General features: G+C 43.1%; 2 protein-coding genes and 1 pseudogene across 7 annotated transcripts in view; 2 read left to right on the forward strand and 1 right to left on the reverse strand.

The window, feature by feature from the left end:
- Window positions 1-24,158: 24,158 nt before the first annotated feature.
- PLCL2 (phospholipase C like 2) lies at window positions 24,159-190,998 on the forward strand. Its single transcript, XM_059664046.1, has 6 exons — window positions 24,159-24,627; window positions 125,397-127,883; window positions 130,665-130,868; window positions 156,286-156,361; window positions 178,953-179,062; window positions 190,157-190,998. Exons 1-6 carry the CDS (start codon window positions 24,307-24,309, stop codon window positions 190,334-190,336), a joined length of 3,378 nt encoding a protein of 1,125 aa, XP_059520029.1. The 5' UTR covers window positions 24,159-24,306; the 3' UTR covers window positions 190,337-190,998.
- Window positions 84,433-86,032, forward strand: LOC132215595 (heterogeneous nuclear ribonucleoprotein H2-like; annotated as a pseudogene).
- A 30,616-nt stretch (window positions 190,999-221,614) lies between the features above and the next one.
- The window catches only part of TBC1D5 (TBC1 domain family member 5), a 457,482-nt gene continuing 390,738 nt past the window's right edge, over window positions 221,615-288,358 (reverse strand). For 5 of the 6 annotated variants that reach the window (XM_059664048.1, XM_059664051.1, XM_059664049.1 and 2 more), the window contains 7 exons: window positions 282,721-282,980; window positions 278,246-278,311; window positions 266,247-266,410; window positions 243,502-243,601; window positions 228,580-228,659; window positions 227,648-227,797; window positions 221,615-224,643 (listed from right to left, as the gene is read on the reverse strand). In XM_059664048.1, the coding sequence (XP_059520031.1) occupies window positions 224,341-224,643; window positions 227,648-227,797; window positions 228,580-228,659; window positions 243,502-243,601; window positions 266,247-266,410; window positions 278,246-278,311; window positions 282,721-282,980 (1,123 nt within the window). In that variant the 3' untranslated portion in view covers window positions 221,615-224,340. The remainder of the gene's footprint in view (window positions 224,644-227,647; window positions 227,798-228,579; window positions 228,660-243,501; window positions 243,602-266,246; window positions 266,411-278,245; window positions 278,312-282,720; window positions 282,981-288,358) is intronic. The other variant, XM_059664053.1, reaches the window with a different exon arrangement.

Here is a 288,358-nt window from a genome sequence, read left to right on the forward strand (position 1 = left end):
TCCTCATTCTTTTAAATTCTTTTTTCTTTTTGCTGCACTGATTGGGTGGGGGTTTTTTTTTGTGTGTGTGTTTTTTACCTTGTCTTCCAAATTACTGATTCCATCCTCTGTTTCATCCAACCTACTGTTTATTCCTTCCAGTGTATTGTTAATGTCATATGTTGTATTCTTCGTTTCTGACTGGTCCTTTTTTATATTGTGGTACACTTACACAATAGAATATTACACATCTGTAAAAAGAAGGAAATATTACCTTTTACAACAGCATGGATAGACCTGGATATTATTATTATAAGTGAAATAAGCCAGTCAGAGAAAGGCAGGTACCATATGATTTCTCTTACATATGGAATCTAATGAACAAAATGCACTAGCAAAATGGAGATAGACTCATGGATACAGAGAACAGACTGACAGCTGTCAGAGGGGAGAGGGTTGGGGACTGAGTGAGATAGGTGAAGGGACTACGCAAAGAAAAAAGAAAGACTCATGGACACAGATAACAGTATGGTGATTACCAGAGGGAAGGAGGAATGGGGGAGTAGAAGAGGGTAAAGGGGGGATAAATGATGATGGAAGGAGACTTTACTTGGGGTGATAAACACATAATACAATATACAGATGATGTAGTATAAAATTGTATACCTGAAACCTATATAATGTTACTAACCAGTGTTACCCTAATACATGCAAATAAAAAAGAGGAAAAAAAAAGAAAAACACAAAACAGGAATCAACAAAATCATGAAAGGTCAAGATTAAGGACCAAGATGAGTAAAACAAGATTAAGTTTCCATTGTACTTCAGAGGAGGCAGCAATCACAGAGACCAGAGTTGTTTACAGATGTTTCTTAGAAATAGATATCCTTGGCTAGACTGAGAGAAACAGTTTTCTCTTTTTCACTATCATTGGGAAGATATGTTCTAAAAGCATCCTATATAATAAAACCCTAATATGCAAATCGACCGAACTGCTGAACGACCGGTCACTATGATACGCACTAACCACCAGGGGGCAGATGCTCAAGGCAGGAGCTATCCCGCAGTGGTCAGTGTGCTCCCACAGAGGGAGCACCACTCAGCCAGAAGCCAGGCTCACGGCTGGTAAGTGCAGCGGCAGTGGCGGGAGCCTCTCCTGCTTCTGCACCAGTGCTAAGAATATCCGGCTGCTGGCTTAGGGCCTAAGCTGGCAGCTGGACATCCCCCAAAGGGTCCTGGACTACGGGAGGGTGCAGGGCCAGGCTGAGGGACCCCTCTCCAGTGCACGAATGTCGTGCACCGGGCCTCTAGTTGAAATATATAAATCCATTTTCCCTTTTTATTTCCAAAAGTAGACTATATGTAAACATTTACTTATCAACTTTTTCCTTTACATAACTATAACATCATACTCTTTTTTTTTTTATTGCTTAAAGTATTACAAAGGGTATTACATATGTATCCATTTTATCCCCCCGCCCTAGACAGTCCCCTAGCCTCCCCTATCACCCAGTGTCTTATGTCCATTGGTTATGCTTATATGCATGCATACAAGTCCTTTAGTTGATCTCTTACCCCACTACCCCCTGCCCCCCAACCCTCCCCGGCCTTCCCGCTGCAGTTTGACAATCTGTTTGAGGCAGCTCTGCCTCTGTATCTATTATTGTTCAAAAGTTTATAATGGTCTCTATTGTCCATGAATGAGTGAGATCATAACATCATACTCTTAAATAAAAAGTATTACAATATATTATATGAAATTCACTTTAATGACATTAAGTATTTTCATGGTGGAAAGTAATAGATTACTATAAAAGAAATTTCTGTGAGTAGCTGTATAGAAAATTTTTAAATCATAGGAGGTGTCATAGCATCTCTATTTCTAATGTATATAGAGATGTTGTGTGTGCAAATATATCATCCAGAATGCACAAAATCAAAAGCGTGAAACTAAACACAGTACATAACTCAACAAAACAAGAGTGTAGTTGTGCCAAAACAACTTTGCTCTTCATATTTCCCATTGCAGAAACATTCAAAGGAGGATTATTTCTGAAAATGTTCATGAGTCAGAAGTGGGGAATGAGTAATACTGTGCTGTGGACTTTTATGAATGTTTTACTGCTGAAGGAACATCATCTAGTTTTTTCAGTAAGGCGATGAGTTGCTACCTCACCCTCAGATTCCAAATAGAAAAAAACTTGAATATAATTTGAACAACTTGTGTCTTCTAAATTTAGCACTGAGTTTTCTTAAAATGTTTTAATTTGGTGAATAATACTTTAATCTCATTTCAACTGGGTAGAAATTTCTATTGGAGGCTGAGGGTTACAATAACCTTAGAATAGGTCAACAATATTCTTTAGCAAATAGTAAACAAGGTTAGATTGACTTGTTTATAGTCAGAATATGCATGAAAATATATTAGATGGTTTGTTGACATTTCAACTTTATATGTGTATTTCAAAACTTTATTGTGATGAGAATATTAGTAAAAAATATTCATGAGGTCCATGATGGTGGTGAATTTTATGTCCTAATTTATACATTCTAATGGGATTTGGAAATCTCTACATTTAATTTCTTTCTGTATTCATCCTCATTCCCACTTTCCCCCTACTGTGTAAAACACTTTAGGCTCTCATTATGAATTAGTCAAGGAATTTTTTAAAAGGCCCAAGATTGTGTTGAGGTTGCATGTTTTAAAACAGTAGAGCCATACTGTCTTATTTCCTCAGTCATTTTTTATGAGCATCATCTGTGTTTCTAGCACTGGAGTTAGAAAGTGAGCAAAATCATCTATCCTTTTGCCCCTATTAACTCCTAGATCTTACAAATGAACCTTGACTTCCCATCTGACACTCTGAGACTTTAGTACAGTGATCCTGGTATACACTTAACAATGAAAAGAATAATCAAAATCTTTTCTGAGGGACCCCACTATTAAGCTGCTAAAAGACAACGAGATTTTACATGTTAGAGTAAGAGACACACTCTAAATTGCATAATAGGGCAAGATTTAATCTATAATGTAACGATATCATTTTGTTAAAGGAAGAGACTAAATGACACAAAGATCTATGTAAAGTAACGTTAAGGACAGAGTGTTTTCCTACAAATGCATAGCTTATTAATGCTAAAATGGGACAGGGGCTGCATTTTAGCTTTAGGAAAGAATCAGTAAAACATTAATAAATTATGGTTTTCTCTTCTTTCCATTAGTTTAAGTTATGACTCATGTCACCAGTGTGGTCTTAACATGGGATCAAGAATAAAGATAAGATTTTGAAGGATACTTTTTGAAAATCCAAGAAAATTCTCCCTGATTTATATTTCTAATCACCTTAGAACCTCTTCTTTATAACAAATATAGACCTTTAATGATAGACCCACTGTTCTATCATGAAGAAAGAATGCATGGATTGACTAGGTTTTCAGTAATGCCAAGATGAGATCATTGGATTTTCTACAACAGCAACACAGAGATGTAGCTTGTTGTCCTGGTGTCTGGAAGGAGACTGGTAGAGGAAAGTTATGAATTGTTAGCCCAACTCTGGTTATCAATTTTGTCAGTAATTTATTGGAAGACATAACATGATCTCTTTTCTGGTATAAAAATGTACAAATGGTACAAAACTGAGATAGGGCTAGCTAGCATAATAGGGCTAGCTAGCTAGAATTAAGATTAGACTTTATTATGACATGAAAGAAATCTACAGATAGAACTTTATAGGAAGAAATGTAAATCTTTGTCTTCAGGTTCAAAAACCTAATTGCACACTCAAAGGGAGAAGCTGTCCTAGGATGGTTAAGATAAATATAAGCAATTTAATGGGGGATCATTATGCTGATGAAGGTTTTAAAAAGTAATTTTTCTATCCACTCTCTTATTCATTCATTAATTTACTAATGTACTTGACTTTAATATGCCAAGAATAGACCAGAATTCCTGGCTCTCAAAGGCTTACATTCTAATTGAGAAGGTAGGTTCACAACTGATAATTACTGAACAACGTGATAAAGGTTAGAGAGCGGGTTGAGCAGTTTTGCACAAGTATAGAGATGGAAACAACTTCTTTGGGATTACCTTCACAAAGGGGCTGACTTTTGAACTAGATTTTGAGGATTAAATAGGAGTTGGCTAGAAAGACAGAAGTGAACAAACACAGCAAGGAGGGAGAAAATCATGTACAAAGAGGAGAGGGTGTTTTAATCATAGGGTGCACATTGGAGGTAGTGGGAGTTGAGGCCCAAACCATCTTGAAGGGCCTTCTGTGCTATGTTAGAGATTGGGATCTTAGCTTCAAACAAACTGTAGTGTGTGTTTGGGCGGGGGTGGGGGTGGGGTGGGGAAGGGAGTGACTAGTAGATTTGTGTTTTAAAAAATATGATTTTGGCCTGTAATATAATGGATCCTTGGGAGGTCAATTTAGGGCCTGTTGGAATCAACAATATAAGGATAAGTCCTCAAATAAGGCAAGTCATCTTAGGGAAATGGACACAGAGGGAAAAACTAAGAAAATACCTAAAAGATACAATTTAATGAAATACCATCATAGGAACTGGGTACTTTTAACCTGGAGTAGAGAAGAGTAATTAAGTGGGTGTCTCCTGATACCTGAAGGAATATCGATATTTGATATTGCTCAGGATAACAAATCTAGAATCAATGGGTAGAGGTCATTAATAACAACTGAAGTTATCCAACAATGAAGCAGGCTTCCTCTCTGGATAAGGAATTTTCTAGGGGGTATCTACGGGGAGCTGAATCATGAGATGCTATAGAAAGGATGAGGCAGGTTACAGCATGTGACCTCTAATATCTCATCTAGATCTAAAATTCCAGGATTCTTTGATCCCAATACAGAGTCAAGCCAACTAAATGAACTTTAAGAGAACTGGACTAGTAAACCTTTTAAAGGAACTCTTGAAATTCTGCTCCAAAATGGAGAAAGGAAAAAAGCAAACTGGTTTTGATGTCAAACAAAAGCAGGCTGGCTCTTACTGCCTTCTAAGTCAAAGATTTCCAATCTACCCTCATTATGGAATGAAGATTTCTTATTTTGGACAACAGAAAATCCTCAAGGAAAAGAACTACACGTCTTGTTCTTAGTCATATCTCCACAGACCCTGAGCCTAGTGCCTGGCACATAGCTGATGCTCAACAAATACTTGTTAAAGGAATGTAGTAGCTGCTGTCATGTATCACCCAGATCTACCTTCAGGGCTGAAGGACCCATTTCCCTAGCTGTTGGGAGCGCTATCTGCAGATGGCCCTCATCCCTCTTCAGAATTGACCATGGCTGGAAAGAGATTCCTCACCCAAGGTCATGCCCTCTTTCCAGGGCAGCCCTGATGACTGGCTAGTGGAAGGGTACTAAGCCTAGTCTCCTAGCTTGACCAACACAGGTCAACTCTGAACAGCCATCCCAGTTTCAGAACTTCCCATGGGGGTGGCTGAAGTCTCTGTTGTGATTACAGCACAACCCAACTCTCCCTCTGCCCAATTTTACTTTCTTTTCCTTCGTTTTTATAGCTGTTGTTTCTGAAAGTACTCCTGATAATCCTTCTATACATTAAATCATTACTGAGAGTCAGTTTCTCTAGGGAATGACCATATGAATGGGAATTCATTTTCTTTTTGATAGGATTTTGTAGACATTGAATGAGGGGTCCTCAGCTATCAGTAGCTTTGATAAATGCTTCTGCACTCAATTTCTGTAGTGGGTATTTCCATTTCACTTGAACTTGATGTGAATGAAATCCTTTCCATGAAGTGATGCTGTCAATCCTCCCGCCCTCCTAGTTTTCTTATGTTTTTCAAAACACTGAATGCTGTTTGATGTAAGATCCAAGGCTGAATTTTTGGTGTGTTCATTTGGGTCTTGATTTACTGCTCGCTGGCCGTGGTTTGTTTCCATTTGATTTTGGATGATCATTAATCTTCCTGGGAAAGCCTTCAGGGCTGATGGTGCCCTGGCCTGTTCACTGATATAAGCAGAATTAATCAGAAGTTCTTGTATCATCCCTTCTTCTGACAACCTTTATCCTGTTAAAGCCCCAAAAGGTGCCATATTTAGAGGGAGAAAAAGAATATCAGAGGGCAGAGACATAATTGTTTGAGCTTTATCAAACAATTGTAGCGCCATAAATAGACTACATCTGGTTTGTTGGCAAGATGACTGAGGGTGATGAGCAAACACAATCCCAGATATAAGCAAATCCATTACTTACCATGAATGAATGTCTTAGGACATTGAGACTAACTTCTCTCCTGGAACCTCAGGTGAGAAAGGAAACACATAATTTGGCAGCATTTTAAGTTACATGGGCCCTGGCTGGGTGGTTCATTTGGTTGGAGCATCATCCCATACACAAAGAGAAAAGGTTGCAGGGTCGATTCTTGCTTGGTCAGGGCACAGACCTGGGTTGCAGGTTTGATCCTTGGTCGGGCATGTACTGGAGGTGGCCGGTCAATGTTTTTCTCTCACGTGGATGTTTCTCTCTCTCTCTCTCTCTCTCTCTCTCTCTCTCTCTCTCTAAATATCAATTTTACAAAAGCATCTTCGGTGAGGATTTTCAAAAATTAGATGGAAGAGAGATGTGAGTATAATGAATATCCCCAAGTCAAACATGTGGTGCAATTGCACTGCGTAACCACAGTTTGGTAACTATTGTGGTCATGTTGCAATATGCATAGCATTTCCTTTCTTTCCTGTATAAGAAAAGAGGCCTTACATCCATTGAAATATGATTAATGTAAAACTGCTTTGAATATGATTACACTATACTATTATGGCAGTATTAATATTGCATTCCTTACAATTCAGGTATTTTCTTTGTCATTGCATAAAATTGCTTTTTAATGTTGGTGCTTTGTTTGGCCATTGCTCACTTCACGCAATATTATAATCCCATTTTTGTATGCATTGACAGTATTTATAAACTTGTTAGAGAATGTTTTATTTTGTTGTTTTCGCACTATTTTCTTAGCCTGGCACCTAGTTAGTGCCATTTGAATATGCTGATATTATAAATAATGCTAAGATGATAATACTTACTGCTTAGGTTTGAATGTTTATACCTCCCCCAAACTGACATGTGGAAATTCTAATGTTTAGAGTAATGTGTTAGGAAGCAGGGCCTTTGGGAAGTAATTAAGTCATGAGTGTGTGGAGCCCTCATGATTGGGATTAATCTAAAATAATAAAAGCGTAATATGCAAATAGACTGAACAGCCATCTGGACGTCCTTCCGGACGAAGCCAGGGCTGCAGGATCGAGGCAGCCGCCACGGCTGCAAAGGACTACTCTTGCACTAATTTCATGCATCGGGCCTCTAGTATTCTTATAAAAGAAACCCCAGAGATCTCCCTATCCCTTTCTACCATGTGAAGTGCTAGTTATGAACCAGGAAGAGAGTTCTCACCAGAAAGTGTCCATCCTGGAACTTTGATCTTGGACTTCCCAGCCTCCAGAACTGCATAAAGTAAATTTCTATTGTTTATAAGCTACCCAATCTGCGGTCTTTTGTTATAGCATCTTGAATGGACTAAGAAACTTGCATCCATTTTTTTTTCATTAGAGATATTCATATATATTAAAAAGATATACTTAATATTTATAGATAAACATTTAATCAAATATTATTATCTGTTATTTTGTCCAATGTGATAGCCACTAACCACATGAATTATGGATAATCTGAACCGATATGTGCTCTAGGTGTAAAATATACACTGTATCTCGAAGAGTACTATGAACAAAAAATGTAAAGTATATCATTAATACTTTCCATATTAATTACATGTTGAACAATGTTTTTGACATACTAGATTTAACATTATTAAAATTAATTTCACCTCTTAGTACTTTTAAAAATATGGCTATTAGAAAACTTTAAATTACATATACAGCTTATATTTCTTTTGAACAGTCCTGGCCTAATGCCAATGCCTTGAATTTATGTCTAGATTTTCAATATAATTAATTTTTCTAATTGTTCACACCTAATTCCTGTGTTTTTGATAATTATTTAAATTGTTAAAAATATACTTGAAATATATCATGAGTGTAATATATTTCTAAATAGTATTTGGTACTCCCTAGTATCAAGTGTATCCAGAAAACATGCACCATCAATTTATAAAGATCTATATATTATACTAGAGTCCCGGTGCACGAATTCATGCACTGATGGGTCCCTTGGCCTGGCCTACATCCTCTCGCAATCCAGGACCCCTTGGGGGATGTTGGACTGCTGGCTTTGGCCTGATACCCACAGGCCAGGCCGAGGGACCCCCCACCAGTGCATGAATCCGTGCATCAGTTCCCTCTGAGATTCATCAGTCTGTTCCATGTTTCCATGCATGTGTGTTGAGCATCTTACCCCTGGTGGTCAGTGCGCATCATAGCTACTGGTCGAATGGTCAAACAGTCGAATGGTTGCTTAGGCTTTTATATATATAGATTATGGCAACTTTTATTTATAGGGCAGTAAATCTTTTTATTGATTATTAAAAATATTGCCATTTTTTTCCAGTTTTAGGCTTCCAAACTGCCTGATTTCTGCTTTCTGTATCATATATTCCTTTATTTTTCCATCCGGGTTTTACAATTTTTTTAAACCAATTTAAGCTGAGCTGACATCATTAATCTTTTTAAAAATTTTTGTATAGAAACTCTGTATATTCTAGTGGTGCATCATCTGTAAAAGGGAATGCCATTGAATTTTGTGACACTTAATTCCTTTGATCTTTTCTTAATTATCTTTAACTAGAGGCCTGGTGCACAAAGTTCGTGCACTTGGTGGGGGGTCCCTCAGCCTGGCCTCACCCTCTCACAATCCAGGAGCCCTCGGGGGATGTTCAACTAACAGCTTAGGCCTGCTTCCTGCAGTCGGACATCATTAGCACTGCTGCAGAGGCAGGAGAGGCTCCCGCCACCGCTGCTGTGCTCGCCAGCTGTGAGCCCGGCTTCTGGCACACTGACCACCAGGAGGCAGCTCCTGCATTGAGCATCTGCCCCCTGGTGGTCAGTGTGCATCATAGTGACAGTTCGTTCCACCTTTCGGCCGATTTGTATATTAGCCTTTTATTATATAGGATACGTTGGCTTGTTTATTTCTATTTTCTGGATATAGCTGTATTAACTTGCAAAACCAGAATTTTAAAATTCATTCTTCCCTGCATATATCTGTTTTTTCTCCTTGAATACATTGTACTAGCATTTGTATTTAGCTTTTACTATTAAAGTATCTGTGCTTTATTATAAGTCAGTGATTCAGTGGTAGCTTATTTTTTATGATTAATTTTATTAAACATTTTGCAATAATATATCAACTTTACATTCTTGGAGTAAATATTGCTTTTTTCATATTGGACAAATTTTTCATCTATTACTTTTTTTTTGGCTAAGATTTTGCTTAAGGTTTTGTATCTTTCTTTCATTAATGTGATTTTTCTAGCCCAACAATAAAGGTTTAACAAATTTACTTAAGAAGTATTATCCCCTTAGGAAATATTTTATACTTTAAAAAATATATTCTGGAAGCAATTCAAGTAGCATGAGGGATTATTTATTCTTTAAAAGCTTGGAAAATTCTCCAGTTAAGTCATCAGGGCCATAATATCTAATTTTTCCTATTTATATACCATGAATTAATAATGTTTTCTATTTCTTGTTGCATATGTTTTTATTACATATTTGTGAGAGATAATATAAGTATGATTATTAAATAAATTTGCCATAAACTTACAGTTAAGAGCAATGCTCTTTAAAATTTAACAAAATCTGTGCTCTTCAGTCTTTCCCTGATTATATTAATTTGCAATTTCTCCTGTTTGTTGGACCAATGGTTTATTAATTTTGTCTATTTTGTTAAAATGTAAATAACTGTTCTGTTAGTTTATTTCTATTATAATTCCTTTATTTTAAATATTTTATTGTATTTCCTACTCTGTTTGGTCCATTACATTATTCAATTTTGAAGTTCTTTAGATAATAGAATTAATTCATGGTGTTTTTATTCTCATTTTATTATTAATATATACTTAGAGAGATAAATTTTCTTTTCAGTACACTTCTTTCAACATCTCATTATTATGTGTTGTGCTTATATGCTTGCTTTTTTTAAAAAAAGGTTTTACTATAGCTTTCCTCTATGCAAGTTACTATGGTATTTTGAATTTGAATTTTCATGTGACTTGCTTTTGTGGAATTCTGTTTTCCCTATTATTATTGTATCATGCTGTGATGTGAGAATATGGTTTCACAGATTTCATTCTATTATTTTTTGCATTAAATAAGTACATTTTTCTGTCCCAGTATATGATTAATTTGTATAACTAGAATGAATCTTTATAATCCCTCGATGATCCAATACTTTCCATATGTCTGTTAACTCTATTTTTTTCCTTATATATTACAGCTATATTGTTTCTCTTCTATTTGTCCACACAGATTCTGCCGTATGTCTTTAGTCCTGAGATCTTCTATTATAATTTTATTTCTATGAATTTCTTTTTGCACTTGGCCAACTTCTCTCTATGCCTTCATCAAAGACTGGCTTCCATTGGTATTTCAACCCATGTGGCCACACAAGGTCCTGCTCTCAGAGGGGCCCTGTGCTTGGTTTAATGCTCTGCTGTCACTGTCTTGAAATTCTTAATAATTTCTGAGCAAAAAAGGCTCTGCATTTTCATTTTGCAATGGGCTGCCTCAAATTGCATAGCTGGTCCTGCTTGTTCCTTATATTCTGCAATTTTGTTGAACTCATCTTTCTTTTTTTTTAATCACAAGCTGATTGAGGATGATTTGTTGGATTTTCTAGATAAGCCATGCCATCATCTAAATGAGATGCTCTTTCGTCCAGGCAGCTTTGGGGAAGTCCTCTAGTTAGCTCTTACCCTCCCCGAGGGTGAAACCACTGTAAAACTGCTCTCCTTGTGTCGCCTTCTCTTAGCGTCAAGTGTTCTTTTATTACTTCCAGAGGAGCTTGTGGTCAGGTGTCCAGCAGATGGGACTCAGCTCTGGCCTCACCTGGGCTTTTGCCAGGAGCAGCAGCAGCAGCAAGAGAAAAGTAAGTTCAGCCTCTAACCTCCCTTCCACACAAGCCCAGAATCCTCATCTTCCGCAAACTCCTAACACAAAGAAGACTAGTCTTGCCCCCTTGCATTTGGGATTTCGGGCCCGTGACTGTTTCTCGCCACACTCTGTGCCTTAGCATACAACATCCTGAAGGCACAAAGCTCACCAGCCTTCCAACACAGCCCTCCTTTTTCAGCAGTGAAGGAGGAAGCTTAACTGTCTAGATGCATGCAGGGAAAATAGCTGCCACAAGGCCGGACAGGGTTAAAAGCCATCAGAGCGTTCCTGAAGATTTGAATTTGAGATCGGCTTGACTCTCACCTGTGGTTTGACCATAAGCAGGATGCTTCACCTTCCTGAGCCTTCTGCAGTCCTCCTGTTTGTGAAGTGGATAAAACAACAGTAGCTACTTGTGAGAGTTTCTGGAGGGCTAAGTGAGGTGGTGCCTGGTACATAATAACTGCTCACTGATTCTCCACTGAGCTGCATGGTTGGCCCTTTAGGCTACACCAAGATGGTGGTTCTAGTTGGACATGCTAAGGTGTTCTTTGTCTCTTTGTACAGTGACCTCAGGAAGATTGGGGGCATGGGAATTCTCCAGGTGTGTGGGACCCTACTAAAGGAAAAGCCAATCGGGATGATAGAACTGGGTCTCAATCTGTTGAAATGATACAGAAATAGAGTGTGTCCCCATAGCTACTCATTCCTCTTGGGCTGGACTGTGCTTGTTCCTCTCCCTCAAGAATTGCATACTCGTGAAGTTGATAGACTTTTTAAAGCCATATTGGTCCTGAACAAGTTACCAACTTTGGAAGTGTCTCTGTAGCCTCATCTGTATTGTGGGAATAAATGTGTCCAACCGGCCCCTCTCCCTGGTCTCACCATGGCATTTCCCCTTCCCTCTCACTCACTGAGGGAGGCTGTTGGCTCAGAAGGAGAAAAGCATGCTCTGCATTGCTTATCGACCCTGATTCGCTCTTCCTCCCTCCTCTCTTTCCTTAAATTTACATCCTACTTATTTGTTTATTTTTTAGTGTAGCTGTTGCCCCAGGCTGCAATCCACTCTCACCTCCAGGTTCCAGAGTCCTGATGAAATAAATCCATAAAGCTTGACTCTGAAAGCAGGGCCCCCGTTTACTCATCACTGCAGGGCCTGCATTCAGGCCTGAATAGGGATGTGAGGCCACGTCTCAGATGCTTGTCCCAGGATGCCCCCATGCCCTGCCCTGTGGCCGGGTATGATAGGGACTTGCCCAGAGAAGCTACCTGATGAGTACTTGGTTCCTGCTCCCACTCCACTCATGCCAGAAACAAGCAGGGCTCTTTGAATCAGCCGCAGAAGGAATGCTCCAATTATACTAATGCTTTCTTTCACTTTGCTACTTAGGAATAGTCCTGTTCCCAACCTGTAAGCCCCATTAATCATCCACCTTTGTGGATTGGTGAATAGTTTTCCCCATTGCAGTCTCTGGCTGCTGGGCTAGCCTTTCTCTTTTGATGAATCACAATTTTGAGAGACACGGTTTCTGTCCTCTCATTGTTTTATGTTTCTTTCTCTTCAGAATTATTAGCTCATGAGATGTACTAGAAAGACTAAAAAGTTTGATGATGTGCTGTGTGAGTTAGTAGGCAGTCAGACAACCCCCAAGTCAACATAATGTACAGGAATCAGTTGTCAACAGCATTACAAAGGGAATGTAGCCTGTATGCTCCAACAAATATGCATTTTCTGTGATTGAACTTTTTGTTTTACTCAAAATGAATAGATGGGGGACCACTGATTGGGACTCTGGAATTTGAGAGCTTGGAAACTTTTACTGTGAAATATTTATTAAACCCTAAAATCACCTTTACGGTGACCAATGAGAAGGGCAGTACATTAAACAGGATGAGGCTGAGACTTCCTGTGGGTCTAATTGACCTTTTGGGGCAATTATTTGTGAGCTCAAGTTGCTACCTTTTCAATCAACATTTATACCATTTTTTAATGTTTGCAGATGTTGGTCTGCATCCATCCGGGGAGGCAGGTCCGTGTTTTTATCCCTGTGTGACTAAGGAGGAAAATGAAATCCCCAAAGTTTAAAGGATTTGTCTTCTGTCAGGCAGTGACCAAATGGCAAGGGTGCTGACCTATACTCCCAGCCAGAGCATCTCAGGTCTGGGGCAGAGTCACATGGCCACACCGCTTCCAAACATCCCACGTTAGACAGAAGATTTTGAATTTCCCTCCAAATAAGACTGAGAACAGTAGACTTTGGAAAAAAGTGTGTACACACCACGGCAGAGAAAGGGCTTAAAATAAAGACTACCAAGAACTGGAAAACAAAACCCTAACATCTTATTTGACTTTCTTAAAAAAATGTTTTTAAAAATTTGTGCCTAAACCACTGGAATCAGCAGGTCAAAGAAGTGATTCATTATGAACTTTGCCTTCAGGCTGGAACGGCTGAGACCATCCTGGTAGATAATTGCCTGTCCTGTTCTTAAGGTTCCTGTGAAAAGGAAATTCCAAGGCCCCTTGGATAATGCATACCAGTGCCTGAAAGGCGGCACCAGGAAGATTTCCTCTCTATGGAGCCTAAAATCCCCTGGTCGCAGCTTATCTACTTCCTCTTGTTCTTCTGCTAGTCCCACTTCAGCTCAAGATCCTCTATTTATATGATCACATGATTTTAAAAGATCATTTAAGGCTCGCTCCACATCATGTCTTAACTAAAGTGTAACAACACAAGAAATGTTAATGACAAGAAGCACTTGGATGTGTCTTGGCTTGGGCTCCCTGGTTTCCCCAGAATGACCTTCTGACCCTGTTCAGCAAGCCACCTTCATCCCTTCCTTCAAAGCCCCCATCGTAGGTGTTACGCTATACCAGAGGCAGACACAGAGCCAGATTATAAAACCACAACACATGGTTCCCAGTCTCTCTTCACTTGCCCCCAGCTGTGTGTGTGTGTGTGTGTGTGTGTGTGTGTGTGTGTGTGTGTGTGTTGGTGGGGAGGGGTGGCTAGTGTCCTGAGCCTTGTCCTCCACCTTCTTTCTGGGTAATGAGATTAACCTGTCTTCTGTCTCATGCGGCCCCCATATGTCTCTGCCAAAAGGGACAAGGTGACATTTGGCTAATGTTTTGCTAATGTGCATAATTGAGAGCTATCTAGGGAAGCTTCCTTTTTCTAGGTAATTTGTACATCTTAACAGCAGCCTTCTGGAGATGTCGTCCTCTTGTGTTGTGTATTACTACTTGTGGGAATTTCTAACTAATTAAGAAAGGAGTGGGCGGTGGGCCAAGCTGGAGGGGTAATGTTTTTGGTCTGGTCAGGTTTCACTACATCCTACCTCTAAAAGCTAAGTCAGGATTTTTACTCACCCGTGGCAGGGCTGGAATTGCTCCTTAATTTGTTATTTTTAATTACAATATTGGAATGGCAATGCATGCACAATGTAAAATAAACCTCTCTTCAACCTCAGACTCCCAGTCACTGCCCCCATGGCATCAAATATAGTCCTTCCCACAAAGTACACATATACTTAACAGATGCTAGCTATATGAATGAATTTATTTGTATCAGATAATAAGGAAAAATAGGGAGAAAATTGGAAGGCATGGAATAAAACATATTCAGCATTCCAAAGAAAGAGGCCTTATGAAATAAGAAAGCATTTTATAAGCGTATGAGGGACAATGATTTTCAAAAAGGCTTATTAATTAAAATTAAAAACCTTATTAAGGATTTATTAAATGTCAGGTCCTGGTCTGGTGAAGTTTGAAGGTGAATCCTGTGTAGTGTCAAACTCTGATAAGTTCAATTATTATGGAGAAAGGGCTTATAAATTTTACTAAGTGCCTTAAGAGCCTAGGAGCAACTCATTATGTCTTCTGGAGTCAGAAACATCTTATCAAAGGAGGATAAGCCTTTTCCAGGAAACAGGTGTGACTGGTATGTAGGAAGCATATCTGGGTAGGAGATGATGCTGGAAGGGAAGCTGGGCCCAGGTTATGATGGACTGTGTGTGTCTTTAAGGAGAATGAATGTTGTCCTGAAGTGGGACTGTTAGAGACTTAGGTTGAGAAGTGATCCCCCACCCCTTTTGCCGGGACAATTCTAATGGTCCTGGGTCAATCTAATGAGATATAGATTGAAGCAGGGAGGGACTAGAGTTAGGCAGGATAATCCAACAACCCAATAATCCATGCCAAGTGATGAAACAGTAATCCAGGCCATTCTGGTGGGAATGGGTTTTAAAGAAGTTCCTAGGTTGATTTACAAGATTAACCATGCCGTAATCATTGACTGGAACAGGATGGGGTGCAGGGAATGAAGGCTGATGCCAAATTCTTCAGTAAGGCTATTTTGTGGGTACAGTACTGTTAAAATAATTACGGAGTATAGGAGAATAGACATATGGAGCACATATTTGGTGAATTAAACCTAAGGCTTGTTAGTTTGAGATTTCTGTGGCACAATCAGGCCAAGAATCTCCGCAGGGAATGAGTTTCAATGATGCAAGTAGAATTAGTAATATCCAATATTTTAAAAAGGTCAAGGAAGATGAAAACGTAGCCATTGGGTTTGTTAATGAGGATGCCAACCATGACCTCTGGGAGGGTAGTTTCAGTAGAAGAGGAAGGAAACCAGTTACAATAAGCTGGTAACTGAAAAATCTTTTAGTAAAGCATGTCTAGAATATATCTCTGTGTGGAAGGAAAGCAGCCAATAGAGAGAGAAATGAAGAAATGTGGCTAGCAAGGAGAACTGCCCCAGTTCTGCCAGGTTTGTAAAGGAAAGGGACAGTCCCTGTGGCAACACCTCAGGGATGTACTTGCCCCCCAAAATCTCACTGGCTATGGCAGTGGAGAAAGGGGCTCCTCTTTCTTTCACAGATCACTTATCTCCTTACCCACAATGGTATACCTGAGAGGTGCTAGAATACCTAACCCCTCCTTCATTCTCCTAACAGCTTGGGTGAAGAGCAACTTTAAAATGGCCACCTGAGCCCAGCCAGTATGACTCAGTTGGTTGAATGTCATCTCATGCACCAAGAGGTTACCATCAGTTCGATTGCCAGTCCGGGCACATGCCCAGGGTGCAGGTTTAATCCCCAGTGTGGGGCATGCAGGAAGCAGACAATCAATAGTTCTCTCTCATCAATGTTTCTGTCTCTCTCTCCCTCTCTCTTCCTCTCTCTCTCTAAATCAATAAAAACAACAACAAAAGAACATATACTGTCCACATACATGTCCCTATCCTTAGAGTGCACAGGCCTAGCCTTATGGGGTTTCTAATGAAGGCAGCTCCTTCCAGTCCTGGCTCCTGGAGGCCCTGCTCTCCTCCTCACTGCTCTGGAGCTGCCCTGAGGACCTGAGAGGCCAGGCCCAAAAGAAGGTGGTCAGGGAGGAGGAAAGCATTTTTCTCTCTCTGATCTAAGGGTGCCTTTCAAACTCTTTATTCTTGTCCTTGTAGGATTGACATTGAGACTGACCACTACTTCAGGGAAGACTCCACTCTTCCTTCTACCCAAATAGGATAACAGAACCCTGTGGTTCCCAAAGAAAGAATAATAACATCAGGACAGAAGAGTTCAATAATCATATAAGACATTCATAGAGGGTTTCAGATGTTGGATTCGCTTAGGATTCACAGGGGTGGTGGGTGAGGTAAGGATCAATAAGATGCAGGAAAAGTTGAAGCAGTTTATTTCTTTAAAAATATATTTTTATTAATTTCAGAGAGGAATGGATAGGGAGAGACAGAAACATCAGTGATGAGAGAGAATCATCCATCAGCCACCCCCTGCACGGCCCTCACTGAGGATCAAGCCCCTAACATGGACATGTGTCCTGACTGGGAATCGAACCATGACTTCCTGGTTCATAGACCGACACTCAACCACCAAGCCACACTGGCCAGGCAAACAGTTTGTTTCTTGATATACTTTATTGTCTGTGTGAAGTAGAGTCCTAGGACTACTGATGAGAAGAAGGGCAGTGAGTAAGTTGGGATTTGGATTTGGAGGGGAATAGTTTGGAGAATGGAAATTAGAGACAATTAGCAAAGGGTTAAATAAGAGCACCAAAGGCCCCTCTGGACACAGAAATCATTCACTTGTCTAGTCAGCCTGGTTATATGAGTTTTTTCTCTAGCAGAGGAATTATACAAAGCTGTAGATGGGCAAGGTAGGCACAATTTAAGGACAGTGATGTAAGGGGTCTAGGATGCTGGTGAGAATGTGGTTGGAAGTCTTGGCCATGAGGCTCAGGCTGAGTATGGGGAAGAAATATAAACATGAGAACTGATAGACTGAGCATGGGATGGGGTGGTCTTACTAAGGAGATAGGCTTGGGGATGGGACTGATGAAAGGGCAAAGTTTTTGGCTAGACAATAGCTTTCCTGAGCTTCAGATGTCAGGGAAGTGATAGTGGGTAGATGAAAGGAAGTTGTTTGAGAGCCATGCATCACACATTGGGATGTGTAAAATGATATGGTCATCAGACTTGGACTGCTTAAATTCATTAATGTAAATCTGCCCTTGAAAATCAGATGAGACCCAAATAAATGAAAAATTTGGAAGGTATCTGTTCTGCTTTGCTTATAATGCAATTAGGAGGTAGGATAAGAAAAACCTAGGCCTCCCTGTAGACCTATGGAGATCTCACTTCCTGGGTGTCCTTCTATTAACAGAATGAACTAAGACATTAGCGAATTTTATATTCCAGATTTCTTTTTACTTCTCTGGAAAAATATTATGATCCTGGCAGCAATAAGATTCCTCACCAGGTTATCTGAATCCCTACCACTCCAGAACACTGCCCCACACTTTGCTGAGTGTCAGTTGCCATTTATCATTATGTTCACACTGTCTTTTCTTTTCTTTTTTTAATTAAATCTTTATTGTTCAGATTATTACATTTGTTCCTCTTTTTTTCCCCCCCCATAACTCCCCTCCTCCCAGCTCCCACCCCACCCTCTGCCAGTCTCTTTTCGCATCTCCCACACCCCTTTCCCCCCTAAGAATAGTCAGTCCATTCCCTTTCTATGTCCCTGATTCTATTATGATCACCAGATTATTTATTCACTTGATTCTTAGATTCACTTGTTGATAGATGCATATTTGTTGTTCATAATTTTTATCTTTACCTTTTTCTTCTTCCTCTTCTTAAAGGATACCTTTCAGCATTTCATATAATGCTGGTTTGGTGGTGATGAACTCCTTTAGCTTTTTCTTATCTGTGAAGCTCTTTATCTGACCTTCCGTTCTGAATGATAGCTTTGCTGGATAAAGTAATCTTGGTTGTAGGTTCTTGGTATTCATCACTTTGAATATTTCTTGCCATTCCCTTCTGGCCTGCAAAGTTTCTGTTGAGAAATCAGCTGACAGTCGTATGGGTATTCCCTTGTAGGTAACTGGGTTTCTTTCTCTTGCTGCTTTTAAGATTCTCTCTTTGTCTTTTGCTCTTGGCATTTTAATTATGATGTGTCTTGGTGTGGTCCTCTTTGGATTCCTTTTGTTTGGGGTTCTCTGTGCTTCCTGGACCTGTAGGTCTATTTCTTTCACCAGGTGGGGGAAGTTTCCTGTCATTATTTCTTCAAATAGGTTTTCAATATCTTGCTCTCTCTCATCTTCTGGCACCCCTATAATTCTGATGTTGGTGCGCTTGAAGCTGTCCCAGAGGCTCCTTACACTATTTTCGGATTCTTTTTTCATTTTGCTTTTCCGGTTGGGTGTTTTTTGCTTCTTCACATTTCGAATCTTTGACTTGATTCTTGCGCTCCTCTGGTCTGCTGTTGGGTGTCTGTATAATATTCTTTATTTCAGTCAGTGTATGCTTAATTTCTAGTTGGTTCTTTATCACAACATCGAGGGTCTCATTAGATTTCTTGAGGATCTCACTACATTTATCGGCGGTCTCACCAGTCTTTTCGAGGGCCTTACTAAGTTTATCGGCAGCTTCTAGACAGTTCTTAAGAGACCTTAAAAGTGTGGTTCTGAACTCAATATCCTCCATTGACAGTTTTGTCCTGTTTCTTTGTCTCCGCATTTTTTACGCTTTCTTGGTACACCCCCTAGTGGTCTTTGTGCGCAGTCTTGTTGCCTTTAAGCCTTGATTGATGTCAGCAGTACCGGGGGTGATTTGACCTCCAGGCTAACTGGCTATGAGAGTCCACTGTCTGCAGTGGGAAGGCTTCTGTGCTGGATCTCTAGGGCAGTGCTAATCTAGTGTTTGCCTGAGGCTATCCGGCAAATGGTTCTGTGCAGGGCTTGGGCGGGGCGGGTCCCCGGGGATCTACAGGGCAGGCGGAGCAAGCAGTTATGGCTGCTCTCAGTTTCTTCCCCAGGGGCTCTGCCTCTCAGAGTCCCAGCAATGGCTGCAAACCTCGGAGAGAAAGCTGCCTTCGAGTTCCGACCGAAGCCAGACAGTCCTGCTTCTCCCGTTTGAGTCTTGGTCCCCAGAGACTCGCCCGGATCAGGAGCTCAGAGTCTGAAACTCCCTCCCGATTGAAAACAACAACCGCGCCCTCCGCCGCCAGCCCGCTCTGCGCGCGCACTCCGCACCTGAGTATTTCACTTCAGCACTGCGCCTCCTCTGAGTCTGGGTATGATATTCTCTTTCCTCCTAGTTGTAGAATTTCCACTCAGCCAGCCTTCCTGTGGTTCTGGATGCTGTCTGTTCTGTCCTTTAGTTATATCTCTGAAGTGGTTGTTCGAGGGCAGCAATCTTAGCGTTAACCTATACCGCCATCTTGGTTTCTCTACACTGTCTTTTCTTAGAGTAAAGAGGAAAAGGAAATATTTCTTATAGGCAAGGCTCTTTCAAAATTGGAAAACCAAAGATGACTCAGGAAGAGTATCCCTCTGTATTTGATATGCAAATATATCACTTGAAAAACTGTAAATCATACTGCTCTTATGAAACAAATCCTCCCAGCTTCACTCACTGCATTCTTTGCCTGGATCCTATAGGCACTTGAGTGTGCAGTGACTCCTATAATAAAACAATAGTAGAAATGCAATCAAATAGTTGAGAGTTTACAAAAGTAGCATGATAAGCAACAGTACTTTATAGAGCAAATCATCCTGTTACTTTTGCTGATAGAATAATCCCATCAAGTCCCCAGTAATTAATAGATTCCCTCAAAGTGCTACCTAACTCAATAGCCACTAGCAACAATTGAATGAATTCAGGTAGTGGTTCCTCAGTGCTGGAAAGTGTCAGTATAACTCAGAGTGCCTTACTTGTTGGCAGCCATATACATGTGAAGAAGGTGGATTCAAGGAAAATGCGTGAAGAATCTTTAGAGTCAGAATATGCAAATGGAAGCTTTTGGCAGGTCTGACTTGTTTCACTGGTGCCTAGGAAGAAAGGTAATCACTACATATTTCTTGCTGAGACTCATGAGGAAAATAAACATAATCCAAGCCTTAGGAGCAGAATAGATTAAAATCAACACCTTGGATAAACGCAGGAAGCAAATGGGTAGCCACTGTGGTCCAATACATTGATATGATCTACTATTTCCTTAAAGCATTTGGATCTTCTACTTTCTGCTCTAGTAAGCTCTCACATTAAGCATATGGGGAACAGTCAAATATGAAGGTTCAGAGGTTCAATCTTTAGAGAAATACAGGAAATAAAATGAGATTGAGATTTGGAAAAGAAAACTGTTGTAATACATTCAGGGGGAAAATAATCTGAAGGCCAAGTGTTCAGTGAGTCAGAAAAAATTTAGTCATAATGTTAGAGCCTGCGAACTGGAAACTAGATTATGAATTCATAATCTGCGAGGGTATAAACGACGACAAGAAGTCAGTTGACATCGTCAGTGTTATCCTGGGAGGTGAAGGAAGTTTATTATGGACCAAGGAGCCTGAATAGTTCTTGTTCTAGGCATCAAATTAAAGACACAGACAAATAGAAAACAGTTTGGTGAAGGGTGACAACAATGAGTAAAAGTTGAGACGGACTGAAATATGAAGAAAATTTAAAAGAGATAAGGCTATGTATTGCTGGCATGATGAGATAATGAGATTTTTAACAGTATCTATTGACCTTAAACATTATGAACAAATTATTAATTGGAATCTATCCATTACAATATAGATATAATAAATTGGCATAAACACCCTGGAGTTATCTAGAATGAGCATTTTATTAATGCCTTGCCTATTTCTGATTGCCCTACTCTGAAAAATTAGTCTGAAAGAACCATTAGATAGTATTTGCTGAGGAATGACAATGATATTTTAGGTCTTTTTTTCACTGTAATTTCTATGATTTTTACAATGCCATGAAAACACTTCAGCAAGAATTTTGGCAAAATATTTACTTACAATTTTTTCAATGACACTGCTCATGAAATAGGAGAAATGGAAAGCAATCACTTAGTTACTGCCGAGAAATAAGGAAGGCGGAAGAACAGTCACTTACTATGCTGCTTGTGATGAGAACTGTCTCAGTTCAGCTATTAAAAAGCCTCCTGAAAATCGCACATGTCAGAGGAACATGCTGCTTCCCATCACCACATAGGAGAAATGGGACCCACAGTCTGGCTGTTGGTGTGAGGAAGAAGTACAGCTATAACATCAGCAGGCGTGTGACCAGCGGCTTGTGGGAGACAAGCACTTATGGGGATGAAAAGGAACCTGGCACAGGCCTTGGGCTTCTGGCATCATTAGTTACAGGTCTGCCAAGATACTTTGGGAAACGTTTTAATTTAAATGCCAAGTATATTTCAACGAACTCTCCCTGGTTTGACCTGTTGGGAGTCCAGAGTGAGATGGATAGGTGCTCATTTGGGGGAACATTAGGCGAATTAGATGGTGGTTTTATAAAAAGCATCCTGGAGGTTTACATCTCTCTCTATTCCCGCTCACCAGGGGAAACGCATGGTACAAGTTGCAAGATATGGGACTCTCACAGCATTTTACCAGTGATTGGCAAACGCAGGAAAGGCAGCGATGCCTCTAGGCCTTGATTCTAAGCACCGCAGTTAAAGAATTTTCGGAATAAAGGCCCAGCATCCTTCCTTTCCTCCCCCACAGCATACTCGGAGGATATTATGACAATAAACTCAATAGGTAGATTAAGAATCTGGTTTGAATTATTTGAACATATTTTTCTGCAAAAACTATCACAAGACATTTTAAAAAAAATACTAAAACTAAGGGAACAGGGATGGGACTGAATCTAATATTGTCCGTCGAAGTAAAAGTATTTCTGTGAGCATGGAGACCCTGGTTGGCAAGAGATGGATAAAAGCCCCTTTGATGGGTTACAAAAACGTGAATCCAGAATATCTGAATTAAAACGCCCCCAAGAATAACATCAAGGTATTTGAAGTTGCGGCAGAGGTAGGGGCCCGGTACGTATACATGTATGTAAAGCCCGTTTCCTCAGAGGCTACTTGGCAGCTTGCTACAACATCATGCTAACGAAAGCAAGGTCTTTAAGTTCAGCCCCCAGGGGACTATCGGTTTCTCCTTCAGCCCTGCTGGAAGCGCATTCCTAGACAAGGACTCTCACTCCTTAGAGAAGAGCTGGGATGCTAAAAGGAGGGCTGGAGCCTGGGAGGCTGGGATGAAGAGGTGGGTGGGGCCAGGCTGGGTGGGGCCCCGGGTACCAAGCTGTGAGCTTGGCCCTGTCTGGCAGGAGGGATGAAGATTCCCAGGGAGGTGTTTGTGCCAGGAGCGACATGATCAAGGTTGATTTTTAGGCAGGTTACTCTACCTGAAGCATTGGGGCCGGGGGTAACCGGGAGGACCAGAGAGAGGAGGGACCGGCTGTTGTGATCCAAAGGTGATATCCTGGCCCCCAAAGAAGAGCCTGACCTAGGGCGGGGCCCTCAGAAGGTTGGACTGGTTGATATCTCTGGCATTGGGATCCGGAAGGACCCTAGGAGGGAGGGAGGGACTTTGGTGATACATCCATGTAGGGCGACTCAGAGGGCAGAGCAAGCTCATCTTTCCCTCCCCACCCCCCACCCTCCCGGCTCTGGCACCCTTGAAACCAGCTGAATCAATTTACAGTTCAGGAGCCTAAGGGAACAGAATTGGTTTCTGCACGTGACTTGGATCTGACCCACTGGGGAAGCCCAGCGGGGAACGTCGGGGTGGCTTCTCCCCAGCTGGGTGGGAGGGGAACGAGTCCGGCGCGTGGGGCTGGGGGCTGGAGCGGGGCGCAGCGGCCCCGGAGACCCGAGACCTAGCTCCCGACCTCGGGGCCTGCGCGTCGCTGCCCCTCGGGGCGCCTGGGTGATCGGCAGTTGCTGCGCTCTAGTGGGGCTTGGGGTATCCGGGACCCGTCGCTGCCTCCCGTCGGTCGCTGTCCGCTGGGCTGCGAGGTCCCCGCGGCCCGATGACCTAGCCCCACCGCGACGGCGGCGACCTCCAGCGGGAGCCCGGGGAGGCTCGCGGTGGGTCCGGGCGACCGGGAGGGTCCCCGCGGCCTGTAGGGGGCAGTGCCGCGCCCCGGACGAGGAGGGGTGGGTCTGGGCTACCCGGGCCACACCGCGGCTGTCACTGCCAGCCCGCCCTGCCCGCCGCGCGCTTCCCGTCGGCGTTTCAGGCCCCACGGGACCCGGGGGGACGCGGAGGGGCCGGCGCGCGACGGCCGTTGGGGAGTTGGGATCCGGGAGACCCGCGTCGCCTCTCGCTCCCGCGGGGCGGCGAGACCTCAGGCGGCGCGTCCGCGTGGCCAGGGCGCCTCGGGTCGCCTGCGGCTTCCCCTGGCATCGAGCCCGAGGTGGGCGCTCCGACCCGGGGCGGGTGCCTGGCTGCCGCGTGGTGGGCGCTCCGGCCCCGGGCTGGGTGCTCTGAGCCCCGGGGGAGGCGTCCCGAGCCCCAGAACTGGGCGACCCGTTACCTTGGGATGGGTGCCCGGAGCCCGGGGTGGCCGCCCGGCCCGCGCGGGTTATTTTTGGCGCCCGCGGCGGCGCGTGTGCCGGGGCGTGTTTTTCTTCCCCAGGTGCCGGGAGCCCGGCTCCGCCGCGAGCTGACTCGCGTCTCTCTTTTCTCTCCCTGCAGGAATCCTGCGACCATTCCGCCGCCACGACTTCCATCGCGCGCGAGGCGAGCTCCAAACAAACATCACATCTAAATTAAAAAAAAAAAAAAGCGGAAGAAGCGGCCGAGGCGGCGGCGGGAGGAGGCGAGGAGGCGGCGAGGAGGAGGGGCCGCGCACGGCGGCCCGAGGCGGCGGCGGGGACGCGGGGACGCGGCTTTGTGCTGGCGGGTCGCGGGGCGCCCATGGCGGAGTGCGGCCGGGGGGGCGCCGCCGGCGGGGCCCTGCCCACCTCCCCGGGTCCGGCCCTCGGCACCAAGGGCGCCCTGAAAGCCGGAGCCGGGGAAGGCGGCGGCGGGGGAGGTCGCCTCGGCCATGGACTGGCGCGCTGTGACAGCGGCGGGGTTTCCAACGGAGACTGCAGCCTCGGCGTGTCCGGGGACGAAGCTCGGGCCAGCCCCGCCAGGGGACCGCACGGCGGGGCGCTCGCCCCGACCCCCGCCGCCTGCCCCCTTCCCCGGGAAAACAAACCGGGCGGCCTGCCCCGCCGAAGCAGCATCATCAAGGTAGGTGGGAGAAGGGCGCTCGGCGCCCACCGCAGCCGTCCTTGGGGTCCGTTTCTCCAAGAGGGAAGTGGTGCCGGGAGGAGGGGGTTGTTGGAGGAGCCCGTGGCTAACGGGAGCCGCTGGTGCACGGGTGCTTGGGATGGTGGAGCGGGGATTGGATGCAAATGCATTTGGGAAAACTGGCGAGGTGTTCCTTAATGTGCAGGGGGAGCTGTGTTCAGACATTCCCGGTTGAACTTGGGACTGTCACCTCTCCCAGGGTTGGCCTGGGATTATGGCCTGTACCTGGCAGGGCAGGACATGTTCCTCTGGGGATAGCCTTGGCTGGTAACAGACTCCCTGTATGGTTTCTATTGATGTTCAAGACAGTTAGTGATGATGTGAAGACATTTTCTTAAAAAATCCTAGGCGGTTGAACAGATTATTTAATAGGTTTCTTCTGACCTATGTATAGTGGCCTTTTGCAAACGGTTGTAGTTGGAGGCTGCAAAGTCTCTGATCACTCAGTCACACGGAGACATTGGTTCTGAACATCTATGCAGATTTCCGCTTTCTCAGGCTCAGAAGCTCTGAGAGATAACAGTTCTGCACAATTTAGTCTTTTTCTTGCTGCAGTAGGCTGGCCTTCAGTTCTGTGCAAGTTCTTTTGGGCAGTTTGCTTGGTTTTGATATCTTTTGCATTGTGATATTTAGCAGAAAAAGTCAGCAGTGGTCTTGTGTATTTTAAGCTCCAGACGTAATATTAGGAAGTCCTGAGTTTGTGGTGGCTTCATTCTTGTATTACATTTTGGTCTGCAGTGTAAAAATATTTCTCGTGACATGAAGTGAAAAAAAAAATTGATGAGCTAAGAAGAGCAGAACCTTAGGCAAGACTAGCTCGTTTTGCTCAAGTTTGGAGTAAATAAGAAAATGTTGCTTTCTGAAAAGCAAGGCGTTACCAGGACAGTGAGCAGCCGCAAAGCACATTGACAGGGCTGCACCCACCCTTCCTATGGCTGATGACTGGTGGGGAGGAGGACAGAATGGGCCACAGTGGAAAGAGTTGGCACTGGTGGTATTTGGAATTTAATTGGACCTACAGCAATCTTCTAAGTACAATGCAAGATGGTGTTATCAGCTCATACAGTAACCTAGTGAAATATACCGCCTTGCTACTCTGTGTAACAGGCAGTTGTGAAACTGCTTTTCGCTTTGTCATCTGTTTGCACAGTTTATGTCTGGGCAAGGGCACAATTGAAGGGCTTAAAGCTCAGGTGTATTCACTATCTGCAGCAGGCGTTTCGAGTTGAACTCAGGACAGTAAAATATATTTTTGTGCATACCTAGCTTTTAGTGACTCATATTTCCCTTTACTCTGTACTTTATGTTTCCATGTAAGTTGCTTTCAACTGTGCATGATAACCAATCCTATTGACAGAGTTATGTGTCAGATCTGTTTTTTATTGGTGACCAGAGATTCGTGGTGATTTTGCACGGTGGCATTCATGAAATTTGAGGGGGGGAAATTCCAGAGAGATACCAGCCTAGTTAATTTTAACTCCTTACCCCCAATTTCCTGGAGGGACATGTTTTTATATTTTAAAATAATTCAAACGTTATTGGTGTTTACAGTAGTGTAACTTAATTAAAATAGTAGGTGTTTTAATTTTACATTTTGGGGGGATTGGGAAGGGCGGTTTGCCAAATATTTCTGATATGTGGAATTGAGAACTCATCAGTAGATGTCATTTCTTCATTGGAGAGTCTTAGAAGAATGTGGGAAAATGATTAATTATTCAGAAATCACTGGGTTTTGAAATGTTAAACTTTGAAAGATTTCTTTGTCATTTTTCTTCTTGCTAATGAAGGCAGTTTGGCTTCTTATTCACAATTGTATTCCTAGATACACATTGACAGGAATATAGTAAGGCCTCACTAGATTGCTTCCTGAGTAAACAGAGGAATGATAAGGAAGTACAAGTTTTCTCTTTAAGGTCTCTTAATTTCTAAAGTGGGTTATTTTGGATTTACTCGTCGCATATAATATTCATTGACTTGCATCTCCTATGATGACTCGCTTGACTCCTTTTTCTTGCATCTATTTTCACCTTGCATTTTTCTTAAACACCCCTTACAACTATGGACGTAGTGTTTGAAGTTGATCAAGCCTGGATTTAGGAAAGAATTATGCTGTAATTAAGTAGGTAACTAGTTGGTATGTTTCCCCTTGAATTGGTATCTTGAAGAATCAAGATTTTTAGTGTGGTATTTTCTAAAAAACATAATAGCATCAAGACAACATACTAACAGAAATAAAGAGATCTTTTACTTTAACATCAACTTTTATAAAAAGCAATGACTAATGCACACACAGTTTTGTCACATGAATGGCAGACATATTTCACTTTTGTTAAAAAATAATAAAAAGCTTAGTGAACGTCCATGTAAAAAGGCAATAGTGACATCCTTCCTGGGTTTTCTTATGTTGCTTTTGAATAGAAGGGATGCATGCAGTCAGGTGATAGAGTAGTAGAGGCGGAAGTAGATTAGTAAGTAAGGTGATAATTGGGGGGCGTTAGAAGATGTCAGGAGTAAATGCTAGCTAAGGAACAGAGACCAGAATTTACGGGGTTGCATTAGCTGAAACGTCCAGCTTGTGAGCTATGCGTGTTTCTTAGCGTCCATCTTCATTACACCCTTGACAGCCCTCTCAGGTGGAGATCCTCAAATCAAAGGGAGAACTCAGCCTAAATGTGATATGCAGTGGGCAAGGGGTCTATTGCTGAGGTGCAGGACATACGCAGAAATACACTGTGGGCTGACCAGAACTGTAATCTTCGTTTAAAACCAATTCTTTTGAACTCCATCTGGTTTGTGAATGTGGTGTTGAGTAAGAAATTGTTGTCAAACTACATTTCTGCCAAAGTAGATGCACAGATCTTATCCAAAAAGAGCTCCTTGTTTTTGGTAACAGTGTTGATGAAAATTCAGAGTAAGCAGCCGTGTAGAACCTTTTGTAGAACCGTGAGAAGATCAATAAATCATGGAACTTGTCACTGTACTTTTCTACTTTTCCTTAGCTTATTGAAAATAGTGTTACACCTTTTAAATTATTTGCAAAGGCCCATGACTAGATTTTTAGGGAAGGAGCCATTATTATGTTTGTCATCTTAAGTAATCTTAGTGAATGAAAACATCACTTTCATTTTCTCTTTCAATATTTCATCTCATCACACCACTCAATACAATGCACACTCTATTTTGAAACAGTTAATTTGGTTAATTGTTCAGATAACATCCATTTTTTACAAATAGCTGAATCCGTTAAGTTGGGAGCTTGTTCTAAAAATATGAAGTAGCATTTTAGGCCTCAGATTTCTTTTTAATTTTCCAAATAAATGAAGTTAAAGTGTCTATATATTTGAATTGTTTATTTTAAACAAAACTAGTTGAATATCTTAGTTGGTACTTTTTAAAGTGTGGTATGATTTACATAAAGTAAAAATTCACCTCTGTTGGTGTTCAGTTCTTTGAGATTTGACAAACACACAGTCATGTAATTGCCACCACAATCAAGATATAGAACAGTCCATGGCCTGAAAAAATTCCCCCAGTCCCTTTGTAGTCTTCTCCCCCTCCCCCTGACCATGGCAACCTTTGATCTTAGGTATATTTTAATAGATAGGAAATATAGCTATTGCACTATTTTGGTATTTAAAAGTAAAAACAGCCACTGCCACTTATTACACACTTACTACATGCAAAACACATGAAAAGTACTTAATGTAATTTTCTGACTTGGCCCCGTAGCAATCACGTAGGCTGAAGAAAAACAGAGGTCAGAGAGGTTAAACACTTGGCCAAGGTGTTGGAGCTGGTTGATATACCCCAATTGGGTACAGCTGTACTCTGCTGCTCCCCCAATTTACACTGGCTGTTTTAAATTTTCTATATAATTAAGGTAGCCTTGGTAATTTGGAACACTGGATTTGATTTTCCTCTTTAAATGTAGGGGACATTGGAGGGGGAAAAGGACTCTCTATTTCTGCTGGCAGAAGAGGTTGACAGATAGTATAACCAGGCAGCTGTTTAATCACCTGTTGTCACTGCTTGACCAGACTCATCAGATTCACTGGGACCAGTGGTTTGACCTTGCCCAAGGTGGCAGCTCTTGTCTTTCTTAATATCATTATGGTCATTATCATAGTATCATGCTATGTAGGAGAAACACCTTCATTACCTTTATGCCAACATATATCCCTCTTTCTTGATGCTGAGCACCCAAGGTGGGCAGTAAGTGAGCTTTTTGAATTTATTATACATATTTATACAAAATAAGAAAAATGCGCGTATGGATATTATATTGGCCCATGGTTTAAATAAACTAGGCTCCTTGCAGGCAAAAGCTGGGCTGTATTTATCAGTTCTGCACAGATAACAAACACTCAGTAACTATACTTTTAATTGGATCTCAAATATACTATCTGCATTTGACTTCAGAAATTTTTTTTTAATAATTGGGAAAAGACGACTGCATGCCCAGAAAACTTGTGGGCCTATCATAAATATTAAACAAACAGTAACAGGACCACAAAGTGAATTTGTCTGGATTGATAGGAGCCTGGATCGTCGAGGTCAGAAAATTCTAATGACCAATCAGCAACTCTCAACTTCACTTTGTACTAATGCACTTGGGGCCACACAGGATAACTGTTGAAAGGCCAGGGTCTGGTTGCATCTCTCAGCCACACAGAGAGCTTCGGTCACAATTCAGAGTTCAGTTTTCAAAAGTACTCGGAGGATATGAATGTTCATACCCGAAAAAATACTTGTTCCCTTTTGCTTTTTCCCTTTCTAGTCTCCCAGCCTTTCCTCTAAACAGTTACATTTGACTTGTGTTGTTTTTCATCAAATCCAAATAGACAACCAACAGGAAATTATTATTTTTTTTATTGCTGATCTCGGCCACTCAGCTATTTTCTTAGAATGCTCTCTCCCAGGATCTGTTTGGTTCCTTTTATAGTTCTGTGCGCTCTGCAAGGGGTCTAAACTAGACTGTTCTTTTATTCTTTTCCTTTCTTGTTTTAATGCTTAAGTTAACCATGCATCAGTATTGAACAAAGTAGGGCAATGTAACTTACAACCTAAATGCAGATGTAACTGAAGTGTGAACGTTCATATTTTCTCTTCAGACTTTGTTTTATTCATGTATGTCCAAGAACAGATACTCTGTTCCTTATTAATTTTTGGTTGTCATTACTTACTCACGTACCAGACCCCTGGATTAATTTAGCTACCTTTTTATTTTATATTATTAGGGTTCTGTAGTTCAGGGGATATTCAATTATTTTTACCCGTGGGCCACAGGATCTGAAACTGTGTTCCTGCTGATAATAATGATGAATTGAGAGGGTTGTGCTTGGCATAAGAGTATTAGTAGTGACTCAAATTCAAGTCAGAGCCCCCAGGGAAGTCTCAGCAGTACCTGTTTTCCTTGTGTCAGAATAATTCTATAGCTTCAGGGTGCGCAAAGTGTATAACTGATGAAACTGAACACCAGTGACAATTGTGCGAATGGTCCAGCTCGCAGGCTAGACACTTGGCACCCGCCTATTCCAAGTGGCAGAGGAGGGCAGGTGGCTAGGTGCCCTGCTGGTCATCAGTGCTTGGTCACATGGCAGGAATAATTAGGCAAAATGTATCCTAACTAATAAACTCAGCTGGGCTGTACTCTGGGGTCTTAGCCGCACTCAGCCCACATGTTACCTGTCTGCATTAGTCAGGAGGCAGAAGACTGGTGGGGAAAAACAGAGGATGTGGAGTTAGGAGCTTGGATCAGAGTCTGGCTCCCTCTTCCTTTCTGCGTGGCCTTGGGCAAGATATTTAAGTCTGTGCCCCATCTCTGAAACAGAGAGTAAAATCCTGCCTCAGCGCATTTTGTGAGGATGAAATGAGATGATACGAGTGAAATATTCAGAGCAGTGTGTGGCCCATGATAAACTCAATAAGCAGTACCTATTGCGTTTTGTATTTTTTCTCCAGTTTCTCTTATTTAGAGTTCACCTGAGATGAGCAAACTCACTTGGCTCCGTTCGAGTTGGAGATCATGAACATTGCCATGCCCGCTTTGGAAGCTTTGTCTTTTGAAATATGCAGAAGGTACCCAGAGAAATTTCCCAGACATATTCTAAAGATGCTTTCAAGAATTATTTGTTTCGGTGTCTTTCTAAATCTGAAGCCTCCAACAACCGTACACATATCTAAATAGCCTCAGCGAAATGGTCAAAGGCTGTTGACCGTCAGTCTCGTTAAGCCCAGCAAGTGCCCATGTGTCTTGATTTGCCCAGGCAATCCAGATTTATACCTTTCCTCCTGACAAGATTATTAATAGCGCCTTCTTTCACTCTCAAAGGCATCCTGGTTTGGATGATAAATTATATGGCCACCCTACTTATCTGCTTTTTACAAACTCTGTTACAGCCGGTGTGGGAACTCCAGGAGACTGCTATCTATGCCTAAATTTAGCCTTTATTTCTTCCTTTTCTCAGCTTCCAATGCTTTCCTCCTCTCTCAGTCACCTTCAAGGTCTTCCTCAGTTAACCACCTCTCAGGAGGAATTGTTTCTTTCTCTGCCTTCCAGCCACCACACTCTGCTTGTGTCTCTGTACAGCCCCATTTCCTTCTGCCACATAGGTAACTTATCTGATCCTTATTCACCTTGAGTTTATGGAAACACCCAGTTTAATGTCTTGCAGAAAGCATGTATGTAAGTAGGTACTTGTTGAATAAATGTGCAATGGATGAATAAGAGGGCATGAATGATACAATTTATTTTAGGAGTTCGATGATGTTATTTAGACTTAACTCCCCCTGGTTTTGATTGGAATTTAAAACTCAATGGACTGTGAACTTCAAAGAAGAAATTTATTTCATGTACATAATTTTGGAAACAATCAAAGGGAAGGAAATACCTTCATTTAAAGTTGGATCCAGTAATTTGGTTGGTTCCAGAATTGTTTTGCAAGATGTTAATATAAATGATCTGTTCCCTTTGGTGCCCCTGAAATAAGAGTAGACCTTTGAAAATTTCTTTTGATTTATGTTCTATCAAAGTTTAAAAAGCATGGCAAGAGGCCTTTACTGTTTGTTAACACATTTCGTACCGCTCAGGAGTTTTCTCGTGTTTCATGCGCCATCTGTTAAGGACCGCTCACGAGTGTTCTCGTTTTTCACGCCCTTGGAAAAAGGAGCGAATCTAGATACTTATGTAAATTTTGTTTGGTCCCTCTTCATAGAGGAAAATGTTTTACGCAGTACCATACGTTAAAAAAGTACTAGGAACTTTAATTGTTCAATTGTTTTTGTAAATAAAAATGTTATAATTATTGAAAAACAACACCTAAAGTGCATTATGATGATTTAAATAACATGCAGTTTGCCCAAAAACGTGCGGTCCCTGGCGTATGTCTTAGAGATTTCTATGGGGTACGCAATGTGTTAAAGCATTTAATCTATTTTCTAGTATTCGGTTTCTTTAAGTGATTGCAGTTTTTGCTTGTTTTGTTTTCTTTTTAAGGAACTGAATTACTTAAACTTTCATTGTCATTAATATTGGATTGTCAAAAGATATTCATTGGGAGTGCTTTAGAATCTTGTCTATAATAATAAAAGGGTAATATGCTAATTAGACTGGACATCTTCCAGACGTCCTTTCGGACGTCCTTCCTGATGAAACCAGGGCTGGAGGGAAGCTAGTCTGGGCCCCAAGTGCCGGAGGGAAGCCGGTGCCGGCAGCTGGGGGAAGAAAGGCATACTCTTGCACGAATTTTTGTGCATCGGGCCTCTAGTCCTATCTAATAAAAGAGAAAAAATGGTAATTGGCGTACGACGATACCCTTTTCATTGGCTAATCAGGGCTATATGCAAATTAACTGCCAACTAAGATTGGCAGTTAACTGCCAACAAGATGGCGGTTAATTTGCATATGTAGGCACAATGCAGGGAGGCGAAAGGGAAAGCAGGAAGAAGCCCCCTGCCACTGATAGTGATCGGAAACCCAGGGGGGAGCTAAGAGCTGGGGGGCAGTGCAAAGGCAGTCAAGGGGCCGATCCGGTGATTGGTGATCGGAGGGTGATGAGGGTCAACTCCTCTGGCCGAGGCATCAGGCCTGGGTGGGGGGGCGGAGCCAGGGATTGGGGGATATGATGGTCCCCTTGCCCAGGCTTGAAGCCTGGGTCAGAGGCGTCAGGCTTGGGCGGGGGGTGGAGCAAGCGATCAGAGGGAGATGGGGGTCCCCTGCCAGGCATGATTCCTGGGCCAGAGGCCTCAGGCCTGGGCGGGGGCCAGAGCCAGTGATCAGGGGGAGATGGGGGTCCCCTGTCCAAGCCTGACACCTCTGGCGGAGGCATCAGGCCTGGGCAAGGGGCCGATCAGGCGATCAGAGGGTGATGGGGGTCTACGCCTCTGGCCGAGGCATCAGGCCTGGGCAAGGGGCAGAACCAGTGATGGGGGGAAATGAGGGTCCCCTGCCCAGGCCTGACGCCTGGGCCAAAGGCATCAGGCCTGGGCTGGGGGCAGAACCAGTGATGGTGGGAAATGAGGGTCCCCTGCCCAGGCCTGACGCCTCTGTCAGAGGCGTCAGGCCTGGGCAAGGGGCCGATCCTGCGATTGGAGGGTGATGGGGGTCAACGCCTGAGGGCTCCCAGTATGTGAGAGGGGGCAGGCTGGGCTGAGGGACACTCCCCCCCCCCCCCACACACACCCAGTGCACGAATTTCGTGCACCGGGCCCCTAGTTAATAATAAAAAAGAAAATAAATAAGGAATATAGGTGGAGTTGCAGAAGTAGGATCTTTAATCCCTAAGCACATTTTGCAATGTAATGGTAGAAATTCTACCTCTTATTACAATTTAAGGATTGGGTGTGGAAGAGTTACTAAGAAATGCTTTGTTTGCATCATCTCATGCAAGTCTCACCACAGTCTTGCAGGAGCCATCATCATTCCCTTTTTACAGACAAGGAAACCCACTCTTCAAGGTTTGGGTATTTCCAAGCAAGGTCACAGAGCTTGTAGGAGGCAGAGCCAGCATTCAGACCACGTTTAACTTGAAAGCCCACACTTTGAACTGCTCCATTACCTCTTTCTACTTCATCTTGTGAAATGTATCTCTGACTTTTTCCTTTTTCTCCTACTTGCTCAAGCCATTCTGGTTCCTTGATCTTAGCAGTTTCTACCAGTCCTAAAATAGATGACTGAATTTTAATTAGGAAAAGTTAGCCTTTTGCGGCTGAATCTTGGGATGAAGCCAACATGTTCCTAATCAACAAAAACCCATTTTGTCCTTTACCTCTCCACTCTTATTTGATTGATTTGAAAACTTTTTAGGAGGGGTGGGGTCATTTTCCATTTTTGTTTCTTTTTTAGCAAAAACTTGATTTACAGTTATATACATTTTAGGTTCCTAGAAGCTAAAACAGATAATAGTAACTATTTGTTTTTAGGTGAGCTTTTACATGTAACATCCATCATTATTGTTTTGGAATTATAAAGTAATTATCCTATATAATAATCCTATCTAATAAAAGGCTAATATGCAAATTGACCAAATGGCCGAATGACCGGTCGCTATGATGCAGGAGCTGCCCCTTGGTAGTCAGTGTGCTCCCACAGGAGGAGCGCTGCTCAGCCAGAAGCCAGGCTCACTGCTGGCAAGCACAGCGGTGGTGGCAGGAGCCTCTCCTGCCTCTGCAGCCTCTCCTGCCTGCGCAGCAGCGCTAAGCCATCAGTCATATATCCCCCAAGGGCTCCCGGACTGCGAGCGGGCGCAGGCCGGGCTGAGGGACCCCCCCCTGAATGCACAAATTTCTTGCACCGGGCCTCTAGTAACATTATAAAATATGTTAATACTTACAACAGGTTACTATGAAATTCGTATTCAAGTATCTTCTTGGATTATAGTAAGAAACTGATTTGGAAATAGCAGATATTAACAACACCCCAGAAACTAAGCAGCTGGATTTAACAGTGATTAATAATGTAAATTCTGGGATTTTTAGAAGTGAAAGGGATCATGTAAAATTCTTTTGTAATTAGATATACACAAGGCCATACTGATTAGTACATTTAGCTCCTAGCTATGGTTGAGTTCATTTATTTGCATATTAGCGTAACAGAATTGAAAAAAATAGTTATGTAATACTGCAGTATATGAGTATTAATAGAATAAGATGTGGTCTTCTAAACAGCTATATTTGAGATCTTGTTTTTTGCTATAGATAGCTGTATGTGTACATGTGCTATACTTGTGCATTCATATACTCTGAAGACTCTGTTTATAAATAGTAAAGATTAAAACCAAATCAAATAATGTAGTGGAAGGTTGACACAGGTCCTGTCTCGTAAGACTGATGGGTAGCAGGTGTCTCCTCTCTAAATTGAAAATGCCCAGGAAGGGCTAGGCTGCTTTTTATGAGCATTGCTGATGAAGCCTCTGTTGCTCTCAACCAATTAGTGTGGCCACAGAGGGATAAGTGACCTCGTTTGCAGCTACCATTAGAATCACAGCTGTATGATTCTTTCCATATGGTTTCCTGATACCTTTTATTTTCCATCTTCCTTCTAAGCTCTGATGTCCTGTGGACATAGTAGATGCAATTTTTCATATAGTTAATATGGCTTAATGTTTATTCTTGAAGGAAATACAGCAAATAGCTTGGGTTTCTTTCCATTAATCCTTGCTAATAGATAATATTAGATACTAGTAGAATTTTTCAGGTGTTTTCATATTAGAATTAATAGAATTCCTGATCTAATACCAGTTTTTAGGATGTGTTTATTTTTGGAACTTTTGATGATTTGTTGAAAGAGATCTGTATGCTACTACAAAGCTATCTCTGGTTTGTGTATATTCCCAGAGATGTTTTTCTATATGTAAAAAATAATATTAGAATTGCTCTGTCATAGAATTTGTGTATATTGAGCTTTAGTAAGTATTATCATGTGATTTTTCTAACTGGTTAAAACAGTTTACACAGCCACCTGGTTATATGAGTTCTAGTTGCTCTAATACTTACTAATACTTCGTGTTGTTTTTAATTGTAACCATTTGTGATGGTTATGTACTGATACCTTACTGTGGCTTTTAGGTTGCATTGCTCTGAAGATTAATGATATTGAGCACTTTTCATATGTTTTCTTGATCACTTGGATATTCTTCTTTGTAAAATGCCTGTTCAAATCTTTTGCACATTATTAAAAAATATATATTTTTATTGATTTCAGAGAGGAAGGGAAAGGGAGAGAGAGCTAGAAACATCAATGATAAGAGAGAATCATTGATTGGCCGCCTCTTGCAAGGCCCCCGCTACAGATCAATCCGGCAACCCAGGCATGTGCCCTGACCAGGAATCGAACCGTGACCTCCTGGTTTATAGGTCGACGCTCAACCACTGAGCCAAACTGGCCGGGCTCTTTTGCCCATTTTAAATAGTTGGGTTTTTATTTATTTTAAATTGATTTGTAGGACTTATTTAAATTTTCTGGTATGTTAAATGACATCTTTTAATGACCAAAAATTCTTAATTTTAGTGAAGTCTAATTATCAGCAATTCTTTTATGGTCTCTCATATTGTATGATTTACATGAAGTTCAAAAACAGGCCAACTAATGAAACTTTGACAGACACGTGAAACACCTTTTTGCTGCATTGGAGCACCTGTGCCGTGGTGAGACCTGACTGAGTACTGAGCCGAGTGATGGAGTGGGTAGAGAGAGGCACTGCTGGCTGGAGTAGCATGGACAGTGTTTTTCCTGGACTATACTGAAAACTCATAGGAGCTAGACCCAGGTGGGAAGTGGACACAGTAATGAAGGATGTCTTGGTCATTGAAGTCATCTTACACTGTTGTGATTCTGCTGGGAGTTTTTATGATTTGTTTTGGTGTAATTTTTGAGAGATTTAATCCTTGCAAGTGCTCTCGAAGGGTTTAATATTAAAAAGTGTGCTGCTCATACAAAACTTTGAGAACACTCATTTGTGGAGCACCTGTTCTCTGCATGACAGCTTTCTAGATAGTGCTTTTTGGTCTCAAAAGCAGTTAAAAACAGAAACCAGTTATCCAGGTCTGTAGACAAAAGCAAGAGTTATTTGATTACTGCTGACTAGCAGTCTCCCTCGGGTCCCAGGGGGTCAGTATAGCGCTGTTAGCCCTACTCAGCACTCACCTTGTGGGGAAAACCGCAAGTCTTCAAATAGGGCATTTCAGGACACACTGGAATTGCCTGGATTCGAACACTTACTAATGTGCACATCCACTCCAGGCTAATTAAATCAGAATTCCCAAGGGTTTCTTAACCCTCAGAGTTTAAAGTGTAGCCAGGATCAATAACAGCTATGAAGCCTTTCTCACATGGTGGATCTTTGACTGCCCCTTCAGCTCTGTTAAATAACATGGAACAAGCAGTTTCAGAATCCTGCACGTGACAGTTGGTGATCCTGTGGCTGATGGGGTGGTGCAGGGGGTTGGGTTTAAACCTTTAGGTGCCTCAGTGGGACTTTTCCTTCAAGGTGTAGCTGAGTTACCTTTTTCTAAGGGGATAGAAAATACTGATGGAGAGGGAAAATGTCACAGTCAAATTTGGAGAAACAGATTTTATATGTGAAAATGATGGTCTGCCCTGTGTATTAATCATTGTATCATAAGAATGTGTTTTTGATCCAGGTAAAGGAATATGTCGTGCCAGTTATCAAAAAGGCCCTGGGTTTGTAATCCTGAGCCTTAATCTACCTGTGCAGTCACTATCTCCTGGTCCATCTCTACGCTCTTTGCCATCCCTGTTAGAGAAAAGACATCTGTCTGCCCCTCACATTATACATCCTGGAGGGAGAACGTTCCCAGGAGGAGTATATTATAGAAAGAACTAATTTTACTGAGGCATGAGCACACTTTCTAGAAAGAGGTGATTGTACATTTCAAACTTGGCTGAATTGAGTCCCCACATTTCTTTTAACCACCTCATCTGTGCTCAGGTGGCAGCATGTAGCAGAAATGCTATTTACTCATAGAAGATTATAAATCGACACTTGCCAGACACACATCTCTTTGTACAAGTAATTTATGCTGGGAGGAAGAGGACCAACGCATGATGTATCAGTGCACCACTCTTTGGTGGGCTGACAGTCTGGGTTGGTATGCCATGACCTTTGGGTGAGTGAATGTCTACTTTCTGAATGCTGTACAGCATTTTCCTCTTGCCACACAGACCTTTGCGGTCAGGAGGAATGACCATTGAATTCCCAAAGCATCTATAAAAGTATTTTATTGGCTGCAAAGCAATGCCATGAAAATATCAGTGTTGCTTATTTCTAGTCTTAGATATTTGGTGTGTACTCTTTTCTCCTCAACTTGGTTGCTCTGTTATCAGATCATCAATGTTCACATTTATTCTTTCAGGTCAATTTTTTTTCCCTCTTCCAAATTAACATGGGGGGGGGGCGGGGGTTCTTCCAGCAGAGAAGCTTGTCCATTTATTCTAGGTTGGTGCCAAGGAAGGGACATGATCTGCTGGGCAGGCTGCATCTGGAGACTCTGGTCTCTAGAGACTGAAGGAGTACCCACATTTTATCAGCAGGAAGTGTCCTTAATCTTATTGGGACCCATATGTTAATACATAATCTTAATAGGTAGTTTAATTAATTGATTTATCATTGTGAGGCATGGTGGAAATGAATTTTAATATTCTTTAGGGGAGAAATTCTGCATCATTTTGTGAAAATTTAGTACTTAGTGATAGGGACCAAGCAAAGAATCAGAGAGGTTTCCTTTTCCATGGCATAATTAGCCAGATCTTCTTCCCCATCTTTGTTAGGGAAGAAAGTATTGTTGAAAAATATTTTTAAATAGGTAAATAGCCCTTGTCCTAGATAATAGCTGCCACTGATGAATGCTCCTCTGAGGGGTCTAGCAGCAAGAAAGTTAAACAAAGTGGTAGAAATAGGACACACAGTGTTCCATGGGCACCTTGCTTAGAAGTAGACAGGCAGTGTCCTCTCTGTGGCAGTGTCCTGATCTCAGCGCATTTATACAGCTAGTCTCCTCATTACTGGTTTCAAGGTGACAAGGAGGAAGGCGGCTTAGGAGATGTCACCACAGTAACAGGGCATGAAAAAGCACCTGTTCCCAGATAGAATTTGGCAACTCTCAGGCCTGCCATTCCTAGGAACACCAGGGGCCATTTGACCCATAAATTATGCCGCAAAAGAGCTCATTCAACACTTCCCACATCAAGCTACAGGTAGAAAATGACATAATACAGCTGACATGGAAGAGAGTGCTTGTGCCTAGAGTCCTCACCTATGGCGAGGGTAGGGATGGAAGGTGTGAGGTTGCGGGGATCAGTATCCTGGCCAGTTTGTAATCCACTGGGGCACACTGATTAGGAGGCTGTGCTTTAAAGGTGGTGGAGAGGAGAGCAGAGGTGTAAGGAAAGGTACAGTTGCTTTGGAGTACTCTGCATCTCTTGCTGTTGAGGTGATGCCTTCCATAACACAATTCCAGTGGCAAATTCACTTTAGCGGAAGCTTGGCCCCAAGACATGCCATGGAGCTGTTGCCACTGTGCAAACAACAGCACACAAAAGTCAGCCTGGCATATGGATGTGAGAACCGAACAGAATAGAACATCTCAAGAGTGAGGGGTACAGTCGAGCACTACATTCACGGAGGGCCGATTTCCTATGTAGAGAGGACTGTTAATCTAGCCTTAGGCTTTTCTGCTGTATCTGAACAGAGCAGACTAGTGGGGCCATGTTTAAAACCAATAACAAAAAAGTCCCGAGTAGGCAGGGAGGCCGACTTCCCGGAGTTTCTCTGCAGTGGTTCAAACCCGAGATGTGGACTCCAGTTCCAGTGGTCAGGGAGCTGGCCTGTGGAGACCGGAAGCTGCAAGTCAAGAGTTTTGGGTTCTGATTTAGGGTTTGTGCCTCTGCTTGATGGAAATGTTAAATTTTGAGAGGTCACTGCTTTCTCCTCTTTTTGATGTAAGAAGTACATGAATGCTTGTCTGCCATATTTCTTATATCTCTTGGGCATGGGGGTGAGTACTTTTTGCATAACCAATATGGTAAGTGAAACTTACATAGATCTTGGGCTGATCTGTTTGTCTAAATGATTCAGTTTCTGCTATTTTACTGTTGATTTGATTCTTTACATGAGAAAGATCTGTGCTGTTCCTGCAAGGTTGCTCATAAATCTGTTAAATTACTCCCTGTCTTCTCCAAAGAACCCTAACAAAAAAACGGTCTTATTTTAAAGGTCACATTTAATACTTTCCCCTTCTTTTAGCATTCATAATTGAAAATGTTGTTTTCAGTACGCCCTGCTCCACCTTATTTGAATATCATGCTTTGGTTTCATATTTTTATTCGGTACCCTCCGGCTTTGATATGCTGAACCCAAGCCCTGCACATTCTCCCACAGCCCACAGTTTTTATTGTTTCTCAGCATTGTGAGCTGGTCGGTTGGCATGATTGTTTTAGTTACCACTAGGATAGAGCCACCGAGGTCTTACTCTCAGCACCTTGAAAGGTTCTGTTAGGTGGACTTTGGTATTAAAGCAGATAACCTTCATTTTCTCCTGGACCAAGGTAGAAATTCAGAAAAGAATTCAGGAAGTCTCTTAAGGAAATAATAATTTACATATCATTATTTGTGTAGTCTTAATATTTTTTCAGTGACTTGAAAAAGGTAACATTTAATGAAATCACTTTTTTCCCCCCATAGGATATTTAGTGGGAGACAGATCTGAACTTTATATCTAGCTTGTATTTTGACTTGTAAGAATATTGATTAAACTCTTTATAGCTTACTGTATTCTCTGTCAATTGAAATAAAGCTATATGTTGATCTACTCATTTTATTAGGATAATGATCCTCATGTTTCGAAAGCAGTTTAAAACTCCTAAACCAAGGTGTAATGAAAACATAAGATGGTGGTAACAATACTCATAACCAAAAAAAGTTTCTTTGTATGCTAATCATGCATCATATTTACATAGTTCTTTAATCTCTACCAGGGACCTTTAACAACTAAGTTTACTCTCATAGCTATTTTGTTCTGTAGGCAACATCGGTGGCCCCATTTTATAGGTGAAAAGGTTGAGGGCCACGTGTACAAAATTACATACGGTCACACAAAACATTAGCAAGGTGGAACTCTGGAACCAGACCTCCTGTCACTCTCCCTGCTCCTCAGGTATCTTCACACATTTTATACGTGTAAATTGGGACGGTGGCACTTCATTCTTCACCCACTTAATTAACGAGACACAAAAATAGAAACCCAGCATCATCAAAGGGTAATCTTAGGGCAGTACTCGTTTGAGGTGGTGAAGTGTTTAGCTAGTTGAGAAACCCAAGAATTGTTTTTCTGCTGTGAAAGGACTGATGTTTAATGCCTTGAACATTCGCCTCTGGCCTACTATTACTTAGGAAAATTAACTGCTTTGCTGCTTACCCTGATAAGGCAGACCATCTGCATGTCCTTGAAGTTTAAAAAAATTGTATTTTTGCACTAAATTTATTTAGCAAGTCAGACATATTTGTCATTCCAAGAAAGCAACAGTATTGCTGCCTGCCATTCTGGGGCCACCTGTTGCTTGCAAGGTGCTGCTCCGGATGACTAAGGACCCTTCAGAATGTGGGGGCTGTGTCGAGCCAGCTGTGCTGGGGCAGTCCTTTCACCATGGCCATGTGGCTCAGGGTGAAGCTGGGGCTGCTGAGCACAGGGTCACAGACTCCTCCTCTGAGCCAGGGAGCTTTCCAAGTCTGCATCCCTGACTCTGGAAATCTGTGGACGTGCATCCTGTCACTTCCTCTCACCATTCTTAGCATATGGTTTTATCTCTTGCTTCTGTTTTTTTTTTTAAATATATTCTTATTGATTTCAGAGAGGAAGGGAGAGGGAGAGAGAGATAGAAAAATCAATGATGAGAGAGAATCATTGATTGGCTGCCTCCTGCATACCCCACACTGGGAATTAAGCCCATAACCCGGGCATGTGCCCTGACCAGGAATGGAACCTAGACCTCCTGGTTCATAGGTAGATGCTCAACCACTGAGCCATGCCAGCCGGGCTATCTTCTGCTTCTTAGAGAAACCTCAGCCTTTGCCTTGAGACATGTCAACCAGTCCACTGTCCCTGTGCTTCAGATCCCATCCTCGCCCTCCTGTATCTTTAACTGCTACTTCTGTGCATATGTCTCTCCCATCATCATATAAGCATGCTCAGGTTCCTAAAAAACAAGAAAGATAGCAGTAACCTTTCGTCCTTCCTCTTCAGCTCTCTCTTCAGCTGTATCTTGAGAGCGGCAGTGATCTGCTCCTTTCCTTTCCTTATATTTTCTCTTCCACCTTCTCCCACCACAAAGGTCATCAGGGCTCACCGTGCCAGAGAGTTAGTAAGCCTTCTTCCCTTATTCCAGGCCTGATCTTGGGCAGCTTTTCCAGAGCCATAGCTGCAGTTAACTAGGCATTCACTGATGAGTCTTAAATGGATGTCTCCAGCTCAGATTTGCCCTCTGAGTCCAAGAGACAGCTGTCTACTCAGCATTCCTCTAGCATGTCACTGCACATTCCACTGCAGTGTGTTCAAATCCAACCTTCCCCTTCTTATCCGGCTCCCACCCTCCATCTGGTCCTTTTCTGGAGCTATTTAGCTTGGCACATGGCACCATCCATTCTGCTTTCTTTCCGGTCAAAGAATCAGTTGGACTGAAAGAGAGAGTATTTCTTTTAAAGGAGTTGGGAAGCTTAGGAAATTATTGCAAGCTCTTCTTTCATTAGAAAAATGTTTGCACTTATTTTTTTTTTTAAAAGAGGTCAGTTCTGATATACGTTGCTATTAAAATTAGGTAAGTACATGATTTCTATAGCAAGAGCATGGGCTGACTTGAATTAAAATGATTTAACTCTTTAAGTATAGTGGTTTAGAGGGAATTGTACAAGTAAGGAGGTATTCATATGTCTCTCTCCTCAACTTCCACTAATGTTTCAGAGTCTCTTATTAATTGCCATGCATTGGTTCACTTAAAATTGCAAAGCAAAATTTAATTGGTACCTGGCTGAAAAACATTTGCTTCTTATAGGGAAAATGTTAGGGAAAGCCACGTTTGTGAGCCAGAGAGGGATAATTTTTAAACATTTTGAAAAAGGGTAATGTCTACATGAAGAATTTGTTTTCTTCTAAGCTTTCAGTTTGAAGTCTAATCAGCTTTTAGACTAGGACAGTAGTTCTTACTCTGGGATCTGTGGTTTATAATATTTTCCTCATTGATTTCTTTCCTGTTGTTTTGGAATATTTCTGTGAAAAAATTATTTTTTATGCCAAGTATATTCCTTAGCCGTCTTGCTAAAGGTGAGTATCAGGTGCGATGGAGTGATAGCATGCATGGTATGGAAGTCACTTTTGGAGCGACCTTCATGTTACGGAATTTAGTTCCCCTTTGACAGGCGCTAAAGCAGGCCCGTTGTGTCTCATGGTCACGGATAGCCAGCTCTTCCTATATTGGAAAATGCTAAAGGCAGCAAAGTACATTGGAGCTCCAGCCCTTTCATTTTACTTTTGTCACTGAATGTGGTGAGACACAAAACCCCTATATGCTTGTACAGCAAGGTCCTTGCCAATGAAAGTGTAGACTCAGTAGCGTTCTGGTCTGCCCAGTAGCGAGTTCTCAAGCTGTGTGCAAGGCCAGAGCTGTGACGTGTGAGGCTGTGTATCATACATCCAGGTGGGAGATGCCAGAGACCCGGGGACGCTTTATTTCTGGCACGCGGTCAGGTTGGTTCTGTGGCTGAGTGTGGAAGGAAAGAGTTGAAGGCGTTTATTTAACATGGCACTGCACACTCAAGCTTGCTGACATTTCTTCTAATATTTTAAAGCACGTTTTGGCAGGATAAGTCCTTTCAGCCTGCACCTGGGTGAGCTGTTGAAATTCATCACAACCGCCCGATGGTTTTCATCTGTTGTGTGTGCATTTTCAGAGACTTCATCTTTTGTGATCTCTTTTTGCAAAGTGGAGTGGCCACTGCTGTCTTTGAAACACAGAACTGTGAGGGGAAGAAAACCCCGATCCCTTCTTCTGGATGGGGGCAGCTAATCTGGCTTCACTGCCGAGGTGCTAGAAGTCCCATGTGTCCTGAGAACATGTCCCTTTCTGTGTCCCTGTTCAGTTTTGTCAAGGCTGCCAGCCAGTAATCCTCAAAGACATTGGACAATTTGGTAAGAACCATGGCCATGACTTTCACTCCTTAACCATTGAAAGAGATTTGCCAAAAAAATAAATAAATAAAAGAGCAGACTATGGATTTCATATGGTTAACATTGAGGACAGATGTGAGAAGAGTGTGTGAGAAGTGTTGGTGTGTGTTAAGAAAGGGAAAACCCCGTTTGAACCAAGAGGAGTTTCCTAAAGGGATGGCTTATTTGGTGATGATCTGGCCCTTTGAGGGAGGTCCATCTTCCAGTTCAAGGCTTCGCCATCACCCTGATGGATGCTGCTGAAAAACCAGGAGTGCTTTTGCCCAGATGCCCCCCTGGAAGCACTGCCTGGAAGCAGATAACCAAGTACATCTGCTGGGCAGAGGCAGTGACACAGCCGTGGCAGCCTCTTTGCAGGCAGAAGCTTGTAGACGCCAGGGAAAACTACTGAAGGTTATCTTCGTCCTGACAACTCCACATTGAATGCAGACTGAATCCTCTCCGTGACACACACAGCACCAGTGGTGCTATCCTTGCTACAGAAGGCTCTGGAGGTGGGGGGTGGGGGGGAGGGTGGGCACAGGGAGTGACGGACAGTGAATGGGACTGGAAGAGGTTTAGGGGACTGGTACACTTCTTCACACAGCCTGTCTTAGCCGCTGGCAGAGGGCTGTGATTCTACTTGGCACCACTCGCCTTTTATCAAAACAAAAACTGGAAGTCGAAGTTGATCGACTGTCATACACCAGGACCCAATTTTAACTTCTGTATCAAAGTAAAGTAACTGCCTTCTAATTGAAATTTTCTTTTAGTATATGGTATCCTTCTGTTTTACCTGCACTGTTTAGATTTATTTCAATTTTTTTTCAGAAGCAGCCAGTTAATTTTTGCGTTTGAAATGAATTTGGGAAGTATCATTTACAATATTTAAAAATCTATATGAAGGAAGTGAATTTCCAGTGATGGCATTAATAGTGTGCACAATTTTGTGGGTATGTGCATATGCTTCTGAGAAGTTTTCTTCAGATTTCCAATGACATCGGAAATTGAAAAAACAACCAATCATTTATTCAGAGCAAGACTGTGCTGTGGCAGTAGCTCTAGCTTATTATTTAAGCCTCCTCAGAATGTCGACAACATACACCGATCGTATTAGTGCTGTGCCCCCATCTCTGGGGGAGACTGGAGGGAGGAAGCTGAGAGGGGAGGGAACCTTGCAAATGGAGGAGTAGTTGCTGACAGGTGCCTGTCACTCTCCACGTCCCGCCAGGGCACCACTAACCATCATCTGCTTTGAGGAACACAATCCAGATCCACCTACAGAGGCTTCCGGGATAGGCAGGACTTATAGTCGCAGACCTGCATTTTGACTTTTATGGGCCTTTTCTCCTTGCGGCTTTCTTCCTCTATTTAAATAAAACATTAAATTTTACAACAGTATTAGTGTAAGGACAAATCTAATATTACAGATTAAAATATTTTATTCAACCTAAAGGTTCCTTTTTTCCTTCTGATTTGAAAAGAAATTTTCTGGGCCCCTAAAAATATTGTGGGCCTAGCATCGTGTGCCTAGTGTCCAATGGATAAGTTGGCCTTGATGTATGCAGACTATCCCTGATTTTCTTTCTTAAATGTATGAGTAAGAAGTGGAATATACAAATTAATACGTTATTTTTACTTCCAATCTGTTATTCTTAGTAAAGTTGAGAGAAGTCATTGAGCATACTGTGAATTTAAATTTTGGAGAGAATTTTTCATCAGTTAATATGTAACTGTACCTTCAGTTTATATTTGTTGTATTGTTAATTTTTGCCAATAAATTCATTTTCAAAATTTTAATAAAGTTTGAGTTTTTAAAATTAAAATTTTACTATGTTAACATCAGTAATTGGTATTCTACAGAGTTTGAGAGGATTTACTATTTTGAGTATATGCAAATGGGGAATATTTTTAAGCATTCTTTCTAGCTTATTTTGTGACTATACAATGCTTTCTATATAATTTGTTTTCTAAACTAAATCAGTTTCACATAGGAACTTCTATGTTTTCTCCCGAATCTTAGTTTTCTCTACATTCTTTGAATAAAAATCTACTTTAAAAGATAACAGGCAATAATTTTGTGACTTGGAAATTTCAGAGTGGCCAGGAAAAGCGTGTTAAAAATAGAAACTGTGTTTATTTACTCTGCTCCTCCCAGTCTAAAACACAGCCGTGTGGTTGCAGGCCAGGGGAAAGCTGATGGTGACTTGGAGGGTGTTTTTTCCCCCTGTTGCCGAGTTGAAGGAAGAGATCATCCTTTTAACTTCTGAGTCCTGCTTCCTTTCTTTGGCAACTCAAATGAATTATTTGCACATGCTGTTATCTGAAAATGAGTTTGACCAATTAGTTTAGTGTCTGGTTCATTCTCCTTTCTATTTATATATTTTATCCAAGCTCTATGCCATGAAAGGAAATTTTGAAATTTTGGTTTTACTAATGATTATACTTTCAAAATTTGTCAGTTTATAATTTTAAGTTTTCCTGTTGTTGATGTTTATGTTTGTGTGTGTGTGTGTGTGTGTGTGTGTGTGTGTTTCATGATAGTCTGAAAAGGTGGCTACTTACTTGGTTAAAAAGGCCTAGATTATGAATTTAGTTCTTGCATAGGCTTTTCACCTAGGAAAGGCTTACCTTCGTAAGACTGAATATTAACTAGAGAAGCCTGTCATTGGTGTCATGGATCACCAGCATCCTGGAGAAGTGCACAGTTTGTTTTTTAAGAGCATGTACAGCTTAATGGAGCACTGTGACTTCTCTGACTACCAGACAGGCAGCCTAGTGGTTCCAGTCTGATGCTTGAAGCATGTACCACATTTGGAACGTTTAGCCCAAATGCTGTTGCATTAGGTCATTGATGGCGCCAGTTCCACAGAGCCCTGCTTTGGAAGGAGTTGCTTATTGCTTAGGCTTTGGAGTGAGCTGGCTTGGGTGAGAATCCAGTCTGGGTCATCTACTAGCCTTAGTTTCCTCCTCTCTAAAATAGGTATAATAATAGGATTGACTTCATTGGGTTACTGTGAGGTCGTACATATAAAGCACGGCTGTCAATAAGTGTTAGTGACTGCTTTTGTACTGGCATAGAACGCCAGGAGTCCGAACTTAACATTTGCGGTGTCATGCCCTTCAATTTCTTTACCTATTTTCATAATAACTGCATGAAAGAAACGAATATCAATTCACTTAATCTATTTCAATTCCATTTATTTCAAAACACATTTAATGGGTTATCACTACATTTTTTTTATTTTAACCATGTCTATTCTAGTTTTTATTCCAAATAATGTTTAAGCAAATATAAGTGAACACTTAATTTTTTGGGCTGATTTGGCACTATCAGGTTGTGATTCCTGTTGTATATTTTAATTTCCTCTCTCCCTTTTGTAGGTTCTCTCTGTTACAGAGAACGATATAGTGAACCCGTATGTACCCATTGTCCACCTTCAACAGTTAACAGCTCAGCTCATGGTCAATCTTTTTCTTTTTTAAAAAAATCCTCCCCTAAGGATATGTTTCTATTTCTGTTGATTTTTCTTTTTTAGATAGAGGAATGGGGTATGGAGGGGAGGGAGAGAGAGATAGATAGATAGAGAGATAGATAGATAGATATTCATCAGTTGCCTCTCATGATGGGGATTGAACCTGAAACCTTTCGATGTATGCACGACACTCCAACCAACTCAGCCACCCCACTAGGGCCAGTCTTGTTTCCTCTTTACTCCTACCCACTTATTCTCATCTTGCATTGTTTTAAAACAAACCCTTGATACCATATTATTCATAAGTGTATTTATACAAGCCGCAATATCTTTATTATACCTTAGAATTAACAATAATTCCTTAATATCAAATATCCAGTCAGTGTTCAGATATCCAGTTGTCTTTAAAAGTATAAAGTTTGTTTCATTCAGGGTCCAGATCAGATCCCACATATTGTAATTGGTTGATGTGTCTCTTATGTCTCTTTTTATCATCCCTCTTGTCAGTCAATCATTGCCTGTGGGCAGGAGACATGACATTTCAGGATTAGCTGAGAGCTATTAGCAGCTAACACTCAGAGCAAGGCACCAGTGGGGCAGGGCACCAGCGGCATCTACTACTTGGTGGAGGAGAACTTCGAGGCAGAGGGAGGAAAGAGTGGTGAATGGTATAGCACAGCATGTTTGGTAGAATGATAAACGTTGGCTTTCCTGGAGGCAGGCAGCCTCAGGGAAGAGATACTGGGGATTAAAATGTATCCCAGGTTATGGCTTCTTATACATTTTTTTATGCTGAGCATAAAAATAGCTTGTTTTTTCAGATGATGATGAAATTAATAAAAATATGATGGTAGCAAAACCTGGAAATACCGGGTGTCTCAAACATGTATATACACTTTAACAGCTGATAGCTCAATTTTGAAAATGAAATGTATTTTAATAAACACTGCCTTTATAATTATTCAAAGTGTATACATTTTTTTGGACACCCTATAGATAGTGTATCAACTTAACATTCATTTTCTAATCATTTCTAAATTGGAAAATTATCGTAATGTGTGATAAGCATTGTGGAATCTGTATTATCTAGATATTTGGAAGAAAATTTGTTTTAGCCTTCTTTGTATTTTTCCTTTTATTATAAAAGTAGTATTAGTATATGATAACATCCAAAAGGGCAGACCATGGTTATTGCTGAGTTCCAGGAGTATCTACAAGGGCTTGGGTTATCACTTGCTGAATTTGGGTAAAAGTAGTAATATTTTGCCAATTGAAGAGATCACTGTTTCTATGTTTCTGTATAATATCTTTAAACAGTTGTTATCCATGTTGATGTTCTTGGGCTTTGTTCTTGATGTGATGACTTAAAATGTATACTCTTAACATTTCTTGATGGCAAGGTCCTGGGTTTCATTTCTAACTCTGACATTTATTGTTGAGCAAGTTACATAACTTCTCTAGTCATAGCTTCTTCATCTTTGAAAAGGCAATAGTAACAATAATAATAATAGTTTTTCCATCAAGAATGGGTGTGTTACAGCATTTAACACAGGATTAGGCACACCAAAGCATGCAATGCTTTATTATTTCATTATTTTTATTCTTGCTGTTACTGTTTTCCTATCAAATATCTTTTGGGATCATTGAGTTAAGGTGCACTAAGCAGGCAATGACTAGTGAAGAGGATTAGGAACAAGAATATTAACTTTTATGCCTCCTGGGGTTGAAATTGGTACACTACAACTTAGATATGCTTTTTTAATATTTTGTAACTTCCTTTATATTCTATAACTGATTTAATATTGGTCTGGAGTCCCCATTTCTGTCAGCAAAAGGCAGTATGTCCAAAATAACTTTGCCTATTTTGGTTTAAAACAGCCTATAGTAGGTTAAATGCTATCTCTTTTGATAATTAGGAAATTTAAAGTTTAGAATGGTTTCTTTCCTCTTTAAGAGCTCTTCCCTTCCTGTTCCTAAGAAACAATAGAATTGGTCTGACCGATACCTTTATTGTTATTTGGTCATGGCCCACTCTGATCTCTACCCATTTGCCAGCATAGCACCCACATCTTCTGCCTTCCCTGGTTACCAAGATGACCTAGCCTGGGTCTCTCCATTCAGGTGGAAGATCTCAACTCCTCTTGAGTCCTCAGTTTACTCACACAGCAGTTCTTCCTCCTCCTGGAGTGTCAGTTTTCACTCTCTACTGGATCACTCCCTTTAGCATATCAAACATCCTGATATTTCTTCCAGATTCTCTGGATGCCACCTCCCTGCTGGCTGCTGCCCAATTTCTTTCTCTCTTTATGCAGCAAAACAACTTGGAGAATTGTATATGCTCAGTGTCTCCAATTCCTTACTCTTACTTTTACTTAAATCCACTCCATTTAGGTTCTTATCTTTATTATTCACTAGAGATGCTTTTGTCAAGGTTACCAAGTTCTTAGATTATTAGTTCTCAAATCCTTTTTTTACTTTACCTATCAGTAGCATATGGCATGGCTGGTTATTCCCTGTCTTGATATGCTTACTTCACTTGGTTTCTGTAACTCCCTACTCTTCCCGTTTTCCTCCTATCTCACTAATCAGTCTTTTAGTCCCCTTTGCTGATTTCTCCTCTTCTCTTTAATCTCACAATGTTGTAGCGATCTCAGTCCTTTTCTATCTGTTCTTTTCTATCTAACTATATTGCTTTGATGATCTCATCCTGTCCCATGGTTTTGTCAGCCACTCCCAAATTTATATTTCCAACCCAATATTTCTTCTGTACTACAGGCTCACATATCCAACTTCCTACTATATCTCTCCACTTACCATGTCTCAAACACAACGCTCCTTCTTTTTCATTGCCTTCCCTGTCTCAGTTGCATGGCACTTTCTAGTTGCTCAGGCCTCAGGGTCTCTTGACTCCTCTTTCTCTCATACACCACATCTAATCTCTCAACAAATCTGTGCCTTCAGAATATATGTAGAATCTCAGGATGTGATGGAGGTATTATCCTCATTATAGAGTTAGTAATAGCTCTGATCTGAACCCAGGTCCATCAGACTCCAAAGTCTTAACTATTTTTAATTTTATATTTGTGTACTTTTTTAAAAAGTCATAGTTAATGGGAGAGAAGTAGACCATTCAGAATTTGCCGGGGTCCAACCCCAGCGGGTCCAGGGGTTCCCAAAGGCGTAGACGGAGTCGGCGAAGAAGGAATGACACGGAGACAGCGTTCAGTTGATCAGCAGCCTAGCCAGGATCTCCAGCCAAGTTCTGGTCTGGATCTCCAGAGAGGTTCTGGTTCGGATCTCCAGAGAGGTTCTGTCCAGGTTCTCCAGTCAGGTTCAGTCACCAGGTTCTAGTCAGGCTCTCCTGCCAATCTCCGCAATCAGGTTCAGTCCAGGATCCCCAGCCATGCTCTCTCCAGGCTCCGCCTCCAGGCTCCGAGGCTAGTCCCTGTCCAGGATCCTCCGGCATGCTCTCTCCAGCGAAGTTCTTCAGTCTCTAGAGAACGTTCTGTGTAGGTTCTGTGCCTAGGCTCTGTCTCTCTTGGTCCTGTTTTCCAAGCCCTGTGTCTTGCTGTCTTGTTACATCTGTATTTATACCAGTTGATTCAATCCTATCAATCTCTATTACAAAGGTTAGGGCGTTTCTTATCTCCATTTCAGGGAGTAAAGATTATGTAGCTTAAGCATGATTGTTTGTAGTTAAAGTGATTAATTACCCGCCTGGCACTTAGTTGAGGGGTTTTATTCCCTCCCTAACTTCAGGGGAAAATCCCTACCTGGGGATTCAACCTTTCTCAGAGACCTTTGTTAAAACACAGTGCCAAGAAGGTGAGAAAACATATTAAGAACCGTATGCTATAAATGCCAGGTCCCTTGAAACAGCAAGCATGGACCGGCTCCCGGCAAGAATTATTATATGGATGCCTTGCCTCATAGACAACCTGCCCAGTGGTTTAGTGCAACTGTTAAATTATTTTTGTTTTAAATATGTTATTTAAGTGCTAGTCCCAAGCACTTTATTTTGTTTGCCACCCACCCCCATTACACTTTATGAGTTGTATCAGCTGCTCTACCATTTTTCTTATTTATTTTTATTTTATTACTTTTTAATCTTTATTGTTGAGAGTATTACAGATGTCCCCCTTTCTTTCCCCCAGTATCCCTCTCCACCCAGTTCCTGCCCACCCCAGACCTTCACAACCCTGTTGTCTGTGTCCATGGGCAATGCATATAAGTTCTTTGGTTAATCTCTTCATGTTTCCCACACTCCTCTTCCCTCTCCCCTCTGAGATTCCACAGTCTGTTCCATGTTTCCATGCCTCTGGTTCTATTTTATTCATCAGCTTATTTAGTTCATTAGATTTCACGTATAAGTGAGATCATGTGATATTTGTCTTTCTTTTGACAGGCTTATTTCGCTTAGCATAATATTCTCCAGGTCCCTCCATGTTGTCTCAAAGGGTAAGAGATCATTTTTCTTTGAAGGGAACTGAGACCGATTTGGTTGTACAAGGTGATGAGCAACATTGCTCAAAACCCAAAAATAGGTTTGTGGGTTCCTGACTGTGAGACCAGGTGCTCTCCACGGAGCTATTCTGCTTTCTTTGCTTAAAAAAAAATCAAATACGAAATACAGAATAACTAAGGACTGTGAGATGAATATTAGGTCCATAAAAAGGTACTTCCTAACAAAAGCAAATCAACCATCCCAGCAAACAAAACCCTTCTTGACACACTGCTGTTAGAAGATGCCTCCTACCAGCTGACTGTGTTCTCATTGGCCCCCAAATCTGTCCCATAGTTTCTGATGATGGTACCAGGCTCTTGGATCATCACAGGAATTAATCTCTGTTCCTCCTGTTCTCCCTTCCCCCAAATCCTTTTTCAGAAAGTTTGCAGATTAATACTCCTATAAGCACTACTGTGTAAAATTCTTCACTCAGCAATTCTATGATGCCCTTTGATTTTAGGCTGGTACCGTGGGCTTCCTCTTGGTTTTCAGGACACTCTCCATCTGTCCTTGGTGTTTCTCCAGGATCCTTTTCTGCTTCTTGCCAAGTCCTTATTCTAGTTTTCTATTCTGTGCCCTATTCCAGAAATGTTGTTCCTTTCCTTTTGGTTAGCAACCCCAGCCCTTCTTTTGGGCCACTTCTTATTCATTAGTTGAAATTTTGATTGTAGGGTGTGTTATATATATGTTCTTCAGCTTCTAAAATTTTTCTGTAGGCTTGCTAATGTTTTCACTTAGAGAGTAGGATCCCTGCCTAGTATGGGATGTGGTGTAAATTTTTTCTTAGCCATATCGTCAAATTATTGCTGGAATTATGTTATAATTAGAAAAAATAATTAATAATTTAATGGTTTCCTGCTTTCTGATACATTTATTTGAAATAATATCTTAAAGTTGGCTGTAAAGAAAACAAACATATAAATTTAGTCAAAGATTTTGTGAAATGTAAAGTGACTTTGCTTTGAGAAAGGGAAATTAAATCCAATCACTTAATAGAATATAAATACATAAATATACTGTATATATGTATGTAATTTACCTTTCATGAAGTCATTTTTATAATAGCATGTTCATAAAAAACAATACAGGGCTCATAATCATTTTGAATAGAATGCTTGAGGTGCTGACTTAGATTCATGGTGTGGAAGTAGAAAAGATCTGCCTGTACATTTTGTGCCCATTGTAAAAACATAAAAGATTTTTCCTCCAGATTATTGAAATATAGAGGCTATGGCATAAATATCGCACCCACTATGGTGTTTTTCTTTTTCAAAAATATTTTTTTTCGATACCCTCTGTTGTATGACTGGCCAGATTCCTCTGACACCAGGAATCTTCTGCAACCTTGGTATTTATTGTCATAACTAGGGGCCCAGTGCACGAATTTGTGCACCTTGAAAGGCACTGTGGGCTGTGAGGCTGCAGTAGGCACAGGGGCAGGTCTTGGCCCATCTTCTGCGCCCCTCCCCAGCCCCTCCCGCTGCAGCCCTTAGTCTCTTATCTGCCGTCAGCCCTACTCCTGCCACCACGTGCTGACTGTGCCAGCCCTGCTTGCACCCACTGACGGTGTGGAACAATTGGGGCTGGCACCAGCAGTGGGTGTGAGGGGGGCCAGTGCTGTCAGTGGGTGCAAGCGGCAGCTGCTGCCCCAATTGCCTCTCAGGAGTAGGGGGAGGCAGAGAAGCCCTCAGGGGCTATCAGGGCTGGCAGCCACTGCTCGCACTCGCTGATGGTGCCAAGCGATTGGGACCAGTGCTGGGCACTGGCAGCGGGTGCAAGCGGTGGCTCCGGCACTGGTAGTGAGTGTGAGCAGGGCTGGCGTCGGCAACAGGTGCGAGTGCCAGGCGGGACCACGGCTTATGGGAGCAAAGAATTTTCAGTAACCACAATAGGCTCACCCCGATGACAGTGACCAGTGCCCCGCCTTTGTCTGGTGCCCCTGCTCACCTGCTTCACCATCCCACCATGGCCAACACCCACCATGTTCTGCACATGCCCAATGGTGGTCAGCGCACGTCATGGCGACCGGTTGTTTGGTTCTTTGGTTGTTCCGGTTGTCCCACCTTTTGGTCTATTTGCATATTGGCCTTTTATTATATAGGATGTTTTAATTTGGTAACTACAATGGTATTTCATCAACATTTATATTTTTCTTATTGTTTAATGTGGAACTTTTGGTGTATGCCATTACTTAAGAGAAATTGTTTTAGTTGTGAGTTGTAAAAAAACTACCTGGAGAGACAATGTAACTCTAACATAGATCTTCATGTAGTCCATCAGGTTTTCATGAGGATAATAAAGTACATTTTGTATATGAAGAAATGTATATAACAGCAAGGGGAGGAATTAGGGAGAAGCATACTCATTTAATTTAATTTCGTCAAACTAATGTTATCTGGCTGAAAGATGAGTTTTCAAAAGATATATTTCTTAAGTTCACCCATTATTAAAATTGTTGAATTTAATTGTGAGCTTATTAAAATGTTAGTGTATTTTCATGATAAATTAAATTTGAATTTTCAAGTTTCTTTTTTTCCCTTGATGGTCTAGTTTCTCTATTAAAATATGTGGTATCTTTAATTTTTTAATAGAATTTGGTAAATCTTAGTTTTCTTGAAATTATACTATAGTAGAAATGAATGATAAAAAATTCTTACAGCTTGTTAGAGAGTCTAATCATTACAGGATTTAGAGATTATGTATGACTTAAAGATTTAAAGATTACTTTATAAAATGTCTCTTAAAATTGTAAAATAATATTTTCAATTTAGGGGAACAAAGATTTTACCTGCATATAAAACTGTATTAGTGAGTACTAGAATAAATCAATTAAAGCATATCCTATATAATAAAAGCCTAATAAGCAAATTGTCCCCTCGAGTAGAAGTTCGACTGGGAGTTTGACCAGGGGGCGGGGCCAGCTGGCCAACCACAGGGAAGGGAAGCCCCAGCCGGTGGTGGCAGCAGGCAGCCAGGAGAAGGGAGGTCCTGGCCAGCAGCTGGCAGCCTCTAGGGACCCTACCCGTGCACGAATTTTGTGTACTGGGCCTCTAGTCTTTTATAATATGAAGAGAAAATGAATATAAACCAAACAGTGCATAACATCAGTGCACATTTTTCTCTTTATAAGGTCAGTGCTTTTGATTCAAAGCCTAGAAGTTGCTTAAGACTTCATTGAAATCCTCAGGTTTATTCTCACCTTGCTTTTTTTCTGTTTTTAACTAGTGGCCTGGTGCATGGATTTGTGCACATTGAAAGGAAATTAAATGGATGGTTGCCAGCAGGGCGGGACTGGGCAAGATGGGCCGGACACGTCCTGGAGCCAATCTTCTACTGTCCTTCCCTGGCCGGCCACACCTGGGGCAGTGCCCCGGTTCGAAGGGCATCTGCAGAATGAGTGGGGTCCCTCCGGCAAGTGGGGTCCCTCAGCCTGGCCTGCAGGGATCAGGCCGAAACTGGCTTTCCGACATTCCCCCCCTAGAACCCTGCTGCCAAGTCACCGCAGCTCGGCAGTTCCTGCGTTGAGTGTCTGCCCCCTGTTGGTCAGTGTGCATCATACCAACTAGACAAGTCGGACGGTCACTTAGCCTGTTATATATATAGATGTGAGAGTTCTGCATTTTAGCATAAATATTAATATTTATCTTAATATTTAGCCAAATCCTGACATAGAGAAACTCAGCATGCATTTGCTATTAGAATTGCTGAAAATTTTCAGTACTTATTTCAGGTTAGAGTTGTCCGTGTTCCATAATTCATGAGTTTTCATGGCATGAAAAATTACTTCCCTGTGGTTTAGATATATGTATTGTCTGGTTGTACAGGTAGGTATGTTTCTTTGCTGCTGTAATATTTTTGCCTTTAATTTTATCACTTTTTCATTTTTTTATTCAGGTAGTATTTCACCTGTCTTTAGAAAATTACTTCTCATTGGTTTATTTTGTGCTGTTTCATTTTTTCCTTTCAGATTCATCATTTGAATGATGGGAACTGATTATTTTTAGAAAAGTTCTTTTGACATTATTTGGGCCACGCCAGGTTTGATGTAGGGGAAAGGACAATGCCTGTCGTGTGCCTACCAATCTACCACTCTCAGTTCTGAGAAAGGGAGAGAGAAGAGGAAAGGTTAGAGAGAAAAAAGAGGGACGCTCCATTTACATTTAGAAGCATGGAATGGAATAAATATCATGGAGAAAATCCAGGCCCAACTTGCTTCAGACCTCAGTCTTGCACATCTAAAATAGTCTGCTAAGGTTGCCAATATTTTTAATTAATTAAATTAAAGCATGCTTATAATCTTGAAAAGCATTTTGCATTTTTATCTGTGAAAGGTCTTTGTGTCTTATTTCTGTGAAGATTATAATCTCTGTGTAGCCTACTTTAATACTACAGCACCAGCATGAACAGAAGGAGCACTGACTCAGTAACCCTATCATACCAGAGAGCAGACAGATTTGAGGAAGGATGGACTATGGAATAAAAGATTATTCATCTTTTAAGACAATGAGTAACCAAATATTTTGCTTTTTCAGCTAGTTGTTTCTGAATTGTTCTGACCAAGAAAATGTAATATTCCTTGTTGGGTTCCTGGTTTTGCTAAACCTGATGGGTTTCTATAGCAAACTAATTTCTTCATCAACTGAGGGTATCTTTCCTGAAACATTGAGGAAGGTAAATAAGAAAATTGTCCATAGAGTGTAGAAATGGTCAAGAGGGAGGGAAGTAGTCTCTTCCAGAAGTATTTCTGATGAAAAATATGTCTGCAACTTGGTATTTAAATTTGTTATTGCCAAAACTTCAGGAATAATTTACCACCAAGAGTATCCAATATGTTATTTCTAAAAGAAAATTAATAGCATCCCTATAAAAGAGTCCATGGTATTGTGGTACCAAATGAATGTACTTCATATAACTCTATCATCTTTTTACTTAGAGGAAAAATCCAAATACTTGGTGATGAATGTTTGGAATTATTTTTACACCAATCACTTAAAGAGATTTAAAAAATAAATATATTGCCAACAGAATTTTGAAGGATAAAAGGTAAAGATAGATGAAATACTTGATTTTTTTCCTCTTCGGTGTTCCAGTCTGCATGATAAATTATATCTTAGGCTCTCTTCTCTCTTTTGTGGTCATACATTAGCCATGTGTCATCTTGTACCTCAAAGAATAAAGGAACAACTTGTGTTCTTTATCTCCCTCCTCTCCCCTTGCCTGTGCTCTTTGTCTTATGAGCCCCTTGGAGACTCACAGTTTCCTTAGTAGGTTGCCTGGCAGTGACTGGAGAATGAGATAGCTATGCTATAAAAGGCTCTTCCTTCCCTGGCCCAGCCTTTTCCTGGTACTTAGCCCTTCTCTGTCCTTCACAATCCGGATGTGCATAGAATACAGCCCCATTTTGTTAAGGACATGCATCCTCTGCTTGCCAGGGGATTGCTCTTCCTTTTAGTTAGGGTCAGGTCTGAAGTGCCTTCTGGTCTGTCTGGCTAGTTAGCCAATAAATATCAGAATTAATCCTATAACTAGTCTCAGCAGTAATGTAAAGTTTTAGGTTTTTTTGTTTTTTTGGCCAAAACACACCTTTTGGTTATCTACAACTGTATAACAGACGACCTTAAACTTACTGGCATGGACCAATAAACCATTTTATTATGATCATGGGTTCTTTGGGTCAGCAGTTTGGACAGGACACCTCAGGGTGGCTAGTCTTTGCTCCTTGGTCTGGGCCTCAACTGGGAAGATTGGAATGGCTGGGTGACTCAGACATGGGCTGGGGCGGAGCATCCACTTCCAAGATGGCTCCTCACTCACATGTTGGGCATTTCCGTGGGGATATGGGAAGGCTGGGTTCGGCTGAGTGCCTGTGTGTGGCCAGAGCGCCTCTGTGCGGCCTTGCAACATGATGGTCTCACGTAGGTGAATGTCCCCCAGAGCAGGCCTCCCAAGAGAACCAGGTGGGAGCTGGCCTCAGATGTCACACTGAGCCACTTTGCCACATTCTTTTAGTTACAAGTGAATCATAGGGCAGCCCAGATTCAAGGCCAGGGGAGTGAGACACCACTTTTTGATGGGGGAAGGGGGGAGGGGGAAGGGGGGAGGGGGAGGAGCTAGGTCACACTGAAGAAGAGCATGCAGCCTGAGGGACATTGTGGTGGTCATCTGGGAACTTATGCAAAGGGGAGACTGCATCTTGGTGTTTTGATTCCATAATGCTAATTTCTGTTTCCTTATGTGAATCGTTCAATGTTTCATAATTTGAAAATTTAGTATTATATACCAAAAAATGTGGATGATTGCCTGAATATTCTCCTTTCTTGTATTACTCTCTGAGTTTTTATATAACCTTTGTATTACTGCAGATTCAAAGGAGGACGGTTCAGCACAGTCTTCATTTGTACCCTTAATCTGAGAAGCTAAAATAAGACTATAAGATTGTGCCAGATTAATTGTAAGAGTGAGCAAATTGTTACCATGAACTTTATAATTAACAAGGCATTTAAACCAGGAAGATGAAAGGAGAGAAATGGTAAAACAATGGAAATTTTTGTGCAGGAAATAGTCTTTTTAGTTAATGTATGGAAATTAAACACCAAGGGCAGTGCTGATGATTCTAAATAGTATGCCACAGAGATGCAAATTGGGATTTTAGCGAAAGCTTCCTAATACCTTAATAGTGAAGGCAACAGGACAGAATTATGTTCTACAGAGTGTAGAAGTAGCATGATTTTCTGTGAAGGAAAAAGACTAAGGGAATATAAAAACCTGGGAAAGTTACCTTACCTCATTGAATCTCAGTTTTCTTTTCTGTAAAGTAAGGGGTTAAAATCTATTCTAACTATATAATGCTTTGACTTTATTGTTCTCACATTTACTTAGCCCTGGAAAAAGACAGTTATATATGGCAGCTCAAAGTTAATATTAAATATAGATGTACAAGGGTCATTCAGTTAAGTTTCAGAAAGTTATTAAATTCTAGTCACTTTATACTTAGCAACGTAAACTTGTTTGAACTAATCCCCCAAATTAAACAGACATATTATAAGAAAACTCTGGATTGAGTAAATTATTTAAAAAGATATGGACACTCTTTTTATTTTATTTTCTTTTTGGACACCCTTCTTAAATTTAGAGCATTTACAAATCACAAAAAACCCCACTGAATTTGCTTGTTTGGAGCTGTTAGCAATTTAATAGGAAACAGTACAATTGAAGTTTTAGTTTTGTTCCTTTGAACCAAAAACCTGAACTCACGTATTTGGAGCCAGAATTTAAATGACTACATAACAATTTAATAGGAAATACTGAAGTTGAGGTTCTGGGGCTTGTTGTGCCTAAGTTTTCAAATTTATTGAAATAATTTTCATCATATTCTCTCACTTTTTGACAATCCACTGACTGTAATTATGTCCTTCTTTTCATTATTGGAAATGTTTATTTGTTCTTTCTTTTTCTTTTCTTCTTTTTTTTAATCACGCTTGCCCGTGGTTTAACAGTTGGTGTTTTTTTTTTTTTTTAAAAAGCCAACTTGTGGCTTTGTGGATTTTCTCTATTGCTCTACTGTATTCCTTTTCTGTTTCAGTAATTTCTGCTTTTATCTTTATTATTTTCTTCATCCTTATTATTTCTTTTCTTTGGGTTTACTCTCTTTGCTGTTTTTGTGACTACTTAAGTTGTATGCTTAGCTCTGTAATGTTTAGCCTTCCTTCAGGGTATAATTCTGTGGCATGTATAGTTGGCTTACAGAAAATATATAGTTTTTATGACTGACCTTTTTTGGAGTCTGGGTGTCTGAGCACCGGTTTCCTGGAAGTGCTTCCCTCAGAGTGGGGAAGGGTCACCTCAGGGAGCATCTGTGAATAAATGTTCTCTGCTGGGAATACTCTTCACAAAGGTTCTGTGAATACAGACTTCATTTTCTGGAAGCTGTGGTGTAGGAATGAGCAAAGCATTTGAAAATTCATTCAGGCAGATTATAAAATAACTAATACCCATAAATGTGCCACATATATCGCATCTGCCTAAAACTTAATCACCAAAATATGCTCTTACCAACCCAATTTGTTTTCCCCTCACTGCCTCTAAGGCTGAAAAATCAGCGAGGCAAAGAGCCTGTGTGTTTTTAAATAATTTGCCCATAATGTTTTGTTTATGGTACTGTTTGAAGTTTAGTTACTTTAGTATCTGTAAAGAGTCTTCCATTTGTAGCATGGAAATGTTGACAACATCTCCTTGAGCCACTTAATATGGATTCCGGATTCCAGAAGGTTTGTTGTTTAGAAGGCCACTGAAGGTATTACTTCTTGGCTTTATAATATCATTACTTTTTTTTTCAACTGCATTTATTAGATATAATATTAATCTTTGTGTGATTTTTTATAGATGATATAAGACATAGCATTGTATTAATTCTCAGGGTTTTCCAAATAAATTTAAATTAATTTTACTATTTAATTTGATTATATAGTAAGTCTCTGTTTATTGGGAATCCGAACAACTGGAATGAACAACTGCAAATTAAAAAGCAGGTATGTGAATTAGAGAGAGAGAGGGAAAGCAAGCAAGTGCTTTGAGCCCTATATGTGGCTCTTGCATGCTGGCTTGGCTATTGGTTTGGATATAGAGGGCCATCCTCCTCCTAAGTAGGACCTGCTCATCGACTGCAGGGTAGAAGAGTTTGTGTGGCATTTTTATTTATTTTGAAAATATATTGACTTTTTATTTAACTGGAGGCCACCCAGTTCCTCAAATACTATGGATAAGTAGTTTACTGTTTGATCACCACTACTAAATGAGAATACAGTATAACATTTTGAATATTAATTTCTCAGCACCAAATCACCATCCTATATAATAAAGAGCTAATATGTTAATTAGACTGAACAGCAGAACGACCATCCGGGCGACCTTCCAGACTAAGCCTCGGCTGTAAGGGCTGAGCCCCTTGTACGAATTGTATGCATTAGGCCTCTAGTCTATCTATATAAAAAGCTAATGTCCTTTCCTCCGTCCAGGCAATGACATCAAGTAGCAACATCTGGCTTCCTCTCCCTAGAGATAACTAGACTCCTTGCAGTTTCTTCAGCCCAGGAACACAACTTGGTTTATACCTACGTGGAAACACTTTACACTGTAACCAAATGTCTGTGAAGTGTTTTCCCATGCCTCATCTCATTTGATCCTCACAGAAGTCCTGGAGTGGGTAGATAGGAGACTCAGTGGAATCCTATTTTCTTTTCATTAGCCGGAAAACAGAGATTTAGAAAGCTTAGAAACTTGACCCGACTGAAAAGAAGTAAGAAATGGTGGACCTTGAAAATGACTTCAGGTTTTCTCACTGTGCAGAATATAGTCAAACACTGCTGCAGTTAAATATTTTACCTTTTTTCCTCCCCGCATGATCTACAACAATAATGTACTTCTTGTTGATATTTGCTGCTATGTCAATCATATAAGAAAGCTTTAAATACAGTGACCAAGGAAGGGGTCAAAGGGCTGACATATTGGAAATGTGATTTACCTGCTTAATGGAGACTATGAATTGGTGACTCATATCCATTCTTGGCAAGCTGACAAAATACCTAGTAAATGGTAAGATCATTAAACACATGAGCTGCGAACAATCTTTTGAGGAAACGGCATCCGGATTTCTCTAAGAGGAGATCCTATTTCACCAGCTTTCATAATTCTTCAAAAGCTGCGTGAGGATGTGGATGAGAAAAACAGGAGCTGCACTGCTGCCAGTATTTCAGAAAAACGTGAAACAGAAGTATGGCAGACTTTGAAAGAACAAGGTTCTAAATTCCCAGAATGTCACTATTCATTTTTGTGTACAAGTGCAGAAATGTTTTCTAAGGACAGGTGCAAATCATTTTACCATGATCTTTACCATTGTCCCTTTCTATTAATCTGCAATCATCTAGGGAGCATTTGATTATGCAGGGGCCATATAGAACTATTGTCTATTGAAGTAAGGACACAGGAATGACTAAGAGAGCTGTGGAAGAATCTCATCCAGGACACTGGTAGCTGTGGGAAAAACATAGTTGAAGATGCTTTGATTTTAGTAGATTGCTTGAGTTATACATATTTTTAGTAGGACAAAAAAAGAGAGAGAGTTGCATGCAACTATTTAAAAAGAATGTGATACAACAAAAGCTATTTTTAATCTGTGGCTTAGTGGAAGGAAATTGATGCATTTTAAGAGTTATGAACTTTTAAAATTCATTTCTGTGAAGAATCATTACTGAGAAGAATTTGGCTCTGCACTTTTTGTTATGTTAATGCTTATTCAGGCAGAATTTTAGTATTCAGAATTCAGCCCTGCATTTAAAGTGTGTAATAGAAACGTGAAGGCCAGTTTTAAGAGGGTTAAGCATATAACCCCCTTAAAACTTTAAAAGAATTCTGAAAATTTAAAATAATCTAAAAATGATAACGTAAGAGATTTGAAATCTCTTTGTACTTTTCTAACTGGATGGAAATGACCTGATAATGCATTGTGTTTCTTAACTCTCTTAAAAGATGACTGCCTCTGTGAAAAGAAATCATTCCTAAGATCTCATAATTCCACCAAATATGCCTATAGAGGAGGCTGCATTTGGGGAGTAATCTTTATGTGCATGTATTGTTAATAGTATATATCTTTAAGAGAGGGCTAGAAACTATGGTGTTAAGTGCTATTGAAATAAATCCTGCAGGTATATTTCTATCAGTAAAAAAATTATATAAATTTATAGCCCAGGCCGTGGTTAGAGTGTCTGCCCTGGCATGGAAGGGTCATGGGTTCGATCTCAGTCAGGGGAGTGTACCTGGTTGCAGTTTGTTCCCTGGCCCTGGTTGGGGCCCTTGTGGGAGGCAACCAATCCATGTCTCTCTCTCTCTCCCAATCCCTCCTCCACTCTCTAAAAATCAGTGGGAATAATAATCTCGGGTGAGGATTAACCAAAAAAAAAATCATTTTTACTTATTTGTTGATACTCTATTTGATGAGACACTATTCTTATGGTTTCCTTTAGTTCTTCGGGCATATTTAATAGTTGATTGAAAGTCTTTGCCTAGTGAGTCCAATGTGAGGGTTTCCTAAGGGACAGTTCTATTGCTTTTTTTCCTGTATATGGGCCATACTTTCTAGTTTCTTTACAAGCTGTGTTTTTTGTTGTTGTTGAAAATTAGACATTTTAGTATTATAATGTGACAACTCTGGGAATCAGATTCTCTCCACTCCCCAGGGTTTGTCTGCTTGTTGTAGTTGCTGTTGTTTGTTTAGAGACTTTCCTGTACTATTTTTGTAAAGTCTGTATGTATTCCTTGTAATGTACAATTCTGCCTTTGCCTTCACTTCGTTCTTGCCCAGAAGTTGAAGGTCAGCCAGAGATGAGAGTTTAGAGCGATCTCAGGGCTTTCCTGAACATGTATTTAGCCCCATGCTTGCACGTGATTGTCTAGATCCCCAGGAATATGTCTGATCCTTTCAAAGTCCTTATTTGCTAAAACATCTCATACCCCAGCCTTCCTCCCAAGCTTTTTGGTTAGCTCATTGTTTACCTCAACTTTTACCCATTGACCTAGACAGCAGGGATGGATATATTTGCTTTTAAGTGTTTTTGACAAAAGTTCCCTGGATAGCCACCTCAATTCAACAGTCAGTTCCACCTTAGGAGAGAGAACACCAAGCCCTTTGAGCTAAGCCACTGAGCAGATCAAAACAATCACAGTTCTTTCCCAATAAACTCTGTTCTGCTCCCTCTGGTAATGGTATCTGTACTGGGAATGAAGGCTGTTGTCTTCAAGCCCCCCCAGGAGCTAAGCATGGGGGATGGGACCAAGGTAAGTTTTACCTCATACAAAGCTGGCAATTCCTAGTGAGATTCAGCTATTTTTATTGATTAAGTGTTCTCCAGGTTGCTGCCATCTTTTCGTTGTTAACACAGTTCCAAAAAAGTTGATTGTTACAGTTTTGCCGCTTCGTTCAAAGCTTTTTTGCAGGAACAGAATTTTGGAGTTTCCTGCCCTGCCATTTTCACTAATGTCACTCTATCATCTGACCCTGGTTTATAGACTGCTATTAACTATTCATCTAACTCTCAACCTGTCTTAATAAATCTTTTTTTACTGTAATATGCGAATAAATGTACTCTGTATTGCTTATGCATTTGATATTGCAACATTTGCTTTTCTTAATACTCTACTTTTCAGAACTCTCGAGTCTATAAGCACATCCAGAGCAATTTTATTGATTTTACCAAGTTAATGTAATAAAAGTTTAAGTCTAATATTTTATTTTAATAAAGTAATATTCCCTTTCATGACAATAAATCAGACAAAGCTTAGAGAATCCTAAGAGTTGCCACAAGATTCATTGTTCCCAGAATTTATCTAACTTTCAAATAAACAGTGTTCATTGCACACATTTATATGTGTCATTATTTGATTGATGACTGTCTTGCCCACTGAGTTGAGAACGCTCCAATGTAGAGACAATCTCTGTTCTTCCATTGTACCCTTAGCACCAGGCATGGTATCTGGCACACAGTAAGTAGGCGCTCAAGAAACATTTGTAGAGTGAATGAACACAGGGGCTGTTAGATTAAGACTGTGGAGTGAATGTCTGTGAGACTTGAATTATCTAGTAAAATATTAGTTACAGGAAAGCTTCCTTGGTTTTACTCTTAGTTTCTGAGGCTTATTTAGAAAGGACTCATCCTTGCAAATGCTTCCAGTTGGACCAGTCAGGACAAAATTTTTCCTTATATTTATACAAATATAAGATACTCTTAAGTCATATAGCATCTTTTACAAAAGAGTGAAATTCAAAGTCTAGGATTTTAGAATTCCAGGTGTTGAAACTGTCAGCTGTGTGAGCAAGTTAACTTTTCTACAACCTACAGTCAACTTCTTGTCTGTGCCAGTTAAGGGATATTGGCACAGGAAATGGAAGATAATAGATTCCCCCCCCCCCCCCAGCTCTGTAAGGAACAGCAGTGGGGTGGAGGGGAGCTTACCAGCATTGTTCAGTATAAGTCAGTGCCTGGGAGTAACTGTGATATGCGGTATTAGAAGATACCTCTCTAGGCCATAATTTCAGTCTCCTTTCAGCTTTACTTCATGTATATGGACTTTAAATCTACACAATACAGGTTTTGTTTTTCATTTTTTAGTGTGAATGAGTGAAGTCATTATGGTTAATCAACATGTCCACTTAAAATTCCAAAATCCTGTTGTATACACAGTTATCTTAGCCACAACCCAATAAAAAATGTCTCTTACTGATAACATCAAATATTCTAGAATCAGATAGATATGAGGATGGCTCTGCTATTAGGTTCCTAGCATTGCCACTTGGGGAATAATTCCCTTTCTTAAACCTCAGTTTTCTCCTCTGTATGATGGGTCTAGTACTAGGATCTACTTCTGGGTGTTCCTGTAACTATTAGAATGAAGTCCGTATGAAAAACACTCGCTTGGCATTTCCCAAGCACTCTCAGTGTTAATTATGCTTAACCTTACTATTACCATTATACCATTATTTAATGGCAAAGATTTTCTTTGGAAGAGTAATTTAAAGAATGTTTTAAAATATTCCCTGAAACTGCTTCGAGATGAAAATTGTTTTACTGTAGTAATCAGATCAGATTTTCATTCTAGCAAACAAAATAATTTATAATCAAAGACTTCTTAAGGTGAGGGAATAATGGGCGGAGGGGGATTTAAAATCAATTTGAAATTGCTCCTTGGTAGTTATTATCATTTTATCCTTGATGTACATAAAATTAAAGCAGTTTGGTTTTCTTTTCCTTCTTTCCCGAAGCAAATGAAATTTGGATACAGAAAAAATTTTTAAAGCTAAAATGAAATGTTAAAGCCACCCCTTTTAGCTCTAATGTTATTCTTTGAGAAAGAACAAATTAAACCCTGCCACATTTCCATTTAATTTTGCTTTGTTATAGTAAGTAACCAACAAAGTGATTTTTTCCAGTTATTGCCTCATAATGTAATGCTACAAATATAGTACAAGTAAAATACTGACAAAATGCAAGAATTAAAAATAAACGCGTGAAATAAACAAATGAAGCAAAACTGAAAATGGCCAAGAATGGTTAATGAACATTCTGATCAATCCCTCTTTGTTAGTTTAAAAGGAATGCATCTTTGCTCAGTCTCTCTTCTAAATAGGATGTCTCATTATCTACATCCGGAACATCTTGGTAAGTTCTTGTCACGAGGCAGCATCAGCAGTTTTGGAGCTGGAAGGAACCTTGGTAATAAAGGCCAGGCTAGCTCAGCACTTCTCAACCAGGTGCTATTGACGTTTTGGGCTGGTAGTTCTTTGTTGTGGGGACCATCCTGTACATGGCAGGATGTTGAACAGCATCCCTCATCGCTACCCAACAGATGCCAGCACCTCCCCCTTGCCCCTCTACTCCTTTGTGACAACTAAAAATGTCTCCAAACTTTGCCAAATGTCCTCTGGGGGCAACATTGCCCCCCATTGAGAATCGCTGCTCTAGTGTTTGCCAAAGTGTGCACCCCATGCAGCAGCACTCACTGTGGAGTGTCTGGGATACTCCAGAAAAAGAAGGTTCTGTGATTACATGAGTTTGGGAGACCCGCGGTTAGGCAGCAACCACAGGAGATCGTCAGAGCTATATCTAATGGGAATTGCCAAGAGGAGAGACTGCCGCATGTCTCCACTTAATTGACTATTGACCCTTTATTGAAGGGCAGCTTGCAGCGGGTAACACACTTCCATTCCCCTGCTCCAACTCTGTCATTTTCCAGGTGAGGAAACAGGTCAAGGGGAGTTACTTGACCAGCCAAAGGTTACGCATGAATTCATAATTGCTGAGTGAGTACCTATCACGTGTAACGCCGGTGTTAGGCACTGCAGAGACAACAATACATAGAATAGGCAGACAGACCGAGTGACTACAATGGAGGGTGGTTAGTGTGAGCAGAGTGCATGGAATGGAGGCATCTGTGGGGGTGACTATAGACCAGTTGGAGAAACCAGTCAGTAGATTGGCTGGAGAGACAGATTTTGATGCCCATGCATAATAATTGAGGCCGGGGACTAGATGAGAACACCCCTGGAGCCAAGGATGGAACCCTTGGACACCAGTGTTCAAGGGTTTAGGAACAAAGAACAGCCCCAGATGGAGACCAAGAAGGAGGTAGGAGGAAGTGTGGACAGGTGAAGGGCTGCAGCCTGCGCTGCAGAGAGGAAGCAGCAAGTGTAGTGGCTGAGGGCTTGGGCTCCAGAGCTGAGCTTGTGTTTTGTGTCCTAACTGCCTTGCTCACAGTTTGTATGCCATTGTGAATGTTACTTTACTTCTCAAAGGTTCAGTTTATAAAAGGGGTATAGTTGTAAAGCCTAGTTCATCAACTTGTAGTGAAAACATAGTTCAGAATATCATACTTGCCACATAAGAAGTGCTCAGTAAACATTGGGCAGTATCACAATTATTATTATCAAACTAGAGGCCCAGTGCATGAAATTTGTGCAGGGTTGGGGGTCCCTAGATCTGGCCAGTGATCAGGGCTGATTGGGGCCTTCCAGTTGCCAGCCAGGATCTCCCTTAGCAGTGTGCCTGCCGCCGGCCAGGGCCTTCCTTCATTCCATGCTGCTCCCCTGGTGGTCAGCATGCATCATAGTGAGCAGTCGAACTCCCGGTCTCTTGGTTGAACTCCCGAGGGGACACTGGGCTTATTAGCCTTTTATATATATAGATAAGATGAGGACTCAGGCACACCCAGTGCCTTTAGTATCAAGGAGGTTGTGGATGACCTTGACAAAAGTCCATTTCACTGGAGTGACTGTTTGAGGACTGAGGGGGTGAAAAAGTAGTGTGAGTTTAGAAATTTTCTCAACATTAGTTGTGAATGGTTTGGGGGAGAGTTGTTTGCTGGAGAGAGTCGGATTTTGAGGACCAGTTTAAATGAAAAAGATGGGAGAGGCTTGAGCACATTTAAAGGCTGAGGGTAAGAGGCCAGGCCAGGTGGATGGTGAAGCTAAACAGGGGGTGGAGGGTTGCTAGGAGCCTTAGGAAGGCAGAGGGGTGGGAGCCAGGGACCGGGAGAAAAACTGCCCTTCCCCAGGACTTGCCTCAGAGCGTTAGATACTGCTGGGATTGAGATTCATAGATTCCTGAACGTCAGGGTCCAGTGTAAACTCCGGTGTTTTCTTCATAAGGATAACATGTTTTCAAATCCTGAGAAGGCTTCTAAGAAGACAGGAAAGAGAGCATCTTGGTAAAGGTGTCAAACCCCCTGGGAGTTGCCTTAGAATGCAGACTCACTTTGCAGTCATTCTTAACTTTTAAAAAGAAGCCTCTCAAACCTCACTCTTTTGAACCGAAGCCCCTGGCTCTTGTCCTCCTGACTTCTCTGCGCACAGATACATCTGCCAACATCTCCTCCTCTGGCAGCCATTGGTGTGTTGCTTTCCTGACCAGGGAGGGCAAGCCCTCTGCCTTCCCTGTGTCCTGACTAGGCAGGAGCAGCTCTCACTCTCCCCAAGCCCGGGAGGACTGGGAAAGCCTGGTCCCCCGGAGGCGTAGAGGGAGGAGGATGCTCGCTACTTCCTGACATGGGAACTACTGGAGTGTGAGGAGCAAGTGGACCACAACCGTGTACTTCGACTGCTGTGTGGGGCCTAAAGGTCACCCCAGGGCCCTGGGCTTTGTTTCCCCACTTCTCCCTGGACGCCAGGTAAGGCCTGCATGTTACCTCCATGAGGCGCTGATAGATGCTCAGGATGGTGGAGGCCTCTCTTTACCGATGGAGAAATTTCACAGGAGGTGGCTTGCCACAGGAAAACAAGAGCCACAGGACTCTTAATGTAGAGTTATGTTCTTCCTGCCAGAATTTGCCAGCTTTGTCTGCTCTCTCAGAACCTAGAACCCTGTTCTTCTGTGGTAAATGCACCTCATTTATTCCCCCCTGCCCTGCTTTTTATAGTCTAAAAATACTGAATGTGGGTTAAGAGTATGCTTTTGATTATTTCTCCACTTAACTTGAGGACATAACCTCATGGGTTCCTATTTTTATTTCCCTCATTTTGAAGACAGGCACGATTTCACGAGTAGATGGAAGAACACCCAAATTTGAGGGAGCGCTCCAAGTGCATAAATACTTGTGGCAGCGAGAAAACAATGGCCCTCCCTTGACTACTGCAGGGAAGAGCCAGGATTGGGAACAGCTGTGTTTAAAAGTCTCCTAATTGTTATTTATTCTATCTGTAGATCTGTAGCTCAACAAATGTATGAATAGGACCTTTGCTGATCATATCTCTTTGTTTTGATCAGAACTGCTCTAAATAAGAGCTGTGGTGTACTGTTTTCTTAAACTCCTACGGCTTTTACCACAATTTAGTCCTTTTTTTTCTTTTGAAAAAAAGCCTTCTTCAGCCTCTGTTCATTTCTAAGAAATTGAACCTAGAGTAATAAACAAGTGATGCTTTTTTTTTAAAAAAAAGATTTTTTTTATTGATTTTTAGAGAGAGAGGAAGGGAAAGGGAGAGAGAGAGAGAGAAACATCAATGTGAGAGCAGAACATTGATTGCCTCCTGCAGCATGCCCTTTACCAGGGAACAAGCACACAATCCGGGCATGTGCCCTAATGGGCAATCGAACCAGAGGCCTTGCGGTGGTGCACAGGAGGAGGCCTAACCAACTGAGCCACACCGGCCTGGGCAACAAGTGATGCTTTTATAAAATCCCTGAGGATCTACTTCTCAGGTTTGTGAACCCCATCATCTCTCCTAAACTTGAGTCACTTATTTTCTTATGCCTCATGGACCTCTCTTATAGGCACATGAAGTTCAGCGTGTCCCAAATATTATTCATAATTTTCTCCCTAAGTCTGCTTCTCTTCCAATAGTTCCTATGTCATTAATGGCATTTTTTATGACCCAAGCAAGACACCTTGGAGCCATCTTTATCTCCGTTTTGGCTTACCTCCAGTGTGCATTTGATTACCCCCTTTTCTGAGATGTGTACTCTAGTCAGGTCAGCCTGTAGTTTTCTTCTATCAGTGCTGGTGGTAACATAGGGCTGTATCTTTACACTGATGCTTCTCCTCAAAATTCTCATACTCCTGGCCAGTCCGCGCTCCTCTGCCCAGAAGGCACATCCTCAGCAGAGACATTCCTCCCTGAGCACCCTCCCCAGGAAGATAATTCCCGGTTTTCTCCAGATTACCACTTGTTTTACTCTAATCCTCATGAAATTATGTGGTAATTTTTCATTTGCAGGTCTGACTCTTCTGCTAGATGATGACATCTTTGAGGGTTAGTGTTACGTCAGCACAAACACTAAAGGCTAAATTTAATAAATTTGAATTTAGAAAAAGGTATGGAGTAGAAGAGGAACCTTTAAATGATGCTTATTATTTCTTGTTTGATCCCATTTGAGTCTGTTTTCCTTTTCCCTCCTCACTTAGGAGGAGAAAAACACAAAAAAGTTCTATTTCTGTAAAAAATAGCTTGAATACAAACTTTATCAGCAAATGGAATAAGCTGGTTGCATTATCAGTGCTCTTCCAGAATGCAGCATAATCAACATCTGTTGACATTAAAAAATAGAAAAGAAAACCACCCCAGGCAAATCCCCATGGCTTATTTATTTTTTAATTCCTCACCTGAAGATATGTTTTTTATTGATTTTAGAGAGAGAGGACGGGAGAGAGAGAAACATTAAGTGTGAGAGACAAACATCATAAACATTGATGGGTTGCCTCCTATATGTATCCCAATGTGCCCTGACCGGGACTCGAACTGGCAACCTTTTGATGCATGGGACGACGCTCCAGCCAACTGAACCACCGAGCCAAGCTTCACTGTTTTTTAGGTTAAGTTTTCTTTGCAAAATGAGAAGAAAAACCTTCCTGACAAGTTATGATGAGATACTACATATGGAAGCATCTTGTAGAGTGTAAGACATTATGTTCTGACATAGAATAAGTTCCCACTTAATTTTTAGTTGCATATGGATTCTTGTATATTTATTAGGCCTGGATTTGATAATCATCCTAGTATTTTGTTTATTTAGTACCAGCTCTGAGTGTATGTGATGTCTCAAGGACTGTTTTCAAAATCTATCTTTAATTCAGGCAGCAACATAATTTTTGGTAATAACAATGTATGAGCATTATTTCAAACGATAGTTTCATAAGACAACTGGGTTGAATTTTTTCTTCTTGTTTAAGAATTTTTGGAATATTCATGTTTCTCTCCCATGTTTTGGATCTAATTGAGTTAATGGTGTGTTTTTTAATAACTTGATAGTTACTTTTTGCAGTTTTGTTTGGGAGTTTATTTTTGTTTGGTATGAAGACAAGAAGATGTTCCATGGTTAGCGTTATTTTGTTTGGAATTTCTGTTGAATTTTTTCTCCATTACAGTTATCCTTTGGGAAAGGGCCCTCTCTCTCTGGCATATGCTGGTCCAGATGGGGAGAGTATGAGACCTGGGTGGCACTAGGAATATGAGATCGAAAGCATATTACTCTCTTGTACATATCTTTAGGCGTAGGAAAAATAATAAATCTAAGGCATGAATTACAATGTAGGAGTTGCAGACAGAGTCCATAACCTGATACTAGTGAAGCGGAAATCAGCCCACCCTGTTTGTCCTGCCATGTTGGCTGGATCAAGTCAAAGGGAAAGGTTTTTCTCCCTCTCTCATTTTCCTTCCTTTCTTATTTTATTTGTGTTTTGTTTTGTTTGTTTTGTTTTGTTTTTGTCAACCCATTTATTTCTTATATGGGCCACAAAGCAGAATTTGTAGTTAGTGCTGTTTGGCTGTATACATTTATAGTTTTGCTTTTCCTTTAGGGCTGATTTCAACACTACTTTCTGGGAAGAAACCATCCTAGTTTCACTGCCTCCAAGAAAATGGAGTGTAGCCAGGTATTGTTACACAGTGGGGGTATTTCACAGTGGCTGCTGCTCAGCCCATTTGAGAGTGAAGGACTGAGAAAGGAGAAGAGCAGATCCAAGAGAAGGCAGCAATCCTCCACTTTAAATGACCCGGCGGGGAAGATGGCGCTACGGCTGTCTCCTGACAGCCTTGTTCAAGAGCACTTGATAGTGGAACGTTTTGTGTGTGTGTGTGTGTGGGGGGGGGTGTTAAAATTAGCCTTTGTGCTTCCCATATAAAGGGGTTCATCAAACATTCATATCTATTTAATTAAATAAAAATCCAAAGTAAGGGATCATTGGAATATATAGCATATTGATAAGGATGAACAGTAAAAGATCAGACAGGGAAAACGCTCCCTGTCCTGGCTCCGCAACTCAGTTTCCCTCCCCACGCGTGTTCTCCCGGAAATACCTGATGAACACACCAGCATGTGTCTGCCCTTTTTAGACACATAGCAGCATATTTTCATATTGTGCATCACTTTGCTTTTTCACCTTACACTATTTCCTAATGTTTTCCAAATCAGTATATGAAGAGTTTCTCGTGCTTAGGCCTCCACAGCACTCCATTGGATTGAATTATGATTTATTTAATTGGTTTCCTCTTGAGGGACATTTAGGTTGCTTTTTATCTTTGATTATTACCAAAGGTGTGGGGAAGAAGTAACTATTTTGAAAGCTCTCCTCTTAGTTTGTGAAAGCTGTCCCAATAGATGTGCTCTGTTGATATGATTAGTATTTGTTGTAGAAAAAGGAACTATGAAAGATCTCTGTTTCCAAAACAACAAAAATCACATCTGATAAGGCTCAAAGGAGAATCAGTAAGTACTCAAGAACCACACAGATGATCTATAGAATATGCAGCTTCAGTACATCTGTCCAGTGTCTTGCTGCCTCAGGCACCTCCACCAGGTGTATGCATTATGGAATAGTTGAGCACGTGTAAAAGGAATGATGTTGGGTGTTGTGGACCTGGAAGAACTTGGTGTGTCAATAAGGGAAGGGGCTTTGGGGTATGCAAAGACTTTCTTTGTTGAAAAGGCCAAGCAGTGATAAAGGTGATATGAGATGCCTGCAAACTAAGTGACTCCCACTTAAACCCATAATCCCAGTACAGTGTGGTCAGTGCTATGACTGGGTAAGTGTAGTTCACTGTGGGTAGTATGTGCTTGGGCACTCCATCTAACTCACCAGGGGGGAGGCAGGAGAGCTTTACCCAGAGGAAGTGCCTGCAAAACTGAGCCCTAGAGAATATGTTGGAAGAATATAGGTTAGCTGAGCGGTGGACTAGTATGGGCCCCATGTTCTAGGAGAGGAGGCAGCAGCATGCACAGAGACCAGCATGGCCCATTGGAGGAATTTCGAAGTGTGGCTGTGCAGGGGTAGGGAGAAGGCGCTGGCAAGGTAACCAGGAGACAGGATGGCCACAGCTCTCTATAAGTGATAAGGACTTGGATTTAGGCCACCAGAGGCCTTTTACCAGGAGTATAAATTACCTGGTTTATGTTTTAAAAATCTCATTCTGACTGCCAGGTGGAGAATGACCAGGAAAGGGATAGGATTCTCTTTAGGAAGTTGTTGCAATAATCCCAGTGAGGAGTGCTGATGGCCTGGACGAGGTGGTGCTGGTGCAGGTAGAACGAAGCAGGCATTGGAGAGGCCTTTGCTCCGTGGAATCAATGGGGGTTAGCAGTTGCTGAATGGCTACAGAGGCAGAGACACTCAGCCCTCTGGTTGTTGTTCACTTAAAAAAATGTTATCAACTATGCATTTAATAACTGCATTTCTAGGAACTTTCTGTATTGTTTCTTGCGGATGAAGCCTGGAGTAGAATTGTTGAGTGAAAGGAAACAAGATTTTAAAATCTTTTAATAAAGTAGTCAGATTGCCTCCCTAAGGCTTTAGTGATGGATGCATTAGGTCCACTAGCAGTTAGGATGCTGCCGTCTCCCCATAGCTTCACCTTCACCTTCACTGGGTACTATCATTGCTGCGAATCTGTACCAGCCTAATAGTCAGAAAATACGTATCTTTGTTTTAATTTGTTTACTAATTATATTTCTACTAATTGCATATTCATGTTTTTGCTTATTTTTCTCTTCAACCATTTGTCTGTCTTATTTCTGAGAGCCTACAAATATTTTAGTTATTTACCCCTTTGCCTTTTTTGTTGTTGTTGAAACTAGTATTTCCCTAGTTTGTTGTAACATCCTTCTACTCTGTTACTGTGTTTACTTTTGTTTATGTTGTTTGGTTGATCAGAAAGTTTTTCTTTTAATGTAATAAAATGTTTTTGTTCATAATTTCTGCCTTTGGTGTTAAAAAAGTCCTTTAATCCTAAGTTATATAAATAGTGGAATTTGTATAAATATTCACTTTTACTGTCATTTTCTATCTTTATATATTTAATTAATCAAGATTTTTCTGGTGTAAAATGTGTTGTAGGCATCTACCTTTTTAGTTCCCAAAGTTAAATAAAAAATTCTGAAACCAAAAATCAGGACACGTAGTCTAACAAAGAATTTTTATGCAATTTGTGTTGGGAGGCAGTCTCAGAGATTAGATGTAGAAATACTGGAATTTCTGAGGCACTCAATGTGGTCAAAAGGGTGGAATGTTTGAAATCAGGAGTCTATGGGAAAGTTCAGGTCATAAAATATTGCCCATGGTTTATGTGCTTTCATTTCACTTGAAGTTCAAAGTTACCTTTCCTCTTTGAAACATTAACACCAAAATGAATTTTGAGATAGATGGTGGCTCTAATTCTTTGCAAGTTCCTAGGTTCCTTTCTATACAGCAGGGGTCCTCAAACTACGGCCCAAGGCCACATGCAAATACAAATGTTGTATTTGTTCCCATTTTGTTTTTTTACTTCAAAATAAGATATGTGCAGTGTGCATAGGAATTTGTTCATAGTGTTTTTTTTAAACTATAGTCCGGCCCTCCAACGGTCTGAGGGACAGTGAACTGGCCCCCTGTTTAAAAAGTTTGAGGACCCCTGCTATACAGCATGTCCCAGAGAACCCATTGTCTTGACTATGGGAGAGGAAATCGGAAGACCACCCAAGATTGTTAAGTCTTGACCCACAGTACTAAATAAAGCAAAGCCTCAAAATGACTCAAGGAATCTTAGGAAATAAAATACCACAGTCCCTGACATTTATCATTTTGGCAGCAAGATGAACATTTCCTAAACTTTTAGAAATAATTTAGGTGCCTAATGGAAGTCGAACTTTTTAAACTTTTAATTCTGAAGCGCCATTGGTTTTGACTGGAAGAAAGCAACTGACCCGTTCGTTCTGCCTCTTCAGGAGATCTTCATAGACAAGCTTGGTAAAGGGACTGTTTGTGAGTGCCTGGCTCAGGGCTGTGTATTGTGCATTGACCTGTAGCATGGGCTCTCCAGGGAAGCCTGCTGCCCAGTAGATGCTATTTGCAAGAGTCTGAGGTGGGGTTCGTGGCTTTCAGGCCACCCAGAGTGCCATGTGTATCTGTTTGATAAATTCTGTGGTTTGTCTCTTCTCTGTGTTTTTGCCAATTTGTTTTTTAAAAAGAAAAAAAGCATGCAAGCAAACAAGGGTGATACGTTAAATGTTTATCATTTTACATGAGTTTGTGGGCAATCTGAGTGTAATTGCATTCCTGAAAGAACAAAAGGTTGTTTTCCTGAGATTTTTTTTAAGTGATTGGATTTTTTGCTGTTGTTTTTTAAGGCTAACGCTAAGAATATTAACTGTGAAAATAAATATGACTTCATACATACATTTTTTTTTAACCAGGCTAAGCAATATCTTTTGAAAAAGCAAGGCTATAATTGACTATCCTTTGTGTATCAGAGATCTGGAAAAGAGTAAGTGTTGGAGGTCATCCTTTTTTTTTTTTTTCTCTTTTCTTTTTATGGGAAGTTGTTCTTCCATTTTTTTTTATTTTTTTATTTTTTATGGCACAGATTTTCTGACATTATCCTGGTGTAGGTATTACCCTTAAATCTTATCTTTATGGTTCCGGGTTTCCAGCCTTAGCACTATTGACATTTCGGGTGGGATAATTCTTTGCTGTGAAGGGGCTGGCCTTTGTATTATAGGGTGTTTAGCCGCATCCCAGGTCCCTATTCACTAGATGACAGTAGCACCTCTCCCCACCCCGCCAGCCATGACAATTTAAATGTGTCCCCGACACTGCAAAGTGTCGCCCTTGGGAGCACATAACCCCTGGTTGAGAGCCACTGGAATCATCCGTGCAGAGAAGATAGAATTGGTTAGATCAGGATTATTTTTATATTTAAACATATTTTTATTGATTTCAGAGAGGAAGGGAGAGGGAGAGGGAGGCATCAATGATGAGAGAGAATCATCGATCAGCTGCCTCCTGCAAGCCCCCTACTGGGGATTGAGCCGGCAACCCCGGCATGTCCCCTGACCAGGAATGGAACCATGACCTCCTGGTTCATAAGTCAATGCTCAACCATTGAGCCACACCAGCCGGGCTGGACCAGGATTTATATTTGATTCATCTGTCGTCTACTTTCAAGTCAGGTAGTTGTCTCCAGGGCACTAACAGGCTGTTGGAAGGAACCCTGTAAGTAAACTGCAGTGGAAATACAATCAAATTTCATAGCACTGAAAGTCACTAACTAAATTTGTTATATTGAAAATGAAATCAGTGAACTGAGATTGAGGACGGGCTTGAGAACATGGGAGGTTATCTGCTAGGGAGACTGATCTGATGTAGGTCTCAGTTGATTCCAGGCGAAGGGCAGGAATCCTATGGTACTTCTATGGCGAATCAGTTATGGTTGTTAAATTTAGTTATTTGCTGTGCTAATGACATAAATCAAAGAACAGAATGCTTCTTTACAAAAACATCCACCTGGCCTTCTAGGCTGGCCGGCTCTGCAGGATTTGCAGGCTGTGGCCTTCTATGGGTGGTTGACCTATTCAGATGAAACACCCACCTGCTGTGGAAAATCTGGAAAATCAACCAAAGCCTGTAACAAAACCCTCACTTGACTGCGTGTTTTAATGACTACAAGTGACACACTTGGATAGACATTAGTGGTGTGTGTTTTCCTCACATATGGTTCAGTTTCCCTCTCACCGTTGCTGATTTGTAAAGGTGCCTCTTCCTTTTTATGAACACTACAGCACAGATGAGACGAAAGAGCCATGTCACAGACTCGGTCTCTAGGAGAGAATGTTAAACTTGCATTAATTTTGGATAACAGGTTGCAGTTTTCTATTGGATTTTTAAATGAAAAATTGGTCTGAAAGGTGGCAACTGATGTGTAATTTGATATTGCCACATTAAGATGGACTTACTTGTCTGACATCATTTTTAGGACTGCTTTCAAGCATAACTGCCTATATAATGCGATTGTATCGATTCATTTTAAATATATTTCTATTAATTACTTAAGTGGAGTGAATTATAAATCTCCTGCCACCAGCATTGCTTTGCTTTATGTTAGACAAGCAGTTAATCATGTTTGGATCTGTGTGGTTTTTTTTTAAGTTTTGACGATTTTACAAAGCTTTTGGATCATTAGATTAAGATTAATTGGTTCTGTACTGTATAAAAATGCCTTTTAATGCATTTTTAAAGGACTATAAAGTAATAATTAGAACTTAGAATTATAGTCAACTTTCAGTGATGACTTCAGTGATCATGGCCAGTCGAGGGCTTCAGAGGTATTCTAGGAAAAAGAAGGCGTTTGGAAGGGAACACAAGAAGCCCAGCCTCCTGCATTCTCCCTCTGCCTCAACGCGCCGTCTACAGAAGGCGGCGACTGGCCAGTGGAATCGGAAGCCACAGCGTCAGAGAAAGCCATCTACTCATGGGAGACTGCGTGTTAACATCTTTTTCCTAGCAGATTTGGCTTGGCCCTTGTCTGGATATATTTCTGTTTGACACCAGGAAATCGTAGCCCATTTTTTGTTGCATACATAGTGCAAAGGTAACCCTTAGAAGCAGGTTAATGAGATTGGTGGCAGGAGATGTCTTCAGGGCGTCTTTTCCCTGCACCTCTTCTCCCTTTGTTAATGCCTCACCCAGACCTGAGCTCTTGATGGCAAGTATTTACGTTCACTTTACTGCTCTCATATTTGTGCCTGAAACAATGACAGCCAACACTGTCACTGAAAATTAGAGCAAAAGAATTTGGCAATATGAGGAAAATTTTATACAAGTGTTTGAGGGAGGATATTAGTCCTGTCTCTAGCTCTTATAGTTTGTTTGAAGCATCTGGCCTTGTCTCTGTCTAAACAGAAAATTATGAATTTTGTATGAATCCATGTTTGATTTTCCTCAAAATGAACTAAGGCCCATTCGTGCTTGTGCAAATGTCGAAGATACAGTTCTCACTGTAGATTGCACATGTTTTCTTTTAGGGCAGTAGTCTAAGAGCTGTTGACATTTGGATAGATTCAAACTAGTACTAGTATTAGTCTTTCAGAATTTCTAGGTCTGTTGACTTAGAAACAAATATAAATCTTTGGCCTGTGGATTTTCAATTTTAAATCTTATGAAAAGTCTGTTGGTTGAGTTTATTGGGGCATGAGACTAGTGAGGCTAAAGTCATGAGTTTGAGCTCTGTATCTAGTACTTAGCTTTGCCAAATTCCATGATTATACAGAGTTGGGCAAAAGTTGAGTTTACAAATTAATAATACAAATCAATAATTATAAATAATAACACAAGAATAAGCTCTGTGTTTTGTGTACACACAATCTAAACCTTTTCCCCACCTGTATCTCATTGTCTCTAACTAGGTGGACTTCAGGGGCCAGGTCCAAATAGAGCATCTTTTTATTCTACAGGTATTTGTGTCTGTTGTCCTGGGCATATAGCAGTAAACAAGAGAGATCACGGACACATAAATAAATGAGAAAACTATCAGATAAGTACATGCACATCATTGAAATTGGATGAAGCAATCAGAAGGTAGTTATTCTAGAATAAAACCAGTTAAGATGGATTAGGCCTCCGTGGGAGAAAAATGATGATAGAGTTGTAGAGCCTCTGGATACAGAAGTCCATGGTCTGTTTACAATGCACAGGATATTGGGGACAGCTTTTGCTGGGGTGATACTTTTGTTATTTCCACTCCATCTGTTTCCCTGCAAAGTAACATATTTTAGAAAACCTCAGAAAAATGTTTGTTTCCAGACACTATGGAAGGAGAAGAAACTGAGCGACTTTTTCCATTTGCAGGACCAGGGCGGAGCAGAAGGAATACCCAAACTTGTGGGTGGTGGGTGGTACCTGAGGCCTTCAGGTCCGAACAGAAAGATTCATACTATAAAAACACAACATTCCTAATTGAGACAGTGGCATTCAAAACACTGAGTGAGTGGGATTTGAGGGAAACCGTGGAGGATGAGAAAAGGGTTCATTACATGACAGGAAGACAGGGACGGCTGGATTACCTCCCTGTGCACAGCACCTGGGCAGCACCCTCCTCCGCCCTCCCCACCCAGGGGGTGAGATGTCCCCCTGCTGGCCCCGCACCCTCCATCCGCATCATCTCTCTGGCCCTTGCCTCATCTTCAAGAGCTTTCTCTAGACTGACTTTTCCTGCGGCCTCTGAACATGCCCACCTCTCTCACATCCTACACCACACCTTAGGGCCCTGTCGTCTGTTTGGTTTCCCTCCCTGTCAGTTTCATTGCAAGAGAAATCAACTCTCCCTTCCACTATCTCTCTCTCTCCCAATGTCCCCCACAACTGCATAATCTTATGTTTGCTTTTGCAACAATTAAGTTCCATGTTGTAAAATTTTGGCCTTTTAAAAAAGGCCTTAGCATGAGGTACAGGTCTACTGTAAACTAATCGAGTGACATCAGACAAGTTACTTGACCTTTCTGAGCCTTACAGCATAAAATGGGATGATCCTAGCTTCTTTTATGATAAAGACCGATGTGGTAAAATAAATTGTATATTTAATAAAGTATGCAATGCATGGTGCCAGCCGTGGTGGATAGCTGCTGCTCCCACTTCTGGACAATAGCTGGGGCAGTTACTGCGATGGCTTTTGCTTTTGTAGGCCCGTGGTCCTCTTTGTGCTCCGACCCCTTGGTTTCCACGTTTTACACTGGAGGTTTGTTTCTGACCTGGCCGGCAGCGTTCAGCCTCCTTGGCCTATTCCCACTACCGAGAGGAAGGGCCTGCCAAGGTTCAGCCCTTGGCCTCCTGTTCTTTCCGCCACTTTGCTGTACTTTATCACAGTTGTGATTTCCTGCCCTGTGCTCTAATGCCTGCTGACATCATCACTGGGATGCCCTGGGCCCCCTTCACTCACAGCACGTTAAACCCATCAGTCCTGGCCGGGTGGCTCAGTTGGTTGGAGTGTGGTCCTATACACCACAGGGTTGCGGGTCCCATCCCCAGTCAGGGCACGTATTGGAGACAACCGATTGATGCTTCTCTCTCACATCAGTGGTTCTCTCTCTCTCTTTCTCTCTCTCTCAAATCAATAAACATATCCTTGGGTGAGGATTAAAAACAAACTCATCACCTCTCAATTCTACCTTTGCCTCTTAAGTATTTTTTTCTTCTGTTTTTGCCTTTCATACATGTAGTTGCCACCTGGGCAGAACGATTTCTGAAAAAGGCAAATCAGAGTATTTGCCTCTATGACAACCAAGGCCTCCTTTCTTCCACCTGCCCTCTACTCAGCACCCCCTCATTGTCGCTCCCCACGTCACTGTGTACGCTCTGCTCATACCCAATGTCAGTAGGTCCCCTGAACAGGCTGCACATTTTTTTGCCTCCAAGCCTCATGATGTTTGCCCTGCCTGGAATACTTACTTCACTAAGTGAGTCTCCTGTCCTTGGACCCATGGAATCATATGTGGAACTTTAAGTGGGAATCGGCCAAGGAGAGGACCTTGTTCTCTTTTGTCTGAGTGCACATGAGCAGATGCTGTGATTTTTTTAGGAGGAGAAGCAGCTCTCTCATTTTTTTACAGAAGCTCAGCTCCTATCACATCAGCTTGTGAAATGGCCTTCCTGCAGCCAGCGCGGGAGAGGAAGGAAGGGGCCGTCAGGTGAATGGCTCCATGTCATCTTTCCTTACATTTTCCTGTGGACAGACCAGAAAACACTCCCTGGAGGAAGAGGGCATCCTTCCCTCCCGGGGCCCACGGAGGTTGTCCTCAGAACCTCAGTGCAGAGCGGGAGCTGCAGGGTGCCTGCTCCTGGATCCCATGCTGCCCTCCTTGTCTTCTCTCATTGCCTTTCTCGTCCTGGCAGGGAGCTGGTCGCGGTTTTGTCTCACGTGCCACTTTTCCATTCTTCTGGCTTGTTCTGTTTTTTTCAGGCACCTTTTCTTCCAAGTTCAGTGTTTATTCTCAGTCCTTTTCTGCTTCCTCTCATTTTCATCACCTGTCTTCTCTCTATGCTTATCTTCCTCATTTTTTCCCATCTCTCACTTTCATCTCCTCACAAGCAAAGAACAAAAGCAACTGTAAACAAAACCTGTAAAAGAACAGTGTGATCAGATGACCTCCACTTCACTTGGGCACTTAGTAAGTGGAAAGGAATTTTGTTTTAGTGCCATTGGCCACATATTAAAAATGACAGTGGTCCTGAAGGGCCAGGCCTTACGTATCTCTATCTTCGCAGGGCAGCATGGTGCCAGGCAGAGAATGGAGAGCTCAGTAATAGTTTGCTGTCCAGCCAGGTTGAATAAGTATTAAGTATGATGCTACAACTACGTTTTGGTTGATCTGCCCCTAAGCATTTCCCTGTTCTCTCTTTCATGCCCCTATCTGCCTCCTTTTTTCAAATATTATTATTGGTGCTTTGTTTTATAATCCTGACATAAATGACTTTGACAGAAATGACAGCCTTGGCAGATTTGATATTACTAAAAATACCAGCTGAATAATAAAATACCAGCTGAATAATATGCTTGCACTTGTTGAGGTCAGACACTTCCTTTGTACAAAGGTGATTCTCTGAGTCTTAATGAGTTATTAACTGTGAGTGCCGTTGTCCTCTGTGCCAGGTCTAAAACACTTCCATTGGCAGATTGCCTCCCCAGGGTTGCTTTGGGTGCAAGAAGAGCAGCTAAGAGAAGTCGCTCCCAGAAGGCTTGATGCGAGCCTATCCTGAGAGTCGCCAAGCTTCAGAGGAATGCGGGCAGCAAAGTATAGAGGAAATCATTTAAAAAATCTTTCTAGGTTGGCAGTAGCATTATTATTTTTCTGATTTTACAAACAGTGTACATGTACATTTACTGTAGAAAAATCTGAAATAGTAGGAAGGTTTAAAAAAGAAAATGAAAATTATCCACTTTCTTACTCTCCTTTTTAGTGTACTTTCATCTAGACTTTTGCACATACATAGAATATATATAATATTTTAATAGATTATTCTAAAATGTTATTTTATTACCTGCTTTAAAAAACTTAATATAATATCAGATATCTATCCATGTAATCAGTATAGCTCTACATACTTGTTTTAGTGGTTGCATGGTATCCTATTGTACGTTATTCCATAATTTTCCAACCAATTACATTTAGGTTTTATTTTTTTATTTTTTTAGTATTATAAAATAAAGAACATTCTAATTATGGTCTGCTCTAGGTAGCTTGTATTAGACAAATAAGTTAATCACCTTTTGAATTCATGGCTACTGTAAAAGGATAGTGTTGGACTGGATGATCTCTTGAGTGTCATACTTAAGATTCGTTTTTATTATCTTTATGGTTTTATGCCTTCAACTCATGGCTTTCTGTGGCAGAGGACTTATAGGCAGTGGTTAAGGGCATGACTGCTATAATCAGAGCGCTTGGATCTAAATTCCTTTATTCCATTTAATAGCTGGCTATGTAACTTTGGGCATGTTGTTAACCTTCTTAAGTTTCTGCTTCCTAATTTGTAAATGGAGATGATGATCCTGACATTCTAGTGTTGTAAGGATTAAATGAAGTAATGCATGTAAGTGCTCAGCCTGGTGCCTTACATGTAATAAGCACTCAATACATGTTAAATGGCCTTTTTACTATAATGATTTCTACTTCTAATGCCTTTCTCCATGTATCAGAAGCCTACCCATTATTCAGTGGTGAGCTCAGATGGCTATCTTTCCACTGGATCAGGCCAAAAACCTGAGTCATTCTTGACACTTGTTATGGGATGAATTGTGTCTCCCCCAAATTCAGATATTGGAGTAATCCACCCAGGATTAGTTTATCCAGTAGTACTCCCTGTATACTAGGTGCTCAATAAACAGTTAATGGATATGTGTAGATACCAACATGAGGAGTACTTATATAGTCATCCTGTTCCCCTTTCTCTTCCTGTACAAAGCAAACTTACAGACCTTGAGCTCGTGGTTCCACTTTATGAATGATCCTTTCTATCCATTACTATTTACCCATGACTTCCCTTCCTCTGCTCCACCTTTCCCTCCTTTCTCTGTCTCTCAGAGCTCTTCCGTAGGTGTCTCAAAAGAGTTTCATTTCTTTTCTTTCTTACGTCCTCACATTGGATCCCTTTGTTAGCCATCAGACAACTCTCACCGAGTAACAAAAGCAAGAGCTGCGCCGGTCCATAAATGTTAGTTGCCAGAGGAACAGTGTATATTTATAGGAGCAGCAAGCTTCTTGTCTCGGTCCAGATACTTTCAGACTCAGATTACCTTAGTGGAAATAGAAAGATTTGAATTAAAGATTGAAAGTTGGCAGGATTGGGACAGAAGAGGAGGGGAAAGGTGGTTGAAGTAGCGGGAAATGAAAAGCAAAAGGAGGCAGAGAGCCCACGTCTTGTTCCCCAGCTTTCCCAGCTCCTCCATGGGCCTAGAGGGCCCATCAGGATTTCAGCAGAAGAGGATGTCTCTGCTCCATTCCCCTTCAGTTAACACTGCTTTTCTTCATGTACTAGATTGTGTGGGAGGATCAAAATAAAAGTTTATAAAATTATTTTTATGGAATTTAAATTCTTTTCTGTTTGGTTTAATTACTAGCATTTCAACAGTAATTTCCCCATTTTTAAAATGTTCCTGTGTACATTATTTCAGCTGCATTATGGATTAACTAGGAGCCTCTGGGTTGGTCTGAGAGCTAAGCACTGTTTATATTGTAGGTATGTGGGAGAATGAATTGGGAGTTGCAGACAACTGATTTACATAGAAACTTTGGGAATACAACTTAGTGGTGGACTGATTTCTTATTACTGATTTAAATTTTATTTTTGGTCTTTAGTCTTGGTTTCACAATTTGTTTGTCTAGTCCAGTGATGGCAAACCTTTTGAGCTCGGGGTGTCAGCATTTTGAAAAACCCTAACTTAACTCTGGTGCCGTGTTACATATAGAAATTTTTTGATATTTGCAACCATAGTAAAACAAAGACTTATATTTTTGATATTTATTTTATATATTTAAATGCCATTTAACATAGAAAAATCAACCAAAAAAATGAGTTCGCGTGTCACCTCTGACACACATGTCATAGGTTCGCCATCACTGGAGTCCATAAGTGGAATCCATTGTGGCTTTTCTTTTTAATTCTATAGTTAGCATAGATCAGAAAGTTAAAAAGAAGTTGTAAGTCCTGTCATCAATAATTTTATTTTAACTAACTATATAATAATATTTAAAATGATTGACAGAACCTGGTTTGCTATAACCGTTTGAGGGCAGGAGGAACATCGTCCAGCATCGTTAGAGCTCCACTGAAATTGCGTTGATCCGAGCTTGCCACCAAGAGCCTAACAGTCACCATGATGCTGAGCACGGAAGGCAGATAGGGTTTCGTGGTGAAGGTCAGGGGCCTACCCTGGTCCTGCTCTGCTGATGAAGTGATGCACTTCTCTGATTGCAAAATCCAAAATGGCACATCAAGTATTCGTTTCATCTACACCAGAGAAGGCAGACCAAGTGGTGAAGCATTTGTCGAACTTGAATCTGAAGATGAAGTGAAATTGGCTTTGAAGAAGGACAGAGAAACCATGGGACACAGATATGTTGAAGTATTCAAGTCCAACAGTATTGAAATGGACTGGGTGTTGAAGCATACAGGTCCGAATAGTCCTGATACTGCCAATGATGGCTTCATCCGCCTTAGAGGACTCCCATTTGGCCGTAGCAAGGAGGAGATTGTTCAGTTTTCTTCAGGGTTGGAAATTGTGCCAAATGGGATGACACTGCCTGTGGACTTTCAAGGGCGGAGCACAGGGGAGGCCTTTGTGCAATTTGCTTCACAGGAGATAGCTGAACAGGCCTTAAAGAAGCACAAGGAAAGAATAGGCCACAGGTACATTGAAATCTTTAAGAGTAGCCGAGCTGAAGTCCGAACCCTTTATGACCCTCCTCGAAAGCTCATGGCTATGCAGCGACCCGGTCCCTATGATAGGCCAGGGACTGGCAGAGGTTATAATAGCATTGGCAGAGGGGCTGGGTTTGAAAGGATGAGGCGAGGTGCCTATGGTGGAGGGTATGGAGGCTATGATGATTATGGTGGCTGTAATGATGGGTATGGCTTTGGGTCTGATAGATTTGGAAGAGACCTCAATTACTGTTTTTCAGGAATGTCTGATCATAGATACAGAGATGGTGGGTCCAGTTTCCAGAGCACCACAGGGCACTGTGTACACGAGGGGATTACCTTACAGAGCCACTGAGAATGATATTTACAATTTTTTCTCACCTCTTAAACCCATGAGAGTACACATTGAAATTGGACCCGATGGCAGAGTTACTGGTGAGGCAGATGTTGAATTTGCTACTCATGAAGATGCTGTGGCAGCTATGGCAAAAGACAAGGCTAATATGCAACACAGATATGTGGAGCTCTTCTTGAATTCTACTGCAGGAACAAGTGGGGGCACTTATGATCACAGCTATGTAGAACTCTTTTTGAATTCTACAGCAGGGGCAAGTAGCGGTGCTTATGGTAGCCAAATGATGGGAGGGATGGGCTTATCCAACCAGTCTAGTTATGGGGGTCCTGCTAGCCAGCAGCGGAGTGGTGGTTACGGAGGTGGTTATGGTGGTCAGAGCAGTATGAGTGGATATGACCAAGTTCTGCAGGAAAACTCAAGTGACTGTCAGTCAAACCTTGCATAGGTAGAAAAGGAGAATTAAACAGCTACTACAGAAATGAAAGCTGTGCAGTTATGGGATCGAATAGAATGGGAGGGCTGTCTAGCATATCCGATATGGTAAATGGGAAATAGATTCTGATTACTCTAGGTCAACTTTTCTTTCTCTTTCTCTCTTTTTTTTAAGAAAACAAAGGTTATGTTTAATACTTTTGCATTACGGGCTTGTGATTTATGCTTACTGTAAAATGAGAGTCAGAATTGTTTTCAAGCTCAATAATTTTGAACACTGAAATATTCAGTATTGACCATAACTGTTAAAAAAAAATTTCCATCTTTCCTCAAGTTAGTTTATGTTGTAGGAGTGTACCTAAGCAGTAATCATATTTAGGTTAAAGCAATTCTCTTATGTTAAATGTTGCTCTTATACCACAAGACATTGAAAACTTTGGATGTGTGTTGAGAAACATGCTTTTCTGTAAAACTCAAATATAGGAGCTCTGTCTATAATTCAAAGTGAAAACATTTGGCATGTTTGTTAATTCAAGCTTTTTGGTTTACTATCCTATAAGGCATGTGAGTGTACACTTATTTTTATTAAGATCTGGGACAATTTTGAGATGTAATACCAATTGATACTTTAGGAGTTGGGTCATGTCATTTGTATAAAATTCCGAAGCTTTGATTTAAATCTTTCCTTGTATTGTGATTTCCATCAGACATATTGTACTAAGTGAAACTTGTTAAATAAATCTTCCTTTAAAAAAAAATAAAAAAATAAAATGATTATTAGTTCTTTATTCTCTGCCTTTAAATCACATAATAGTGAAGTAGAGGTTTTTTTATACTCATTTTCCCATATTAGAGGAGTAAGTGAATATAAAATTAAATATTTATCCTTATGGATCATCATTATTTTGTATAGGAGCTTAAACAAAATTGCTAAAAGAGCAGTAAATAAATATTTTCTTACACTCTCACTTTTGTGATATTGGACCACTTGAGACGTGAGTTCCATAGGAGAAGGATTGGTGCCTTTGTCCCTAGAACCCCACTCCGTAAATGGTGCTGAGCAATAACAGTTTATACCGAGACAGCCAGAAAGCAACGCCACCTGCAAAGCTTTCCGATGGCTACATGTTACCTGTCTGGTACCTTGACCTTCGAAGGGCAATTCACTACATCCATGGGGAAGAAGTATTTTTAAAAACAAGGTATTCTCTGCTTTTCAATGGTTTTATCTCCAGTTTGTTAAATTATTTCAAATAATTATAAAAATTAATTTCAAGTCAGAGTGCAAAGGATTTTTGCCATCAAAATGTTTCAGTTACCCCAGTGACTGGCAAGATGGAAAAACCCTGCGCCGTCCCCCCCCCCCCCTCCGCCACACACACACACACATTCCAGAAACCCTTTCATTTCTTTCTCTTAAGAAAGTTCTAATCAATAAATTAATTGCTGGTCAAGGGTATTTCTCCAATGACAAAAAACTAATTTCTTAAAATTTGGCATCTAAGAGAAGGTTAATTTAGTAGTTAATTATGGTTATTATGATATCAATAATTGTTTCCTATTCATTATTTTTATAAAATGGCTCATTTGATTATTAATGATTACTTGTTAGGATGAATAAATAAATAAATGCATGCATTTTAATTGTCCTACTTTCTAAGTCATCCAGCACACATTTATGTAGAACTGTTCAGCTTTTAAAAAAAAAAAGCATTTTGACTTATATACTAATGTTCATATCACCATCATTCATAATACCCTGAAATTGTAAACATCCAAATATGCATTAACTGATGAATGGGTAAATAAGATGTGGTACATCCATACCATGTAATAGTGATTGGCAATAAAGAGAAAGTACCTATACATGCTACAACATGGAACAACTTTGAAAGCATTATATGCTAAGTGAAAGAAACCAGTCCCAAAAGGCCACATATTTATGTGTCCACTTATATGAAATGTCAAGACGGGCAAATTTGTGGTAACAGAAAGTAGATTTGTGATTGCCTAGGTTTGAGGCGGGGTTTTGGAGAGCAGGGGGATTGATTGCTAATGGGTGCAAGATTTTTCTTTATAGGGTGGTGGAAATGTTCTAAAATCAATTATGGTGATGGTTGCCCAACACTGTGATTATCCTAAAAGTCAGTGAATTGTCAACTTTACATAGATGAATTGTAAGGTATGTGAATTATATCTTCACTAAAAAAAATCTTCTTGCTTTAATTTGCATAGCATGTATAGTTAGATAGATAAATATAATGCATGGTGAGTAAATGAGTTTACTATCCACTGAGGAAGATTCTCAACATCTCCTTGAAACTCTGTTCAGGTGAGAATGAATAAAGAACAAATTTCCGATTTCATGAATTTGAAAATATTCTGGGGAGCAGATCTCAGACTTTGCATGTACTGAAAATTATTTTTAAAGTTTGAATGACTATTTGAAATACTCTGCTTTGTTTCGTGAAGGTACTTAAAATATTTTTCCTCTTGGTTTTAGAGGTGATCTTGCTATGCAGTTTCTCCAGGCCACTTGTAATATGGTAGTTTGCCATAAACTATAAAAGGAAGACAGTTCAGGCAATGCAATTGTTACGTGGATTTGGGAAGTTAAGTCATTTTACTAATTAACTTTGGTGTTTGAAGGGGAAATGAGAAATCAGTATGCTGCAAGAGTGCTCAAGAAAATATTTGGTCTTTCTTCCTCTTTGAGGTGGAAGAAATATTCTTGGCATAGGGGATTTGAAATTGTTTAGTGTTGTCCAGGAGGACTGTATTAGGGTAACACCCATCTTCAAAGTTGGCAGTGTTTATCCTGAAACATTTACTTTTAATTATTAAATAATTTGTGAATATTTAAAAAATATTTTTAGAAAATATTCACACATCACAGATTCAGCTAAAATTGCCTCTGACTCCCACCCTATCAATCTCATTTCTCTCCACAGGAAACTGCTGTTGTTGATTTGGTAGATCTTGTTCTTGGGTTTCGAGGTCTTTTTCTCTGTGTTTCATATGTACATATATGTTCCTATAGAAATATATAGTAAGGATGTATGGTTTCTTTAAAAAAATCCAACAACATAATAGTAGCAATTTATTCCTTTAAAAAACATGTCTTGGAGAGCTTTTTATGTCTGTAGGCATAGGGTTCTACAGCCTTTGTTATATTCATGTACAACAAAAAACATATAGATACTATAATTTATTTAACCATTCCCTTGATGATCATTTAAGTTTTTTCCTAATTTTTGCTATTATGAATTTTATTGCAATTTAGCAGTAAAATGCCAGCATATGACTTTCTATGAACATGCACGTGGGAAGCCCTTCTGTAGGGGAGTAAACAGGAGAAAGAATTGCCAGGTGGAAGGTATGCCGATTTTCCATTTCAATACTGCCAAGTTTTCCCCTCAAAGGTACCCTCCCAACACTTGACATCATCAAACTTTATTTGTGGTTAAAAAATATCTTCTTGTTTCAATTTGCATTTTCATGAGTATTCATGAGGTTGAACAGATTTTCATGTTTAATGGCTCTTTAACATCCTCTTATGCAAATTATTCTTGTGAAGCCTTTATCTAATATTTAAATATTGGATACATTATCTTTTTCTTATTGATTGGTAGACATTTTTTATATATTTTAGGTATTAATGGTCTGTCTCATATGTGTTGTAAATCGTTTCTTCTTCTGTGGCTTGTCTTAAAACTGTTTTATGGTATCTTTTGTCAGGCAGAAGTTTTAAATTTAGATATCGTCAAATTGATCCTTATTTTTGTGCTCATAAGCCCCTCCATCTCCCTGCTCACTTTAATTCTCTACTGTTGCCATTTTGAAAGTCTTACATTATCATTTTGCACTGGGCCCCACAAATTATGTAGTCAGTCCTGCTTTTATGTTATTTTAGGTTTAGTTCTTTAATTACTCTGGACTTTTTCTGTGTGTGAGCAACTGTGAAGAAGAGATTTTTTATTTTATTTTATGCTTTATTCCAATGGACAGCCAATTATTTCAATACCATTTGTTGAGTAGTTAATGAAATGCCACTTTTATTATATTTTGAATTCTGTTTTATTCATTGGACTATCTCTGGAGTCTGTGTTCTGTTCTATGAATATGATTATCTATTTCTGCACCAGTATCATCTTGCTTTAATTAGTGTATCTTCACAATGTTTTTTTATTGATATCTGGTAGGGCAAGACCTTTGTTCTTTCTTTTTAAGATTGCCTCAACTATCTTCTATGTTTATGCATTTGCTTTAATTTTTTGTACCAGCATGTCCAATTCCTTGCAGATTCCATTTGGTATTTGTTAGGGGTTACATCAAATTTATAAATTAATTTGGAGAAAAATGAAATCGTTATAATATTAAGTCCTCTCATCCAGTGATAAGATATAGCTCTTCTTTGATTATGTCTTTCAGTAAAGTTTTATGTGTTTTTTCATAACAGTCTTGCATGTCAGGAATTTTCAAATTGTTATTTTGAATGGGAGTTATTTCTAAGTTTCTCTAATTAATCGTTACAAATGTATATAAAAGCCAATAATTTCTATTTTTCATCTTTTTATTTGACCTTGCTGACATCCTGATAGATCTAACAGTTTGCTAGTTGGCTGTTTTAGCTTGACAGTTTAAAAAATCTGCAAATAATGACAATTTTTTTTTCTTTTTTACAAATACGTATATCTTTTTTCTTGAAATACCACTTTGACTGGTATACAAGCATACAATGAGATGCTTCTAGAATTTCATCATTACATAAAATAGATTCCCATTTTTAGGTTAAGGAAAATTTCTACTTCTAGTTTATTAAGAGTCTTACCGTTAATGTGTTTTTTATTTTATTAATTATTTTCTATGTAATAATTAACACAATCATATGATTTTTCTCTTTTAATCTGTTAACATAGTAATTGCCTTTATAGAATTTTCTCTTAAAACTTCCTGGGAAATTAGCTATTTTGTTTATATTTTCTAATTTATTCATATTGATCATATATTATATAATACATATTATATATATTGATTTTATATTATCTGAATTTTAAAAAAATAATAGTTCTGTTCTTTCCTTTTCCAAATTTATTTTACCAAGTATTTATATTTTATTGGTCCTTGAAAATTACCAAATCAAGAGAATTCTTGATTTCTCACTCATCTATCTCTTCTTATGTCTTTACTAACTGCTCTTTTGTATATGTTTATTGTTTCTCTTTCTCTATCTGCTTGAATTTAAAATTTAAGCCACTCATTTTTTATTGCTCATATTTTCTACACTGGCATCTAAGACTGTATACATTTTCCTAAGTGCCACTTTTCAGCAGCCCACAGTTCTTATGATTCATTTTCAAACAGTTGGGGATTTCCATTTTGATTTGTGGTTTGTTTGTTTTTAATCCTAATTAGGTTTTTGGAAATTTGTTTAAAAATTTCTGCATGTGTAAAATTCTTTTGGTTATGCAAATTTGTCAGATTATTTGCCCTGTATATTCCTGTTTGGGGAATGTTTTTGAATGCTCCTTGTGATCCAATTCAAGATCACTTTTTGTGCGTATATTAAAGACTAACCCTTGTTGAATTTGTATTATGATACTCTCATCCCTAGTTTTCTGTCTTCGGTTTGATGATTTCTGCTGAAAAAAGTATGGTAAAAGTCTCTTCATGATTACTGCTTTGTTAATCAAATATGCTGGTATTCAAGGTCAGGAACAATTTTGCAAAAAATAAGAAAGGACACATTTTTAGTTTTGTAAATATAAAGTTCAGTGCAACCATGGTGCCTGTCAAATCCTAAAGAAGTGAAAAGTCACCTACCTAGATGGGGCTGTGTTTAACAGATGATAGATACGTAAGGACTTCATATTGCAAAGATCTCATTTATTATCCATCTATATTATAAAAGGCCTGTGGCCATAACGCCATAACGACCAACGACCAGACTCACCAGGAGGTGCATTGATGGGTCCCACGGTGGCTGTGGTGGGCAGGACTTCTGGGTCCCACGGCGCTGGTGGGCGCGACTCTGGGGTCCTGCAATGGTGGCAGGAGGGACTCCAGGGTCCTGTGGCGGCGGCAGGAGGGAGTACTGGGTCCCGTGGTGGTAGCAGGAGGGAGTCCGGGGTCCCATGGCAGCGGAGGGAGGGAGTCCGGGATCCCGTGGTGCAGGGGGGCGGTCTTGCGCAATTTCGCGGGCTGGGCCTCTAGTACATATATAAAAGCCTAAGCAACCAGACGACTGAATGACCGAATGACCAGTCGACCGGTTGCTATCATGCACTGACCACCAAGGCGCAGATGCTCAGTACGTCCCGGCTCCTCCCCCACCCCTCTCAGGATGGGCGCCAGACACAGGGCTCACGGCTCTCCCTATCAGGACTGACTGGGTGGGAGCCCATGGGGGCCAGAATGAGTGGGAGCGGCTGGCAGGAGCAGGAGGCAGCATGGGACTGCCGGTTTCGGCCTGATCCCTGCAGGCCACCCCGAAGAACCCCAACCTTGCATGAATTCATGCACCGGGCCTCTAGTCTACACGAATAAAAGAGATGCAAATTGACCATACCTTTGTGACGCCCACCAGCCAATCAGGCGTGAGTATGCAAATTAACCCAACAAAGCTGGTGGGTTAATTTGCATATGCAGGCACTGAGCGGCCAGGGGCAGGGCAGGATGCTGGCATGTAACCTTGATGATGATGCAGGCATTCTGCACCGCCCCAGCTGCTCCAGGCCTCTGGGCAGCATGGGAAGGCAGAAAGGTGGCTCCAGGCCAGAGTGAAGGTGGTGCCGTCAGCCAGGGGAAGGAAGGCCCATTCTTGCATGAATCTTCGTGCATCGGGCCTCTAGTTATAAAATAAAGAACATGTTCTAACCACTCTCAGGACTTTCTCCAACTTAACTAAATTCTCAGAGGGACAGTCAAAGATGCTTTTTTTCCTAATTTCTAATAAGAGAAAACCAGAAGTAAATGTCCAGTTATAGTAATCAAATGAAGAGACATTATGTGGACTTTAAAAATCATTTTTCAAAAGAATATTTAAGATTATGAGGGGAGTTATTTCTAATGTCTTTAATAAAGCAGGATGTAAAATAGCATATAGTATGATTACATTTGAGAAAAACAATATATGTACATTAAATGTATACATAAATAAAAGGTGATTTTTAACAATTATCTCTTGAATGATGGTATGCATAGTTATATTTTATTCTTTATATTGGCTATGTTTTCAGAATTTTTACAGTGATTATTTAATAATAAAATATGTGTCTTTGGAGATATCTTTCATCAAATATTTTTTGGTCTAGTATGTATGCAATCTAAAACCAGGTGAGAATTAATTAGAACAGTGGTTTTCAACCTTCTGGCCCTTTAAATACAGTTCCTCATGTTGTGACCCAACCATAAAATTATTTTCGTTGCTAATTCATAACTGTAATGTTGCTACTGTTAGGAATCGTAATGTAAATATCTGACATGCAGGATGGTCTTAGGCAACCCCTGTGAAAGGGTCGTTTGACCGCCAAAGGGGTCGCGACCCACAGGTTGAGAACCGCTGAATTAGAATATCTAGCTTTAAAGGCAGAAGTGCTTTCAGTGATTATGGCAGATTTAATCTAAAATATACTCAATGAAGTTTAAATTAAATAATATTTAATAAACAAAGAATAAAAAAGACATATTTTTAGTTGGAGAGTGTGAAGGAGGAAATAGATGTTCTTATCTGCTGGTGGTAGTAGTGTTATACAACTATGATGGGCAGGTTAGCAACATGTGTCTAAATTTTGAATACTTGTATTGTTTGACCCAAAGAGTTTCCTGCAGTGAGGCAAGCCTACGGCAATTATTAAAATAAAGAAGGATTTAACTGAGTACTGTTTATAATAGTGAAACATTTGGAAGAAAAAAATTCTAATATCCATCAGTATGGAACTGGTCAAATAAATTGTGTTATATCTAAACAAGGAACTATTATATAAGCCATTTATCTAAATGACATTGAAAAATGCCCAAGGTACATTTTAAGTTAATGAGACAAGTTGCAAAATACTATGTGTAAGTGATCTCATTTTTTTTTAAAGGGGGTGTGTGTGTGTACACATTCATACACACGCACACACATATATGTACATCCATTAAAATTATTTTTGGAGAAATATGTATGATAGTTAACAGTACCTACCTGAGAGCCACATGCAGAACCTGGGCAGCTTCACTTCATATATTGCTATAATTTAGATTTTTTTTAATAAACATTAATGATTTTAAACAAATTTTGATAAAAATAAATTTCAAAAAGTAAAAAATGATATTGCTGTAATCAGATACTACTTATGTATTTCCTTTCTGTGTGTGGCAGTAACCTAGAGATGTAATTAGCATGTGAAACAGAATCACTGCCCTGGAGGCTTGTCCTGTGAAGTTCTTTTTCACAGGTAAACAAGATTCATATAATTATTTTTAATGGGGAGTAACATGATAATTAATTTGCTAGAAATCAAATAACTTCAATTTAGTAATTTAAAGAAAACATTTTGAGGTAGAGTTGATGTAAAATAATCACATTAGTTTCAAGTGTACAATGTAATGATTGTATACATTGCAAAATGATCACTACAATAGTCCAGTTAATATTTGTCACCATACATAACAATTTAGGAATTTTTTACTTTAGTGAACTAGTGCCAATTTCATGGACACTTATCCTACACTATTCAGGTAATTCCCAAAGTGGATATTTAACTTGTCTGAGAAAGAAATTAGGTGGGTAAAATTAGTAACCTTAGTGCAAACTTAAAACAATACCATAGGAGTTCCTATGAAATGTAATAAAACATATTTTTACATCATTGTATCTTTCATACTAGACATAAATATAAGTCTGTGGAGGCGACAAATAATTCTTCAGAGGATTTTAAATTTATGGGTCACAAGTATCATAGAAAATTAGAAGAATCCTAACAAATATTTAAATTTTGAGTTGGTTTCCCATTTTCATTTACCACAATGTATCTGATGAACTTTAAAATACCTGTTAATTCATACAGGATTAAGCAATAATTTTCACTCAGTGGCATTTTTATTTCTTGAGCAATACTGTCATCCCTTTAAATGTGTGGCTTTCCAAGCCAACCTTAGAAATAATGAGCAATAAGCCACTAATTGTAGGTAATTATGAAGCTACATTTTAAAACAATGTAAAAATGTCACATTAATACAGCTTACATACTCAACTATTTGAATGTTTTAATGCTTTATTTCTGGTATGTGAAAATGTCCTTTGTGTATAGTAAATGTGGGTGCAGTCTTCAAAGTAAAACTGTAATAAAGCAAATTAAAAATGCAAGCAGTAGTTGCAAAAATAATTCTGTTTGCAGTTTATTCCCTGAAACTTACTTGATAGGGTAAGCCATTGTTATCTTTAGGATCAATCGAAATGAGTGATATGTTGAATGCTGAGTTAAATTCCTGATACAAAGATTATAAAGAAGAAGAAAAAAGCTACTGGCCTAAAATAATGATGTCAAATTCTTTTATATAAAAAGTAAAGTCACTGGGTAGTTTTGCAAGACTTCCACTTTTAATCACTTAGCAGCTCATGCATTAGGTTTTATCTTACTCTATACTGCACCTCTAAGCTCTGCCTAAGCTGGTAATTTGTTTTCAGTAAGTATTTGTTTAATAAACTGTTCAGAGTGCACAGCTGTGTCAGGAGCAATGCTGAAAGCTAGCTTTGGGAACTGCAGGATGCAACTTCTGTTTCCTTTAGCTTTGTTCCCAGTTCCCCCCACCCCCAGCTGCCATCAGTAGATACTGTGACTACTGTAGACCTTCCTCCTAACTCCCTCCCCCCTTTATTGGGATTAGATATCTTTGTACTCTGTTTTTCACTATGACAGCCTATCTTTATATTTGTCTCATCAGCCCCAGATCATCTTTGGTTTTATGTATCTCTTCCCACTTCCCATTCAAATGCAGAGAAAGGGGACTCTCCAGGCTGCTCCTGGGTTGACCCCTGCACCTGTACCTGATGGCATCACTCCTGTCCACCTCAGCTCTTACCTCCTCGCTTATCCTCCCTCTCCCCAGGACCTTCCTTCCATCCCTCTGAACTCAACCACACATCTCACCTCTCCATCATAAGATCATGTGCCTTTTGACTCCTGTTCTCTTTTGCTCCTTTTTACTACGAAACATTGAATGAGCAGTTCATGCCCGCCATCTCCCAAATTCTCTAAACTGATTTTTATTTCCACCAATCTACTCAACAACTTCTTCCTTAAGTGCTACCTTTGATGTTTATATTGCAAAATCCAAAGGTCACCTGTTCATTATTTCTTGCTTTGGCCTTTCATGAGAATTTTTTTTTCCTCCTATTTTTTCTCACATTATCCATCAGAATTCTACCTGTGTAGCGGGTTCTTCCCAGACTACTTTGCTGCTTACTTTCCTTCTGTTGTATAACAGCATTCATTACAGCCCTGCCTCAGGTCCACACTCTGTCCATGTTTTCTCCCCGGGAGAGCTGTCATAAGCAGCAGATAGCACCTCTTGCCAATGGCTTCTTCAGCATAGTCCTATACTTGAACACTTACCAGGCTCTCCATACTGTATCCCGCCTGTGTTCAGAACTTTGTCAGGTAGATGTCCCATTACAGTGTCCTTTTCAGCTTGAGAACCTGTGATTCTTTGGGTGCAAAGAAAGTCATCTTCTCCATAAAGCTAGTTAATTTATAAAAATTCTTTGTTGAAACAAAGCATGATCATTATTCTGACTTCTTCAGTGGCACCACCTTGACTAGTAATTTAGCTGAAAAATCTAGAAGTCCCTCTTAACTCACTGCATCCTGTTACCCTCTGTGGAGCTGTGCGCTGATGATGTCAGTTCACACAGCACAGTGCCACCACCTTGGTCCATCTCACCTAGCCTGGCTTCTGACCGAGAATGCCTCCCAGGCCTGATGATGCTTTCTAAACAGCACTGTCATCAAGCCACTAATCATCTAGTTGGAAGACCTCTAAGGGTAAAATCCATGTGTGTTTAGCTTGGTAGCCCCCCAGTATCTAGTATTTTAGTACTAAGCCTCATACATAATAGACATTATTCATTTAAAAAATACTGCAGTCTTCCAAGTTCAAGGCACTGTGTTAGGTGTGGGAATAGCCATTGATTGTGTATTTATTGAGTGAATTATTTCACATCACTTTACATCGTGGTTTGTATTTCCTTTCTCTCCTGATTAAATCAGAGTGAGATGATTTTAAACTAGTACACCTTAAAACATAGGTCCTATAGTACTTACTCCTTGGCATTCACAGTTTCTGTGCTGTGCCTCAGTTTGCCTTTGTAGCTTTAGCTCTTACTGTTCCGCTCCCACAGCTTGCACTCAGTCCACGCCAAGCTAGCTGCCCTTCACAGTCACCCCCAGAGCATTTCCATGCTTATGATCTTCCTTTCACCTGAAATGCCCTTTCTTGCAGTGTTTACCATTCAGATCCATTATTTGACAGACGACAAGCTCAGGTGCCTACCCAGGACCCCGTGCTCCCTATATTCAGAACATCACAGCCCTTTCATAGCCTCTCTTAATATACTTACTACTTCTGTATTGATTTTTAAAGATTTTTTTATTATTGAGAGTATTACAAATGTTCCTCCCATTGCCCATCTCCACCCAGTTCCCATCCCACTCCAGGCCTTTACCACCCTACTGTCTGTGTCCATAAGTAAGATCATTGGTTAATCTCTTCCCATCCTCCCTCCCCACTTCCCTCTGAGATTCGTCAGTCTGTTCCATACTTCCATGCCTCTGATTCTGTTTTATTCACCAGTTTTTGTTCATTAGATTTCTTGTTTCTTTATTTTGATTTTTAGATTCGATTGGTGATAGTTATGTATTTGTTGCCATTTTATTGTTCATATTTTTAATCTCTTCTTCTTCCTCCTCCTCTTCTTTTCCTTCTCCTTCTCCTTCTCTTCCTCCTTCCTCTTCTTCAATAATAACCTTCAGCATTTCATATAATACGGGTTTGGTGGTGATGAACTCCTTTAGCTTTTTCTTGTTTGTGAAGCTCTTTATCTGACCCTCAATTCTAAATAAGAGCTTTGCTAGAGTAATCTTGGTTGTAGGTCCTTGGAATATTTCTTGAATATTTCTTGACACTCCCTCTGGCCTGCAAAATTTTTGTTGAGAAATCAGTTCACAGTTGTATGGGCACTCCCTTCTAGGTAACTAACTGCTTTTTTCTTGCTGCTTTTAAGATTCTTTGTCTTTAAACCTTGGCATTTTAATTATGATGTATTTTAGTGTGGGCCTCTAGGTTCCTTGTGTTTGGGACTCTCTGTGCTTCCTGGACTTGTAAGTCTATTTCTTTCACCAAGTAGCTGAAGTTTGCTGTCATTATTTCTTCAAATAGATTTTCAATATCTTGCTTTCTCTCATCTCCTTCTGGCACCACTGTAATGGGAATGTTGGTACACTTAAAGTTGTCCCAGAGGCTCCTTACACTTTTTTCATATTTTTGGATTTCTTTTTCTTTTTGCTCTTCTGATTGTTTTTTTCTTCCTTATATTCCAAATCATTGTTTTGATCCTCAGAATCCTCTACTTTACTGTTGAATCCCTGTATATTGTTATTTCCCTTGGTGTATGCTTAATTTCTAACTGGTCCTTTTTCAGGTCTTTAACATTCTCACTAAGGTCCTTGAAAGTCTCATCAAGATCCTTGGTTTTGAACTCATTATCCAGTAGTTTGCTTACTTCCATTTCTTTCATTTGTGACATGTTTTTTGTCTCTGCTTTCCTGTGTTTGTTTCTATGTATTAGGTAGAGCTACTGTGTCTTCTGGAATTGGTAGAATGGCCTTGTGTAGTAGGTGTCCTGTAGAGCCCAGTGGCTCAGGCTCCACAGTCACCTGAGCTAGGCACTCTAGGTGCACCCCAGTATGGGCTGTGTATAGTCTTGTATTTGAGCCTTGATTGCTTTTGGCATCTCTGAGAGGAGTTGACTTCCAGGCTGCCTGTGAGGACCAGCTGTTGCTACAGTGGGAGAGCTGCTGTGCAGGAGGCCCAGCTGTGAAGCAAGGCAGGTTGGTGCTAGTGCTGGGTCTTGGGCCTTTTATTGATATAGTTAGGGCATGATGTCACCAGCTGCAGCTTGTTTGAGAGATTTTAGCAAAGCCTGAAGCCAAGGTCTGAGGCCATTCACATGGAAAAGCTGCTGTGGGGCTGCAAATAGGGTGGGGCGGGGTCTCAGGGAGTCACCAGGCCAGAACAAACAGTGTGGACCATGCTGATAGAGACTTGGATATGGCTGTTAGCCTTGTGACAGGGGAGGTCCCAGCACAGGAACATGACCCCTGGGAGCACCCCATCTGAAAGAAAGCTGCCCCCAAGTTCCTGCTCTGATGGCACACAATCCAGTTCCTCCTCATATGTGTCTGTATCCCTCAAAGCTTCCTGGTACTGGGAGTCCAGGTAAGTTCATGTATTAGCCCTTTAAATGGAACACCTGGGTCTCCAGCGGCCTCTGTGTCACTCAGCCACAATTCCCACTGTTTCTTACAGCCTGTAGTTGCAGGAACTTCTCTTCCCAGCTCTGGAACCCTGGGCTGGGGGTCTGGTGTAGGGCTGGGGCCCTTTGCTCCTCTCTGGGAGCCTCTGCATACACAATCTCTTAAAAAAACGGCACACCTGGGTGTTGGACCAGCCATTTGGTGCCTCCACCCCTCCTATCAGTGTCAATGTGCTTTCTTCTGTACTTCTCTAAGTGTAGAACTTCCATTCAGCCAGCCTTCAAGAGGTTCTGAATGATGGTTGTTCTGTATTTTAGTTGTATTGATTTCTTTCAGCCTCTATATTGAAAGCATTTTGGAGGACAGGGTCCAAGTCTCATTCCATATTGTTTCAGTACCTTGCAGGTGTTAATGAGGCAGAATTGACTGGAGCCTCCAGCAGTCCTTGCATTGTTTGATTCATGTGTTAGAAATCTGTTCAGCCACTACATTATTTTGAGCTGATCATCTGGTTTCTGGACAATCTGAAACTTTACCTTTCTTTGTGTATTTGGAATGTGGCCAGAAAATAAAGAAGAAATGAAGATCCTTCCTAGCCCATTTATTGCTGATAAGAGGATAGTTAATAAAAAACACACAATCATTTGAAGGTTTAAAATGAATGGCTGCAAGACAGCTTAAAAAGTATTTGTTACCTCTTAATCAGTGAGCCTCATTTTCATCAACATTCACAAACTGGGTATTGATGCTGTGCTCTGGGGAGGGGCCTGTGATAGCAATCTGAAAGTTCTTTATTATTATTATTATTATTATTACTCACATTAGCTACCACTTAGGAACTCTTAGTCCAAAAAATGAGAGGAGAGAGGAAAGAAAAGGGTATAATGGAATATAGAAAAGGGCTGGGCAGGAGCCACCTTCATTTCTTTTACAGTTCAATGAGTTTGGGTCTAGCCTAGATATTAACACTAACAGAGAGAAAAATGTTTAACTGTGGGGAAGCCCTGGCAGCCAGAATGTTCTTGGGGATGTAATGATGTAAGAACATTCTTACAAGCTCATTAGTTTTCTTGCCATAGAAGCATTGGGCCCTAACCGGTTTGGCTCAGTGGATTGAGCGTCGGCCTGCGGACTGAAGGGTCCCGGGTTCGATTCCCGTCAAGGGCATGTACCTTGGTTGCAGGCACATCCCCAATAGGGGGTGAGCAGGAGGCAGCTGATGGATGTTTCTAACTCCTTATCCCTCTCTCTTCCTTTCTGTAAAAAATCAGTAACATACATTTAAAAAATAAAAAATGCAAATTGCAAAAATCTATTAACAATGTCTTTAAAAAAAAAAAAAAAGAAGAAGAAGCATTGGCACACTCAAATGCCAAACGACATTGTGTCAATGCAACAAGTCCAGAATCCTAGCAACAATTCTAAATGTTGGAAACTTATTGAAAATGACACTCTTCACATTAGCAAGTGGACTTGGCATAGAGGAAAGTAGGAAAACTGCTTTGTCAAAGCATAGGAAAACTCATGTAGTTTTTCTTTTGGTCAGCTCTTACAGCTCTATGGGAACTTTCAGCTGATGCAGAGATACTTGCCCAAAGAGTATTTATCAAGAGAAGAGAATTCTAAGGAGTGACGAAGCCTTGTTTTTGGAGTGTTTACTCTTTTACAGCATCAGCAATTTGTTTTGTTGTCGCCTTATTTACTTTTGGATGGTAGCCTCTGGACCATTGTAAGCCCAAATAGGAATCTCTTGAATTTGACTGACATTTTAAAACGGCCTGATGATGTGACTTAGTATACATTATAGGGGGCACAAGCCGCATTTATTTTGTGATTAAGAGCCTCAATTAAGTATAAGGCACGAACTCCTGTTTCTTTCAGTTCTGACGGCTATATTCCCCTCTCCCTCCAGGTTTTTTAGATATATGAACTCCATTTGCAATTTGGCTTAATTTGAACTACCACCTTGCAAAAGTAAAATCTATCAAACCACTCTTAACTACAATTGTTATATTTTGTATTTGCTGGGAATAGGTTTATTTAAATAATATGATGTCGATAAAGTACTAATCAGGTAGCAAAAATGAAAAAAGTATGTTTTCTTGTGGGGAGCTGGCACGGCCATGGCATACCCATGCCAGCTCAGCCTGGTTCAGTGACCCTGAGTGGGGGCGATGAAAGGCTTAAGAAAAGACAGACAAGAGAATGAAAGCTAGGTCTCGGTGGGATGCTGCCCCTCTGATGGACAGCGCCCACAAGCCAATGCCACGAGGCAAAGTAAGGGCGTGATCAAGTTGTTTACATCATTCTCGTGGGTTTCAGTCCTACTCAACTACATGCACCTGAACTCTATCACTCAGGCACGTGGGGCCACGTGTTCGGACCATAGGTTCAAACTCACAACTGGAGCTGTTGGCTATAATTGTGCTGGGAAGGCTCTGCCCTCCAAGCTGGGACTTGCACGAGGCCACGAGAGGACTGGGCCCTCTCATCAGTCCAAGGCTTGAACCTGTCCAAAACACTGTAAACGCGCCTCATATTTTCTCAGTTTACTTTCCTTTTTAATTTAAGCAATTTTTGTATACAGTTAGATTTTAAAAAATAATAACACTTTAAAGTTTGATATTGACAGTTTGGGGGAAAAAAACCCCAACAATAATCCCATGACTAAAATTGTTAATCCATTTTCATTTTTACTGAGAAATGAGCAGTTTCAGTATTAGTAGAGCACTTTATTTCAAAATGCTTTTTATATAAAAGAACCATATGATGAATTGCATTTTGAATTTAGTTTCTGAATGTTAGTCTCAACAAGGATTTTTGTTTGCTTAATGTTGTGAACAGTGAAATATGTGTAACCCTGTGTACTTCCACTTGAGATTTTCTGTCGCAAAAATTTAGTATCTAACTCTAGCAGTCTGTCTACCCCAGGTGTGTGTGCAGTGATATCTTATCTTGAAGCTTCTTTTAGATGTTCTATTTTTTTCACCCCAAATTATCCTCTTTTATATCATGCTGTAACCATATGTCACCTCAGAGTCCTTGTAAACAGGCAGGATACATGCTTCTAAAAATATGTTTCCTGGTTAATATTTTCATTCCTATAAAGTGGTGCAGAGGGGGGACACTGAGGCAGAGGATGCATTTGCTTCATGTCCGAAAGCTGGAGTCACTGGAGAGTTCATGGCACCTGGGAGGCCTCTGTAACTCTCCGTGGAATTGAAGAGTATACCACATGCACCTTCCCCCAACTGTAAAATTAAGACCTGTTCTCCACTGCTGCCTTTTCCCTTCTCCCAGCCTCTGTCCTCTTGTTCATTGGCCAGTTTATTTAGGCATTTGCACGTTTTTAGTAACCATTGCTTAGGCCCCTGACAATTCCGTGAGAGCTTCTGAACCACAGTGAACCTCTTTTTTTTTCTCTCTCTCTCTCTCTCTTCCTGCTTTGAGGTATATGTGTTTTCAGGGTGGAGGAGGGGATGGTGTTTATCATCATATACACAGAAGTTGGCACCTACCCCATTTATCAAAACGCAGGAATGTGGCCCAAAGCCAAGACAGAAATGCACACTTCTGGGCAGAGGGTTTTCAGCCACTTTGAATTGAAAAGCAAATGTCAGAAGCAGAGCCTGGGACAGGATGTTGTCCGGAGCTGCCTGGTTTGATTTCGTGTGTAGTTCTAGCAATTGTGTCCTCTCTTTCCCCTGTGGCTTATGAGCCCCTGGCGCAGGGGGGCTGGCTTCCTTTATGAGCAGCCTTGACTCTCCTGCTCCACTGCAAGCTTTCTCCCCTCCTTTCCTCAGAGGAGAGATGCATAGTTCTTATCATAAAATAAAAAGGTTTCTAAAAATGAAATCCATTCTTCCCTATTTAATGACAAAAATAAACTTATTTTCATCCTTGAGTATATTTTTATTTCTCTATAACTGTGCCTTCACCCATATCTACCTTTCTGTATTCAATGTGAATATGAATTTGTTAATCTACTGTCAGTGGGTGTGTGGGCCTTTGCTTTGAGATATGTTTTTTTTCAAGATGGTGGCACATTTTTATATGACTTTAATTTTTTTAAATTTAAAGATGATAAAAAAAAACATATTTGAGGGGAAAAATTCCTTCCACAGCTATTTTTGCTAATGTATATTGCCTTCAGGTTGTACACATATATAGCATAGCTGTTATTAAAGGATGCTTTTTGTTTGTTCAGGGTCTAACTTGTCATGATCCAGCCACAGTCTCTAATTTACTCTTCTTTGGATTTATGAAATGCTTAACCAAGTTTAAAAGTCTGTGATTTGTGGCCATGGTTCAAAGCAGAGCTAATTGACTCCTGTGGGGAAAAATGGCCTATATGGGATAAGAGCTTCAGTGTCTTTAGAACTACCCTCTAACCCAGTGGTTCTCAACCTTGGCTGCACATTAGAATCACCTGGGAATCTTTTTTTTGTGTGTGTGTGTGATACAAGTTTTTTTTTTTTTAATTTTGTTTTATTGCTTAAAGTATTACAAAAAGTATTACATATGTCTCCTTTTTTTTTTCTCCCCTTGACCTCCCCCTGGCCTCCGCTACCCCCCAGTGTCTTGTGTCCATTGGTTATGCTTCTATGCATGCATACAAGTCAAAATCCTGATTTCTGGGCCTCATCCTCTGGAAATTCTGTTTATTTGTTACTAATGTTGTGGCCCCACCCCATAACAAAGAAACAGAATTTCCGGAGGATGGGGCCCAAAAATCAGGATTTTAAAAAGATTCCCAGGTGATTCTAATGTGCAGCCAAGGTTGAGAACCACTGCTCTAAGGCTTCCATTGCATCTTCAGTCACATTTTCAAATGTAATGATTCTGTACCTCATTGTGGCCAGCAGCAAACTACATTTTTTCTGTATATTGTGGTATTTAGTCAAAATAGGAAGACTATTTATTTTTACACATTTAGATGTATTATTTACAACCAAGACAGAAAATGGAATAATTCTAAAGTTTCTGCCAAAAACATGCTAGTATGTATTTTCATCCATGAATATGTGGAGGGTATTTCTTTTCTAATATGCAGAGCTTAAATAGTAAGGTCCCACCAACAGGTGTTGATACTTGTTTTTAAAATAAATGAGGAATCGTAACAGATAGTTTGTTTTTAAGGTTGCGATTTTTTAAAAATAAGATATGAGGGTCTAATAATTTTAAGAATAAGAATAACATAACACTAGCTATTTTTCTTGAATCTTCCTTTCCATTTCACCTATTGGCGTTGCTGTAATTGCTTGTAAAGTTCTGGAATTTGGGGGAATTTTATTAAATAAATAATTTCCCTGATTCTTTGATTATAAGGCTTTGTGTGTGGCAGGAACATTAGAGTTTGATTTTCTATATGAATCTTTTAAGGTTTACCTCTTTGGTTAATATACTTGGCTTCTGATCTTCAGATAGTAGAAAAAGAGAATAATGGTAACTCATAATTGACATGGAAGGAAAGAAGAGGATATTACCAATAGAAAAAAAAGGTTATGATTTTAACCCATCCTTAGCGATTTCAGGCATAAATTGACTATTTAAAAGAAGCTGTGACTGATTGCTTTCCTGAAGTACAAGTGCAAGTGGTTCGTTCCTGCTCTTCAGACATTCCTGATTTTCATGTCATTTGCAAAAAGAACTTTTTATGGAATTTCTTTCATTACTTCTTGTCCTCAGTAAAGGAGGTAGGAACTTGACCTCTCTGTGTGTTAGTTCTTTTATGGCTCAGGCGACCTGGAAAGCCTTCTCTGAAACCTTAGGCTGGGAGTGGTGGCTCTCCTCTGGTGTTGTAGCTCCCTGACATGCTTCTGTGTGGCTTCTAATCATGTGCTTTTGAAATTTGTTATTTCTGCCATCTCCGCGATAGAGTGCTATAGGCTTTTTAGTACTTCCACAGTATTTGGCTCGCGATGCTTAATAATTGTTTATTGAATTTAATTAAACTGAAAGCCAAAATAGAAAACATAAAAATGGCCTATCTTATGCTTGAAGTTAACAATATAATTGATGAGTGTAATATTCCATTATTATACGTATCAAAACATTGGAGAGTAAAGGTGAGGGTGGCTTTTGGCTTAGTATTCTCATTTAGTGCATTTTTAGTGTATTTCCCTAGGGAACTAAGAGTCATGTCGCTGTGTCTATGCTTAATGTGTATACTCCATGTGCTTTTGTCTCCACAAAAGGAAAACATGAAAAGCATTTGGGGCTGTTGCCTCGATCTGACCTGTGCTTGGGCACTGCCAAGAGGAGTGACAACAACCACTCTGCGGTGCCCTGGAAGGCCACTTTCACTTTATATTAACTCACCTGAGAAAGGAGGCAGAGGCAGGCTATATCACCCATAGTAAGAGCACATGGGAGTTAGGCCTGGGAGGGTGTATGTTCCCAATGGCAACTTCTAAGGGATTTACAAAGGAGACAGAGTTGGTCATCAACGTGGAGGTACAGCTCTCAGTATTCCTGGAAGCCCCTTGGAGATACGAGGAGGAGAACAAAAAAAAAATAAGGTGATCCATGGAACCATGACATCATCAGCTGTCCATGAGTCTGGGCAACCTGGGGGATGTTAGTAGGAGTGGTCAGTGGAGTTAATACGCGGAATTCTAATCTGTGGGAGGAGACCTTGTCCAACCAATAGGAACAGGCAGGAGGAGCTGTAGGTGGAGCCAGCTAGCTAGCTACTTAGCTGAGGTGTTTAATGATCCTATCCTGCAAGTCAGAAGAGAAACTATGAGAAATGATGTTGGGCGACTTGTATCTTGGTCTCCGTGGACAACTTTCCTAGCCTCCCTGAGTATTGGGTTTCTGCCTAGAAGGTAAAAGATAATATCTGTGTCTTAGAGTGGTTGTGGGGTTTAAAGAAGGGTAGTAGCGCTTGCCTGGCTTGCTGTAACTGCTCACTATCTTAGTTCCTTCCTGACCATACAGTTCTAGTGTGAATCATCCTAGAGATGAAGGGCCACCCCCCTAGGGGTTCCTTAGCTCCTGTTTTGGACATGGTAGAACTGTTTTTAAAGAGCAAATGATAATCTAACAATTTTCCCAAAAAGGGTCACCTGTCAGAGAAACTTTGGCTGGGAATCAAGCTGATGACAGACTCTCAGGTTACCCAGAGCCCTTACTACAGTGGTTCTCAACCTTGGCTGCACATTAGAATCAACTGGGAATCTTTTTAAAATCCTGATTTCTGGGCCTCATTCTCTGGAAATTCTGTTTCTTTGTTATTAATGTTGTAGCCCCACCTCATTACAAAGAAACAGAATTTCCGGAGGTTGAGGCCCAGAAATCAGGATTTTAAAAAGATTTCCAGGTGATTCTAATGTGCAGCCAACGTTGAAAACCACTGCCTTACTACATATAACTCCTGAGTATTGGATACAGCAGTGCATGTTTAAGATTTATAGTTCATCTGTCTCTTTGCTTTAAAAATAGTGTCCATTTAGTATGGAAACCTGTGTGTTCTTAAGGGGAATTGGAGGAAGGTGTCTGATATTTATGAGGCCTCTGAGTGCCAGATTCCCCTTTACCTCCATTATTTCATTTGAATCTCACAACCACCCTGTAGAATAAATGATTATCCTTTTGTAATGATGAGGAGATCCGGGCCAAGACAAGACAAATCTAGTGGCCTCAGGTCATCATCAGCTACTAGTAGGCAGAGCCAGAATTTAGACCCAGGTTTGCCAGGTGGTAATACCAGTGCTCATTAACCTCCCGCATTTGCTGAAATGCAGAACAACTGCTTGAAAGGAGAGGTTTCAAAGACAGCACTGGGGGTGCCTGGAAGGCTGTGGGCTCTTGCAAGGCTGGGTGGGGTCCTGCTGGTAAACCCAGGGCCCAGCAATGGCTGGCCCATGGCAGACTATCTGTAAATATTTACTGAATGAAGGAAAGTCACAAGTTAAGGTAGAAAACTAAGTATTTCAGCAAGTGGCAGGTTGTCAGCAATACGAAATTTGTCATCAACATTATTGAGTTACCAAAAAATTTGTGACATTTATTAACACAGACTCCATTCAAATGGCTTTGCAGTCATTTAAAAGATCTGTGTTTAGAATTAGACAATGCGTGAAAAAAACTGACACAAAATAAAATTCAAAAGATGTCAACAATTTTTTACATGACTAAAGAGGCACACGCTGCCTCTGGAAGAAAGTAAACTGATAAGCCTAAAAATATCTTTTAAAAAGTAATGATATAAATTCTGATTCATGCATTCTCCATTTCTTTTCCCTAAAGTTTAAATGTTCCAAAGTTGACATTTTGGAGATTTTAAAGAACACTATTTATTTTCATGTAAAGGAAAGCACAACTTTCAATCAGATTGAAAATTAAAAGTAAATTTAGGAAGTAAATGCATTATGCCAGTTCTTGACCAAATAAATGAAGCTGTTAGCTATATGTTTTATAAGTATTTTGATGATAATGTAAAGGGCTAGCTAAACTGGTATTTTATTAGTAACCATAGAACCATGGATTTATCAAGCCTGGGATCTGGTGGAAATTCTAATTGGTTAAATAAGTCAAGTTTTAGTTAAACGAAGATATTTCACTAGAGGTAGGCAGCTGCTACGGCCTTAGAGCTTCCCCCTACACCTCATTTCTCCCTCCTCCAGCAGGTAGGAGCTCTAATAGGACAGCCAGATACATCAAGATGCCTTTTCCTTTTCGTTCATTGTGGATTTAGAACTAGCTAAAACCAATCCTGTCACAGTAAAGAAGAAAGCTCCCCCGTGCCCCCTAAGTAAGTGCCTTTAGTGCTGGATGACTTTTCCTTAGAAGTTCATTTCACATTTTTAGTGAAGATACACCAAGTATTTTGCAGTTTCATACAACCTGCGTTGAGGCTGACGATTTCGTTTTCTTGAGGGGGATGGAATGCCTCTTGAGTTGTGTGAAGAAGCTGTTGCTGACAACATTGGCAGCAGTCTGGGTCGTCTTTCAGTGGACAGGCAGCCTTGGTAGTCAAAAGGAACTTGACATTGATGGCATCTGTACCACAGGATGAAAGTAGTCACCATCTTTCCTTTGGCTATGTCTGTATAGATATTGTAATTCTGTGGCCTGCACATTATTTTCAAGTGGTTGGAGAAAGTTGAATTGTATCAACTAGGTGAAAACTAACATAATTTGCATTTGTGGAGCCTCTAAACTTCAAGTAAAATATGCTTTTAGTAACACTAAGAAAAAAATATCCATTGTCATAATTACCTGGTTGCAGTATTAGTTTTTAATTCCTTTTCAAGATATATCTGTGTTATAGCATACATTACAGCTTCTTACATAATATCAGACATATGAGGTCATTTAAATAGTATTTGATGATTCCTTGTGGTTATTTAAATATGGAGATCTAATTAGGGCCATTTTTTATTTCTCCCCCTTTTTATCCTCATTTGGAGAACAGTTAACCTTGCTTTTTCTTTATAGATAGAATGGCTTTTGGGGTGACATGAGGGTGAGTGAACATTATGGAATATTTTAGCAATGGCATTCATTTGTAATTTTTCAAGTATAAGACCCATAAAATGTTATTTCTTCAAAAACATTATATTACCCTTGCTTACATTTATGTGTCAGCCCTTCTTTCCATTCCCAAGTTCAATGATGAAATTTGCTGAGTGGTTGCTTTGGGCAAAGCACCACACTAGAAATGTCAGGAGGAGTTTGGAATTAAAGTGTGACAGGGCCCTCCCCTTAAACAGCTTGTCATGTAGACCCCTACTGCCTGTACATTAGTTAGACCCCTGGAGTTATTGAGCACTGCAGTGTGGTTAATCGGAATTGACATGTGCTGTGCATGTGCACTCTGGTTGAATTTCAAAGACTTAGTATCCAGGAAAAGAAGACAATATATCTTAATAATTTTTATATTGATTACATGTTGAAATAATAGTATTTTGGGTTAAGTAAAATAAATTATTAAAATTTATTTCATCTGTTTCTTTGTACATTTTTTGTGATGGCTAACTAGAAAATTTTAAATTATATATGTGACTCGCATACTTTTTTGGGCAGCACTGATTGTATCCCTGCTTTCCTTCCAGTGCTGTCATTAAGGGAAAGTATTCATCTTCCTGAAGATGATTCAGTGTTTTTCCCATAAATACTCATATTTATAACCACAACAAACAATAGCAATCAAAGTATAACAGAATATATGATTTATTAACCCTTTAGTTAGCCCATTATTATGTAAATAAATGACTAGATAGCACAGATTTTTCTTTCACAGTATGATTAAAAAAAGAAAAGATACTGAAACCTAGGTTCCCAGGTGCTTAGAATAGAAATAAAAGAAAGCAATGGGCCCGGGGGAGAGCCATCCGTGCATAATGAGGACTGCTTGAAGTATGTTAAGATGTCTGGAAGCATATCTGAGATTGCCACTTGTCCTGGAATGATGTAGGCAGAAGAGAAAGCTCTGATTAAGCCCTTGTAAAGTGCTCTTTATAGGAGAGAACTATGACGTTAGTAAGAATAGCGATAAGATCAACCATGTTAACTAGAATGTTTGACATTTATTAAGGGCATCAAGAACTTCAGTAGGCATTTCTACATGATCTTGTTTAATGCAACAGCCCTAGAAGACATACGGTCATCATAGTCCATGTTTCAGTAGCATCAGGCCAGGGTTAGTTACACAGGAAGTGGTGGTGCCGAGTCAGGCCCCCGGCTATTGCAGCCAGACATGCTGTGGAGGCCGTGGAGAACATCGGCCAACTGACTTCCCTTTTGTTATAAGAGAATAGAGTGTTGGTAGCTGGAAGTGAGCTCTTAGATGGCAGTTTTGTGCAATCTTTAACCATTTAGATCAGTGAGATTAATTTGGGGGTTAATTTCAGGTGAACTGTTTATCACTGTCCAGTAATCCCAGTAAATAAGACTTGAAGACTTATAGTGTAATGTAGCAGTCATAGTTAGGTCACCTCCACAGTGCTTTCACATTTGTTACCTCATCCGTGCTTTACCAAGCCCTTTAAAGTAATTAAGGGCAAGTAATTACTTTCCTCATTTTATAAAATGAGGCCACAAACTCAATTAGTGGTGGAGGTTTCAAGAGGTTTATTAACCTTACCAAGGCTGCTCAGCCAGTAACCGTGGATCTAGGAGAACTCAGCTCTGGCTGGCAGAGTGGGCCAACTAGACAGTCGGGGGACCAGGCCAAGCCAGCTTTTCAGGGCTGCCTTTGCACTTAGCAGCTATAACTTTGAGCACTGAATCCAATTAGAAACCTCCCCCCCACACACACACACACAGTATTTTCCTGGAGAATTAAATCTAGGGAATTGTTACAGCTGCTGGAAGCCCACAAGGCCAAACGGGGGGCTGGTGAAGCCATCAGAGATTAGCAGCAGCTAATTTAATTGTGTTAAACATCCCCACCTGCAGGGTGGAGAGACAGGGAGCCCAGTGGCCATGAGAACCTCCAAGGGGATGAACCTCTGCTAGCCTTTCCCCTGCAGAGAGAGGAGGAAGGAAAACCATCCAGATTCCCTATTTCTCCTGCCCAACTTCCAGTCCTCTGCCGGAGCTACCTGGACATAACCCAGCAGGCATCCAGCTGACTTGGGATCAGAGGAAATCTGCTAGTGGGATCAGCTCACTGGTCAGATAGAGCAGATACAAGGTTGCAAGAGGAACTGATCTGCCTAGGCAAACGATTACCTCTGAAAGGGGAGAAGCGGGGAGTGATAGGTCCTGCCTAACAGAGTTGGGAATTCAAAGAGATAATGTTTATAAAATGGCTGTTTCTAACAAAGGTTAGCCCACCTCTCCTTTCCATGGGAACAACTGCAGTTAAGGTGGACAGTAGTTACCGTGTGGCCTAGAAAGCTTGACTGTGTGACAGGTGAGAATTTGCATCCTGACCATCTTTCTGAGCACTGTGAGCAATTATGGATTATTGTAGTCCCTTCCACACTTTATTCCTTTTTGGAATTTTCTTCTTTCTCAAGTTATAAAGAAATCCATTACATTATCTAAATCAAGGACACTTCCCATGTTGTCCTGGGGTCAATGGGCTACAAGTGCTAAGACTGCTCAGAGGGAGCTCATACAGGCCATGTTGGTTGTCACATATTCCCAGTCCTATCTTACTTTGGAGAGCCTTTGATCTCAAATGTTGGTCTTATTAAATTAAAAAAAAAGTTCTACAGTAATGCTTTTAAAAGCACAATGAAATTATTTGAAAAACATTATAATTGGAATAGACATGCTTCAGCTAAAAGTTTCAGAGGACAGAATTTGATTTCTGTGTTGCCATTATAATTTCCTGTAAACCCAAATGAACTTTACATCATATTTAGGTTGGGAAAGGAGGGGAGATGCATAAAATCAGATTAAAAGAGAAACTGTTTGATGCATTAAACAGTTTAGATGCATTAAATGCCATGAGCCACAAACTCAATTCAGCAACCTTCTGAAGGGTTTCTAAACTTGGAGAGTTGAGTTTTGAGGTGACTGTGGGACAGAGTCCTAGATTGTTAGTGGTGACACATATGACAGTGATAATGTCATGTGTGTAATACATTTCATTTTTTCAAATTTGAAATGAGAGCTACAATACACATGCATATTTGTGGGGAACGGGCATGATTTGACCTCCACCAGCTCCTTCACCCTGCCTCGCACCTCACTTTTTTGCTCCAGCTCCAAGACCTCACACTCCAGTATCCACTTCTAACAACTGCATTTCCTCTGTGAAGGTCTTCCTGGCATATTGCCTGCTCTCCACAGTGTCATCCACACCTCTGTTAGTCACATCCAGCAGATCACGGTCCCTATGTGTGTATCGCTTCTCCTTTCGTGAGCTACACAGGCATTGCAGGAAGATGAGACGGCGGGAGAGGCAGGAATTGAGAATGGGGAACCTGATTTGCAATGTCCAAGGGTGCATGGTGGACCCAGGCTGATTTCTGCAGGGCTTCACCTCATGGGACTCATAGGAGAGCAGGACTCTGCACAGCCAAATTGGTAGTCTCATCATGTTCCCAACAAGGTCCATGCAGATCAAAGAGGAGCTGCCGCTGGGAGCTGGGCAAGAACTCAGCTCTAGCCAGGCAGACTCAGAATTGGGCCAAGGGTCCAATCCCACAAAGAGGCAGATGGGGGAGAACTAGAGCAGCCGCGGGAAATAAACATTAAGTAGCTATAGGACTAGGCCACTGGTTCAGGGCAGCAAGACTATCCAGGCCTCACAAACAGGTAGAGATGGGACTCAGACTGGATAAGGTGAGGCCTGCCTGTCAACTCAGCATGGAAACACCCCTGAAGCTGAGATTAGACTTTGGTTATCTCCAGTGCCTGGAACTTAGTAACGACTTTGCACATATGGTCACTTTCAAGTAGGGTGACCATACATTTCAATTTACCCAGAAAAGTCCCTGTTGTTGTGGCATTTTTATTAATAAGCTCCATCTTCATCCCCCCAAGTGCTCCGATTTAGATGTCACTCTGCTTGGGGGAATATGGTCTACCAGTTGGTAGTGGGTCCCACTATCCCAGACACACGGGTGCTGGGACCTTGTGTCTTTCCCCCTCAATCTCTGAAGATCCTCCCCGGTTAGAAACATGGGCCTGAGCAAGGCATTGCAGAGTTACACAAGTGAATGGAAGAGTCATCTTCAAATCTCTCAGAAATCAGAGCACTGTTTAGAAGTGGCTGTTGTTATAGAAACCCAATTCTTGCGATAAGGACAGCCTCCTGCATTGTAAGGTCTTTTAGTGAATAGTTTGCAAGTAAAATTAGCCCCTTTTTTGCTTCTGGATAACTTTAATGAAATGAAATACAGTATTAATTAGATGTGTCATTCTAAGCTTACATTATAATACCTTTATATAAAACCTAAGCACACCTTGTCAGTGCCTATAGTTCATTCTCACACCAGTATCTTGAAGCATATTAATAAAAAGCCCATCTAGATCTAGCTCTCAAAAGTACAGTGTGCAGCATGTATTTGTAGGATTGCCTGAGCTGCTTGGTTTTATGTACTGTACAATTACTAATGGTGCTTGCTGTGCTGTGTTATTTAAAACATGAGCCAGGTTTAGGAAGCTGTATTCAGAATGAGTTTTGTACCTGCTGCATGGATTTAATTGTACATTTGCTACTTGTACTTTCCTCCCAGTAGTTAAGTTTACAGCACTAAGGGTTGGAAATGGTGACACAAGATTTCACTGAGGCAGTTAAATTGCTTTAGTCACTGGCAGCATAGACCATTTAAAATGCATTAATGATGAGATTGTGCTGGTTTTTAAAACTGCTTTTCATTTCAGTTTGATGAGCTAATTAATTTGAAGGGACTTGTGGTTTTAAAAGGGTACATGATGATTCAGGAAAATGGCAGACCCGGACCTCCTGCAATCCAGATTGGCATTGCTCTATTTTGTACATGCTCTAGATTAATCACTCGAGTCTTATGGATTCCTGCCATGTAGGCATTGGCATTTTTATTGATTTCTTAACCCAAGTGTGGCTTTTAATAAAAAAACATTGGGCTTCCTGTGGGCACGACATAAAGTGTACGTTGTTGCTGTAAGTCCAGTAGCTACAATGATTGGGAAGGCATATGTGTGCCACTTCAGTGATGTTTGTGTTAGAAAACCTTTCATTTGTGTATAACACTTCTAAGTAGAAAAGCCGAGGGTTTATAATTTACTATAATTTTAAAATTGTTCAATAATTTAAAATTTTGGATTTTAACAATGTGTTCTATAACATTTGGAGATAATTTTAACTGTTCAAAAGTTATTTTTAAAGTATTCCGGTTTCCCTCTGGTGTTAGAAATGGTGATCCTTCAAGTGGTAATTTTTGAGTTCATTCATTCATTGTGTGTGTGTGTGTGTGTGTGTGTGTGTGTGTTAATAAACTGTATAATAGTTAAACATGATATATCCTTTAGCTCAGTGTTATTAGACTGTTGAGGCAGAAGCAAAATAAATACCTACATGAATGGCTGGTGATTTTTAAAATTATAAAACAAATGAGACCTTATCCATTTGTTGACCCTTCATAAAAGGCGGTGAGGTGTGTTTGCACACGCAGGAAAATGCACATGATTATCAGTTTTGTACATATTTGTATTTCTTCTGCCTGTGGCACAGGAACATGAGCCCCCAAGGCTGAAGAGATTTTCTCAGAAGAGGTGCCGGCTCTTCTCCCTCCTCTTGCTTGCCTCCCTCATCCTGCCTCACCACAGGAGCTTCTTCAAACGTTACAGGCTCTTTCCTATCTTATGTCTTTGCATATGCTGTTCCCTGGTTAACTAGCCTTCCCTTCCTTTTCATTTTCCCTCAGGATCCAGCTCACCGTCACCTTTTGGGGAAAGTTAATGATGATTTCCTCCCCTGCTTTCCTAAGGACTTTGCTCCTTCACAGATCTGTTCTCTTTCTCGTGCATCACTAATTCCCCCCCTTTTTACCGGACAGATCCCTTCAGCATAGAAACCTGCTCTGATATCCCCAATATGAATATGCAAGGAAACGCTGTCTTCCTCTCTCCACCGGTTCCTTTCCCTGGCTCCCGCTTCACAGCCTTCACTTCACTCACTGTTCCAGCCTTCATTTCCTTTTTCTTCTCCAGCTCACTCTAGAGGCCCCTTTTTACTACCCCAAAACTGCTCTTGCCAGGGTCATCGGAGAACTCTGTGCTGTCAAATATCAAACATACCTCACTAACTTAACATCAAAGAAGTCATTGCGGAAGGATTAAAGGAACAAAAAGATATGGGGCTCAGAAAAGAAAAAGTAAAGTAGCAGATGTGAATCCCCTATATTAATAATAACATTATGTGAACAGATTTGGTAATCCAATCAAAGGCAGGTATTGGCAGACTGGATTAAAAAAATCTAACTACATGCTGTCTGCACTTTTGGTTCAAAGATACAAATAGGTTGGAAACAAAAAGATGGGAAAAGATAGATAATACAAACAGCAACTGTAAGAAAACTGGCGAGGCTACGCTAAATTCTGACCTCAGCTCTCAGAAGCATTGTTGGCTAGTCTGTTCCTATTTAAATACTATTCTTGGCTGTAACACCATGCTGGGGTCCTGTCCCAGCAGGTCCAGGGGTCCCCAAAGGTGTGGACGGAATCGGCAAAGAAGGAATGACACGGAGACAGCGTTCAGTTGATCAGCAACCTAGCCAGGATCTCTAGCCAGGTTCTGGTCAGGATCTCCAGTGAAGTTCTGGTTAGGATCTCCAGCCAGGTTCTGTGTCCATGTTCTCTTGCTAGGTTCTCCAGTCAGGTTCTCCAGGTTCTCCAGCCAGGTTCAGTCACCAGGTTCTAGTCAGGTTCTCTTGCCAATTTCTGTAGTCAGGTTCAGTCCAGGATCTTTTGCCATGTTCTCTCGCTAGGTTCTGTCTCTAGGTTCTGAGGCCAGTTTCTGTCCAGGATCTTTTGCCATGTTCTGTCTCTAGGTTCTGTGTAGGTTCTGTGCCTCTTGGTTCTGTCTTCTAAGTTCTGTCTTCTAAGTTCTGTCTCTTTCTGTCTTGTTACATCTGTATTTATACCAGTTGATTCAATCCTATCAATCTCTATTACAAAGGTTAGGGCGTTTCTTATCTCCATTCCAGGGAGTAAAGATTATGTAGCTTAAGCATGATTGTTCGTAGTTAAAGTGATTAATTACCCGCCTGGCACTTAGTTGAGGGGTTTTATTCCCTCCCTAACTTCAGGGGAAAATCCCTACCTGGGGAAACAACCTTTCTCAGAGAGGTGACCTTGGTTAAAACACATAGTGCCAAGAAGGTGAGCAAACATTTTAAGAACAGTATGCTATATACGTCAGGTCCCTTGAAACATATGCTGTGCAGATGTTTCTATCCTGCAGTGACTGTGTCAAGCAGCAAGGATGGACCGGCTTCCGGCAACACCACAGTCTTCTGGAGTCACTGTCACATCTTTAGCTTCAGCTTTCTTGCCTCTTGCTGGTCCTTCTTTTTCTACCTCACCTATAATGTTGGAATGCAGTAGATTCGGTCCTAGGTCATCTTCTCTTCTCTTTTTCTTGGCTAGGTGATCTCATGTGGCTACCAATGTGCTGTGGCTTCCAAATTTATATCTACAGGCTTGACCTCTCTCCTCATTTCTGGATTCACATAGTAAACTGCCTGCTCGACATCTCCACTTGGATATCTAGAGGCACCTCAAACTTACCATGTTCAAAACAAATTACTGATTTCCTCCATCACACTATTCCTTAATCTTTTCCATCTAAATAGATGGCATCATTGTGTGCCATTTAATCAAGTTATAAACTTGTTTATTTGAGATCTTTTTTGTTACTCAATGTAGGCATTTATTGCTATGAACTTTGTTCTGACATTTGCTTCTGCTGCATCCCATAAGTTTTGGTATGTTGTGTTTCTATTTTCATTTGTCTCAAGTTATTATTTGATTTCTCTTTTGATGTCTTCTTTGACCCATTGTTTGTTCAGTAGTAGCATGTTGTTTAACCTCCACACATTTATGAATTTTCTCTTTTTCTTCTTGTTAATTGATTTCTAGTTTCATATGATTGTGGTTAGAAAAGATGGTTGGTAAGACTTCAGTCCTTGTAAATTTATTAGGACTTGTTTTGTGGCCTAACATATGATCTATCCTGGAGAATGTTCCATGCACGCTTGAGAAGAATGTGTACTCTGTTGCTTTTGGATGTAATGTATCTATTAAGTCCATCTGGCCTACTGTGTCATTTAAGGCCAATGTTTCCTTATTGATTTTCTGGATGATTTATCCACTGATAGAAATGGGGTAGTAAAGTCCCCTACTGTTATTTATATTGCTTTCTATGTCTCTCTTTATTTCGTTAATATTTGCTTTATATATTTAGGTGCTCCTATGTTGAGTTCATCAGTATTTACAAATGTTATATCCTCTTGTTGGATTGACCCCTTTATCATTGAAATTACCAGGTCATCAAAGGGGCTACTGTTCTGACTGCATCATCCAGCCAAGTAAGACATGGCTCTTTCCCTCAAAAAGTTCACTTTCTACTTGAGAAGATAAGGCGAACCCACATAAAACAATTAGAGAACTCAATAAGACAATAATTAGGAGTTAAATTACATGGTAGAGACTATAAATACCGTGTGAGTTTGGAGAAGAGACAGCAGTTGAGGGCTGGACTACTACAGGCTCATGAATGGCTTTGAACTTAAAAGAATATTTTGCAGAAAGCTGTTTCCCCTTTGTATGATTCATTATTTTCTTTATTTTTTGTTTGTATGATCTCATTGTCTTCCCTACACGTGCGCTCAGACACACACAATAATTTCATATGCCAAAATAAACCATTGGATTAAAAAGCCCCAGAAAGAAGTTGTTGTTTTTTCTCAACAAGATAATATAGAAAGAAAATATTAAATAAGATGACTGCATACTAAATTGTGGGTGAAGCAATTTTCCTTAAAATTTTTAATTTTAGAATGATTTTGAAAATATTAAAATTTCTAACGGAAAGAGCTACTGTTCTTCTTTCTCTGCGGTGGATGTGGCCTGAGGCAGTAGCTTTGCTTATGCACAGATCTCTCTGCAAGCTGTCTTTCTGAGTCCCAACTGCCCCTGAGTGGCCATAATTTTCTCTCAATGCCAAGCAATGGCAGATTTAAGGATAAAAAATTAGAAAAAAAACTCTTCCTCCTAAGCCATCGAAATAGTGAAGAACCAGTACAGTTTTTGGGGGGGTGGAGGAGGGGAGATTGTGAATGTGAAGTTATTCTTAGAATTGATCCTATTTGTAGCTAAAAATTCACATTATGTGATTTGACTTGCATACCTTTTGAAATTCAGTTTGACGTCTCAGACAGTTATTAACAAAGTTATGTAATCACATCTGGAAGAGCTCTGCAGTATAGGAAGTCGGCAGGCTTTATGATGTGCTGGGTAAGGAATTCCCACATACACAGCTGAGGAGCACTGACAGTTTTCACACTAAAGTGGCCCACTTAAGTACCATTATTATAGATCATAAATTAAAATTCATTAGCATCAACGTTTTCACTGGGATGTAAAGTAGCGCCAGTGTAGTTTATAGGGGCTCAGTGCTCACCATTTTTTCATTACTGGAGAAAACCGATGGATTTTATTGCCGTTTACATTGGACACAGATGTGCGTTATGGCTTTATAAATTTACTTTGAGTAAATACTTCAGTCGTAGCGAAAGTGTTTCTCCAAAAGAGTGTTGTCGAAAGGCTTTACTCATTGTCTCTGCTCTGCCCTAAGCTTTCATCTGCAGGCCTGGGTCAGAAAGGCATCTCCTTCCACGCTCTCTCCCCTCTTCCAGGTGCACTGCTGGCTTCTTGGCGTGAGGCTTCTGGTGGAAGCCTCCTGGTCCTCCTGGTCTAGGTATGGTCTTAGGCTGCCCTGTGTACCTGGGCCTCAGGGGCGGGACCTTCTGAGCATTCCTGTCCTGCTCCCCAAGGCAGCCTCGCTCTGCTCTGCCTGTGGTGAGTGTGGGCAGGAGACAGCGTTCCGGCTCCCTCCTGGTGGTAGCAGAGCTCTGCTTGTATGGTGCAGGCTCCGGAGTCCAAGAGGTCCTTCTACACTAGTAGATCTTTGCCTGGCTGTACAGGTGGATGGATGTTGCTTCTACCCTTCCCCCAGTAGCCCCAGGAGAGAGAGGGCTTGCTGTCCTTGCCCTAGTGGCTTAGGCTTTTGCCGCATGAGAGGATGGTTGGGGAAGTAGGCAGAGTTTCACGCTGTCCCTGGCAGCAGCATCACCTGCTGCATGCCGGTGCCCAGAGAGTGCCCTCCCGTCTACTCTGTCCCCAGTCTTTCTCAGGAGCACCCATGGAGACTTATAAAAAAGCACAAACTCTCCTTGTGTCTGGGGCGCCCAGTTGCTCTAAACCGGCGGTTCTCAACCTGTGGGTCGCGACCCCTTTGGGGGTCGAACGACCTTTGCACAGGGGTTGCCTAAGACCATCGGAAAACACATATATAATTACATATTGTTTTTGTGATGAATCACTATGCTTTAATTATGTTCAATTTGTAACAATGGAAGTACATCCTGCATATCAGATATTTACATTACGATTCATAACAGTAGCAAAATTACAGTTATGAAGTAGCAACGAAAATAATTTTATGGCTGAGGGTCACCACAACATGAGGAGCTGTATTAAAGGGTTGCGGCATTAGGAAGGTTGAGAACCACTGCTCTAAACTATCAGTTAACCTGATAACTGATCACTTAACCCTGCTAGTTCACAATTGGCCTTTAGGAATTCCTTAAAATTTCAGCTAATTTCTTTCTTACCTGCTTCCACATGGCCCCTTCTTCCCATGCTCTGCTAAATGTGAAATGGTCTCTATGTCTTGTCTCTTCTTAGAAGGGCTCATCATTCTGGAATCAGTTGTCTTGATTGCCTTGTGACCACGGTTCTGTTGGGTACAAGAAAAGTTACGATCTTATAGGTAGTCTGGCTTTTTCTATGTATGTGCTGTGGAGTGGGCAATTTGTTGGAGCGGGAGTGACCTTTTCTTTTGGCTTTCTGCATTGGAAGCCATCATCTGAGGAGGAGTTAGCTTTGGGGATTCAGTAGAGGGCATCATGGAAGAGGAGACCAACAAGGAGAGGCGTCCATGGGCCAAGTGGCTTTCTGTTATTTGCCATAAAGGCCCTTCCACGTGAGTGGAAAGCAGTATTTGACCATCCCTAGATTTTCTTCAAGTTATTTTATTCTTTTTCAATTTATGAGATCTTATAAAATGGCCTTCAGAGTGACTGCTTTTGCTCCAGATTCTCCCCACCCCCCTTTTTGCTCACCTTGGACAGCACATCAGAGTTTTTAAGATGTGTGAGAAACCTCGCAGAGCAGCCCTGATGTGCCCGGTGTGACTGACTCTTTCAATGCACTTATTATTATTGAGCTGAAGAAAGGGCAGGCTTCGCTGTGCTTCTTTAATGAGCTCAAGTATTTCTGGTTTTGTTTGTTTGTTTGTTAAGGATATAAATTTCCTTAAACCCGTGTTTCTCGAGTCTCTTTTATCCTAAACCCCCTTCAATAAGCATAAAGATCTCTTACTCTTCTTTGATTCTATTTATAAATCAAAGTAAATAACTGGACTCAAAACAAAGCAGGAGAAACGCTCCTGCTTCCACACCACATCCTCTTCCCTTCCCCTTCCCCATTGTTATGTCCCCACCCCCTCGCCAGGATTACCCTCATGGACTACTTGCTGAACTTGGGCCTGGACTCCTCCACTGTTTTTGCCAATGCATTGAATCTGGATATTGACTCATCATTTTCTCGTGAGGTTTACTGGAAACAAGTCAGTTTTGAAATGCAAGAGCAGTGCAGGTAGGATAGAGGAGGCAATTCTCGAGGCTCCACCCTCAGATCGCTTTCCTCGGCTCCAGAATGAGCTGGATCCCTTGGCTCAGTGCCATGCACGTTGCTCCCAGCGGAAGCAGCGAGGCACACCTATTAGATACCTCACTTCGGGATGAGAATCTATGAAATGTCCCACACCTATTTGTGAAATTGCTACTACCTCTCAACTATCCCAGATGGTAGTTTCAATGCCCAAAAGGTAGTGGTAAGCTTCTATTACACAAAGTGGGCAGTCTTCTTAGAATTATGTATGTTTCTCCATAGAGCTCAATATGGCTACTTCCATTTCTGATGTTAAATATAAGCCCTGTAAAATATTAATTCTTTGTGAATTTGCTGTGGTTAGTTTGCTCAGCCTCTTTCTACTCATTGGTTTCTTAAAGTCAGTCCTGGTACAAAATTGTTATTCTGTAAGTAAGTGTTGGTTAAATGTATGGCTGAATCTTTAAACCTCTTTCCAGGTCAAAATGTTATGATTATCTTAATCTAGAATTGAGAATTTCAGGGTTGCTAAGGAGGTGGTTTCTTTTGGTCCAGACTGAACCTGTGATTTGTGTTCTTCCTTTTGATGGTACTAAGTGCCGACAGAGCAGCAGAAATGCCCCCATGGACCAAGTTTACATTCTGTTGTTTTCACCACTGAGAAGCTTTAGGTGACAAGTACTTACAATATAAGAGTCAGCTCTGAAACTATTTCTGTGGGGTGTCCCCCAAACCACTCATAAAAGGCAGTGTTTATTAAAATACATTTCATTTTAAAAATTGAGCTGTCAGCTATTAAAGTGTGTATACATTTTTGGGGACACCCTGTGTAATTATTTTGAAGCACTTCCACCTTAGCAAAAACTTGGGTTATTTTTTCCTTTGGTTTTAGTGATTGATGCATATAAGTTATATGCATTTAGTTTTAGTTAAAAATACTATATGTATAGCACATGTAGTTGAATCATTTTTCATTGTTATATTTAAACTAATATTAAGAGGCAACATCGAAAATAGATCCGAGCTTTGATACTGACCAGCTGCTTAGCCAATCACCACTGGGTGAAAAAGTGAAAGCCAGGTAGATGAGCAGGAGTGGGATAAGGATTCTGGGAGTCTGGTGCCTGGAGGGCCTGGATCTTCTGCTGTTGAACCTCAATTCTCCTTCCCTCCGGCACCACTGCTTTTGTCCCTCTTTCCTTTCCTCTTGGCAGTGAGGACCAGCTTGCCTTCCCATCCAACTGTTGCTTCCACCCAGTGATTCCAGTCCATCCAATGATGAGTTCTTTCTGGTCTCTAAGCAAGCACACTCCTCTATCATTGTTTCCTGATAGCTTTATCTGCTAGCAAGCAAGGAGAAACAGACCTTCTCATTCAGGCCTCAGTGCTGTGGAGAGGACAGGATGGTTCTAGACAACAGCAGACTGAGGGGAAGAAGAGCTAGGAAGTGTCTGGTAAGGGGAGACCCTGCTGTCATTGCAGTAGCCTGTGCTAGGGTGACCGGCATGTTCACGTGTCTGCAGTCGATGGTCTGAAGTCACTGGTCATGGCCTGGGCTGGCTTGTGAAAAGCAAAGCAATGTTTTGAAAGCTGCAAGCATGGTGTTTAAGCTGCCGACTGCCCTCCCCATGGATGTGGGTGTGTGAGCATGTATGTTATGTTATTAACCTACTTTGCAATAACAAAGAGACCTAGGAAATTACAATATATCATTTGTAATAAATTAGAAAGTGGTAGTTGAATATTGGTCAATATGTTTAAAATAACAGAATGAAAGATTATAGTGCTGAAAAATGAGATCTATATTTTTAATGGATAAATGGATAAGCACCTCCATTTATCCTTGTGACATATTTTTCTAGTAGCACTTTTGGGGTATAATTTATAAAGATAAAATTTCCTTAATTATTATGTTGCTTTTATTAAAGGTAAGTGTGGTGTAAGTGTTTTAAAGATAAAGACAGCCTTCATTCAGAAAATAGGAAATGTATACATTGGTTTCATGCCCTTATGCCTGGCTGGTTACAAATTTTATGCCAACTTGCTTGAATAGGTAGAATAAAATCTGCACATTAGGTTTTGAAGCAGTTATAATACAATGTATCTTATGGATGTAATTACCACAGTTTTTATGTCTTTGCACTTTATTGTTCTAAGGTTGCAGTTGTAAAGAAGTACTCCGCCTTGTGGCTTTTATGTTTTATCTTGGCATTCAAATCACAAAAGCCTCTATGGTTCATTTTGAAACTTTGAGGGAAATGATACCCATATGATTTAAAGTTAAACTTAATTACCTTCTGCAAATTGCTTTTGGAGTCTAGGTAGTAAAAAAGTAAAAGTGGTTTTAAATTTGAGAGATAGAGAATAGCATAATTGCTTTTTAGAGATTTTATTAAAAATAGATTCTCCCCAGGGCAGGAAAGTTAGCATTGCCTTTGTATAACATTTTCTTGCTTTTTTTTTTTTTTAAAAAAAATATGTTTTTATTGATTTCAGAGAGAAAGGGAGAGGGAGAGAGAGATAGAAACATCAGTGAAGAAAGAGAATAATTGATTGGTTGCTTCCTGCACACCTCCTACTGGGGACCTTGCCCGAAACCTGGGCATATGTTCTTGACCAGAATTAAACCTGGGACCCTTCAGTCTGCAGGCTGATGCTCTATTCACTGAGCCAAACCAGCGAGGGCCATGCTCTTTTCTTTATTGCCACGAAAGTTATATAATTCCAATCTCCATCTCTCGTCCTTATTTATGAATATGATCAATTACTGAAATTTTATCACAAATTCCATGCCCATCCTTAAAGGCAATATCATGTTTCAGGTTAGAATTGTGAAAGGTGTTGCTCTGGCCAGTATTACTCAATGATTAGAGCATCGGTCCATGCATTGAAGGGTCTCTGGTTTGATTCCCAGTCAAGGGCATGTGCCTGGGTTGCAGATTTGATCCCCGCACCAGTGGGGGCACATTCAGGAGGCAACCAGTTGATGTATCTTTCTCTCCCTCTTCCTCTCTCTCCTTTCCTCCCCCGCCCTCCCTCCCTTCCACTCTTTCTAAATATCAATGGAAAAAATACCCTAGAGTGAGGATTAACAATAACAACAAACTGCGAAAGTTGTTGTGAGGTCATTTGAGCAATTATGTTTTAAACTAGAGGCCCGATGCACGAAATCCATCAAGGAGCTCGGCCCTCACAGCCGCGGCAGCTTGCCTCAGCTCTCGCAGCCCCAGCTTCATCCAGAAGGTCGTTCGGCTGTCCAGTCTAATTAGCATATTACGATTTTATTATTATAGATAATAAAGGTATCCTTACATCAGTGGTTCTCAACCTGTGGGTCGCGACCCCTTTGGCGGTCGAACGACCCTTTCACAGGGGTCGCCTAAGACCATCCTGTATATCAGATATTTACATTACAATTCATAAAAGTAGCAACATTACAGTTATGAAGAAGCAACGAAAATAATTTTATGGTTGGGTCACAACATGAGGAACTGTATTTAAAGGACCAGAAGGTTGAGAACCACTGCCCTACATGAAAGGACTTTCATCCACACATAGATGTGGTGTCCACTCCTAAGGTGGGCACCTGTCCCATTGTGTAGGGAAGTTGAGGATGGTGTTACTAGTGTTGTAAACTTCTTTAGAAATAGATGCTGCCTGTAATTTTTCACTTGGTAGTGTTAATAATCCGTTAATATTGGAAATACTTAGGTGACACATTCTGAGCATTAGCTTGGTTCGTGGTAATCAGTTTTATTAAATCAACTCTGGAATTTTAGAGGCACCTCCCACTGCACTTGTAATCGAGACATTCTACTCAGATTTAACAAACCTGCAGCAGTAACACCGTATCTATCGACATATTTAGGACCAGGAATAATCTAATATGAGATTCAGGAGGGCCAGGGATTTCTGCTGGAACCCCAGTGTCTACTTAGTTATTACTACATGGCTTCTACTGAGCTGCTTTTGGTCATTTGTTCTGTATAGTTTCCAGAAATAGCTCAGACATTGTAGTGAGTCAAAGTGGTCAGGAAGTGGTTTTCAAAATTTAGTGTACATCCCCATCACCAAGACTGTTGCCTAAAATGCAAATTCCTGGGCACTGCCCCCTAGAGATCTGGTACCATGAGCGTGGGAATCTGCATTTTATCCAGGTAGTTCTGAGGCGAGTGGTCTAGTGACAACCCTTTGAGAAACATATGTGTAGGAAATGTATGTACAAGCAGGCTGCTTCCTGGGTGTCTCACCTGTGCAAATGCAGGCCCCCCATTCGGAAGGGCCCTGCACATGGCTTGTTGTTCTTCTCTTACCTTCTTGAATTGTTAATAATTTTTGAACAAGCAGTCCTGCATTTTCATTTTTCCCTGAGGCCTGCTAATTATGTAGCCAGCTCTCTATACAAAGGTTTTATTGGATGTTACTGAAATTGTGTTTCTTGGTACCCATGAATTGCAGTTGTTCAATAATGATTTCTTCCCTGTTTGTGTTCAGCTGAAATGCCAAGACTACTTCTAAGCTTTAGAAGTCAATGAGTATCATTCATCATAGGACATAGGATAGGAAATCCTAATAGTATGATTTTTTTTCTCAAGACAATTAAATATTCCTAGTCTTGAACATAGAAGCCTATGTTTGTTATTCTGATACACTATTTCTTTTTCTCCTAGGATGGCACAAAACAGAAAAGAGAACGGAAAAAGACCGTCTCATTCAGCAGCATGCCAACAGAGAAGAAGATCAGCAGTGCGAGTGATTGTATCAACTCAATGGTTGAGGGTTCGGAGCTCAAAAAGGTTCGCTCCAACTCTAGAATTTACCATAGGTATTTTTTATTGGATGCCGACATGCAGAGCCTGAGGTGGGAACCATCAAAGAAGGATTCTGAGAAAGCCAAGATTGATATTAAATCCATCAAGGAAGTGAGAACAGGAAAGAACACAGACATATTCCGCAGCAATGGCATTTCTGACCAGATATCTGAAGATTGTGCGTTTTCTGTCATATATGGCGAGAATTACGAGTCACTTGATTTGGTTGCCAACTCTGCAGATGTTGCGAACATCTGGGTTACGGGACTGCGGTACCTAATTTCTTATGGAAAACATACACTTGATATGTTAGAAAGTAGCCAAGACAACATGAGGACTTCCTGGGTTTCACAAATGTTTAGTGAAATTGATGTAGATAACCTTGGACACATAACTCTGTGTAATGCGGTGCAGTGTATCAGAAACCTCAATCCTGGCTTAAAAACCAGCAAAATTGAGCTTAAGTTCAAAGAATTGCACAAATCCAAGGACGCAGCTGGTCCTGAAGTTACAAGGGAAGAATTTGTTGAGGTTTTCCACGAGCTTTGTACTAGACCCGAAATCTATTTCCTTTTAGTTCAGTTTTCAAGCAATAAAGAATTCCTCGATACCAAGGACCTTATGATGTTTCTTGAGGCAGAGCAGGGTGTGGCACACATAGATGAGGAAATAAGCCTTGAAATTATTCACAAATATGAGCCATCCAAAGAGGGCCAGGAAAAGGGCTGGCTCTCCATAGACGGGTTCACTAACTACCTTATGTCACCCGACTGTTATATATTTGACCCGGAACATAAGAAGGTCTGCCAGGATATGAAGCAACCTTTGTCTCATTATTTTATAAACTCATCTCATAATACATACCTAATAGAGGATCAGTTCCGAGGCCCCTCTGATATCACAGGGTACATTCGAGCTCTTAAAATGGGTTGCCGGAGTGTTGAATTAGATGTGTGGGATGGGCCAGACAACGAGCCTGTCATCTACACGGGCCACACCATGACCTCTCAGATAGTCTTCCGCAGTGTCATTGACATTATTAACAAGTATGCATTCTTCGCTTCAGAGTACCCGCTCATCCTGTGTTTAGAAAACCACTGTTCCATTAAGCAGCAGAAGGTGATGGTCCAGCACATGAAGAAAATTTTGGGAGACAAGCTCTATACAACATCCCCCAATGTGGAGGAAACATACCTACCATCCCCAGATGTCCTGAAAGGGAAGATATTAATAAAAGCAAAGAAGCTGTCCTCCAGCTGCTCTGGAATGGAAGGAGACGTGACTGATGAAGACGAAGGAGCAGAAATGTCTCAGAGGATGGGAAAAGAGAACGCGGAGCAACCCAACAGTGTGCCTGCGAAGCGGTTTCAGCTCTGCAAAGAACTGTCCGAGCTGGTGAGCATCTGTAAGTCAGTCCAGTTCAAAGAATTCCAGGTGTCCTTTCAGGTTCAGAAGTACTGGGAGGTCTGTTCCTTTAACGAAGTGCTCGCCAGCAAGTACGCCAACGAGAATCCAGGGGACTTTGTGAACTACAACAAGCGTTTTCTCGCGCGGGTTTTTCCCAGCCCCATGAGGATTGACTCTAGCAACATGAACCCTCAAGATTTTTGGAAATGTGGCTGTCAGATCGTAGCCATGAACTTTCAGACCCCGGGACTGATGATGGATCTGAACATCGGCTGGTTTAGTCAGAATGGGAACTGTGGCTATGTCCTTCGGCCAGCCATCATGAGGGAGGAAGTCTCCTTCTTCAGCGCCAACACAAAAGACTCTGTCCCAGGAGTCTCACCTCAGCTTCTTCACATCAAAATCATCAGCGGGCAGAACTTTCCCAAACCCAAAGGGTCAGGTGCCAAAGGTGATGTGGTGGATCCTTATGTCTATGTGGAAATTCATGGAATCCCTGCCGACTGTGCAGAACAAAGGACAAAAACAGTGCACCAGAATGGAGACACTCCCATTTTCGATGAAAGCTTTGAATTTCAAATCAACCTCCCGGAACTGGCCATGGTGCGCTTTGTGGTACTAGATGATGACTACATCGGGGATGAGTTTATCGGCCAGTACACGATTCCCTTTGAATGTTTACAGACTGGCTACCGCCACGTCCCCCTGCAGTCACTGACTGGAGAGGTCCTAGCACACGCCTCTTTGTTTGTCCACGTGGCCATTACTAACCGAAGAGGAGGAGGGAAACCTCATAAAAGGGGCCTTTCTGTGAGAAAAGGGAAGAAATCCAGGGAATATGCATCTTTGAGAACACTGTGGATTAAAACTGTAGACGAGGTATTCAAGAATGCCCAGCCCCCTATACGGGATGCCACAGATCTGAGAGAGAACATGCAGGTATGTTCTTGTGTTTCAGTGTTTACCCAATGGTTTTCCTTCTTAGTGCATGCATGTAGTTCATGGATATATTGGAGGGCTGTTTTTTGTTGTTGTTGTTTTTACCATAGTATACTTGATTTTAAATTATTTGTACATTCCAGTTGCTTATTAGAATTTTTATCACTAGTCTCATTTTTTTTTTATCGTTTAGACTTTTAAAACCATAGTTGGTATTGAGAATGTTGATAACATGTTCAAATCAGCCAGTCTCCTTGTTGATACATCATTCCTGATTGGAATCTGGGAGATGGTAGGTATGTTTCCTCCACATTGGGGGATGTTGTATAGAGCCAGTCTCCTTGTTGTCTCACACTCCACATCTTAGTTTCTTTTAATGAATGCTTAACAGTGCCCCACATTTTTCTGGTAGTGTACACGGGAATCTCTGTTTTTTCTGGCTATTCCTTAGCTGAGACACAAGTTGATGACCTATTATAATAAAGGGGATGTGTTCCAGTTCTTTTTTATGGAGCTGTTCTGTGAGGGAAATAGCAAGCACTTAACTAAGCCAATGTGCTTGCCTTTTGAGCCTCCTCTTGATTGTAGAGGACAGCTATTTAATTGTCTAAGTAAAAGGCATGTGGTGTGTATATCAATTACAAGTCTAATGATTGCCACTGAATTATATAATGGCTAAAAGCAATCAGGAATGATGTATATAATTAAGGATCGTCCACATGTCTAGCAGTAGACTAGGACCCATGAGTAACACAGAAGTGGGCAGTGAGGGCACCTCACAGGGATACCAGCCCTGACCGGTCCCAGGGTGAAAAGTGCTGTGAGCATGACAGCTGCTCAGCGTGTGTTTATTTAATAAACATATATAATATATTAGCTGATTACGTGTGTGTGTGTGTGTGTGTGTGTGTGTATACAGGGTGGGGCAAAAGTCGGTGTACAGCTGTGAGTACATGAAACACAGTTTCTTCTTGTATTATTATTTATTCATTGTTGTATTATTTGCCATCCAAACAACTGCAAACCTACTTTTGCCCTACCCTGTATATAACTATTTTAAGAAGAATGCCATCAGCAAGTAAAATCTAACTCAGAAAATTCAATATATTTCACTCTTCTACCAATTCTATGGATACTTCATTAATAAAGAGACCTTCCCTCAATAGAGAAATTTTATTCTCTTTCTTTCAAAGTAAAAGCATACCAGCAATGTGAAGGGTTTTCCCCTGTTTCTGAGGGTGAGGATGTCTTGGTAAAGTCTGAGCTCTGAGCAAGCTACCTTCTCCCCTGCCCCTCGGAAGGCTGCTGTCGTGCATGTGGGGACCTGGCGGAGCTTGGGCATCCTCTTTCCAGAACCTGTGTCTGCTCTGGGCCCGACAGAGCAGGTGGAGGTGATGTGCAGTGAACACCGCACGCAGCAGCCTAGGCCAGGAGGATGCGCAGTGAGCACAGATGGCTTTAGCTGGGGGTGGGCCAGGAAGGGAAATGGACCCGGACTGTACGCAGGTGAATAAACAAGCAAGACAACTGCCAACACAGCAAGAGCTGTGAAGAAAGTAAACGGAGGTGAGAGTTATGCAGAGACTCCACTCAGACATGACAGTTGTGATTTATTGCTGTAAGCAGTCAGCACTGAAGTGCTTTTGAGCCAGATGACCTATGGTGTGATGTCCATGTTTAAAGCAATATTAGTAGAAGAAAATGTTTTAAAACATTTTTAAAAGAAAAAACTAAAGTGTGCCACTCATTTCTAAGAACCGGAGAATTAGAGAGAGGAAGGCACAGGGGTTGGCAGGCCCGGATCCCTCCCCACTGGCCGCCATGCTCAGCCCAGGTCAGGGCCCAGTAGCCTGGCTCACTTTGGTTAGAGTTGACCTGCTTTTATAGAACACTGATTAAAATCAACAGATTTCAAGTAAAATCTTGACTCCTTCACTTACCAGCTGTGTGGCTTTAGACAAATAACAGAGAGGCTATAGCGGAGGCTGTTTCCTCATCCACAGCATGGCTTGTTGAGAGGAGTAAGTGAGGTGATTTGTAGCAAACACGCCTGCTATCGCCTTGTACTGGGTAAGTGCCCAGAGACTGCCAACTTGCCAACTCAGGGCATTGGACAGTGTTGAAGGGCTTTCTGCAATGGGTATTTAATGGCATGTCTCTGATGAGTAGGAAAAAGAGAGGGGGCAGGCGGGAGAAGCATTGAGGTCCCTGGAGGCACTAAGCAGGGAAGGCCATGGGTAACCAAGGTCTCCCGCTGGGCAGACCTCACAAGAACTGCAGCATCCTCCAAGTTCCTGTAGGTTTGGAACCAGCAAGTAGAAACAGGTGAGAGAGATTCAAGCTCCTGCCTCACAAATATTCCTTTCCTTCTTGAGTGGCTGGCACACTTGATACTTATTTTAAGCCTGGTATTTTTTTCTTAATGTGTACCTTTTTTGAATGCAGACACCGTTCTTTTTGTTCCCTCATAATTGCATATCAGCCTCAGCACTGCTCTGAACTTTGATCAGAAAAGAGGCTTTGCCCTTGGGAAGAATTTAACTTGTTTGCAGTTTCTGTAATTTTGATAAATTGGTATTATAAATATCTGTAACTGTATTTACTTTGGAAAACAGCCAGTTTTCCCAGGATAAAATAATCAATAGCCAACTCCGTCATGGCATTGCTAACAACTGTCATACTAGGCACTTCAAGTATAATCAAGTGTACTGAATATAATATCCATGAGAAATTCAAACCGCTGATTAATTACAAAGTGCCTCCTTCCTTTCTGCTTAACAGAATGCAGTGGTGTCCTTCAAGGAGCTGTGTGGCCTCTCCTCCGTGGCCAATCTCATGCAGTGCATGGTGGCCGTGTCCCCCCGCTTTCTGGGGCCGGATAACACACCCCTGGTGGTCCTGAATCTCAACGAGCAGTACCCCACGATGGAGTTGCAGGGGATTGTGCCTGAGGTTCTGAAGAAGATAGTAACAACTTATGACACAGTGAGTCGTTTTGTACTTTTACGTAGCCTGCTTGAGAGGGTGTCTTAAGGTCATACTCCAGATACTTAAGAGCTCTTGCTAAGGTGTCCTCTCCTATTTCATGCTGCATTGACCTGTGCTGGAAAAACTATTCTCTGACCTGCGGGATTGGAAGGAGTTTAGTCTTTTGGTGTTGTTTTAGAAAGCAGGGTTCAGAGACTTTTGCCTCAGTTGGATTTGATAATAGATGGTTTTGTAATAACTATATCTGAGTAGATTTCTAAAGGATATACTATTTTCCACATACATATAGTAAAGAGTATTTTTTATCTTCCTCTGCAACCAGCCGTGGATTCACTCATTTTGTTTTGTTTTCGTTTTTCAAACTGGTAAAGGTGAGAAATTTAATGCTTAAAAAAAGTACATTGTAAATGCCCTCTGGGCAGGTGCTTCCGTCACAAGCGCTGTCCGGTGTCATGGTTTTCTTTCGCACAGCAGGTGCTCTGAGACACGTATAATCTGTAATCAGCGGAACATTAATGCGATGTCCTCGGGAGACCTGAAATATTACAGATTTGCTCTTACGGTGAATCTGGCATTTTCTTAGTCACATCCTGCTCATATTGTACTTTTTGACTTAACGTAACTCAAAGGGAGAACTTAGTGGGTGAACTACACCCATTTTAAGCTCACCAGGTAGTTGAAGCTCTCCAAACTTATGAGTGCTGGCAGCTGCTCTCCAGCCTGTCAAGGTTAAGGTTGGTGTTGGACCCTCCCGCCCAGGTGGACCAGGCTGTCACCTTTTGCTGTTCAGGGTGCTCAGGGGCAGGAGGCCTCCTCTCCTCCTCACTGAATGCACAAGCTAAGCCCACAAAGCATGAGGCTTCTTCCCATGTAGCCTGCCTCGGTCAGAACCAAACAAAGTTGCTATCATATACTTCAACAAAAATAGTTTTAAGTGTTTTGTAAATTGATCTGAAAGCTGCAATTCAGAGGGATTTGTACAAGTTAAGGGAAAGAAAAAAAACACTTAGGTCAGCGTTTCCCACAGTATGTTCTGAGGAACCTTGGTTTCTTAGGATCTTAGTAAATGTCACATGGGAGCAAAGGTTCCATGGTGAAACAATTTGGGGAAATACTGGTTTGAACAAATTAATCAGATGCCTTTATTGCAGGGCTTCTCAGGGCCTTTTATTTGCTGGCACAGTGCATTCCCGAGAGGGTGATGGACATAGTATGCCCTATTTCACAAATTGACTTGACCATGGGGTACTATATCCCAACACAAAATTTCCAAAGAACTTTTGTTCTTGATTTTCTTCACTTCTTGGAAGTAAAAGTCAGAAGAATGGAATGTTTTAAATAGCTCATCATTTCATACCTTTAAAGAAGTGGTATTTGATCTTTTTCTTACACAATGGCCACACTTTGTAGCAGATGCTTTTATCCCTGCCATTTCCAGCTTAGAGTTCATGGTCGTGTAAGAGTTATAAAGGACTGAACACTGGACACTGCAGGCAAACTCCGGAGAGTCAGCCAGCCTGCAGCGGAAGGCAGGCCAGGGGCATGTACCTGGTAAACATTGGGGGAGCAACGTGCTGGCCCCTTTCCTCAGGGAACGTCCAGTCTACTGGAAGGTAGTGGAGACAGCTGGGAGTGAAATCAACACAGGAAGCTTATGCTGAGATTCCTGTTTGTGAGGTGGGGGGGTGTGGGGGTGGATATAGGGAAAAGAGGTAAATGTGGAAAAAATTGGAGAGTTCTTTCATGCTGTGACCCAGGCTACCTAGTTAGTTCCCAACTCTTTAAGTTTTATTTGTAAATGCTTTTTAATCTTAAGCCACTAGACATTTTACAGACGTGGTTCACTGCCCCAAATCTGACATGACTTACCCGCTAGGCGTGTCACTGTTTGCTGTGGCAGTCACACAGTGACATTTCTTCATGGGAGCCTTCCTGAGAGCTTCCTGTGAGTGGGGTGGGGGCTGCCCTATGCAGGTGATAACAGGGTAGACTGGAAAAGGGTCAGTACCCAGGACCTGGTCCGGGGCAGAGTGCCAATCCAGAGCAGGAGGGTGGCCATGGCTAGGTTTTCAGGCCTGAGTACTAACCCTTGTTCAGTCTACCCTGTTATTGCCTCCGTAGGGCACCCACCACAGTATTGGGCACAGGAATCGGTCTGTGTTCCTTGGTTCCTCTCCCTGGACTGGTAGTTGATAACACTTATTAGGTAACTCTTATGTGCATATAATGTCAACAGTGAGCATTGTTGTAGAAGTGATAAGACAGAAGGCATTAGCTTGTTTAATTTCTTAAATTGTTAAATGATTCTTATGTGATCTCTGATTGAAATAGCTGTGCTGCCTAGTGCCCCTAACTTTATCGATTAGCTCTGTTTTTCATTCCTTCTGATAAATTAAGCTATAAAATATTTACAATGAATTCAAATTATTGTGATTTGAACTTTAAAAATTGGAATTTTCCTACAGCAGTATTATAACTCTTGCAATATTTTGCAGTCCTTTTTTAGTGACTTAATGGTCTCTCACCTTGTGACAATGGTTAAATATTGATGGGAAATGTACTATGGTCTGGCACAGCCTGTAACGTTAACTGTAGCTCTTTATTTTTGTAATGTTGTGTTGAACTTAACCCAAAATTAACCTTAGAAATAAGATCTTACTTCATTCTGTTGACTGCCCATCTGTAATTAGGAGACTGCAGATGAGAAGTGAGGGCAGCGTAGGAAATCCCCTGCAGAGCTCCTGTCCCTGCCATCTGCACGCTGAAGCCTCGCCGCCGGTGAGGACGGCCTGGTGTCTCCTCGGGGTACAGATGTGTGCTAATGCTCTCGAGGTTGTGATGACTGTTCAGAGTCTAAACTCTTACTAATAAGCTAGTATGTGGGGAATACGCCAGTGTCTGTGAGAAAAGAGACTGCGGAGAAGGAATTGATGATGGAAACGCCAACGTGTAAGCCCCTGTGGAGACTAGAAAGAATGCCCAGGCATAGAGTGCCACATCCCAATTTCCCTGAGATGACCCTGTCGAAACACCTGCTGTTCCAGTGTAATTATTAATAACGCTCCCTCTAGCTCTTAAAGTGTCTCTATGTAGATCATTAGCTGTAAGTTCACCATTCCTGTGGCCCCTCGATTGTTCTAATGGCTCCTGTGATTGCCATCAACAAACAGATCTTCACAACTGCCCCAACGGTGGTTTTACCCTATTTGTGATATCTTTTTGGTCCTGGAAGTGGTGAGGTTTGGGCCTGGGACCTAGATCAGGAAGGCAGGTGACAAAGCCATTCCGTGTTGTACACTGAAAATTTGTTAAGAGGGTAGAGCTCATGTTGTATTCGTATCTCCGTAAGGTGTTTTTAAAAGGAAAAATGGTTGTTTCTTGATTTGCTATAATTTTTATGGAATATGCTTTAGTGATTATAATTAAATTGAAGCTGCAGTTGTAGGGAGGGAAAAGGCGAGAAGGGGGAAAAGAAAATGATGCCCACCTCTGTTACGGCAGCCTGGGTGTGCCTCTGCACAGCGGTGGACTCCCGGGCAGCCGCCATCTGTTCAGAGATTATACATGAACTCGTTCCTATGATTGCAGTTCCTTTGTTTGTTCTCTGGGGGATCTATTTATCCAATAGAGAACAGTACTTTTTTAGTGTCAAAAGGAGCAAGATGCTTTGTCTAAGAGGATGTTATTTGCTCTCTGTGGATGTTTTTTATATAAGTTACTGTCCCTTCTAACTCATAACTTTACATATTCCTTAAAGAGAAGCAAGGTTTTTTCAATCAAATATGCGAAATGAAAGATTTCTTCTTACACAGACTTGTTGGTAGTCGGCATACAACATCAGGAACACTCTGCTTTATGTTGTCGGTGTGGTTTCGTGTGTTTTGTCTTGCTTAATACAGTGGATAAATAAATCACACATCATAATTGATGGAGTCTGCCCATCTGGACCAAACCAGAGATGATCTGTCATACGATTACTATTGCTCTCCATCTCCTTTGTGACGCCTCTTATCGCTCTCCTGCCTCAGAACCTGACATTAAAGCTTCTTTTAATTGGAGGTATCAACTTTCCCAACTTTGTAACTATAAAATAAAAGGCCAGGCAGAATATTATGCTCTGGAATAAGACTGAGCTAAAAAGGGGGGAGAGAGGGCATGACGTTTCAAAATAGAAGCGTCACTGGCTGGACCTCTCCTTTCAAATAGAAGTGTCACTGGCTAGACCTCCCCTTTCACCGAATTAAGCTACAGCCTTTGGGATTCTGCTCTTCCCTCTATTGCAGGATACATCCCCCATCCCCCCCTTTTTTTATAGCTCAGTCTTATTCCAGCTATTGCTTTTTAAAGGGGTAGAGCACCTCCAAGTTTGGCCATGACTGCTTCCAGACAAGTGGAGAAGAGAACATTCAGGGGACCACTTAGGAAAGACTGACGACAAAGAAGGAGGAGCCTGATGGCAAGAACAGATTGTGAAGCTGGTGGGGTCTCAGTAAAAATTATTTTCCGGTGGAAAGAAAGAAACAAACAAAAAACAAAAGCAGTTTCTCTGGAGTCATCAAAACCATGCAGCGGAGCCGCTCCAGAACAGCTGCCAGGCCTATGGAAAGGGAAAGGAATGCCTAAAGGAATGTGATGATAGCATCGCGTGTATCATCAGATCAGACGTAGTAGGCCGCCTCTCAGGAATCAGATGCGGGAGATGGGGGAACTTTTGGAAGATAGTCCTTCAGGGTGAGCACATGGTGGTGATTATAAGACTTTGTCTCTGATCCAGATTTCTAGGTGTACATGTCTCCATGGAAACCAATGAGGAACACACACACACACACACACACACACACACACACACAGAGACACACACATGCACAAAGTGCACGTGTCAATACTAAGCTATGAACAATTGGGGGAAAAAGGAGCACCTAGGGCTAGCGATCCTCTGGAAAGAGATGTCATCATAGAGCTGTTTTACACATTAAATTTGATACCCAGTTCCAAGATCTCTGGGAGGACAGAGATGAAAACCTCAGTGGAGATCAGCACGTTGTCCAGTGTTGTCTTCAGACAAGAGATGACAAATGGTATTAAGCAAGCCATGGTGCCATCTGTCATATGAAGTCTGATTTAACTTTTCTAAGTAAGCCGGGACATAACGAGGTGCTGCTGTTGGTAAATGAGGAGTGGGCGCCTCCTGGTGGCATCACTTCAGCTTGTGGTGGACTTCATTTCAACCAAGGCCACGTGGTTTGGGGCCAAGTGTTCGTTGGGGTCTCCATTGTTTTACTTTTCTGTTTAGAGCTTTGCTATTGCTTTTTAATGGGATTGAGCAAGCTTGCTTGTTTTTAAAACATTTTATTTCCCTGTATCTGGTAGGAAATATGTATAAAATATGTCTGAAACCTAAAGCTCCAGAAAAGTTAGGGAACTTCTTTCTGAACCTATGCGTTAAGCAAAAGAACAGTATTGCATCTTTGATAAAATAAGATCATTGCAGAGCTGTAACCTTTTTTCTTCCTCTGTAAGAGCAGAGGAGTCGCTTCCTGTGTTCCCACCAAATTCCATATTGGATTTGCTCTTGTATAATTCCTTCAAAGTTTATTTTTGACATATTCTCTTCTTGACTGCAAGCATTTTGTTTTTGTTTCTGCAGTGGCTAAAGGTACTTCCTTGAGTTGTTTGCTAAGTTCTTCTGTCTGTCAAGGACCCCTAGAGAAAATGAAAAAAAGGGACCATACACACCTTTCAAATTCTGTACTTTCTCTATTTTCTATAGTTTTTTTGGTCAGTCACCATATGCTCTGGCGGCTTTTCATAACTGTGAGGAAGCGCTTAGCTTCCTCATCCTAGTTTACTCACTAACTTCTTGTCCCTGTTAAACGTTGAATAAATAAACTTTAATTGAGCGGACGAGGCAGAGCTGGCTGCCTCTCCATTCTGTGGCCATCATCCTAATTCAGCTTCTCATCACCTTAGGTCTGTGTGGCTGAGTTCGAGTTCAGAATTCACAGTTAACTAAGATGGCAAAGGAAATGTAGCTTTTCTGTCTCTCTTAGGGGGAGATGGGTATTCCTAAATTTTCATTTAGTTTGGTAAACTTGATCTGTGGCATTAATTTACAATATCCACTTTGGACTCTAAATGCTCTTCAGGGAAAATGCTCAGTCTCTCAGACTTTCTTTCCCTCTGCTCCTCTGCAAAGCAGCCTCTGGGTGCCTGGAGGGGAACAAGTGCAGACGTCTGTCTGTCTGTCTGTCTCCTGTCTGTGTCCTCACCTCTCACTCCCCTTTCACCTTGAGTTTGTCCATGTGGTGGGGAAGTTCCTAGCTCCATCTCCAACTACTCAGGATGCCAGAGGTGCCCCCCCTTTTCCTGCCCTGCTCCTTCCTCCTTCTGTCCCAGAGCTGCCAACCTGGGGTGCAGCCTTGGTAGCTGCAGGGGCTGTTTTGCCCACCAGAGAGGACGAAGCTCCACAGTTGGTGTTTGATATGTTAAAATAATTTAGAAAGTAGTTTCTCCTTGACGGAGCCTCACTTGCACGCCTGTCGTTTTGGTGGGAACCTGAATGAAAATCTAATTTGACCTTTAAATCTGAGAAGTGTCTTTGTTTTTATAAGGTAGCTGCTCCTGACCCAGGCTCTGAAACTCGCTGTTTGAATAGGTGGAAAGCCCCCAGGGCAAAATGATTTCTAAACTATGGCAACATATGTGGGAAAATAGCTTTACACGATCCCCATACACCTTTGTTACTGCTGTGGCCACCAGAGTACAGCATCCCCTCCCCTCTGCATTTGTCCTGTGGATTGTGGTAAAGACAAGCTTCCCGAAATTCCCCCTAGAGCAGTGGTTCTCAACCTTCCTAATGCTGCAACCCTTTAATACATTTTCTCATGTTGTGGTGACCCCCAACCATAAAATTATTTTCGTTGCTACTTCATAACTGTAATTTTGCTACTGTTATGAATCGTAATGTAATTATATATGTGTTTTCCGATGGTCTTAGGCGACCCCTGTGAAAGGGTCATTCGACCCCCAAAGGGGTCGCGACCCACAGGTTGAGAACCGCTCCCCTAGAGAAAGACCTGGATGTCTCAGAGGGGAGCCAGGAGGTAGAGTTAGAGGTACAATGTGACAACTTTCAGAACTAGACCAGCTAAAGGGTGATCATCCAAACAAATAGAGGCAGAGTACCTTGACTGTTGTTAGGTAGGTGAGTAATATTCTTGAAGCTTTTTGGAACAGCGGCTTCCCTTCAGTGGGTTTGGATAGATGAAGAATGTATGTTAAGCCTAATAATTGCCAAGAAAGGAAAAAAGCGGGGGGTGGGGGGGGCGCATGGGAATAACTTTAAGGACATGAACCTCATGCATGTATTCCTCTAGCAATTCATAATTTCCAGAATCAGAATTTTTTTATTTGCTCTCAAAACATGCTTCAAACACTATTAATGCTATACCGCCTTTTAAAAATAAAAAGTTTAGATAGCATCCAGAATTGTTTCGCGTCAATGGTTGAAATCATTTCTGTAGTGTCTGCAGAGTGCAATCATCTCTACATCTTATTTTGTGGATGTGATTGTCCTCCTTTGTGGAAATCCATTTCAAACAGAAAAGCGATGATCAGAGACACAAAGAGCCTAATTGGCTCTCAGGGTGTGATAACTTGTATGTGTTGATGCAGCCCAAGTTCCAAATCCTTTCAGATTCCCCAAAATGAAGACGAGCTGACCTGGACCATGCATTTCTTAGCTCACTAATACATGCAGCCGGCTTCTCCACCGTTTGTGCCAGCCCTCTGGCTCCCTCGCACCTGGGGCCCAGGGGAGAGCTAAGTGTCTCCTTGTTCCTGTGTGCGGGTTGGCACAGAGGGGGCTGTGCCAGCATGTGGTGGCTACTTTGAAGGAGAAATCATTGTATTTATCTCCATCGCTGTGAGCTTGCAGAGACTGGGATAAAGCTTTGGAACCCGCCACGACAGGGCTCCACTTTGGAGCCCAGGTACTCTCTGGAAACACCCCATCAGTAATGTACCTTCACTGTTTAACTTAGTTTCCCTAAAGGTGGCCACTTCTGCCCAGATGGGGACTTGGGGATGCGAAGCCTATGGTGTTTCTGCATTCCACCTGCAAAGGTGGCTGCTTTGCCCTCTGAGCCTGCTGTTTGCCCTGGTGTCTGGCTCCGTCTGTGGTTCCGAATGCTCTCCAGCTAGTTAAATGGAGATAATTTGCCTGAGTGCTTACTTTAACTGTGCTGGCTTTAAAGTGCTGGCTACAGGTAGCCAGTACGAATCACACATGTGAGTTTCTTTTCAGAAGTATTTTTTGTTAAAGATTCATTAAAAGGATAAATTGTTTATTATTTCATCCTGTTCCATTGTTGCTCATATTCGAGTTAGAGTTTAGAAAGCATGTACATTGCAGTGATAATGTAACTTTTTTGTTCAGGATCTTGATGTTCTCTACATCATTCCCTGACTTTATACATGCAAGACCCACATCACAGATCAACTTTCTTTCTTCCTTTCTTTTTCTTTCCTTCTTTTCTTTCCTTCCTTCCTTCCTTCCTTCCTTCCTTCCTTCCTTCCTTCCTTCCTTCCTTCCTTCCTTCCTTCCCTTCTTTCTTTCATTTTATTTTTTGTTGTTAATCCTCACTTGAGTATACTTTTTTTCATTATTTTTATTTTTATTTTTATTTTTTGTAGAGACAGTGGAAGGGAGAGGGAGAGGCAGAGAGAAACATCTGTGTGAGAGAGACACATCAATCGGTTGCCTCCTGCACACACCCTGACCAGGGCTGGGGAACCTGCAACCAAGGTTCATGCCCTTGATCAGAATTGAACCCGGGACCTTTCAGTCTTCGGGGAAATGCCCTATCCACTGAGCCAAACTGGCTAGGACTTAACTTGATTTATTGCCACCCATTCTTGTGCGGTTTAGAATGGCATATGCTTTTCCATTTAGAAATTCACCAGTTTGCAAGTCCAGTTTGAAGTTGTATTGAAAAGATTGAAATTACATTAGATAGATGTACAGAATTGTTAGTGATGGTATATAAATAGATCATTTTGTAAATGCAATGTTGAGCTCTTCTGTTTTCATGGATACATACTCTTTGGATGTACAATCACATTTTAGAAGACAACTCACTAGGAAATAGGATCATTTGGATGGAATTACCTTCATAAAATAAAGCTATTGAAATAACCAGTTTATATGAAAAATCATATATTTCAGAATTGTTTTTGAGAAAATGTAATTATAGGCACTTGAGCTACCTTCTGGCATTTTTTCAAGAGCAGTAGGCTGTACTCATTTCTGATCTTTTTTTCCTCTCTGTTATGTTCCTAGTCATAAACTGGGGAAAGAAATTGTAAAGGTGTTTTGCCACAGCCTATTGAGTAACGAGGCAGTGATTTTTCTCCGCAGCTAGGCATAGTCCTATAAATAACATTTGGTGCAGTGTAAGCTTTGAAGCCTATTTTGTTGATATGTTACATTTGGCCTCACGTTCATAAGATTGAAAAAATTCACTGCCCGCAGGTTCCTTGTTTCTTGTTGTCACATAGATGGAAAGGCTCACCCTCAACCTCACCAAACCTTTAATCAGCTCCTGCCTGGGTGGTGCCTTCCCCCTGTGGGGGCTGCAGGAACTGTCCCTTGGTTTTCTATTTTAACAGCTACTGTTTTTCATTCTCATCACTTATATCCCCCCCCCTTCCCGAGGCTGCTGTGACATAATTAATGCCACTCACCCCACTATAATAACCACCTTTAATACCAGAAATCCAATTTTACTACCACATGAATTTATCAGAAATAACAATAACACTTAATAATGGTTTTAAAGTATTTTCTAACTTAATTAGGGCATTTTAAATTCTTAACCATAAAAAATTACTCTCACAGTAAACCGAGTGGGTGGACAATATGATGTGTTAAGATTTTACTCTACAAGCTTAATTATCAGTTAACTTAAAAATCACATGTTAAGTAGTTTAAAATATTTATTTCCTACTAGATTTAGTATTAGGTTATTAGGGCTAAATGTTACAGATTTTTATATGGAGATTTTAAATGTGAGATCCTTTATCTACTTATAAAAATCTACTTATAAAAATATGTAATTCAGTTTTGATTGATAATTAGATTTTGAAAACAGTGTTGATCATTCTAGTTTGTAATCATTACCATTCTATATTGGAGAGTGCTCAGGTGGAGTTAGACCCTCATTTATGTCGTTATGGGACACAAAATAATTTTAACTTTTAAATCAGTTATCTGTGCCAAAAGCAGAACAAAAACCAATCCCTGTTAGTACAAATGGCTATTTGAGTATTTAGCTAAATGTAACTGGGATGGGACGTCATACTTTTTCATTGGTTTCCTAAAACTGAGCCCTATCTTTCTTGTGAGTCTGTGAAAGCCAAACCTCAGTGTCGACTAAACAAAGTTTCACCCACTTCATATTCTGTGACCACTTCCCTGCTGCAATGGCAGAGCTGAGCAGTTGCAGCAGAAACTAAGCCTAAAATATGTGCTGTCTGCTCCTTCGCAGAAGTTTGCCAGCCCCACACAAAGGGTCAGGAGAAACGGGCCTTAAGGTAGTTCATTCAATGCACTGCTTTGCTTTTGCCAGCTTCAGTTGATTTTAAATATTTTCCCCCTAAAATTACGTACTCAGTGCATGTTGAATTTTGATCCATAAGAACATCAGACTACCTGTTAGCTCGGTGGGAGGAGAGTGCTGTAAGCACTTGAATACTCCAGGCCTGGGGAAGGCAGTGAGCCCCCAAAGTAGTCATACTCCTTGTTAGCATTTTGAGGGCCAGGAGCCTGAAGACACTGCAGGCCGGAACCAGAAGAGGAAGGCATGAAGATGAAAGGTTGCTCTGGTTTCTGACCGTGTTCCCGAGGCGAGCATGCTGTGTCGGCAGAGTTGTGTTACAATGCAATACCGTTTGTAACTAACTTCACTCGTATTTAGTGAGATGCATAATCACGCTTGGTAAGAAGGCATTAAAACATGAGCCCAAAAAACAGGTTTGAGTGGGGCTCCTTTTCTCCGTCAAGCATTTCTTGTTAGGGGAGGGTAAGGGTTGGGTGGAGAAAGGGGAATTGGGTGGAGGCTCTGTGTCGTCTCTAAAAACCTCTAGTTTCCTTTCACCCTCCCTCACAGGGGGGAGGGGGCTTTCTCTCAGATCATAGCATCCAGGCCATGCTAACCACATTCTATTTAAAGCTGTCTTCTGAGGGGAGGGGTTAGAAAGGGTGCTGGAGGCAGAGACAAAACCTGTGAGGCCCTCTCCCACCAGGGGTTGGAGAAGCTGCTCTGAGGCCCCTCTGTGGATTATTCCCACACCCTGCTCCTCCTCATGCTGTTTATTTCCTTCTTACGCTCACTGCAACTTGTAGCTATACATTCATTGGCTTGATTCCTTTCAGTGAGGTACCTCTCTCCCGCTCCCCCAGATCTGAGCTCTAGGACGGCAGGGACAGTGTGTGTCCTGGGCACCACTGGGCTCTCACCACAGAGCAGGCACTCAGAATACATGTGTGAATGAATGAGTGAAAGTGACCTTGATCTCCACTGCTGGTATCAGGTGTTCTTTCTACCATATATCTGTGTCCCAGGGTGCCTACAGGTCCCTGAACGGGACTGGTTTGTGTCATCACAAATAGCCCTTGGAAGGGTTAGGTTTGGGGGCTGGTGAGGAGGTGGCTTGTGGAGTCTTAGCCTAGATGGTCACACTCCTGTCCTCAGGCACTGAGTGGTCGCCTTGCCAGTCTAGGAAGAGGAGGTCACCTGAGATTCGTGGACACCTCCAGACACCCGTGGGGAGCATGGGGGCAGAGGCAGAGGGGGCTGGGCTTAGAACAGGTGGGAGGAAGGGCAGGCATGAGGGTCCCAGGTCCCCAGATCATTTCCCTCTGCCCTCCACGTCTCCCTACCCTTCACCAGGGAATCCTTTGCCCTGTGATTTCCTAAAGATGGAGATGTGCTAGTAAGGAGCAGAGCAAGTTGAGGAACAGAGGGGAGAGGAGGAGGAGGGTGAGGCTCCTGCTTGTTCACCTGGCCAGGAGAGGAGCCAGATTCAGTGCAGCCACCAGGAGATGGGAACGTCCCTCACAGATGTGCAGCGTTTTATGATTTCTAAATCATGCTCATAACCCGGTGGTCATGTGAGCTAATAGGTGGGCACGGGCTCCGGCTGGGTTGAGCAGAGAAGTCCTGGAGTGCCAGACAGTGACCTTCTCTCAATCGTTGTACCCGCCCCATCTCTGACTCTAAACTGGCCCTGCTGAGTGAACCGCGCCACACTCCTGTGCTCCCGGAGGAAGAAACCTTGAGCCGCACAGCATCTGCCAGCTCCAGCCTCGCCTTGAGAAATCCTTCTCTTCATCTCATGGGCCATCCTGAGCTGACTCCCAGGGCACTTGGCACCCAACAGAAGCCATGCCTTGGTGTGTTTTGCGGCCCGTGTCAGTAAATTCCGTTGTGCATTCACACAGACCATCCATCCGGGCAGGTGTGCATGGCGTGTGAATCCATGTGTACAAGATTGTTCTCATACAAAGACACTCTGACTAGAAGTTGGGGGATGAAGGAGGGACCTGCCTGTACCCTAGGACAGTGATGCTCAACCTTTCTCCTCTCATGGCACATGTAAAGTAATTGTCAAAATTCTGCAGCACACACAAAATACGTTCCTTACCAGTCTGACAAAAAAATAGGCATAATTTCGATTCATTCACGCTGGACGGCTATTGTTGTGTTGGCTGTTGTCATTTTTTTTATTTGACAACCTAAGAGAAAAGAGGTCAGTGCCCCTGACCAAATAGCCAGTTGCTGCATGTTGTAAATATTCTTGGGGCACACCAGTTGAAAATCACTGCCCTAGGAAGTAGGTGAGTGGGACGTTCAGCGGGTGGTGCTAGCAAAGAATTTGAGCCTTGGTCACAAGCAAGTCCTTGCTCTGGTACTTACTCTGCGACTGTGGGCAAATCCATTTCTTTATCTGAAGGACTGGCATAGTATCATCACCTCAGAAGGTATGAGAGTACGTAAATAGTCTAGAACAGCGGTTCTCAACCTGTGGGTCGTGACCCCTTTGGTGGCCGAACGACCCTTTCACAGGGGTTGCCTAAAACCATCCTGCATATCAGATACTTACATTACGATTCATAACAGTAGCAACATTACAGTTATGAAGTAGCAACAAAAATAATTTTATGGTTGGGTCACAACATGAGGAACTGTATTTAAAGGGCCAGAAGGTTGAGAACCACTGGTCTAGAACATAACAAAGTCTCAATAAATGGTATCACTGTCATGTCATTATTACTTTTTACCCCCTAACCCTGAACCCTAATCATTATTGCTTTTCAAAATCTAGAAACCTGTAGCTCTTGAAGCTTTAAGACCTTTATGTGCGTACATTTTAACATCACTCCAGACTTCGCAGCAGCAGCCTTGCCGTGTGGGGAGCATGGTCACTCCCTTCCATAAAGGCACGTTTAAAGTTACAAAGTGAAAAGCAGAAGGTGGTTTCACACCACTGTGCTAAGCTCGCTACTCTGAAACGGGAAGACAGAGGAACACGTGAGTTATGTGGTCAACGCTGGGAACAATGCCTGGGCTTATCCTGTAAATACTGTAGTGGCCGGCCTGTGCACTCTTGTCCTCCAGCTCTGTCATCCCTGGAATACTGTGGACACTTCGTTGTGCTTAAAAGTGTTACTTTTCATTACTGAAAAATCTCAAATTGCTTTTCTCTTTTACCTAACATCTATACTTAGTTATCACAGACCTGAGAGAAGCTAATGATACCTTACAGTAACACTGTGATTGAATTACCTTCTGTTAATTAGGAGTTTCTAAATCACCTTGATCCCCTTGGAGAAAAGGCTTGATATAAATACACAGTAATAAAAGAGGTACTATGTTTAATTCAAATTGCATCTTTTGAAATCCAATTAATTTAGTAATAATCGTTTTATACGAGCATGTCAGAACTCTAAATGGTCCTTGGTGACTTGGAAGAGTAAGTATAACATCCTGAAGTTTCTGATCTACTTTCCAGAAGTAGCTTGCTCACTGAATAATTGGGAGTAACAAGTTCAAGTTCCCCTTTCTTCCTGCAGGGATGACTCATGCCAGGTTTTCAGCCATTCTTATCAGTTCTTTGGAACTCACAGTATTTGCAGGCTCCAACCTCACCTTCATGTAGCCTCTGCACTCATTATCTTCAAATCTTCTAAGATCTGAGAGTCACAGCGTGCCCTGGCCCTTCTTCCCTCTTCCCAGGCATTTGCTGGAGGCAGGAGTGAGTGGCTGGCTGCACAAAGGCCCCGTTGAAAGTTCCTTTCCAAGTAGTTGAGTCTCTCACTTATCCCTCCCTACTCATCACCAGAGAGAAATGTGAGCACAGGTGCCACCTGGGATGGTATGAGATGTGATGTAAGCATATCGTCGTTACAGTTTAGAAAAGCAGAGAAGCATTTTACAACGTTAGGAGGCCGACATGGCCAAAGGCCCCAGAGAGGATGGGTGTGTGTGTGTCCACATCTATCAGGTAACCATGGAGCACAACTCATCACGCGCTATGAAGTCACCTGTTGAGTGTAGGGGAGTCGGGTAAGGCCTCCCGCAGTAACCATGTAGAAAGTGACACGTGGCACCCCCCGTGCTTCCCTAAGGAGACGGCTGATCCTATGAGGTTGGTCATAAAATGGAGAAATAACAGGGTTATTGTAATTACTGTCTTCATGCTCCCCACACAGAAAAGCACAACATGATATGGGGACCTGTACAGGAGCTGGTAGGAATATGATATCGTTGTTCTGGATAGTTCTAGAATTGCATTGGAGTTCCTTTGAAGGGTAGTTTGGATTCTGTTTTGTTTTTCAATTTTCAGTAATTTTTGTTTTCTCTGAATATTGTATTGTACAGGACCAGAAATAGTACAAGATCAACCACAATTCCATTCGGCCTTTTGAAATTCTGTGTACTTGGTGAAACTAACACTGTTCAGAAGTTTTAACACCTTGCCAACAATTTACAGGAGGATGAATACTTTAAGCCTGTGCACTGACTTTATGAGTAATCTTTTGGTAACAGGAACCCCTGTTTTTTCCAGAGCCCTTTTCTCTTTCCCTCCAGTTATGGTGCACAGAATGGAGCTGCTCCAGCCCCTAGTCTGTTTAAATATATTTGGGAACATATGGAGACGTCTAGTTATGCTAAATTCAATTAATCTAGAAATGTGAGTGAATAAGGGTTTGGTCATGGCCTGATAGCTTGTTCAGTTGTCTGCAGGATATAAACATTCCTTATCTGACTTAAAATTTATCTTTGGATAAGTCCATGGTGCATTCTAAGTTCTGCCTCTGATTTTGTCACTTGTTTTTTCTTTTATTCCCCCACCTGGTGCTCTCTCCCACCCCCAATTTCCTCTTGGTGGTGTTTTCTCTCTTCTTTGCTCCTTTCTCCTCTCCTCCAGCCTAACAACGGTGTGTTGCTAAGGACTTCTAGTGGCTGACACTGGAAGTGCCTCTCAGAAGCACCCATACGTGTAAACTTTCAGTCCATCCACAAGCACTGAGGGCCAGTGCAGCTGGTGGAGGGTAAGAAGCTGACTACGTGGTTCTGTTTATTTTTATGACTTTTATACTGAATCCAAATGGTTATTTGGGTGAGAACAGGAGAGAGTCATATTACTCTGCATATAATTAGCATAATGTCTTTATCTTTTCATGGTGATTCACCTCAGAAATTGCTGTTTAATTAAAGTTGGAATTTGCTCTGTGAAATGCAGCCCTTTCCACGTGTGTAAATATGGTAATATATTAATTGAGAGTGAGAAATTATAGATGGACACATTGATTGTGGTAGAGGAGGCTTTTGATCCTGTGAAAACTCAACTAGACACCTACAGATGAAATGGGATGTTGCTGTGCAGGATTTTATCTGGAATGTAGTGCATAAGATTCAGATGGCATCAGTGTTTAGAGGAAAGTGGTGTCCCAGGAGAACCACATGCGTCCTGTAGGTACGTGCCACTCTCGCCCTGAAGTGAACTTTATGAGAAGTTAGAGCATTTTGAAAAGCTAGAGAATCCTTGGCTTCCTGGATCTGGACCCGGGTCACTCAACATTCATAATTCACTCCAGATTCACACAGCACTTGGCATCTATCCTTTGGCAAGAAATGATTGTTAAAATAGTTGAGACAGTGTTGAGACAGGCTTATACGATGCCAAAACCATACTTAGGTGGAATATGATTGGAACTGAGAGTTTATACTTCCCAGTATAATTGCATAGGAGAATAAAAAAAAACAACTTATAAATATTTTGAAATACTCTCCCTTTTATAGTCAGTTCTGCTACAACACTTGTTTTGAAAAATGCAAATTTATTTGAATGACACGTTAGTGAACAATTTTAGCCTGAGGCAAATGTTGTGTTTGCTTATGCACAGTTTTGACCACAAGAAACACTAGTGGACGCAGAAAACTGCACCTTGGTGAACTGAATGTACACATTCACAACTCAGACACCTACCAGCTACTCGTTCACCACGTGTGTTAGGAGCTACGCCTATCCGTGTCTTGTGTTACAACTTTTCATCGGATTTCAGATCTCACTCTCCGCCTCCCACTTCACAGTAACTCACAAGCTGCAACACTTCTGACACCCATTTCCACAAGCAGATTTCAGGTCTTCTTCAAGGTCAGGTGCCACATTCATTGGAGTAATTTTTGCATTCCTTAACTATTTAACACACGCAGCCCTGTGTGCTCACTGTTATTCAGTTCCTGTCTTTGTTTAATGTCACTGCAAAATTTCTTAATGGCGTGCCCCTAACCCCATTTCCCCCGCAAACCTTCTGGGTTTTCTTGCACATTCTCTATAGCGCACTGATTTTCAGGAACCCGTATGCTCATCACATTATAGCAGAATTGTCGGGACTGCATTCTCCACAATTATCAAGTGGCCAAAGCCAGAGCTGCTCACATTGTAGACCCACCCCCTTCCAGAAACTCTGCTGCACGTCAGTAAATGTCTGCTACCCTTGTTCTGTTCCTTCCCCTCCAACCACTTCCCTGTCTCTTGCACTAGTATTCTCCGGAGCTCCTCTGTGACATTTTAATCTCACTTCTTTTTGCAATTCCTCCCTTGGAGATGGAGACCTTTCATCTCAGCTGCAACCCTGGGGCAGAAATTCCCAGTTTCCAAAGCCGGAACCAAGCACCACAGGGTCCCTGGTTACTGCTGCCGGCTTTTCTCAAGGCTGCCCCATTGTAACCACCTCATCTCGGGGAGCTCCACCGCCTGGAGCAGTTAACGTGTTCCAGACACTTTGTAAACTGTGAGATGCTTTACAGCTGGTGGATGAGCTCTAGTTTTCCTTATCTGTCCAGCTGACCCTCTGTGTCTTTGGCTCTTCCCTGTGCCTACAGCACATAAACCACCCAGTCCTGTCCTGTCGCCCTTTCTTCCTGCACATTCCCCATCCCACCCTTTTGTCCCCAGTCCCTCTTCGGCCTCCCATGTCGCTCATAGAGCAGGTGCTCCCTTCCCACTTTCAGGCCCCGCCTTCATTTCTTCCCTCACCCTGTTCTTCCTTCTGAAATTCCACTTTGAACACAGAGCATCTCTGCTTAAAACTGTAAACTCGTTGAATTGGACGTGTTTCCTCCAATGGGAATGGAAATGCCTAGAGAGCTTAAGGATACTTTACATTGGTTCGCATCCCGCCTCTCCTCATCATGCCGCAGTGGGGTCCCGTATGGGGTAGCACCCACATAAAATATGCTCCTCTCTTCATGTTTGTTAATTCCGCAGTGCTTCTTAAACTGGCAGGACTGTGGGTTCTTTCTGTAATTTTTCCATTATGTAGGGTTTTTTTTCTATAATTTTCTATAATTTGCATAGTGGAAAATGTGGAAGCAGAAGTGAGATAACTAGGACAGGTTACTTGGGAAACGGTTTGTTATTTAAAAGTGTTTTCATAGTGACCTTGCTAGAGGGATGGTGACCGCAACTATCAATGACTGGGCGTACCTCGGGCCCTGGAGGGTGGCCAGCGCTCTGCCCTTCGCCATACAGCACTGTGGCCGCGGCCTTGATGGGGAAGAGGGACTAGGCTTCATTGTAGCACACAGCTGGGCAAAGAGCCCCCACAGCCATATAACTTTCGCACCCCAGTTCAAATGTGATTTTTATATTCAAGTATTAAAAGCTATGTTGTATTTTCCATCAATAACTTTATAAATGGTTTTTCTTCAAGTAGTTCAGCTTTGAGAGGGTTTAGTGAGAGAAAATGTCCCCTGTGAATTCCAGTGTTTCTGCATTTGATTCTAAAGTTCTTCACTCACATACTAATTATTATTGCAAAGTGTTAAGAAAAAAGGTCCTGTTGTTAACTCAGATGTTACTTTCAGGAACACAGAAAAAAGCGGCAAAGCTTAGATTCCTGAGGGTATTTTGTTTTTGTTTTCTGTCCTGTTCTCAGCATTAGTGAACCAGCTCGCTTTGTAAGGTTGTGTAGCATCAGGGTGACAATCCTCCAATGACACTGAGCTTTAGAGACTGCCATAAAGATCATTCTCGCTGGAGGTAGAATGATGCTTTGAATTGAATTAGTTCATCTTCTAAAGACCTCCATCCTTGGTTCACATTTGCTGCTTTGTTATTCATCCCTGGAGCCCTGGAGGCAGGTCCAGCTTTGGTCTTACCAGGGTCTTTCCTGAGCTCGGTGGTACCTGAGGCCATACCTGCCAGCCTGCCGCCTGGGCATGCTCTGTCAACCAAGGCCTACATGCCTCCCCAGGACTTGGCACTCTGGAGGTGTTCGGTGAGGACCAGGCGAATCTTTTTTATAAGTCCATTGGGAAGTTTGAGAATGATGCTCACGTACTTGAGTTGGGGAAGATATTTACCTGTTATGTGTCACCCAGTCACAGAATCTGTGTACAAGAACAAGCCCTTTTTGCTATCTAGCTGTTCTCTTTTATAACAGCTTCAGCACCTCTCAGACTTTGTAGCTTCCTTAGAAACAGCTGCCCGGGAGTAGCAGCAGCATCCAGGTGTGAAGATGGGGAAAGGAAAAGGGAGGTCTTAAGAGAGAGGCATTTTCTATCTGAAAATAAAGGTCAAACGGGGAAAATAGAGACTTTAGAATATGTTATTACTATTATTAAATGTCTTTCATCCAAGGACTTAAAATTATTGACAAATTACTTTTGTAGTTATCAAAATCTGTGTTCTTGGGATGAAAGGAGATTTAGTGTATTGTCTAAAATCAGACATAAGGTTCCTACATGAAACCATGGCCTTGCTTATTCAGAAAACAGAATTTTCCAAAATGATATGCAAATTTCAAAACAGAAAGTAAAGATTCAGTCTATAGAAAGCCAGTAATAAGAAATATATTAATATAGTAATTGTCCTGCTCATAACATCTCTAAGCAGAAAAGTTTGCCTTACACTAACATGGGCAGTTATTTTCAAAGCAGAGCATTCTTGTAAAAGGCATTGCTGGTTTCTTTCCAACTTTAATAAAATATGAATTGGAATTTTTATTTGCCTTTATTTCCTGCTTTTGATCTGAATCCTATATTAAAATCTTATGTTAGAGTTGATCAAATCTTTGTTAAATCCATAGATTATTTTTCTAATGCGTTATTCCAGAAATTGGGAGGTACAGGTAACTGGACACTAATATAAACTCCATTAGCAACAGCTATATAAACGCATTTTGTACTTCATAAGCAGTGTGAGTGTCCACATGGTGAGTTACTGGGCAAGCAGCAGGATGCCTGATTGCGGTGCCAAGAGTTATACCTGTGCATTTAAAAGGGACTGTTGAAGTTAAGCCATTTGCAATTATGCAAATTATGCTGATGAAACCAATCATTCTAATGAGCCTTGCGTGGTATTGACATATTAGTGTAATATATGCAGAAGAAATAAGAGAACTTAAAGCAGTTTCCCCTTTGACTCACCTTTTGTTGTCCTTCCCCATGTCTGCTTTTGTCTAGTCTGAGATGCTTATTCTAGTAGTTTTACATTAAATATAAATGATTTATCTGCTATAATAATTAATTATTAAGCCAAGTAAATTGTTTATTTATTTGTTTATTGATGTTTAGAGAGAGAGGGAAACATTGATGTGAGAGAAAAACATCAATGGGTTGCCAAACTGGGATCAAACCTGCAACCTAAGTGGGTGCCCTGACCGGGAATTGAACCTTTGGTGCATTGGGCAATGATCAATCAACTGAGCCACACCAGCCAGAGCAAATTGTTTATTGTTGTCATTTTTTAAAAAAATGGTTTCCCAAGTGCTTCATAGAAATATTATTTAAAAACAATTCTGGGTCAGTGTCAATAGTTGAGATGACACTAACATACCGTATAGTACCGTCAACTTATGGTCATTGGTGTCAACTCACCACCAACAGGAATCCCCAGTTTGGGGTTGCAGTAAAGAAGGAAACTTTATTCAGTGCACACAGCTCAACTGTGATATAGCATGACAGTTTGGAAGCCTTGGAGCCAGGCCCCTCTCTGGCAAGACACCTTCCGTGTTTCAAATTCACTGTTTCAGCTCCAGCAGGGGAAAAACAGTCTTCAATCTTTGGTGGAAAGTGAAAGTGAGCTCTTTGAGCCAAGGGGAATTGACTTATAAAGACAGAAGTCCCCACCCCTGATCCCTCATTCAAATGAAGACTCCAAATTCTCCCAGTTTGATTGGTCCTAAGGACACCTCCTGATTGGTCAGAATAGAGGTGCTCTGATTGGTTGGGGGAAGATGTTAATTATATACAACTAGAGGCCCAGTGCATGAAATTCGTGCAGGGGGGTGGTCACCTCAGCCCAACCTATACCCTCTCTAATCCGGGACCTAAACTGGCAATTGGACATTCCTCTCACAATCCGGGACCACTGGCTCCTAACTGCTCGCCTGCCTGCCTGATCGCCCCTAACTGCCCTCCCCACCCCCTCTGCTGGCCTGGTCACCCCCAACTGCCCCCCCCCCCCCGCCAGCCTGGTCACCTCTAACTGCCCCTCCCCTGCTGGCCTGGTTGCCCCTCACTCCCTCCCCCTGCCGGCCTGGTCGCCCCCAACTGCTGCCCCTGCGGGCCTGGTTGCCCCACACAGCCTGCTGCTCAGTTGTTTGGCTGCCCCTCACCCCCCTGCTGGCCTAGTCGCCCCACACAGCCTGTTCGATTTCGATGGTTGCTTAGGCTTTTATATATATAGATTGGCTAGGGAAAGTCTTAGTCCTCTTGGTTGAAATAGGATTCCAGGAACTCCTTTAAGGGCTGGCTCAGGTGGCAGAAACACAGTGCAGGAAGGCAGTTCAGTGCAGGAGGCAGGCAGCCTGGTGCAGGCTTCTCTCTGCAGTGCAGTGTGTGTGAGAGGCCCCTGTGCAGAAATGGCTGCGAGGCTCTGACATCAACATTTGAGCCCAGTTCATTACCAGGAGCCCTTCTCGGTAGGTATCGTCTTTCTCAGGGTCCACAGTACCTATCAGAAGTTACTACGTTTTCTTTCCCACATCTTTCTGGTTGCAGTGCTTTTCCTCCTCTTGTGCAGTTGCCTCTCACGTCGAGATCTATCATGGTGCTGTGGAAAGAGCAGAGGCTTTGAGGTCACACGGAATACCAGTTCCATTGTCGATTAGTTCCAGTTCCTTTGTCCGTAATGCCAGATGACCTTGGGAAAGTTGCTTAAGTCTCAGGTCTTCAGTGTTCACGTCTGTCAAACTAACCCCCTACATACCCATCTCCCAGGGATTTGGTGAGCATTCAGTGAAATAGATGCACCAAGTATGTACCTGATGCAGAGGAGGCATTGAATTACTTTCGTTTTGACTCACTCAGCCAACACTTGTACTATTTGTAATCACGACTTGTTATAAAGAAGCAGACCCAGTCAGAGATTGGTCCCCACGAGATCGAACGGCACCCCATCATGTCCCTGCTGTCCCCAGTACTGTGTGCTGCTCGACATTCAATCATATTGTCAGCTGAATGAAGCGAGACATAGCCGGTTGGCAGGCAGGAGAGCCCACTGCCCGGCCCTGCCCTCTCAGCATGCTGGACCCTTCACCTCCCTGGCACATTTGCAGGAAGGAGCTCATAGTCCAGAGAGCTCCCGTGAGGATACCTAGAGGGGCTCTTTCACTCGGGAAGAACTTATGCAAATATTGCAAGAGTTGAGGATTCATGAACTCATGCAATGACGAGAACTACAAACTGCCATATGTTCATTTAATTATAAGCGTGCACCCTAACTATAAATATATACCCTAAAGTTATAAAAAGAAAAAAATTGGCAGTACCCCCGCTGAAAGGAAGTGGTGAAAACATTTAATAACAGGTGTGGCAAAGGGAATCATTTTTGCTAAGGTCTGGATGTTTCTTCCTGCCTGGTCTAAGTTTTGCTAGCTATGTGCCTACTTTCTCCTAAGCTGGTTCCCTCCGGAACTCTGCCCCAGACCCTTCCCTCCTCCCCCCCCCCCCCCCACACACACTCTGCCAATACCTGCTGCTGTTTATTCACAAATCTGAGAGGACTGGATTTTCACTATGCTTGCATACTCCACCTGGTGTATTAGACACCTTCATATTTTATATATCACTCATAAGTAAGAACGGGGCAGGAGGAAATGCATTTTACTCCCGTTATTAGGAGAAGAACTTTTGTATTGCAGTCTAAGCCACAAAGGGAACATCACCATGGACGCCAGGACACCACCATTAAATATCCCACCACCCTGCCGTGGCTGTCACACACAACAGCACGTGGGCTGCAGTGACAATGCCACATGCTATAGTGATTATTGTTTGCTCATAGTCCTGGGCCAGCAGCTCTTTATTTATTCTCCGCCCTTAGCTCAGGGTCCCACTTACACGGCCTCAGAAGATGATTGTCCCAAGAACAAAGACCTGATCCTCCAAGTATTACAGAGCACAGGAGGCCGTGAACTTCCCTGTCCAGCCCCTTGACATAGATGTGCATTTCTTAAGCCTTGCCTGTATTTTACAGCTGAAAGGTGCATAATTTGTAGCCTTTGGTGGTAATTTAAACTGGAAGATGCTTTCAAGAATAATAGTGCAGCCCTGGCCAGGTGGCTCAGTTGGTTGGGGCATTGTCTCATGAACCAAAAGGTTGTGGGTTTGATATGTAATCAGGGCACATACCTAAGTTTCGTGTGCAATCCGCAGTTGGAATGAGTGCAGGAGGCAGCCAGTCAATGCCCCCCCCCTCTTCTCTCTCCTTCTCTCCCTGCCTTCCCTCTTTCTCTCTCTCTAAAATCAATTAAAAAATACTCTCAGGTGAGGATTATAAAAAGAAGAAGAAGAATGCACTTTGTTGATTTTCGGAACTTCATCAACCAGGCTTTTTAAGTAAAACTAAAATGTGTGATGAGTGTTTGAAGCATTGCCAGTGAACATATGAAAGGAAGTCATACTTACCCAGCTCAAATTGGGCTATCAGAAAATGTTCCACCAGACCCCTGGATAAATGAGGAGTCAGCTGTGACATTAACCAGTCATGGTGTCTTCTTTGTGCCAGTCCCTTGCATCATTTCATTTAATTCTCACAACTTTACAGGTAGGAAATTATGGCTCCGTGATGTTTAATATCTTGTCCTAGATGACACAACTGATGAATAGCAGAACCAGGATTTGAACGCGTGTAAATCTGCACTCTTTGCCCCTGCTGCACCCCCGGTGTAAATCTGTTTTAAACACCTTCCCCCACAGGTTGTGTGCCTGAGCCTGTGCTTAGTGCTGCTGCTTGGTTTTCTTCCATCCTTCTGTTACCACTCCTGTCCTGCCCATTTGTGTCATGACCAGGTTCATTTCATCGCTTGTATTTATTTTTTAATTTTTTTCTACTCCAATGAAGGAGGCACAGTTGCCAGTTCTTTGATACTGAGCTGTGACAGCCACCATCCTTACTTGAATAAGTTCTTGCTTCTTTATATCTCTCATTTGGCTTGACATCAAAGCTGGAAAAGGTTACCAGTGACGAGATGAACCTTTTCAGTATGCGAATTATGTAATAGTACAAATGACTTGATATCAGTATAATTGAGTTCTTGACTATTCATTTTCATCACTGCCTGTTTAGTATGTCAAGCTGTAAAATAGACTATTTTAATTTACAGAAATGACTCAGATCTTGAAGAGTGAATGTGAAAGCACTGAATTCCAAAGTGCAAGCCCCACCACTGGGCTGTGAACTCCTTGAAGATGGTCTATGTCCTGTAGGTCACTATGTCCCTAGTTCCTCCTCAGGGGCTGCCGGTCTGAAACCTTTGGGTGCTCACTATAATTATCTTAGAACAGTGGAAGTTGATAAATGCTGTGTGACTGACTTGAAGAATCTGGTGCACTTCTTGAGAGGCATATTGATTATGCTTTAGTTTAAATAAGTGCAATTAATCAAAATATGATGTTCTTTGAGTTATACAGATAATCTGACCTATATTTCATTTCTATGAAACAATTACTGTGGCAGCCAGTGATAAATACTATAAAGAAAAACAACACAGAATTTAAAGGAATGAAGAATGATGGATTGGTATTTGTTACTTAGAAATGTCATGAAATATAGATGAGTGATATTATAATGCAAAATATTTGGACATTTAAGTACAAAAAGTTAGAATCTACCCTTAAGGTAAGCATCAATAATTATACCTGCTTGAGCCAGAGAGCTGAATCTGGCTAGCCCGTTTCCATAGTAATGTTAGAGCCAAAACCATTACTTTCCCCAATACTTCGGTGAGTAAAATGATAGATCAGCTGTGCCCCAACCCTTTTTTATTCAAGCTTGGCTCTTAAAACTAAACCAAGCTTATGCAATTTGGAACAAGAACTCAAGATTGGATATTTAAAATCATTGATAGGAACATTAAAGATATCATCATTAGTGATGCCTCAAATAGAAGCTGTTTTTTGATCCTCATAAATTTTACACTGATCTTCAGATGAAGGGCTGCAAAGGGTAAGTTGTGTAGGTGTTGAAACTGCCTATAAGATGGAGTGGAAGATTTTGTTGAAATGAATGACTGAAAATATGATTTAAAACACTGTATGCACATATTTATTTGTAGTTTTTCACACTGAAACGACCTTAGTTCATTACTGGCTCCAGTTTCAAATTCAGTATTGTACAAGCCTCACTACTAGTATACCTGAAACTTACCTGAAATAGTTGCTTAAGCCATTTCACAGTGATGTGTGATTTTATCATTTTTCACATACACATTTGAACTTGAGCAGTGGGAAGTCAGAGAAAAGAGCCTGGGCCTGACGTTAGGGGCGGCGCCTCTTGCACGTGTGCAGCCTGGTGTGTCGCTGTCAGGTGTAATTCTGTCTGGATGTTCCCTTTGCAGATGATGCAGTCCCTCAAGGCATTGCTTGAAAATGCAGATGCTGTGTATGAAAAGATTGTGCACTGTCAGAAGGCAGGTAAGTGAAAGCTTGTCTTCTCTTTAAAATAAAATCAGTAGCATCATATATTTTGCCTCTGATTCACTGGTTCTCAAGCCTGGATAACAAAGTATCCGGTGGGGCATGGGGAGGGCCTTTTAAAATGTATTTGAACAGCTTACGGTGTCATAGCTGTTCAAAGCTCCCAGATTTTTCTAATGAACAGCCAAAATTGAGGACCTCTGCACTTATCTCTTCGCCTGTGTACCCTGTGCTGCCAGCCCCTCCTGTCATCCCCGCTGTCTCTAGCACATGGTAGGGAGGGTGAGGCTGGAGCAGAGGAAAGAACAGTTCTTAGAAAGGAGAATAGGCACCAGTTACAACCTCTTAGCACTTTTTAATGCACTGACATTTTCAAATGCTGATGACTTCATTAATTTAACATCCAAGTGTTAGGCTAGATTATAAAATTCTACTCACATAAACCACCATCTAACTTTAGCTGTGATAAAACCCCAAAATCAAGTGTTCTGCACTGTAATAAGAACAGACAAAATGGAGTTCTTTCAATTTTCAAATTTTGTTTGAGTGTCAGTTTGGAAGATTCTAATATGGAGAATATTTATAATTCATAAATAAGAATATCTGTCCTTAATTGCTAAGGTTTTTGGTTGCTATTCTTTAAAATCAAGAAATATAACTATTACCTAGCCTGAAAAAAAAAGTGTCTCATATCAGAATGAACTCATTTAAAATACATTAAAGAGACATTTTTCTTTTGTGGTGTTTATTGAAGGAATATACACATTAGTGACTAATGAACAGACAAAAATCTCATTTCGTTTTACTCTTTTTGTAGCAAAACATTATTAGCAAAATGATCTTTCTACTTCTGGGGTAATATTCCCTACAGCCACAACTCAAGTTACTTCAAACAGTATTTTTATCATTCCACTCCCCTATACAGAACTTCTAGAAGCTTGCCGGAGAGTCTGTCGTATCAAATCTAAACTTCTGACTTCCACACAAGGTCATCTACCCACCCATCTTGACAATGTTATAGAAAATTCATGAGTTACATCATCTGCTCATTTGATAAATATGTTTTGAACTTCTATGCACAAGGTACTTGTAAGAGCACTTGCTTATCAAAAAATAAACAAGATTCGTTTCTGCCTTCGAGAACCTTCCAGTTGGACAAGATGAAAGTAGTCACACACAATTGAATGTGGTGAGAACTTACTGTGTTTCCTCGGAGTCTGAGCTCGGTTTGTGAGGCTGTGGGAGCCTTTGGTTTTTGTCTGTCTGTTTTTCTAGCAGCATGGGAGAGAGAGTGAGCTGTAAGATGATGATCATCAGCTGTGTGCAGAGCATTTTCGTGGGCAGAGCTGATTGGGAGGCTGTTGGGAGCAGAGCGGAAGAAAGGAAGTGATGGTGCCCATCGGCCGGGCCTGTGGGCTGCCACCCCTCTCCATTCCCTGTGTGTTTCTATTTAGTTGGATTTTCATGAGCCGTCCTTCTGGTAGGACTTCTCCCTCCTCTCTGCCAGTCGGGGCTTTGCTTCTTTTTGTCTCAACAGCCTTCCAGGAGACCTGCGTGTTTCCGGGATTATGTTACCTAACCATTCTATTCAGCCCCTCAAACATGAATACAGGGTTTTGTTCAGCCGATAGAGCTTCTACAGTTATTGTGTAGCCTACTTACGTATCCCACCTTCCAGATAGGATAGTAACCTCCTATGGCACCAGGTTTGCATATTGAGTTACCCTCCGGATTTTACCCATGACATCTGTTCTCACATTCTGCTCCAATATTAACTGCCTGTGATTTGACTTTTACTAAGTATTCAGTTCTATTAAATGCATGTATTGCTATGAGAAGTGTGGACTATTAGAATTTGAAACTACATTTATCAGAAAACATCACTTTATTTAACAGTTTATCAATTCTTTGCAACTTCATTGGTGTATGAAGTTTAATAATTTCTAACATAATGCAGCTTTATGTTGTCCTTCTATTTGATTTCAGTAAGGGATATATTTGCTTGTATTTAAAAAACTGAAGTATTGTCTATGAAGGATTTTTTTCTTGGTGGGAAAGGCAGAGAATTGCCAGTGTGTAATGATTTGTGTTGCTCTGGGTTTAAAGATTGTTAGAAGCATGTACGATTCTTTTATTTTATTTTCTAATTAAATTTATTGGGGTGACATTCTTCCTAATATATAAAAAGCCAGGGGCTGTCACAACCAAAACAACTAAACAGAGGACCGAATAGCAGGCTGCATGGGGTGACAAGGCCAGCAGGGGAGTTAGTGAGGGACAACCAAACAACTGAACAGCAGGCTGCGTGGGGCGACCAGACTGGCAGAGGGGGCGGGGGAACAGTTGGGGGTGACCAGGGCAGCGAGGGGACAGTTGGGGGTGACCAGGCCAGCAGGGGGGGCAGTGAGGGGCCACCAGGCTGGCAGGGGGGTCAGTTAGGCGTACCAGGCCAGCAGAGGAGGGCAGTCGGGGGTAACCAGGAGAGCAGGTGGGGCAATAAGGGGTGACCAGGCCAGTGTGTGTGTGTGGGGGGGCAGTTAGGGGCAACCAGGATGGCAGGGGAGGCAGTAAGGGGCGACCAGGCTGGCAGAGGGGGTGCAGTTAGGGGTGACCAGGCCAGCGGGGGGGCAGTTAGGGGTGACCAGGGTAGCAGGGGGGCAGTGAGGGGCGAACAGGCTGGCGGGGGGGGGGGGACAGTTGGGAGTGACCAGGCTGGCAGTCAGAGGAAATTAGGGGTGATCAGGCTTGCAGGGAGGGGCAGTTAGGGGTGATCAGGCAGGCAGGCAGGTAAGCAGTTAGGAGCCAGCAGTCCCAGATTGTGAGAGGGATGTCCGAGGGGTCCCAGATTGGAGAGGGTGCAGTCTGGGCTGAGGGGACCCCCCCCATGAATTTCATGCACTGGACCTCTAGTTGGTTAATAAGATTATATCGGTTTCAAGAGTACAATTCTAAGATACATTATCTTCATATTTCATTGTGCTCCCACCACCCAAAGGCAAATCATCTTCGTCACCATACATTTGGCTCCCTTTTCCCTTTACTATCCCCTTGCCCCCTTCCCTCTGGTTACCACCACTGTTGTCTGTGCCTATGAGTTTCAGTTTTATATCCCACATATGAGTGAAATCTTATGGTTCTAAGCTTTTTTGCACCCACATTGTCGCAAATGACAGTATTTGATCTTTTCTTATGGCTAAGTAAGGTTCCGTTGTGTACACGTATCACATCTATGACAATGGTCTTGTGGTTTCATAGTTACCGCTGACCGCCTACACAGCCCTTCTACCATCCCAGTGCTTATTTTAGAGGCCCTTGATCTCTTGTTTCTCATATTTACAGTTATCATAGGGCATATTGTTATTAGTCATATGAAGAATTGCTCATTTGTATTTGGCTTAAAACATTTGCATAAGATTTTACTTTTGATAAGTAATTGCTGTTCTGCTTGCATAACTTTAATCTTGCAATGACAAAATGAAGATATGGGTCACCAAAGTGCTGTAAGAGAGGATTATTTTAGAAGCATTTCAAACTTCTAAACACTAATTTTAATTTACATTCTTACTAGATTAACCGTCATTTAAACAAGTAAAAATTAAGAGGTCTGCTGTTAAAAATTGTGTTCGGTTTGGACAGATTCAGACTCTGGACTATGCAGTTGATTTTTTTGGAGACAGAAATGTGCGTGCTGATGTTGTTACTGAGAAGAGGGAGTGAGGCAGGAGAAGAAGGTCAAGGAGAGATCTCCAGCCCAGGCAGGCTAGGACCTTCCCCGCTGGCAGACAGCCAAAGGGTCAGACTGCAGGGAGGACAGAGGGGACCACCAGGCGGTGGGCAGTTGGGGAAGCCTCTGTAGCTCTCCCTCTTAAGAAGAGAATGAATCGCTTCTCGGCCTTTTGGCTAAGATCAAGTGAAGAAGAGAACGAGAATATGGCAGTACAGAGGGTCAGAGGGCACAAGGGAAATCTTAATAAGAGAACCATATTCCCAGGAATAGGAAAGATCCAGTGAAGAGGTGAAGAGGAAGACATAAAACAGTGGTTCTCAACCTTCTGGCCCTTTAAATACAGTTCCTCATGTTGTGACCCAACCATAAAATTATTTTCGTTGCTACTTCATAACTGTAATGTTGCTACTGTTATGAATCGTAATATAAATATCTGATATGCAGGATGGTCTTGGGCGTGTGTAGGGCAGCCGATCAGGAAGCTGCAGCGGGAGAAGCATCAGAAAAGTTCTTTTTTTCAAAAGTCTATGTAAGATTAGCCAGATTCTCAGGAGAAAAGTCTTTTCCACTTTCTAGTTCCTTCTCTCTCTCTCTCTCTCTCTCTCTCTCTCTCTCTCTCTCTCTCTCTCTCTCTCTCTCTCTCTCTCTCTCCCACTGGGGGGCTAGGATTTGACCAGCGATGTGAGTCACACTGCAGACCACCCCCAACAGCCCAGAACTCGATGGCACCAGGTACCTCTGAGGGTAAAGGCAGGGGTACAGGAGCTGTCCCAGGGCCAGGTTAAGAAGTAATGAGACCCTGAGAGACTGCCTGTGTCCTGCCAGTAGGGAGTTTAAAAATAGCAAAGTTCTCATTCTTCATGTGGAAGTTTAATAGGTGACACTTGAAAAGAAAGCTAAACAATATAAGCATGTTACTGAGAAATGTAGACTACAGAAGGAAACAGAACTCAGCCAAAGGGGTTGAATGTAACTGCTCCTGGAGATGGGGAACGAGGACAATTATTTGGCTCTTTAAACGATGTGCATGCAGAATTCTGATAAAAATTAAATGACTAATTTATAAAAGGATGGGAGGAATTAGGAAACAGAAGCTGCCACAGGAATCCCTAAGGATGTCCCAGAGAAGACCTGGGCCGTACTCACAGGGCTAGGGGACAGTGTTGGGTGTTAGGTGAGGTTACTGCCCAGGACCCCTGCTGGACTCGCCAGCTTTGTGGGCAGGCTCGGTGCCCGGAGGGATGTCTATGGCCGCAGTGGGCGAGAGCCTGGTTCCTCGTCTGGCCAGAGAATTGGTTCTCATTCTTTCACAAATGACGGAGGGAAGGTCACGGTCAAATGAAAGAAAACCCAGCTTCCCCCTCCCCTGACCCACTTAAATAGAAGCTTCTTTTTAGAAGTTCTAAGGCAGGTAGTCTCACGCGTGGCAGGGCTGCATCATTACGGAGGAAAGTGGGATATAAGGCAACTTTCCAATAATGAAAGCTTTCATTACCCTCCATTTTAATCAGTTTAATGAGAACTTTTCTATAATGGATTCCATACATCCCTGCTTTCTTAAATTTGCTTTGCCAAAACTAATTTGAGTTTTCAATGACTCTGGGTCATTTTGAGGGGCATTTATTATTATTATTATTATTATTATTATTATTATTATTATTTGGCTATTTCCCCGAGAGCCTTTACATTTTGGGATACCCTTAACCTGCACAGCCTATGAATGGCCTCGCTCTGTCTGTTCAGATTCCATATCCAGGGTTAATAGTTAAATTTCATTTCATTCAAATTTCACTTCCTACTGCTAATTGGTACTGCATTTCTGACTGACTGTTGTACTCCACTGGTTTTTTTCCTTCTGATTTACTGCTTCTAGTCTGCGGAGCAGTTGGCATCTCCCCTGTGACCAGGCTTGATGGATTTATTTTACCTAAAAGCAGATGAGAGCCTGACGCACTCCCCTCTGGGGAGAAGCAGCAGGCTGTTGGGCAGACCTACGTGACTGGGATTTGATTGCTCAGAGACCTTTTTTATTTTGCAAACTCCTTGGATCTCAGTGCGTTTTTAGGAGCAGGGGTTACCAGATAAGCAACCTGTCACTATCTATCACTTGGTTTGCTCACATCGTTATCTTGCCCGACAGAGTAAACATAAATCATCCGGAAAATTTGTTCTGAGAGCACTTCACAAGTGTTCTGTTTGAAAATGTTTACAGAAGGAGACCTGGGAGCCTATAACTTTTGTTTTCATTTATGGCGGGATGTTTCTCAGCTCCATTTTACAGACTGAGGAGGTTTTTCCCATGTTCTGTGCCTTCTGTACCGTTCATGTCGTGCTGTATGATACTAGGTTAGTCATTTGACTCCTCTCTCGCCTGATTTTCCTCCTTCCAAGTGACATGGGATTGTGATTCCCTGCTGGGCCCCATTGGCTCTAAAATACAGTGATCTGAGATTGATGGTCTAATTTTGAAATGGCTTCATCAGTTACTTAAAAAGATTGCCAGCTTAAAGAAGTGAGCCCATACTGCGGCACGGGATACACAAATTACAGCCCAGCAACATGAGTTTCAAGGAGAAAAGTTAATGCCTGACTTTGAAGGTGAAGAGTGACCACTGAAATAGAGCGCCGGCCTGTGGACTGAAGGGTCCCCGGTTCGATTTCAGTCAAGGGCATGTATGTACCTTGGTTGCGGGCACATCCCCAGTAGGAGGTGGGCAGGAGGCAGCTGATCGATGTTTCTCTCTCATCGATGTTTCTTACTCTCTATCCTTCTCCCTTCCTCTCTGTAAAAAAACAATAAAATATTAAAAAAAAAAAAAAAAAAGATTGACCACTGAAGGCGAGACATAAGGACCAAGTTGGGTGCCCGTAACTCCTTGGAGCCCTCGGCATCTCCCTGTTCTTAAGGAATGGGTGCCGAACCACCACATCCTCTCCTAGGTGCTCAATTAGCACACAGTTAGTGAAGCCATGGGCAGCCAAGAAGCGTGGAGGTCTTCAGGGGCTGGCCAGCATGTCTTCCCCTTTGGATTCTCCCAAAGGAACTTTCATCGCTAATAAGAGAGGTTAGAGGGAATGGTCACAAAGGTGACAACGAGGCCAACTCAGGGCAAAACTTCAAAATAAGCAAAGGGTTTCAGAAACCCACGCTGTCTCCCCACACCCCCCACCACCTTCTGTGCCCATCACCCATCCTACTTCAAGATTCCCCAGTCGGCTGTCATACTAACAGTATTTCTCCTTATGGAATGCAGTTTCTTTGTATCACCCAATATGGAATCTTCGGGGGTCTGGCTCAGGAGTATGCATTTGAATGAGCACATTCAGGCTGTGAGAACCTCTCTATAGAGGGCGGAGCACAGCAGGCCCTCCCCTGCTTCATGCTCATCTGGGAGCCTCTTTACCTTCAAAGGGAACAAGTAACTGTTCAGACTCAGATGTGCACTCGCTTGAGCGATTGATTGGTAGTGGGGCCACTAAAGAGTTAGGGACAGGCTTGGGAACTCACTGATTGACTCATCTCTCTCCTTTACCCTCCCTATTCAAATACTTCTCCCAGAAATGGGACGTGGATGCCTGAAATTTTAGAATAGGAAGAAGTTGATTATGAAGGTCTGATTTAGGTGTGGTGAGTATGAGATCACAGGAGGATGATGTCTTAGTCCATGCTAGCTGCCATAACAAAATACTGTAGACTGGATAGCTTATAAATAACAGAAATTTATTTCTCACAAGTCTGGAGGCTGGGAAGTCCAAGATCATGGTGCCAGGAGATTTATGTTGTGGCTTGTGAGCGTTCACTTCCTAGTTCATAGACAGCACCATCTCACTGTGGCCTCCTTGGTGGAAGGTGCTAGGGAGCTCTCTGGGCTCCCTTCACAAGAACACTAAGCCCATTCATGAGGGCACCACCTCTTGACCTAAGCACCCTCCCAAAGCCCCACCTCCTGATACCATCACATTCAGCATTAGGATTGTAACATATGAATTGGAGGGGGTGGGGGAGGCACACAAACATTCAGAACATAGCAGTTTGTCAAACGGAAATAGCTAATAAGTTGTTGAGGCAACTATAATGAAGCCTGGGATGGATTCAGGCCTATAGGTAGAGATAGAATTGGTGTCGTCCAAATGAAGACTCACTTTATTGGATGAGTTCTCCAAGGAGGAAAGGGTTGGGGAAATATAGAAAATCCTGGGATATGATTACGAGTCTACTAGAAGCCCAGTGCACGAATTCGTGCATAGGTGGGTCCCTCAGCTTGGCCAGCTCGGCGGGGCCAGCTGGGGGGAGGGACCACGGGAGGTTGGCCAGCTTGCCTGCCCCCAATTGTGGCCGATTAGGGCCGGGCCAACCTGGGGTGAGGGGCCAGAGGAGATTAGTCAGCCCAGGGAGGGATCTCGGGAGGTTGCCTGGCCGCTGGCCGCAGAAGGTTGGCTGTGGGAATGCACTGACCACCAGAGGGCAGCTCTTGCATTGAGCGTCTGTCCCCTGGTAGTCAGTGTGCGCCATAGCAATCGGTCGTTTGGTTGTAACGGTTGCTTAGGCTTTTATATAGATAGATAATTCAGAACTGGAGGTTCAGCATCGAAGCTTAGAAGTATCCCTGGCACACCTGATCCCCTCACCCTGTTCTACTTTGTCTTTTTCTAGACCAGTCGTTACCTTGTAACCTGCCCTATAGTTGACCTACATCTGTTGCTTATCAAGCGTCTGCTTCCAAATAGAATGTCAGCTCCTTAAGGGCAGGGATCTCGGTTTGTTCATAACAGGTCCCACATGCCGAGAAAGCTAGCATGGCACAAAGCTAGCACTCAGTAAATATAGTTTGAATTGAATTTAACATTGAATGCTGCACTTATTTGTTCATTCATTCATTCACCAGACATTTATTAGGTCCTTACTCTCAGTGTGACGGAAGCCAGGACTTCACTTCCCTGTCCTCAGGGGGCTCCAGGTGGAGGTGGGAGGTGGGCATGTGGGAGGCCCTCTGGATGCCACAGGGTGCCATCCAGTCGTGACCCACGCTAGTAGCAGCTGTGATAAAGAGCAGCAATGAGACTGGAGGTGCAGGCAAGGGAACAGCACAAACACAGAAGCTTTAACATGACATTGAGCCAGCAGCCGAGGTGTATTAGTCTGCATGAAAAGAATTTTGGTGGCAGAACTGTCACAAGCAAAGTCTCAAAAAAATGAAAAACTGTGAAAATTGTTAACAATACATACCAGAAAGGGCTAATATCCCCAATGTGTAAGAAACTCGAAAAATCAGTAAGCTAAAGGCCAACAACCCCAGTGTTTGTTTTCTTTGCAAAGAATAGGAACACAGTTCACGATAAGGAAATTCAAAAGACTCTAAACAAAATGAAAAAATGTTCAGCCTCATTTTAAAAGATGCAAACCTGTCCCAGGCATAGGAAATAAATACAGTTGAACAAAAAGCCTCAATTGCTGCCTTCATGAAGCTGAAATCTAGTTGCAGGAGATAAAAAAAAATACAGGAAAGTGTATCAGACAGCGATGAGTGTTTTGAAAACGGTGAGGCAGATAAGGGGATAGAGTGCCAGAATGGGCCTCTTAAATGAAGTGCTCCACAAAGACCTCCGTGAACCAGTGACATTTGTGCCGAGATGTGATCGGAGGTGGAGAGCAAGCTTTTCAAACATCTGGAAAGGGATTGTCCCAGGAAGAGGGGCCACTAAGGCGAGGCTGGAGGGGAGAGCGCTTGGTGTGCAGGAGGAACCAGCAGGCCAGTGAGGCTGTGGTGCTGTGAGGAGGGGAGGGCCAGGTGGCTGGGGAGACCAGACCCTGGTGAGGATGCTGGCCCTGTGCTCAGGAAGATGAGAGGTCATTCTGAGGGTCTGAGCAGAGGAGTGGCTGCACCAGCATGGGGCGGGGGGTCAGGGCAGGTGCAGAGGCTGGAAAACCCTGCAGGAGTCTTGTACAGCACCCCCACCCCACCCCGAACAATGACTGTAGCTTGGGTGGTTGATCAGAAGTTGAGTAAATGAGGTATTTCAAGGAGATGCCTTTTTTCATGCATGAGTTCCAAACATTTGATTCAAGCACCCCAAAGCTCCAGCACACATAGGTCATGATGGATTGGTGAGAATATGGGAGAAACTAAAACTGGCACATGTTGGGGGATGTAATTTGGGTTCACACCCAGGGAAGGCCATATGGCAGTAAATTTCAGAATTGCACATGATAGACACTTTGAAACGGCAATTCCATTTTTCAGAGTTTATGCAGATATGATCATGTACTTGGGGAAAGACATGTACAGGATTCCCTGTAATACTTAGAATACCTAAATGTTCAGTAGGAGGGCCTTGTTCAATACATCATGATAGATGCATAGAATGGACCATTATGCTACCATAAAAGAAGAATGAAATACAGGGTGGGGCAAAAATAGGTTTATAGTTGTTCATATGGAAAATAATACAATAATCCTATATAATAAAAGGCTAATATGCAAATTAACTGAACGGTGGAATGACCAGTCATATGATGCACACTGACCACCAGGGGGCAGATGCTCAAAGCAGGAGCTGCCCCCTGGTGGTCAGTGTGCTCCCGAAGGGGGAGTGTCACTCAGCCAGAAGCCGGGCTCACGGCTGATGAGCGCAGCTGCAGTGGCGGGAGCCTCTCCCACCTTTGCAGCAGTTGGACATCCCCCAATGCGTCCTGGACTGTAAGAGGTCACAGGCCGGGCTAAGGGACTCTCCCGAGTGCACGAATTTTGTGCACTGGGCCTCTAGTTAATAAATAATAATACAAGAATAAGCTTTGTTTCACATACGCACAATTACAAACCTATTTTGGCTCCACCCTGTATACATATTCACCTACACACAACATATATACAGATATATGGCAGATCTTAAGTATATATACAAGTAAAAAATACATAAATATGTACATGTATATCTTATTTGTGCGTATACATAAGATACAGTTTTAAAAGGCAAGGGAAAGAGTGTGTGCTCTTTACTAGTTTTTGGTGTAAGAGGTGAAAGAACGGAGACCTGTGTGCTTGCTTGTCAGTGCCTCCCTCTCTGGAAGGATACGTAAGAAGGAATAATGGTTGCCGGACCAGAGGGGAGCAAGGAGGCGGAGAGATAGGGAAGAGAAAGATAATTCTCTCTTTACCCGTTTCTACTTTTCAAAGTATTGAGCCACATGATTATACTGTCTTCGTAAAGTAAGAAGAGGTGTAAAAAGAAAGGGAGATGAGGAACAGTGAGGTCATGAGAGTCCTGGTGATGGTGGCCATGCCCAACTGGCAGAGGAAGAATCGATTTAATGTGTAACTGGGGTGAAGAAGCCTTTTTATTTCTCAAGTGAAATGAAGTGAGGAGGGTCCTGCAAAACACTCCTCCTGTGTGATCAGGTGAGTCACGTGGCCATGTGTTTGGAATGGTGGTGTGGTGATTAGATACCACAAGAGACTACAAGTCATGCAACTCCATCTTACCTAGACTTACCCAGGCGGAACCTGCTGGCATATGACCCATTCACAACTATGCTGCTGTGGCTGCGGCGTCTCGGGGAGCGTGCCATCCATCTGGGTTTCGTGGATGTGTTTAAGAGACCTGGTTTATCTCCTTCACCTCATGTGGAACGGGATTTAACAGCTCAAAATCCATCCTAAAATAGTTTTGTTTTGTTAATGCCAAGATTGTTTGGGAAGAAGGCCAAGAAAAAGAGACTACCAACTGGAACTATATGAAAACTAATTAGGCATTTCCATGTTCCATGGGATTATGGTATAAACACCCACGTTTCCGCGGCACCCCAAACTTCAACCGCTGGCATTCTGGGGCAATGGATAAATTACAGAGGATGAATACTTTAACAAGGACTTATGTAAATTAGTTGGAAAAATGATGAGATATCCATATTTTGTTTTCAAGATACTTTGATGTTGTGCCATGAGACACATGCAGACCATGTTATATTGTGGTACTTTTGATAACTGTTGATAAACTGACCTCTTGAATGAGGTCCCAAATAGACCTGTGTTATATTCCATTTTCCAGGAACTAGCTCACTAAACCTAATTTGGGACATTTGAAATAAATTAAAATTTTAAATATATATTATGAGTATATTTAAAAATTATACTTCTAAAAATTTTTAGCCATATGCTACGTGGTATATTTTAGGTTCATATCATTTATATTGGTAGAGAAAATCCCAACCAGAATGTTTGAAAGGTCATCTGCTTTATGTTTGTCAAGAATAAATGGCATCCATTTCAATTGAAGAGGAAATGATGCCATGATTCTGACTAAAACCCCCTTCCCTTCAAAGCAAAAGCCTCTTTCATATCTTAGTATTATATAGGTCATATGTTTTTTAATTTGTTTATTGTTGACAGTATTACAGATGTCTCCCATTTCCCCCCCCTTTACCGCCCTCAACACAGCCCTCACCCCACCCAGGCCCTCACCACACTATTGCATACGAGTTCTTTGGTTAATCTCTTCCCATCCTCCTCACCCCTCCCCTCTGAGATCTGTCAGTCTGTTCCATGCATCTATGCCTCCTGACCTATTTTGTTTGTCAGTTTATCTTTTTCATTAGATTCCACATATAAGAGAGATCATTGATACTTGTCTTTTTCTGATCGGCGTATTTTGCTTAGCATAATCATCTACAGGTCCCTCCACGCTGTCCCAAAGGGTAAGAGGTTCTTCTTTTCTACATCTGTACTAGAGGCCCAATGCATGAAATTCGTGCGAGGGTAGGCCTTCCTTCCCCCAGCTTCAGACACCGGCTTCCCTCCGGCTGCTGGCACCCGGCCCCACCCCTACCCGCCTTGGCCTGGCACTACCTGCATCTGCTGCCACCCCCTCTCCTTGCCCCCCAGTTGATCGCCCCGCTGGCCAGTGGCCTGGGCCTCCCTCTGTGGGGTGATCGTGGGGTGATGGAGGATGGGGGGCAAACAATTGCATCGCCCCCGCCTTGGCTGGCCTGGTCACAGTGCGTGTCATAGTGTGGTCGTCTGGATGGTCGTTCTGTTGTTTGGCCATTCAGTCCATTTGTATATTACACTTTTATTATTATAAATTATTATAGATAGTATTCCATTGTGTAAATGTACCATAACTTTTTTATCCACTCATGTACTGATGAGCACTCAGAAGTGGGATAGCTGGGTCAAATTGCAATTCCGTTTTTAATTTTTTGAGGAAACTCCATATTGCTTTGCATAGTAGCTGCACCAGCACTTGTTGTTTGTTGATTTACTGATAGTAGCCACTCTGGCAGGTGTGAGGTGATATTTCATTGTAGTATTTAAAAATATATGTTTTTATTGATTTCAGAGAGGAAGGGAGAAGGAGAGAGAGATAGAAATATCAATGATGAGAGAGAATCATTGATCAGCTGCCTCCTACATGCCCCACACTAGGGATCTAGCCTCCATCCAGGCATGGACCCTGACTGGGATTGGAACCATGACCTCTTGGTTCATAGGTCAACACTCAACCACTGAACCATGCTGGCCAGGCCCTCATTATACTTTTTTGTTATTGTTTTAAAATCTTTATTAAGAATATCGCAGATGTCCCTTTTTCCCCCCCATTGTCCACCTCTACCTAGTTCCCACCCCACCCCATGCCTCACCACCCTACTGTCTATACATAAGATCTTTGAGTCCCCCAAAGCCACCTGGTGCTGGGAGTCCAGGTAAATTCATGCACCAGCCCTTTAAGTGGAACACTGGGGTCTCCAGCACAGAATCCCCGCTAGTTTTTACTGCCCAAAATTACAGGGACTTCTCTCCCCAGCTCTGGAACCCTGGGCTGGGGGGCTGGTGTGGGGCTCCTCCAGGCGGCCTCTGCAGAAACAATCTCCTTCCCAATTAAAAAATGGCACAGATGGGTGTCAGACCAGCCTGTTGCGTGCCTTCCCACTCCTACCCGTCTCAGTGTGCTTTCTGCTCTGCTTCTCTAGTTGTAGGATTTCCATTCAGCCAGCTTTCAGGCTGAATGATGGTTGTTCTGTATTTTGGTTGTAATTTTGATGTGGTTGTGGGAGGCGGTGAGTTCAGGCGTTTACCTAAGCCACCATCTTGGTTCTCCTCCACCTCATTGTGGTTTTAATTTGCATCTCTCTGATGATCAGCGACTTTGAGCATTTTTTCATGTTTCTTGACCATCTGTGTGTCTTCTTTGGAGAAGTGTCCATTCAGGTCTTTTGCCCATTTTTAAATTGGATTGTTTGTCTTGCTTTGAGTTCTTTATATATTTTGGAAATTAACCCTTTATCAGATGTTTCATTGGCAAATATGTTCTCCCATGCAATGGGCTCACTTCTGATTTTGATGATGGTTTCTATTGCTGTACAGAAGCTTTTTAATTTGATGTAGTCCCATTTGTTTATTTTTTCCTTGTTTCTCTTGCCCTAGGATATGTATCAGTGAGATGTCTGAGAGTTTACTGCATATATTTTCTTCAAGGATTTTTATTGTTTTGTGACTTCAACTTAATAATTTTACCGATTTTGAGTTTATTCTTGTGTATGGTGTAAGTTGTCTGGCTTCCTATTTTTGCATGTACCTGTCCAATTTTCTCAACACCATTTATTGAAGAGATTTTTTTTTTTACTCCATCGTATTCTCTAACCTCCTTTCTCAAATATTAATTACCATAATGGCACGAGTCAATTTCCAGGGTCTCTGTTATTTTCCATTTATATAAATGCCTGTTCTTGTGCTAGTAATAGGTTTAGGGTTAGGATAGGATATGGCTGTTTGGTTTTCATCTAAGTTAGCTGTGATGGGAAGCAGGAAATTAGATGAGAAGTGGAAATTTCTCTTCACTACGGTCCATTTTATGCAGTTGTACTAACATTCTTAATTATATCATCTTAGAAAATTTACACTCATTAATTTTTATAAAACATGTTACTTGTATCAGCATTACATTTCATTGTTTTGTTGTTAAGTTTTAAGCCTCTCCAAGAAAAACCTTTACAATATTTAAGTTATAAAGTATTTAAACAATAATTGAAAAATTACATGAAACCAACACCTACCAGTATGAAAAAAATCTGAGCTGTTTAGATTTTTGAGAGAAGACATGTAAAGAAACAATAACTTTCTAAAATATACTTCTTTACATAAAAATGAAATAATATACTTTTGTGAAATTTAACATTATAACTAAACCAAAGGTTAAATGATTGGTGCAGTCCTCACCATGGATCCATTGCCAGGCCTTGTTCTTTGGTCCCATGGCCTGTGTCTTCCATTCCCTGTAGACCAGACTGAGCTAAACTCGTGTGGAAACCACATGAGTATGGGTTTTCCATTTGTCCTTTCCCTGCTGTTTCATGGTTTGCTGTCTATCTACTTAGTTCTCAAGTTCATTACCACAAAGGAATTTAAGCAGATTTTCTTCTTGGCTAACATTCCAGAAGGAAAATAACCCACGGCTTTTCACTAGGAACAGAGACTTGGGGTCATGGGGTCATTGCAGGGTTTGGGCACAGAGCAGGAAAGGCTCAAAGAGAGCCCTTCTGGCAGAAGAGCAGCCTCAGCCAGGCCCAGCCAGGTCTGTGTGTGAGACATGACCATTCTCTGCTTTTTGGACATCACTCACCCCAAGCTTTAGGCCATGTTCCCATGCGCGTCGTTGGATCTGGATATATGCTCACAACCTTCAACTTTAATGCCCTTGAACACATTGTATATTTTGACTGTTAAATAATATGGCGCATCACAGTTATATAACATGTCACACTTTTCAAAAGACTGTTTACCTAATTAGTATTTATTTTCAAATGAAGTTTACTAAAACTTAACAAAGATTTTCATTTCTTTGGCCAGAATTAACTGTTACCTCATGTCTTACTTTGATGCAATGATTTAGTAGAATCAAGGACTCCTGCTTCCCTGCCCTACCCCTATCTCTTAATACTGGTATTTGACCCAAAATGTTATATTTCACCATTAAAAATCATGGGCAAGGCCATGCTTTATTTGAGGCTCTTATAATGCCATTTAGTTCAAATCAGACTCGATTGGGCCATTAACTAATAGAAAAATACAAGTATTTATGTTAAACAACTAACTTTAAGGTAATGTAACTACTACACATGGCTCTAAGATATACACATTTATGATGAAGATCCTGAAAATATACAGGGAAATGGAACTTGTTTCTGAAAAAAGAAAGCAACCCCACTTATTCCCTCCTTATTACTGTCCTGGTTTCTATTTCTGAACCTGAAGATTGTTTTCACAGTGGGGATTCTTGTCACTAAGCAGCAGCAACTCAGTCAAGAACCTGCCTCCCTCTCGTTTGGCACCAGTGCCTGGCCATAGCTCTCTGTAAGTCCCCAGGCACTGTCGGGCCATGCAAGCTCACAGCTACGTTCTGTAACAACATTTAATTTTTTTTGGCTCAAATCTGTAATTTTTAAACTTTCAAATAATTGATTTTTGTAGATGGTCATCACTAGAGAAATTTTCATTAAAGTTCTCATTATTTTCAAGAGTGTAGATTTTTCTTACCTATAATTCATCATGAAACTAGTGCACTGGCATGAGAAAGCCCCCTATTTCAGCCCCTAAAGCAGAGGTGGGGAACATCTGGCCCACCAGCTGTACAAGGCCCACACAATCATTGGGCCTGGCCCTGCCAGGGCATTAGGGGTGAGTTAATTAAATGTTTGACCAAATGTAGTAGGCTAATGTTTAAGTTGATAATTTTGTATGGCCCGAGAATGATGTTACAAATACCCAAATAGCCCTTGTCTTCCTTGTTACATAATTTCCAATATAATTGCTTACACTTTTATAACAGGTGCACGGGCAATCTACTGCACCTTAGGAGTATTTACTATCTTCTCATGTTCTAGCTCAGGGGTGGGCAAACTTTTTGACTCGAGGGCCACAATGGGTTCTTAAACTGGACCGGAGGGCCAGAACAAATGCATGGATGGAGTGTTTGTGTGAACTAATACATGTTAACACTGCTGCTGGTGAAGGAGCGGAGGGGAGAGCAAGAGAACCCTCCGCTCTTTCGGCTCCGCGGGCCGGATAGAACAGCCGAACGGGCCGGATCCTGCCCACGGGCCGTAGTTTGCCCACGGCTGTTCTAGCTAGTCATTTAAGTGAAAACACATTAAACTTGTCTGATTTATTATTTTCAGTGTATTTTTTGAGACTAGGTAATATAACCCTAAATTACCAGTTGTTTGTAATTTATTCTGTAACCTTTTACATTATAGTATATAGTTCATTCATGCCTGCTAGATCTCCCATATACTAGGTATACCGGTTAATAATGTGGATTTTTTTCAATAGATGGAGTTACACATATGTTGATATATATGCGATTTGATATGTATGCTATTTTGTTGTATTGCTCCTTCAAATTACCACTTGTTCTGATCAATGGCACACGGTACCGGTTAAAAATGCGGATTGACCCTTTACAGGTTAAAAATGTGGACACCGGTTAAATATGTGGATTTTGTAATCAAAGAAAACACGATAATTTCAAGAGAAACATCAAAAGTGCTTTATTCAAAGTAATGTCCTACACATGGTGTGTGATCAGTGAATGTTATTGCCTGACCAATTAGTGTTATTACTTCATGAATCAATAATTCCTTTCATTATCCAAAATGATGCAACCTTTTGTATTTCAATGTTATGAAGATTGACTACTATTTACAGAAATTGAGGTCTATTCTGAAAAATCCACATATAAAGAAGTTCTTGGGTAATGGTTCAGTTTCACCTCTCCAAGTAAATATTCCTGATTATTCACATTAGAGTCCTTTTTAATGAACAAGAAACTTAGAAAACATAGAAAGAAATCTTATTTAAGATAAAATAATTTGGAAATAAATATTTGTACATGTGAGCTGGGCCACTTATAAAGGAAGAGCCTTGACTTTCTTGCCCCCCTTTCTGTCCTTCTCTTTTTTAGGACAGACAGTTGCTATTTCATAATTCTAAGGTTTCTGAAATGCTCCTGTACCTGTGGCCCTCTGACACCTGCTGGGCTTGCTCTGCATCTTCATCAAGACTTCCTGTCTCAGTCCCATCTCCCCATCCTCCTGTTCTGGTTTTCCTCAGAGTGCTGGGGGAGAGGCAGAGAAACCGCCTTTTAAACAGTACCTCCAGGGACTCTTGTACACTGAGGCTTGAGATCCCCTCTCTGGGAAGCCTGCCCCCAGGATCCTCTTACAGGCTCCCTCCCCCAAATCCTTTGCTGAGTTACCTTTCCTCCAAGCTCTCTCAAGCAATAGAGGCCTTCAAATTCTCTGGATTACTGGAGCAACCTCCTAACTCCCAGCCTCCCCCACTTCTGGATGTCCATCTGCAGTCAGATTCGCACGCGCTCCCTGTCTACCCAGTGCTCCCCCAAGAGCTGATCAGCGTCCCATCCTGGTCCCCACAGTGGGAGCTCCAGATTCCCTCACCTTCCACCAGCTCCTGACTCCACCACCTCAGACTGAAATTATAGAACCAGGAGTTTTAGAGCAAAAACAACTCGGTTTCTTTGTGGGGGGTATGGGACGGTGGTAACTTAGTCTTAAAGTTTTTACTTACCTGATTTTCACCATCTGCTCTTTAGACAGTACGGTAAGAACTCACAGAAGGAGAAGAGAGATACTTTTAATATTCTTAGTGAATCTTAAAGGACTTTTTCATTGGGTTCATGTTTCTTTGCTGAAAATAATTTGGGAAAAAGGGAGAAAGTTAACATCTACCCCAGACGAGTCCTTTATACTCACTGTTGATGTAAAGAACCAAAAAGACCCCTGTGATGTTGGAATAGATTTCCTGGTAATTTAATATCAAGGGAATAATTCAGTTTGCATCTTGGATATATATAATTAGATTTTCTTGTTATATAGGGACTGACCCAGTTCAAATGCATAATCTCATTCTTCCCCTTCTGTATTCCCTTAGAACTGGGTCCAATAGCCCTTAGTGTACTTCCTCACAGCATAATTATCTGATGCACATAACTACAGCATACACTCCTAAGGGACTCTCATTCAGAAATAATGCATGGTTGTTGGAAAATCTTGGGGTACTGGGCTCAGGAAAACCAATATTCCAGTCCTTCTTCACCATTTCCTTGGGAGGGTTCTGTGCCCCTCTCTAGTCTCCTCTGCAATGTATGTAAAGCATCCCGTGACCTGCCTCTTGCTCCCCTGCATTGTGTGCCCTAAGTCCTTGCCCTCGGCTTGGTATAGGACAGGGGAGGCGAGAGGGAGCAATCATGCTGCATAGGCCATGGTGAGAATCCTTTATTCCCATAAAAATAAAATCAGCATATGCTTCATATCAGCAGATGAGCAACATGCTTGCACTGATCAGTCTATAAGTTAATAATATAAAAATATTTTTTAAAGAAACACATCTGTTGTGCAGCATAATGAAATCAATGACAGTGGTCACTTTAAAAATTGGGGGTTTTTATATTTTTAACAACTTTTCCAATTTTCAACTCATCACCTTTTTTGCCCCATTTTTAAAGAACTTTATTAATAAAACATTCTGTACTTCCCTATGACTTTTATTGGACTGTAGATATTTTAAGACTCCCACATGTAAGCTGGGGAAGAGGGTAGTTGATAAAATAAAGGTGAACTCTCTAGTCTCACTTTCTAATAAACATGTAAAATATGAGCTTTTTAAAACAGCTACACTTATTTCTTTAAATGCTCTCCCATTTCTTCCTTATCAGTATCTTTTTCACCATCTTGACTGTTTCCCCCTTGAGTCCTCATTCCCTCTCAAAGCAGCCTGTCTTGTTACTGCCTCTGGCCTGTGTTCTTCTGAACTTTCCGAAAGCTGCTTTCTTTAAATCTGGGATAGATGTTGGTCAAAGCCAGTGCTGCCTCCATCCACTCTTCCATGCTTGTATTATCTGTAGGTTTTTCCTTGTTGGAATGAAGCCCAGCGAGCAGTTGGTGTCATTACCTTACGGGTGATGTTATCGGACTAAAGGGGTCCATTTGCCTGTGCACATCAATGCCCAATAAGACACCAACAGGAGCTTGCAGCAGAGTAAGGGTTTATTTTTAGGATGTGGCTCACGCCCAGAGACAAGTTGGCTAATGCTCCAAGACCTGGCTCCCGTGGCTTCCCGGGGATGGCTCTACAGGGGGAAAATCCCTGGTCATGGTGACTAAGGGAGTTTGGGTTGTGGTCAGGGTGCAGGTCGCTACTGATTGGTCGGCATTGGAGAAGTGGGTAGTTGATCATCTGGTCCTGATGTCAGCCGTGGCATCTCTATCTGGTTTCACTGCTTTTCTGGCCTGGAGATGAAACACAACTGAGGTCTAAGTGTTATCTCTAAGTCTCTGTGGTCAGCAGACCGGAGGCTTTGTTCTAAAGATTATTATTTGATGCCAATCAGAATCTCGTCCTGAGGGCTTAAATGCTTAAGGGAGTGGTTGTGCAAGGGAGAAGGAGGCAGGTGAGTCAGGGTCCTGGGTGAACCCAGCTTGAATCAAAGGAAAGAAAGGAGAAAGGCCACGTTAAAGGAAGGAAGCTTCTACCCAGTTACAGTGCTGACCTGTATCAGCAAGGCCAACGGTCTGCCTCTAGTGGAGTGAGGCTTCCACGCAGATAACTTTGTTGTTGAAACATCCCCCGTATTGTTGTGTCACACGTTTGCGCCAGTTCTGAAATGTGTAATAAAAAAGCAACATCATACCCCATGGCGGGGCAGGCAGTTGTAGTGGTGACATCCCTCCCATTCCCTCCCCTGTCTCGCCCTGTGCACCTCGAAGGCCATCCAGGTGTATGCCTTCTTGTTTATACCCCCTGCACACAACTCGGTTGTGTTTCTTCTTCCTGTCGCCCAGTCATGGATTCTGTCTACCACACCTCCGTGAGACGTGTGAGACGAGCGCCTCCCGACCCCCAGAAATATAAACACAATGAGTATTAATGATTCAGGCCCTGAAACCCAGGTCTTGCTGAAGTCCAAAATTAAATCTTAATTTACCCCCCCCCCCTCCCAGCACACTGGGGTCTCAGCGTTAGGGCCTCACCTGGCCATTTTTTAAGGACAGCACATGTCAGGGAGGCTCCCACATGTAACCTGGGAAAAAATTGTGTGTGTGGTTTAATGCTCTAGCAAAACACCTGGGTTTTAAAACAAGATTGCCACCTATCCATGGTTATTTTGTTTGCTTGTTTTTTGTCTGTTTGTTTTGCAGTGTGTTAATCACATCCAGTGAAAGTCAGAACTAGATATAGGGCGTAGTCACGTGAGGAAAAAGCAAAGCCGAGGTACAGAACAGTGCCCATAGCATGCTACGTTTGTACAAGAAAGGAGCATTGTGAATATTTGTACACATGTGCTTATATTTTCGAAGAGAAACAATATAAAAAAAGAAAAGAAAAACTAATAAATCTGTATAGGGGCAGGGAGGGGTCAGGGTAGTGGAGATCGGGATGGAAGCAAAACTTATCTGAATACACCTTGGTATATAATTTGACTTTGGAATCAAGTTTTGAGATAATTATAACACAGATTACATCCAGAAAAAACACACAAAATGAAAAAAGAAAAAGAAAAGAAACAAGTGAATCTAGTTGTACTTGGTTAGTGACATAACCAAATAGAGAAAAGAATTATTCTGACTGATCTTAGAATACAATATTTTTACCAAACATTCTCGGTAAGATACATTCCAAGGCCAAAATAAATAGTTTAAATTAGATTCAGCAATTATACTAGTAATAGTAATGTTGAGGTGGTTAGGAATTAAGACCGTCCCCATAACAGATAAGAAACGAGCATAAATTTAAATATATATATATAGTATGTGAAAACCCTGTATACTTAAATTTGAATTGGAAGTTTAGCAAGATCTTACTCTTCCCTTTAATAAAAGATAGATGTGGCCTTTAAATATTCCCCCCTGACAGAATCCAGAGAAATGCTTGCTTCCAAGTGTGAGGTGGGGAATGGACTTGGTTGTCTAACTGCGGTCGCCAACTGGTGGTCCGAGGACCACTGGTGGCCCATGAGAGCCGAAAGGTTGGTGACCACTGGTCTAGAACATCTTGTGCAAGAAAACAAGGAACATATCAAAGGCTAATTGGTCATTTCAAAAGGACATAGAAACCTGTCTGAAGGATTCCCATTGGCCAGAGATGGGATAATTGATTGCAATTTAATATGCAAAAAGTCAGTAAATCCTAATTTTATGAGACCAATAAAAGGGCCATCATACCGGTCCCGCCTTATTGCGGTGTCACTGCATGGGGAGCCTCTAAGAGACTCTTTCGAATGACAGTAAGGAATATTAATCGGATTACATGAATTCTATGGAGTCATGATATAAATGTCCAGTTAGAGTTTATGGTCTTTCACCCCATCCCCTTCCTTTTACAACAGGCTTGGTGTCTGATCTCAGGTTGACTCTCCTGTGACAGGAAGTACATTTTGCATTCATTTCATCCCCAGTTGCTGACACTGTGTCCTCAACAGAGCTGAAATCTGCCTGTGAGATTCCCAAAACCTGGGTTCTCGTCCCAGCTCTTCCTCCTGCTCCCTCCACTGGCATCAAGCTCTGCGAGCCGAGCCCAGTTTCCTCCTCTGAAACGAGGAGAATGAACCGTGTGTCCTGTTCGCCCTTCAAAACCATGTGGAACGACCACAGATTTCTCACATACCTTCCGACTTCCTGATGCCCTGAATTCTGAGTGTTTCCCCCATTATTACATTCTTAAATAGGCATGTTCACGAAATTCCACTGGACGTTGGAATCATGTAGCAATACCTAGTAAAAGACAAATTGCTGGCTCATTAACACAGACTGGAGGGAGAAGTAATCTACTTTGTCTCTGTCTCTTTCAGCCATGGAGTTCCATGAACACCTGCACAGCATAGGCACCAGGGAAGGCCTGAAGGAGCGAAAACTCCAAAAAGCTGTGGAGAGCTTCACCTGGAATATCACCATCTTAAAGGTACCTAGCGGGTTGTTGCTGGTGCTAGTGGTTTTGCAGACTTCTTCAGCATATTTCTTTCTGTCGGGACATTTCGTGTACATGGAAGCTATCCATGCTCACAGGGATCCAGTACCCTCTGCCCTCCGAGAGTCTGCAGGCACCATGGCGGGTTGGCGCAGCTCAGAGGGAGAATGTGGGGACTTTAACGGTTGGTTGGCACATTGTGGATTCTGGTAGAAAGTGAAAGGACCTTGCGTTTCATCCTTGAAGCATTGTGAACTTCATGAATGCCAGGTGCTGTGTGTAAAATAGAAAATATTGATTACAGAGGAGTGATTGGGACTTTAAAGATTCTAGTTACTCAAATTTCATTTAACACTTTCAGTAATAATGACAGCCTTCATATTAATATGATCCCAGAAAAACATAGGAGACAATTGTGTACGGCATAATCAGAAGAAATATGTAAAGGAATTGCTATTGGGAAGAAATTTTCCTTCGAGGGAAAAGCCATCTTCAGTCCTTCCTTCCCTCCCCTCCTCTCCTCTCTCCTCTCTCCCCTCTCCTCTCCTTTCCTTCCTCCCTTCCTTCCTTCCTTCCTTCCATCCTTCCTCCCTCTCTCCCTCCCTCCCTCCTTTCCTCTCTCTTCCCTCCTTCCATCTAGCTCAGCCTGTCCATTTTTTTAAAAAAGCACTTTTATTTTTTATTATAAAATAAAAAATTTTAGAAAATATCAAAATATCATAACCAAAGGTAAAGTACTACTGTCCAGAGACAATGCCATTGGCCTAGGCTGTACTGTCTCCCAGTATTTTTCTCTAATATATAATATGACATGATTTTTATAATAACGCTTTGTATGTACCTTGAAACTTTTTTTGAGTTTTAGCTCAATGTGGTCTTCACTTTTCTTCATCTGAATTTTTAGGAACTTTAATAATAATACAGAAAACATTATTTCACTCTGGATCTTGGACAGCAAAATGTAAAATTCACCTGCCAAACTTTCTGCTCAGTTGGGTTCCAAACTAATGGCATTCTCACGCTGACTCTTTTAATCCCCCCCCCACCCCACCCCACACACTCCCCTTTGAGGTAAAGGATCCATCCCTGCAGCTGATGACAGTTTTCCGAGTTGATTTAACAAGTTTCCCTTCCAAAGCTAGCCAACTTGGGTTTTCTCACATTTAACCCCTACTCGTTTTCATAATTAAAATCATTTTCTTCTTCAAACACTCCCCTTCCTACACATGTACTTTTTTAAATCTCTAGGTCTTCCGCTTAGTGTTTAACTCTGATTGCTTGCGGTTCAGTAACAGCAGAGATAAGAATGTACAATGAAAAGGAATTTGGCCTTACTTCTTGCCAACTCACTCCCACCAGAGGTGGGGGTTACACTACAAATTTCCTGCAAATCTCAGGAAAAAATAGCACAGTAGTTCATAGCCTTGTGATAGGAATAAATGCTCACTGGGCTTTTTATTGGAGGTAAAAATAGACTTAGGGAACCAACTTCCATCTGTCAGCTCTCCTTGCCACTCCTTTGTGGTCCAGGCCCCAGCAATCTGGGCGTCATCCTGAGCCTGTTAACCTGCAGACGCCCAGCCCCACCCCAGACCCGCCAATCAGAAGCTCTGTTTTTACAAGATTCCAGGGCATTCCTATGTACATCAAAGTTTGAGAAGCACCAAAAACGGAGCCTGGCTCACATGCTAATGAAAACCAGGTGACATAAAGGACTGTACCGGCTTTAGAAATAAGTACTTGAACCAAATAGCTACCCTGAGGTAACAGATTTTCTTTTGACTTATCTACATAGGAAATGTCCAACCTATATTTTTTGTAAGAGTTTATTTGAGCCAAACTGAGGACACTTGGCAAGCAAGATCTCAGATGCTGTGGAGAATGACGGTTTGCAGTTTTTTTTTTGTTTTTGTTTTTATGCCTTTAGAGTTAAAAAGGGAAAGGAAGGAAGATTAAATGAAGATGGGAGAAAACCAGGTCCAGGATAGTTAAATTATGTGCTCCCTGAGCGTGCTTACAGACCCCCTCCCAGGGGTCTGTAAAAGGAGATTGCTTCTGGCATTTCAGGGGTGTGTTAACCTAGATGCACAAGAACAATGGACAGGGCTTGCTTAAACCTTTTAGGAAGGAAGTTATAGGACTGGGGTGTAACTACCCACCATGCCTTTCCTGGTTAGGAATTTATGATCATATCACCCCCACCCCCATGATGTTACGTTAGGTCACTGAACTCATACCCCTTTAAAAAAACAAAACTTTATTGTTGAGAGTATTACAGATGTCTCCCTTTTCCCCCCACATTGCCCCCCTCCTCGCGGTTCCTGCCCCACCCCAGGTCTTCACCACTCTGCTGTGTCCATAGGGAAGATCTTTGGTTAATCTCTCCCCGCCCTCCCTCCCCTTCCCACTGAGATTCGTCATTGGGCACCCCCATGATGCAAATGTCGGTACGCTTGAAGTTGTCCCAGAAGCTCCAGGATGGTTAACAAATTATGTGCTCCCTTGAGGGTGGCGCACAGAATTTCTTCCTATTTTTGGAGTCTTTTTGTCTTTTGGCTCTTCTGATTGGAATATGAGGAAGCAAAAAACACCCAAGTTGTCGATTTCTCAGAATCCTCTACTGTTGAATTCCTATAAATTGTCCTTTATTTCAGTTAGTGTATGCTTAATTTCTGACTGACCCTTTTCATGTCTTTGACATTCTCACTAAGATCCGTGAGTAACCGTATAACCATGGTTTTGAACTCTGTATCCAGTAGTTTGCTTGCTTCCATTTTTTTCATCTGGGACATGTTTCTTTGTCTCCGCATTTTGGCCACTTCCCCGTGTTTGTTTCTATGTATTGGGTAGAGCTGCTATGTCTCCTGGCATTGGTAGAGTGGCCTTGTGTAGCAGGTGGTTCTGTAGGGCCCAGTGGCTCAGCCTCCCCAGTCACCTGAGCTGGGCACTCTAGGTGCGCCCCTGTGTGGGCTGTGTGCACAGTCTTGTAGTTGAGCCTTAACTGCTATTGGCACCTCTGGGAGGAGCTGACCTCCAGGCCAATGGGCTGTGAGGACCAGCTGGGACTACAGTGGGAGAGCTGCTGTGCAGGAAGCGGGGCCCAGCTGTGAAGCAAGGCAGGCTGGTGCTAGTGCCTAGTCTGGGCCTTTTATTGATAGGTTTGGAGCACGCTGTCACCAGCTGCAGCTTGTTTGAGAGATTTTACCAAAGTCTGAAGCCTGAGCCAGGACAGGCCATTCATATGGAAAAGCTGCTGCAAACAGGTTGGGTGGAGCTGCAAATTGGATGGGGTGGGGTCTCAGGGAATCACCAGGGCGGAGCAAACAGTGTGGGCCAGGCTGATGGAGACCTGGATATGGCTGCCAGTCAGCCCTGTGACAGGGGAGGTCCCAGCACAGGAACAGTGACTCCTGTGAGCACCCCTGTCTGGGAGAAAGCGACCCCCGAGTTCCTGCCCCAATGCCAGACAATCCAGTTCCTCCCTGTATGTGACTGGGTCCCCTGGTGCTGGAGCTCTGAAGAAGCTGTTCCGTGTAGGTTTGTGTTCGGCCCTTTAAGAGGGACACCTGGGTCTCCAGCAGCCTCCTTGTCACTCAACCACAGTCTCTGCCGGTTTTTACAGCCTGTAGTTACGGGGACTTCTCCTTCCCAGCTCTGGAACCCCGGCTGGTATGGGGCTGGGGCCCCTTGCTCCTCCCGGGTAGCCTCTGCAGAGATGATCTCCCTCCTGATTAAAAAAACAACAACCAGCACGTGGGTGCCGGACCAGCCCCCTCGCAGTCTCAGCGTGCTTTCTTCTTAAGTTGTAGGACTTCATGCAGCCAGCTCTCCCGCAGTTCTGGATGATGGTTCTGTATTTTAGTTGTAATTTTGATGTGGTGTGGGAAGCGGCAAATACTGGTGTTTACCTACACCACCATCTTCAGGTCTCCCCATACCCCCCCTTTTGTCCACAGACTTATGTCCAGGAGTGAGAATTAACACCCCAGACTTTTTTCACGAGGAAAGAAATGTACAGGATAGGGTACTAGGTAGTTTTCAAATTTCCAGGATAGTATTTGTTGTGGATGGTGTCGAGCAATGGAGGAGAATTGGCGAGATCTGGGTGTCATTTCCATGCAATAGAAGGGCTTCCTGTGTGTTTCCTAGGCTTACACTTTCTTTAGAAGAATCAGTGCTCCTGGACTCGTATGCAAGTTTGGATGTGAGTTGAGCTGCTAACCTCTTCCTGGCAGGAGCTCCTCTCATGGTTTGTTCTTCGTGGTGAACGGGGAGGTGGCAGCCCTCAGAGCTCCGCATGCTGTGCAGTTGGCAGCGGGTGGGCACAGACGCTCAGGGAAGGTTTCAGAGGACACTGGGTATGGAGAGAGAAGGAGGAGGCCCTGCTGAGCAAGCTTGAAGCCACGTATAGGAATTACCTGGGGTCCTTAAAAATGCAGCCTCCGGGCCTGCGGACTGAAGGGTCCCGGGTTCAATTCCGGTCAAGGGCATGTACCTTGGTTGTGGGCACATTCCCCAATAGGGAGTGTGCAGGAGGCAGCTGATCAACGTTTCTCTCTATCCCTCTCCCTTCCTCTCTGTCAAAAATCAATAAAATATACATATGTATTTTTAAAATGCAGCCTCCAGGGGCCCTCTCAGACCTCCTGGTCTTGCATCAGAATCTCCAGGGCAGGACATAGGAATCTTTAACAACTTCCCCTGGGGATCCTGAAGCATCCTAAAAAATACCAAGTATTAAGTCTCTAGAGTCAAATCAAGTGTCTTCCCTGTGCATCACCGCTCCAGGTGGAACAGTAAAGGATGCAGGGCGGCCAGTCATCCTGGGAGGTGGATTTCCAGTGTGAAAGCTGGGACGGCGGGTCACCCTGAGACGAGGCACCTGCCACAAACTGCTTTCATCTAAGGATGCCATCCCAGGTTTTATGAATCTCTACTTGCTTTGTTTAGTTTTGAAATTTTAAGAATTGCTTTAAAATACGGAAATGAACAAAGAAGAAATGTCATGCATGATCACCACCCAGAATGACCCGCTGTTAACATCTCGGCATACTTACTCCCAGTCATTTTTTTCTTTGAAGAGCAGTCATTCGTTTATGTCTTCATTAGAAAGAAGTTGTTTTTCATGTTAGAAAAGATGAAAGTTTTAAAATGACCTCAGATCTTCCCTCTAAGAAATAACGAGTATTAAATGTAGGTGAGCTCACTCCAGGACACTTTTTGTTGTGCATGTGGGTAGATGGGTAGAGGGAGGGAGGGAGGGAGAGTCATTTTATTGATTCCGAGTCATGATTTTTTCATATTTTTGGCATTTTTGAAATTGGTATGTATCCATAGTCCATGGCATCTTTGCATTGTATCCTAGTTAAATTGGCGGTGATTTTTCTTTCTTAGCAGTCTATAAAAATAATGGTAGTTCTCATAAGCACTGAGTCTCGGATATTATAAAATAAGGCACACCAGTAAATAGAATCCTACCTTAATTGCTCTTTTTAAATTTATATAACAGAAGAAAAGTAAACCGTAGAGAAGCTAAATGAATTGCTGAACAATGTCTACTGTAAGGGGTATTTATTTCTTCTAAATCTCTCTGAGGTTAAGAAAAAAGATGAAAAATGTTAATAGGAGTTGTCTTGTTGGTATTTTTAAAGCTACATATTTCAGTTCTAAGCTCTGTTGGTTGACCATCTGCTCTGAAAGATGAGAATATGAGTATTCTCAAGTATATCTAGGTAGGGAGCTGGGATATTGCTATTTTTACGTTGTCCCATTTGATCCCAAGACTAATTCCCATGTTGTTTGGTGCCTGGCTTCTTTCACTTGGCATCATGCGTCTGAGATTCATCCCACCCTCTGTCCCGTCATCGCTCCCACTCCATCCCTCACTTGGCTTCTCTCCAGTTTAGTTGGATGTTAGAATTTTCAGGATTTTTATGAATTGCCAGTATGATTTCTGTGAGTTTTTAGAAGTTGCTTACATCTTGGTATATCCTTTTCTTTGTTTGGTTGCTGTTTGTGGTTTTGTGTTTGTTATTGGTTTGCTAATGTTACTCTTGTTGCTCATTTCGTCAGGAATGTGGGAAGTACGTTCCGGAATGCACTTTGAACCACCAGCTTAACCAAGACCTTCCTCTCCCTCTATTTTCCATTTGCTAGAATATTCACTGCACTAGTGATAATTTTCCTGTTTCTGTTTGTTACCGTTTCTAAGATGGTAAAATCTCATAGATTTATAAAATCTGACTCCACCTCCACCCCCTGGTGATAGTCATGCCCTTAGGCAGCACGGAATCCCTCTGCTCCTTCTTCTCCGACACCCCTTCCCGTCCCTGGGAAAGATCCCATCTTCTCTTAGGCCCATCTGACTGGCTCAGACTTGCTCAGTCCTCCCACAGACGCCAGGATGGGAGGCTGTGGTCCCTGCCGGCTGGCCCTGGGCCTTCTGAGGGCTCTGTGTGTCAGCGTTCATAAAACGGGCGACCAGAATCATCCCCATACTTCAGATGTGCTGGGCTCAGCAGCCCAGAGTGAGAGTCGGTATGATTTTGCCTGTAGCCTGAAAACTTAGTGTTAATAGAGGCCCAAGTTATGTTGGATTGGATCACACTTGAGTCGTGGACTTTTGCAACTCAAGATGTTCTCCAGACGAATTGCTACCAAGCTACCTGTGCCATCCCACCCTCCCAATAAGACTAAAAACTAGACCCTGCATGTGATTAGAGGTTTGTTCTCTTTAGGAACAGAGGACTTCTCCACAAAATAAATAATTAAACCAGACAGATTTTGCACCTGGTAAGACATTAATCTCAATTTTATTTGCTTTTACTTGAGGTACAGTGCTTACCTTGACAACCTGAAGCCTAACACTTGTTTCCTTTGGGAAAATGACTTCCGTAGCCTACATGTAACTTACTTCCTTTATTGAGGCCAGTATCCTTTAATTAGGTCATTTATTATAGGTGATGTATTATGTTGCCTGTTTTCCTGAAAAGCTGTAACTGACTGGAAGCCATTTCTGTTTAGTGTGTGAAAACTGCTCAGATGGCTCAGAAACTCAAACTACAATAGTGTTTGTCATTAGACAGACTGTGCTTTCTGATGCATCTGAGCACAGTAAAACCTCAGACAGTCGGACCCCTCTCACGTGGAATTGCGAGCCTCAGCTACCATTTGGCGATGCACAGGTGAGCTGAAAGGTTAACGGGGGGGGGGCGGTCCTATGCATGCACCGTGATCACTGCATTTACAGGAGCTCCCTCGTGGTCCTGGCTCTGCCCCTCTCAGCAGCCCGTGCCCTCCACTTCCTCTCTGTGCAGCTGAGCTGCACTCCCCGCCTCTCAGGCACTGGTCTCTGCCTGGAACCCATGCTCAACCTCCTGCCTCTGTGCTTGGCTTTTGAGGAAACTCCATCTGGACACTCCGAGGGCTGCTCCTGAGACCTCACCCCACTTCTGCCACCAGAGCAGCCTCCTCTGTGTCAGGAGAGGCCCCTCTGCTGCTGCAGGGGTGCACTCACCACCAGGGTGAAAATTAGCCCTTCCTATGGCCAGGTCTGTAGCCGAGGGAGGGAGATGCAGTCACAGTTGGAACTTACACAGCTTTGTAGTATAGAAACCACACTACTCAACAATGGAGGCCCCGGAGGCGTCATTTGTGGGAGCCACGTGTGGAGGTCAGTGTCCCCCGCAGCCCTGCGGCCACTGACATCCTTTCCTGCCCTCTGTCCAGGCCCGCTCAGCACCACCCCTCCTCGCTGGTGCTGCCTACGAGCCCCCTACCTCCATCTTTGTTGAGTAAAACATGAAATTGTTTCTGAGGAGAAAGGCATTCATTCTGAATGAAATTGAATCTTATATTTTAAAGTGTCATTTTTTAAAATCTTTATTGTTGAAAGTATTACATATGTGCCCCTTTCCCCCCACTGACCTCTTCCAGCCCCCATTGTCTGTGTTCACGGGTTATGCAGTTATGCATACAAGTTCATTGGTTGATCTCTTTCCTCCCTCCCTTCCCTCTGAGGTTCCACAGTCTGTTCGATGCTTCTATGTCTCGATCTATTTTTGTTCATGTTGTTCATTAGAGTCCACATATGAGTGAGATGATATGATACTTCTTTCTCTGACTGGCTTACTTTGCTTAGCACAGTGGTCGGCAAACTCATTAGTCAACAGAGCCAAATATCAACAGTACAACGATTGAAATTTCTTTTGAGAGCCAAATTTTTTAAACTTAAACTATATAGGTAGGTACATTGTTATTAACTTAATTAGGGTACTCCTAAGGCTTAGGAAGAGCCACACTCAAGGGGCCAAAGAGCTGCATGTGGCTCGCGAGCCGCAGTTTGCCAACCACGGGCTTAGCATAATGCTCTCCAGTTCCATCCATGCTGTTGCAAATGGTAAGTTTTCTTTTTTACAGCAGTATAGTATTCCATTGTGTATATGTACCACAGCTTTTTAATCTACTCATCTGCTGATGGGCATTTAGGCTGTTTCCAGATCTTAGCTATTATAACTTGTGCTGCTAAAGAACATAGGGTGCATATATCCTTTCTGATTGGTGTTTCCGATTTCTTGGGGTATATTCCTAGAAGTGGGATCACTGGGTCAAATGGCAGTTCCATGTTTAATATTTTCCACAAAGGCTGCCCCCGTCTTCCCTTCTCTCCACATCCTTGCCAACACTTGTTTGTTGATGTAGCCAGGTGTGAGGTGGTACCTCGTTGTCATTTTGATTTGCTTCTCTTGGATGATTAGTGGCTCTGAGCATGTTTTCATGTGCTTCTTGGCCTCCTGTATGTCCACTTTGGAGAAGTGTCTATTTAGCTTCTTTTGTTAAGTTGTATGAGTTCGATTTATATTTTGGAGATTAACCCCTTATTGGATATCACTGGCAAATATGTTCTCCCATGCAGCGGGCTCTTGTTTTGTTGATGGTTTCTTTTGCTATGGTCCCATTTGTTAAAGTGCTTAAGTAAAATTTGCTGTGTAGTCTCTGCATTGGGCGAGGCCTTTAATCTCCCTAAACTTGGTTTCCTCATCTTTAAAGTGTGGGTAGTAGTTGAACCTCCCATGAGATAATCTTTGTAAAGAGCTTAGACAGTGCCTGGCATACAGTAGTCACTCAGTTAAATAACTATTGTTTCCAGAAGGCTTTGCTGATATACATTTCTGCATATTGTAGGCTGTGTGGTCTCAAATTTAGGACTATAATTACATTCCTAGCCCTCTATGCCAATTTGAATTGTAGTTTTAAGAAATGTAACATAGTTTCCATAGCACTTTTAGAAGAGGTTTGTGCATTTGGCCTGTGATGCGGAAAACTTAAGAAATACTGGTTTGAAATGTATTCAGTTTCTAGATGAGTCTCACATCACCTAAATTTATGACTAATCACAAAACAGTTACCAAAGGGCACTATGTTTGTGACCACCTGCTATTAATAGTCTAGATAAAGGCCTTGTTTCCTGGCTGTGAGATTGTATTTCATTCTCTGGTTTTGGTTACAGAAGACACGCAAGTGAGAGACAGCAGAGGAACCCTAGAACCGTGTGCTGTCATCTTAAAGTGACACTGAGGGTACCCCTGAGGCCTCTGGGAGATATGCAGTTAAACTAAATAATGGAACACCTATTTATAGTAACTAATTAAAGATATCTATAAAGCCGGAAAATCATGAACAGTAAGTGGTAAACAGCAAACCATTCTGTGGAATCCCACCTCATGGTGACTTAAATTGCCATTTGAACGCACTAGTGGCAGAGATTTGATTATAGCCCTGTTGTCTGCCAGAGCCAGTCCTTCCCTGTCACCCTTTGCAGGTGGCCCCAAGTTTTCAAGTTTTATCTGTGCAGGATGCACATTGGGAGGCAATTGAAAACAAATAACAAGCATAAAGGAAGAAAGAAGGGATGGTACTAAGGATGTAAGTATGGCAAAGGAAAAGTCAAACTATAGAGCAGTGATGGCGAACGTATGACAGGCGTGTCAGAGGTGACACGCAAACTCATTTTTTTTGGTTGATTTTTCTTTGTTAAATGGCATTTAAATATATAAAATAAATATCAAAAATATAAGTCTTTGTTTTACTATGGTTGCAAATATCAAAAAATTTCTGTATGTGACACGGCACCAGAGTTAAGTTAGGTTTTTTCAAAATGCTGACACGCCCAGCTCAAAAGGTTCGCCATCACTGCTATAGAGGAATCATTGAGTAATGGAATAAATTTAGAGCCTGAGAAAAAGGGAAAATCATAAGCAAAGAGACCAAGAAAGAAGGAAAGACAATAGTATAAGTAGAACAGTTGGTGGGAAGCAGATTAAATATAAGGAGGAAAAACAGAACAAAACATTAAAGTAGGAATGTTGAATTTTATAACAGTGGAGCAGTTATACCACATCATCTTGAAATCATTGGCTATATGGACATTGGCAATGTCTGCAGACATTTTGATTGTCTCAACTGAGTCGTTGCTACCACTCTCCAGGGATGCTGCTAAGTATCGTCAGATGCACGGGATAGCTAGACAAGATTAGTGGTTGTGGCGGGATGGGAATGGTGTGACTGTGGATCAGCACCAGGGAGATCTTTGTGGTGGCGGGTTAGCCCTGTGTGTGGATTTCAGTGGAGGTTACATGAATCTGCACATGGGCTAAGGTGATGGAGGACTATGCACACACATTGTATTAGTGTCAGCCCCTGGCTTGGATACTGTCGTACTACAGATGTAAGCATTGGGGGAAATGTGGGTACACGAGACCTCTCGTACTATATTCGCATCCTGTGAGTTTACATGTCTTTCAGAATATAAAGGTTAAGAAAAACAAAAGGAAAAAACAAGATTGGCCAAATTACTAGAAGATGTAATACACCTCTGTTCAGATTTTTAAATGAAAAGGACTGAAAAGGCAGCACACTCTTGGTAAACTCATTATTAAAACTGACTATTCTAATGCCGTGCCAGTAAGAAATGCACATGCCCCCTTGGAGGAATGAAAATATTTCTATTGCAGCAGAAGACCTATGTTGTCAAGCCGTGACAATAAGCCAGGTCATATCTAACATGTTTCATCGCATGTTTTGTTACAGGGACAAGCGGATCTTTTAAAATACGCTAAGAACGAGACTTTGGAGAACTTGAAACAAATCCATTTTGCTGCTGTTTCGTGTGGACTGAATAAACCAGGGACAGAAAATGCCGACGTGCAGAAGCCACGCCGGAGTCTGGAAGTCATACCTGAAAAAGCCAGCGATGAGCCTGGAGAGTGAGGGCACTTCCTCGTCGTCATCATGGAGGTTATAGCTCTGGACCAACCATTGTCAGGTGGAGCAGTCGCTTTGCACTCACTGATGAGAATAATATTTGGGATTTTAAAGCACAACTGGAATAGCTCATTGCAGTCTCTTAAAACTGTGAATGTATGTAGCAATCCGGCGTGTGAAGGCAAATAAACTCTTTAATAAGAAATGATATTCCCGGCCAAAGTATGCTGTATTTGTATACAAAGACCATCACTCCGTTCCAGTGTGAACCACCGCTATTCACTCTAGTTCCATTGAGAAAGAGAACACTTTCTTAAGATGGAAATGGATTGTATTGTCAAATTAGTATTTATTGGAGAAAAACGTAATCTACACATTTTACATGTGTGATTACCAGAGTCTCTGGGTTATAGATGATTTTGGTGGAATGCCTGCTGAGCCATAATTACTAAGGAGAATGTAAGTGGACAGATCCCCTGAATCCCCAGGGACCTTGGAGCACCATCCAATACAAGGAGAACGTGCAATTGGACTGAAGCTCCCCAGCTGGAGACATGTGCTGGGTATAATATATATGATGTAAAAGCAACCAATCTGGAAGCAACACATTGTAAATAGTTTTTCATTGTATGAAGTAGTGTTCACATTAAAAAGGATGTTTTATGATATTTCTCCAATAGCAGTACATGCATTTAATTAAATTTTAACTTTTAAAAATTGTATTTCAAATATTCTGCTCTTAAGAGTAAGCCATTACTTGGTAAACAGCTTTGTCAAAAATGGGTTGCTTGTCTGGCTTATAGTGAGGTGCTCACAACGTCACACAGTGGCAGCTGCCTGACTGTAAAGTGGGCTGAGACACCCCCTTCTGCTTCTTAATTCACACCAGAGAGAGTACGCCCCAAAATGCAAATGGTAAGTTCAAGGCCAGAGGAGATATAGCTTCCCTAAGGCCAGCTGAGTTGTTAACTCAAGCTTTTATTTTCCAAATCAGTGAAACTTGGTGCTATTTTTGAAAAATATAACAAACCTTGCAGCCTAATTACTGCTTCTCTCAAATCAAAATGGCTTCCAAATTTTGGAAGAGTAAAAGATGTGTCTAAATCTTCAACAACCCAACCCCTTTTTGATTTGCCCATTTTCTTTTCAGTGGTTCAGGTATGTGAGCAGGTAAGTGTTGTAACCTTCAACTTGGCATCTCAGTCATTTCCTCAATTGGGGATGCTCAGGCTGAACATACATGTTATTTCTGCCCAACTCCCAAATATCCTCCTAAAAAACCATTCCTTTGCTCAGTTGTTGTCCTTTGCATTCTAATGTGCTTGAGTTAAGGTTGCAAACAGTTCTGTCTTGCAAAGAAAACATTGTGAACACACTCTGGCTTGGACCTGCAGAGGCCTTAAAACCCCTACCGGTCAAACAAAAGTGAGACACCTACCTCTGGGGTAGCGCGCTGGCATCCTGCCGTTATTACGTTCCTCAAGTGGGGGAGCACCCCTGTGAGTCACTGTGAATACAAACAATGCCCCCGTCACCAGTCACACCGTACGCACACACGGTGCGTCGCTCCTAACTTGGACCGATGTCTAACGGGAGCTACATGACCACCACTGGGAAAGCTGCCGAAAACACAGAGCCGGGCAACATGCACGGAGACTACAGCAAACGGCTGGTCAGTGCAGTGGGAAATGACGAGGGCAACGTGTGAGTGGAGCCCTGACAGGTTCCAGCAGCCGTGCCCATGCCCCATCCAGGGAGGAAGTCCTGAGGCCTCTTTAGCCATATTTCAGGTGTTGGCCTGTTTTCTGCTTTTAGCAGCCATGGCCTCTGAATAGAGGGACAGAAAGCCTCTAACCCCCCAAATGCTTACCTCCTCCATTTCAGGGCTGTGTGTGTGGCCCAGGAGCCAGGCCGGTTAGAGTTCCTCTCAGGACGTGTGTCCTACCTCCTAGAAAGGGTGCTGTCCATCCGCGTGGAGTTGGAAGGTCATCCAGCTCTCAGTCTTCATGATGTGGCCCGATTTCGTATGTTGAATACTTGGAATTCGCTGAATCTTTAATCAAGGACTTAAAAAATCATAAATGCCAATGTCAGTGTAGTCACCGCGTCGCTCCCCTGTACCTACCCAGCCCGAGCTAGGCATCTCTCTGCCATTTCAGTCTGAGCTAAGGTTTGATGTGAGCAGACCTCACTTGTGCCATGAGTTGGAAGAATTTTCTGTTGTGCATGACAGTGGGACCCTGTTGGGATTGCATGCCAAGCCCTGTGCTCAAGGCATTCTGCCTGTTACTTCATTATTTCATCCTCTCTACACCCAGCACGGTATGTTCTCGATATTACAGGTGACGAGATGATGACCTTAGCCAAGGTCACAGAATGCTCAGGTCAGGATTTGAACCCAGATCTGTCTTCTCCAAAGCCTATGCTCCCAAGCACTATATCCATACTCCTCTGCATTCCAAATACATATTTCCCATCTAAACTCCAGGTGGGAAGAGGTCATAAGGAATAATGAGGTAAATGGCCTTTTATTCTCTTACCTTGAACACGAGCCCCCTGGAAGCCACTGAAATGTATTCACTCTGACGGTATTGAGCACATTTTAGGCACCAAAGATTCACCACAAACAAAAATAGCATGTTTTCAATATCCACGGAGCTCACAATTCAGTTGGGAAGGAAGAGACATTAATCCAACTGATCCTAAAGATACAGGGACCATGACAACCATGGGAAGTGCTGCAAAGGGGCTCCTGGTGGTCCGTCCGGGCCGAGCAGAGAGGGGAAGTGAGCGTAATGTTCCTGACCGGCCTTGTGTCTCACTTCAGAAGGACTGAAAGATGCTTCTTTCCCTCAGGGGACCTTTTGAAGGACTAAGATAGTGTCTGTAAGGCACTAGGTCTAGTGCCTGGCTCACAGTGGACTCACTGTATTATTCCCATTAGTTATTCTCCAAAGGAGGGTCCCTGAGAGTGTAATGGGGGCCTCACCCTCCTGGGAAGATGGACTAGATACCTATTGCTCCTAAACACAACCCCCACACTTAAACCAGGAATTTACTGCCTCTCATGGTTCTGTGTGGCTGGGCTCACCTCAGTGGTTCTTCTTGGGTGGTTGTGCAGTTGCTGGCAGCAGGGACTGCGGGCGTCCCCTTTGGCTGGACATGTGAGATGCCTCCCTCCCGTGGCTGTTGATGAGAGTGTCTGCACGTGGTCTCTCCGTGCGGCTTGGCCTTCTTCTAGCGGGCACTGGGTTCCAAGAGGGAGTCGGCATCTCCGATGACCCATAGGGGACCTGCAAGTCTTCCCCAGCCTCTCCTCAGAAGGCCCCGGTCACCTCTCCTGCATTCCTTTGTTCAAGCAAGTCTGTCTTAGTGTCCACCCAGGCTCCAGAGGGTAGAGAACGTGACTCCTCCTCTTGATGGGTGCGTGGCGAGGTCATGCTGCAGAATGGAACATGGCAGAGGAGATATTGTTAAGACCACCTTTGGAAAATACAACCTGCCACAGGGGTCTCCCTGAGAAAGTGGGCTTTTAGCTGAGACCTGAAGGCAAAAATGGTGAGGAAGGGTGAAGCCAGGGAGGCAATTTAGGCAGAGAAACCAGCAGGTTGCAAACCCCATACTGGGAGGCAGGGTGGCGTGCTTGAGGACTAAAGGAAGGACACCGAGCCCCGAATGATGAGAGAAAGAGGGAGGTGCGGAGTGAGATGGCGCAGGCGCGGGAGCCCTTCGCCAAGGGCTCTCTAGGCTGCCTCCTCAAGGATTTGGTCTCATTTTTCTAAAAGGTTAGTGCCAAACATTTAGTTTTATTATGTCTAATCCACTTTTTATTGGTTTCACTTAATTACAAAAGAAACATATGCTCCTTGTTGCCGAAAAGGTCAAGTGCTGAAGAAGGTAAATTAAAAAGTGCTCATGCCCCTCACACTGCCCTTCCCGCTCCCCTGGGAAGTGGCTTGCGAGGCCCCTCTGCACATCATGTGTTCAGGTGCCACCAGCATTGCCTTCCTCTCTGAGAAGTTCCGGCTTTTATTGAAAGAAAAGGCATAGCTCTCTTTAAGGATCACGGGAATCAAATAACTGAGTATTGAAGGAGCAGAGCTGTGGCCAGGAAGGTGACAAATAGCAATTCAATTTTATGAGCTAGAATAATTTTGTGTTTTATCAGAGCCATGGATGTTAGGTAGAAGAAAACAAGGATTAACAATGACTTTTGTTTATGACTATTAGAATTTACAAGAACAAATAGCTTCCCTTTAAAAAGATTTTTTTTAGCCCTAACCAGTTTGGCTCAGTGGATAGAGTGTCGACCTACGGACTAAAAGGTCCCAGGTTTGATTCCGGTCAAGGGCATGTACCTTGGTTGCGGGCACATCCCCAGTAGGAGGTGTGCAGGAGGCAGCTGATCGATGTTTCTCTCTCATCGATGTTTCTAACTCTCTATCTCTCTCCCTTCCTCTCTGTAAAAAACCAATAAAATATATATTTTTTAAAAAAAAACCTAAAAAATAAAAATAAAAAGATTTTTTTAAAAAACAAAATAATCATAAAAATCCTGTGGAAATGGACTTCTGTGGCCCTCGAGATGACAGGTGAGATGAGCATTCTGAACATACAAGAAAATATATAGATGACAGATATTCAAAGTGTAAAGGAGGTGTGATAGGAAGAGTAAAAGCCCCGTTCCATCTTCCCCAGCCAAGAATTTATGCGGATCATTTCTGGTTTTGATTCTTCTGATAATTGTCACCCAAACTCTAGACCAACGCTGTCCAGTGGAACTTCTGATGATGAAAGAAACATCTATACCTGTGCTATTCAATGCAATATCCACTAGGCACACTGACTATTAATTTGCATATTAACTAATAAAATTTTAATTTAAAAATTCAGTTCCTCAGTCACACTAGCCACGTTTCAATAAGTCAATAGCCGCATGTGGCTAGTGGCTACCATAACGGTCAGCAGCTACGGACAGGCTGGTCCCTGCCTCTGCCTGACCCCCTTTAGGAAGACCCGTGACTGCACCCTGGGGAAAATGCAACCATGGCTCATTCCACTGCTCCTTCCCTTTGCTCTCCCTCCATCCCCAAGCCCTGCTTGGAGCATTTTCATTTCAGTTCTGTTGGTTTACCTTTATAGCTTTTAGTAACCTATTTAAAACTGTTTCCTGATACACCAGTTGTTGACTGTAATGCTTTGATCCACCTCCACGTTTGATCAGCCAGTTAGTGCTCCCCACGTTCTCTCCATCATCCTCCCCCGCCCCCTGCCCAACTCTCACAGCTCCCAGTCACCAAACAGCTGCTTGTCACATGGGCAAGGTCTCTGGGAGCATTAATCTGTCCTGTAGCTATAAGTTTTCAATCTTTGGTTCTACAATTAAAACCAATAGCCACCTTATACTAATATTATTGCATAAAGATGACGTGATATTGTACATAGAAAAACCCTAAATATGCCACCAAAAAACTACTGGGTTTAATAAATAAATTCAGCAATGTAGCAAGATACAATATTAACATCCAGAAAGCAATGGCATGTTTATACAGAAATGAACTCTCAGAAAGAAAAACTAAACACACACACACACACACACACACACAAAACAATCCTATTTACCATTGCAACAAAAAAAAATTAAGATACTTAGGAATAAACTTAACCAAGGAGGTAAAAGGCTTGCACCTGGAAAATTACAGGACGTTGAAAAAAGAGATAGGGGAAGACATAAACTAGTGGAAGATTAAACTGTGGTCATGGACTGGTAGAATTAACACAATTAAAATGTCCACACTACTCAAGGCAATCTACAGATTTAATGCAATCCCTATTAAAATACCAACAGCATATTTCACAGTTCTAGAACAAATACTCCAAAAATTTATATGGTACCAAAAAAGACCTAGAATAGCCACAGCAATCTTGAGAAGAACAAAGTTGGAGGAATCACAATACCAGACATCAAGTTATACTACAAAGCCACTGTAATCAAAATAGCCTGACATTGGTACAAGAATAGGCATATAAATCAATGGAACAGAACAGAGACCTCAGAAATCGGCCCTAGCCATTATGCTCAACTAATAGATGACAAAGGAGGTAAGAGCATACAATGGAGTCAAGACAGTCTCTTCAGTAAATGGTGTTGGGAAAATTGGACAGATACATGCAAAAAAATCAAACTAGACCATCAACCAAAGGACTTATATGCATGCATACGTATAAGCATAACCAATATAACCAATATAACCAATATAACCAATATACCCAGACAGTAGGGGGATGAGGGCTTGTGCTGGGGTGTGGGAGTGGACGGGGAAAGGTTAATGGGGGAAAATGGAGACATATGTAATACTTTCAACAACAAAGAATAAATAAATAAATAAACAAACAAACAAACATACACCTAACCTATGAACTAGCAATTCCAACCCTAGATTTTCTGAAGAGAAATGAAAACTTATACCCTCCATAAAGACTCACACAAGAATGTTGACAGTAGCTTTATTCCTAATATTCAAAAACTTTTTTCAAATGACCATCAAAAAGAAAATACAATTGAGTTATAGTCACGAAATTTAATATCTCTCAGCTATAAAAAGAACAAGCTGCTGGTACCTGCAACAAATATGGATGACTAAAAAACGTCATGCTGAGTGATTCAGCCAGACACTCAAGAGTACCTACTGTGCGATTCCGTTCATCAGGAGCTCTAGAATAGGTAAAGCTAAGATACAGAGATAGAAGGGGCCTTGGTGGGAGGTGACTGCAAAGGGAACTTGCTGCAGGGATGTGCATGTGGCACAGACTTAAATCTGTCTCTTGATTGATTGTAGTTACAATGTCCTAGCCATTTGTCAAAATCATTGACTTGCATATGTGAAATCTTACAGTTTATATTGTATGTAAATTATACTTCAATGAAGTTTATTTTATACTAGAGGCCCGATGCATGAAATTCGTGCAAAAGTAGGCTTTCCTTCCCCCTGCTGCTGGCACCGGCTCCCCTCTGGCACCCTGGACCTGGGCTTCCCATTGGCCGACCAGAAGGACGTCCAGTCTAATTAGCATATTATGCTTTTATTATTATAGATTAAAAGAAGAGACTGTAACTTAAACACTAGGAGAAAAAGAGTTGGGAGTAGGAATGGGAAGAGGGAACATGATATATTGTTAATAATATTATTTCATGCTTTTCCCTTATCAGTAAAATCTTTCCTGTTTCTTAATGATATAATTGGTTTTTTGTTCTTAATTTGGACTAACTGCTTCTCTGGTTTGCTGCTCAGATTTAATTCTGGGATCATTTGATCATAATGATGACTTAGTTTTACTATCTATTGCTTTCTTAGGTTCTGTTTTTTGGTTTGGTTTTGTTGTTGATATTTTTGCTGAGGATGTCTGTAATTCTTTCAGAGAGTGTTTATGGAAGGCAAACTTTCTGAGTCTTTCCATGTTCAGCAATTCTTGGCCTTGTTCTCGTGTTTGATTGGAAGTTTGGCTGGGTATCTAATTCTAGGCTCCACCCATTTTCTCTGAGACTGGGAAGCAGCACTGCATTTTCTTCTAGCGCCACTACTGCTGATGGGAAGGCAGACTGTTCTGATTCTACCCCTTGGCAGGTAACCTGCTTTCCTGGGAACTTTTTTGATTTATTCTCTTTTTCTGTTCTAAAATGTTGTGGTGATATATAAGTTCGTTCATTCGTTCATTCGTTCATTCACTCATTCATAAAGATTGATTGTAGGAAACCCTAGCGGCTCTACTTCAGAGCATTAAGTTCCTTGTGTTGGTGGAGGTTACATTCAGGTGTGGGAAATAGGCAATATGACAAGTACGAAGAATAAATAGAACAGGGACTGGGATGATGATACGCTGAGGCAGGATGAGGAGTGCTTGAGCTGATGTTGCCAGGGGCCTCTCTGGGAAGGTGGCCTTGGAGCAGGGCCCTGAACCATGAGAAGGAGCCACATGGCCCCAAAGGACCGAGGTGGGAACAGACTCAGTGGAGGACAGAAATAAGCCAGGGTGGCTGGAGAGCGAGTGAGTCAAGCGAAAATCAGAGGAGATGAGGCTGAGAGGCAAGCAGGAGGGACCCTGCAGACCCCGCAAGGAGCTTGGATCTTATTCTAATAAGTAATTAGGGAGTAATGTGATCTTGCTCTGTGGCTATGATTATGTAGAGACTTCCTAAGTGTGTCTCTTTTCCCTGTATTATTTCCTTCGGCTGTTTATCTAGGTCCCTCTCTTTCATTCTAATGTTTTTCATCGATCATCCGGAGGTATGCCCCACATACTTTGAATCGGCATGCGAGATATTTCATATGAAGAACCACGTGCATCATCTTGGAGACGGGGAGCAGCGGGGCACTCACCTGGGTGTTATTGGCTCCCCTTGTGTTGTTCACCGCCTTTCCTTGTCGTCCTTGCTGAGAGGGAAAGAGGCAGGGGAAGATCTGGGTGTCAATGAAATCAACACAATAAAATAAAGCCCAAAGCCACTCCTGGGGCCCCAATCCTGAGCCGCTTCCTCACACCCCCTGGCTCGGGGCTGGAGGGAGGGAGGCTGGGCCCCGCTGGACCACGTGTGGAGCGCCTCCAGGTGACCTCATCTGCACGGAGGTCAGGGAGCTGGCACTGCTCAAAGCTCCGATAGGAACCTTCCCAAACGACAAGGCCACTCCCGCATGGCCTGTGACAACCTCACCCAGAGGTCATGGAGCAGTGCTCCTGCACAGTTCATTCCTTGAAGTACTAGTAGTCACAGGCCCAACCAGGTACAAGGAGCGAGGTCAGGAGAGTGATGTGGACCCAACGTCTCCATGGGGGGGATGTCAAAGAATTAGTGGCCATATTTCAAAGCAGCCAGCCAGGGTTCAAGTTCTACAAGAAGAGCAGCACTCTGTGCCCTAGATTGGGCTCAATCCCACATGGACATGCCCTTTGTCAGGTGCCAGTTCAACCATAGCCTAAGAGAGCAGGTAAGGCCGAGAGCAAAGATTCCACCAGCACCTGGATCTCCCACAGCATGTAGGGTGGAGGGGAAACTTCTCACCAATACCTAGGTCTCCAAGGGCACCTAAGGTGGAGAACAAATATTCCACCTGCACCTGGGTCTCCCACAGCATGTAGGGCAGAGGGCAAACTTCCCACCTAAACCTGGGTCTCCCAGAGCCACCAGCACGGTTGGGACATCTCCACTTCTGTGTCTGTTCTTGGCTGACATTCAGTCCCACCAAAAATAAAGCTATCACCTGAACCTGGAATGCCTCCTACTTAACACCATTTTCAAACTTAATAGATGGTTGTTGAATGAATACATGAACACATGCATGAATCCTATATAATAAAAGCTTAATATGCTAAGTGTCGGTCGTCCATTCAACCAGTCAAAGTATAATATGCTAATGATATGCTAAGACCGCTCACCCGCACACTATGACGTGCAATGACCACCAGGGGGCAGATGCTCCAACTGGTAGGTTAGCTTGCTGCTGGGGTCCGGCCAATTGGGACTGAGCAAGGCTGGCTAGACAGGCCCTGGAGCCCTCCTGCAGTCCCTCCCGGCTGGCTAACCTCCCGCGTCCCTCCCCAGCCCTGATCGTGTACCAGTGAGGTCCCTCGGCCTGGCCTGTGCCCTCTCACAATCCAGTACCCCCTCAGGGGATGTCGGAGAGTCAGTTTGGGCCCGATCCCGCAGGCCAGGCTGGGGGACCCCACTGGTACACAAATTCGTGTACTGGGCCTCTGGTAAAATAATAAAGGACAACTATAGTAAAAATAAACAGGTAAGGAAAGGTGTTTTATGCCACCACGACTCCAGTTACAGCTCGGTCTCCCCCACACACCATTTCCCCTGTCCTGGAACCGGGGAAACAATGCACAGGACACACCGCACATACTTTCTCCCCCTTCCTCTTACTCTCTGTGCATTGGAGTCAGATTGCCTGGGTTTGAAGCCCAGCTTAGCCGGTGACCGACTGTGAGGCCCTGGGCAACTTAACTGCCCTAAGTTTCTGTATCTGTGAAATAGAAATCTCTGGGGCACCTACCCCAGAGTGATTTAGGATCACATGAGCTCACACTTGTAACATGCTTAGAACTGTGCCTGGGACATGGTTCGAGCTGAGTCAGTGTTGGATATCCTTGTCCTACCCATTATCTTTATTACAATCACTATTACTGTCGTTTACTGTAGCTCTTTCATCAAGGATCAAAGTTAGCTCTAAAGCCATTCTCATTCCAACTGTCCAAGGCAGAAATTAGGTCTCAGGAGGCAGATGTGATATTCCAAATGCTTATCAACTGACACAGTGCACTATGGGTACTGCAGTGATGCAAGACAGCTCCAACCTCAGGGGACTGGTGGGTGTCTGCAAGCCAGGGTGTGAGACCTGTATCAGTTGTCTCTCCCTCCCACCACAGTCAGGCCTGCTTTGGCCAAGGGACAGAAGCTGGGCACAGAGGTGGTACAGGCTAGCAGACCAGTGCACATCTAGGGGAGCCTCAGCTCTGGCCTGGGTGGTGGGGAGAAGGGAGGTACAGGGGACACTCACGGCAGTGGCTGTTTTCCGACTCGTATGGAAGCATGTCAACATTCTAGCACCAGGTGTGACCATTCCAGTATGTGTCTGCTGCCCTTCCGCCCAATGGGGACAAAGGAACCAAACACTGAGGGTACCCCACCTCCGTCGCCACCTCCCCCGTGTACACTCCTTGGGCACAAACCCAAATTGTTGAGGCCCATGTATTTGCAGTCAATCCCTCAGGTTCTAAGAGTGGGGGTTGGGCCAGGGCTCGGGGGGAACTCCCACACTCGTGCCTCTGCACATCTGTTAGGACCCACAGAACCGGATGCTGACCCAGGGCTGCCTGTGGGACCAGCTCCGAGTGCCGACAGCTGAATTAAACCTTTGAGAGTTCCTACATACCCAGGTGCTCCTTGTTCTGCAGCCAACCGGAGAATGAGTGAAACAACTGCAATATATGCACACAACGGAGTACTTTAGAGCAACGACAATAAACAAAATACCACAACCCCCCACAATGGCAGCTCAAGGTGCACCCTGAAAGGAGCCAGACCCAAAGACCACTCTTAGTAACACAAAGAATACCCCGTCCCTTTCTCCCTCTTACTCCCCCTTGAGCCTTTACTTCCTCTCACTGGTGGCTTTGAGTAGCATCTGGACTCTCCGGAGCAGGGGTCCTCAAACTTTTTAAACAGGGGGCCAGTTCACTGTCCCTCAGACCACTGGAGGGCCAGACTATAGTTTAAAAAAAAAACTATGAACAAATTCCTATGCACACTGTACATATCTTATTTTGAAGTAAAAAAACAAAATGGGAACAAATACAATATTTGTATTTGCATGTGGCCTGCGGGCCGTAGTTTGAGGACCCCTGCTCTGGAGAGTCTGTGCACAGCACCTGGGCCCCGCTGCAACTTAGCAGAAGGCGCCTCCAGCCACATCGTTTTGTTCTGTGCCATTTCATTATAACGCCAATGAGAAAAACATCAATTTCTTGCCAGGGCCGCTGTCTGGAGTTTCCATGTTCTCCCCATGTCTGCATGAGTTTTCTCAAATTTTTGCTTTGCTTTCTCCCGCCTCTCTAGTCTATCACCAATGGGGTCTTCATTTAGACATTTGGTGATGTTTTTTGTGACCAGAAATATGCCATAAGAACTTAAATTGTGTTTAAATCAATTAGCCGATGGTAAAACTGGTTTTGTTATCTATCACTTCGCTTAAAGCCACAATTTCCAAAAACCAACTGAGGATGTTAAGTGGGGACTTACTGTGTTATTGGTGTGAAGCCCAGATCAAAGTCATAAACACGGGTCAGACCCCTGCTTAACGCGTTCTCATGGCAACCCACTGTGCTTGGAATAAACTTCAAACTCCGCTCTTACTTTAAGCAAGGGTTGGCAAACCATAGCCTCTGGCCAAATCCTGCTCATCCGCTGGTTTTATCCATAAAGTTTTATTGGGACACAGCCACGCCCAATATTTACATATTGTCTGTGCCTGCTTTCTGCTGCAACCATAGCTGTGACAGAAGCCATATGGTTCACAGAGCCTACGATTTGTGACCTATCCCTTTACAGGAAAAGTTTGCTAACTCCTAACCAGGAGGTCCCACACATGCTGGCCCCTGCCCAGCCCAGCCTCCTCTCCAGGTTCTGTCTCCCTCTCAGGTGCTGCAGCCACACGCCCAGCTCGCAACCCCCCCCCCCCCCCCACACACACACACACACTATCTCTATGCCTAGAATGCTCCCCATCGCACTGGACAGAACTGGCCCCTTCTCATCATTCCAGTCTCAACACTGACATCCCCCAGGCTTTCCCTGGCCACGCGATCTCACTCCTTACTCCTCAGCTCATCGTCGACTTGATTGATTTTTTCCAAAGATGTTTTGTTTACTTGTCTACCAGTTCTCTCTCCCAGTGAGAAAGTAACACAATTTAAGTTCTTATGGCATATTTCTGGTCACAGAAAACACCATCAGGCCAGGACTCCTCCATCTAGTTCACTGGTACGTCCCCAGCACTCGATGCCACACCCCGTTAGAGGTGCTCAGTAAATGTTGGTTGAACAAATGGATGAAAGGATGAACGTTTTCTAATAGACCACACTGTACGCAGAAGACCCGGGGTAGTGGGATAGCATGCATGCAATGCTCTTACCACCCGATGATGACCTGCTGTGCAATGGAATTCCCTGTCACAGCCTGTGCAGCAGGTAGTATTACATCCAGTTACAGCGGAAACGGAAGCCCAGAACGGTGCATCATCGTGCCCACAGTCACACAGCAAGTGAGAAAACACAACCAGACCTGTCTGACTCCGGTGCTCAGACTCTCCCCGCTGTCTTGCTCTAGAACCCTGCCCCAACGGCTTTGGCTCTTGCTAATATTTGAAGGGCTCCATCCTCCCAGAAAGTTCAGAAGGGCACCGAACTCAACCGGCAGAGAACATCACAGAATGTGCGCCCAGGCTGCACATATGCTATTGATCTGCTACCCCCATTCATTTTTTTAAAGTCCAAATAAAAACGAATCCCAGCAGTCAATCTGAATTAATTAGCTTTTCTGGCAGCTGCCATCTGAGAATTAGGAATTATCCTGAGCCAGTAAATTCTAACTGATTCTTTTTTGTGTGGTGTCAGATTGAATTAAAGGAAATATTGTGGGTAAAATTAAGAGCTACGCCTTTCTTATTGCTTCAGTTGCCCAAAGATAAATGCTTTTCACGATGCTAAATATACCATAAATTCTTGTAACAACAACTGAAATTCAAATAACTAGGCTGTATAACCCCATGCGACTGTAATTTTCTTTTTATGGTCAGCTTGTTTACTGTTTATTGAAGAGAATGTCTGGTCCTTGCCTTTGAGGGATTTTAAATCATGGGATAGCCCAGATTTTGTAAGCAAAGCCCCAAGCCAAGCACCTGTCTATATCTTTGATTGCATTCTCTTAAGAGATTACAAAGTCACAAAGTCCATGTCCAGAAAGTTGGAATGGGGTGAAATGAGAGGGAAGCAAGAAACAATTTGGCCAGAAGTTAGGAGCCACAGACTTAGGCCCTATACTTTAACCTTGGCCAACTTGATTCATTCCTTTATGCCCGCGTTTTCTTATCTGTTAAATGAGGGTATGAGTAGCTTCCCTGCATACATTTCACACAGACCTGATATTAGGCATGAAATACTTAAAAGGAACAAAACTTGCTTCGTAGGTTGATTTTTGGCATTCCAATAAGTGAGTGACTTTGCTGGCTTCGAATGGTCATTCTAGACACTTGATTCATAAGTTATATGAACAGTAATAAGGCAGAAACCGTCAGGCATTGGCAATCATAAGCTAAGTGAAAGCGAAAGTTAAGCCAGGAAACACATTTCTAGATATATAATAACGTAAGTTGTTTTGACCAAAGCATCATCCTATACAATAAAAGCCTAATACGCAAATCAACTGAAGAGCAGACAACCAGTCTCTATGATGTGCACTGACCACCAGGGGCTGAGGCTCAATGCAGGAGCTGCCCCAGCCCACAGGCCCCAGGCCAGCCAAGGCAGGAGCCAGTGGGGGCCCCCATGTCCCTCAATCACCCTGCTGGTCACCCCGCAGAGGGAGGCGACCAGTGGTGGTGGGGGGCAGGGCTGGCCAGTGCTGCCCCCAGATTGCCCCACTGGTCACCTCCTGCAAAGGGAGGCAACTGGCAGCGGTGGGGCAATCTAGGGGTGGGGCCAGCCGGCAGGCAGCACCAGCCAGCCAAGGCAGGTGTCAGAGGGGGCCCCCTGATTGCTCCGTTGGTTGCCCTACAGATTGGCTCTGATCACCAACCAGGCCTAGGGACCTTACCTGTGCATGAATTTCATGCACCAGGCCGCTAGCAATTTAATGCCATGAAATCATAAAGATTCAATCTACAGATTCAATGTAATCACTATCAAAATTTCAATGGCATTTTTCATAGAAAATAAAACATGAAATTCATATAGGACCACAAAAGACCCCATATAGCCAAAATCTTAAGAAAGAACAAAGTGAAGGCACCACACTTCCTGATTTTTAAATATATTCTAAAACTATAATAATCAAAACAGTATGGTATTGGCATGAAAATAAACATATAGATCATTAGAACAGAATAGGGAGCCCAGAAATAAATTCATACATTTACTGTCAACTGATGTTTGACAAGGGTACCAAGGACACAGAATGGAGAAAGGATAATCTCTTCAATAAGTGGTGTTGGGAAAACTGGATATCCACTTGCAGAAGAAGTTGGACCACCAGCTCATACCACATACAAAAATCAACCCACATGTGAGACCTGAAACTGTAAAACTACTGAAAGAAAATATGTGGGGAAAACTTCTTGACATTGGTCTGAGCAATGATTTTTTAAATGTCCCCAGGAGAACAGTCAACAACAACAAAGTAGACAAATGGGGGTGCATCAAATTAGAAACCTCTACACCAGTGGTTCTCAACCTTCCTAATGCCGCGGCCCTTTAATACAGTTCCTCATGTTGTGGTGACCCCCAATTTCATTGTTACAAATTGAACATAATTAAAGCATAGTGATTAGTCACAAAAACAATATGTAATTATATATGTGTTTTCCAATGGTCTTAGGCGACCCCTGTGAAAGGGTCATTCGACCCCCAAAGGGGTCGCGACCCACAGGTTGAGAACCGTTGCTCTACACAGCAAAGGAAATAATCAACAGAGTGAAGCAACAACCTCTGTAATGGGAAAAGTATTTGCAAGCCATACATCTCATAATATCCAAAATACATAAGCAACTCAAATGATTCAACAGCCACACACACAACAACAACTGGATTTTAAAAATGGGCAAAGGACCTGAGTAGACATTTCTCTAAAGAAAACATACAAATGAAAAGAAGAAAAAAAGAAAACATACAAATGGCCAATGGGTACAAGAAAAGGTGCTCAACATCACTAATCATCAAGGAAATGCAAATCAAAACCACAATGAGATATCACCTCTAGCCTGTTATAACGTCTGTCATCCGTGCACCTATGGATGAGGACAGTGGGTGGGGAGTGAGGGCGGAGGGTGGGGCGGGAACTGGGAGGAGGGGAGTTATGGGGGGGAAAAAAGAGGAACAAATGTAATAATCTGAACAATAAAGATTTAATTTAAAAAAAAAAGATAAGAGATAGCAAGTGTTGGTGAGGATGTGGAGAAAAGAGAACCCTGGGGTTGGTACGAATGTAAATTGGTGCAGCCACTGTGGAAACTGTATGGCTGTTCCTCAGAAAGTTAACAAATTCACATGCAGATTGGCTGGGGATCAGCTAGCCCAGGATGATGCTACTAAGGCCTGTATAGTCAACTGCTGGATCAGCGAGTCAGTTCTGCTGATCTCGTCTGAGCTCCCTCATGAGTGTGGGGTGAACTGGTGGACTCAGTTTTGCCTCATGTTGTCTCTCTTCCCCCAGCGGACCAGGCTAGGCTCACAAGACAGTAGCGGGGGTACTAGAGAGCGAACACAGCGTACCAGGTCTCTTCAAGTAGGTCTGGGCTTGGGAAAGGCTCGCTCTTGTTTCTACTGCACCGTACTGGCCAAATCAAGTCACTAGACCAGCCCAGAGTCAAGGAAGGAAAAATAATCTCCCTCTTGATGGGAGAATCATCAAAGTCACTTTGGAAAGTCATGTGGCCACAGGGAGGGGTGGAGAATCGTGGTCAATCTTACAAGAGTCTTCAGTGAGGTGTGGTTCTGGGGGGACATTGGATTTAATTTCTTGCACATGACTAAGAACCTTTAAGATGAGCAGATATGGCTCCCAGTCACCAGGTAGAGAGAGAGGGAGGGAGTCAGAGACTGATTTGAGAAGTGCAGTACCACCAAGAACAGGTGAAGAATTTACATGATGTGTCTCATGAGCTACAGGTGGGCCATCTAAGAGAGCGGGGTTCTCCGAGCTGTCCACGAGGGCAGCCAGGACGGGCCAGTGGGCTCCAGTAGAGCTCTGTGCTGAGACCACTGAAGGGGCGGGCATGGGGGCCGGGGAGCAGCCGCCGGAGGAACATACCCCTTCTCTCTGGAGTGGCTTCATGCTCCAAGGCAGAGAGAGACCAGCGCACATGCCAATGGGAACCATTCTGTAAAGTGCCTGATTGGGCCACAGCCACGCCTGTTCATGTATGTACGGTTTCTGGCTCCTTTTGTGCCAACAGTGGAGGTGAGCAGTAGGAGCAGAGACCCTATGCCCTGCAAAGCCTAAAATAGAACGCCTGTGCCCTTTTCAGGAAAAGACCGCTGGTCCTGTTGGAAAGGTTCGTTTCTCCCTCCTGTCACCTCGTTTGGGTCCACAGGCAGCCCTTCCTGTGTGTGAGGTGAAGGAATCTCTTTCCATCGCCTGCGGGGATGTAGAGTGCATTTCCCAGAAGCAGAGCCTGGAGGACCCCAGGAAGCCGTGTGGGGGAAGGGAGGGGAGGAGTGAGGCAGAGAAGAGGCACATCCAGGAGGTGTGGATGCGCTGTGGGCACTTGGGCTCCATCCCGCTGGGGGCCTAGAACAGGCCTGAGTCATCCACCACCTCCTACCCACCAGCGGTGGAGGGCCTGCCCCATGAAATGATCCCGTGGCCGGTGAGAGCCCTCAGGCCTGGGGTAAGGAGCTGAGAGCGGAGTGTACAGGGACAGTGAGCGCCTAGGGCACACAGAGGGGCCAACGGAGCAAGCTACAGGGATCCACAATCGCCTCGGGCTGCAGCCTCTGCACTTGACCAGCCACGAAGCAGGAGCGACTGGCCCCCCCAGCCAGGGCGGGGAAAGGGCCCACTTCCCTCCCCCTCCTGTTCCACAGGCGGGAACCTCCACCAGGGCTGCCTCGCACTGCGGGCCTCGGCCTCGGAGAAAGGACTGATACCTTCTAAGGACTCATTGCCTTGTAGTAACTTTTATTTAGACCTTAGTTTCAAAGAAGCCGTCAGAGTTACCCTCCAAGCCTGTATTTCTGAAATTGTCAAGTAACTTAGTGATGGAAAAAGTGTTCCTTAAATGGTTGCCCTGGGTTGAAGAAGTTGTGGACGGAGCATCTCTCATCAAGCCTTCCAGGTGTCTCGGGCCAGGCTGCAGGGCGTTCTCTATGTGAGATCAGATGACTGGATGGTATTATGGGGCACAGCTGAGTGAGGTAGAGCACTCCCTGGCAGGAAGCTGGGGGGCCCCCTGGGTCTGGCACACAGTGATGTGATGATATCAAGAAGAGCTGGCATTTACGGGAGCGTGTCAGAGTGAAAAGCCCATTTCCCCCGTTCCTGCTCCCTCTGGCCTGCAACTCCGTGCTTGGACCTGGAAGCGTAGGGGCTGAGGCAGGTCATCCATCCACCCGCTACCCACCTCCCCATTTCAGTGATCAGAGCAACCTGTGACCTCGCACCTCTGCCAAGTGTTTGCTCCGACAGGCAGGTGAGCCTATTTCTCTGGCTTCTCAATGCCCTTATGACTTGTTTTATTTATTTATTTTAAAAATATATTTTGATTTCAGAGAGGAAGGGAGAGGGAGAGATAGAAATATCAAGGATGATAGAGAATCATTGATCAGCTGCCTCCTTCCTGCACACCCCACACTGGGGATCGAGGTCACAACTGGGGCAAACGCCCTGACTGGGAATTGAACCGTGACCTCCTGGTTCACAGGTTGACAATCACTGAGCCATGCCAGCCGGGCTATTTTTTAACACTACAAACAGACTCATGGAGAGAAACATCAGCTAATGATTGCTGTGTGCTCGCTCGTATGTTAACTCATTTAACGCTCAGGTTACTGAAGCTCCTTGTCCTTTGACTTCCTTTTCTGTGAAAATGGGGGTGAGAATAGCTATTCCCTACATCCGCTCTGCATTTCTTCCTCTCTGATCAGCCTTCCCCGCTCCCCCCACCGCCACCATCACCAATGTTCAGCTGTACACACGCTGCCTGGGATACAAGTACATTTCCCAGGCTTCCTGGAGGCATATGACTAAGTTCTGGGCAATGGGCTATACGCCGAAATGTCACGGGCAGCTTCTGGGGAGTGTCCCCAGGAAGCAAGTGTGCCCTTCTTCAGTGACTGCTCCCTCCTGCTGCCTGAAATATGGCTGTGACAGCTGGTTCTTGGGCAGCCACCCTGTGGTAGGAGGGAGACACTGGCTACTGAGGATGGCAGAGCAAAGCGACACCGTCCAAACCTAGGCCAGCCTAGAGCTCCTCCCCTTTGGATGTCATGTACCTGGCAGAGAAATTAACCACGGTCTCATCTAAGCTTCTGATGCCTGATCAGGGGCATTTGTATCGCCTGGGAATCAGTTAGAAATGCAGGATCTCGGTCCCCACCGCAGACCTGCTAAATCAGAGCCCGCATTCCAGTAAGGCCCCCAGGTAATTTGTGTGCAAAACAAAGTTTGAGAAGCACAGGTTGGAGCTACTGTTCTTGGAGAGGAGCCCGTCACTCACAGCTGAACGCCCTTCTAACTAGAGCAGCACTGACCGCACACCTGGGGGGAATAAACGCGGTCATCAGGCAAAGCCCCTCGCTCAGGGCGCTGCCCAGCGGGGCAGCTGGTGGCTGGGTTACACTGCCTTGCGGGCGGCGGGGTGGGGGGGGCGGGGGGTGCTGTGGTAGAGCACAGATGGATGGCAACATTGCCACCAGCCCCTATAGGCTCAAGGACAACCCGTAACTGTAAAATCTTGGAGACAGAGCAGAGAGAGTGCAGTGTTTGCTGAGGAACAACTTGAGCTGCTTTGCATAAGCCAATTTTTTGAAACCAGGGGAAGGGAGAGGTCCTTGGGGTGGACCTCACAGGGCCTGCCTCAACCCTCCCCCCCAAATGATGCAGCCTCAGGGCGGGGGTGAGGGGAAAGGAGGTGCTAGAATGCTTTTGCCAAACCCTTAGAGTGAGGGGGGGTGCAGCATGTGAGGGGCACAAAAGACCCCTCATCCTGCGCTCCTGTGGGAGCAGTGGTCCCTGGTCAACCGCACCCTGGCTGCGGGGGGCGGGCGGGGGAACTGTGGGTGGTGACTGGCTCTGCGGCCACACTTACCAGGTTTCCAGCAGGTCCACCCGCCCTCTCTCCTGGGATGCGATTGATGAATGCTGTGCGGTGCCCCTCGGTGCCCATACAGGGGCCTAGTTTTCCTGGGGATGCAGGGAGCCAGGACTGCGGCCGGCTGTGTGCCGCTGGGGAAGGGTGGTATTTCTCTGGCCGGAAGTGAGGAGGTGGGCCTGAGGCGAGGGGCCGGGCCGAAATGCCTGCCCTCAGCTGATGCAGAGCAAGTTCCGGAACCAGGAGGGGGGGCCAGCCAGGGAGCCAGGCTGACCTGCATGTCCGCAGGGTCTGCTGCCCATGGGCCCCTCTCGGGCAGGACCACCGGGAGGCCCCTTCAAATGGCTGGACCGAGCTTGGGGTGCTGTGAGCACGTGTGCGCGTCTGTCTACCTGTATGTCTCTACCGTCCCTACCTCCATCTCAGCAACTTCCCTGATGCCCAGAAGCAGATCCCACAGCAATTAAGGGGTCACTGGAGCTAGATCACCTGGGTTGTTTAAATCCCAGCTCCACCATTTACAGCTGTTTGATCATGGACACATCTTCGCTGGGCCAGTTTTTCCATCTGTAAAATGGGGTCATGGGGTTGCTATGCGGGGCAGTCCTGACAATGACCCCTCAATAACTCAGAGTTGCTTGTATTAACACCCTTGAGCCTGCCGGGTCCTACTCTCCTCGCCCAGACCAACAGGGTTCTACCCCGAGGGTTCGACAGTGCCCACCAGGGAACAGACGCTGAGCCGGTGGGCAGAGGCTTGGCGCAGGGGCCTGGAGAGCAGACCGCCCCAGTCCTCCGTGCCCAATAAGTCATCAGGAATCCTTTCTCACATGAAATCCCCTTAACTCCTTACAGGTACAAAAAGAGGAGATTCCATTTCCCTGGAGGCCCTGATCCCTGAATTCGCCTTCCCTGGTACCTGGACCCATAGTACAGGTGACTTGGGGCTGAGTCACACGCTCCTGAGTGACAGGTCCTCTTGGAGGAAGCCGTTTGCAGAGTGGCTGCCCGGTGTGCCTACCTCCAGGCTCTCCCCACACCCGTGCGCTGCCCCTAATCTCTGCTTTGTGATTATTTTCTGCTTAAATCCACTGGCCGTGTGGGTGACTGATGTTTAGCACAGCTACATGTCTCCCCGGAGGCACCCTCCTGTTTTTAAAGCAGGAACTCTTCCTGCGGGTTTTACCCGGGGCACAGAGGGCTAGTTGGGAGGAGGGGGAGTCCCAGGGACACGGCCTGGGGTTGGTTCCCCTGCCCCCCAGCTATACCCCCGCCCTGAGCTGAGCCCGTCTGAGGTGGGGTCTGCCTCCCAAGATCCACTGTCCTCTCTCTCTCCCAGCAGCCCTGGAGCTGTCTGGTTTGGGTTCCCCGAAAGCCCACTCAGAGACAAGGATTCAAGGGCAAGGAGTTCACTTAGATACAGCGGTTCTCAACCTGTGGGCCGTGACCCCTTTGGGGGTCGAACGACCCTTTCACAGGGGTCACCTAAGACCATTGGAAAACACATATATAATGACATATTGTTTTTGTGATTAATCACTATGCTTTAATTATGTCCAATTTGTAACAATGAAATTGGGGGTCACCACAACATGAGGAACTGTATTAAAGGGTCGCGGCATGAGGAAGGTTGAGAACCACTGATTAGAAGGTGATCCCAGGACTGGAGGGGTGGAGGGTGAGACGGGACAGGGCGGGGCTGCTGTGGGTGAGCCTCCCGAACCTAACCTCCTGCAGCTGCTCAGCTGCTGCTGGTTTGCCTATCCTCGCTTCCCGTGACTGCGAGGCTGCTGCGGGGACAGGATTCCCCAGGACATCAGCGGCAGGAGCAGTCATCTGTGGGAGAATGGACATCAGGGCGGTTTGACCCAAACTTGGCCCATCGCCGCGTCCGGGTCTGGGCAGCACGTGGCCTGAGGTGGCCCATGGAGGCGGCTGAGGATGGGCTGGTGTGGTGGGCGGGGAGCAATCCCCTTGTGTGCGCACAGCTGCGCTTGACCAGGTGGCCTGGCCATTTCCTTGCCGGGTGGGGAGAAACTGCTCTCCAATGAAGCCCACGGGAGAGATCCTGGTGGTGGTGTTTAAAACCCTCATTAAAAAAATTGTTGTCACCTGGCTGGCGTGGCTTGGTGGTTGAGCGTCGACCTATGAACCAGGAGGTCATGGTTCAATTCCGGGTCAGTGCACATGCCCGGGTTGCGGGCTCTGTCCCCAGTGTGGAGGGTGTAGGAGGCAGCCAATCAATGATTCTCTCTCATCATTGATGTTTCTAATCTCTCCCTCTCTCTCTCTTCCTACCTCTCTGAAACCAGTAAAAAATATATTTTTTAAAAAATTGTCAAAATTTTAAAATATTTTTATTGTAAAAAATGTAAAATATACATAACAAAATGTACAATTTCACCCAGTTTTAAAGGTACAGCTCTGTGGCATTAAGTGCATTCACATGGCTGGGCAGCATTTGTAACGTTTTTGATTATTTATTCTTGCAAAGGCACAGCAACTGGGATCTATTTTCAGGGGCTGCTGGCGCATCTGTTGGCACGATTGGTCAGCCAACCACAGAAGTGTCCCCTTGCTGATGAGTTGGAAGTATCCGTGGGACCACAGCCCTCTGGACCGCGGTGTCACTCAGGCGTCTGTGGGCCCTGCCCGCGCCAGCACAGCCGCTTTGGCTTGCCTTCGACTTGGAGAAAAACACTTAATCCCCCGGCTGCAGGGACTTGCTGGGTGCTGGTGGCGGAATTCCTCTTGCCTGGGGGGCCAGAATTTGTTCTAATCCTGAAATAGCTCCGGCCTCTCCCCGCTTGAACCCACAGTTTATTTATACCCACGCTATTGAGGAGTGTCCCTTTCTTCCCTCCTCCCCAGGGGGACTGCTGTGGACAGACAGACATGACCCCCTGTGGTCCCTCTCTGTGTCTTTGCCTCCGCGGTGGAGCCCGAGGTCTGGGCTGCGGGCGGGGACCAGCGGGTGCAGAGGTGGCAGGCACAGCTCCAGGGTCTTGACGTTCCTTGTGACCCAGACATGCCCTCCCCTCAACCAGGGGCAGTTTCTGGGGCATCAGATTGTTTCCCTGGAGACTCAGCGTGTGGTGTCCTTGGGCAGCTTTTAGTTGTCGCTACAGGTGGCCTCAGCCGTGTTACCTTACGGGAGGCGGCTGGGGACCAGCCACGTGGCCTCATCTGCCTCGGGTGGGTGGGGGCAGGTGTTTCGGGCCTCAGAGTCAGACCTTTAACTGAGTTTCTCGAAGTGCTTCCCCAGCAAGCACTCTGCGGCCAGGCTCCGCGGTGGGGTGAAAAGGTCATTGGCCTCAGGAAGGGCTGCTTGCCTTTGATCTTGCTGCAATTCAAGGTCGCCAGACAGAAAGGCCAGATGAGCCCTGGTGATTAGCTCCCTGTGCAAAGCCACCACTTTCTGTCTTGTTTTCACCCCTTTGCAGATTCCAAGTGTCTTACCCTCTCTTCTCTTTTCAGCTGTTTCCACTCCATCTCTGTATGGGCCTCTGTGGTTCATTGTTGTTTTTTTTCTCCTCTGTGTCTGTCTCTTTGTGTCTCTATCTCTAAATGCCTCAGAATCTTTTTTAAAAATTGATTTGAGGGAGAGGTAGAAAGAGAGAGAGGGAGAGAGAAAATAAAAACCCATGGATTTGTTGTTCCACTATTTGTGCATTCATTGGTTGCTTCTTGTACGTGCCCTGACCAGAGATTGAACCCAAACCTTGGTGTACAGGGACAACGCTCTGACCAACGGAGCTACCCGGCCAGGGCCGCTTTCTCTTTTGAGGTCTGGCTGTCTCAGTCTGTGCGTATCTGCTTATCTCTGTCTCCCTCCGTCTCCCTCCATCTCTCTGTCTCTATGTCTCTCTCTCTCTCACTGTTTCTGTCTCTGTCTCTCTGTTTCTCTTTCTCTGTGTCTCTGTCTTTCTCTGCTTCTGTCTTCCACTCTCGCTCTGGCCCAGTCTAGAATCCTTGGCGAGGAGACATGGGTGAGTCAGGGTGGCTGCAACTGGAGACCACAGGGAGAGCAGCCAGGGCTGGTCTATCTGAAGGGAAACGATCAGTTTACGTTTTGGGGAGAAACCTGGGCACACATGCTGTCTAGGGCCTGGCCTCACCCGCCCCCTGGGCCCCTCTGGGGAACTTCAGTCCCAGCTGCCCCAGCCCTACCCCCAGACGCCCCCCTCACAGGGCTGCCCTGGGACACACAGCAGCCCGACCCCCACGGCTGGGCCAGACGTCACAGGGAAGAAAGGGGCACAAGACATTCCAGTTTTGGGAGATGCTTAGATTTACGTGCAGCCAGTTAGTAAATGATTTATTATACAGGACACCTGAGCAGGTTCGTTCAACCCCTAATGTCTAGATGGTCATAAAACAACCCAAGAGATCTTCTTGGGAAAACTTTATATTTTGGGGTCACTGACATTTGAGCAAAGGTGGCCCTCACGCTCACCTGTGCGTTTAGGAGATGCGGGGACCATCACGCCCACTGGGGAGCAGCCACAGTGCCCCAGAGACAGAGGGCCCCATGCGGCAGCTCAGAGGCCGAGAGGGCAGGTCTGATCCCGCATGGCTGGTTCACCCACCGCCTCCCCCGCCCCAGGCGCCTGAGACACGCAGGGTTAGACCTCTCCTGTCCGCCCAGAACGCCAAGGTCTGGCCTCAGGAGACCCGATGGATCAAGGCTCATCTGCCCCTCGGTGGTCACCAAAGGAAGGACAGCAACCGTAGTGCCTCCCGGGGTTAACAGGAGTTAGTACATGTAAAGTACTCACTGTCCCAGCCCTGAAGTGCTCCCTAAGCAGGCCTTTCCCAGCTGGGAAACAACGTAAGGCCAATTACAGCTGGATGTTAATAGAGACGCCCTTTCCTGGAGGTAGAAAGAGTGCGCATTCTTTCTCAGTTTGAGTCACTGCAGGTGAATTACCTGGAGGCTTCGCCCTCAAAGGGAACAGTGGGTGCAAATCCCAGCTCCACGATGTACACCTGTGGCCAACTGGAGACTTGTTCTAGCACTTTCCTCCTTGTCCCAGGGGTGGCGTACTTCCTGCCTCTCGCACTGGGCGTGGCCAGGTGACTTGCTCTGCTGTCAGCAGCTGTGGAGCCAGCAAGGGCCCGAGATGTGATGGAAGCGGACAGCAGGCCTGCTCTCTCCGCGGCTGCCCTCTGCGTGAGAACGTGCCCCCGCTTCCTGCTGGCTGGTCCAGGGATGACGACGACGACGGTCGAGAGCGCCTCACATAAATTGTCTGCTTTAATTCCTGCCACTATCCTAGGAGAGGGCCTTGCCATCCGTTTTGCAGATGAAGAAACTGAGGCCCCCACCCCAATCGTCCTTCAGTGGCGAGTGGATAACCGGGGCACATCGACAGCATGGAATAGTAGGCGGCAGCAAAAGGGAACACATTGTTGATAAGTACCCCGAGGATGCATTGCAAGAGCATTAGGCCGAGCGGAAAAACACACACACAAAACCAGAACAGTCCCGAAAGCAGTGGTTCTCAACCTTGGCTGCACATTAGAATCACCTGGGAATCTTTTTAAAATCCTGATTTCTGGGCCTCATCCTCCAGAAATTCTGTTTCTTTGTTATGGGGTGGGGCCACAACATTAGTAACAAAGAAACAGAATTTCTGGAGGATGAGGCCCAGAAATCAGGATTTTAAAAAGATTCCCAGGTGATTCTAATGTACAGCCAAGGTTGAGAACCACTGCCCTAATGGGTTGCATACTGATTTCATGTACGTAACACACCTGAATGAGAAAATGGTGGTAGAAAGGCTGTGGCCGTGGAGGCGGGAACAGGGAGCGCCTGCCCTGACCGTGGGGTGGTAGCTCCTCGAATCTATACAGAAGCACCCGCACACACAAAATAAAGAGGGAGCGTGCACACAGACAGGGGTGAAACCCGAGCAGGGCCTGCGGTTGAGTTGATAATAATGTACAGACATCCATTTCCTGGTCTCGATAGCGGTCCTCTGAGTCAGTCAGATGCTATCATTGGAGGAAGCCGGGAGAGGGCAGGAAGGAACTCTGTGCAACTTCGATGTGAGTCTAAAATTACTTCAAAATAAAAAGTCAAATTTCTTTTTTTTTTTTAAAGTCTGTATAAGAAATCCACTTGAAACCATTTCTGACTTACCTTATGTTCTCATGATCTCTTCCCTTCCATCTTTCCCTCCAATTGTAAGTTTTCCGTTTATGTATAACGTCGCAGTATGATTTCATATGCCTTTATGGCCCGTAACATCATTTTTTCCCCTGGAGCTCTCCTTTCTGTTTTCCCCCATTATTGTTATAATTATAAAAATAATTGTTATTCATCATGACTTTATCTGAAGTCTTTCATTTACTTAAACCAGTGACCCAGATTTATAACATCTGCGGGAGGCCAGGATGGCGGGAGTGGGGGGTGGGGGTGGGGGCTGGCAGGAAAGCAGACACTGGCCTGTGGTGTCCATAGGCAGTTCTGTGCTGTTTTTCCCGCTGCTTCCCCAGTGCCTAGAACAGCGTCTGAAACGCTCAGTACACACTTGCTGCCCCCATGTCGGTGGCCCGGAGGGGTGTGTCCGTGTGACCATAGCTTATGCAGGTGTCCTTTTCTTGTACCCTACCAACTATATGTGAAGGCAGTTTTATGAAAAGAGAAGGAGGGAAAGGGAGGGAGGAGGGGGAGGTCAAGGGACAGGGAGGAGGGACGAGAGGAGGGTATTTACTGTAATGCAGACGCTTCCTTAGGCCTCTCCCCAGACAGCCCTAATTTGATTCTCAGGACACGCCCCCCCCCCCCCCCCCCCCCCCCACACACACACACACTCCAAGTTTCAGCTGAAGACTTCACTTTCCTGGGGAAGCCAGTTTGTAGCCCTTCCTCCTAGTCCAGGGCGGATCATGTCCCTCCTCCACTCTTGAGCCCACCTTTCTCAGCCTCACAAATCATCTCACTCAGACTTTCCAGGGGCTCCATGGTGGGAAGTTCCCCTGGGACAGTCCCTGGGCTGGGCTGCCCTCGGGACACACCTCAGTCACCACCTGTAGACTGCCGGTAAAGGTTGGTGTGGCCTGTCACATCCGTGTTGGAGGGCTGTAGGGCGCGGCTATAGGGTTAAGCCTCGGACTGACCTGTTGGCAAAGCCAAACAAGTCCCAGCTTAGAGGGCGCAGTCCTCTTAGCACAATTAGGCTTGAGCTTATGACCTCCCTAGATCCTTCCTGGGTAGCTAATGGGCTGTGGGAGGTGCAGCAAATGCTGCTAAAACAAGTGAAACTCACAAGAACATTGTAACTATGGTAACCACTACCTTGTTTACCTCTGGCTATAAAATAAAGGCTCAGCTTGCCTCTGGGTCTCTCTCTGTGGCCTCAGCCAGGCACAGGAAGATCCACCCAGACCCAGCTTATTCTCTTTGTCATTTCTCCATCCTTCACCACCCTCACTTGGCTGAGCTGGCTCCGCACAGAGGGCAGTGATGTCTCCACCCTCAATATAGATGTTTATGCAGCCCCTCCTCATGCAGGGGGTGGTGGCGGGTGGGGACACTCCCCATGAGCCAGACCCTTTACTTACTTTAACTCATTTGCTCCTCACATGCATCCCACGAGGCAGGCGATGTATCTGGCTTCCAGGTGGGAAAATGGAGGTTCAGAGAGGTTGTGCGAGTTCTCAAGGGCACACAGTGTGTGTGGAGAGGCCCTTCTGGAACCCAGATCCACTGGCTGCACAATCCCACCTTCCTGCTATTGCTTACCTTTCCCAGGAGAGCTCCTTGCTCTGGGTGCATCACAGAGAGTTGCACAAATGGCAGCATATGGAGCAAAACCAGGTGGAACGTTTAGTTAGATTTATATAGGAAACTCTGGGTCACTCACGGAAGTCTGATTTGTCTGTTCCGAGAAAAGGGCCTGAGTCCCAGTGTCACTTTGGGTCATACGTCATGAACTGAGTCCCGGATAGATGTGGGGCACGTCCCCAGGTGTTTCTGAGAAAAGAGTACCAGCTTTTAGAATGTGTTTTGCAGACCTGGCAGATCTGAGGGAACATCAGCAATGAGGTAGGTAGACCAGACCTTTCCAGGGGTGAGGGCCACAGGGGCAGGGTGGGGGGCGGGGTGGGGAAGGAATGATCTGTGGGAACATCAGGGTGTGGCACAGGTAGCTGGCTCCCTCCTATTGCATAGCTGTGTCCCTAGAGTGGTCTCCTGGGTGACTGGCTTTTGCTAATGTGGTTGAAAGTGACATTTACTTTGGGGTCAAGGTGGCTGGGTCTTTGAATCATCACCACATGGAGGAGAGCCATCCACAAACCAGGAGCCCTCGCACTGCAGGTGTGTGAGAAATGAACTTTTCTTGTTCAGCCACTACTGTTGTGGGACCCGTGAATTATAGCACCTGTGGTGTACTGAGAAATGTATTTCTTAATGTGGGTATGGTCAAAAGTTTGAAAAAAGCACCTGATCTAATCTAACCATCTTATTTTTCAGATGGAGAAACCGAGTGTCAAAGAGGGTGAGGGGCTCCCCAAAGTCTCCTGAATGAGCTGGGGCCAAACCCTATCTGGGCAGGAGGGTCAAGGCCCTGAGGTCTTGGTAGGCTTTGTGCACAGAAACGGGGCAGAGATGACTGCTGGGCTGCGGACTCGTGGTACAGTGCTCCTCCGACCTCCACACGCACCTCGGGGTCTGACATCTGCTCTGTGGGGGGGACCTCCACCCACAGTGGGGCAGGAAGGGCGACCTCCTCCTGGCTCTGCTAAACTAGCTCTCACCTGCCCCGCTCGGCTCTGTGGTTAACATCTCTGCAGCACACAGCCAGACTTTCTCTGAAAGTCTGAGTTTCTCTGAATTCTCTGAGGCACCGGATTCTGAGAAGCCAGCAGCAGCCTTTCCCATGCCACCGGGGCCCTTGGTGAGCCACACGCCCACAGGAACTCACACCCAGGGACCCGGCCTCCATGTTCTGCTGCAGTGAGTTTGGCCCTTGAGTCTTCCAGCTGAGGCCCCAGACATTGGAGGCACCGTGATAACCGTCCCAACCATGTTCTCTGTCTTCCTGACCCACACAGCCCGAGCGTAGTAGGTGATTGTCTATGCCACCACGTTGTGGGTAATGTGAAGTGCAGCCCCAGTGACTGGCACCGTGGACAGCGTGGAATCTAACAATAGGGCCCCCTGAAAGCAGAGACATGGCCGAGAGGGGCAGGTGGCACCTCCCCAGGGCAGCCTGGCCACTGAAGGTGGCGTTCACCACGGGCAAGTCGGAGAGCAGCGAGGGTGCCTGGGACAGAGGACGCAGCCTGGGCGCGGCCATGAGCTGGGAAAGGGACTAGCAGGAGGCGGCCAGGGGGGCTGGGGCACGGCCCGTGGGGTTGGCATTGGGGGGTCCAGGGAGCTGCCCTTCATCTGAGGGCTTGGGGACGGCCCTTGGTCAGATCTGCTTCCTGATGAGGTGGGACGGGCAGTCAGAGGAGCGGGACCACTGGCCAGGCCCACAGGGGATGAGGCCTCCGCTGTGGTGGGAGGTGGGGAAAGGGGTCTGTCCAGCTGTGGGACGAGGACGGAGGCCGTGTGGGGACCAGTGGTGTCTGGACAGCTGGATGGACGCGGGACCAGGGCCAGAGGCCGCGGGGCAGGAGGTAGGGATTCGGTGCTGAGGGGAGCACATCGCTGGAAGGGCTGTGGACGGTGCCCTCCTCTCTGGCCTGGCCTTCGCTGGCTGTCCTTCCCCTGGGGGAGCCCACGGGAGGGACGCCCCCTGCGGCCCCGTCACCCCTGCAGTTGTGCCTGGTGACATATCCCTCCCTCCATTCCGAGTCAGGTCAGGCCCCGGAAGCCTGTGAGGTCCCCCCCCCCCGCCCCCTCTGCTGAGCACGCTGGCTGGCTGGACCTGAATGATGGGCGGCACCGAGTCCTCAGCGCGGGCCGGCCCATCACGCCCGTGCCCGCGGGAAAGGCACTGCCTGGGCCGCTCAGACCCAGCATCCCCGGAGCAGGAGGCGGAGCCCTCACTTCCCCGCAGGGAGGCCTGGCCGACTCCCCGGGCGCTGCCCACCAGGCTCACCTCTGGGCCTCGGGGGCCTCCCAGGCTGCAGGGAGGACCTCCTCGGCGCTCCCTTTGAGTTTAAACCCTTTCAGGGCTCTTTCCATCCTTTCCTGGCAAATCGAGGGGCGCTTGTGTCCCCTGCACCGCGTGGCCTCACTCTGAGGGGTTCCGCCGGATCTGCTGAAGGAACAAGTGAACCAACGTTGGACGAATTCTCTGGGCGACCCCCCCCCGCCCCCACCACCCTCCTCACCAGCAGGTGGGCCTCTCAGAGCCCAGACTCGGTGCCGTGCACATCCCTTGCCAGGCTGAGCTTGCTGCCCGGGAGGCCAGCTACCGAAACGCAGCCGCCCACAGCTCCTCCACCGCACGATCCGCGTGGGCAGCGTCACCTTCGGAGCGGCCACGCGGGGGCCTGGGAACAAGCCGGGCTGGTGACACCTCCTCTGTTGATCGGGGCCAGGGAGGGGCCCCGTCTGCAGGGACTCGGGACCCACCCGAACCCGTCACCCCAGCGGAGGGCGGGCCAGGGCCGAGGTGTCAGTGCGAGTTCCAGCCCTGAGACCCCAGCGTGGCGGTGACTGGGCGGAGGCACAGCAGGAGCAGGTGGGGAGGAGACCCAGGGCAGGGACGCGCCCTCACTCGCTTGCTCAGCCGTGGTGGGAGCTGCTCCGGAGGTGTCATTCCTGCCAGCTTCCCGCAGCGGAGCAGCTTTCTGGGGCTGGGGCGGGGGTGTGGGGGTGTGGGGGCTCTCAGGTAGAGGCTCCGGAAGGGCGGCCCCAGGGTCTTCCCAAGGCACACAGGCTGTACCTCTGCTCCCGGCCTGTGCCAGTGGGGGGTGCCCGTGTGGGCACCGGTCAGGGAAGCAGCACGAGCCATGGGGGACGCGTGCCGGCTCTGCCTTTCCATGGCAGTGCCTGCGGTTAAGTAAGTCCCTTGGGGAGGGGGTGGGGGTGACCCATGGGAGGGCAGGCCCCTTGGTGGGCCTGGGACAGAGGCCCGTTAGGGAGGGAACCCTGTCCCCGGCTCTGCGGAAGCTGCCAGGCTGCCGTGCCTTCCCAGTTTGTCAGGCAGGCTTGGAGTGCACCCCGCCCCCCGCCCCGCCCCGCCTCTTTCCAAACCCGTTAGTTGGTGTCAGTGAGGCCCCCCAGGACAAACTTGGTGCTGAGGGAGTGTGGGGAGGTGGAACCTGTCGCCACCCCCCCCCCCCCCCAAATGGCCTCTGAGACCAGCAGGCTGAGCAGAGCTGCTGCAGGGTCCAGGCCAGGCCTCCAGGGCCCAGGTCAGGGGGAGGGTGGGGCTGCACGGCCTCCGGGGCTCTTTGGGAGCGAGCACCACCTATGACGCTGCACTTCGCCACGTGTCCCTGTTCTGCGTGCTTTAAGCGAGTTGCCCTGTTTAATCCTCAGCACACCCTGTGAAGGAGGCGACTTAGGGTTAGCCGTGTGCAGAGAAAGAGGCTGGGGCCCCAGAGGTTAAGCAACTCGCCCCCCTTGGAGAGAAAGGGATGGGAGCTGGGTGTGAGCCGAGTCAGGCCTGGGTACCCCCGCCCTGCGCGGTGGTGTGGGCGCCGCCCCACCTGCTGGGCACCCACGGCACCACTGGGTGAGGCCAGGCCAGCATCCTGTGCCCCGACCCCGCCTGGAACAAGTCAAGCTGCGTTCTCATTCCACATTAGCCTTTTATTGTAACTACAGGGAATGGGATCACTCTGCCAACAGGATAAGTCATTTCTGAGTCAGTATGAGTTATAGCGTAAAGATGGATGAGAAAAAAGCAACAGATATAAACGGCACGACTGAGTACCCATAAATCAAACGAACTGTGCCATTGTGAGAAAATTGTTATGACAACTTTTACATCAAAGTGGTTCAATCCTGTTTATAGGAACCTGATATCTCATTTTAACACGATAAAAAGAGCTTCTGAAAGGAAAACTGAGGAAGGGTTTTGGCCTGAGAGAAGGAAGCCTGGCTTGCCAGCTGCTGCCCCAATTCATCCGGCCGCCTCTCCCGCCCCACGGACCCGGCCCTGTGTGGGGCCGGGGCAGATGCACATCTGCGGGAGGAGGATGGCGCGGCTGTGGCGGGCTCCACAGGACAGCCACTGCGCGTGGGGGAGCAAGTCCTCCATCCACTCTTGTTCTGTAATGACCCCTGGGGTGGCTTTTAAAGAAACAATACAATAGAAACAAAAAGAATAAATTTGGGTTCACTCTGGCAGGTTATCATTAGGAGACAATAGAACTGCCGCAGAATTTTGTAACTGTTCGTCGTCTACTTCTTGTTAATGGTGAACAATCACCCCCCGCCCCCCCCCCCCCAATGATGTACGAGGTCCTGCTCAGTTGTATGCAGGGGAGGCTGGGTTTACTGTTAGTCACATTCGTTCTCACCGACTGCCGTGAGCGGAGGCCATCTCCGTAGAGTCCAGTATAACGAAGAGTTCGGAGTCTGTATGACCCCTTGGCAGCCACACAAGGTGAGGCAAGGTCATCACGACTTCCTTTCCCTAAGCTGTAACTCCACGCGTAAGGTCCACATGGAAGCTCACTCAGATTCCTCAATGACCCGAGAGGAATGCATGAACACAGGGAGGGGCATGTATAAAAAAGGTAGATGACAATGAGAATTAATCTAAGCTTTATGTATATAAAACTTAACTGCTGATGATCAAAACACAAGAGGGTTGCAATGATTATCACATTTGTTAAAGAAAAAAATATATATTTGGGATTTTAAAATTGTGCCATTACACCTAAGTACCTGATGAGATAATAAAAAGGAACATAAATTCTTTAACAGCACTGTAACTAATAAAAATGCAAACAATGCTCAATTATGAAGAATAAAAACAAGTCACTTAAAAAAGGTAAGACCCCATAAACCTATGGGAGTTTGAGGGTGGCTATGTCTGCACCTCCCCTCCCCATGGGTTTCCTTCCTCTGGGCGTGAGCAGTTTGTGGGGGCCACAGAAGCAATGCCTCTGAGGGACCCCGATGGCTTTCTTGTGGCACCGACATGGAAGCCCGGAATGGAGGACCCGCCTGCATCTGGCAGGGCTGAGGTCTCAGTGACACTGATGTAGGGACCAGCCCAGAGCTTCTCGGAGGGGTGGTGTCCGGTGGCCGCTGTGGGGCCAGTGACACTGCTCTCATGACTGGCTCTCAGGCAGAAGAAATGCTGAAAGCAAGCAGAGGATCCTGCTCTGCCGCCAGGAGACAGCCAGCTCCACGGGCCCAGCAAGGACAGCGCTGCCCTCTAGAACCTTCCCAGCCAGGTCCTGCACAGCGGCAAGGCCCTTTACCGCTGGACCTCGGGGGCTCAGGAAGTATCAAGGGGACACTGGCAGCAACCTACTCAGCGAGTCCCCACAGGCGCTGAGCGAACCACGCAGGCTGGGCCCTGCTAATCAGCGCATCTCACCACCTGGAGTACCATTCACCCTGCAGGCTGTGTGCTAGGAGATGTCCCTGCTAGAGTTTAAGGACTAACTGCAGAGCCATTAGAAGCCCCTCTGGCTCGCGAGTCCACCATTTTCTGGAGCGGGAGTGGGAGTGGGAGGGCCTGCCATCACAGTTGTGTAGAGGAATCATGGTCGCAGTGGCGGGATGGGAAGGGTGTCTGTTGCCAGGAAAGCACCCACTGCCAAAGGCCTCGCCGTCTCAGAGGAGCCCGGAGAGCCAGTCCCCAGGGCAGGCCTGCTCAGTGACCTTGTTTTCGCAGGTGAAGCTTGATTGTGTGAGGAGGGCAGGGATGGCCAGAGGGATCTGGCTGGAGGCCTGCAAACGCATCCTTTAACAATGAAAAAACCTAAACTCATCACACCTAACTGAGACGTAAGTTCAGACCCCGTTTCTAAAGATCACTGGAACTACTGAGAGGTCAGTAATGTTTTCTTCCAGCCCCGAAACCCCAGTCCCTTTCTGGTGCATCGGGCTTTGTCGTATGAGAGCCCGAGGGAGAAAGGAAATCGGCTGAGACAGCTTTCCAGGGAGAGTGTGTCCTTGCTATCTATCTCTTTTCTCTCCCGGATGCTCTGAGGGAGGGAAGACTGGAAACCAACTCTTCTTCCTCTGGGTATAAGAGGAGGAGTTGCCACACCATCGTTGGGGAGCACAGAACAGTGTGGAACTGGACCCTTAACCCAGTTCTACCTCAGGGAGGGGATGGGGAGGGGTTAGGGAAGAGCCTAAAGCCCTGTCTGCATCCTGGTGACCATCAGTCTGTATGCTCTGCGGCGCCGTTTGCTTTTCTCTGAAGGTTCTGATGGGTGGCTCTGATGCCACATTGCATGCTGGGAAAGAAGCGCTGGTTTCAGAGGGGTCTCCGCTGGGGGGCCTCAGCTGGGCCTTGAGGCTGCTGAGGGGGACGGCTGGGCTGTGTGTCAGATGTCCAGGGGGCTCACGATGGTGAAGCCGGAGTCCTTGCTGTTGCTGCTGCTGTCGTCGTCGGGGCTGGAGCTGGGGTTGCTGGAGGAGGCCGAGGCCGGGCCCATCAGAGGGTCGGAGAACACCAGCGGGAAGCGGGCCAGGCCCTCGCCCTTCCCAGATGTGCTTCTGAGGGTGCGGAGCGGCTGGGCCTGGCCGGAGAGGGGCGCCCTGGCACTGCCTCCCCCGTCCTCTTTGGAAACGAGGATGAAGTCCTCCGAGCTCCCTTCATCCGCGTGCACGGGCGCTTCCGAAGAGGCCTGTGGAGCACAGTCAGGAGCACAGGGATGAGACAGACACCAGAGGACGAGAGCGCTGCGTGGGGCCCAGGAGCTGGGTGCGCTCCACAGGAAACTGGCCCCTCGCCCTGTGCTATTTCTTGGAAAGACACCGGTGCTCCCCCTCTGAAGCTGGATGCTGGTTCCCGGGGGAACCCAGTGGACCAGCTCGGAGGCTGCTGGGAGGGGGGCTCGGGAAGCAGCCAGCAGGCTACAGGCAGATTCCTATCAGCTTCTCGTGGCCCCTGCCATGCAAGTCACTCATCCTCCTCAGCTTTAACCCCTCACCCGTGAGTGGGGATAAGGACAGCGTCTTGTTCCCAGTGTGTGGTCATCGAGCTGTGAGATGGCGTGGCGGGATGTGAATCGCACAGGACTGGCTCCCTAACTAAGCCCAGGTCCGGAGGGATGGCCACCTGCTTGAGGACAGCCCTAGGAGGGGCCCAGGGCACTTGGTCTCAGCCAGCGCCTCCTGGGAAAGCACCTGGGGGCCCTGGACAGTGTGGTAACTGGTAGGTTCTACGAACATGAAAAACAGGCGTGGAAGTGCAAAGCATATGCCCAAAAGCATAGAGATGGGATTGCTTTGCAATTGTTGTCCTTTCTTTCTAAGCAATGATGACTAGCATTTAGTTTTTTAGCTAAAGATGACATTCATGAACATCAGTATATGTTCTGAGCTAAGACCAGAGATGGAAGGAGAGCCAGTCTAATCAAACATGTTCCAAAGCCAACCTGGCAGAAAGTGCACCTACCCTGGTGCTGATGGGAGCTTATGTGGTGCCCACACCTGCTCTCCCACCTGCCTGCCCACTGCCCCACAGTGTGGGTAGGGACTGGTACAGGGGACTGAAGTCTAATGAGATGCAGAGCCCCTTGGCTGGAAGGGCTCCCCTAGGTCCTCTGGCCTCAAGACTGGCATGGCCAAGGCCACCTGTGAGCTGTGGGCAGAGCCTGGACAGGTAGCCAGCAACGCTTCTAAGGGAAATCTGGGCCCAACTGACATGCCCCTGTCTGAATCTCCTGTTCTCCTTGGTGACATGGGTGGGGGTGCAGGGTGAGTGGCTAAATCATGGTTCAGGTGGCTCCTCCTGACATTTGTCTACCTTTAAGATATTGAATTGGAGGACAGAAACAGAATTTGCCTTTAAAATTACAGTGTTGAAAGAACAGGCCTTGAGGTTCTTGAAGCTGTTTATATCCCATCAACATATTAATTCTTTCAAAACGCAAGAGAGCACAGCAGATGGCACTCTGGTAGATGCAATGTGATCACGTATGGCGCTAGGGCAGTTTGGTAGAGAAAGACTGTCCTTTCATCCCAATACTATCCCTCTGCTCAAGGTGCCCCTGCTCAGGGCTGTGTCGCTAGGGGGGATGTCTGAGTGGGGCTTGTCCTCCCAACACGTGTGCACATGGACCTGAACCTTGACCTCCTAGCTCCCATATGGGGACACTTTGTTTGTATGACCATTGTCCTGCACTGTAAACTGAAAACTTGTGCTGGTAACAGGTAGGTTCTTACAAATATGAAAACCAGGAACGACAACTGCAAAGTATAATGAAGTTCTCGATTTAGCAAATTCATGACTGTGTTTGAAAGGTCTTTTTCTATAGCATTTTTACACATTCAACTAAAAGAACCACACTAAGTTTTTTAATAAAATGGCCAATTAAAATTCGTTGGGGCTCAACAAAATTTGAATCAATAATTATTGAAAAATTAAACATCTGTGCAGGGAAAGAGAATTAGGACAAACTAATCAAGTTAAACTTGCAACTTTAATGTATTCATGTGGCTACAATGCAGACTCAAAATGCTCCATGAAAACTTCCCTTAGAGCTGGTGAAATTAACCACACAGGGTTCTCTCATCTTGAAGAGTACTCTTAAAACTAAAAAACTCCTGTTCTAATGTATCATTTTGCTTTTTTAAAATCATAAAAAAATAAATAATTTACAAGCATCTGGATGCTAGTTTTTGAGAAAGTGACTTAGATGAGATTTTGCTAATGTTCATTTTTCAAGCTGAGCTTTGTAAGCCATTTGAAAAGAATATTATTAGGGATTTTCAGTCCTGTCAGATGAGGACAGTGAGGCGGCAGGGCGGAGTAGGAAGCTTACTGCACTGGGACAAGTTCTGCAAACAGAATGTCTGGCGAGCCATGGCCTCTTAGGCCTCTTTTTCTCTCTGGTAAAACAAGCAGGCAGTACTAAGTGCATGAGGAATCTCTTAGATCTCTTCTAACTGGAAAATTCTGTGACTTTCTGTTAGAATAGCTTATACACAACGTAGACATGTTACAGCCTACAGGCCAAATCCCACCTGCAACCTGTTTTTGCACAGCTCAAGCTGTGAATGGCTTACACATTTTTAAAGGGTTGTAGAAACAAACAAACACACCAACTACAAAACCAAACATATGACAGAGACCCTATGTGGCCTGCAATACTTACTATCTGGCTCTTCACAGAAAAAGTTTGCTGACCTCTCTGCCTCAGAGGATGGACATTAATGCAAAGTCCTTCTCCATGAAGGCAAAAAGGGTTCTGCCGAGGGAAACACACCGGGACAGCGTTAGGAAGGCATGGGCAGCATGTCCTGTGCTACAGGAATGAAGGCATCAGCTGGAGACAACTGGCCAATGACTGAGGCAGAGACCTGGCGTTCCAGCCCCACACCATGGGACCGGCAGGCGGTCAGGCCAAGGCTGCTGGGTAAAGGTGTGTGGGGTGCACTGCACAGCTCCGGGAGGCACTAGCCTAACTGCTATCACTGTGACTGGCACCGCCCCAGGGCACCAGCGTGTACAGCCTGCAAGGTTGTATACAGCAACCTGGGCCCAGGCCACTTGTGGTATTGCACAGGTGAACTTTGCACATGGTGATCTAAAGGGACTTCAGCAGGGATTTTATGATTCGTAACTTTGAAGAACTTATATGACTGTGCCCCTGCAATGTGACACCATTTGTCAGAGCTCTGTACCTGCTTGGTGGCCCCGGGCAGCTGGCCACTCTGGCCCTGGCCTTGGCCCTGACCGCTGTAGTGGTCGTCTGAGATGGTGATCTGCTCATTCTCCTCGGCTTCCAGCTGGCTCTGGTTGAAACGCAGGGAACCTTTGAGAATGTCTTTGATCTATTTTCAAAGAAGAAGAAAATAAATGAGAAAGATAAATTAGTTTGTTTTTAAATGCTAGCTAAATCTCTGATACACTGAAACCAGACTTGTCACTGACAATTTTTTATAGTACGGATATCAATGTATTACCATCAGAAAGAAGTAGCAGAGAGAAATCCAACTCTATCACAGCCATTGACTTCTTAATGACCAAGGAAAATGGAAGAGTCTCAATGGCCAGGTCCTCACAGGGGCAGGCATGGGTGTCACCTCCTTGGCGGTTAACTCAAGGCAGGAAGCACCAGTTGCCTGCACACCCAGCCCCACTGAACAGCCCTCGGCTCCTCACGGGCTCCACTCCAGCTGACATTTGAGAGCAGCACAGTTTTCGTTGACATTTACATTCCCTGTAGCCCTGAAAGGGTCCTAAGGGCCATTGAACTGTAGCCCTTGAGGGTCTGAGGCCTGCTGCAGGAAGTAAGACTTGTGCTCCAAGGACACTGGTATTTATGGATGTGACTGAACGGGATGCTGGACCACACGACACAGCTCTGGCGAGGAAGGGGCAGGGATGGGAAATGGAAAGTCAGTTTGGATTTCAGGCTAGTCAGACAGGATCTCCAGGAGGAGCGAGAGGCACAGGAGGTGGAGACCCAGGAGGGGCTCTGTCTGGGGGTAAGTGGGGGGCTGGGGTGGGGAGAGGCAGCTTTAATGTCATGGCACGCCATGCCCGAGGGTGCCCTCCCCAACAGAAATAAAAACGGAGGCCCTGGGACACAAAGTCAGATCTGTGGGCATACCTGTTTCAATCCTGCCAGCGAAACCAGAATTTGATCTTCTTTTTCCAAATTTTCTTGTAATATCATATCTTGAATATTTACTGAAAATAGAAGAACGGCATTTTATAACTAATGTTCTGAGTGTAACTTATCTGCTGCCACACTCTAACTTCAGACAAGCTTGAGAATTTTTTCGCCAAATTTCGCAGCAACGATTTCCACCAAGGATGTTCTGCCAAACGGCTCTCTGAGTTTTTGTGGCCTTAAAACATGCCCTGTTCAGAGATCTTACATGCCACATTCTTAGCCACTCGCTCTGAAGCTGCCCCATCGTCTCCCCTGGTCTCCTTAATTCCATGAGTGCCCCTGACAGTCAAGGGAGCTGTGTATCACTCCTGGCTTGCTCTCTGCCTGCCAGTGGGAGAGGCAGAGGCAGCACACTGCTCCCTGGCCTGGAGGCCCTGTCCCCAAATCCATGCAGACTGGCCTCTCCTCCTGGCTCCGTTCTCTGCTCCAGCATTGCCTCCTCAGAGCAGTCTTCCTGCCCATCCAACTAAAGTAGCCCAGGCCACCCTGGGCTCTCTACGGAATCATCTCTTCGACTATACTGATAGTAAGCACTTGTCGCCATCTGACATTATCATGTGCTTTTGCTGGTTTATTTGTTGTCTATCTCCCTCAATAGGACATAAACTCCCGGCCTTTAGAATAATGCCTGGTGTGTTCAAGTACACAATGAGTATTTACTGACTGACTGACTGAATGAACAAACATGCAGAAACACTCCTGGAACTTGCATTTCAAAACACTGCTATTCTAATTATTTCCCCAAAGCATTTCCAGTAAGGGTCAAGGCAAGGACTCATATCAACAGGAGTCCAGGCTGACAATTTATTAGAATCTTCAATAAGAATAAGTCTGAACCATGCTGACAAGCCCTCTCACACACTTTAGCAGAAAATCAGAAGCTTTTCTTTATTCAGAAAACGTGACTGACTGTACTTTGTAATGAAAGGCCTGCTCCAAAACAAGAAAGCATGATGAATGGGAATGGAATAATAGATATAATTAGAGAGCAAATGTTTTTGGTTTCCTTAAAAGCCTGTAACAATTTGTTCTCTCTCAATAAAAAAAACACACAACACACACAAAACGCACTCAACTAGACATTAATGACAACCAACTGCAGAAAATTAACAAGTAACAGGTCTGTGGGCCTTTGAGAGGACTGCAAAGGTTACTTTTGTTTTTATGGCTGCTCTGGTGTTTAAAGCAGAGGTCTGAGGCCAAGGGTAACAGTGGGTTCTGCCCCACTGAGCTGAAGGTGGGACAGATTTCCCAGCTCCCAGACCCCGAGAGGAAGCGCCGCCAACCGATGCAGGAATAGCAGCACCTCTGTAGGAAGCACGGGGCTTCCTGGGTCCCAGGAACTAATGGAGGGAGGCCTCTGGAGGCCAGACTCAGCAAATTGGGGGAGGGAAGCAGGAAAAGAGGAAATATGACAAACAAAAATAAAAACAAAACAAGTGTGATGTCTCCTGCCTGCCACTTGGATAGTCGGCTGTGGAGGCCAAAGCATTTGGCCAAGATGCCTGGCTCCCGCCCCCAAAGCAGTGGCACTTAGGGTCATAGGCGACAGGCCAACAGGGCAGCCAGCAGCTCCAGTGGGGACAAAGGCCCAGAAATACATGGGAACTGAGCTCTCCTTAGAGGCCAGCAGGACCCAGAGCACTCAGAGGCCTTCCTCAAACACCAGACACATGCGAGCCATCCCCGAAACTTGACATTGACACCATCTGGCGAGGAGAAGAGACGGAGTGGAGAAACACTGGGCACGGTTAACCCGTAAGAAAGGGAGCTGTCTTTAATTGGCAAGTGTAAGCCTTGGAAGGGAACTTCAGAACAAGATTGCACACCCCTGCGTTGAGAGTATAGATTTACCATCCCATGACAGAAGTATCAGTGTCTACCTGAGACCTTACAACACCATACTGGCCATGTTGCCTAGAAGTCCCTTGAGCCAAGCTGCCCCAGCCCTCCTCTCTTGGATGCCCTGTGTTGCTGCGAGCCTGCCAAGAGATGCGTGGTGATGCTCAAAGAAGAAGATTGGAAGGTGGGGAGGGCAGAAGGGCTGAGTGTGCTGGGAAATGGAACGGGGCTGTCTTTCACTACAGGCCTACGCAGGAATAAAGCTCCATGTTCTGAAGGCCACTCCCCATGTGCTCTCTCTGGATAAGAGCATGAGCAGCCAACAAGCCCAGACCCTCACTGCTGCCCTGTCCTTGGGGTCTATGGAGGTGGCAGAGCTGCTGGTGGGCTACCCTGACTCCATCTCCACCCCTTTGTCACCAACATGTCCCAGATTTTATTTAGGGCAGTGCTGCACACACTTGCCCTTTCCGTCAAAGTCGGTCATGTGACACAGCTCTGGCCAATGAGGTGTGAGATAAGACCCTTGCCAGAGCTACCTGACCAGTCCTCATGGGGGACTGACTCGGTTTGCACCTTTGGGGCCTGTACACTCCTCACTTTTGTTGCTGAAGTGCTGGCAGGGGCACCATGGGCCACCTTGCAAACATGCAGAGGAGGATCGCAGCCTCAGAACTGCAGGCATAAAGCCATAGGAGCCTAGGGTCTGGGTAAATCTTGGAGCTGTTATACCTGCTCAGACTGCCTACCTCTGGGCTTCTGTTATTTTAGAAAGCAATAACCTACTAATTTTATTTTACTTTTTAAAAAAAATTCTGTTATTAGCAACTATGTTAGCTTCAAGATACTACAAACTGAATGGTTTAAACCAACAAAAATCGCCGAAACCGGTTTGGCTCAGTGGATAGAGCGTCGGACTGCGGACTGAAGGGTCCCAGGTTCGATTCCGGTCAAGGTCATGTACCTGGGTTGCGAGCATGTCCCCAGTAGGAGATGTGCAGAAGGCAGCTGATCGATGTTTCTCTCTCATCGATGTTTCTAACTCTCTATCTCTCTCCCTTCCTCTCTGTAAAAAATCAATAAAATATATTTTAAAAAAACAAACAAAAAAACAAAACAAAACAAAAAAACCCAACAAAAATCTATTCACAGGTTTATTTGTGGAGGCTGTAAGTCCAAAGTCAAGGTGTTGGTAGGGAAGCATTCTTCATGGGCCCTTCAGCTTGGGAGGTTCCACAACCTTGCTGCTCTGTGGCTTTGTCTTCATCCACATGCATCCTCCCTGTGTCGGTGCCCATATTTCCCTCTTTTCATGAGGACACATCATTGGCTTAGGGCCTACCCAGTATGACCTCATCTCAATTGGATACCTCTACGAGATTCTGCTTCCAAACAGGGTCCCACTCATAGGTTCCAGGTGGACCCAGATTTGGCGGAACACTACTGGACACAGACAGCAGCCAAACCGCCTGTTACACAGGAGAACATCACCCACTTCCTCTGATGCAAGGAGTCCGAGGTGGCCCCACCAGTACTCTCCTGCAGACAGAATGTGACTCAGGTCCAGGCTGGCTCTGCCATGCACAGCGTGGCTGGCCAAGGGCACGACTGGGGCAGGAGGAGAGTCCAGAGCCTGGGGTCATCAGCCATGTACCCTCACCCAGCAATCTTAGGCCTTATTTTTTGGATGGGGTCAAAGCTCACCTTTTAGAATCTCATGAAAACCAGGGCTGTCTCCCTGAAAAAACCACATACACATAAAATGTTCACTTAATTTTAAGGGGAAAAAACCTCTGCTATAATCAACTAAGCTGACTAGTCTCTCTTCAAGAAACCCGGGGTATAGAAATCCAAATGAAAGCAAAAGGGCATCTTCAGAGGCTGTTAAACATTTTGATTGCAAGAATTTTCATTTTACTAAGTACTGTCCACGTAAATCCTTTGCCTAACCAGTTCTACTACATAGTGATTTAAGGTAGCATTTATGAACATTCCATCAGTATATAACCTCTCAGCAACAAATCTGCTTTAAGTAAGTTGCAGCTCATGTAAAAATAGAACATAATGATGTCTTTTCATGCTTTAAAGTATTACAGGCGGAAATCTGAAATGTTTAAATTTCCAATGTAATGCACATTTTTCTTTATAAGAAAAAGTAGAATAAATTGTGATGTAAAGGCTCTTTCATTTTACTTCTGTGTAGCAGGAAGATTACCTTCTTTATAATCTCATTCTAGTTAAGTGCTATCCTCCTATCTAATAGATAAACATGATAATTAACCGTACCTCTGACACACTTCCCACTGGCTAATCAGGGCGATATGCAAATTAACTGCCAACCAAGATGGTGGCCGGCAGCCAGGCAACTGAAGCGAACAGGAGGCTTGCTTGCTCCAGTGATGGAGGAAGCCAAGGTTCTCCGCCTGCCTTGCCGGCCTCTGAGCTGCACTCTAAGAAACAATGTTGCAATTATAGAAGCTAAACAAACCCCAGATACCTGCTTTCAGCCGTCAGAGCTGGAGCGAGCAGGACTAAAACAACGTTGCAATTATAGAACCCAAACAAACCCGAGATTCCTGCTTTCAGCAGCCGAGGCCTCAAGCTGGAGCCGGCCTCAGAGCTAAAGCCGGCTCTCAGCTCCAGTGACAGCCATAGAAGGTAAATAAAAGAAAAAAAGAAAAAAAGGAGAGGCTGGGAGCTTCAGTCGCCCGCCAGTCTGAAAACGGCCCTCAGCCCCTCACCCAGACTGGCCAGGCACCCCAGTGGGGACCCCCACTCTGAAGGGGGTGTGACTAGCTGCAAACAGCCATCAGCCCCTCATCCAGGCTGGCCAGGCACCCCAGTTGGGACCCCCACTCTGAAGGGGGTGCGACCAGCTGCAAACAGCCATTAGCCCCTCACCGAGGCTGGCCAGGCACCCAAGCGGGACCCCCACCCTGATCCGGGACATCCTTCAGGGCAAACCAGCCGGCCCCCACCCGTGCATCAGGCCCCTATCCTATATAGTAAAAGGGTAATATGCAAACTGACCCAAACAGCAGAAAGACTGGGAACGACTGATCACTATGACACACACTGACCACCAGGGGGCAGACGCTCAATGCAGGAGCTGCCCTCTGGTGGTCAGGGCACTCCCACATGGGGAGCTCTGCTCAGGCACAAGCCAGGCTGATGGCTGTCAGTACAGTGGTGGTGGTGGGAGCCTCTCCTGCCTCCTCAGCAGCGCTAAGGATGTTTGACTGCAGCTTAGGTCTGTTCCCTGCTGGCAAGTGGGAATCCCCCAAGGGCTGCCGGGCTGCCAGAGGGATGTCTGATTGCCATCTTAGGCCCAATGCCCTGGGGAGCAGGCCTAAGCCAGCAAGTGGTCACCCCCGAGGGGCCCAGACTGCGAGAGGGCACAGGCTGGGCTGAGGGGCCCCGTACCCCCGAGTGCACAAATTTTTGTGCACTGGGCCTCTAATCCTATCTAATAAAAGAGAAACATGGTAATTAGCGTACGACCACTACCCTTCCCATTGGCTAATCAGGGTGATATGCAAATTAACTGCCAGCCAAGATGGCGGCTGGCAGCCAGGCAGCTGGAAGCTAAAATGAGGCTTGCCTGCTTCAGTGACGGAGGACTCCAACGTTCCCCGCCTGCCTTGCCGGCCTCTGAGCTTGCAGTTTGAAACACTGTAACAAATATAGAAGCTAAACAAAATCCCAGAAACCCGCTTTCAGCCGGCCGGGATCTCAGAGATGGAGTTATACATTGTTTCAATTATAGAACCCAAACAAACCAGATACCTGCTTTCAGCAGCAGAGGCCTCAGAGATGGAGCCAGAGCTAAAGCTGGCCCAGAATAAAAAAGAAAAAAGAAAAAAAGGAGCAGTTGGGAGCTTCAGTCACCCGTCAGCCTGAAAACAGCCCTCAGCCCCTCACCCAGACTGGCCAGGCACCCCAGTGGGGACCCCCACCCTGAAGGGTGTGTGACCAGCTGCAAACGGCCATCATCCCCTCACCCAGGCTGGCCAGGCACCCCAGTGGGGACCCCCACCCTGATCCAGGACACCCTTCAGGGCAAACCAGCCAGCCCCACCCATGCACCAGGCCTCTATCCTATATAGTAAAAGGGTAATATGCCTCCCAGCACCAGGATCAGTGGAGCCTAGAGGCCTCCCGGCACCGGGATCAGCGTGACAGGGGGCAGCGCCCAAACCCCCTGATCGCCCTGCGGCTCTGTGTGTGACAGGGGGCGGGGCCACAACCTCCCTATCCACCCTGCTCTGTTCATGACAGGGGAAGGCGCCCCAACCTCCTGCTCAGCCCTGCTCTGTGCCTGATACAGGGGAGCTCCCCAACCCCCTGATCGGCCCTGCTCTGTGTGTGACAGGGTAGAGCCATAACCTCCCCATCAGCCCTGCCCTGAGTGTGAGAGTGGCGGCACCCCAACCCCTGATCGGCCCTGCTCTGTGCGTGATAGAGGGCGGTGCCCCAACCCCGCCCCCCCACGGGCCCTGCTCTGTGTGTGATGGGGTAGAGCCATAACCTCCCCATCAGCCCTGCCCTGAGTGTGAGAGTGGTGGCGCCCCAACTCCCCTATCGGCCCTACTCTGTGAGTGACGGGGAGGGGAGCTCCTCAACCCCCTGATGGGCCCTGCTCTGTGCGTGACAGCGGGGAGCTCCCCAACCCCCTGATGGGCCCTGCTCTGTGCGACAGGGGGAGCTCCCCAACCCCCTGATCGACCCTGCTCTGTGCGACAGGGGGAGCTCCCCAACCCCCTGATCGACCCTGCTCTGTGCATGACAGGGTAAGGAGTCCCAACCCCCCTGATGGGCCCTGCTCTGTGAGTGACAGGGGGTGGCGCCGCAACCTTCCCATCGACCCTGCCTTGAGTGTGACAGGGGGCGGTGCCCCAACCCCCCAATGGGGCCTACCCTGAGCGTGACTGAGGGTGGCATCACAACCTCCCGATCCGCCCTGCTCTGTGCATGACAGGGGTGGCGCCCCAACTCCCCAATCAGCCCTGCTCTGAGCCCGACCAGGGGCTGCACCTAGGGATTGGGCCTGCCCTCTGCCACCCGGGAGCAGGCCTAAGCCATCAGGGCGTTATCTCCCGAGGGGTCCCAGACTGCGAGAGGGCACAGGCCAGGCTGAGAGGGGCCCCTTCCCCCCTAGTGCACTAATTTTTGTGCACCGGGCCTCTAGTCTATTATAGTGGAGGTGGAATTGGGTAAGTTATTTAACCTCCTTGTGGTGCCTGATGGATAATAACAGAACCTCCCTCAGAGGATGACTGGGAAGAGTACATACAGGAGCATATAGCCTAGCCCACTACAGTAGCTTTCATTTCCACACAAATACATTATGTCATCTGAGTATCCCAACAACCACTCTAAATTAGTGCCACCATCCCAGACTGGAAAAGGCAGCCCGGCTCAGAAACGCCAGGTCTGTCACCTGAGGCCTCACCACTGGAAGTGGTGGAGCTCAGATTCCACTTCCGGTCACCAGGATCCGGGTCCTCCTTCCACAATGGCATGGCGGCAATGATGGAGGGCCCGAGGTCTGAAGAGGAACAGGATGGGGTCTTGACACTGATGTGATTGTCTTGGGATGTTAGTGCCCTTTGTTTGGTGGTGGGGCTGACCCAAATGAGGTCAGCCAGACACAGGAAGTCACCGATATGCAAAGCAGACTGCCCGGCCATTTCCACCAGACCTCAGGGGCACGGGCACTGCATCCATCAGCTCGTGCTCTGACGACTTTGTGCTGTGTGTGCCGTAGGATGTGCAGTGCCTATCTCAGAGGGCTGTTTAGGAGAATCAGACAAGATAATCAAAGTGGCCCCCTTCTACCAGTAATCCACTGCCTCACTGTTACTATTACTGCTTAGTATGTGTTTTTCTTTTCCTTCTCCAATATCTCAAATACTCAGAAAGTGGATTCTGCTCTCTGATGCTCTCTCATCTCTGGTAGAGATTTAATTATCCTGACCTCTGATAACCTCACATAAGGACTGTCCCAGACTAAACAAGAAATTTGCAGGCTGGTACGAACAGAGGGCTCACATGTGGCTGACTGAGGGCCACATGCATGCCCAGGTTGGTAGTGGTTGCAGAGGCCATTAGACAAGGAGTAGGGGGCAGACCTGTCATTTGTCACTACTGATTTTGGCTGGGCCGCTGGGATTTCTGTTCACAGAGTGTGTCCATAGGTGTCCAGAGCTTGGGAGAAGGCAGGCTTAGGAGAAAACTGTAGGCATCAAGTTCACCTTTTAACACAAGGTGTACACCTCTGTGTCCCTGCAAATGCCATTCCCCTTCTGGAAGGCCCTCCTCTTCTCCTAACACCATACCCCTCCTTGTTTTCAAAGTCCACCTTAAAACTGTATCCAAGCATCAGCTTCCTTATTAATAGTCTTCCCTCTGAAAGCACCTATTGCTGGACTCTCATGTTTTACTCTTGGAACTATAATTCACAGATGAGGCTCAAAGACTGAAGTTTCCTGAAGCTGCACAGTTCTACACGGCAAATCCTGGACTCAGGGTCATCTGGGTCCCAATGTGGTGCTCTGCTCACTGTATCTCTATTACTTTAGAGTCCCTGCCAGTGTTTCCGAGATCACTGACTAGTGCTCCGGCAGGACCTTGGTTTGCTTCCTGTGAAGATACGTGTCACTTTCAGTATTTCTGATGCGGTATATTCTCTTTCGCTCTCTCTCCCTACTTTGAAGTTTTACTCACCTCTTCTAAACACTTAGCTCAATTTCAGATCACCTCTTCCTCTTCACCCTACCCCCTCCTCCTAGAACCTATTTTTACATCAGAGAGCAGATACTTAGTAAGTATTGGCTGACTGGCCAATGGGAGGCTTTCCCAGCAGCATCAGGGCTGATTTTTATCTCCTGAGAAACAGATGTAGGTGAGATATTTCTCAGATAAAGAATTCAGTGACACTAACATCATCAACCAGATGCTGGACTGAGAAGTGGGAGGGGGAGGTGAAGGGAAACAACATTCATTAGTGGTCTATTAAGAGCCGAGTACTGAGTCAGGCACTTCATGCTCAGTTTTTTCTTAAAAAGCAAAAAGCAGATTACACAGAACATCTAATCAAGGGTCCTATTTTGTATCCAGCTGCCAGAATGGCTGAAAATCCTAAACTCAGCACGGGGAAAGCTCGGCCCGGGAAAGAAGCACCACCTGGGAGGATCCAGGGGCGACTAGGCGCATGTGTGCACTACACTTAAGAATAGTCTTCAGGCTACAAACAGTTCTCTTAAACTGAGTGTGCTTAGCACAGAGCTCGTAATCTTCAAGGTGTATACCTCTCGCAGGGTTACCATCCTGCCAGCCAGAGGGACAGAAGTATGACTCCTCACAGGCAAAAAAATCTATCACATTTAGGACATGGCTGGCACCTTAGGGTCAACCAGAAGAAGAGACTTTACATATATTTTTTAAACTTAAAAGGCTCTAAGCTCCAATAACAGTCAGTTGCCTTTGCCAGAATATGTACTTATAAAACAAAGAAGAAACATAGTGCGAGTCTTACAAATAGGAAAATCCTGGGGTTTTGCTGTCATTCCCTTTCACTTGGGAGCAATGGGATAGGAGAGCAGTTTGGATAAGTTGTACAATTATATCATTTAGTCAAGTGAGACCCTTTGAATTGGGTTTAAGATGGATATATTTTTGTGAATTTCAGGCCATAGGTGTTTTGCTGATATAAGGATCTAGTGAAAGTGAAGTGCTACTCCTCAACTGGGAGCTAGAAATGGCCCTTGGCAGTGAACATCAGCCTTTTTATCTTGGCTTCTCCTCCGCAGACTCACAAGATGTGAAGCTCAGCCTGAGATGCTTGGGGTGGCCACAGAAGTCCTTGAGCTTTCAAGCAATTGACAGCAAGCCTGTTTCCACAAAGATAGGGTGGACGCATCTTTTGTTTATTGAGTCATTAATTGGAGAGGACAGGGACTGGAGGAGATGGGGAGGCAGCCTAGTATGGAGCGGTGAAAACAGGCCATGTGGTCCGACAGTTTAGAAAGATGGAAAACCTGGGTTCTTCCTGGGGAAAAGCCTGTGGGGAAATGAGAGCCAGAAAATGAAAATAAAATGACGAAAGGACAGTCTACACTGAGGTCATGTGGTCAGAGTTGTGGTGCCTTAGCCTGGAAAGGGAGATGACAGTGCTTGGTTTGCTAAGTTTTTCTAAGTAGGCACAGGGTGGGCACAAGGAAGATGCTGACCAACAGTTCCAAGTTTTCTGATGATAAAACCGGGAGCAGGGGAGGGGACTTCACCTAGAATAGAACAAATTCAGAAAGGCTGAAAAAAGAACTGAATTTCCGATGGCTGAAGGCTACAACCATTGTCAGGGAGGCTGTGAGCCCTCTGCCCGCAGACTTTAAGCTGCACATGTGCCTGAAGTGTGGGGTTAGGAACACATCATCAAATTGAGCCCAAATCATTCTAAGCCCTTTTGCTCCTTGCTGCTTCTACTCTGTCAGAGGCTGGTGACATCAGGTCACCTGGGGCTGTTAGAAAGGCAGAACTTTGGACCCCACATCAGACCCTCTGAGTCAGAATCTGCATCCCTCACAGGATCCTTGGCAAAGTGGCTACTTCCTTCTTTGGAGGAAATGCAGTACCGCACAATCATACACAGGACTTCAAGTTCTTAAAATCGTTGTGGAAAGCTTTTATCACAGCGTGGCTGACAGGGAGAGAGCTGTCTGGTGATCACATCTTCTCTCTGTTCTTCAAATGTCATTAGTTAATTGCCCTATTGAACATTTTCAAAGACACCCATTGAAAGTGGTTTTTATAAACATTAGAAAATCAGATTTATAAAGTTCTTGCAGAGGCAAATAAACTAATTTTCAAAACTGGCCTCTTACAGCTAATTCTTGCATAAATATTATGACAAGTGTAAAATCAGTAATGGCATGTGCAAGAAAACAGCAGGAGGTCTGAAATCCAGCGACTGATTCAAATGTGGCCTCGGTAGAAGCATCAGTGCAGGAGAAGCCAGGGACGGGATTCGGGTCTGGACCCCTGGTGCCAGCTGGCTGCATGCCACTCATCCTTCCCTGCCTTGGTTTCCTCGTCTGGGGAATGAAGAGGAGCTGAGATGGCTTTTAGGGCTCCTGCATCTTTACTGGTCTAAGGTCCTATTCCAGGGCTCTCAACAAGAGCACAGGAAACCTAATTTCTCTGAATTCATCGCATTTAACCCTCCCATTGTTTAGATCAGGGTTACAAACTACGGCCCGTGGGCCATATGCGGCCCGCCAAAAACATTTATCCGGCCCGCCGGGTGTTTTTGCCGCCGCTGTGTGCACAGGAATTTGTTCATAGTTTTTTTTTAAACTATAGTCCGGCCCTCCAACGGTCTGAGGGACAGTGAACTAGCCCCCTGTTTAAAAAGTTTGAGGACCCCTGGTTTAGATGAACAACCAATGAGAGGGCCAAACTGCTGGAACCCAGTGTCTACATATCAAACGACGGAAACAGCTCCACTGGGAGCAGGCAGGTGTGGGCATGAGAGGCCAGCAGGGTGAGCGGCTCAGACTCCCTGTAAACAGCTGGCCGCTCAGCCCAGCTGCTCACAGATCAGAGAAGTGCAGGCTGCTTGCCCACGTGCAATTACGTGTGAAGTATGGCAAATCTAAAAATAGCCCGAGCTCAGCCATGGGGTTATACCGCACTGTCAATGGCTTTCAACTGTCAGGATGACAAGAAGGGGAGTAACTATAGCAACAGAAAAATGAACACATAAAGAAAGTCTTCTGAAGTTGTCAGGAAAAGTTTAGATTTCATAAAACACTTATTTTTAATTCCTGCCTCTAAATCTTTGAATTCAAATAGTTCAATTCTGTGGCGGTAATAAAATTAGAATTAAAACAAATACTCTTTCAGTTTTGGGTTCCAGATTCACAAGGAAATGCTGCCAACCTGTCAATTTTATTGCCTCTATAATTAAAGGACAATTTGAACAAATGCCTTTATATAACTTTTAACGAGAGGCTTCTCTCTATATTTGTTCTATCAGCTATAATAACAGCCTTGAGCCATACCTGACATTTGAAGATATTACTGCATGTTCGATGAAAACACAGGGTGACACAGAACTCCCTTGAAACGGAGGGAACTCGGTGCAGACCATCATCGTTAGATGAAGTTTCTGAGGCAGTGCTCACAGCCTCACTGTGGCCCCGCATGTCTGGACCACGTCAATGCGTACACATCCATCATTCAGTTCTGAGAAAGCATTCTCATCACAGAGCTCACACACACAATCTCAGAATCAGCACATCCACAATCCCACCCTCTTTCCGCACCGTTTGAAAAGCAGTATTCAGTTAGGTGCTGGGCAATGTGCCAGTGGCCCCAGCTCTTCCATAAACTGGACAGTCACTCAGCTCTCTGGTTATGGGCTGGATGGGTCTCTCAGGGTCTTCCCTGAGCAGGAGCAGTTAAGAGTTAAGGGGAACAAGGAGAGGATTTGTGTTGATACCCACTCTGGGCCATGCCTTGTGCTAAACTTTAAAAATATGTTATCTTGGCAGCAAACTGGCAAGATACATACCTTTATCTCCATTTTATATAAGAGCACACAATCGCAACCTGGCCGAGCTGAGAAGGGACAGAGCCTGTATAACTGGTGTCTGTCTGATGCCAGGAGGCCGTCTCTGCTTCTCAGATACACTCAGCTGCTCTGACAGCTGCCTCTTGCCGCGGTACAAAGACTGACCTCCCCCACCAGGTGCTAGTTACACGCACTTACACTGTCTACAGATTTGCAATGACGGCCTTGCATTTTCTGAGCATAGAAGATTGTCTCTTAGAAAGTCCCTCTATAATCTTCCCTCACCCAGGCAACCACTGTTACCAGTTATTTTCACATCAAATACACACTAGTCTGCCACCTGCCCTCTTCACTTAATAATATATCATGAACATTTCCTTATGTTAATAAATAAAATTTATTAGAATTTTTAATTTTTATAAAGATTGCATATCTAAATTACTATACTCAGTCACTTTCTAGTGGATATTTCAGTTGTTCCAATTTTAGAATACTTTGATAATCAGGAAAAATAGAAAACATTATATGGAAAAAACACTAGGGTGTTAAAGTCATTTTTAAAGTGAGTATAATAAGGCAAGTAAATCAAGAGCTTTGCCTTAATTAATGATATTTCCCTAAAATTTCTGCTTAGAATCAAAATTGCCTACAACACAGAAATGCCCTCTAACAACCCGATGTTATAACGTGCAGATGAGGGAAATGTGTCTGTGGGCCCTGGGGCCAGAAATTCTTTGCGGCCCCTGGAACCCCCTTTAAAAGCACGGCCAGGACGTTTATATGGTGAGCGGAAGTCAGGCTGTGTGCAGGACTCCGGCTGAAAGTGACACACAAAAACAAATCTAGTTTTGTGGTTAGTTGAAAATTCACAGCTGGTATGGGCTTTCCTTTAATTAGAGTGTTTCCCCCTCCCATGGAAAATTCTGAGGCTTAAGTCAAGCTGCTTTAATAGCTGCTACGTGGACCAAACAGCTTGGAAATTTCCTAGCGGGATTTTCTAGAGTTTTAGTAAATCTTTCTCTCAGTTACTCTTTGTTCTCCTTTGGTCAAAAGCAAAATCAAGTAGTGAAAAGGTCACCATGTAGCCAGAGAATCAAAAAAAAAACCAAAGCAACAACACATGTGTACATAACACACATATGCACACACTTTAGAATTAAGATGAATTAATTAGCTAAAATTAGTTACATAATACATATCAGTCATTTATACACAAACTATCTCTTCATAACTTCTTTTGGATACATTTTAAAGTGTGATGCTATGATATTCATGTAAACTTAGTTCTATATAAAAATGGCCATAAAGAAACACATGAATAAACAGAGTTTTGAAGGGGTGGGATCAGATGTGACTAGGTTTCTCCAGCTGTTTCCTCCTCTTGAGCCCTTTCTCTGAACGAGTGGTCAGATACTGATAGGCAGCCAGCCACCTAAGTCAGCAGCTCTCCAAATCCCTAAGATTACGTGCCAGAGGCAAGGATGGTTCAGACAAAGCCCAAATGACAGCCCTTCTGGCCACATGCAATGGACTCGTGACCTAATAGGCTGAGAGACCAGTGGAGTCTGAGGTAGAGAATCTACCCTCAACGATGGCCCCAGGGTTGGAGGGAAGGAGCCTCGAAGGTGGGATGCATCCTGATTCCTGACAATACTGGGTGTTGCCATTCTCCATACTCACAGAGCAACACACAGGCCATTCCCATTAGAGTACATGTCTCATTTTCCTAATTTGTTCCCAAACTACAGATGCCAGACACTGCAGAGTGGAGAAAGAATGTCCATAAGTGGGCTGAAAAAGCATTATAAAAGCTTTTGCAAGCAACGTAGAGTTGCTCATGTTAATACCTACATGAGACCATACAAAACACAGAACTCTACAAATGGAGACAGAGTAGTGGCCAAAGGCTTTCTGATGTGACATACATATGACTCATGTGTATACTAGGACATTTCTTAGACTCTAAGCACAGTCAGAGTTAGAAAAGGTCATGTGGTCCTAACATGTATTTCAGGCAGATGGTTAAAACACGTATTTTAAAAAATAAAGAAGCATTGTCCAAACAATCACATCAGTGATTACAGCCAGGTTGGCACAAAAAAAACTGACTATTTGATCTTGAAAGCGCAACATTTTATTTTGGCTTGAGGGGGACAGATACTTACAAAGGGCAGTACAGCAGTGAAGAGTTGAAAACTACAGTCAGCCTGTTTGATTTTGAATTTCTACTCCACTAACTAGTGATATAAGCTTGGGAAATTTTATTAATCTCTCTGTACTTCAGTTTCCTCATCTGTATAATGGGGATATTAACAGTATATCTACCATAGGCTGGTGTGAGGATTATATGAGATAATTCATGTGAAGAGCTTAACGAAGGGCCAGTAGTGGCTCTGTCGTTAGGCCAATCACCGTTCCCAGGGCCAAAGTAGTTCACTCACCAAGATGAGTGTCCATCACCTTCGCACAGTATTTGCACATGGCATCCAGGTCATTCAACTGTCCTTGAAGGAAGGAAATTTGGGCTTCTAATTCTTCTTCCTAAAATGAAGCAAGTAAAGATATGGAAAAATTTAAAAAATCAAATAAAATCCTCAAAGTTCTCCAATGATCTGGACTATTTTAAAGAAGTACAATGTCTTTTCAGTCCTAGATAAGGCATAACAAAATAGCAAATAAACACGAGCAAACCCACTACTGCCACTACCAGTAAGATGGAGAAAGGGTAAAACAGAGGCTGAAAAAACCTGGACTTTTCCTAATTGAATGCTAGCTTTGTGCCATGCGTAACTGTTTACCCCTTCAAAAAAAGTACATAAAGTATCTTCTATAACTACCGAGTCCCACAAATCGGGAGAGTAAATTGGATTTCAGTGAGCCATACTCCCCAGGCAGCTGGTACAAAAAAATTACATTTTCTCTCACACACATTTGGGAAACTGAAGATTTCCATTTATATAAGACAAATCTCATCACTTTCCAGACAATGATAATCTCTTAAAAAGTGAGATTTCCCCAAAGCACTTGGAAAAGTTTTGTCCCTGCAGCCCATAAATAGCTGCTCTTACATTTCCTCTCTTGATATGACACTGGAGCATTTTATTTATTTGATTGTTTCTAGGAAAAATACTCTGGGTTGAGTAATTATCTAAATGGTAAAAGACAATCTAACTGTAACAAAAGGAAAAGTCTGTTGCTTTTTTTTTTTTTTTAAAGAAAAATGATACACGTAAAAAATTTCCCCAGGATATTTAGAAGATTAAGGGAGTTTTTCTCAGAGAAAGAGAATTATCCTCATTAGGTAGGAAACTTTAAACCAAGTGAGCTAGAATACAAAGAAAATATTTTGCTGGAGCTGGAACAGGCTAGAAAATTGATTTTTCAGTTTTAGATGCTTGTCCTTTCACATAAAAATCCTGTGTCATTAATAAGAAGGAAAGAGAAACCTACTGAGCTTTGCTTTTCCTTAGAGACCGAGTATAATTTGACTTATAGATGGAAATTAACAGTTGAAAGGTTACTTGTAGGTGTATTCCATTTTAGCAACACACATATACAGCACTGAAAAGTACTGTTTCTAACTGCTGGCTGGAGACTAGCCCTTAGGAATATGCATTTGAAAGCTTGACACAGAAAATAAAGCAGTAGTTTTAAAAACCAATTATTGAGAAGAGTCCACTGTAGAATAACACCAGCACTAACCATGTTCTTTACAAATCCCACCAAGTAAAGACAAATGCCACCAGAAGAAGCTCAGCCAAGGGATGATGACAGGGGCCTGTGGGAAGGTGGTGCCACCTTCCCGACTCTTCGGCTGGGCTTTAAGGTGGAAAAGGATGAGTGTTTCAGGGTATTGTTCTTTTTCTCCCTTTGTTTTGCCTGAGTTTCCCTGTTCTATCAGGACACTGCAGGAGAAAGAACACTGCGTGTTGGTTAATGATAGTTGTGGTTAGTTCCCAAAGATGGCCACCATCTAGTCCTTCCCTCATGTACACCCTGTTCCCTCCCCTTGAACCTGGCTGACCTTGTGACTTGCCTTAATCCAGAGAACACAGCAGAAGTCAAACTGGGCCAGTCTGGCACTAGTGTAAGAGGCCTGCTGACTTCTGCTCTCACCGGAAGAAGACAGCTACCATGTTGTAAGGAAGTTCAGGCTAGAATACTGAGACAGGAGGAGAAATGTGGAGAGAAAGAGGCCGCAAGAGGAGCTCTGAGTTCTAGACATGGGGATGAAGCCTTACTGGACCTTTCTGCTCAACCCATGTGAAGTCAGCCAATGAGTGCAGTCAACGCAGCCCACATCCCGTGGAACAGAACGGCCCACCCGAGCCTTATCCAAATGCTTGACCCATCAACTCAGGAGAAACAGTAGTGCAGCTGTTTGAGGACTGTTCTTCTGGAGTGGTTTGTTGTCCAGCAACAGGTAACTGAGACAGTGGTAGCATAGAAAGAACACTCGGTGGGTATACGGCCTTAGGAAATTTCTGACCCTTCCATTTACAAGTCATGCAACTTGAAGTAATCCTCTACCCAACCAGGGCCTAACTTCAGCCCTCTCTGGAGGAGGTACAAGTCTGACACCATGCTCTCAGGGAGCTTACAAGTGTGTAGTTGGAATAAGAAAGACACATAAATTACTAGAGTATGAGGTAGAGTATGTGAAAAAATTGTAATTAAATAAAAATAACGGCTGTGGGAAGCCCGGTCCCTGCTTCCTGTCCCTTCTATTTGACCAAGTCACCTTTTCAATGTGTTACCGACACAAACCCAACCGGATGAGTCTAGAACCGTATTGAGGTGAGAGCTGGGCAGTCTGTTACAAGAAGGGGGCTGGCTGTGGCCTGAGTTTTCCTCACATGTGACCACTGAGTGGGGGGCTGACAGCTCAGAGTGGGCAAAGGGCACCAGGCATACATTGCCTCCTGGCTTTAAAACATCTTCTCTCTTCTGTTAGTTTAACTTACTAGTAAATTAATCAATCATTCGTTAAAAACACAAAAGCCTTTGGCAACTTGAATCTCCAGCAGACATCCCTACCTAAATGGATTTATTTTACACTTTATTTTCATTATAAACGTTGGGAGAGAAGAAGCCAGAGGAGACATTTTAGAGCGGACAGACCAGGGCTGTGGGTGTGAGGCAGTGGACAGCTGGAGGGAAGTATGTAGCTCCAAGGGGCTCTCTTCCTCAAAACACCTAACTGAACATTATTGTAATATAAGTGTGATGGGGCTGTTGCCCTGTGAACTGTGCAGTGCACAATCTGCACAAGTGTATGCAGAAGCCAGAGAGCATGGCAGCCACAGCACACTGTGTGAGCGTGTGGAAGTATGAAAACACAGTTTCTACATCTGCACATGCTGCTTAGGGCTCTGGTGGCAATGAAGAGCATCCTGCTGGCCTAAATCCCAAGCCAACTTCAGTGCAAATGGAATCTGTACTGTAGAAAATGGCAACTTTTATTCATTCAAACCTTTTTCTCAAAGGAAAGCTCATTCAAAGACCCAGTATATGAGATAAGAAGAGCATTCTGGTTGAAAGAGGTTGAGGGGTCCAGGATCATCTTCTATTTGGAAATTAGAAATCAGTGTCTTATTCCTCTAAGTTTGCCTCATCTAAAACATTCCTAAACCCTCAACTATCACTCAGAATTTATAAATAGGAATGAAATCACTTGGAGGCAAAAAGGTGACTTGTCATTTGTTCTTCACTATATAATTACAGATAAAAGAAAGAGCCAAGAATCAGGCTTCTAAAATTGTGGAACTGATTTCATGCTGCTCTCTTAGCTTCTCATGCTCTACTCTCCTCCCAACCAACACGCTTTAAACACTGGCAGCTCCAGTCACTTGTTTTCAGTAAACTGGTCCTCTGTGATAAAAAACAAGTGCTTGGCTAATTGCCTTGTGGTTTTATGAAAACAGTAGTGTAATTTTTAGGTATAAACAAGACACTAAGAAAAATCTTTAATATACAGCAGGTCCTCGAATAACATCTTTTCACTCAATGTCATTTTGTTATAAAGTTAATGAGATGCCATAGGAACTAGATTAACTCTTGTTTTTATCAATTGGCCTATAGTACAATTGGCTTTGTTGTACGTTGTTTCACGTAAAGTCACAGAACCTATCGATGATGCCAAGTGAGGACTTACAGATTTACCTCTGCACATATGTTTCTCTTGCCTGCCACTACAGAAGGGAGGATGAAGGCCACTCCATTGGAAGAGAAAAAAACCTAGCATCTAACCTTTCTATAGTGATTGCAATATTGCAGACACTAAACTTTGTATGCATTAACTCATTTACTCCTCACCACAAATTTATCAGGTGGATTCTCTCATTCTCTCCTACATGAAACATGGTCTCCTCCTTTGTAAACACATTCTTGGAAGTATATGTAAGGTTTAGACAGCCAATTGAGAACCTAAGTCCCTGGCTTACTACTCCCACTGAATAATCTCATATCTCAGTTTCCTTTAAAAGAGATTCAGCAATTACCATCTTAAGTCCTAACCCCAAAATTACTTACTAAATTGTTTTCCTTCCAAAAAATTAGGCCTAATTGGTTGTGTTCTGTTTTGTTGTTTGCTGAAAGATTTTCGTTTTCACTGTATCTGAAGAAATGATTATTTAGAATTTGCTTTTTCAAAGTGGTGTTTCCATTCACCCAAATAGCTTATGTGTTGTTATACTTCTACTCAAATATTTTATATCTCAGTTTTTTAATTCTTTTATAATATATGAATTTTATATATCAATTTTGTTAAATGATTTTATGTTTTTCTACTACTGTATATAATAGGACAAGCTTTTGTAGTTTATTATTTATTCCCTTATTCATTAATTTACTCAATGAATACATTTGTGTTAGGCCTTGTGGAAAATACAGTAACAAATGAGACATGAATTCTGGCCTCTGACTTTAGAAGGGTAAGACCTAAGACTTGTACATAATAAAAGATGAGTAAGGAACCTGCATAATAGCAGATGCCTTCCAATGTATAGAGATAGAAATGAAAGCAGATTTTCTGGAAGAGGCAGCATTATTAATGGGTCTTAAAGATGAAGGGGACGTGGCCCAGAAGAAACGATGGATAAAGATGTTTTAGGAGGCAAGGACCCAGTAAACAAAGGAGTCAGAAAAGTGTGGGACCTGCGCAGAGCCAGAGCTTGGAGAAGAGCAGAAGCTCAGGTCTGGCAGAAAGTCTTCCCTTCCTTTTTCATTCATCCAGATTACATTTTTACTTCAGATGATGTTTTTGGGGGATGGGGATTGATATGCAGACCGTGCTCGTGAAGATGACAGGCTGAGCAGTGTCCTTGGCCATGGATTAATGAAAACCCCGGGTCCTTGGTGCAGGAGAAAAGTGAGGCAGGAAGAGCACCGGGTGGAGATCTGCTTACTTTCATGCAGTACTTCAGATCACAAGAGAGGCAGATGAGAGAACCCACACCGACTGCAGCAGGAACAGGCTAAATACAGAAACCAGGAGGCAGAAAAGATGCCCAGTCTTTTTTGAACAGATGGGTGAACAAGAAATGGGAAGTGAAGGAAATGGAAAGCCTCGAGGAGAAAAAGTGGGAAGGCCATGGATGTTCTGAGGAAGCCGTGGTGCACACAAGGGCCCAATACTCACACATTGTGTGGATGAAAACCAAGCCAGAGCATATGGTGTTGGCAGAGGAAGACATTACCAAGGGGAAAAATACATGGAAAAGAGCACATAGAAGACTTAAGAGTATAAAAGTCAGTGGTACAGCCACGCTAGAGAGCAAGTGGAATATGATCGCAAGCCCTGGAACCAGCATGTACCATGTCTGTAACCCTGACCTGACAGCAAGTTCTCTGAGCCTCAGTTTCCTGTCTATAAGGATAACGATAATATCTACTTCACATGATTGTCGGAGGACGTACTTTGCACAGTGCTTGGCACATGGTAAACACTCATTAATGTTCATGTTGTTGTTGTCTCTAGATTATTAATACAATTCTAGAAAGTTACTCCAAGGAACTATACATGCCAAAAAATAACTCCCTGGATATTCATCACACATTCAATGGCAACATGAACACACACACACACACACACTCCACACAAATCCTACATGTCTAATGATAGGTGACTTCTGTAATGTGTAGTACCATTCATAAACAGAATATTATGCAACTTTTTAAAATGTTCTCCTAGAGAACATTTAACAGTAACATATTATACACTAATAGGGAAGACAAGTCACAAAGTTCTAGGCAGAGAGTGACTCTGTCAGACAAAGTGATGGTCGCCAGATGGGAAAGGAGTTGTGGACTCGGTGAAAAGATTGATGTGATTAAGAAGTACAAATTCCCAGTTATAAAAATAGTCATGGGGATATAAAATATAGCCTGGAGTTAATAATACTGTAACCACTATGCAAGGTGTCAGATGGGTATAGGCTTATGGGGGGATCACTTGGTAAGGTATATAAATGTCTTATCACTATGGTGTACACCTGAAACTAATATAATATTGTATGTATGTCAAATTCTTTTGAAAAAAATATTTAAGTGATTCTGTTTAGAAAAAATAAAAGATATCCACCAAAGTGTTTTTATCAGTTATTCTCTGAACAGTAGGATTATAGGTCATTTTTCCTCCTTCTTTTTCCTTTCTTTCTGTGTGTGTGTATGTGTGTGTGTGTGTGTATTTTTTACAATTAAACTGGATCATATTTTTATAATAAGAAACTCAAATTGTTATTCAAATAACATAATACAAAGTAAAATTTTAAAAATGTAAATGGCATTTGCCAAGGAGAAAAAAGAGGTGCCAATATTTTTAAATGACCAAAGTTGATTCTAAGTTAAACTCTACAAAATATCACAGTCCAGCAATTTTCAACTGGTGTGCTGCAAAAACGTTTTAGGACATGAAACACCTGACTATTTAGTCAGGGGCACTGACCTATTTTCCCTTAGTTTGCCAAATAAGAAAACAACAACAGTCAACACAACAATAGCCATGAATGAACCAGGTGGGCCAGGATTTTGCCAGGCCAGCTCCCCTCTGACCCTGCTGCATTGCTGGCCCTGGCAGCCAGAGACTCCGAACCCCTCCCCTGCAGCAGCCCAGGAAGAGCTGTAGTGAGGAGACATCAGGTGAAATACAGGGAGAAACTTATTTTTCCAAGCAAAACTTTTCTCCACAGATTTCACCTTGGCTTTTAGCGTATCTCTAGAGTTGACCAATTACATATCAAGTCCACATTCACTTCATTGATCTCCACGTGAAAGAGTTTCAGACATCTTTTTGAAGTTAGGTATTGGCAGGTTAAAATAACTGACTCAGATCACGTATTTGCTGTACTTGGGACATACGGGATATGGATTATAAGTGATATTTTAAAAATAGAACATGTAAGGTTCACAAGATTAAAAGAAAGAAATTTCCTCTTATTCGGCTGCCTCTCATAATTTTTATTGAGAAACTAAAAATGATCTTAGTTTCTTACCCCATTTTATTTTTTTGGCTCTACCTAATAAGGCAAAAATTTCCCATTGTCCCGTCATGAGTATGTTTTGTTGTTTTTTTGCAGAGGGCGCTAACCACAGCCTTTCTATGCTTCAGTGCTCTTAGCTATAAAATAGGAGCACCTCATAGCAGACCTTGTAGAGTCTGTTGAGGACTGAAGGAGCTAATGCATGTGGCCTGCCGAGAACAGAGGACACACATGGAAAGCTTTCTATAACTGCAGTTCCCACCAGTTCCCATCACCCACTAGAACATGCTCACACTAGGCTATATTTGAAACTGGCTTATCTATAGAAAACCTCATTTCTGATTTTGTATTCAATTAATCTTACATAGACTCATTCTTTTCAATTTCTAATAGGTACAGACGTCACCTGGGGAACACTGTTAGGCCTGGGTGGGGCCCGAGATCCGCATTGCTAACAAGCTCCCAGGGGATGGCTGTGCAACTGGTCTATGAATGGCAAGGACTTAGATGAACCATCTCGTCCTCATATTCACTTCTGAGTACAGCTCTCAATCCCCTGGGAAGGTTGTAAAACCCTTGACTATTTCCTTACTCTAAGGCAGTTTTAATAGATGGCTGCATGATCACATGCTTACGTGGTAACAGTCCAAAAGACCTCTCTCAACATGGAGTAGGATGCGGGGAGGAAGGAGTGGATGCAGGCATCTAGGACAGCTTTCCAGCCTCCCTCAACCGCTTTTCCACAGCGCAGCTTCATTACTTGCTTAGAACTAATTCTTAGACTATTAGGTATCAATCTGTTCTACTATAGACACAAGCGCTTATTTTAAAGCAAAATGTAAATTAATTTTGTTGAACTATGCATGCTCTCTTCTGTAATTTTGATAAACAAAGGCTTTTGTGTAAGTATCAGAGAATGAAAGATGCTTTTTGAACATGAATGCAATAAAAAGAAAACTGTAGAATATTTCCATTCATCTCTCATTTCCTGAAGATATTTTTATAATGAATAATATTTGTTAAATACTTTTAGCCGCTAGAAACATGCTTTTATATGCCTACTGCCATTTCAACACCATGAGCTATTTTAATCTAACTTTCCCTTTCTAGACTTCGTTTACAAAAAACAATGAATAGAATAAACAGAAAAGATAAGAATGGTGCCAAAAACCCAGGATTATGTGCTACAAATTCTAAAGAAAACTGAATAAACTTACAATCCTGACATAAATATAATGAAAATTAAAATAAAATCTTTGAATAGAAAACCTCACATATGTGTAACCGGAGGAAGAATAAAACCTTATTTGCATAGTTACAAACTTTATTATTTGTAAAAATCTTAAACCGCTTTTTAAAATAAATAACTATACACATAGGGTATATCTTAGAAACTTTTGAGCCTTTAAAAATTCAAAAGGTATAAAAATGTTAAGCATAATTGTTCAGGCAACTGCCTGTCTTTTGAACATTTTACCTGGGAAAGAAAGTCCGTCCTAGAAGGGACTGTGTTTGGGAGGTGAATTAAATGGTATTTGTGTGGAGAAATGTCTCATTTTTGGATTTCCGTGTTGTACTTTTATAATTAAGCAACCTGACCAATCTTTTGTAAACGAGAATAGCTCTCTGCTCCCCACCAGGCCAACTGGCACAGATGTAACTTTATTTAACCAGGGTTTTCCCCTCTCCACGCACATGTGATCAGACCAACTGATGCAACCAGCCAGCCAGCACCGGGGACTCCACCTGAGTTTCTCACCCTGTTGCTGGCAGGTTGAACCATCTATGTGCTTTCCCTTGCTGCTCCTGGCACCAAAAGGAGGCATGTGATGGCTGACCCAGAGAGAAGGGCTCAGCCAAGGTTGTTTTTCTTATAACGAAGCTAACTGCCCCATGTGAAGATAAAATGTGCACCCTTGTACCACTATTCTCTGGACTACCTGACCCCCACAAAGTCCAATTAGAGATAAACAAAAACAACGGCGCCCACAGCAAATCCACGCTGAGGATCAAGCATGGTTGAGGAAACAGTTTAAGTTACAATCCGTAAAGGAAGCCAAGTGCTGGAACAGTGCTGTTTAACACAAACACTATCAATTTTGAGACTTCTGGAAAGAAAAAGAAAAGGTGAGAAGGAAATAATTCTCTGAATTACCTGGTTTATTCACATGCCTATCACACTTTTGTTAACTCACTCCTTAAACTAACTGATAGAAAACGAATTTCCTGTATGTACCAACAAGTCTTATTAGCTTTTATATGTGGTTGGTGAATGCCACTGGGGAATGAGGTGACTTTTCAGGCTCCTGAGGCCAAAACAAACCCTAAACACCTAAATCCTTGCATAGCATACAGACTCCTCAACTACAGCCATTCATTCCTAAACATTTACTGAGTGCCAGGTACAACATCTGCCACAGGGGAGACTGTGATAGTGACAAGTGCCTGTAAAAGCCTTTTAACTCAACAAGTATTTCTCCGACAGTTAAAGCAAAGGACATACTTACAAATAACTAGGGCATCCCTCACCTCAATGCTGATGCTACTAATGTGAGGCTCTGGAATCTGAAGCTTAACCAGGGCCATAGCTGCCCAGTAAAAGTGCTTAAAGGGCCGAAACCGGTTTGGCTCAGTGGATAAAGCGTCAGCCTGCGGACTGAAGGGTCCCAGGTTCGATTCTGGTTAGGGGCATGTGCCTTGGTTGCGGGCACATCCCCAGTAGGAGATGTGCAGGAGGAAGCTGATTGATGTTTCTCTCTCACATCGATGTTTCTAACTATCTCTCTCCCTTCCTCTCTGTAAAAAATCAATAAAATATATCTTAAAAAAAAAAAAGTGCTTAAAGGTCCTAGAGCAGCCGTGGGCAAACTACGGCCCGCGGGCTGGATCCGGCCCGTTTGAAATGAATAAAACTATTGAAAAAAAAGACTGTACCCTTTTATGTAATGATGTTTACTTTGAATTTATATTAGTTCACACAAACACTCCATCCATGCTTTTGTTCCGGCCCTCCGGTCCAGTTTAAGAACCTTTTGTGGCCCTCGAGTCAAAAAGTTTGCCCACCTCTGTCCTAGAGAGTGGCTGGGAAGGCTCCATGGGTATCAAAAAGAAATTTGGTCACAGAGACTGTGGGCGGGTGACTTCAACTATGGACACTGAGAAAAAAACAGTATTTGCCGGGAGCCGGTCCATCCTTGCTGTTTCTAGGGACCTGGCATATATGGCATACGGTTCTTAATATGTTTGCTCACCTTCTTGGCACTATGTGTTTTAACCAAGGTCTCCTCTCTGAGAAAGGTTGTTTCCCCAGGTAGGGATTTTCCCCTGAAGTTAGGGAGGGAATAAAACCCCTCAACTAAGTGCCAGGCGGGTAATTAATCACTTTAACTACGAACAATCATGCTTAAGCTACATAATCTTTACTCCCTGGAATGGAGATAAGAAACGCCCTAACCTTTGTAATAGAGATTGATGGGATTGAATCAACTGGTATAAATACAGATGTAACAAGACAGAAAGAGACAGAACTTAGAAGACAGAACCAAGAGAGACAGAACCTAGGCACAGAACCTACACAGAACGTTCTCTAGAGACAGAAGAACTTCGCTGGAGAGAACATGGCAAAAGATCCTGGACAGAAACTGGCCTAGAGACAGAACCTAGCGAGAGAACATGGCAAAAGATCCTGGACTGAACCTGACTACAGAAATTGGCAAGAGAACCTGACTAGAACCTGGTGACTGAACCTGGCTGGAGAACCTGGACAGAACCTGGCTGGAGAACCTAGCGAGGGAACATGGCTACAGAACCTGGTTGGAGAACCTGGAGAACCTAGCAAGAGAACATGGACACAGAACCTGGCTGGAGATCCTAACCAGAACTTCGCTGGAGATCCAGACCAGAACTTGGCTGGAGATCCTGGCTAGAGATCCTGGCTAGGCTGCTGATCAACTAAACGCTGTCTCTGTGTCATTCCTTCTTCGCCGACTCCGTCTACGCCTTTGGGGACCCCTGGACCTGCTCGGGTTGGACCCCAGCAAGTATTTATTTTGGGCAGTAAGTAGATAATAGTTTCACAATGTTCAGCTGAATGATACTACTATTTGTTGTCTAGAGATGAATTAAGATCTCTATAAACAGTATTATCAATAATGGTACTTTGCTGGTTTCAGTCTTATGTTCTTCAATTTCATTTCACAAGTATTGTTTTTGGTATTCTATGGAACATAGATCTTTGTATCATGACGAATGAATAAGAGGCACAGTTGGAATATAAAAATGCTTCAAACAAAAGACTGCCTAGAATTTTGATAGAGAACATCCTGAAGTTAAACAATTTGGCAGCATTTCTTACTGTTTATTCTAAATTGATTGGGGGCATTATTGTGCATAGGAGGCCTCCCTCAATTTTTGGACTGTGTAGTAGTGGGTGTATATGTGTATGTGGGAACGTTAGTGACATAATTTGCAAGTTATGTTTCCTTGTTAATAGGACCCGAGTAGCCCTAAAAAGACTTCAGGAAAATGTTGCAAACTTTCATGATATTTTTTATAATTCTGTCCTAACTTTGGGAGCATCTCCAAGAATAAAGGTGATGGTGATCAAAAGGTCAGTGATCGCCTGAAAGTGACCTTAGGTGACAGTCTGAAAGGTCCTTTCTGCTGCAGGGACAGGGGTGGTCAGAATGGGTTTATTTAATGAGATCAGGACATCTTTTAAGTGCCAAAGAGGCAAAATGAGAAAGTCAGGAAATTTTAAAGCAGAACAATAAGAACATCAAAAGTGAGAAAACAACTGGAAAATACAACCAAAAAAGGCAGGAATCAGAGTCTAGTTGGGGTCCATGAATAAATGACAGGGGTGGGGACAAAGAAAGTGTCCCCTTTCATAAATGCTTTTCTAGTTAAAAAGTTTTTATTTTTTTCTGTCTTGTTTTCTAATGTAGACCATTACTTTCTAGGATTTAATAAAAGGCCAGTTTATTCATGGCTGACTGCAATCATCATGCTCTGAGTTATTGCTGTTCAAGTTTCTAGCTACTCACTGAAGTAACTTTGGGAAATGTTCTGACTGGAAATGACAAGACTAGAGACAGAAGGTTCTAAGTTGGTAACAACAGTGAAGGAAAGGAGGGAGGGCTTTGCCATCATCTTAAATAAAAAAACAGGTTAGGGAATCTCTACACTAATAAAAGAGAAAAATGGTAATTGGCGTACGGCGATACCCTTTTCATTGGCTAATCAGGGCTATATGCAAATTAACTGCCAACTAAGATTGGCAGTTAACTGCCAACAAGATGGTGGTTAATTTGCATACGTAGGCACAATGCAGGGAGGCGAAAGGGAAAGCAGGAAGAAGCCCCCTGCCACTGACAGTGATCAGAAACCCAGGGGGGAGCTAAGAGCTGGGGGGCAGGGCAAAGGCGGCCCTGGGGCCGCCTTTGCCCTGCCCCCAGCCATGATCGGAGAATCAGGTGCCTTTGCCGCTCTGGCCAGTGATAGCAGGAAATAGGGGTGGAGCCAGCGATGGGAGCTGGGCACGGTCGAAGCTGGCAGTCCCGGGAGCTAGGGGTCCCTTGCCTGGGCCTAAAGTGAAGCCCACGATCGCAGGGCCGCTGCAGCTGCGGGTCCCCGCTGCCTGGGCCGGACGCCTCAGCCAGAGGTGTCCTGCAGGGGCAGGGGCGGAGCCTGCAACCGCGGGGAGCTGGGGGTCCCCTGCCCAGGCCTGACACCTCTGCCAGAGGCCTCAGGCCTGGTCAAGGGGCCGATCCGGTGATTGGTGATCGGAGGGTGATGAGGGTCAACTCCTCTGGCGGAGGGGTCAGGCCTGGGCAAGGGGCAGAGCCAGCAATCGGAGGGGTCTGGGGATCCCCTGCCCAGGCCTGATGCCTGGGTCAGAGGCATCAGGCTTGGGCTGGGGGCAGAACCAGTGATGGGGCGAAATGAGGGTCCCCTGCCCAGGCCTGACGCCTCTGACCCAGGCGTCAGGCTGGGCAAGGGGCTGATCCTGCGATTGGAAGGTGATGGGGGTCAACGCCTGAGGGCTCCCAGTATGTGAGAGGGGGTAGGCTGGGCTGAGGGACACTCCCCCCCACACACAGCCAGTGCACGAATCTCATGCACCGGGCCCCTAGTTTGATTATATTGCCTTTCGGTGGTCCATGTATTCAAGACTCTTAAAATCCTTCAGCCCATTGTAATGTCAGGGCTGAGAAGGGTTTGGATTATTGTTCTGTCATATATTTTAAAAAGTTGCTCATGTCCACGTTTTGTTATTTTATCATCATTGCCACAAAATAGTAAGGTCCTGAATTCTTCTAACAGTTGCAGTTCCCTTGGAGCCTTTACCAACCCAAAACATGCTTTTCATTTAATTGGTAAAAGTCATCCCCTTTGGGTGTAGGGTTTGGGGAATGGACGTTACCTCTACGCAGAGGAAAAAAATGTCCCACCTCCCAGCAAATAGAGCCACAGACCCGGGCATGCTGCTTGGTGGACAGCAAAGGCTGGGTTTTAGCCAGCAGGGCTCTCGTGAGAAGTGCACAGACCGCACTACTGAATGTTCCATAACTCTGCCCTTTGCTCCCAAGCTTCAGGTGTGAGGTCTCTGGTGTTTACCACCTACAGTATTTCCATGTGTATGAATTCCTGATACATGGGCATCTAGGAGTAGAAAACTGGGAGGGGAAATAGCAGGTTCAGGGAGAGAGAGGAAGCTGTGGTAACCCAAGCCTCTGACCAACCCTCTGGATACAGAGCTTTAGCATGAGAACAACCAAAAAGGAGTTCGTTGGCAGTAAGGTGTCAAGGCAATAGCCACCTGTGTGATAGACATCACCCTCTTTGTTCAGTAGCTTAGAGTTCCCATGACAGGAGCAAAGCTTTTCTTTCTCAAATTAGTACCCAGTGGATTCCTGGGAAAGTTAACAGAGGTGTTTCAAAGAATAAAGGATGAGAAGATATGGGGCAGGAGATTTAAGAGCAGAAAGATGCTGGGTAGGAGAAAGTAGGGGTACCATTGAGGGGGGAAGAGGAGCATAACCTAACAGCCTTAGGATTTGGCCTCTGGCCTTGCCTGACCCCCACGTGCACAGGGTAGCTCCAAGTCCTCATGCCTCCCCTGCCTTGCACATGTGCACTTTGAGGCACTGTCCCCAAGGCAATGTGTCACTGCAAGACTACATAAACGTCACATTTCAGGAAAGGTCACTGGAAGGAAGCAAACGCTATCGATGGGCATTTAATTGAGCATGAGTCAAACGTACAGGGATTTCTGTCCAGGCATTCTAGATATTTCTAATTGCTTCACCTGAGCTCTCCCAGACACCACCGTCTCTGCCTCCTGGGCACAGTCTGGCACCTTTGTATTTCATGGCGATGATGGAGATGAGTGTCTCATTTGCCCCCAAAGGGCATCATGTTCACGTTCCTAAAAAGGCTTTACAGTCAAGGTTCAGAATTCCATTTCCTATGGTCCTGCCTCCACAGGTTCCTCAGTATTTTGGTTGAAAATAAATTTATTGAAGCATAAAAATGTTAAAAAGTTGGTTATAAAACCTGTTTGCAAAAGAGAAACTAAAATGTCATCTACAGTCGAAAACAGCTCTCTGTGATGCTCCCTTAGACGCTCCCATTTCTTTACAATGATGTGAACTGGGGGAGGCAAACAGGTGGCGACAGGAAGAAGGGACACTCCTACGAACATATGTGGTCCACCTTCCTTGCCTTGAACTGATGCCCTGGCAAAGGACTGTGAACAAGGTTCAGATAACATTGCATAACTAACTAAATGTCATGTTTCAAATACCTGAGTTCTATTTAGCCTTAGATTAAAATTCCTATCAGGAGACTTAAAAGAAGCTAGAAAAATTGCAGATGTCTAAATTCCTTTTATATCTACTCATTTTAATAAGCTGTATTAAATAGGAACAGGTATTTCAAATAGCACTGTATTTTAATGCAATCATTATTATTATTGATTAAGTAATAGAAGATTATAAATGTATATTTATGAATTGAAAAAATCCTGTAACTAGATAAATTCTAGATGCCAGATTTCAATTCCATATAGAGGCCCATAAAGAAATCCATTATAATCAATACTTTCCACATACAATGTGTTCTTAGAAAGTATACATCACTGACTGAAGAGAAAATCTGATAACTACAAAAATTCTGGTCTACTGGGAATGCCACTTGCTCAATTTCTTTCTTCCACTTACCAATCTAAATCTAAATCAAGCTGCCTAGAAATTCACGGCTAATAGATCATTGGTGCAACAGAACTGGTTCTTTAAAATGCAAATACCTTAGGGAATGATTAGATAAACCATTTTGACAATTAATAATTTAGGGATAATTCACCTATCAAATTATCTAGTCACCCCTCCCTCACCACTTTTCCATACTGTCATGGGCTTCTCTAATCCTTTCATCTGACCAGAGATTGGCTGGGGAGGGGGCAAGGGATTTAATTTTGGCCAGTCCATGAGGTGGGAGGGAAAGCCTACTGGGGAATGTCCAGATAGACATCTCTAGAAGATGTGCATGTGTGAGGAGGGTGAGAGGAGGAATAACAGGATAGATATCTGGCTCTGTGGCAACCCTCTTGAGAACATGATAGGAGTGAGTTGAGGACAAAGCGAATAAACTCTTATTGAAATAATAAGCAATAAATTTCCTCATTGAGATAATCATTTCTTGTATTTGTACTAAAAACAACTTGATATAATCCCAGCTATTTTACATTTGCCAGAGGATGTGAGGGAGAAGGGAACACCTGCAACAGACATTCTGACTGCCTACTTGATATCCACCACTACTCCATTCTAAGAAACTGTTGGATATTCATAAGGGAATCAATGACTGCATTTAATGAAAGAAGAAATATGTTTGTGGTTAAAGTCTGATTTCTCACATGGAGCTTATCTAGACCAATGCAGCCCATGGTGATCGATCTTTTGAATCCATATTATTTATTGCCCTTACTACTTAATACAGCATTTAACCATAAACTACCTCTTATGTTGATGAATTATATTTTTATTTAGTTTAATTATTACTTAACTTTTGATGTGTTTCCCCCTCCTTCAGTTTCATTGTCAGCACCCTCATTTGGATTACTTTCTCATAGTTCTAACGCAGATATGTCTTAAATTCCAATTTCTAGAACATGACCTGAAGTAGATTAGATCATGTCCAGGTTGTATATACTTCCACAAGTAAATATGAGTCTGCATTCAAATTTGTTTTCATTCATCTGACACTTTTTGTTATCTTGTCATGATAAAGAATAGATACATGAATATTACAAAAACAAATTCTATTAGCATGACCATGGTATATATTCAACCTACCAAATGGCAATGATGAGTGCATACAGGGGTCACCCAGACACAGGAAGAGCAGCCCCAGTGGTGATCTGGACCAGCAGGTGGTTTTTACCTCACTACACATCCTGTTTTATACAGGGATTTTCAGCTTTGACAATTTTTATTTCCTGGGGCTTAGAGAGGATTCCACTTGGATATGTTTAGATCTTTAGAGATTGGTGTGTAATTATCACAAAGCATAGCAAAATGTCTTGCAGTTCATCAGGAACATTAAAAAAATCTTTTAATTAGCTGATGTGCTTAAATATTAGAACTTATTCACACAGACAAATCAATTTGAGTTTTTCTTAATGTTCAGTATGTTCCCTTTTCTTTAACCTTAGCAAAGATATTCTTGGAAAATTATTTGGCAATAATTGTAGAACATTTAACAGTGCCAAAATAAGTAAAAAATTATTTAACAGTCAAATGAATGACCAAAGAAAATAGATTTCTAGAAAACTAAGTATAGAATGTCATTTACATTATGCAAAATAAAGCATGAAAAATAAAAAGTATAAACATTTTGAATTTTGTCTGCAAGATTAAAAAAGTCAGGGCTTGATTAAAACCTGGATTTGATGAGCGCATGAGTGGGGGAGGGGTGGGGGGACCAATGGGGGGATAAGGACACATATGTAATACCTTAATCAATAAAGAAATTTAAAAAATAAAACCTGGGTTTGAATTAAGTGAGCCCAAGAGGCTTTTTTGGAAACAAAGCAGAGGAATAATTGTCTTCAAATATCAATCCTCAAAACAATACTACTGATCATGAAGTAAGGTCATTTTTAAAACTTCCTATTAGTTTGCTCACATTTCAGAAAAGTATAATCATGTATTTTATAAACACATGGCACAAGATTTAACTAATTACCTTTTTAAAGACTGAGTTGTACACTCTTTTATTATAAGGCCAAATCAGGGGCATTAACAGGAATGAATGTGTACAACTTCATCTAAAGATAGCTTGTGGTTTACAGAAAGGCAATGCTGAGAGGAAATAAGTTCTGAGACTTACTATATGACCTTGTCCAGAATATGTCACACCTGTACTGATTTTGGAAATCATTTCTCAATGATTGGATTAGAAACACAAGCAGATTTAGACAAACTTAGGTTGAGAAGTAGTACTAAAGTATCTTTGTTTGGATGTCTCTTTTCAACTGCTATTTCATCTTTTTATTAACTGACACTAACCATTTCTTGACCCTGGGCCACTATAAAAGATCAATTTGAATCTTGAAATCTAAAAAATATAGAGTTTAAGGCACTGGGTCCCAAAGAAGAGATATCTTTGCTTCAATTTGGGGACTTGCTTGTATGAAAAACTGATAATGATGATGTCAATGAGAAACTACCTTGAACTTTTTAAGGACATGAAATACCCCTGTATCACGCTGACTGGGCTGGAAATGAAAGCAAAGTAGGCTCAGGGATGATAAATGCCCAGTCATAGGCTCTGATGCTACTGGGACCATCACGGGTCAGTATGTGGTTCCCATCACAGAATGATTCCCAATTATGTGCATTGTTATGCTGTAATAAGCAACTCTCACCTTAAATTAATAGAGGTTCATTTATCACTCATACTCCATGTCTATCATGGTTGGCAGATGGGTTCTGCTCATTGTGCCAGAGGGGAAGACAGAGCTGGGAGGATCCTGTAGTGATAATACATACATATCACTTTCACTCAACTCACTGAGCAGAACCAGTCACATGACTTTGACAGACTATAGGAGACATGGAGGTATAATGCTATCAAGAGCCTAGAATGGGGGAAAACTGAAATTATTTGGTGAAGGGCACTGACTACAATACACTATTTCATAAAACAATAAGCTAACCATTACTTGGACAACCAAGAACTTTCTCTTGAAAATTTCTGCCTACGGACTTCCTACAAGTCAGGAAATATATTAAATTTTGGATAGTAATTTGACATTCTGTTTCTTGGTTCACAGCAGGTCTACATGGAGGATTAGATTTACTCTATTTCTATTTTTGCTCCACTTCTCAGTTTTAAGTCACTGCATCACCATAAAGAAAAGTAATTAATTGGTGTTGTAGACTAATCCATATGCCACCAAAATTTGACGATGCAAATGACACATCTCTCCATATGCTTTTCTCATTTGTTATTCCTGATTCCGATTCTTCATAGATATGTTGTTGTTTTTCTGTATAGACATCTCCTCTTCTAATTTATTATGTCAATATATTCTATTTTTGTTGTAACTTGAAGTTATTATTTTTAATCTAAGTTATATATGTAACACTGTGAAGAGTCAAATGGTTCTACAAGGCTTGTTATGAAAAACAGTTCACACAGCCCCACCCTCCACTTCCTATTCTCTAGTTACCACTTTTCATTCTTTTACCCACTTTTTTTCATCTCTATACTCTAGCTTAAATTGCTACTTCTTGATTTTTCTATAGCAACGATTTTTAATGGTGTGCTGCAAGAATTTTCAAAACATGCAATACCTGACCTTTTTCCCCTTAGACCCGTGGTTGGCAAACCGCGGCTCGCGAGCCACGGTTTGCCGACCACTGCCTTAGACTGTCAAATAAAAAATGTGACAATCAACACAACAAGAGCCATCCAGTGTAAATACCCTATCTTGATTCATAAATATATAGGTCATATACAGAGATGCATCTTATTGGATAATAAAGTTGCATAATAAGGTTGTGTCTGATTGGTTAATTCTTGGCACCAGAAATCCTTATGTACAAATATAGGCACCTGGTTTTTTAAAAAGTCACTTTGGAGCAAACAGGGTAGGTAATTACTATTGTCGTTCTTTTTTTGGTAAATCAAAAAACAATTACACCTTTTTTTTGGTGTGAGATTGGCAAAAGATATATTTTTGGGTGTGCCACAGAATTTTAGTAATTAGTTTATGTGTGTGATGAGATGAAAATGGTTGAAATCACTGTTCTAGAATATTATACACTACTTTTCCACTATGGAGGATGAGGATTTAGCTCTAATGACCACTACCACCTGCCCCCTCCCCTCTGCATTCAAACAAACAGTTCCCACACCCCATCTTCTCAAATGAATTTCACCATGGTTTTGATTAGAGTAATAGTCAATAGGCTTACATTATAATGTCTATGTACATAATAGTCGTAGCTCACTTAAAAGGTTTCCCATAACCTTTATTTCTTTTCCTGTAGCTTCTTTGTTTTTCTTTGGGGTTACCAATTGTTCTATGCTTTACTGGCTTGTTTTTTTCTAAAGTTATCACTAATTTAAACCCAATCTCACCTCTAGTTGTATAAATTACTCAATTTGTTCAAATATATTCGTTATTCTTACAATTTCATTGTTTCAGAATGAAACCTTCTAACTTTCTGCAATGTGGGTTGGCTGCTGCTCACTGGACCTGCTAAGTAGCTGTGTGGTACATAAGTTTTGGGATCTCCCTGCATTATCATTCTGGGGAATATTGTTGTCTTGCTCTGAATAATCTATTTCCTTGTTCTCAGGTATTCCTCATCCTCAGCGTACATCCTCATTTTTGTAGAGCATGTCCTCCATTGGAGTCTGAGGTGCATGGGAATAAATTTTTTGAATCTTGAATGTCTGAAAGTGGCTTTATCCTACCCTCACCATTTAATTAGTTTGGCTCAGTATAGAAACTCGGTTGGAAGTAATGAAGGCATTCCTCCATTGTCTTGTTTCTATGTTTCCAAGATACGTTTGTAGCTATGCTAATTCTTGATCCTTTGTTGGAAACCTTTCTTTTAACCCAATTCTTCAAGTTTGTAGGATATCTCTTTATTCCCAGAGTTCTGAACCTTTTCAGTGATGTATTAGTGTGTGAGTTTCTATTTACTTGTGTGGGACATTCCATGGACCTTTACAATCTGAAAACTCAGGTCTTTCTTTCACTAGTGGAAAACTTTATTGAATTGTATTTTTGACTATTTCTTTCATTTTGTCTGTTCTCTCTGTCTGGAACTTGTGTTTTTTAGATTTTGAACCTCTGAGATTGGTTCTATAATTTTCCTATATTTTTCTTTCTGACCTCCCATTTCTGCCCGTATTCTATTTTCTCGAGAAATTTCCTCAATTTTATCTTCCAACTCTTCTAATAAGTTTTACATTGTTGATATTGTAGATTCTAATAGTGGTTGTTTTCTGAATATTTTTTGAGGCATTCTACTCCTACATAGACTTGCTTCCTCCCAGTTGCTTTCTTTCTTTAATAGCATTTTATTATTTTGATGTCAAAATCATTTTTACCTAAAGAGCCATTCAGAAAATGAACTTCAAAAAAATGATATTTAAAAGTGCTAATATCATTATTTTGCTATTTTCTAATCACAGGTAAATAACATACCCAGAGTTCAACTTGAGTTATTTTTGCTTAATTACTGTGTACCAGGTACTCACATGAAAACATCAGGACATACATACAAATGATACTTTTTTTTTTTTGTCTGTCTTTCATTCTCAGATGCTCTCCTCAAGTACCTGGTGATCCTTGACTGTGCTGCTCATATAAAACAGTGTAAACTAAAAGTCAAGAGCAAGGTCTGTTTGGATGGGACTGTGATGGGTAGGTTCACTTTAAGCAAGCTGGCTATTTCCCTGAAGAACCACTGAGGTCAGAAAGTCTGCATGTTTTTTCATTTGTGACTTCTGCTTAGAGAAAATTCTTCCTGCCTGGAGGGATATACATACTGGAATTTAGGAAGCAAGTGGGGTGAGGCCAAATTCTGAAGCTAAATATATTCATCACTAGAGGCCCTATGCATGAAATTTGTGCAAGAGTAGGCCTTCCTTCCCACGGCTGCCAGCGTCAGCTTCCCTCTGGCACCCAGGACCCAGGCTTCTCTGCAGCCCCAGCTTCGTCTGGAAGGTCGTCCAGTCTAATTGGCATATCATGCTTTTATTATTATAGATTCCTTTTCCAGTAGGGTAGTGCTGTACTTGAACATGCCTAATCTCACTCAGTCCAGAGAATTAAATTTCTAGTCTTCTGCCAGCATGGGAAAGGGAATCCAATTGCTTTCTGAAGAGAGAGACCTCTGACCGATTCTCATGTCTATAGTTCCACCTTTACCCCATTTCCAGTTCCCGAGCTTCCAGAAGATTAAATCTAAATCACATTGCTTCTTGGTTTTTACCTACTGCTGACTTGGTGTTCAGCTTTCTTAGGTGGCTAAGTTAGTTAGCACTTAACATCTGCTTTTCAAGGAACAAAAAATGTTGTTGTTGTCTTTTCTCCTGGTTTCTTATTCCTTGAGGGTTTATTTTTAACTATTCTAACTATCCCTGGAGTGGAATCTAAGAGGGAGCAGAGCTAACTGCCTGCACTAAAGCTGCCATCTTTAAATGAACATTCCATTCTGCTCTTCCACAAATTAAGGAATCACAGTTTCTACGCATGGAAAGGGACCCCAAGAGAGTGTGTAGTGAGCCGTTCCCTTCAGAGAGCACTGCATGTTGTTTAACTCACAGATGAGAGGGTTGAAGCACCATAAAGCTATCTTGCCCATGATCACACACAGTCAGACAGATACCACGTCATTATCTATTCTGTGTACCGTAAATAATTATACCTCAGAAGTTTTACAATTTTTTTTCTAATTTAGGACTATTTCAGCAACAGTTACTAGTAGATTCTTTTCTGTAATACCTTAAATTTACATCCTCTTCCAGTCGGCAGATAAATTCTTCATAGTAGAATATTCTGTTAAACGAGCTATAAAATGTGGCTAAATGTTTTATTTCTTGTGATTTGGCTTAACATTTTCAGACACATCTAGGTTATGTGTTTTTTAAGTAGTTGATATGCTTTAGACATGTTCTTTTGAGTAATGTATACAAAGGTTCTTAGAGAGCAACTATCAATAGACCACAATTGAAATGTAATCTGTATAACTTTTAAAAACAAGTGGTAAAATAATTTTGAATTTTCAGGAAATGCTTGAAACTGAAAAAACAACAACAACAAAAAAAACAGCTTGGTTTGTTTTGGTGTCTTAATCTATTATTTGGTATAATGCTATTTGATACATTTTAGAAGAAAAAAAAAAACCCCACACAGGCTTTGACAAAAAGTCATTTTGCAGGGGAAAAAGGACCCGGGACTTGGGATTTAACTTACTGTAAACTGATGCTACTTTCCTCCCTGCTCCAGTGTAATATAAACAAACCATAGCCTTAAAGTATTTCTTAAAATTTTAACAAAGTTGTTTTTGACAAATAATTTTAATTTGTAAAAATTTTAAGAGCATTATAAGAAGCTCTAACAAACGCATCCCTCTAGAAGGAAATGAAGGACAAAAAGAAAACCATTGCTAAATACTTACAGACTCTTTTCTGCCCATCGTTTTGCTGTGTGAGCGGGAACGGGAGATGTTGCTGAAGAAGGAATCCTTTTTAGTAGCAGACAAAGGTGGGGAGCCAGTGAATTCTCTTCCTCCAGGCAAACTCTCAATGCTTGGAGATGAACTGATGTTTTTAGAACTTTGTCCTGTAAGAAACATAAAGTGGCAATAATGAAACACCACTCTTTCACTAGGTGACTAAACTTACTGCTTTTAATAAATGACCCATTGTGATACTTCTTTGTTTACACTGTCAACACAATGACACTATGGAGCATTAAAGGGCATGCATTTTTATGTACCAGATTAGCTGTCAATGTTTTCAAACAATGAAGTACGCTATAGTTTTCTACATGTAATTTATATTACATTAATTTATATTACAGTCCAAGTGTTGCACACATATAAAAAATCAAAAATCCAGTTTTTGGAAATCACAGACTTAAAAACTGGACCCTCAGTAATGGAATCATCCTTATTAATAGAAACTGGAAACTATTATACTGTACATTATTTTAATATAAAAAATTTGAAATCCTTGAGTTTTCAAAAGGGTCTCTTCCCTTTTCATTAATTGCAGAACAGATGTATTGGCTATCCCAGCCTATGGTAGAAGCATCTAGAAATGGGGACAAAGTGCTAGCTCACATAACCTCTATTCTAAATAGAGGTTAGCTCCCACAGACAGGGTTCAACCTGCAATGGATGATATTGTTGCTGACCCTGGAAGGGCAGTAACCCTGAGGTTAGGAGAGGAGAGGGGGGAACAGGTCCCAGCACCTAGGACAGCAGTTCTCAACCTGTGTGTTGTGACCCCTTTGGCGGTCGAACGACCCTTTCACATCCTGCATATCAGATATTTACATTACGATTCATAGTAGCAACATTACAGTTATGAAGTAGCAACGAAAATAATTTTATGGTTGGGTCACAACATGAGGAACTGTATTTAAAGGGCCAGAAGGTTGAGAACCACTGACCTAGGAGATCTCGAGGGTATAGGGTCCTAGAATGTCAGAGTTAAAAAAGACCTCTGGGCCCTAGCTGGTTTGGTTCAGTGGATAGAGCACCAGCCTGTGGACCAAAGGGTCCTGGGTTCGACTCCGGTCAAGGGCACATACACCTTGGTTGCAGGCTCCTCCTGGATCTGGGCACTGGTCAGGGCTCATGCTGGAGGCAACCAATCGATGTGTTTCTCTTATATTAATGTTTCTCTCCGTCTTTCCCTCTCTCTTCCACTCTCCCTAAAAATCAATGGAAAAATATCCTCGGGTGAGGATTAACAACAACAAAAAATAATAATAAAAATAAAAAAACAAACCTCCAGAACCATCTATTAATTTATTTTTAAAATTATATCATTAATAAGTAAATATAGTCTCACTGTAAATAGATTAAATGTGAAAATTGCCTTTATAAAAAAATCAGCTTTACTGAGATATAATTCATATACCATAAAATTCACCCTTTTGAAATGTATAATTCAGTGGTTCGATGAAGTCCCATTTACCTATTTTTTCTTTAGCTGCTTATGCTGTTGGTATCATGTCTAAGAAGCCACTGCCTAATCCAAGGTCACAAAGATTTACTCCTATGCTTTCTTTTAAGAGTGTTATAGTTTTAGTTCTTGTATTTAAGGCTATTGTCCATTTTGAGTGACTTTTTGTATGTAGCATAAGGAAGTAGTTCAACTTTATCCTTTTCCATGTGGATATCCAGTTTCCCCAATACTATTTGTAGAAAAGATATTCTTTCCACATTGAATGGTCTTGGCACCCTTGTTTAAAATTAATTTACTATAAATTTACAGGTTTATTTCTATGCTCTCAACTCTATTCAATTTACACACGGCTATCTTTACGTCCTTGTCATTAGCATTTGATTACTGCAGCTATAGTAAGCTTTGAAATCAGAGTGGGAGTTCTCCTTCAACATTGCTTTGGATATTAGAAGTGGGCTGCATTTCCACTTGAGTTTTAAGATTAGTTTGTTAATTTCTCCCAAAATGATACCTGAGATTCTGATAGGGATTGTTATGAATATGTAGATCAATTTGGGTAGTATTGCCATCTTAACAATATAAGATATAAGCAAAATACATTTATACTGTCTTTTATATTTACCTAGTTATTTTTATCATTGCTCTTTTTCTTTGTATAGATTTAAGTTAACTTCTAGTGTCCTTTCATTTCAGCCTGAATGACTCCCTTTATTGTGTCTTGTAGGACAGATTTGCTAGCAATTAATTGTTTTTATCTGTGACTGCCTTAATTTTCCTTCCTTTCTGAAGGATAGTTTTACAATTCTGCATTAGCCTTCATTCCTGCTGATGAAGAGCCTCCGGTTCATCCAGAGCGAGAGATTGAGCCTTTCTCAATTCTTTCCTGCCTGTGTGTGGCCTTCTAGAATACCAGGAATATATTGGAGATTTTCAAAGACCCTGATGGGTCTTTGATTTTTCCTTCTAAGTTTTTTGTTAGCCTCTGATTTTCCCGTTAAGTTTTTGGTTAGCATCTCGTTTGCTCTACTTCTGCCTTGGGCAGCTGTGATATTAAGCCATTTCCACTGATGATTTTTGATAGATGCCCTATGGACAGGGTTTCTCCCTTAGTGAGTTCTGAATAAGGGCAAATAAAGACAAGCCCTATGAATGAGGCCTTTCTGGAAGTTGCTGGACAAGTCAAATAGCTACTATTTACTGGGGATGGGACTTTTAGGGTGCTCCAAGTCCATTCTTTCTCCTCCAGTGGTTGCAAGGCTGATGGTTATCAAAGACTATGGCAGACATGGGGAGGGGTGGGCAGGAATAAGGCGAGTGGAAAAGCTACAAAGCATGCTGTTCTTACTGAGATCCAGCCCTTTTTTCTTGAATAGATGCTTTTCAAATTACGTTATTACAATTCTTTGATTAATTTCCAGAGTTCAGATAAAATTTTGACATTTCTGATCTTGTTGCTGTTATGGAGCAACATTTTCAGAGGTCCTGTCATTCCAAAAACACTTCCCTCTCTGACTTGCTTTTTGGACTGAACTTAGTCTTTGAAATTTGTGTTCCTCTTATATACAAATCTGCCTTACTCTCTTTAATGGCTGTGAAGAAGAAACAATTATAGCTTTCCTAAATAGACATTTAAGATTTTTCTTTTTCTTTTTTTTTTTTTTTTGCCTGTACAAACTAAATGACAATTAAAACTCGAAAGAGATATGTTTTTAGGTACAAACTGTTGTCTATTTCTATTAGGTAAAGTTACATAAATGGGACTGCTATGTCTAATTGTATGTGCATTTTAAATTTACATTAATAATTCCAAATTGATTTCTCCTAGGATTTTAACCTACATATATATGTATATTTATATACATGTGTAAATGTAACAGGACATATATTTATCTATTCATCTAATTTTTTAAAAAACATATATTTTATTGATTTTTTTTACAGAGAGGAAGGGAGAGTAATAGAGAGTTAGAAACACGATGAGAGAGAAACATCGATCAGCTGCCTCCTGCACACTCCCCACTGGGGATGTGCCCACAACCAAGGTACATGCCCTTGACTGGAATCGAACCTGGGACCCTTCAGTCCACAGGCTGACACTCTATCCACTGAGCCAAACCAGTTAGGGCTATTCATCTAATTTTTTATTTGATTAATCGATGGAAGCAGAATTTCATTATGTTAGTTTGAAGTTTCCTGATAACTAGACTAGTGAGGTTGAATATCTTTCAACTTATTCATACCAGTCATCTGAAGGTCCTGTGTGAATCATCTCTGCTCATTTTATTTTAAAAACTGATTTAGGGTTGTTCCTCCTAAATTCTGGAACTCAACCATTTGTATATAAGTGTGTGTCTATATTTTCCTCTATGGTTTTTGTTTTTATGGTCCTGCTTAGGAAGGCATTTCTTACTCCAAGATGATGTAGTGGGAAAAAATTTAAGTATTTATTATAAACCTAGGTTTTTCTTTTTCCCTTTATAAATATTTTCTCATCGCTCCTTGGAACTCTACTCGTTAAGTAGCTTTTATTGCCTTGGGGTGATGGAAGATATAGCTAAAACAAAAGGAATGTTTGCTTAGCTCTGAGTTCCAAATTGCTTTTAAAAGTCCATAGGAAAAAAGATAAATCTAAGAAGCCAAAGCATTTTGATTTGCAAGAACATGGCTTTTTCACAAAATAAAATGAAAAAATGTTTAGATTTTTCTAAAATTATACAACTGAATTTATCTGTCCCTTCAAAATTTGAATCATCTAGCGATAAAATTATCTGGTGCCAGTGACATTTTAATGGCATCACGATGATGGCTTTTTGGATTTTTTTCTAAGTTCATTCCACTATTAAGGTTTTCTACTTCTCCTTGGGTCAATTTTGATCATTCATATCGTCCCCCTAAAAACCATATATGAGGTAGGCAGAATAATGCCTAGACCAAGCATGTTAAACTCATGGCTGGCAGGCCCCATGCCTTGTTTACATGTGGCCTGCTGGCTGTGAGTTTGACATGGTTGGCCTAGACCAGCCGTGGGCAAACTACGGCCAGCGGGCTGGATCCGGCCCGTTTGGCTGTTCTATCCGGCCCGTGGAGCCGAAAGAGCGGAGGGTTCTCTTGCTCTCCCCTCCGCTCCTTCACCAGCAGCAGTGTTAACATGGCAACGTCGGGAAACACGGCCGCAGCTCCTTCTTCTGAGTCCAGTTTAAGAACCCATTGTAGCCCTCTAGTCAAAAAGTTTGCCCACCCGTGGCCTAGACCCTTAATTGGCAGAGCTTGTGAGTATGCTACCCTATATGGCAAAAGGACTCTGCAAAAAAAAAAAAAAAAAGGGTGTTAAGGTTAAGAACCTTGAGATTGGAAGAACACCCCAGGTTATTATGGTGGGCCAATGTAAACACAGAGGTCCTTCAAGTGGAACAGAGATGTGACTAAAGATCATAAAGGAGATGGTTGAACATGAGAGGGACTGGCTTTGCTGGCTGTGAGGACTGAGAAAGGAGCCAGGGGTCAATGTGGCATCCTCTAGAAGAGGAGAATGGCAGCCAGCTGACAGCCAGCTAAGAAATGGGGACATTGGTTCTATAGTCTCAAGGAACTGAATTCTGCTAATAGCGCAAATGATTCTCTCCTAGAACCTCCTGACATGTTGGTTTCAGCTTGGTGAGATCTGTGCTAGACTTCTGACGCACAGAATCCTATATAACAAAAGGGTAATATGCAAATTGACCCCAACAGCAGAACAACTGGGAATGACTGGTCACTATGACACACACTGACCACCAGGGGGCAGACGCTCAATGCAGGAGCTGCTCCCTGGTGGTCAGTGCACTCCCACAGGGGGAGCTCTGCTCAGCCACAAGCCAGGCTGATGGCTGCCAGCACAGCGGTGGTGGCGGGAGCCTCTCCCACCTCCTCAGCAGCGCTAAGGATGTCTGACTGCAGCTTAGGCCTGCTCCCTGCTGGCAAGTGGACATCCCCCGAGGGCCCCCGGGCTGCCAGAGGGATGTCTGACTGCCAGCTTAGGCCCGATCCCCCCCCCCCCCCCCCGGAACAGGCCTAAGCCAGCAGGTGGACATCCCCCGAGGGGTCCCAGACTGTGAGAGGGCCCAGGCCGGGCTGAGGGACCCCCCCCCCCCCAGTGCACAAATTTTTGTGCACCAGGCCTCTAGTTGTTGAATAAATGAGAAATTCTCCTTTGATTATTATTATACTCTATGTATGATCTCTAGACTCTCAATTTGGCATTATTGTTCAAATGCTGAGTTAATCTAAAATGCCAGGTAGAATCACTTATATTTGCTCATACTCCTGGAAAAAGAATTTTGTGTACTATTGCAACTTTTTTCCATATCTTCCAAAATGAATTAATAGTTGTGAGCAGGCCCTAGCTGGTTTGGCTCAGAAGACAAAGTGATGGCCCGTGGACTGAAGGGTCCAGGTTTAATTCCGGTCAAGGGCACATGCCTGGGTTGTAGGCTCAATCCCCAGTACTGGGTGTTCAGGAGGCAGCTGATTGATGAGTCTCTCTCATCATTGATACTTCTATCTCTCTCTCCTTCTCCCTTCCTCTCTGAAATCAATAAAAAATATATATAAAAAAAGTTGTGGCCGAAACCGGTTTGGCTCAGTGGATAGAGCGTCGGCCTGTGGACTGAAAGGTCCCAGGTTCGATTCAGATCAAGGGCATGTACCTGGGTTGCAGGCACATCCCCAGTGGGGAATGTGCAGGAGGCGGCTGATCGATGTTTCTCTCTCATCGATGTTTCTAACTCCCTATCTCTCTCCCTTCCTCTCTGTAAAAAATCAGTAAAAATATATAAAAAAAAAGTTGTGAGCAGTTACATATATAAAATCTTATAAAATCTTAGTTGCCTTGAATACTTCTGAAATGAGATAGGAAGTACCTATTATATCTAGCTGATATTTATAATATATAAAGTTCTATAAAACTTGGGAAAATTTTTCATTTAAAAGGATTATAACATTATCAAAGAAAAACATCTTAAGAAGCTATCCCAGTTTTTATAAAGCAACTGTTCCATGATGAAATGATAATAAGACCAGGAATTGATTCTAGATTTTATCTGTACTATAGCTGTGTACTATTCATTTTTTCTCCAACCTTCCTGATATACACACTTCCCTAGTCTGTCTACCCAAGAATAGATCAGAAAATTAAAATCAGCAAGGTGATATTTGCAAAATATTAGCACATGGATATATATGGACCTGTATACATATGATCTCATTTGATCTTGATGACATTGTGAGGTAGTTACATATAAGAAAACTGAGGCTTGGAGAGTTTAATAAACTTGCTCTAGGACATAGACTTTTATACCTATAGCTAGCAACACTAAGATTTGTCCAAACTTACTAGTAAAGTCTGTGCCAACACGTATCATTTCATTTCTGTATCACAGAGAGTGACTCCTAGCAGCTATTAATTCAAACAGCAAAGAAACAAACAAACAAATCATATTTGGGGAATAGGTCCAGCTACCCAATTTTTAGGATTTGTAGGTGCATTTTGAGATGGCTTTTCCTACGAACAGAAAACTGATGGTTAACCTCCTGTATTCAGTTACAGGTGCTATATTACAAAGGCCAGGCCTCACTGAAGGCAAGGGTGTGGTCATTACCAGCCTCACATGGTGGGAAAGTTAGCATAGTGGAAGATGTAGCGGGGCTACAATAAAGTTCTTGGCCTATATATCACATTTAAACCCTGCACAAAATATATTTGCCCTTAATTACAGAAATCAGGTTACTAATTTTGTTGTGCCCTTTGGGAACTAACATTTACACCTAAGAAAATGGAGTCCCTGCCGTGTTCCCAAGAGGCTGATGGAACACTTCCTGTGGAGAATGTGGGAAAGGCCGGGCACCAGAGGCAGCCTTGCCTAGAGCCAGGAGAAGGCTTCTCACACCTCCCTGCCTTTCATAACTGGATGGGCCATTCCACCCCCAAGCTCTGCACACATCCGAGTCGAGGAGCCAATATTCTCAGCTACCTGTAGCCCATCAACTGCACAGGGGCTCGGAAGCTCTAGAAACCTTTTAATGTCTTTAACTGACAGGGACAACATGAATCATTTCTTTTGCTGCGCTCAAACTAAGGCCTGTTCTTAGAGGCACACTCTTAAGTACATTGCTGCGGTGCCTTGCCCAGGGCCCCTTCAGGACTGAGGCACGTATCCCGGCTGCTGGGAGAGGATGGCTCTCAGGAGTCCCATTCTGGGAGGTCCCCGAGCTGTGGAGAGCTGCTTGCCCAAGGTCCTGTCCCTCCCCGGGGATTAGCTCCAGTCAGTCACTAGTTGGGCTGATAGAGGGTACAGGCTACCCCCTTGCCTCAAGGCAGACACCTCTGAAGGGCCATCCCAGGCCCAGGGGTTCCAGCAGCAACAGTAAGGCAGGTCAGCTCACCCCTCAGCTCAACCCCTCTCACTCCCCAGGTGCTGAGCTTGAGAGCACACCCCCAAAAGCCTTCGCTCACTTTCATTTATCAGAAATTCTGACCCAAAGCAATTTTTTAAAAGTTATTTTATATTGCAAGGCATTCTTAAATATACTAACTACAGACCACTTCTCAAGCTGCATCAGGCATGCACATAATCTTTCATTCATAACCAAACAGCAGGGCATGAGCTTATGAAGTGCCCATAGAAACTCTGTCCAGCCCTGAGGAGGGGGACAAGACAAGCTCTTAAAAAGCTCCCAGAATAACAGTACAAGGGAAATAGACTTGTACATTCACTAACCTAAAATCCCAGGTGATCAAAGCAAACAGGAGCCTAAACAACAGTACCGTGGGAGCACTAAGGAGGCCGTATCTAATACTGCCTCAGGCAATCAGGTGTAAGGGAAACCTTATTACTTGGAGAGTGGTGGTGAGTGGGGTGGCTCAGGGAGGGTCACTTCTGGCAGAGGACACAGTATTACCAAGGCCGTTGGACTCCGGGGGACATCTAGCTCGTCAGTCTGATGAAATTCTTCGGAGCTTCCTGACATCCCTATGTAACTGAGGATGACACCAAAACCAGTGCGTGATAGGATAAAGCCTCAAAGCACAGTGTTTAGGAGGCTAGGAAATCTGGGGGTCGTTGGTGGGAGGCGTAGCTCAGAAGAGCAGAAAGCCCAGGGCTGCAGCCACAGAAAGGGGATCGCTGCAACTTCATGCAGTGACCCAGGAGAAAGGGAGGCAGCTGGCCCATCTGGTCACATTCTGTTGCCTCAGATTCGAGTGACAGAGAGCAAGAGGGCTGATGTTGGCTCATTAAAAACATGCACGTTGGTGCCACCAGAGAGCAAAAGGAAGCAGGCTGTACCTGAAGGCCCAGAGAGAGCTGCTCTAGCTAAACACAGAGGTCAAGCACCGTCAGATCCAGGGCTTGCCTGCAAACATGTGGCTGTAGGACATCGAAAGTTATTATTAAGAAAATGTAGAGGTGCTCAGCTGGCTCCTTCATCATTTAATTCTGAAAACTAAAAGGTATTTGAGGAAAACACATAATGGCTCTGGAGGCATCACTATGGGACAGTGCGGTGGTCACTTCTTATACCCTTGAAGCAGCTATTCTTTTCTCTCGTTACAGGTAAGAGGTCAGTGATCTCCCCAGGTCAGCCAGCAAGGCAGTATTCGAGGCAGGACTCAAACCCAGGCCTCACCCCAGAGCCCATGCTGGCCAAGCAGCACTCCCTGCTCCCCTAGCAAGGGCTGTGTCAGGTAGGCTATATAAGCATGACCTGAAGTTAAAGAAAAACAGAATGAGGTATTTTAAAAGTAAGGGCAAATGCTGATCTTATTCTCAGTCCAAAAACAACTCATTTATTCAACGTCTTTTGGAGTGTTCTATAAAAATGCATTTTCTCGCTAACTGATGCTTCTGAAAACTTGTGTTTCACATTACGTATTTCTCTGCCTTCTTCGGGTGATTATACAGGACACAGTGGACCTGTCTGCTGCTTCAGGGCTCTCATTTCTCAGCAACACCAGAGTGACCAATATAGGGTCACGCACACGGATAACTTTTAGGTTTTCAGTCTCTCCCCTCATGCCTGCGAGCAGAAGGGGTCCCTGTGGTCAGTCCTATGTCCGACTCTAGTTGACTTGACCTTTTCCTTTATCTCCCAGTCTGCTGCCTGTCACCTGCACTGGAACATTTCTGTTAGTGCTTTATTCCTGAAGGTCCAGAGAGGAAGTCACCTCCAGACACATGAGCTATTACCACGTTTATGCGACTCCCACTTTACTCCTCAGTTTAAAATCTATTATAGGTTTTTTTCCTACAAGGAATCATAAGAAACTTTACAAGGATTACCCTTAGGGAAATAGGCTGGCAGGAAAAAAGACATTTGAGACGGTATGAATGATAGTTTTAGTTGTATGAAATAAAAAACTTTTCTACTCTTAAAATAGGAGATTCAAGGGAAATAGAATGGGTTTGGCACATTTTGATTAAGTTCTCTACCTTCTAATATTACTAATCCTGTTAAGCATAGATTGTTAGAAAGTTTTTTGTTGCCACCACTAACTATTTTGGGTTTACTTCTCCTTCCTGCTGCGTTCTGACCCTCTGCAGGAAGTGTGCTGAAGAAAACAGAGTGACTTCTACAAACCTGGGTAGGTATGGTCACACTGTCTCATCATCACCATCACAGACTGAAAGCTGTTTATTTGCACCTCATGTCACATAAAGGGGCTGGAACCTCCCCTGGTGGACGGGAGCCTCCCCTAGCAGACTGATAGACTCTCTGAGAGGGCGTCGCAGGCAGGGGGAATTTTGAACAGGGTCTCCAGAAAAACAGGCCTGTCTGGACCATTTAAAATACAGGCTGATGCCCAGTCCACCTGGCAAAGCTGTAGGGAAAGCAAGGGATCGATGAAAACAGAGGTTGACACATGGTAGGCACTGAATAAATACTTGTGGAGTAAATGGATGACATGATTCTACTTATATAACATCAGTTATTTGAATAAAATGATATAACCTCCCTCTTCAAGATTCTATTAAAAAGGCAACATGGTTCTGGGGGCTCTGGTCTGAGGGTAAAGGGAATGAGCAGTAGCAGCATAGAGCAGAAGTCACAATGAGCAAGGGAGCCTCCGGTCTCTCTCCCCACAGCCAAATGAACTACGATAACAAAACACTTGTTAAAGAGTTGTCTAGAGGGCTCAGATTTTAATTTTAGGAAACAGATTTAAGCCTTATGAATTCTCATCATATCGGATAATCACATCAATATTTACTTAAGTGCAATAAATGACAAGGCTAAAGACAAATCATTTGGAGATTATCTGCCTTTTCTATTTCCATTTTACTGCATCTGTTTATATCACATAACAAACACCATGAAGAGTAAACAGCAGCTCCTCATGGAATCCCCAGGCTGACCAAACCCTTAAAGGTCAGATGGTTCAATTACCAGAACACAGCCGAAACTATACCTGTGAAATCCAGAACTATATATAGAAGCGAGGTCATATCCCTCTAGCACAACAGTTTTATTTCTTACTATCTTAAGCCACACACCACTCATTTCCTAATCACAGTATATTTTTTCTGTTAATTTATCAAAAATCATAGGTATTACGAAGACATATCATTATTAGAATAGTATTTTAATACTACGAGCATGACTAAATTATGTGTATATTTTAAATTAAGGAAAACATTATATGAATTTCAATTCTGAATTTGAATCTTCTATTCAGTTTGAATAGTAGGCTTCCACTTGGTACAGAATTCCTCTCTGTAGCATATTTTACCTAAAATATTACATAATAAGAGATTAATGCAACAACTTTAAATATTTATGTTTTTAAATTCCACAGGAGTTGCTGAATTTGAATTGCTATTATTTTTTTATGTCTTAAATAAACCTTTTTCTAGATTAAGAACAAGCAATTATGATGTTAAAATGTTATTTTGTATTTTAAATCATTGCTAGTTATGTGTGGAGATTTGTCATACCAAACTTTGTTAATATGATTCATAATACAAAGCCTGTACTTAGAAACTTATTTCAAAATCATGTGATGATTCTTTTAGGTAAAATATAACAAGTACTCTGGCTGACACATACAATAATATGCATACAAACAGCACATAAATAATCTAATCTGAGAACTAATTTGTCAGTTACTGTCACAGAGCACCTATGCAACAAAAAGGACACCTTGGTGTGAGCTGCTCAATAAAACAGAGTGTTAAATCACCACAAGACATAGAGTGCCCATATTTTGCAAGGAAAGAGGCTGGTGCAAACTTAGAAAACCCACAGCACCCTTGGGTTTGGCATCACCAAGTTGACATGAGAAGGGACTTTTGTTCTAAACAACAGTGCCACTCAGTGGCTGAATAATGGTAGTGATCTAATAAACAGTATGAACTGGAGGGTGGGCAGACAGAACAATGGAATTTTGGAATAGGCAATGATAATACTGCAGGCAAAAAGGTATACTACGTTGCCACGGTAACTGTACCTTGGAGGTCAGTTAGAGTCTGGACAGGAACAGAAACCTGAGCATTGCTTCCTGTAACTACATCACCTAGATTTCATAAGAAAAAATAATTAGATTTCATAAAAACAAAAAAATAACTTTTTTTCATACTTAATGTTGTAATACATTTATCAAATTACTAAAAGTAAAATAAAACAGAAAATACAGTACAATATTATGAAAATAAACATAAAATATTTTTAAAAGGGCCTATTTTTTTTAAAGTATTACCTGAAAAGCATTTGGGCATGTTTTTCTTAAAGAAAACAAACAAATAAATTTCCACTAGTCTAAAGTATAAAACAAGTTTCTATCATTTGAAAGTATAGGAAACTCTAGCAATCAAAAGATTTTGCTGAATAGACTTCATTATGCTATAAATATTAGTGTGATTTTATATTTTCTTTCAAAAGTTTTTATCCAAAAAATTACATGCATTTACTAAGTAACGTTTCTTTTGAAATTGATTCCCCTCTGCAACAGACAAAATTTATTTTTAGCTAAACTTGAAACCAGTTTCTTCAGTCACCAGATCAAGACTTAAACAAGTTCTAATTTCATAGTAAGTATTGAAAAGATTTCAAAAGTTCCCACATGTACTTAGAAATGTCAACATGTAAAAATAAATCTGTGAACGGCATACCCTTTAAACTTGATATATTTATTACAGGCAAGATTTCATTTACAAATTGGACCTGTAGTAACTGCTTAAAATAAAGAGGTGTTCAAATGTGAAAAACAGACAAAGGGAATGGGGAGAAGGGGTGCATTTACGAACACAGGAAGGAAAGGAAAAGGGGCACCGCGGGACACTCTGAAGAGCTGAGGCACACAATTCAGAAGGGAGACTTTTTGCTGCTTTGATTTCCTTCCTGGGTGACAAAGTTCAACATTAAGCAGTCACTGTCAACAGCATTTGAGGGCCTATGTTATTTTGAGCTTAACAAGGTCAAAAAACAAGCCTTCTTAAAAGGCACCATATTTTGTGTGTGTGATAATGCATGATTAATAGACTTGCTTCCCCTGTAGTTTTTATACAATAGTAAAAATCTATTTTTGAATTAAATAACATACTCTCGGTGCCTTGACCACTTGCTACAATTATGATTTACAGCATGGCCAGCTCAGATGGAGGTTACTGGGCTGTAATTATATCATCACTATCAATTAACAGTACATACATTTATATTCTCCTATAACTACAATACAATCTATAGATAAGTACATACTCCAAACAAGTGATAAACAGTTTTTAGCAGAACTTTCAGGTCCTGAATTTTCATAGTATAGTTAACTCTCTATTCATGGATAAATGGCATGCTTCTTTTCTATAGTTTTGAAGGAGATTTTCAATTTTATGCTTCCTATCCATTTTATTCTGCTGTGTCTGGATCACTTATCTATAATAATAAAAGGGTAATATGCTAATTAGACCGAACGTCCTTCCAGATGATGTTCCAGACAAAGCCGGGGCTGTGAGGGAAGCCCAGGTCCCCAGGTGCCAGAGAGAACCTGGTGCCGGCAGCTGGGGGAAGGAAGGCCTACTTTTGCACGAATTTCATGCATTGGGCCTCTAGTTAGTATATTTAGACTAAAAACTAATTTTAATATTAAATATCAGCAGGAAAATTATGGATGAACATCTGTGCTCCCTTTTCCTTCTTTTAAGACCCCACCCCCAACACATATACAAATGACAGACTGCATTTCAAGCAGCATATACGTGAATTTTCTGTTTTCCATACAACTGCTCCCCTGTACAAGCACAAACTAACCTAGGAAAACCATAAGCATTTTCATCTTTATAAATAACCATTTTTCAAAACAACTTTCAAATTTTCCAGCAGAGGACACTAAAAAGACTGATACATTATCTTTCCTCAAAGGCACAGCGTAGATGGCGCTGTTCTGAGAGAGTTAGAAGTCATATTCAACGCAAGCCTCCTGACAAGCTACATACTGTGCTCACTCTACCATCCAAACCTGTGACCCACCTGTGGACTGCTCGGTGCCGCAGCTCAGGAGGACACCTGCGGAAAATGCCAGCTTAAAGAACCTATGTTAGAGAAGTGTTTCCACCATTGTGTTAACAAGTAATCTTTCACCAAAGGAACCATAGATTTTTGGAGCTGGAAGACCCCAGGGATTAGTCCAAACCTCTGACTTCAGGGTTGGAAACAGAGGGTCAGAGAGCTCCAGGGTTCTGCTTACAGTTCATTGGTGAGTGAATGAAGAGCATCACCCACACTAGGTTCTACTTGTATAAATTGTTCTCTTTGCCCTTTCCTGTTTTACTTAAGTCTTTATGCAGGGAGGGGCATTAGCAGGAATATGTATCTCTAATATGAAGGTAGACTAGCTTTTTGTAGTTTGACAGGAGAAGAAATAAAAAGACGGAAGAGTTGCCAAACAAGGCCACTTTCTTCCTTCCAGCACGGGGATCAGTTACAAAGTGCCTCAGTAGTGATACGCATGTTCCAAACACTTTGCTTAAGTGCTCTGTTGTCTTCTTCTAACTGGGGACTTAGTTTTCATCAATTGTTCCATCCTCATGCACTTCCTTTCTCACTTACTGTGATATTAATACTTGACATTTCCTAAGAGACACAACTTTATATTTCTATAGTCATTTGGCTTGGTTCCTCAGAAAATTTAAGCTACAGCATTAAGAGATTCTCTGACTCATTTGCCTGCCATCAGTTAGAATTACTACTGACTACAGCTTGTTATCAAAGCAATATTGAAATCATATTTGTTTAGAACAATAAAAAAGTACAATTAAGAAATATATAAAATAACATTCATTTCCATTCTGTAAGTGGGCATGTCTCCTGGCATTAAAATACGTTTACAACATGTTAATGATTTGAAGTCTCCTTTTCTTTAAATCATATATGATAGCTCTACATTAAAAAGAGAAGAATGCAATTTTAAATGACATAGTCTTATATAGATAAACAATACTCTTGTAGAAATTTAAATAAGAATATATAAAGTTTAATACTTCATATAGGCAACGATAACATGATATAATGGAAAAACACACCCTCATTATTGAATAATACTCATTACTTTATAACATTGGGGAATAAAGCCTATTTAACTTAAGTTCATCATTTTAAATGCCAGTAACTTAAAATTTTTCATAATTTTGAATGCAGAATTCTCAAACAGAGTATATGGAACATGGCTTAATGTCTTCACATTGACTCAGTATTACTATTGTTACTGTTAACACCAGTTATGGAACATGGCTATTCCACAGGGATCCCTGTAAGACGTGAATGAGGTATGTGTCAGTATATTTGCCTTGAAACAAAATGGCTACAGACCTGATGGATGCTCCGTGAGGTCTTAGAATTGACTTTTTAAAAAAAATATTTTCTGCCATCATGTTATTTCTTTTTTCTACAGTACAGATAGCAGAGTGCCCCATTAAAAAATAAACTCAGGCCGAAACCGGTTTGGCTCAGTGGATAGAGCGTTGGCCTGCGGACTGAAGGGTCCCAGGTTCTATTCCGGTCAAGGGCATGTACATGGGTTGCGGGCACATCCCCAGCAGGGGATGTGCAGGAGGCGGCTGATCGATGTTTCTCACTCATCGATGTTTCTAACTCTCTATCTCTCTCCCTTCCTCTCTGTAAAAAATCAATAAAATATATATTAAAAAAAATAAACTCAGTTCTTTCTAATTGATTTTGAATAGGGGCAGCAAATACATATGTCTCTGAAAATAAGTAGAAAGTAAAAGTGTAAAGATTCTGAGCAAGAACCTGAAGGGCTCTCTTAGGAATAAAATGCATGTGGGAGATGAAGGCCCAGAAACAGAAATGAGCTCCCCTGAGTCTCAGCAGCAAGAGTACCCCCAACAGCAGCACCAATAGCAGGGCCCTCACTCATCGAGTGAGAGTTGGATGGGAAGCCACCTCCCAGGCTTCCTCTGCTCTCACATTCTACTGTTCAATTTTTGGTGCATGGACTCAGACACTTACTTTGGAGGCTTGATATATGTTTAGCTTTTTTCCCTTTACGGTTCTAGTCTGTTAACTCAGTGGTGAAACGCCAGAGTGGGAGCCTAAGGGCATGCTTCCTCCAACCCAACTGCCCAGCGGAGTGCTGGGACTAGAAAAGCCCATGGTGTCTGCAACTTCCTGCATTATCATCCAAGTGAGTGACACCACAGCCAAATGACTTCAAGTTCTGTGTTGTGACAGTTCGTGTAATACTCTAGGAGGCTCCACAGGATGCAAATGCAAGTATACCAGCCTATAAATGTCAAAAAATACCTTAACAAATTACCTCATAAGATGTTTGTAATTAAGAACAATATAGTATCTGATAATGTAATTTAAAAGGACCTAATACAATGAATTTATTAAAAATTAATAGAAGTTATTTTCTTACAAGCAGGCTATACTGCAAGTGCTTTCTTCAGATTTATTAGTACTTTTCCTTACCTTTGTTCAATTGCACTGGCATGCTTTCCGATTTCATCAGCCGCTGCTGCTGCTGCTGCTGCTGCTGCAAATGATGCCGGGGGATCTCTGCCAGGGTTCTGGGGGGACCCACAGCAGTGGAGGTACTGCCACCACTGCCTCCGGAAACAGGGCCACTGGTACTGCCTGGGGCTGTTGCTGGAGAAATCAACTTCCTTCCAAAATTAATCAGGCTATTGGAGACCTTATTTATATTCAGGGGAGCACCTCTGGCATTGGTCCTGCAAAAAAAAAAATAGGTGGAGATTTAAATCAGAGGACAACTATATTTCGTACTATTTCACATACTCCGTCGGTATAAAAACATACCTTACCTACTTCGAAAATGGCCATTTACTAGATCAGCCACACCAAGTGAGAGGTAAAAACTTAAAAATGAGCACAGGATAATAAAACATAAGACTCTTAAAGATGTGGCTTACAGAAAATCGTCTTTATACTTTTTATTCATTCATTCAATAGGGCCTATTACGTGCCAATGCTGTGCTAGGTTCTGGGGATACAACTGTTCAAAACAGACATAGTTCCCCTCCTGGAGCTTCTAGTCTAGTAGGGAAGAAATATATTAATCAAATAATTGCATAAATAAGTGTGTGATTAAACCTATGGTGAGGGCTACAAAGGAGAGACACAGGCCTGGACGAGTCTTGGGCTACCCATAGAGGGGCACCTTGAAATGAGGCTGGTAGCAGGTGTCCCACTAGCCCTCACATGTGGGTGGTAGGCCACATTTAATCTGATTTTGAAAAATAAATGTGTTGAAGGGTCAAGAAGTAAATTCACAGAAATTACATCAAGTTCATAGAAATTACAATAGATGCCCAGTTTATGAGAATTGCAATTCACCCTCAACACACCCGCCCTGCTACCCTGCTACCCACCCAGCTTTCCATGATCCCCTCCCCACTTCCCTGCTTTTCTTGATAGCACTCTGCATCATCTGACATACTATATATTAGTATTTTACTTATTTGGTTATTATTTGTCTCCTTCCTCCAATCCCCACTAGAATAAAAGTTTCATGAACACAAGGATTTTTGTCTCTTTGCTGTACTGCCATTGTCCAGCACAAATAGGTATTTTGTAAATATTTGTTAAATGGGAGCTGCATCTCCTATAGTTTAGGTCTTCTCACCTGTTGTGGTGGAAGAAGAGTCCTGCTCCTAGCCATGGCCAGCCTCTCCATCCGGGCTCTGGACCCCACCTCCTCTGTCCTTTCACGATCTTTACTCCTGTACCTCCCTCCCCTGCATCATCATTTCGCCTTCTCTACTGTATGATTCCATTAGCATACAACCGTGTGTGTGTGTGTGTGTGTGTGTGTATACATCAACTTCTCCTTTGAACCCTCTCTTCTTTCTAGTTACCATCCCTCTCCCACCCACACACAAGGTTTTTGTTTTTTGTTTTTTCCCCCTCAAGAAGGTATCTTAATGTGCTACTGCTGCTTCTTCAGTTTCTGACTCACTAATGTCTGGTTGTGGCCTTGCCATTGCTTTGAATCCATGCCTCAAGGTCACCAATAAATCCTGTACTGCCAAGCCAAAGGTCCATTCTTATCTTACTCTGCTTTCAGCAGCAATTCATCCCATAAGCACTCCCTACACTTCCTCTCCAGCTTCCAGGGTTGGCCAGGACCTGTGCTTTAACTGTCTGGCAGACAGATGACACCAAGGAAACATTGTTGAATGGATGATTACTTCCCAAATGACCCATGGTCTTGAGGTATTTCAGAGCTAGTGTCTTCTTGAAATAATGATTATAAATTATTGTAGTTGTAGGAGGTAGTCCCACTCCATGTCAACACCAAAGTTTGTACTTTTATTGCACAAATAATTAATAGAAGCTTATTTTCTCCCATTTTGCTCTTTCTTCACTAAAGTGGGAAACTGAAAATCAAGTTTGAGGGATTTGATAATTTGATTTTAGTTAATGAATTTTACTATCATTTCCTTCTCTCAGATCTACCTGGCAGCACTTACCTAGTAACTCTCCCACACCTCACACGACACCTGTACCTGGGCATTACTACATGTAACTCTAGCCAGACGGACCCATAGTCCTCACATAAAAAGGAAAGGGAATGATGCTTCTTCCTCCCATAAACTCTTCTCCAGTGGTACTAGCTAATCTTATGGGCTAGGTGCTGGAGACTTAAACATTCCTTTGGAGATAGGACAAATCAAATTTAAAACCTGGATTTCAGCTTGATAAAAAACATTTATTCATTTATAACTTCATGAAATGGGGAAAATCATTTTCCAAAGGGTTCTTTTTGGATCATGTTTAATCTTTAAAGAACTGAGCTATTTAAAGGTCCTTCCAAAAATTATTGAAAATAATGTTTTCTAACAGAGATAAGGATATATGGTGGTTATGCACCGTCTACTTCGTTTTCAGCTGTTCCTTTATGAAGAAGAGCATTTTTCAATGTACAGATAGAGAATGCCGGGGTCCAACCCCAGCAGGTCCAGGGGTCCCCAAAGGTGTGGACGGAGTCGGCGAAGAAGGAATGACACGGAGACAGCGTTCAGTTGATCAGCAGCCTAGCCAGGATCTCTAGCCTGGATTTCCAGCCAAGTTCTGGTCTGGATCTCCAGAGAGGTTCTGCTTAGAATCTCCAGCCAGGTTCTGTATCCATGTTCTCCAGCCAGGTTCAGTCACCAGGTTCTAGTCAGGTTCTCTTGCCAATCTCTGTAGTCAGGTTCAGTCCAGGATCTTTTGCCATGTTCTCTCGCTAGGTTCTGTCTCTAGGTTCTGAGGCCAGTTTCTGTCCAGGATCTTTTGCCATGTTCTCTCCAGCGAAGTTCTTCTGTCTCTAGAGAACGTTCTGTGTAGGTTCTGTGCCTAGGTTCTGTCTCTCTTGGTTCTGTCTTCTTAGTTCTGTGTTCTAAGTTCTGTCTCTCGCTGTCTTGTTACATCTGTATTTATACCAGTTGATTCAATCCTATCAATCTCTATTACAAAGGTTAGGGCGTTTCTTATCTCCATTCCAGGGAGTAAAGATTATGTAGCTTAAGCATGATTGTTCGTAGTTAAAGTGATTAATTACCCGCCTGGCACTTAGTTGAGGGGTTTTATTCCCTCCCTAACTTCAGGGGAAAATCCCTACCTGGGGAAACAACCTCTCTCAGAGAGGAAACCTTGGTTAAAACACATAGTGCCAAGAAGGTGAGCAAACATATTAAGAACAGTATGCCATATATGCCAGGTCCCTTGAAACAGCAAGCATGGACTGGCTCCCGGCAAGAGAAGGCCCGAATACATGTTTATTGAGAAAAAGAGTGAATAAAATGAAAATAACTCACACATCTGGATTAAGAAGGCATACCTCTGGCACTGTATTCCACTCAGCAGCCTACATGCACTGCTATTGCTTGTGAGTTGGTGGAAAGAAGAGCTATCATGATATTGAAGCTCTGTTGCAGTTTAGTTTTGCTTCTTTGCAAGTCAAGATTCATAATTCATAGATATGAAGAAGTTATAATGTTACCCTTCCTTATAAACAAAAATGTACTAGTCAAATTCCCACATTGCCAGTTGTAAAATTTATATGCTGATAAAAGTACTAAGCAACTGCTGGAGCATTATCAAGAGAATATGGTTAATGCAACTTCATTACTACTAATAACCACGAAAAACATATAGATCAAGCTCATGCAGAGGAATTTTTCATCTGAATAGTTCTTAAAAGGGAATGAACACTGTTTCCCTTTTTTGAACATTCTTTGTTTTTAACCAATTAATTCCCCCCTCATCCACTACCTTAGAAGAACATTTTCTTTTCAAAACAACTACTGATGGAGACTACTTATTTTCAGGTATAAACAATTGTAAACCATGCACTTCTAGGAAAAGCATGCTGTCTGTCCATAGTTTGTTTTTCAGATATGCCAAAGTTAGCTAACACAGATCTTAAGTGTTAGCAGCTGCATTTTTCACGAGAAATGCTTAACAATTCGCAACAATTTTTATTGCCTGTGATGTATATTAAGTCATATGTGCTAAATTAATGACGATTAACACAGTTATTAGAGACCTGATGGACAGTGAGAATAGGGTTGGATTAAAGATGGAGTGTAATGTGTAAAGGTGTTGAAATAAATACTAAGAGGTCTTTATAATTAAGATATCAGATATTAAATCTAATGAGTAACAAATTCTGTATAATCAGTCTTCCATTACTATTTTCTACTACATACTATTATTAAATAAACTAGAGGCCCAGTGTGTGAAATTCATGTACTTGGGACGGGGGAAGGGGGAGGTATCTCTCAGCCTGGCTTGTGCCCTCTCGCAGTCTGGGAGCCCTTGGGGGATGTCCATCAGTGGGACATCCTTTGCACTGCAGCGGAGGCAGGAGAGGCTCCTGCCACCACCACTGTGCTCACCAGCCATGAGCTCAGCTCAGGGCTTTTGGTTGAGCAGCGCTCCCCCTATGGGAGCACACTGACCACCAGGGGGCAGCTCCTGCATTGAGCATCTGCCCCCTGGTAGTCAGTGCGTGTCATGGAAACCTGTTGTTCTGCTGTTTGGTTGATTTGCATATTAGCCTTTTATTATATAGGACTAGAGGCCCGATACACAGAATTTGTGCAAGAGTAGGCCTTCTTTCCCCCAGCTGCCGGCAACGGCTTCCCTCTGGCACCTGGGACCTGGGCTTCCCTCTGGCCACCGACAGGTACCCGGGACCTGGGGTTCCCTCCGGCTGCCTGTAGCCACCCGGGACTCAGGCTTCCCTCACAGCCCTGGCTTCGTCCAGAAGGCTGTCTAGTCTAATTAGCATATTATGCTTTTATTATTATAGATAGTACTATCTAGGAGAGATTGTTTTGAAATTATGCCAACAACTTTTGGCATAACTCCATTTAGCAGCTTAAATCAGTAGCTAAAGGGTATTTTTTTGTCTCTGAAAATCCATGAATCCTCCAAAACACCTGTATCAGAACCCAACCTGGCTTCACTATTGGGTTCAGAGGCCCCTTTAGTTCAGTTTCAGAAACTCTAAAAAAAAAACCTCTTGCAGCCCTGACCGGTTTGGCTCGGTGGATAGAGCCTCGGCCTGCGGACTCAAGGGTCCCAGGTTCGATTCCAGTCAAGGGCATGTACCTTGGTTGCAGGCACATCCCCAGTAGGGAGTGTGCAGGAGGCAGCTGATCGATGTTTCTCTCTCAACGATGTTTCTAGCTCTCTATCCCTCTCCCTTCCTCTCTGTAAAAAATCAATAAAATATATTTAAAAAAAAAAACAACAACAAAAAAACCCCTCTTGCGGCCTCTCAATACCCTTTAACGACTCAATCTCCTACAGTCTGGATTTCTGACCCACATTCTAGTGAAGAGCTTTCTTTTCTTTCTTACTTTTTTTTTTTTTTGCTAATCCTCATGTGAGGATATTTCCCCCTCTCTCCCCACGGCCACTGATTTTTAGAGAGGGTGGAAAGGAGGGGAAGAGACACACAGAGCGAAGCATCTCTGTGAGAGAGACATCAACTGTTTGCCTCCTATACACACTCTCCGGATCGAGCCTGATGTATGTGCCCTTGACTGGAATTGAACCCGGACCCTTCAGTCTATGGGCCAACGCTCTAACCACTTCG

Source organism: Myotis daubentonii, chromosome 14 (assembly GCF_963259705.1).
Source record: "Myotis daubentonii chromosome 14, mMyoDau2.1, whole genome shotgun sequence".
NCBI classification, from domain to species: Eukaryota; Metazoa; Chordata; class Mammalia; order Chiroptera; family Vespertilionidae; genus Myotis; species Myotis daubentonii.

Coding starts and splice junctions, on each gene's coding strand:
- PLCL2 (XM_059664046.1), top strand. CDS start 24,307: ATGGCGGAGTGCGGCCGGGGGGGCGCCGCCGGCGGGGCCCTGCCCACC. Junction 127,884..130,664: donor ATCTGAGAGAGAACATGCAG/GTATGTTCTTGT, acceptor TCTGCTTAACAG/AATGCAGTGGTGTCCTTCAA. Junction 179,063..190,156: donor GGAATATCACCATCTTAAAG/GTACCTAGCGGG, acceptor GTTTTGTTACAG/GGACAAGCGGATCTTTTAAA.